The following is a 256,268-nucleotide window of genomic DNA, read 5'->3' on the forward strand; positions in this document are numbered from 1 at the left end:
ATATGTTTTTTTCTCTAAACACTTAAAGAAAATCAAAGGGTCTTTAATTAAGCTCATGGAGGACGGAAACCAGAACATTTTAGAAAGAATCCCTTAGAAGAAATGGGGTAGCTGTCATAGTCAACAAGAGTCCTAAATGCAGTACTTAGGTGCAATCTCAAAAACAACAGAATAATCTCTGTTCATTTCCAAGGCAAACCATTCAGTATCTCAGTAATCCAAGTCTGTGCCCCAACCATTAATGCCAAAGAAGCTGAAGTTGAATGGTTCTGTGAAGACCTACAAGGCCTTCTAAAACTAACACCAAAAAAAGGATGTCCTTTTCATCATAGGGGACTGGAATGCAAAAGCAGGAAGTCAAGAGAACCTGAAGTAACAGGCAAGTTTGGCCATGGAGTACAAAACGAAGCAGGGCAAAGGCTAACAGAGTTTTGCCAAGAGAACACACTGGTCATAGCAAACACCCTCTTCCAACAACACAAGAGACAACTACGGGCAACAGTTATAACTGGACATGGAATAATGGACTGGTTCCAAGGTGCGAAAGGAGTACATCAAGGCTGTATATTGTCACCCTGCTTCTTTAACTTATATGCAGAGCACATCATGAGAAATGCAGGCTAGATGAAGCACAAGCTGGAATTGAGATTGTTGGGAGAAATATCAGTAACCTCAGATAAGCAGATGACACCACCCTATGGTAGACAGTGACGAGGAACTAAAGAATCCCTTGATGAAGGTAAAAGAGGAGAGTGAAAAAGCTGACTTTAAACATTCAAAAAATGAAGATCATGGCATCCAGTCCCATCACTTCATGGCAAATAGATGGGGAAACAATGGAAACAAAGACTTTACTTTCTTGGACTCCAAAATCACTGCAGATGGTGACTGCAGCCATGAAATTAAGACACTTGCTCCTTAGAAGAAAAGCTATGACAAACCTAGACAGCATATTAAAAAACAGAGACTTTGCCAACAAAACTATGGTTTTTCCAGTAGTCATGAATGGATGTGAAGAGTTGGACCATAAAGAAGGCTGAGTGCTGGAGAATTGATGCTTTGAACTGTGGTGTGGGAGAAGACTCTTGAGAGTCCTTTGGACTCAAGTAGATCAAACCAGTCAATCCTAAAGGAAATCAACCCTGAATATTCATTGGAAGGACTGATGCTGAAGCTGAAGCTCCAGTATTTTGGCCATCTGATATGAAGACCTGACTCATTGGAAAAGACCCTGATGCTGGGAAAGACTGAAGGCAGGAGAAGATGATGACAGAAGATGAGACAGTTGGTTGGCATCACCAATTGAATGGATATGAGTTTGAGCAAGCTCCAGGAGATAGTGAAGGACAGGGAAGCCTGGCATGCTACAGTCCTTGGGGTCACAAAGAGGTGGACATTATTGAGCGACTGAACAACAACAACAAAAGGCAAGAAAGGAGAAAAAATTAACAGAATAGTCTGTGAAAATGAAAAGCAAATAAGATAATGGATTTACACTAAAATAGAGCAGTAATTACAGTGGTAATTACATCAAATATAAATAAACCATCCAATCAAAGCAAGACTGTCAGACTGGTTTTTTTAAGTGTTAAAAGTGATAAAATATAAGGATATAGGAACCTTTAAAGGATGGAAAACTATACCATGCAAACATTAATCAAAAGGTAGTTGATATTTCATTGGATTGGAAGACTCAGTATTGTCAAAATGACTATACCACCCAAGCCAGTCTACAGATTCAGTGCAATCCCTATCAAATTACCAATGGCATTTTTCACAGAAGTAGAACAAAAAAATTTTTTTATTTGTGTGCAAACACAAAAGACTCCAAATAACCAAAGAAATCTTGAGAAAGAAAAACAGCTGGAGGAATAAGGCTCCTTGACATCAGACTATACTAAAAAAACTACAGTTGTTAAAATAGTATGGTACTGGCACAGAACCAGAAATACAGATCATTGGCACAGGATAGAAAGCCCAGAGACAAACCCATGCACTTACGGCCAATAATACATGACAAAGGAGGAAAGAATATACAATGGAGAAAAGAACTTCTTTAATAAGTGGTGCTGGAAAAATTGGACAGCTACATATAAAAGAATGAAATTAGAACACTCTTTAAAAGTACACACAAAAATAAACTCAAAATGGATTACAGACCTAAATGTAAGACCAGACACGATAAAACTCCTAGAGGGAAACAAAGGCAGAACACTCTGACATAAATCACAGCAATACCTTTTTGGATCCATCTCTTAGAGTAATGGAAATAAAAACAAACTGGACCTGATTAAACTTAAAAGCTTTTGCACAGCAAAGGAAATCATAAATAAATTGAAAAGGCAACATACAGAATGGGAGAAAATATCTGAAAATGATGTAACGGACAAGGAATTAATCTCCAAAACATATAAACCACTCACACAGCTCAATATCAAAAAAAGAAAAAGAAAAGAAAAAGCCCAATCCAAAACTAGGCAGAAGATTTAAATAGACATTTTTCCAAAGAAGACATCAGTTTAGTCGCTCAGTCACGTCCAACTCTGCGACCCCATGAACCACAGCACACCAGGCCTCCCTGTCCATCACCAACTCCCAGAGTCCACCCAAACCCATGTCCATTGAGTCGGTGATGCCATCCAACCATCTCATCCTCTGTCATCCCCTTCTCCTGCCCTCAGTCTTTCCAGGCATCAGGGTCTTTTCAAATGAGTCAGCTCTTTGCATCAGGTGGCCAAAGTATTGGAGTTTGAGCTTCAGCATCAGTCCTTCCAATGAATATTCAGGACTGATTTCCTTTATGATGGACTGGTTGGATCTCCTTGCATTCCAAGGGACTGACTCTCAAGAGTCTTCTCCAACCCCACAGTTCAAAAGCATCAATTCTTCGGCGTTCAGCTTTCTTTATAGTCCAACTCTCACATCCATACATGACCACTGGAAAAAACCGTAGCCTTGACTAGACAGACCTTTATTGACAAAGTGATGTCTCTGCTTTTCAATATGCTGTCTAGGTTGGTCATAACTTTCATTTCATGGCTGCAGTCACCATCTGCAGTGATTTTGGAGCCCAGAAAAATAAAGTTAGCCACTGTTTCCACTGTGTCCCCATCTAGTGATGGGACCGGATGCCATGATCTTAGTTTTCTGAATGTTGAGCATTAAGCCAGCTTTTTCATGCTACTCTTTCACTTTCATCAAGAGGCTCTTTAGTTCTTCTTCACTTTCTGCCATAAGGGCGGTGTCATCTGCATATCTGAGGTTATTGATATTTCTCCCGGCAATCTTGATTCCAGCTTGTGCTTCCTCCAGCCCAGCATTTCTCATGATGTACTCTGCATAGAAGTTAAATAAGCAGGGTGACAATATACAGCCTTGACATATAGATGGTCAAAAAGCACATAAAAAAATGTTCAATGTCACTGACTATTGTTGTTCAGTTGTTCAGTCATGTCCAACTCTTTGGGATCCCATGGACTACAGCACACCAGGCTTCCCTGTCCTTCACTATCTCCTGGAGTTTGCTCAACTCATGTCCATTGAGTTGGTGATGCCATCCAGCCATCTTGTCCTCTGTCATCCCCTTCTCCTCCTGTCTTCAATCTTTCCCTGCATCAGGATCTTTTCCAGTGAGTCAGCTCTTCACATCAGGTGGCCAAAGTATTGGAGTTTCAGCTTCAGTATCAGTCCTTCCAGTGAATATTCAGGGTTGATTTCCTTTAGGATTGACTGGTTTGATCTCCTTATAGTCCAAGGGACTCTCAAGAGTTCTCTAAAACCACTGTCTGAAAGCATCAATTCTTTAGCATTCAGCCTTCTTTATGGCCCAACTCTCACATCTATTCATGACTGCTGGAAAAACCATAACTTTGACTTTACAGATCTTTGTCAGCAAAGTGATGTTTCTACTTTGTAATATGCTGTCTAGTTTTGTCATAACTTTTCTTCCAAGGAACAAGTGTCTTCTAATTTCATTGTTGCAGTCACTGTCCACAGTGATTCTGGAGTCCAAGAAAATAAAACCTGTCACTGTTTCCATTTTTTCCCTGTTTGCCATGAAGTGATGGAACCAGATTCCACGCATTCCAACATTTTTTGAATGTTGAATTTTAAGCCAGCTTTTTCACTCTCCTCTTTCACCCTCTTCAAGGGGCTCTTTAGTTTCTCTTTACTTTCTGCCATTAGAAAGGGCTGGTTCTAGTAATCCTTTTTAAATCCATTTTGAGTTTATTTTTGTGTATCGTATTAGGGAGTGTTCTAATTTCATTCTTTTACACATAACTGTCCGGTTTTCCCAGCACCACTTATTGATGAGATTGTCTTTTCTCCATTTTATATTCTTGCCACTTTTGTCATCGATTTGTTGACCATGTTTGTGTGGGTTTATCTCTGGGCTTTCTGCCCTGTTCTGTTGATCTGTATTTCTCTTTTTCTGTCAGTACCATGCTGTTTTGATGACTGTAGCTTTGTATTATAGTCTGAAGTCAAGGAGCCTTATTCTTCCAGCTCTGTTTTTCTTTCTCAAGATTGTTTTGTCTATTTGGGTCTTTTGTATACTAATTCTCTTCTGTAAAGCTTGCTTTGAAGATTGTGCTGGCCACTACCCTAAAACAGCTCCAGCAAGGACATTATGTGGGCAGCCAAAGGGGTGGATGGTAGCAGAAACTGTGGATACCTCTCACATATGCTCGTGACTCCCCTGAGTCCACAGTTAGATGTGGTAGCAGTGTCAGCAGTACCTGACACCTTCTCAGCTTGAGCATTGGTTTCTCTCCTCTCCTGTCTGAGGGCTTCTTCTGGCACCCCAGGGACTTACTTGGTTGCCAGATAGCAGTAGTCTTGGGGAGTCAACTCCCCTGAGGGCAACTCTAAAGCAATGGGGAATGAGAAATGAGGGTTAGTCCCTGGGAGGGATGATTTCAAGGGGTGTTCCCATGGTTTTTTGGAGGATCCCCCAATGGGATGCACCTGGTAACCTACAGTAGTATCCTGCCCATCAACCTAGACTTTACTGACCTCTTTCCCTTTCCTGTCTCCCATCCCTACACGTATTTCCTAGGATCACCTCCCAGTTCCCAAGACCCTCCTTGTCCCAGGATCTGCTTTGGTGTGAACCCAAACAAGACAAAGCCAGTCTTACAGACAAGCAAAAATTTAGGTGCAAAACTCCTAAACAAAGATTATCAAAATGGATTCATTATATATATGATTAAATATATTTAATATATAATAAAAATAAAGAAGGCTGAGTGCCAAGGAATTGATGCTTTCTAACTGTGGTGTTAAGCTTGTCATTTGAGGGTGTGGAAGGGACACTGTGGAAGGAAGAGGCCTCCTGGGTCTGGTGGATTTTGTCCTTCCTTTCCTTCCTCCCTATCCTCTTCCTCCTACTCAGCAGCTGTGACCACCACTGTAGAGGATCATCATTGCTGCTCTGTCCCAGAGAAGACTTGTAAGTTCCTGGGACTGCAAGGAGATCAAACTGGTCAATCCTAAAGGAAATCAACCTTGAGTATTCATTGGAAGGACCGATGCTGAAGCTCCAGTCCTTTGGCCACCTGATGGCAAGAGCCAACTCACTGGAAAAGACCCTGATGCTGGGAAAGATTGAAGGCAGGAAGAAAAGGGGGCAACAGAGGATGAGATGGTTAGATGGCATCATTGACTCAACAGACATGAGTTTGAGCAAGCTCTGGGAGATAGTGAAGAACAGGGAAACCTGGCATGTTGCAGTTCATAGGGTCGCAAAGAGTCAGACACAACTTAGCAACTCAACAACAAAAATTATACTACATCACAACCAAAGTAGTTTACTCTAGAAATGAACCAGAAAGAACCAATCATTGCAGTTTACTACAGCAAATGAAGAGAAAAATAAAGTGATCATCTCAAAAGATGGAAAAAGATCAATGAAATTCAATAATAATGATTTTTTAAAAAATAACCATCTCAGCAATCTTGGAAAAGGAACAGTTAACTTCCTAATTTAATAAAATATATCTAAAAAACTTAGGCTTAATGGCAAAATATTGAGAACTCTACTGAGATCAGGAACAAGAAAAAAAAGAGACTTGCTATTAGCACTCCTACTCAATATTGTACTATAGGTCCTGGCTATTGCAATAAGGGAAGAAAGAGACAGGTATAAAAATTGGAAAAAATAGTCACCATATTCTCAGTCAATATGACTGGGCATGAAAAAAGTATAAAAGAACCCACTGGTAAATTTTCAGAATTAGGTGAGATTTTCATTCCAATCCCAAAGAAAGGCAATGCCAAAGAATGCTCAAACTACTGCACAATTGCATTCATCTCACATGCTAGTAAAGTAATGCTCAAAATTCTCCAAGCCAGGCTTCAGCAATACATGAACTGTGAACTTCCAGATGTTCAAGCTGGTTTTAGAAAAGGCAGAGCAACCAGAGATCAAATGGCCAACATCCGTTGGGTCATCGAAAAAGCAAGATCCGTTGGGTCACCCGAAAAACATCTGTTTCTGCTTTATTGACTATGCCAAAGCCTTTGACTGTGGATCACAATAAACTGTGGAAAATTCTTCAACAGATGGGAATACCAGACCACCTGACCTGCCTCTTGAGAAACCTGTATGCAGGTCAGGAAGCAACAGTTAGAACTGGACATGGAACAACAGACTGGTTCCAAATAGGAAAAGGAGTATGTCAAGGCTGTATATTGTCACCCTGCTTATTTAACTTATATGCAGAGTACATCATAAGAAACACTGGGCTGGAAGAAGCACAAGCTGGAATCAAGATTGCCAGGAGAAATATCAATAACCTCAGATATGCAGATAACACCACCCTTATGGCAGAAAGTGAAGAGGAACTAAAAAGCCTCTTGATGAAAGTGAAAGAGGAGAGTGAAAAAGTTGGTTTAAAGCTCAACATTCAGAAAACGAGGATCATGGCGTCTGGTCCCATCACTTCATGGGAAATAGATGGGGAAACGGTGGAAACAGTGTCAGACTTTATTTTCTTGGGCTCCAAAATCACTGCAGATGGTGACTGCAGCCATGAAAATAAAAGACACTTACTCCTTGGAAGGCAAGTTATGAGCATCCTAGAGAGCATATTCAAAAGCAGAGACATTACTTTGCCAACAAAGGTCCGTCTAGTCAAGGCTACGGTTTTTCCTTTGGTCATGTATGGATGTGAGAGTTGGACTGTGAAGAAAGCTGAGCACTGAAGAATTGATGCTTTTGAACTGTGGTGTTGGAGAAGACTCTTGAGAGTCCCTTGAATTGCAAGGAGATCAGTCCTGAGTGTTCTTTGGAAGGACTGATGCTAAAGCTGAAACTCCAATACTTAGGCCACCTCATGCAAAGATTTGACTTATTGGAAAAGACTCTGATGCTGGGAGGGATTGGGGGCAGGAGGAGAAGGGGACGACAGGATGAGATGGCTGGATGGCATCACCGACTCGATGGACATGAGTTTGGGTGAACTCCGGGAGTTGGTGATGGACAGGGAGGCCTGGTGTGCTGTGATTCATGGGGTCGCAAAGAGTCGGACACGACTGAGCGACTGAACTGAACTGAGCAAGGTTTCTGGATAGAAAAAGAACCCTCAAAAAAAATGATATAAATGTGTATGACAGTTCTGTTCATAATATTCTAGAGCCTGGAAACAACACAAATGCCCATCAATAGGTAAATATATTAAAAAATGTAGACTATCCATACAAAGGAATACTACACAGCAGTAAAAAAGGAGCAGGTCCATGATACACGTGTGCCGCTTTACTGAATGCTCAATGCTCAGCTCCAGACACCCTTCAGTGCCACCTCGGCTCTAAAGGGCTCCCTCCTTCAGCGTCCCTCCTTTGCAATGAGCACGATGCTCAGCTTGTCAATAGAAGGTGCTGGAAGGACACTGCAGAAGGAAGGGGTTTCCTGGGTCTGCTGGAGTTTGTCCCTCCTTTCCTCCTTACCTCCTCCTCCTCCTTAGCAGCTGTGACCACGAGTACAGAGGATTGTCACTGATGCTCTGCCGCAGGCTTTGCTAAGTATCTCCAACCATGATGGCAGCTGGCCCCTGGGTCCCAGATTTGATCAGCCTGGTAGGGTGACCAACTCATGCCAGTTTGTCCAAGACTGGTCAGGTTTTAACATTGAAAATCCCACAACGCCTTCAGACCTGTGGATACTGGGACACTGATTCACCCTACAAACCATGGTCCTCAAACATGAACTAAAGAGCTTTTAAGCGGAAGAGAGAAGCCCAGGACTCCAAGGGCATCTCTCTGCAGTTAACAGGAAGGACCCCATCCTTGCCAGGATCGCAGCCAGCCCACAACCATGGCTAACGCCATCCTTGGCTATGTTTCCACATTCAGGTTCTGTTATCGTCTCCTCCTTTCCCTGTCTTCTCCTTCAAACAAGCCAAGGAAGTCAGGGGTGAGAGGGAGGCAATGACCGTGTTAGCGGGGATGGTCCTCCAGCTGTGACGCTTCAACAAGAGACCATCACATCTGCCGCCCAGGTCTGCTCACTGGAGACACGGACCAGTGTTGGAAGAGTGGGGTGATCGTTAAAGACAGGTGCTTCCAAGAGTCTCTCGGGATTTCAGGGGAGGCCGGGTGTTGGGGGGAGCTCAATCCAGCCCAGGTCTGAGTCCTTGAGTCTCTGATTCTCTCAGCTCTGCCCTTCTTTGCATTTCAGCTTCCTCGCCAGGCCAGTAGCCAGATATGTGCTGGATAACTGGAAAAATGTTTTCAAAGTGGTGCCCATGCCTGGCTGCACCCAAGGAGGCGAGCATCTTTTGAGCGGCCGGAGGCAGGCTCTGAGAAGCTCCAAGTTGCGTGAACACCTCGGGATGCTAACATACTGTGAACTCACGTGCAACCTCTCATGGTGCTCCTCCACATGCGCATGCACACACTGCGGCTTCACTCTCCCAGGTGACCCCGGTCACTTCCAAAGCTGGTCGCTTCCCCGCCCCCACTGGCAGTCTGCATGAGTTCCCGTTGCTCCACATTCCTTCAACACCAGGCGCTGCCAGGCTGTTAGATTATTGCCAGTCTGGGAGCATGTGGCACCATCCCAGTACAGTGTGCACGTCCCCGGTTACTAACAAGGTAGGGTTTTTTTAATATATTCAGTCGGCTGGTCATGTTTTCTTCTGTAAAATGTCCGGTTATGCCTCGTTCACACTTCTCAGTCACATATCCACGTGTGCTGCCATTTAGGCCTATCCCAAATGCATTCAGCTTTTTAATTAACATATACATAATGAAGTGTATGGCTCAAGATTTGGGCATAACTTCTACCCAGACTGATGAAAACTTGACGGCGTCCAGAAGGTTCCTGGCACCAACGCCCTTCCTCTGGCAATGATCCGCTCAGCGGTCTTAGTTATTTCTGATTTCTGTTAGCAGTGATGCGTTTGTATCTGTTCAGGAACTTCATCCACATCAGATCATAACATCGAGTCTTCCAGGTCTGCTTGTGAGACTCACTTGCACTGGGGCCTTTATCAGGGGTTTGTTCTATTGTCACAAATCTATTACACAGTTGTGTAATATGTCACAACTGATAGACAGTATTGTTTCCAGTTTAGGGTTAATACGAACACAACTGCTGTTAACAAGTTTGTATACAGACACACACATATTTCTTGGCACTACTAGGAGAGGAATGCCAGGTCAAGGGGCAGGCACCCATGAGCAGCGTGGGTAGACATCTGCTTCACAGTCTTGTGAATGGTTAAACCAATGCTCCCGCCCCCCAGCACTGCAGGGGAGTTCCAGTGTCTGTCTTGGCTCCAGCACTTTGTGATGACAGTCTCATTAAAAACTCGTGGGGGGGTGTGCAGGCAGCTCTCACGGGGACCCTCATCTGCATTTAATACACTTTAAATGAATGAATTCTTGCTTTAAATGAACAATTTCTATGATATGGGAATATCTCAATAAAGTTGATGTGGCTGGAAAGTTTACATTGCTGCATCTTCTCCATCACACACCACTACCTCCAAGCTCTGGTGGCTTTGCAGAGAGCTTATAAAGTTATCACTGCAAAGGAGACCCCAACTCGGGCACACCTGTGGTTCAACCTCCCCATGGATCCAAGGCGGCAGGTTCAATGCACTGGGCCTGTGAGCTGGTCCCTGCTTGTTCTTCCTCTCCTCTTAGAGATCAGTGGAGGGTCCCACGGTTTCTGAAGTATGACTCAGTTAGTGCTCTGTTGGCTATTTACACGTAAATTACACTATAGTGTCATCCTGTCCGGGTGGGAAAGATTTGCAAAGGCAACGAGAGCTTGACAGGAAACGCTGGACTTCACCACATGGCCATCACTAAAAACCAGTCTATGGTTGAGCAGAAGTGACCGCTGAGAACCAAGCCCAGCCCTCTTGCCCTGGGGAAGGAATGACCGCATTGGTGACTTGGTACCTTATTTGATGGCCTTGAATGGCTGGCGGGGAAAAAAAAATCAGGAAAGCGTTTTGCTGAAGAAAGGTGCCTGGCTTATGTGACGACGTGGGTGCACTCCGAGGGCATTTTGCTCGGTGAAATCAACCCGCCACAGAGGACAAGCACTGCGTGATTTCACTGACATGCAGGATCTGAAATAGTCAAGCTCACAGAAGCAGGGAGCAGGCCGGGGACTGCCAGGGGCTGGGGGAGGAGAGTGGGGTGCTGCTGTTCCCCAGGTACAGAGCTTTAGTTACCCGAGAGGAATAAAAATTCTAGAGAGTCGCTCACAACAATAAGCCTAGAGTCAACACTGTACTGTATGCCGAAAAATTCAGGAGAGTAGATCTGTTCAGGGCTCTTACCACAGTTTTTAAAAAAGCAGGTTACAGGGCAATATATAAAATACCGTCCCATCGGTGTATTTACACCACTTATCTGTCCACCTGTCCACTCATTCATCTGTCCATCCATCCATCCATCCATCTACTTCAGACTTTGAAATACAGTTATCTCCAGCGAATGACACCTAAGGATTTTATTGTGGAGAGGATGGGAGTTTTCCTTCCTAAGGGATGAGCTTCTGATGTACTGCTTGGCTTTTTTTTATAAGTTAACATTTGAATAATAAAAATAATCATGTTTCAATTTTTTAATGGCAGCATTTCCATGATCAACTCATAGTCACTTTTTCCTGTGCCTTCAAACTCTCATGTGCCTCAGAAGTCAGCCCCCAAGCCACCGTCACCTCCCCTAGGGGGTCTCCTGTGAGTCCTGACTACGTTTAAATTCCCTGCCACCTGCTGCCTGGCCCTGGGCACACACTCTATGCACTGTGCCCAGGAACCTTATCTGATCCCCTATGGAAAAAAGAGCTGGCTGGGAGGGTGCAGGGCTGTTTCAGGGGACCTAGGGGCAGAGATGGATCTTAGGAACTATCAGAAATTAGGTGGTGTCTTTTTCTCTCTCATTTCTGTCATTTTTTTGGTAAAATGTAAGCCTCAACCCACTCCAGAATTGTCATCTGGAGAATCCCACGGACAGAAGAACCTGGTGGGCTACAGTCCATGGGGTCGCAAAGTGTCAGACACAACAGAATCAACTTAGCCAGCACACACACACACAAAGCCTCAATGGGGCTTCCCAGTTGCCACTAGCAGTAAAAAATCCGCCTGCCAATGCAGGAGACATAAAAGACGCAGGCTTGATCCTTGGGCCAGGAAGATCCCCTGGAGGAGAGCCTGGCAACCCACTCCAGTACTCTTGGCTGGGAAATCCCATGGATAGAGGAGCCTGGCGGGTTACAGTCCATGGGGTCACACAGACACGACTGAAGAAGCGACTTAGCATGCGCGCACACAAGACTCATTAGGACAGGGCTTTTTGTCTTTTTTCCCGTCTGCTGTATGCTTAGTGCCAGGCACACAGTAGGCACTCAACAAGTACCTGTGGGATGAATGGGGCGGGCATGTGTCTGCCTCTCTCTTGGTTCCTCCAGATGAACTTGAATTGCTCTGCTGTGCTGCACATGGGCCAGACAAACCCCAGCATCCTCTTCTTTCCCCAAGCCACAGGAGGAGAGGGACCTGTGCCCTCTCTTCTCTTCCCAGATTCCTGGGAGAGAGAAGCTGATTGGCCGGCTCAGAGGAAGGACAGGTATACATACGCATGGGCTCAGCAGCGGCAACCAGTTCCAGGTCCCACAGGAGACACACTTGCGGGGTGGGGACGGGCAGAAACCCCAAAGGATCCTCTAGAGCGTCTGGATCGCCCAGTGCCGGGGGTATCAGGGAAGGGAGGGGCTGGACAAACACAGACCGGGACCAGGGGCTCGGGTGTAAGAGAAGGAGGGGAGAGCTTGTAGTGACAACAGGAAAAGAGGCTGGAGGTGAACGAGGGGACTGCTTTAATGACGACAAAAGCACGATTGTTCTCTTGCAAGTTAACCTTAATCAAACCTCAGAGTTTAACTTCAAGCACAGCCCCTCATCTGGGAATTAACACGACATTTCCCCTCCAGCCACAGGACTGGGCCTCTCCTGGGCCGCAAAGCCCCCAGATCGGCATCGCTGCGGCTGGGACCGGATGCTAATGTTCTCCAGCTGGCTGGGGGGGAGGGGCGCGGAGGACGAATGTCATTTGCTCGTCGCTTCGGAGGGAGCGAGCTACATGAGCGGGAACATGTCGGGCCAACCCCCGCAGCGCACACCCGAGGGGAGCGCCCGGGATCGCGCGCCGGGCGCATTTCAATGAAGCCCGCGCCTTCCGGCTCTGCGGCCGCGCCGGAACCCAACCGAGGCCCTGCATCGGGGCATCCGGGACGCCGGGGCCTGTGGGAGGCGGCGGGAAGGAGCTCCGGGGGCGTTCGTCCACCTGGGTGGAGGGAAGAAGGCAGGGGGCCCCGCGAGTCCGGATGCCTTTAGCAACCCCGAAGGCGACTGAGGGCAAAGCACCGGCCTGCGGGTCATCTCCTGGAGTTCTGGGAGCAGCGAGTGACCCAGGTCCCGACCCCTGCTGCCACTTAGCACATGCAGCCGTCCACAAGTTATTGGACTCCTCTGAGCCCCAGTTTCTTCATCTAGGGATAAAAAAAGAAAAACAGCCTTGACCTCAAGGAGAGCTGTGAGAACCCCAATGAGAAGAACCGCATTTATGGTATATACTATTTGCCACACCCTATTTTTAGCCTTGGTGTATGTATTCATCATTCCATCCCACAGTATGTGCCTAGTATTGCCTAGGAGGCAGCGACCCTTCTCATTCATTTTACAAGGGTCCAGAGAGGTGAAGTAACTCTCCCCAGGCCACACAGCAGCATGGGGACCCAGGCTGCTAGGGTCCACAGTCCAGGCTCTTGGTGGGGACATCACCTGCCCCACAGAGCGAGGACAGCTGCTCTATGCGGGGCGGGGCAGGCAGAGAGAGAGGAGGCTGTGCACAGAGCAAGTAGCGCTGTGTGAGCGGAACAAGTGTTTGTGATGTCCTGAGCTACGGATCTGCATCGGGATGGGGTTCCATTGGAGAGTAAACTGGGGCTGCGGTCTCTGGTGTCCAGGACGACACGCAGCAGGGCAGGCAGAGCAAGGGGAGTGACCCCTGGCTAGGCTGGTGCTGGCCACCCTCCCGATCTTCTGTCTCCTGCAATCGGGGGTGCTGGGTACACGTGGGCAGAGTTTCAGCACAGCACAGCAGCCTGGCCTTATGGTCTGGACCCAAGACCTCTCCTGGGGCCTCCAGAGCCTGAGGAGGCTCCACGGGCAGGATCCCAGAGTCAGGGGGCTTTGGGGGGAGATGCCCTGTTCCCTGTGGGGTGGGGAAGGGGAGGGGCAGGGGCAGGGGAAGGCCTGATGGAGTGTCAAGAGGTGGCACCCAGTGCCTGGGCAGGATGGAGAGAGAGTCGGGGGCGGGGCCACTAGGCACGGGGGAAGCGCTGTGGCCGGATGCCGCCTCTAGAGAGGGGGCCTAATCCTGGGAGGTCTGGCCAAGGCCTTAGGGGTTCACCCTGCCGTGACCCTGGCAGAGGCCAGAGGGCAGGCCCGGAGGCCTGGCTCCATGGGCCCCAGCAGCCGGCTGCCAGCGGTCACAACGGCCATTGCTAGGGTCAGATCTTTGCTGGGGGGACTCTGGGCTGCCCTAGGCTGGAAGGGGCTTTAGCCATTAGACCCAGAGTCCCTGACCACCCAGAGCCCAGGAGCTCGAGTCCTTGTCTTGGACCCTGGCTGGCCAGGCCCCCTGAGGCCTGCAGGCGGAGAGCACCGGAGTGCTGGGTTCAGGTGTAGCCATGGATCTGACAGACCTCGGGCAAGTCACTCACCCTCTGCAGCTTCAGTGGGAATCATCCAAGTACCTTTCTAACAAGATAAAATAATAATAATAATCGGGGGCGGGGGAAGCTCATGGAAGAGGATCAAGAGCTCTGTCACCCTGAGATGTCACTGTCCTGTCCCCCAGGGTCCCTGCTGTGTGCTGTGGGCCCTGCGGGACCCAGAGGCAGGCCTTCCAAGGGCTTCCAGCAAGTCTTAGAAGCAGCCGCGTGTGTCTAGAACTGCACTGACCCTGCAGCCGCTCGCCACATGCGGCCGTTCATACTTAAATTAGAGAAGCTTAAGGACAATTGTAAAAAACAGCTCCTCAGTGGCAATGGCCACGTTCCCTGTGCTCGACAGTCCCCTGGAGCTCACGGCCGCTGTGTTGGCTGCACATCGGTCATTCCAGAGAGTTCTACCGGGCAGGCTGCTCTGGAGACAGTGGCTTCAGTAGAACAACATGCACAGAGAGTGCAGCGTGTGCTGGGCTTTATGTTGAGAGCTTTTCCTGTCATCTCGTTTCATCCCAAAGCAGCCCTGTGAGGCAGGGACTATTTTTACCCATTTTGGCTGCAAGAAATGAGGATCCAGCGACAACCCCAGGGCGCACAGCGCATGGCCGCTGGAGCCACACCGCATCCCGGGTCTGACCTGGCCCGCCACGGTCAACCTGACTGCCTCCCCGGGCTGCGCCCGTCCTGCGTTCCCAGACCCCGAAACAAGGCCAGCTTCTGGCCACCTCCAGGACCCACGAGACTGTACCCAGCACTTTATTGGCTTGGCTGATCTTCCAGAGGGTTGGGGGTGAAGGGCTAACTCCGTCTTCCTGCGGGATGCTCCCAGCTCAAAACCTGTCAGGGGACTTTCTTGGGTAGGCGATTAATGATCCCACTCTCAATGTATTCGAAGACCGTGTACGGGTCCTGGTCCCCGTTGAGGGTGATGGCATCCCCGTAGAACTGCTCCAGCTCAGCGGAATTCCTGTAGAACAGATCCATTTTCAGCTTGATCTGCTCTTCTGAATCCTTTGGGTTCTGCAGGAGACGGGCCTGGACTTCAATGGTCGGAGGCGGCTTGTACATGAGGTGGTACCTGCAAGAGGCGGGGAAGCCAGTGAGCCCTGGTCCAGCTCAGAGGACAAGCGAGAAGGGACCCCTTCCCAGGAGAGAGGCTGGATCCCATGACCATCAGCAGCAGACATGTACTCTGCACCAGCCATTGGCTAGGCTGAGAGCCACGGAGAAACCCGCAGCATGGCCCCTTCCCAGGAGAGAAGGTCACGGATCAGTAATAGGACAGAAGATAGTAAAATATTAAGGGCCAAATTCCTCTTGTTCCTTCCTTCCTTTCTCCTTTCTTTTCTTCCTTCCAAATGATACTAGGTACCTGCCATGCACGCCTAGCACACAGCTGCTACTGACAACCCAGTGGCAGTCGCCTCTGTGTTCATGGAGCTCGCGGTCAAATAGGGGATGGGACATGATAACACCAGGCATATGGAGATGCGAGGAAGTGCCCTGGTCCCTGGGGGAGAGGCCCTGGCAGCACAAAGGCCGTTTCACGTGACACGGGTCAGTGAGAGGACATCCCCCAGCACACGGTGACGGGAAAATCCTGGTGCTTCCTTCCTGCCCCTCCTCCTCTGTCCTGAGAAATGCGGTCTAGTTACCAAGAAACAGGGCCCTGGTTACTGGGAAGATGGGGGCTTCAACCTCTTCGCAATCGTGGGGACTGTAAACTGTGTTTCACTACCAACACAGCGATTGGACTTGGTCAGATGCAAGGGAGACCCCAGGATTTAGCCCCTATAGCCATGGGAGGGCTCACAGGTGATGCTGTTCCCAAGGGGACGCATCTGTTCGGCAGCCACGTCAGGGACGCACTGCGGTGACACGCTGGGGTCAGAGCCAAGCCCGGGTCAGAGCAGGTGAGCAGTGTAACAGCTGTACAGCCCGGACATTCCTTTTCTTGCTGCTCTTCCAGGAAAAGAGGGTCGGCAGACAGTGTGGAGGAGCTGGCTGGGTGAACCCCCTTTCTAGAATCTTCTGTCAGTTGTCCCCAGCAGTATCCCTGGAGCAGCCCTGCCCTGACACCCGTCAGCTAGATGGAGAGGAGGGTCCCCGGTGCGGCGTGGCCTCTGGAGCCCTCGGAGGGCCACCCACTGCAGGGCTGGCACAGACCTTTCTCCTGTGATGGGGTCGGTTCTTCTCAGGCTCAGCCGCTCAATGACAGAATCGAATGGCACGTTCAGGAAAAACACCCTGCAGGGAGAAGACGCACCATGTCTGCTAGGGGGGAACCGCAGGCTGGACTCGAGGCCAGGGTGGGCTTCAGCCCCAGAGTGGGCAGAGCCTTGGTGGCCCTGACTCGGGACTCGGGGCACCAGGCTCTGGCTGGTCACCAGAGAAAGATGCAGGTAGGGTCTCCCCGCTGCGGAAGCTCTCCACTTCCTGATTCAGGGACAGCTCCCAGCCGCCATCACTCCCAGGGCAGTGGTGGGGGGAGGCACCCGATAGGGAGTGAGCTGTGGGGAGCAAATGCCCCATCCTTGGGGGAGACCAGTGAGTTCCCTGGAATTACACAGATGCGGGTTAGACTCTCACCTCCACATGGACCTTCTGTGTGACCTCAGGCCACAAACACAACCTCTCTGAGACTCACTTTCCTCACCTGCAAAAGTGTGTGAGTTGCTCAGTCGTGTCCAACTCTTTGTCACCCCATGGAGTGTAGCCCTCCAGGCTCCTGTCCATGGGATTCTCCAGGCAAGAATGCTGGAGTAGGTTGCCATTTCCTTCTCCAGGGGATCTTTCCAAGCCAGGGATCAAACCCGGGTCTCCTGCATTGCAGGCGGATTCTTTACCATCTGAGCTAATAGTTGCTGAGCTCCCCTGATAGTTCAGTTGGTAAAGAATCCGCCTGAGATGTTGGACAATGTATGGGGACGTTTCTGGTTGTCACAACTGGGGAGGGGGCGCAACTGGCACCTATCGGGTGGAGGCCAGGGCTACAGCTCAGCACCTCACTGCCTGCAGGACAGGCCCTGCCACGAAGAGCTACCCGGCCCCGGGGTCAGTCTCGAGGCAAATGGGACAGGAGGGAGGCGTGCGCGCCGGGGGCGGGGTGGGGGGTGGGGGAGGCCAAAAGACCACGTGTTCTGGCTCCTGCACACAGGTCTAATCCAGGTCCTGCCTTCTAGGGTCAAACCATCTCAGTTTTTTTTTAATAAGTTCTGGAATATTCCGTTGCTCACTTTACTGTTTATTCATTGCTGTAATTCATACGTGCATTTATGGAGTGCCTGCTGTACTCAGAGCTTTCCCGCCTTCACTCTTGGGTGGGAGTCTTCAGCATGCATCCTCTGCCTTCCCCCAAGCTGATGAACAAAAGAAGGCCCTCCCCTCCCCCAGGAATTCACCAGATGTGCTGATGGGGCTGCCAAGAGGCCAAGCTTTGATGGGTCCAGTAGGGCCCCGGTCCCCAGGGGCCCCAGACCAGCCTCTTGGGCCCAGGTGTCACCTCTAGGGCCAGATCAATGATCAGCCCCTGACCAGCGTCCTGAGACCTGGGAAGCACTCAGGAAACACACGTGAAGGAGAGGATGAATGGATACGTGGCACATCAGCCTGTTGTTGTCTGGCCGCTCAGTTTGGCTTCTCCATCCATGGGATTCTCTAGGCAAGAATACTGGAGTGGGTTGCCATTTCCTTCTCCAGGGGATCTTCCCAACCCAGGGATTGAACCTGGGTCTCCTGCATTATAGGCAGACACTTTACTGCCTACAAAAAGTAAACCAAATGTGAGGCAAATACTCTCCGTTCAAGACTGGCATCTCCCACTCCCTTTCTTCTCTTTCCCTTGCTTTGCCCATGCTGTTTGCTGAGGCTCACATCTGCCCAGTTGCCAAGGAGCTGGTATCTGGTGAAAGCTGCAAGCTACCACCACACCAAGCGAGCTCATCCCGGGGAGGGGAGGCGGGAGGGGGCGGTGTGGCAGCAGCCATGGAAATCTTCCCCGCATACGTTCCTGACAAAGATCTCCATTCCCAGGATAACAGCCACCAAATAAAACACACAAAGTCGGGAGCGTCGGAGCACAGGGTGCACAGGCGTTTTCCACGTGCTTTCATCCCTTACGCTCCAAACACGCTGCCCCCCCGTACCCCCAGAACTCCCGAGGCCCAACAGCAACACCGAAACGCGTCTGTCACCACGGCTGGGGGCTGACGGTGTAGCTCTGGATGCCGACGCCAGTAGAAAGGAAGCTAGTTTGGAAATCCGTGATAATAGATGCTGCTTCATAAACAAACAGCCCCAACTGAAAGATTTTTAACCCAGCATATGAAGACCATTTGTTGTCATTCAAGAGAAAGCCTTGTGAAAGGCTGGCAAGATCAGAAGCGCACAGACACCAAATTGGTACTTGAAACACATCATTGGGAAAAGCCTCGCTGCAGAGGAGCTGGGTTTCCAGAGGCTGGAAGCTTCTGATTAGCCAGGCTCACGCACCCTGATGTCAGAGCCAGGTGCTGGGGAGAGGAGCAGGGAGCCCACGCAGCTCTGTGGAGGTGCACGGTCCTGTGTGGGCCCCCACCTGCTGGTTTGGGGTGTTATGCTGCTCATTTACAATAACAGCCAGGAAAGACAGAATGTGAAAGCAGAGAAGAGTCCAAGCAGGGTGCATTGGGCAGAGACATTCCTGGTCTACATGCCTGGATTCACCAGGGGCGGGAGCACCACCTGCTTTGGGGTTTGCAGAATTTCAGGGCTGCCTCAGGAGGGAGATGGAAGGTGCATGCCTCTAATCCCCCGCTGCTCCAAGTGGGATCCCCAGACCAGCAGCAGCAGCAGCAGCTGGGACTCAAGCCCCATGGCCCACCCACTGAATCGCAGACCAGTGCTGATAAGATCCACAGTGATCTGTGCGTACACTGCGGCTGGAGAAGAGCCGCTCTGATCCTGTGTTTCCCAGATTTGTCTGATGTTAAGGATCATCGGGAGGGCTTGTCTAAAATACAGATTCTGACCCTGAAACTTACACAGATTGTAAACCAGCAACTGTTGTTGTTGTTTAGTCACTCAGTCTTGTCTGACTCTGCGACCCCGTGAACTGCAGCACGCCAGGCTTCCCTGTCCTTCACTATCTCCCAGAGTTCAATCAAACTCATGTCCATTGAGTTGGATGGTTGCCATCCAACCATCTAATCCTATGTTGCCCCTTCTCCTCCTGCCCTCAATCTTTCCCAGTATCAGGGTCTTTCCCAATGATTTAATAAAAATTATAAAAAAAAATAAATACAGGGCACCCCTCCCAGAGTTACCAAGCCAAAACTTCCAGGGGAGGGACTGGGAGACCTATATTTGTAAGTCAGCAGCTCAGGTGATTCTTATGCTTGGGCAGGTGTGGGGAGCTTGGCTGTACCCTCAGGTCTCACTTTGGCCAAACCTTGGAAACATCAGGGGAATTCTGAGAATACTGAGACCTGGGCCCCAGCCCTCGAGATTCTGCTATAACTGGCTCGAGGTAAGGTCTGGGAATGGAGATTTTTAAAAACTCCCCAAGTGACTGCAGTATGTAGTCAATTCTTAGAACCATAGCTTTGATCCAGTCTGCTCAGTGTATAAGATGGGGAAACTGAGCCCCAAAGAGGGGAGGACTCATAGGCTGTCACCCAGGACACTGCCGTCAGATGCCCGATGGCTGCTGGGCTCTCTTGACCCACTCTTGCTATGACTACAATGATATTCCACTTCACACCCATCAGGAGGGCTATTATCAAAAACCCAGCAAATAACCAGGGTTGGTTGATGAGGGTGCAGAGGAAGTGCAAGCCTTGTGCCTTGCAGTAAGAATGTACAATGGTGCAATGTGTGATCAGCCTTTCCACTTCTGACATACACCCAAAACAAGGGAAAGCAGAGATTGAACAAATATTTGCACACCTAAGTTCACTGCAGCATTATTCACAAGAGCAAGGGAAAGCAGAGACTGAACAGATATTTGCACACCTAAGTTCACTGCAGCATTATTCACAAGAGCCAAAGGGCAAAAACCCACATGTCCGTCAGTAGATGAGTGGATAAACAAAACGAGAGATACACCCACAGTGGACTATTAGACAGCCTTGGAAAGAAATGGATCCTGACCGCTGCTACAGTATGGACGGACCTTGAAGACGTTACACTAAGTGACAGAAGTCAGACACAAAAGGATAAATACCGTATGATGCCCCTTAAATGAAGTGTGTAGACTAGTCAAATTCATGAAGACAGAAGGCAGATGGTGGGCGCCAGCGGCTGGGAAGAAGGAGAAATCCCAGGTTGTTGTTTAGTGGAGACCGCTTCCGTTTGGGAAGGTGGAGAAGTTCTGGAGATGGATGGTGGCGATGCGTTGCACAAAAACGTACTTAACACCGTTCAAATGTACGCTGGATGGTTAAAACAGCAAATTTCATCTTGTGTGTATTTTACCACAATAAAAAATAAGTGCTACAGGACTTGCCTGGTGGACCAGTGGCTAAGACTCTGTGCTCCCAATGCAGGGGGCCCAGGTTCAGTCCCTGCTCAGGGAACTGGCCCCCACACGCCACAAAGGGAGACTGAAGATCCTGCATGCCGAAACTAAGAGCTGGTGCGCCAAATAAATACAAATCAAGAAACACTGTTAAAAAGAAGCACTATGGTGCAGTGTGTAGATATTATGATGAAGGTGGGGGGAGGGGGATTTCCGCCCTTGAAAAAAAACTTATCATTTAATGAGGTTTTGAATGTACATATGTATACAAACAAATGAATAGACTGAAAAATATGAACCAGGACTTCTCTGGTGGTCCAATGGTTGGGAATCTGCCTTCCAGTGCAGGGATGTGGGTTCAATCCCTGATCAGGGAACTAAGATTCCACGTGCTGTGTGCCACAACTACTGAGCCCATGTACTCTGAAGCCCATGTGGTGCAACTAGAGAAAGATCATTCCTGCCACATGCAAGATCCAGTGCAGCCAAATAAGTGAATTAAAAAAAATGAACCACATGATAGTATTCAGTCCAGTTCAGTTCAGTCTCTCAGTTGTGTCCGACTCTTTACGACCCCATGAATTGCAGCATGCCAGGCCTCCCAGTCCATCACCAACTCCCAGAGTTCACTCAGACTCACGTCCATTGAGTCGGTGATGCCATCTAGCCATCTCATCCTCTGGCGTCCCCTTCTCCTCCTGCCCCCAATCCCTCCCAGCATCAGGGTCTTTTCCAATGAGTCAACTCTTTGCATGAGGTGGCCCAAGTATTGGAATTTCAGCTTTAGCATCAGTCCTTCCAAAGGACACCCAGGGCTGATAGTATTAACTCTACACTAACTAAAATGCCAATGCTATAAAAACTCAGAAAATAGAAAATAAGAGAACACAACTTGTTTTATCAGGCAGCATTTCCCTGATACCAGAAGCCAGACAAAGACACTATAAGAAAACTATAACCAATATTCCTCATGAATACAGAGGCAAAAAATACTCAATAAAATATTAGCAAATTGAATCTAGCAACACATAAAAAAGAATACTACATTACGACTAAATGAGGTTTAGCCTAGTAATGAAAATCTGGTTCAATATTCAACAATCAGTCAGTATAAGCTTCCCTGGTGGCTCAGATGGTAAAGAATCTGCCAGCAATGCAGGAGACCTGGTTTTGATACCTAATGTTGCAAAGATCCCCTGGAGTATAAAATGGCAACCCACTCTGGTATTCTTGGCTGGAGAATTCCATGGAGAGAGGAGGCTGGTGGGCTACAATCCATGGAGTTGCAAAGAGTTGGACACGACTGAGCAACTAACACATAACCATATTATGAGACTAAAGAAGAAAACTATATAATCATCTCAATAGATGTAGAAAAGCAATTTACAGAATTTTATGTCACTTCCTGGTAAATATTCTAAGCAAACTATAAACAGAAGGAAATTTCCTCTTTAATCTAATAAAGGGAATTTACCAAAAAATTACAGCTAACATCATATGTTATGGTGAAAGACTGAGTGCTTTTCCCTTAAGATTGGGAAGAAGGCAGAATGTCCATTTTCATGAATTCTATTCAACATCTTACTGGAAGTCCTGGAGAGTGTAATAAGACAAGAAAAAGAAATAGCAAGCATACAAATTGAAAAGGAAGAAATAAAACTGTTATTTGCAGATGACAGAATCATCTAATTAGAGCCCTAAAGAATCTTAAAAAAGGCTACTACAATTAATAAGTGGGTTTAGTGAATACACAGGATACAAAATCAATAAAGAAAAAGTAAAACAATTTTTCAAGATACTAGCAATAGACAGTTGGAAATTAAAATTTTAAAGTACCATTTACAATACTTAGATGTAAAGCTAACAAAATACGTATAAGATCCGTATGGTGAAAATTACAAAACACTGATGAAAGATACCAAAGACTTAAATACGTATCGGGAGCTATACCATGTTCATGGACTCAGAGGCTCAATACGGTTAAAATGTCAATCCTAACAGATCTACAGATTCAATACGATTCTAATCAAAATTCCAAGAAGGTGTTTTTAAGATTCCACACAAGTCAATTTTATATGGAACATGTTTATGAAAAAGAATTAGAATCACTTAAAAAATGTTGAAAAAGAAGAACCAATTGATTTCAAGGCTTACTATGAAGCTGCAGTAGTACAATGTGCATGTTAGCCAAAGGCTAGACAGATGGATTAAAAAGACAGAACAAGAGTCTGTTCTGTTCTGTTCTGTTCTGAAATGGACTCGTACAAATATGATCTTTTCAACAAAGGTACCAACACAATTCAAAGGAGAAAGATCTTTTTTTCACCCAACGGTGCTGGAATAATTAGACATTCATATGCAAATAATGATAATAATCTTGGCCCACACTTCACGCCATCTACAAAAATTATTTCAAAATAAATCATGGATAAAATATAAACCTAAAACTATTAAACTTCTAGAAGAAAATCTGTGACCTTGGGTTAAACATTTCCTACATATGACACCAAAATCATGAGCCATAGATTTTTAAATTAATAAATTAGATTTTATTAAAAGCCCAAGAATTGAAAGCTTCTGCTCTTCAAAAAACATTACAGAAATGAAAAGAGATACCATAAACAAGGAGAAAATATTTGTGAAACCTATACCTGATAAGGGATTGGATTTGCATCGAGAATACATAAAAATGTGAATTATATATACAACTAACAACATACAGGAGGAGGCACAAATAGATCCCTTAGTAACCTCCATTTCCAAATTTGATATTCAAATTGGGAAAATCTGTCCAGGAAAACCATTTCTTGAAACAGGCTTGAACGCCTCCTCCTTCTCCTGTGTCTTCAAAGCCCAGAGGGTGCGCTGAGCCGTCTGGAAGGCAGCAGCACCGTCTGCACTTTAAACCAGGACTCAGCTCTGCCACTCAGAGCCCTCCTGTGCGGCTGCAGCGCAGGGAACAGCGGCTCTCGGGCTCCGGAATAATCAAGGGGTCTTATCTCAAAGGGAACTTCGCAATGATTGCCAGTGAAACAGAGAACAGAGAGAAGGGAGAGAAAAAAAGCAAAGTGACACAAAACACTAGAATGGTCTGTTCATCTTTAGTTTGTGCCCTGACACATCAGAGCGGAGGCAACGTCGAAGCCGTCACAAAACAATTCTCACGTGACAGTGAGCTGTGGAGCCATCAGGTAGCAGAAAGCAGGCGTAACCATCATTGTGGACTCCCCAGGACAAGGCCTCCCCCGGGCCAGGGTCAGGGACAGGCAGCGGCACGTCTAGAGGCGGCTGCGTTTGGGGATGGCAGCGTGAGAAGTGTATGCTCTCGGAGGACGCTCGTGGGAGTGAAAGCTGGATGTAGCCGAGAACAGCATGAAGAAAGATGACGTGGCAGAGAGTGGTTAGAGAGGGCAGCAAATTGTGCACAAACTATCCGAAACCAAAAGACAAGCAAGGGGACTTCCCTGGTGATCCAGTGGTTAGGAATCTGCCCTGCGAAGCAGGGGTTGTGGGTTCCATCCACTAAGATCCCATGTACTGTGGGGCACCGAAGCCCACGTACCACAGTGAAAGATACCACCTGCTGCAACGAAGGTCTGATGCAGCCAAATAAATAAATGAAAATAGTGTTTAAAAACCGGATTTAGAACAATAAGAACTGGGCCAGCTGCAGAAGGATCCCCACTTCTGAGTACCCTGGGGTGAGCTGTCTGAAGACAAGGCGCTGGGTCGTCAGGTCTGTGCTATGCCCTCGTGCAGGGAAGAGGTGAGGACTGAATAAACGTGCAGCGAATGAACGGATTCGCATGGGAGGGAGCCGGCTGTGATGCCGTGGAAGGCCAGATTCCATCTCACGGGGACGGGTGCCATCAGCTCAATGGGATCAGTCCCTGGCCTTCCTGGCCGCGGGTGCAGGCTGCAGATTGCCACCATGACCGTCCTAAAATACGGTGCACAGGAGAACGTGACGCTGCACGGAGTCTGGATGCAAGGCTGCCCTGGAGACCAGGGAAGGCCCTGGCCAGAGTTAAATTTTTTCACTATGCATAAGTTTCACTCTGACAAGAGAACAATTTGAAAACAAAAGGCCAGACATCTCAACCTCGTTTTAAACCCCCACGCACCATGCCTCCTGCCCTTTGGTAGCAGCTGTAGTGTCCCCTCCCTGCTCCTTAAAAAAAAAAAAAAAAAAAAACGAGGCTCCGGCTGGCCATTTCTTGTTTAAAACTGTTCATAATTGATAGCGGCAGATCTACCCTGCCAGTGTCTAAAATCTCTCCAGGGGCAGGGAGAACAGTCTCCATGACTGTCATTAACTGGGAAATTAGTGAGCACGCCTGGCTGTACAGCACACGCCATGCAAAAATGCAGCAGTCTGGTGCAAGGAGAGTGACCCGAGGGTCAGATTCCTGCATAATCGGCCTCCATTCCTGAGTCCTCTAAAAATGCCTGCCTCCATCACCACTGGGAAGAAAGAGAATAATTCCTCTGCACGTGGCCACCCAGACCCTTCCTGGACGGTCATGAACCGCATGTCGTTGGAAGCCAGAAAGTTCTGCAAACTTTTCCCAAAGAGAAAGGCAAATGAGTTTCAGCTGAAGATGACAGTAGATACGTGGAAAGCAAGCCAGAGCCTCACTCCAAGACTAGCCAGCCTGTGCCCAGTCAGGGTGCCATCTATACCAATGGCTCTCAGCCTGCATGTGTGTGGACACCAGGACTCTGAAAATTCTGGCTTTGCTCAGATCCACGCAGGCCCAGTGTCCAAACTCCCTCCAACACTGCCCCACATTGCTCGTGCCCACTCATGCTCAGCAAGTCAGCCATCGCTACGGGGCACTCAGCTGGGCGGAGCCACAGCGGCTCTCAGGGGCCACTGGTCACCCACACTCTTCACTGCCTTTCCCTTGGTCGTCCTTCAGCTCCGGGTCTGTGTCTGAGGGGCCTGGCTCACCACCCAGCTGGGCTCCTCCTCTGTGAGAGGCTCCTGCATGTTCCTGGAGACCTGTCATCCCTGGCCGCTGGCCGGGAGCCACACTGCTCCTTCCACCTGTGCTCAGAGTAGGCGAGAGTGCTCAGGTGCTCAGAGTGCCTGCAGCCACTGCTGGCTGCCTCGGGGTCCCCTCTGACGGTGGGAATACTGATCAACCACTGATCAGCTGATCAACAGCTGGTCAACCACTAAGTACGCCGATGTGGACCCCAGTTCAGTCCCAGAGGAACATCGGGGCTGGTGAACATTCAGGGCCCCGTGGTGTGGCTGACACCCGGATGCTCCAGCAGATCCCTCTTCGAGAAAGAATTTGTGTGTCAGCTGTAAGGAGTGAGATCAGCTGACCTCTTCCAGCTGTAAATACCTTGTAAGACTTGAGCCCCGTGTTCTTTTTTTCTTTAAATATGATTACTGAGATATACGGTGGGGCTTCCCAGGTGGCATTAGTGGTAAAGAACCTGCCTGCCAATGCAGGAGACGTAAGAGACGTGGGTTTGATCCCTGGGTTGGGAAGATCTCCTGGAGGAGGGCATGGCAACCCACTCCAGTATTCTTGCCTGGAGAATCCACGTAGAGAAGAGCCTGGTGGGCCACCGTCCATAGGGTCACAGAGTTGGACACGACTGAAGTGACTCAAGGGGCTCCCCTGTGGCTCAGAGGTTAAAGCGTCTGCCCCCAGTGCGGGAGACCCGGGTTCGATCCCTGGGTCGAGTGACTTAACATGCACACGTGAACTAAGATACAATTTACCCCTCAGAAGTATACAACATAATTCTTTTTAGTGTATTAGATTTACAAAGAGGGCAAGCACTGACACAGTGTAAGTTTGGGGGACTTTCATCATGCCCAAAGGAAACACTGTACCCGTGACCAGGCCCTCCCCACCCTCCAGCTCCCAGTCCCTGGCGACTGCTTGTCTGGATTTTGTCTCTGTGTATCTGCTCCATCTGGACACATACTACAAACGGAATCATATGAGGCATGGCCCTTCCAGTCTCCAATTAGGAAAATGAAAAAAAAAAAAAAGAGGAACTTACAAGGTTATTTTAAAGGTTAAACATATGGCATATCAAGTGCTTAACACATAAAAATAACAGACTATCCATGTGCCCCTACATGCCAGGCATCTTTCATTCAGCCTGTGTTTTCAAGATTTGTCCCTATCGTAACATGTGTCAGAACTTCATCCCCTTTTATGGCCAAATGGTGTTCCGTGGTATGGCTGGACGAGATTTTGTTTATTCATTCACCAACTGATGGACATTTTTAACCCAAGCTTTTGAGCAGGGTCACAGTCTTCTGGGGGTGGCCCGTGGCCAGTGAGTGAGCACAGAGTGGTACCAGGGCCTGCCCAACACAGCCCTCCCCTGCAAGGAGCCCCCACAGAATCAAGGAGGCTGGGTCAGCCTGCCTCCTACAGCTTCGGTCCCTTTGCCCAGCTCAGCTGTTATCTGCTCACTGAGCTTTCCCACCGCATGGCTGTTTTAGCCTCTGCTTCCGGGGGGAACTCCACCTGAGACAGGTGCCCTGAAAGTCACCATGGGCCTCAAAGTATTCGGTCCCACTGAAATGAATGCAACCTCCTGTGTGCAAGCCTGTCCTCCCCCAGGCTGTCAGGCTCGGACATGAGTTCCGAGGTCAGAAAGACTTGGGTTCAAGCTCCAGTGCCACCTGCCGGCTCACTGTGGGAGCCGTCCTACCATCCGAGTCTCCATACACAAGGATTAAAAAACAAAAGTACCTCACAGAGTTAAGGATTAAATGTGAAAATTCATACCATTTGCTTACTGTGATAATAAGACTGAACACCCATGGGGCCTACATGGCAGGCAGTCTTCTAAGGCTTGACCTACCTTAGGTCAGAGCTCCTCGTCATGACCTTAACAAGGGGATTATCATCATGTCCTTACAAGGGGATTATCATCATGACCTTACAAGGGGATTATCATCATTTCCTTCACAGCAGGTGAAGAAAACCCGAGAGACAGAGAGGGTTAACTTGTCGAAGTGTCCCAGCTAGAAGGTGGCCGTGATGGCTAACTGGGTGTGTCCACTTGAATGGGCCCACAGGGTATCCAGATATTTGGTCAAATATTATTCTGGGTGTGTCTGTGAGAGTGTCTCTCATCATTTAAATCAGTGGAATACAGGAGAATTTAATACAGTATTATAAATCATCTGTACTCCAATAAAATAATTTTTTAGAAAAATTAGTGGAATGAATGGAGCAGATTGCTCTCCCTAGTGTGGGTGGGCCTCACTCAATCAGTTGAAGGTCCAAATAGAGCAAAAGAGCTGACCTGCTCCTGAATAACAGGAAATTCCTCGTGTCTACTTGCCTTTGATCAAGGACACTGACTTTTCCTGCCTTCAGATCTAGTGGGGTGGGGATGGGATTGACACTGCTTTTGTGCCCCCATCCTAAAGCCTCACTGGACCCCACTTCAGCCTTCCTGCCTCCTGGCTCTTCCTGAAGCTCCTGCTTGCGGACTTAACCCCCAGATCTTGCGACTGGTCAGTCTCCATAATCACATGAGCCAAAATTCCTTATAAAGAATCTTTTTCTCCCAATATAATGCACATTGATTGTTCCTATTTCTCTGGAGAACTTCACCTAACACAGTCATGGAGCCAGGATGCTAACCCAGGCAGCCAGCCACAGTATTCATGCAGCTGAGCACAGCACCCCATCATGAATCTGCTGAAAGATGGAGGAAGGAAGGAAGGGAGGAGGGATGCGGGAGGGAGGAAGGGGGGCCTTGGCATCCACCGCTCAGCACAAACCCCAAACTCGGAACACGTATCTAGGTTTTAGCCCTCTGGGCTGTGCTGCAGAGTCAGTTGGAGTCAGAGCCACCTTCCTCCACTCTAAGTTGATCGGCTGGGAGGGACTTGAGGCAGGAGATGGGGCAGGTGCTCTTCCAGGGAGGCCTCCATCACGTGCCTCCCTCTTGGCACCCTGCTACTGGGCAGACCTGCCCTGGGCACTGCTCTAGGAGCAGGAATTTGCTCCAAGGACAGAGAGCAGAGTGTAGAAGATCTGGACCCCTGGGCCACCTGGGAAAGTGCATCCCCTTGTCACAGGTCCCCTGAGACAGGGAGCCGAGGGAGGGTGAGGTGAGCTAATTTCGAGGTTTCCTTTCTCAAAGCCAGTTTCCCTCAGTGACAGATGGTGCGGGAAGACCTGCCCTGTGAAGAGCCACATAAGCATCTCCCAGCCACCATCAGAATCTCCACTCGACTTTTCCACCAGATATTTTTTAATAAGGTGCTGCAGAAAACCTTTGGCTTTAACCCCTTCCACAGCTGGAAGTTTCCTCCATGAATCTGTCTAGCCAAAAGCATTTTACTTCTTGGCTTCAATTTTAACCCTTTGCCGCACATGAATCTCCAGCATCACCATCATTATCATCACTGCAAACCGTTATATAATTTCTACATGCCAGGCATCTGCACTAATAAGCTCACTGCACGGGTGTCTTGTCCTATTTAATCCAAGTGAGGTCCTGTGATCCTGCCCATCTCCAGGATGAAAAAACTCAGGCTCCCAAGACGTGAAGTGGTGCCTCCAGACTGGGGTCTGGGCCTGGCTGACTCTAGGTCGCTCTTTCACGATCTTCCTTCATGTAAAATGATATCACTTGTTCCTTGCGGTTGTTAGAACATCCCCGAAGCCTCTGGTGAGAAGCAGAAAATGGAAAAGGAGCCCTGAAGGGATTTGGGAGGGGTGCAAATAGGGTGAGGTCCACACTGTCTTTGTTTTCCCCCAGCCTTAAGATTCACTTGACCCCACCTCAGACTCCCTTGGGCCAAAGCTACCACCTCACCTGTGTCCTCCGCCACCTGACGGGCACCAGCTGCCTTGGGCTGGGAGCCCCCTCCTCTGTCTGTCTCCTTGGGGACGCCATGCACAGCTGCAGGCATCGGAGGGTTAAAGATAAATAACGTGGATTCCAAAAGATCCTTCATCCCCAGTCACAGCTGTCTTGCCTGAGGAATCCGCCACTGTGTTTGTTAAACCCACACTTTAATTACTCCAAAATTATGTTAAATCCTTGCATAAATATTGCAGTGAAGAATTTCATTACAGCAAGTTGGGCTGCCGCCAGAGCTCTCAGTTAAAAAGTAAGGGGAGAACAGACACACGCAGAAAAGATAGATATTTTTTTCCAGATAAAAAGGCAGGGAGGTCATCCTTTGTCAGATCACCCAGGTGTCAAAGAGAAACAGACTCTCCCATTTCACCGACGGAAGAGGGGAAGATCCCTTCCGCCCTCCAATCTAATAGCTTTTACTTCTCCACAAAACTAAAATTGGATTAAATATTAATAACCAGCAGTATTAATTAAGGGGGGGAAAGCCCATCAAGAGAACCCCAATATGTTTACAGTGTCCCCGAGAAACTGGGAAAATTCACAATCAAGTGTGTAAATGTTCTAAAAAAGGGTCCTGAATATTTTATGAATATTTGTCATAAAACAGAAATAATAACCACTGTGCAGAGCTATTAGAATTAATATTTATGCTGCCCGCCATGAAATATTCATGGGGACAGAGAAAGGGGGGCCCGTAAGACAAGAATTAATTTACATTGGGCTCGGTTTACCCGCTGGCTTGATGTTTAAAGACGGTTGACAAGCCTCCGGATGAATCCGCCAGTCACTTCCCGCAGCCGGTGCGGTAGAGGGGGTGGGGGACGGGTCCGGGCTGCTGACAGCTCACAGATTGAGTTTCTGACAGCCCTTAAAAAACCTAAATGGCCCCCCACCTTTTTTTCCTTCTTCCGTTGCCCAAGGCACTCTGTTCTGCCACCGTTCATCCGATCTCCCCTTCCATCTGCTGAAATTAACGAATTAATGAGCGCGATCCACTTTACAGTGGGGCCCTATGAATGTTTACAGGCGATTAAATTATAATGCGGGGCGGCTGTATAATTCATGAACCAATTAAAGGAAGTGTTAGTTGATTTGATGGGATGAGGACGTACAAAATGCATTTAACTAATGGGGAACCACGGGCTGCCGAGGGCCGGCTCCCTCTCTCGGATTACGCGGCTAATTGCCGCGCTTTATGGGGCTGTCACTGATAGCCATGCATATTTCATTGTTCTCAAATACTTCAATTGAGCGCGGCCGTGTCACGGCTGTAATGTGGAGAGGCCAGGCCAAACTTGGCTGTAGTTACAGCGGCCTGGGCTGTGGCCGAGGCCAGAAACACAAGCTGGGGGCGTCGGGTGTCCCCTGCCATTAGGTGATTAAAAGGGCTCAGTGTGCCGTTGCCTTTTGCTGTCCTGATGGTTCTGCTGCTGGCTCCATGGCGCGGCCGCGCTGGGGCGCTGACCCGCTTTTCTGGGGCGCGGGGGAAGAGGATGTCTGCCGCCCCTGTACTGCTCCCAGCACGACTGCGTCCAGAGTGCCGGGGCCCCAGGGGTCACCCAGAGAGGGCCCGACGGCCCCCAGGGCAGCTCACCAGGGACGCCTCCCAAGCTCAGGGTTTCCTCCAGGCCCGACCTTGTGTATCCACACAAGGTGGCTGCTTCGGGCTTCGTGATTCGCACTTAGGGACAAACTGAACTACCCTTGCTCTGTAAGCATAGGTTGCAAGCAGACAGTTTAGGCTGAGTTAAGTTACTTTCTGTAAGCGACCTCGAAGCTCTGCCATCAGCTCACAGAGAATACAAGATTACCCCTGATGCTCAGGAAGTGAGAACTCGAATCCACGGTTCTGGGGCTGAAGGGAGAGGGAGGGAATGTGGGCTGACAGGGTGCCTGGTTCTGAGAGATGCCCCCTTCATGCCAGCAAGTCGCGTTCACTCTTCTCAGCCTGGGACGAGCATCCCCCAGCACATCCCGGATCTTCAGAGGCCTGCCTCCATGGTCTGCTGGTCTCAGTAACCTGGCCCCCTGGCAGGCCTCTGAAATGGCTCTGCTCTCTCCCCTGGCTTCTCAGTCTGGAATTCACGTGAGCTAAACACACCTGCACAAATTAAGCCCCCAACATAAAACAACTTAGAAACCCTGGGGTTCATCTCTTCAATCTCCCAGTGCACACCTAAGAAAGCAATGCCCATGGAGGGGTTTTGCTCCCACTTTGGCACCCAGAGCTGGGAAGAGAGACTGGCCGGTGGCCAGAAGCAGCATTCATTCCCAGATCAGTGCTCACACTCTCTCTCTGCACTCAAGAGCTTGGTGATCCTGGATAAGCCTCAGGCTCTCCAGACCACCATGGAGACGGGAGGCGGGCAGGGAGGAAGAGACACATCCGTGAGCTGAGGGTCAGGTCTAACATGTTTTTAGGCGATATTATTATCGTGTGATATTAGAGATTCCAACCTGTGCAGGTAGAGTCCAAACTCACTACTTTTTTCCCCTACAATGCGCATCATGGTCAGGGTTGGCCTCCACCCCTACAACTGCACATGGATGCTCTGTTGTGAAATGAAGTGACTGCTGGTCTACCAGAAGGCCCAGGGAGTCCGCAGCCTCTTCTGTTACCAATGCAGGGCATCTCTTTGACTAGATCTAAGCAGAAAGCTTGCAGAACCAGGGACTGCTGGTGAGAGGGGCACCCAAACAGCTGCCACTTCAAGGACAGAAGAAAGCCAAAGACAGGCTAACAGAAAGTAAGTTAACTCGGCCTAAACTGTCTCCCTGCAACCTACACTTAAAGAGCAATGGGTAATCCAAGTGGATCGAAAGCATTGTGGTTTCAAAACCAAAGTATCACTTACCAAGTGCTTACCATGGGCAACCAACTGTCCTACGTATTTACAAACAAGACCTTCTATCATCTTGCAATTCTCAGTGCACAAATGGGGAAACTGAGCCCCAAGGGAACCAACCATCCTGGTTCAGGATTGTCTTCCAAGCAAACATTTGCACAAGTGCACAGTCACATGGGCGAGATGTCCTGTTGCTGAATTATCAATAAGAGCCCAGAACAGGACACAATATAAATGTCCATAAATAGAGGAGGGCTTAAACTGTGGCATCCCCATGTTCTGCAGCTTTTAAAAGAAATACGGTGGATCTCAGGTGTAGACACTGGCAAGGAGGCCAAGACTCTCAAGCAAAAAAAAAAAGACACATAATTACATGTATTTACTTTTAACAAAAGAAGTAAATCTGGAAGGATGTACTTCGGATTTTGGGGGGAGAGATTTCAAAAAGTTTTATTTATAGCTATCTGATTTTTTTAATAATGAGAATGTATTATTTATACAATTAGGAAAAACACTCATTATACAATCACATGTATGCATGCACACTCAGTTGCTCAGTCATGTCCAGTTCTTTGTGACCCCATGGACTGTAGCCGACCAGACCAGGCTCCTCTGTCCATGAGATTCTCCAGGCAAGAATACTGGAGTGGGTTGCCATTTCCTTCTCAATACAATCACAAGAAAAAGCTAATTTTTAAAAGGAAAATCACAGATTCTGAGCTAAAGGACCAGCATGCTGGTGCTAACACAAATGAGTGGATCAGACTTTCTTGTGCAGATCATACCATGTACAGAATTATAGTTTAATGGGTCTGGGCACCAGCCGGAAACCCTGACATCATCATGGATGGAGTCAGCCCTTCATTTCACAAGGGCAGGCAGAGCGGAGACAGGAAACCCCAGGTGGTGGCCACTGAGAGTCCCAAACCTTAAGATAAATCTCTACCTAGACCACACAGCTCACCTAGTCTCCCACATGCCCAGGTGTAAGAGGCGCCAGGTGAGAAAGTGTAAATTGCTAAGTCACTTCAGTCGTGTCCGACTCTGTGCGACCCCATAGACGGCAGCCCACCAGGCTCCCCCGTCCCTGGGACTCTCCAGGCAAGAACACTGGAGTGGGTTGCATTTCCTTCTCCAATGCATGAAAGTGGAAAGTGAAAAGTGGAAGTGAAGTCGCTCAGTCGTGTCCAACCCTTAGCAACCCCATGGACTGCAGCCTTCCAGGCTCCTCAATCCATGGGATTTTCCAGGCAAGAGTACTGGAGTGGGGTGCCATTGCCTTCTCCAGAAAGTGTAAATAGCTCAGTGCAAACCAATGCCTCTGTTTTAGGAAAGTCAACTTATGTTCATTCATTCAACAAATATTGACCCAGTGCCTCCTGTGTGCTAGTCACGGACTGTCCCAGGTACCATGGACCTAACAGTGAACGAGCCAGCACCGTCCTGCCCTCACAAAGCTTCCAAGGTACGTTTATATACATACAAATAAAGACTTCCTCTTCTTGGCACTTGGGGTTTATCCTCCTACTAAAAGATTAAAAGATGTAATATGAAAAGACCAGCTGGCAACCAACGAAGAGGTGAAACGCATAAGGCATTTGATAAATATGGTTTGGGCAAGGCAGATGAAGCACATCCTGAAGTCTTAAGTGAATAATTTTCAATGAAATGGCTGTTAACTGACTAATATCTACAAAGTTGGTTATGGGATAGGCATGCCACAGATGTAAAGTTATGTTATGGAATTGCTCCCTGTACAAGGGCTTGCCCAGTGGCTCCGCAGGTAAAGAATCCACCTGCCAATGCAGGAGACACAAGAGACGCAGGCTTGATCCCTGGGTTGGGAAGATCCCCTGGAGAAGGAAATGGCTACCCACTCCAGTTTTCTTGCCTGGGAAATATCCCACGGACAGAGGAGCCTGGGGGGCTACAGTCCACGGGGTTGCAAAACAGTCAGACACGACTTAGTGACTGAACAACAACACCCACGTACAAAGGAGGCACAGCTGCGACGCCCCACTCGATGGGTGTGGGAACTGGGGCTCAGCGCAGGGAGCAAAACTTCCCAGGGTCACATCCTTAGCAATAGCAGCCTTTTGGGGTTCAGGTTAGTCCGACAGCCCAGGTTGAGCTGTAACTGTTGGACCACACTGCCTCTCTGGACGCTCTTGTGCAGAGCACCCTATAAACAGCCCTGGATCCTCTGGTGCCCCGTGCCTGCCATCACACTGCGGATGTGCAGACACTTCACAGCACGCCTGGGATGGAGGTGCCAGCATCAGCCTCATGGCACAGATGAGGCCCCCACTCCATCGCCTTCCGGGGCATCTTCATCACATTCAGGGGAGACCTGCACCACCCGAACGAACAGAAGAACGAACAGAAGGAACGTGTCCTCATGCTGAGCTCGGCTTCGGGTTGTCAGCGGCTCACAGGCCCCACCCCTCCACTGCCCCGCCCCTCCACTGCTCCGCCACGTGGCTCAGCCCCCTCCAGTTCCCCTGGGCAGCCACTCCTCTGCCTCTGCCAGCTTCACTTCCCAAAGCAGAGGCCGCAGAGACCCAGAGGGAGATGCACCTCCACGGCATTCCCGGCACAATTCAAAGGACTTTCCAGAATGTTCCAGCTCTGAGAGATTCCCCCTCTGAGCTTCCATTCCTGGAGAGCCACTTTCTCTTTCTTCTCAAATGTCTAAATACGACAGAGAGCTCTTACTTGTGGGCTAGAAAGACACAGATTCTAGGAAGTCAAATCAACCCCACCTGGAGGATCCAGTCACAACTCAGACTGCCCCTCTGCTGGGAGCAGCCTCCAGGAGGGGCACCCCCCCCCCGAAATCTGCACCCAACTTCCGGATGCATCCAGAGACAGTGACGAATGGAAGCCGGGTAGAACCTGAACCCTGGACTTCAGTGATGGCAACTGGGAGAAAGCCTGGGTTTGGGGATAAAGGACACCTTGGCACTTGGTGCTGGCTCACTCCAAACCCAGCCCCGAGGCTTGGCGGTGCCCAGAGAAGACGCCCCTAAACTGCCTTCCGAGAAGAAACCCAGGGTTAAACTGTTTATCTGGTGACACTCCTGGGTTAAACTTCTTAAGTGAAACTACCTATGAGGTGAAACCCAAGTCTCTAGATAAGGCTCTTCCACGTCCTTGGCTGCAGACACAGGTCTGCAACTTAAAACTTCTGGGTTTCGATAGTCGCCTGTGAATTAAATCTATTATTTGAGTCCAGAAGCCTACAGGCTTTAGAGTACTCTATCTCAAGGGCATCTCTCTGCCTGTGTCTGCAATGGGCACGGCTGCTCTCAAAAGCCATCAACAGGGGGCTGGGAGAGTGTCTGTGAATGGGGATTCACCACATTAGATCCAGGAAAAAAGGGTTTGATACAATGTGTTTCATTAAAGCCCTGTGTTTGTAGCCTATCCGGAAAATGTTGGAATATACACACTGTCTCAAAATGTTAAGGGGTGATGGTGATCTCTGGGTGTTGGAAATGACTTGACTTAGCTACAGTTTCCTAGCCATACTACAACAAATGGATTCCCTATATAATAAAATGTTTGAAATATACAGACAAGAGCCCCAGGCCCCCAGGCTCAGGGTCCCTGACTGGCTCCCAGGGCCTGCCCTGGCCTCGCCTGGCTTAGGAAGGGGCTGGACTGGCTTTCAGGCTCGTCCTGCGCTTTCACAGCCTCCCCACCGTCTCCCAGTCCCATCCCCACCTGCCGTTGATCCTGCCTGGCTTCCTCCTGCCTGCTCCCCTCACCCCCTAACCCCAATCTGGATGGCTCTTTTCCCCCTCTCCCCACAGGCGGCTCCTTCTTTTCATTCAAGCCTTAGCTTAAATGAACTGAACGCTGCCCCCCAGCATCCGCAACCCCACCCCCCCACCCCGCCCCCGGCCACCATCACTCCCAGAGTGACATCTTAACTCCCCCAGGGTACTCAGTTCCAGTAGATATTAACCCTTCTCTTGTTTGTATGGTGTCTGCCTCCTCCCAGGGGAATGTTTTGTTCACTGCTCTAGCCCCAGGATCTGGGGTCAGGCCTGGCAGAGAGCAGCCTGTAACAAACACTGATGGGATGGACAAATGGATGCGCGGTGCTTGCCTTATCATTAGGAATAGCAGTTGCTCAACTGTGCTCTGAGCTGAGTGTCCTGCATCAAGGAATCACATGGAACCCTCATGAGAAAGGAACCAATACCATACCATCCTTTGCCTCTTTCAGTGATGAGGAGTCAGACGTTCAGAGAGGCAAAGTCCCGTGCCAGGGTCCCCCTCCCACAAGGGGTCACACCCTCGTTCCAGCCAGTCCTGGGCTCTTCACTTTCCTCCACTGCCGAGATGCCTGCTGGCAGGTGAGCCTGACCTCTGCCTGACCCCGAGGGTGGGGCCCCCGGAATGTCTTTCTGGGGACGCGTTGGGGCAGTGGCCTGGTTAGGGCACCCACAGAGTCTAAGGCTGATTAGATGATCTGAAGCCATCCTGGACTCTCCCACAGGTACAGAGGGCCCGCGTCGGCTCCAGGACATACTAGCTTTTTGGTGGAGGCACTGACTGTCATCCTCTTTGAGGTGGCCTTGGATGGCATGTCCCCTCACCTGCTGGGGTGCAACAGGCACCTACGTGTGGGGGCGCCCCTGCATTCTGGACCACAGGAGACAGATGCTCTCGGGACTTGTCCCTGCAGCCTGCTGGAGTGGCAGTCTGGTGACAGTGGGTCAGCAGGTGGCAGGCACAAAGGCGTCCTACCAACTCTGGATTAAGGATTATTATCGCCTCTACCTTTCGATGTGGGAAGGGGCCTGGAGGAGAAGGGGCTAGCCCTTGGCCACTCCACCTGGCCTCCCTCGAAGGCACCAGCTGCCGGCAGACCCTGAGAATCCACTCAGCGCAGCTCAAGGACGCCTGGGACGCCCAGAATCTCCGCACGACCCCTGCCAGGAGACAGGTGCAGGAGGGTGGAAGGTGAGTGCCCAGCTGGCTGCTCTCTGATGCTTCTGAAGTGCCTCGGCCCCAGGCAGGTGCAAGGACGCCTTTTGGTTCAGGATGGAAGTGACTCTCTGCACGTCATCATCTTTGGAAGCCAACCCTGAATATTCACTGGAAGGACTCACGCTGCCAAGCTGAAGCTTCAATACTTTGGCCACCTGATGCAAAGAGCTGACTCATTGGAAAAGACCCTGATGCTGGGAAAGATGGAAGGCAAGGGAGAAGGGGACGACAAAGGATGACATGGTTGGATGGTATCACCAACTCAACAGATGTGAATCTGAGCAAACTCCAGGAGATAGTGGAGGACAGGGAAGCCTGGCAGGCTACAGTCCATGGGGTGGCAAAGAGTCAGACACAACTGAGCGACTGAACAACAAACAATCTTTGAGTAAGGACAGCGGATACAAACTGGGAGATGGGAGCGAAGCAGCTTACAGCGGTGAGGTGGGGTGGGAGGCAGGGGGCCCCAAGGTGACTCCAGTTTGAAACACTGTCATCGCATCACCGAAGACTGTGGATGATCACATCTTCCTGGAAGAGGGAATGGCCCAAGCCCCCAGGCCCGCCTGAGTGGACGTGGGAGTGTCAGAATCCCCTCCCCCTTTAACCTCGAGTCTCCATCCGGCCAGGGGGCGCTTCCCGCTGCTCTCTGTGGCTGCTCCACCTCGGCCAGGCAGCTTCCCTGCCCCTTCCCCCAGCTGTGCCTGCCTCACAGAACCAGAGACTCTCCCCATCTGATTTCACTGCTCTCCAACCACTTACAGGAAAAGGCCTCGCGGCCAAAACATTACCGCTGACCTGATTAGCCACGCTCTGCTGACATTTTTATCAGCATCCTCCCTTCTTCCAGCAGACAGGAGGAAGCCCTCACCGTCGGGTCGGGATATTTGGATTTTAACTTGCTTGTCTGAAATGTTCCATAGGGTTTCGTTATTTTCTGGGTCGGGGACCTGAACGTCACACGTCCTCAGCAGCCCCTCATTTGTTTTCCTGTCCAGGCTGCCTTCCCAGGGTCGAGTGCCCTGCCCTGCCCCCCAAGAGCCCCCAGGGAGACCACTGTGGGCCCAGCACCCTCGAATCCCCTGCTGAAAGACAGACCTATGGCGGGGGGGGGGGGGGGCCTCAGAGGGTAGGCCACGTGCCCCGAGCCTGCAGAGAGTGCACACTGCGCTCATCCTGGGGCCTCCCCAGGACTTGCAGAGTGAATGGATGACCTTCCTGTTTGTTCAGATCCCTGCCCACAGGCTCGAGAAGCAGCCGCCTGGGCAGTGGTGCCATAAGCAGCCATCACTGGAACAGACAGTGGAACTACATGTGAGTCTGTTCTGTATTTTCCAAGACTCCTGTAAATGTGTTATAATACTTGCATAGTTTAAAAAAAGAAGAAAATTCATACTGTCTGAAAAAAAAAGCAAATAAACTGGAACTACTCTCTCCCACCCTCTCGCCAGAACTGCACGGCCCTTGCTGGCCTGACTCCCAACATCTTTCTGGCCAAGTCAGAGGGCACTGGGCTATCTCAGTCTTCGGACTTGAAAACGTGCTTTCCCCTGCACTGGACATGCTCACCTAACGGATTTCTCACTAGACCCAGGGGGGCAGGGACCGTTATACCATGCCCACTTACAGGGGGCTTCCCTGGTGGCTCAGATGGTAAAGAACCTGCCTGCCATGTGGGAGATTCGGGTTCAATCCCTGGGTTGGGAAGATCCCCTGGAGGAGAGCATGGCAACCCACTCCAGTATTCTTGCCTGGAGAATCCCGTGGATAGAGGAGCCTGGCGGGCTACAGTCCATGGGGTCACAAAGAGTCGGACACAACTGAGCGTCTAAATACTTTCACTTTATAGAGCAGGTGGGTGACAGACCTGCCCAAGGTCTGTGGCCAGTGAGTGGCAAAGCAGGGTTTTGAACCTGGGCAGTGTGGGCCTAACTGTCGTGGGGTTGCTCTGCCCCACCTTGGGGACCAGAGCAGGTCAGGGGTTGAAGGCACGTCTCCACCATCAGCTTCCTCTGCCCGGGTGCACACCTGGCTAGCATCTGCTGGTACCTCTGCCCCTTGATTCAGGTACTTGAAGGGTTGGTGTGCAGGAGTGCTCGTCAAATTAATATCTGCATGTGCATAAAGCGGCTCACTCAAGATCATCACCCACCCCACATATACAACTCACCAAATTGGTGTCCAGAGAGTTCTGCCTGGCAGATTTTCTCTGTTCTTCTAACTACTCCACAACTAAATGTTTCACAAAGCCATTTCCTCCCCAAATATTTATGTTCTCAAATGTTTATTAGCCTCTCTATCACAATCAAGATTTTATGAGCACTCTATACCAACTGTGAATTAAAGACATAATTTCAAATCCATCACATTCCAGTTTGGGGCTACATTTGTCTTTGTTACAACGGCAGTGGTTGCTATGGGCGGCCAGCAGATGACAACCGAACCCATCTGTCCAGGGGCAAAGTGACTGACGTTTCAATCCAGAAGCACCCAGGGGTTTAATGCCTATGCCAGCAGCATCAGAGAAGCTTCCACGGCTCATGGGCCTGTATGAAGATTCTGGAAGCTCCAGGGGCCACTCTCCTGCCCTTATTCCTCCAACCTGGATGCCCCAGCCCACTCATCTCTGGGCAAGGAGGGCTGGCATCTCACACCAAATGAACAAGACAGAGAGAAGAAAGAGATGAGAGAGAACGAAACGCTGTTCCTTCATCTGATCAGTGGCACCCACCTGCCTGGGGCCTGGTGGTTAACTCAGTCCTCTCTTCAAAACATGGAGGAAGTAACAGTTCACCAAGCTGGCACAAAAGTGCCAGCTGCTGCCGTTTATTATTCACACTTAGCAGAGGCCACCTTATCAAATCTAACAGCGACTTTACACCACATGGACTATTTACTCCACCTTGAAAATTCACTCCCACCTAGAGGGACCTGTTCACTGTTCTAGCACACAGAACATGCTCACTAAATGTTTGTCAACTAATACCAATTCAAACTTGGGTCTTTTAATCCATGGAACAGCAGAAAATATTTGCAAATCATGAGACTGATGAGAGCTTAATTTCCAAAATATATGAATGGTTCATACAATTCAACAACAACAAAAAATCCAAAAAATGGGCAGAGGATCTAAATAGACATTTCTCCAAAAAAGATAGAGAAATGAAAGATGAAAAGATGCTCAACATCACTAATTACTAGAGAAATGCAAATCAAAACTACAACGAGGTACTGCCACACACTGGTCAGAATGGCCACCATTGAAAAGTCCTAACAAATGCTGGACAAGGTGTGAAGAAAAGGGAGCCCTCCTACGCTATCGGTGGGGGTGTAAATCTGTGCAGCCACTATGAAAAACAGTACGGAGGTTCCTTGAAAAACTAAAATAGAATTCCCATATGATTCAGCAATCCCACTCCTGGGCATATATCCAGACCAAACTATAATTCAAAAAGATCCATGCACCCCAATGTTCATAGCAGCATATTCACAACAGCCAAGAAACGGAAACAACTTGAATGTCCACCAACAGGTAACGTATGCAGTGGAGCACTATTCAGCCCTAAAAAAGGAAGCAACGCCACTTGCAGCAACGTGGATGCAACAGGAGATTATCACACTCATGAAGCAAATCATAAAGAGAAAGGCGAGCACCGTACGACATCACCTGTATATGCTCTGAGCCAGGGCATGAATGGGCCCGTGTATGAGGCAGAAACAGGCTCATAGACGTGGAGAAGACTTGTGAGCCAAGGAGGGAGGGAGGGGGGGCCTGGGAGTTTGGGGTTAGCAGATGCAAACAGTTAGTTACAGAATGGGTAAATAATGAGGTCCTACTCTACAACACAGGGAACTATATTCAATATCAACATGTTCAATTTATATTCAATAAACCATAATGGAAAAAAATATAGAAAAGAATGTATATATATGTATAACTGAGTCACTTCGCTGTATAGAAGAAATTAACACAACATTGTAACTCAACTATTCTTCAAGAAAAAAAACTCAGGTTTTTTACTCCAAAGCTCATGATTAACACTAAACCTACTGCTTCTAGAAAACGCCAGCCAGTGGTCAGTCCCCAGGGGGCCCAGGCTGGCCTGATTCCAGATGGAGTTCTACACCCATGCCCGCCTGAGGTGCACAACTGTTCTCACAAAGCAAGGATGATCTGGGCATATTTCCACCACCAGACGCCAGGACAGGCAGCCTGAGCAAAGAGCAGAACTTCCAGGGTCTTGTCTTCCTGAAGGCTGGATGCCTGAGCCCCACCCCAACTGCGAGTTAGCACACACACGTGCTCTCATCAGAGGCACAGCTCAGGCCTCGTGAGAACTGCTGTCTGTCATGACTGGCCTTTATGTTCGTGATCTTGTCTTGTTTTACTGTGGCTGGAGGCTCAAGCACAGAAAACGGGAACAACTGTCATTACTTAAATCCTCTAAGTAAATTAAAAATGCACTGCTGTGGGGAATACAACCATTCTTGAAAGAATATACTTAGGCATCTTTTAAATCCAGCATTGATCCTGAGTGGGAAAAAAAATGTCCCCTAAAACTCAAGTTTTCCAACGTTAGACATTTGCATCACTTGAGCATGTGCGTGGTGATTCAGCCAAACGGCGTCACACAGCCGGGTGGCTCCGGGGACTCACACTGCTCCTGAGCGCTGGAGTCCCGCAGCATGGCATCCCTACACAAAACCTTCGCTCCTTGGATGCTCCAGCCCTTTCCATGTGCAAACCACCTTTGTTCACACAGTACTTTATCTCCACCAGTAGAATTTGGAGCTCTTGGGCACTCTGATCCACTGAAAATAAAAACTACAACCCAGCAATTCCACTTCCGGAACTTTAATCTACCAAGATAGCTCCATGAATACACAGAGCCATACTACAGGACATCAACTGTGTTTGCAAAGTGAAAGAAGGAACACTGTCTATATGCTCTTCAATAGTTGCTCAGTTGCTCACTTGTGTCCAACTCTTTGCAACCCTTTGGACTGTAGCCTCCAGGCTCCTCTGTGCATGGGATTTTTCAGGCAAGAATCCTGGAGTGGGTTGCCATTTCCTCCTCCAGGGGATCTTTCCAACCCAGGGATCAGACCCGTGTTTCCTGTATCTCCTGCATTGTAGGTGAATTCTTCACCCAATGAGCCATCAGGGAAGTCTGATCCTCAATAGGAATCTGGTCAAATTAATTACAGTCTAGTTTCAGGCTAGAATACTACATGGCTATTAAAAAGAATGAGGCAGAGCTAATGCACTAAACAGAAATATCTCCAGATACACTGTCAAGAAAAAGGAGAAATTAAACAGTGTGTGTTTAATCTATATAAAAAGCGTGTCTTCATCTACATAAAATAAATGCATAGATTTATGTCTCCTTATTGATGCAGAGGTATTTTCTGGAAGAATATCCTAGGAACTATAAAGAGTAGTTGCTCCTAGGGAAGGATGAGAAGAAAACAGTATTTCTCCCATTTTTTTTATCATGACATATTTTGATACATAAAAATAAATTTATGAAACATATAATCATTCAGGCCACAGCTACTTATAGAGCACTTATGATGTGCCGGGCACCATTATTTGAGGAGCTTGAGGTAAACTGGTGAATAAGACAAAGAAGCTTTTACTAGAAAGAACGTCTATTCTGGTGGCTACATTCATCTAAGAAATGCATCCCCCCAGTACTGACACACCCTGGACGCTCCTAACCAGTCCCATCCCTCTGTCTACACACACTGCCCCCCACCCCAGGAAAACCACTATCAGATTTTCTTTAATGTGTGTGAGCGCTTAAACTGCACGCTGCTTATATATAGTATCATGTCGTCTGCATATAATGACAGCTTTACCGCTTCCCTTCCAAGCTGGATATATTTTTATTTCTTTTTCTTGTCTGATTGCTATGGCTATGACCTTTAGTACTATGTTGAATAGAAGTGGAGTGTGGGCATCCTTGTCTTGTTTCAGATTTCAGTGGGAAGGCTTTTGCTTTTTCATGTTGAGTATTATATTGGTTGTGGGTTTGTCATAAATAGCTTTTATTATGTTGAGATATGTTCCCTCTGGGCTTCCCTGGTAGCTCAGCTGGTAAAGAATCTGCCTGCAACACAAGAGACCAGGGTTTGATTCCTGGGTTGGGAAGATCCACTGGAAAAGGGATGGGCTACCCAGTCCAGTATTCTTGGGCTTCCCTGGTGGCTCAGACAGTAAAGAATTTGTCTGCAATGTGGGAGACCTGGGTTTGATCCCTGGGTTGGGAAGATCCCCAGGAGGAGGGCATGGCAACCCATTCCAGTATTCTTGCCTGGAGAATCCCCATGGACAGAGGAGCCTGGCAGGCTATAGTCCATAGGGTTTCAAAGAGTCAGACACGGCTGAAAGACTGAGCACAGCACAGCATGTTCCCTCTACACTTCGGTAAGAGTTTGTATTATGAATGGAAGCTGAATTTTATCAAATGCTGTTTCTACATCTCCTGAGATGATCATGTCGTTCTGTTCTTCCGTTGATATGGTGTATATTGATTGTGTATGTTGAACCATCCTTGTGACCCTGTGCTGTGATTAGTCACTCAGTCATGTCCGACTCTTTGTGACCCCATGGTGTAGCCCGCCAGGCTCCTCTGTCCATGGGGATTCTCCAGGCAAGAATACAGGAGTGGGTTGCCATTCTCTTCTCTAGGGGATCTTCCCAACCCAGGAATAGAACCGGAGTCTCCTGAACTGCAATGGATTCTTTACTATCTGAGCCACCAGGGAAGCCCGAGAATACTGGATTGTGACCTAGGATAAACCCAATTTGGTTGTAGCGTATCATGTTACTTGGTTTTGCCCGTTTGGGTATCATGCTGTATATGTTCTTTCACAACTTACTTTTCCACTGGCCAAAATAAATGCATAAAGATGGGGAGGGGGGGCGGGGGGGGAGGTACTTTCCTAGTGGCCCAGTGGTTAAGACTCTGCACTCCCAATGCAGGGGGCTGAAGTTAGACACCCCCATGCCTCAACTAAAAGTGTGCAGGCCGAAAGTAAAGACCCTGAGTGCCACAAATAAAATCCAGTGCAGCCAAAAAGAAAGATAAGTGTATGTGTATATACAGCATTACAGCTACATTTGTTTGTAAAGGAAAAAAAACTGTAAATAACTTAAATGTCTGCCAACAGAGAGTATTTAAAGGCCTTATAACACACCTGGACTATGCAGTCCTGCTCACAAACGATTACTATGTAATAGTTTGCAGTGTAACACTATGCAAACATTTCATGATATATAAGGATAGAGAATGATGGTCTCAATATTTTACTAAGTACCAAATCAAGTTACAAAAGGACATACATGTGATCTTATTTTTTGTTAAAAAACAAATTCATCGGAAAGCAGTCTGGGTTCCAGTGCCAGGCACACCACTTGAGTGGTTCCCTGCTTGGTTCGATCATCTGCTTATCAAAGCGGGAGCAGGGTACTCCCTCTGCCCTCACAGAAGAGGAAAGGACAAGGAGGTGAGCGGAGAGGGTGGGGCTTCAGCAAGTTTCCCAGGAGACAACACTAAATACCCAGAACATAGTGCCTGGGGGCTGATGAAGGTGCTAGAAAGTGGGACTGTCCTGTGGGTGGGCTGTTGGGCAGAGCCAGGAGCACCAGCCGCCACCCACCCCTGCCACTCCCTGCCTAGTGACCTTGAGCTCCAGCCTCCCTGAGTCCCCATTTTTAGGGGGTAAAAGTGAGAGATTTGAACTGCTGATCCTTAAGAATTCTTCAAAGTCTGAAATTCTCTGCTGACATTCGCTAGCTGCAAGGTTCATTTAGTGCTGAATCCCACACCTCTGGCGGGGGAAGCTGGGGGCCTGCAGCTCAAAGGAACCCTCTCCTGGGACACTCCCAAGGGCAGGGCCCCTAGCCCTGTGTGCAGGAGGCCCTCAGGAAATGTGAGTGGAACGAACGAATGATGGAATGAGTGAAGTCAACGTGCAAGGAAGTGCGTAACCGAAGGGCTCAAGCGTGATTTTAGAGGGAGGGTTTTCGAAAATGGTTCTGCAAGGTGACAGCGAGCTTGCCTCCGTCACAGCCAAGTGATGGGAAGGAAATTCAGCAGACGGGGCCCCTGCCTCTCATTTTTCACAGAGTGGAGCCTTTCTGCCCGCTGCCACTTGCCACTCCTGCTAGGTAATCAGACTGCTGTTAATTAATAAAGCTGTCAGGTGAGTCATCCTCTCTGGTCATTAGTATCCTTCCAGAAAGCCAACCCTGCCATCACCACCCCATCCGCCCCTCGGCTTGCAGCTCAATTAACTTAATGCTATGCAAATGAGAGGCTCTTCTCATCATTAGCTTCTAGCCCGCGAATGTTAATCGCATAATTGGGGCTTCAACAGGGTAATTAGACACGATTTTGTCCATTAGTCTTACAAGGCTAATTATCGTTGAGAGGAGAAGGGGGGATGATCCCAGAGCACAGAGCAAAGAGGGGCCTCTGGTTAAAGCCAATACGATGGAACCTCGACCAGGTACAGCGGCAGCCTTATTCCAGGCCGTCCCAACCCAGCATCCCAATCCGCCCAGGGGCCAGGAGGCGGGGTGGGAGCACGGGTTGTGGAGGAAAGGAGGGCCCGGGGAAGACTGCAGTGAGCTGGGGTGGGGGGAAAGAATACACATGGCACCTGAAAGCCAAGCAAGTCGGCCACCCGCCTGGGGCCAGGAGGCCAGCTAGGTCCCCGCTCGATCACACAGTGAGTCTCTCGGCCTCAGTCCCTCCCTCTGTGCGATCTGGGGGGGTGGTGGGGGGCGCTAGATGGTCTCCAGGGGCCTCCTCGGTATGACTGCTGTGAATTTGGATCTTGGGATGAAAAGGAGAGCTGAGACTCTGGAGGGGTGGTGGGTAGGGAGGAAGCGATGGAGAACCTGGCCAGGGAGCAGGAGGGGCTGCAGAGAGAAGGCCCTGGGTTCCTTGAGCATGGCCTCGGTGGTAACCTGGGCGGATGTGAAGATGACACTGAGATGCCTCCTAGGAGCCTGTCCTAGCTTGCTCAGGCTGATGCAGCGAAGAGCCCAGAAGGGGCCTTCCCTGGTGGTCCAGTGGCTGAGGCTCCCAAGCTCCCAATGCAGCGGGCAACGGTTTGATCCCTGGTCAGAGAACTAGACCCCACATGCTGCAACTAAGAGCCTGCATGCTACAACTAAGACCTGGAGCAGCCAAATAAATAAGTAAATAAATATTTTTTAAAAGTGCCCTGGGGGCTGCTACAGGCTGAATGTCCCCTCCCAAATTCCTGTGTTGGAGCCTTGAGCCCCAGCACCTCAGAATGCAACTATATTTGGAAACAAGGCCTTTAAAGAGGTGACGAAGCTCAATGAAGCTGCTGAGGGTAAGCCCTAATCCAGGCTGAAGGGAGTCCTAAAGAAGAGGAAATCTGGACACACAAAGACACACGTGTACACAGAGAAGAGACCACGTGACGAGGCAGCACAAGGGCGGCATCTACAAGCCAAGGAGAGAGGCCCCTGCAGGAGCCAACGCCATGACCTTGGACGCCCAGCCTCAGAGCCACGGGGAAATGAATTTCCACTGTTTCAGCCACGAGGTCAGCGCTGTTTGCTTCAGCAGCCCTGGGAAGCCATGCAGATGTCCAAGAGGCAGCTCCTCTTGCCATGTCCCAAATGGAACCAGGGGTCCCCTCCCCCAGACCTGCTCCTCCCACATCCCCGGCTGGGAGATGGCCAGCAAAACACGGAGTTGTCCTTAACGGCTCTCTTTCCCAAGGCCTGACATCCAGTCTGATGGCGTATCGACTGTTGTCTGTTTTATCTCCAGAATGCAGTGTCAGAGGGCTTCCCTGGTGGTCCAGGGGTTAACAAATTCACTTTGAAATGCAAGGGACACTCGTTCAATTCCTGGTCTGGGAAGATCCCATGTGCCAGGGGGCGACTAAGCCTGACGACCGCAACTACTGGGCCTGTGGACCACAGAGCCTGCGCTCAGCAGCAAGGGGAGCCACCGCAGCGGGAAGCCTGCGCACCGCAACTAAGAGCCGACCGTGCTCGCTGCGGCAAGAGAAAGCCCTTGCACAGCAACTGAGACCCAGCGCAACCAAAAAAAAAAAAAACAAATACCGCGTCAGAGCCCAAGTACTTCTCACCACCTGCATGGCCACCAGGGTCTCTCACCTGGATGATGCCAACTGCACCCACCCGGCCTTCCTGCTTCTGCCCTGGTCCCCTTGCCTATGAGCCATTTTCCACCCAGGAGCCCGATTAGTCCTTTTAAAACATAAGTTAGGTCCCATCACTTGACAGCTCAACGTCCTGTTCCAGTGGCTCCCAACTGACTCCCGGAAAGTCCAAGTCCTCCAGGAGTCCATCTCCCTCCGACTCACCACCTCCCAGTCTGTTGCTGCTCCACTAGCAACAACGGCCTCCGTGATGCCCCCGGACTTGCCAACCACATCCTGCCCCAGAGCCTCTGCACATGCTGTTCCTCCGGCCTGGACTGCTCTTCCCCAGATCCTCCCAGGATTTGTTGAAGCCTCTGCTACAGTGTGCTCTGATCAGAAAGGCCAGCCCTGACCACCTTCTAAGCAACGTGCCACACTCGGCACGTCTGTGGGTTGTACGCAGCCTTCTCCCCACCCCATGTGACGGCAAGGGTTTTAGGTTTTGTTTCCTCTTGTGTCCCCAGAGGTCGCGCAGTACCTGCCTGTCATAGAGGCTCTATAAGTATTTGGTGCTTGTGTGAACAAAGTCAGCCCCATCTTGCGCAGGAGGAAACTGGAGCTCAGAGATAGTAAAAACCGTCTCAGTCTCACACAGCCTGTACGGGGCCAAGCCAGGATTCCAGAGCCTCTTGCTGAACCGCTGTCCTGTCACTAGGATGCTGTGTAAAGTGCCATGAAGGTGCAGGGCAAGAAGAAGCGTCAGGGAAGGCTTCCTGGAGGAAGTGGAGTTTGAGCTAAGCCTTGAAGAAATGATAAGATTTGGACAAAACCCCAAGGTGCTCTGAAAGAAGACACATCCAGAGCAAACACTGGCTGTTTAGGGAGGAGGAAGTAGGCCGATGGCTCAGGTGTAGAGGGCGAGAAGATCGGGTGGGCAGAAAGAGGGAAGATCCCTCTCTGGGTCCCCGCCCTACCTCCTCTTCTGAGGGCGGGAGTTCCAAGCCTGGCAGTTCTTCCTGGTACACGCAGTCCTCCCCCAGGATCTAGAACCTGCGCTTCATGAGACAGAGGCCTGGAGAGAAAGGAAGAACTCTGCCCTTAGAGCCACATGGGGGTTCCAACCCACAAGCCCCCCCGGGGAGGGGCGGTGGCGGGATCTGGACTCGGCAGACACTCCAATGCCAGCAAGGAGACCATGCTTTATAATCTCAGAAAAAGTAGAGCTGAACTTCAATTTGTGGGAGACTTTCTTAAAAGTTTTTTTATTATTATGAAATAATGTCTGTGGTATTTAGGGAGGAGAGCTGCATGCTTTTAGAACTCTGCCACGTGAGTCTGGCGGAGGCTTAAGTTTTTAAAGCACACGCGGGGTTCACCAGTTCAGCCCTTGATGTATGCCTCTAAGGAAGACGGAAAATTGAAGCACACAGAGACGTCTCCCAAAGTCTCCTCTGGGTAAAGAAAGCAAATATGATTTCTCCAAGTCATCTCACCACCCGCCCTCCTGCCTTTCTCTGGGAAATGAATTTAACGGTCGAGCATCGCGCCTGCCAAAAATGGGGGCTGGACTTCATCAGAGCTGGACTCAAATGCCAACTACCCCAGGCTCTGTGCCGCTAAAGGTCGCCTGTCACTCTACACCAAGACTGGAAGATTGCTTCGGACTGCTGACAGCAGTGTGTGTTTATCTCCCCCAATGTCTCGGCCCCCACCAGCTTAGGCCCAACGGTTAAAACCCACTAGATAAAGCCTGCTGGACCTCTAATCTACAGGGGAAAGAGAAATGGAGACGTGCTTTGCCAGTGAAGACTAGCCAGCCTTGCTGGGGGGAAGGGGAGAGCTGGGCACGAGGGGAAATTTTCTGACTGTGAAGGTTATCAGACATTAAGATAGCAAATTGAGAAAACTTGTCCCTTTCTCCCCAGATGTCACATTTACATGGAATGCTGTGCTCAAAGTAGAGGCTGGCAAACTGACCCTGGGCCCCTTCTTGGGCCCCTTCTTAGGCCCCTTAGAGACCGCAGGACTGGGGGCCCTCAGAAAGTCCTCAGGAAAACATTTTAAGTGGTTGATAAACACACCGTGTTTCTACAGCAAGGGCTTCCCTGGTGATTCAGTGGTAGAGTCCGCCTGCCAATGCAGGAGACACAGGTTCAATCCCAGGTCTGGGAAGATCCCACATGCTGAGGAGGAAGTAAACCTGTGCACCACACCTGTCAAGCCTGGGCTCTACCTCGGGAGCTGCCGCTACTGAGCCCACGGGCCTTAGAGCCCGAGCTCCACAATGAGAGAAGCCGTGGTGACGAGAAGCCCCCACCCCGCAACTAGAGAAAAGCCCGCACAGCAACGAAGACCCAGCACAGCCAAGAATAAAATCAACAAACAGTCTTAAAAACACATATAGTGTAACACGGAAACTTACACGACCAGACGTGAAATAGATAGCCAGGGGGATTGGCTGTACGGCTCACAAAACTCAAACAGGGGCTCTGAATCAACCTAGAGAGGTGGGATGGGGAGGGGGATGGGAGGGAGCTTCAAAAGGGAGGGGATAGATGTGTACCTCTGGCTGACTCACGCTGAGGTTTGACAGAAAACAACAAAATTCTGTAAAGCAATTAACCTTAATAAAAAAATGAATTAATTTAAAAAAATACACTACAGTGAGATGTTTACTGTCAGCATCTAACAAAGTTGCTAACCAAGAAAATACCGTGTATGACCTAAATGGGAAGGAAATTCAAAAAAGAGGAGATGTGTACACGTCTGGCTGATTCACTTTGCTGGAGGGTAGAACCTAACACAACACTGTAAACCCACTGCACTCCAACAAAAGTTAATCTTTTAAAAAAGAAAGAAAACACCACGGAAACCCCTCATTATGCGTGTGCGCCATCCCTTCGTAAAGACTAAGCCCCCAGTCACTAAGCCTCCATCACCCAGCACAGGCCGCGTCTCGTGGCTCCGGCTGGCTGGCTGCCCCACGAGCACCACGCCACGCCAAGTGCCTCCTGTCCACGCTGCCCACTGCGGACAGCAGAGCTAAGCCTGTGGCGGCCTGGGCTTGCTCTCTCTCCTTCCAGGAATTCACCGTATTTGTATACCCCGAAAAACCCTGGAGGCTGCCGGCGAAGAGCTCAAAGGTAATGCACCTTTCTGATGTCGCTGCTTCGGAAGTAATCGCTCCTGTAATCGCCCCAACACAGACGACAGATCTTTGTCACACTCTGCGGTAAACTAAAAGTTTTAACCCTCAGAAAAAAAGTGGTGCTGCCCTTCCACGTTTGCTCAGAACCATCCCACCAGACTTTTCTTACACGAACACTGGAAATAAGTGGTGAAATGTCAACAGTCCCTAGGCGGGAAAATAATGGGAGAATTTCCCTCCTTGCGCTTTTTACTGATGGAAGGATTCAAATGCTCCAGTTCCAGGGACCGTGGTTGGGGGCTGGGGGCCCCGTCACCACCATTGGCCGCAATCTTGAGCTTGAGGCCTAGGGTACCCTTCCTTCCTAGCTCCAGGCCCGGTGGGTGAGCCAGCCGCCGCCTCTCAGAACCACCTTCCGCCTCTGACCTCCCAGCCAGCTGCCAAATTCCTGTCAGCAGCTAGGATTTCTTCTTACTGTAGCGAAGCGCATCGGAGCCAGGATGGTTGGGATGCGCTGTTGCTGGGCGCCAAGTGGCTGTAACAAGGGCGGTGGAAACCAAGCTGGCAGCCCAGGAAGACGGCCTGTGTCTCTGGCGGAAGTGGATAGGACAGCGTGGACGAGGCAGTTTACTTGAACGGTTCGCCCAAGCACACGATGGCAGAGCTTTCAGAGATGCTGGAGGGATGAAGGGGTGGCCAGGACGGATGGCCCTCAGGTTGGGTTTTCACCTCTTTAATGCTGTCTCCAAATGTATGCCTCAACTGTGAAAGGGGACGAATCCAGAACGAGGACGGGCAGGTGTGATATGGCCTTCCACAACTGCTGTCTCACCCGGTTTTGAAGTCAGGGCTCATAACCCTGAGTTCTCCTTCCTGGGCAGTTTGCCAAGCCTCACTCTGATCGCTCCACTTCCGGGGCTCCCACACTCCATCTGGGGACAGCCCCCAGGCCCCAGAGCCCCCAAAATTATTTAAATGAGCCAACCCACCAAGAGAACTGCAAACCCGAGCTAACTGCCCTCCTGCCACACGGAAGCCGCGTTCCACAGCTCAGCTACAGTCACCCTGTGCCCAGGGCGCAGCCCCCAACACGGCCCACAAAGCACCCACCTCTCCTTGGGACTGTAAGTCACAGAGCTCTGCCTCCCGTCTCTCTGAGTGTCATCGTGTGTCCTACCATCAACAGACTCTTCAGGGAAATCCTTAGCGGTCCAATGGTTAGGACTTGGAGCTTTCACTGCCAGAGCCTGAGTTCGATTCCTAGTCAGGGAACTGAGATCCCATGAGCTGTACAGCGCAGCCAAAAAAAAAAAAAAAACCTTTAAATTTTACAGAACAACAGGGGACAGGTGATCCATGCTTTCCAAGCACCTGCTCCCGATCCACAGGGCTGTTATAGCATTCAGATCTTCCCACCTGTCTGGCTCTGTGGCTTCTCCAACAAGAAGTGTGGTTTCGTTTCTGTGTGTCTGCAGGGTCATCTTCTGGCCCACAGATCACCAGGAAAGTACCTTCCTCCATCCAGAGGGAGGCTGTGTGCACGGAGCAGCTGAGGGGCCAGCCCGCGGCCATAGATCCTCGGTGAAGAGCTGGTCTGAGTTCGCTTTTCAGAAGCTCTGATCTCCACGCACAAGCCTGGAGCTCCCAGCCTACTAGGAATCAGAGGGGCTCCCACACCAGAAGCCCCTCGTCCGAGCGCCAGGCTCTGGGCAGAGAGCTTCCGCAACACCACCTCCCACGCCACCTCCATGCCCGGGCCCCTGGTTCTCATTGAGGAAACTGGGATGCAGAGAGGTGAATAATCTGCTGCAGGAAACTCAGCTTTTGACTTTTGAGCTGTTGACAGCACCATCTTGGTTGGATGGAGCATCCCGCCCGTGCTCAGTTTCCCCGCAAACGCACGCATGAGTCTTGCAAAGGGCGAGGTCGGAAGGGCTGGGCTGTCATCTCATCTGACAGATACCGAGGCCTAGAAAGGTTACATAGCGTCCACAGACCACTTACCTGTGGGCTGTACAGCGAGACTGTCAGAAACACACCCAACTATTGGGATACTTTGGGGGCAGAGAAGGATGGATGCAAAAGAGACAGTGGCCAAACGTTCGAAGAAAAGAGCAGACCCGGAAAAGAGGAGGCCCGGAGCTGACCCCACTCCCACCGCCATGACTCACACGCTCTTTCACCCTGGACCCCAGACACGCTGTTGAGGCAACGGCTACTTCCTCCAAAGCAGTTCAATTTGGCTCTGAAGCCCTCTAACCTGAGTGGACATCTGCATAGCGGGGCCAGTGGACACCACTGCTCGGGCGATGGGGTCAGAGCAGCTGGAACACATCGGAAATGGCAAAGCCATTCTCCGAGGGTCTCGTGGTGTGGTCCTGCACACACAGTGTTGCAGGACCAGGCAACGGGGTCACAGTCGCCCTGGCTGTGGACGTTTGAACGGAGACTCTGCTGTCAGGAGGGGCCTTTCAGCGCACCGAAATTTAAGAGAACATTCTTCCAAAAAACAAAAGGCACCAGCGGAGAGCTCGGTGGATGATATGTATTCCAGCCCATGTCTGGCAAACTCTCAGATGGCAGCTGCGAGGCAGGGTCAGGCGGGTTCTATTAGCTCAATTAATGAGGAGTAAGACAAGGCTAACATCCCGCTCGTCGGGCAGCTCAGCACAGAGCTGGAGTAATGGAGTTATTAACCTCAGTCAGCCACTGAATTGTGCGGCTGATTCCAACTCCATTTCCTAGATCAGGCCTCTATTAATGGGCTGTTTATTATCCTTAATCCACATAAGGATCAGTGGCAGAAATATGAGAGCTTCCTGGAAGGACCAAGTGATAATAAGAGGAGGAGAGAGAGGCAAGAAATCCTCTCCATCTCATATTTTAATTTTTCTCTGGGCCAACTGCTATTCTCTTAAGAGACGAGAGCGTCCTCCTCACTTTGGAACACGTCGGAAACGGCAAAGCCATTCTCCGAGGGTCTCGTTGTGTGGTCCTGCAAAACACAGGGTCACAGGCAACTAAAAAATGATCAGCCTTTTAAATCAGAGAGCTCTGGCATATTAACGATATACCAGTTCAGTTTTTAGTTTCATAATATACCACGTTATACCGTTGTTTAACATAACCCGAGCGATCAGACCAGCATTCAGCAGAGGGATCTGTCAACGTGGTTAAACGCCTTGATGATGATTTCCCAGTTTGCCTGGCTCCACAGGACCCTCCTGGACGAAAAGGTGGTTTCGTCTTTGCCTCTTTCAGGGTCACTCTCGTCCCACGTGCTGCCAGGTGAACAAGGAGCTACCTTCCTCAATTCCAACCAGCAGGAGGCTTCAACATGCTTCCCACAGGTAAGAAAGGCAAGCAGGTTGAGACTTTAGAGTAAAAATATTAATATTTTGAATAGAAATGAGTTATCTGTGCCAACCTACAATGAATAATATAGCAACTACTCTCTGAGGATCATTCCTCAAGTATAACGGTATTTGCCACTGTAGCCTCTTTCTATGAAACTGGAATCCAAAATCATATGGGTGGGACTTCCCTGGTGGTCCAGGGTCTAAGACCTTGTGCTCCTGCTGCACGGGACCTGGGTTCGATACCTAGTAAGGGAGCTAAAGATCCCACATACCGAAACTAGAAATCCCACATGCTGCAACAACAATCACACATGCCACAGCTAAGACTCGGCACTGCGAAATAAATAAAGCAATGTTTAAAAACAAAACAAAAAGCACATGAGTAACTAACATAATAAACGTTTTTCATGATTTTTAACATGTAGGCAAATCAGCGGCACGCATATTTGGGGCATGTGAGTGTGTAATTTATTATATGAGGACAGGAGAGAAAACTGTATCCTACACTTTGAATGGAGGCTTCCCAGGTGGCTCGGCAGCAAAGAAATTGCCTGCCGGCGCAAGAGATGCAGGTTCGATCCCAGGGTCGGGAAGATCCTCTAGAGGAGGAAATGGCAACCCACTCCAGTATTCTTGCCTGGACAATTTTATGAACAGAGGAGCCTGGTGGGCTACAGTCTATGGGGTTGCAAAGAGTCAGACATGACTGAGCGACTGAGCACACACACATGCACACTTTGAATGAGAGTCTGTCCTCCCAAGAGGAGCTGTGGGCAGGATGCTTCGGAGCCCACTGCATCCATGGCACTTGCCAATTATAAACGACACATACCCACACACAGCAGTGCACTGTCCTGTTGAAAGAGTAGAGGCTATTGCTCCATTTGACAGACAGGACAACTAAGGTTAAATGTAGTTTTTTCGAGCCAGCTAGCCAGTGAACAGGGATAGACACTCATCACCTTGCAGACCAGGCACAACACAGCCATCTGGAGCAAAGAGCTGGGGTCGAGGCTGGCCTCCTCCAGGCGGCCTGGGGCAAAGGACACAGCTTCTCTGAGCCCAGGTGCCTTTTACTGAACCAACCAACTTTATGGGGCTATTGAATGGACTAAAGGAGATGAAAGGCAGGCACATGATGGGCACTCAGCAGACCCCAGGTATCATTAGCATCATTCCTGTCATCAGGGCAATGATGAGGGTTAAAGATAAGGAGGCGGGACTTGGAAGGGAAGAAGTGTTCTCCGGGACTGCCCTAGCAACAAGGCAAGGCCGCTGCAGAGCAGAGTCAGGAAGTGGATGCAGATGGGGGCGGGGGCAGAGAGAGAAAGCCATTCTTTCTGGCAGCACCGGCGGCGGCCTGGTCACAACATTCCGGGCTGCCTCCCACACCAAGTGGAGGCTTGTTTCAAGGCCCCAGGAAATCTGAAAGCTTTGAGACCCACTTGTCCGAGAAGTGCACCGGGCAGGTGGCACTTGGGTGGGCTGGGGGTTCGGTACCAGCCCCTCTTGGGGGGCAGATCTGTGTCCACGGGTCCGGGTCCTCTGGGTAGTTCTGCTCTCTAGTTCCCTGGGGGAAAAGGCTGTGTTTTTAGCAAAAGCCAACAAGACACCCAGCACCGACTGGGAGCCACGTGCAATGTGAAGAGACTGGTCACTGCCTCCCCGGGGACAATCAGACCCCTCTGGGCTCCTCTAGATGTGGGACACACAACCGTCTAGTTTAAGAAATAATAATAAATAAAAAATGAAAACCCACCACGCTTGCAAAGGAACCTACGGAGCAGTTGCCAGTTTGTACAAAGCAACCTGGGACACAAGCAGCTCATCAAGATACTGTCCTTGGGCGATTTCTCCCTTGCCCCCAGATTCAGTCCAGTGGAGCACAGAGCAAAACATTAGAGAAAACAGCGCTAGTGAAATCGACGCCAGCATTCTGCTGAATTCAATGGGCAATGACTCAGCGAGGGTCCCCCCTTTCACCCTCTTTCCGGGAATTTCTGAGAGCTCCAGCAACAGCTCTGACCCAGGCCCTTGCAGATGGACCTGACCCAGACCTTGCCTGCTGGCCCCAGAGCTGTACGGCCTGGGAGGACCAGGAGGCTCAGGCATGGCCACCCCATCCTTTCCCCAGAGCATCAGAGGCGGGGGGGGATGCAAAAAAAAAAAAAAAAGAACCCGTCTGTCTGATACACGGCAAACTTTCCAACATCAATCAGAAGCCTATACTCCCTTTCCATAGTAAACATTAATTTTGAAAGGAAATACAGTGCCACAAACTTGCAGCACGAAATGAATTATTTCACAGTCAGGCAAGGGCCCATTTCTAGATGTAGTCTTGGACACTTCTTTGTTTCTTTCTTTTTCTTTCTCTCCTCTTCTTTTTTTTTTTTTACTATTATTATTGTATTTTAACAAACTTTATAGCCCATTTTATTTGTTCTCAAATAACTTTTTCTCTTTCTTTTCGACGCATCAATGACTTGTTTGTTTCCCTCACGATGAGATGTTGGAACCAAGAGATTGATACTGCTCAGCGGAATATAATTTACTATTATGTACTGTGGGTTTATGAAACAGGAGTCAAACAAAACATTGCATTTGAACACTATCCATTTATTAGCTCTATGGAGAAATTTATATTTGACAAGGAGACAATAACTTTGCTTCCTGATAAGCCGAAGAGGTCTATTTCTGTGTCCAATGCACAGAGTAGCTTGCCCTTCCCCAATAACTCTATTTACTACTATGAATATATTTTAATAATAAAATTGATATATATGTAAATTTATTTTAATCTAATTTCATCGAATCCTCCTAAAAAAAAAAAAGGAGCCTTTGTAGATTGTTTTCATATCTGAGTTATAGATTTCTGTATCGTATTCCCAGATTGATTTCCAGGCTATAATTCTGTCAAGATTTCCTCCCGGTGTCAAAAACAGCAACACCACAGCTAGAGTGCTTTATAATTGGCATCACAACGGAACCAGAATTACAGCCTCGATATTCATCCCAGTGCTGGGTGGGTTCGTGTTAGAATATTTCTCTCTTCCTTAGCCTCTTCCTGGGCTTGAAGGTTTATGGCTAAAATTACTTTCTAAATTAATCACAAAAATGCTGCATTGAAAGCTAAGGCAGAGGCAGTGGATTAGACAGAGATAAGAAAGGAGGAGGGGAAATACACCCTCAGCGAAGGGAGAGGAGTACAGAAGGATGATTAAACAGGGGCAGATAATTAAATCTAGGCTGTAAACAAACATCTTTTTTTCCCCCCTCTGCTTGTCCTCTGCCTTAGGGTCAAATAAATTAAACTGGCATTATTTACTACATAAAGAGAAACTGATTTTTATTTTGTGGTGAATGGAGAAGTATTTCTTTGCAAACTCACCCTAAATCAAAGAGGTTCTTGAATCACCCTCCCCGTGTGCTTTTAATAAACACCAGGCCCGTCCCCTGTGGGTCCTGAAGCCCTGGGCTGTCACAAGGGCCGGTAAATAAAACAGTCGTTTTTCCCCCTTGGGGCTCAGAAAAATGGGCACTAGGCCTCTCCCTGCGTCTTGTCAATGACCCGCCCCCAGCCTTCTTCGAAGTGACTGTCTGCATTTTTCCTGACTCCTTTCAACTTCAGGTCGATGGTGAGCCTACCCAGAAGCTAACTACCAACTCTGAAGTCTGCTCCATTTCCAGAAAGCAGAGGGTGGAGACTTGGCCTTGTAGCGCCGTGGTCCCTGGAGACTACCTGGCGGAACGGGGAAGAGACGGGGTGCCCAGGCTGCCCGCTGGGTCCCGGCTGCTCGAGAACCAGCCAGACGGCTCAGCCGTCCAGGAGGGAGCTCTCCAGACCCAGCACTGGGGACGTGATCAAGACAGGGCTGAGGAGAGACTCCAACTTGGTGGGGGGACGGAAGAAAGCCCCTCACGAAGAGGTCCACCCCAACCCCCAGAGTCCGTGGATGTGCTGCTTTACGAGGAGCACGGGCTCCGCACTGAGGGTACACCAAGGACCCTGACAGGTTAGATGGTCTGGGTGGACCTGCTCTAATGACAGGAGTCTAAGAACTGTCCCCAGCTCTGGTCAGAGGGAGATGTGAGTACAGAAGAAGGTCAGGTGTGGCAGCGTTTGAACAAACAGGAAGGGGGAGATGATCCCAGGATGGGAGGCAATTTCGAGAGGCTGAACAGGGGAGGAAATGGACTCTTCCTAGGGCCTTCAGAAAGGAATGCAGCCTGTCTCACATACTGATGTCAGCCTTACAGAATGGTAAGACAATACATATGTATCGTTTAAGCCACTAAGTTGGTGGTGGTGGTGATTGTTCAGTCACTCAGTTGTGTCCGACTCTGCGACCCCATGGGCTGCAGCACGCCAGCCTTCCCTGTCTTTCACCACCTCCCGGAGCTTTCTCAAATTCATGTCCTCTGAGTCAGGGATGCCATCCAACCATCTCGTTTGCGGTAGCTTATGACAACAGTCACAGAAAACTAATTTTCTGTCTATTTTCTAGAACCAATTCATGCTCTTCTTAGACAAACAGCACACTTATACAGAGACAAATGATTTGCAAAATATACCCACCTTGTGACTCAGGTATAGACAAATAAGGGTCTGAAAAGTTTAAAGAGAGAAATAGAGAGAGAATGAATATCCTTTGAAAGAAAAATTACTCCAGGAAACAGTAGCACACTTTAGATAAAGCCTTATCAAGGACCTCTTGGTGGCTCAGCGGTAAAGACTGCCTGCTAACACAGGAGACACAGCTTCAGTCCCTGGTCTGGGAAGATTCCACATGCTGAGGAGCAGTTAAGCCCGCGTGCCATAACTACTGAGCCTGAGCTCTGGAGCCCGGCAGCAGCTGAGCCTGCATGTTTAGAGCCCGCGCTCAGAAACAAGAGAAGCCACCGCAGCGAGAAGTCCATGCACTGCCACAGAGCGTAGCCCGTGCTTGCCACAATTAGAAAAAACCCTCATGAAAGCAATAAAGAACCAGTGCCACCAAAAATATAAATAAACACATAAAATATTAAAAAAAAAGCCTTATCAATGCTCAAAATAATTTAGAGAGAACAGACTCTATGATAGAAGAAACCAGAGAAAAGAGGATGAGATAAAATTTAAAAGGAGGTATTCTAACGCATATATACGGAATCTAGAAACATGGTACTGAAGAGTTCATTTACAGGGCAGCTGTGGAGAAACAGACACAGAAGATAGATTTATGGACGGGGAGAGGGGAGGAGAGGTGAGATGTATGGAGAGAGTAACATGGAAACTTACATTACCATATGGAACGTACATAGTCGATGGGAATTTGCTGTCTGGCTCAGGAAACTCAAAGAGGGGCCCTGTGTCAACCTAGAGGGGTGGGATGGGGAGGGAGATGAGAGGGAGGTTCCAAAGGGAAGGGATATATGTGTATCTATGGCCGATTCATGTAAAGGTTTGACAGAAAACAACAAAATTCTGTACAGCAATTGTCCTTCAGTAAAAACAAACAAACAAACAAAAATTTAAAAGGACAAGAAAGAAAACTGACAGCATTAAGGGAAAAAGAGAATCCTCTGGGGGTCCAGGGGTCTAGACTGGGCACTTCACTGCCAGGGCCCAGGTTCAGTCCCTGATCCAGGAGCTAAGATTCCCACAGGCCGTGTGGTTCAGCTAAAACAAGTCAAAAAAAAAAAAAGAAAAAAAAGAAAGAAAAAAAAGTAAGGGGGCAAAAAATAAGGGAAATGTAAAAGAATTATAGAAGTGAAAAAAGAAGAAATAAGAAATAATACTGATGTTTATTTAAATAAACTTATTGTGAAGGACAGATTTTAAAAATAATACAGAAAGGAAAAGGAAAAGATAAAAGTTACTAGAAAGAAATCTTAATTATGGAAGACAGATGATGAATGTCCAACATACATTTAATCAATCTTGCTTCCCCGGTGGCTCTGCGGTAAAGAATCTGCCTGCAATGCAGGACCCACAGGAGATGCGGGTTTGATCCCTGGGTTGGAAAGATCCCCTGGAGAAGGGCATAGCAACCCACTCCAGTATTATTGCCTGGAGAATCCCATGGACAGAGGGGCCTGGCGGGCTACAGTCCATGGGGTTGCAAAGACTCAGACACCACTGAAGCAACTTAGCACACCAAGTGAATGAACCAAAAAAATATTAATATATGTACTAGAAGGAAATTCTCCTGAAATAATGGAAATGGAAAGGATGCATAATATTCCAGAGAAAAGTAATAAAAAGAACCAGAACTGACACATGGCCTGGTGAATATAAATGAATTGAGAGAGAGAGAGCATCCAGATATAAGAAGTATATTACCTTAAATGTAAAAAAACTCATGGACCTCAGATATTCCCGCAACCCCACAGGTGTCGGAGCACAGTATAGAAATGATGCAGGATGCTGAGGGTAGGAAATGTGATGGGAGAATTCTTTACTTTGTTAGACATTTACAAGTAAAGTTAACAGAAAGACAATCTCAAATGTGCAAGAATTTAGGAAGTTAAGCATGTACAAGTGACTCAAAGACTTAATCCATTCAAATGAACAATGAATCAAAATGGATAAATGGAGAGGCTGAACAACGCGAATAGCTGGCATTGAAATCTGAATCCAGTTGAAGAGAGAATGAAAACTTCTTAAATACAGTAAGTACACAGTAAGTACAGCTAAAAACAGAATGCAATTGTTATATTTCTAGAAATAAAACTTAGTGATCTTAAAAGTAATAATCTGTGTACAACAGACTGAGATCACATGTGTCTGTTCCTCCCAACCGTCCCCGCAGCCCCCGCAGCCCCTGCGGCCCCCTGTGGCCGCCCAACAAAAATGGAGGTGGGGAGGGGAATAAGGAAGTGGTACGTATGGGAGCATTTTCTCCTTCATTTTTCATATGACAGAGTCAGAATATTCTGTTTCATTTCAGAATTGACAAATTGAGAAATACAAGTTTAATCAAGCCGTCTTGACGAGACTAGTAGAGCTAGAAACAGATTATCTTCTAAACCAACTGGGGGGAGGGGTGGAGAGGAGAGAAACCAACAAAAGCAATAATAAAACAAAAGGAAAACACAGGCCATAAAAAAAAAAGATGGAAAACAAAGGAAACCACGATGAAGCATAAAATAAAGTGATAAAAAGCAAAAATATAGTGGGATAAATTCAGCCATTCAAGGAAAAAGACAAGCAGGTTGAATAAAACATATTAAACCCAATTTCATTCTGTCCACACAACAACCTAAAATAAAGGAAGTAAGGTAATTGATGGTAAGAGACACGCAAATGCAGTGAAGCAAACGGGGTGAGTTGTGGATAAACACGGCACGTTGAACCATGCACCACACTCTGTTTCCTCCCAAACCCCACAGAAAACGGACAGGAAAGGGATTCTGAAACCCTGACCAGCAAAGACAGGAGAATTGAGGGAGGGAAGGCAACTTAAAACATTTTGGGGGGTTCCCTGGCGGCTCAGCGGTTAAGGTTCTGCTCTTCCACTGCAGGCGCCCGGGGTCAGTCCTTGGTTGGGGAGCTAAGATCCTGCACGCTACAAAGTACGGCCAAAATAATTAAATTTTTTAAGGTTTTTTTTTTTTTTGAGACTTGGAAGAGCTGGATCAGTGGCAAGAAACTGCAGAGACCTCAAAAAGGCAAATCTCAAGTGAGCAGCAGGAAAAGCTGAGAACAAACCCAGTCCTCATCAGCAAATCCTACAAGGCTCAGGCACAGGTACTGAAACGGAGCCATGCTAATGTACAAATTAGCAGAGGTAGTTGGGTCTGAATGTTCCACACAGCTGGACAGGAGGCTGGAAAATGGGCTCTTTTATTTCAGACACCAGTGTGCGCCAGTGAACGCTGATGTGTTGCTACCCAGGAGGAAACAGAGAGTCCGTGGTGGAGGAGACGAGCAATGGTCCTGTCCCAGACAGTCACTTTCATCAGCATGATGCTGCGTGATGAACACACGGCTGACATAAACCTTTATGAACTAAATAACACGGCACCAAAACACAGAAGGCAAAAGCTGCAGGATACACAAAGTCAAATTATTAACAAGCCTGCTCCACAGAACAGGTACTGCTGAAGTTTTAAAAACCATCTAGCCATAGGCAAAGAACGAAAACCTATGAAATGACCGCATCATTGATCCCATAAGCCTGACAAAGGAAAGAACACGTGGAAAAAATTTAGACCCGTATTACATATGCTTCTTAATACAAAAAAATCTAAATACAAGTGTAGCCAATACCATACAACAGTATATTAGTTTCCCACTGCTGCCACAACTAATTACCACAGATGTAGTTTCTTTAAAACGTTCAAATCTATCATCCCACAGTTCTGTAGGTCACAAGTCTGGTACAGGTCCACCTGTAGCACAACCAGGGTCACCAGGATGACCTGCCCACTTTAAAGCCAACTGTTCAGCTACCTTAATTACACCGGCAAAGTTCCTTCTGCCATGTAACCTGACATTCACAGGCAAGACGTGGTCGGGAGGGGGCTCCGTAGGCCATGGAGAATCAAAACTGTGTCTGCACAAGGCATATATTGGAAGAATAACACACCATGACCAAGTGATAGTCATTCTAGGGATGAAAGGTTGACTTACTATCAGAAAATCTGCTGAAATAATTTATCATATTCATACGTCAAAAAGAGAAGGAAAAAATGTCTGTCTTAGAAGATGCCAAAAAAACCTTGGAATGAAATTCAACATCAACTTCAGACATTTTAAACTCTAAACACTATACTTTAAAAAATTTATTTATTCTGCATTTATTTTTGCTGTACCGTGTGAGGCATGTGGGATCTTATGCCTCACATAAGTTCCCCAACCAGGGATCAAACTCATACCCACTGCAATGGAAGTGAGGATTCTCAACCACTGGACAACCAGGGAAGTCCCAGAACTACACCTCTTTAACTTTATAAAAACTCTATATACCTCAAACGACAGTAATACCTTTGTGGTAGAATACAGGACAATCCTTCAGGTAAGAGGGCAAAAAAAAAAAAAACACTTGTCTATCATGAGCCAGCTCTGAAAGTACTATTCAATGCAGTTAGACAAAAGAGTAAAATGAAAAATATAAATACTGGAAAGGAAAAGGACAAAAAGATACATATTTGTGATGACATGATCATCCCCCCGAAAAGCCCGAGAGAATCAAGTGAAGACCTACCAGAAGCAGTCAGAGGGTTCCAGGAAACGAGCTGGGACATAAAAATAAGTAAGAAAAATCAGCATTGTTCTCAGAATCCTGAGAATTCCAGTTAGAAAATACAAAGGATGCAAATATCCCATTATCACAAGATCAACAAGAAGAACAACAAGTAATACGATACCTAGAAATACACTTAACATGAAAAGCAGGGGCCCCAATAAAGTGCTGATGGTCTCACAAAGGGGCAAGGAGAGAACAGGGCCACAGACTGCACAGACCCAGCCATACACCTAATGGGATTCCAGTTAAAACGTCAGCAGCAGTGTTCATCTGGAATACTAAACATGTGAGACAGACACTGGAAAAGAGTAACGAGGGGCTTCCCTGGTGGTCCGGTGGTTAAGACTCCCGATGCAGGGGCCCTGGGCTTGATCCCTGGTCGGAGAACTGCACCCCATATGCTAAAGATTCCACGTGCTGCAACTAAGACTCGGTAGAGCCAAAGAAATAAAGAAAATAGTGTTTAAAAAAAGAGTAATGAGAGGGCCTTGTCCTGCATTGGCTATTTTGAATTATACGATAAAGCTAAAGTAGTTAAATGGTGTGGTACTATGCCATGCTAAGTCGCTTCAGTCATGTCTGACTCTGGACTGACTCTGTGACCCTCTGGACTGTAGCCCACCAGGCTCCTCTCTCCATGTATTCTCCAGGCAAGAATACTGGAGTAGGTTGCCATGCCTTTTTGCTGCAGAAGTAGACTTGTGGGGAACAACAGAAAATTTAGAAGTACAGCCAAGTATATTGAGAGACGGCATCTACGAGCAGACAGTGGTCAGACCACGTATAAACACACATCCCAAGCCACCAGGTGGCCGACTCTCGGTATAAACAGCAAACTCTGACAGCCTTTGTTTTCTTCATGGGGGTGGTCTTTGTTTATTTCCACAACATCTACAGTTGTGGGGTGCTCTCAAGTTCAAGTTAGTGGAGGAAGGACAGAATATTCAGCAACATTTGACATCGTTTTGGAAGAAGTGGCTAACAGTTGGGGGGAAAGGAGGCTGGTACAGCAAACCTCCAGCAGAATAAACATCAGGGGCTTCCCCAGTGGTCCAGTGGTTAGGGATCCGCCTGCCAACGCGGAGGCTCCATCCCTGGTCCAGCAAGATTCCCCCTGCCTCGGGACAACGAGCCCAAGACGCAGCTACCGAGCCCGAGCACTCTAGTACCCGGGCTCCCCACAAGAGAGCAGCCCCTGCTTGCCGCAGCCAGAGAAGGCCTGCGTGCAGCAACAATACCAGCCCAAAATAAAGACAATGATTTTTTTTAAAATTTTAAATAAATAAATATCAGACGCATCAAAGAGCCAAATGAAAAAGGAAAATTGTGAAAACAGTCGGGGGAAACCATGGATTGCTCTGCACCGCAATCCCACGGGACAGGCGAGACTGGTCGATACGTGTCCTCACTCAGCTGGACGTTCAGGTCCAGTAAGGTGAGCGGCAGAGCCGGGATGTGAACCTGAGCCAGACTCCTGGTTCACAGGGTAAACAGGATGGGTGGTGGGATGCGGGTGGCCAGGACACATGCCCTCTCGGGACCTTGGGCAGGCTCCAGGCAAACTGCCCGTTGTCACAGGGACCTGGAGAGATGGAAGAGGCCTTCCCGGGAGCCCGTGGGAAGCGGACTGCTCACCTGTTGGGCTTGTAGCCCAGATTGTCCATCAGGTGCGCCTGGTCCAGGTCTCGCGGGAAGCCGTGCAGCACCCACCCTCTCTCAACGCAGTCCTGCTGGTCCAGGCGCTGCTTCAGCACCTTCATGATGATGTTGTCAGGGACTGCGGAGAAAGGAGGACAGCTGGTCACTCTTCGGACCCAGCAGGAAGGTGAGGGCGCATCCGAGGTCGTTGCCCACCGGCTTCCTAACTTCACCTGACCTGGGTTTGAACTGCTGAAGAGGCGGGTTTAGGTGGCCGAGGATGTGGGTGCCTGTTTTTCGGGGCGCTCCGCAGTCCCACCAATGAGGGGAACGTGTCTATGCAGGGACGGAACGCACTAGGTGACCTTGACATTGAGCTGTCCCTGACTTTGACAGGATAGATGCCCATCGGCAGCCAGGACAGCTCCCAGCTCTCCAGTGATGTGCGGGCACCCTTCTCCCCACCCTGCCCCCCAGGATCCAGCTTTTGCTGCAAAAGACTTTTCACGGAAGCCCCGGTGGGAGGTTTCATTTTCCTCCAATGGAGCGGTAGTGGTGCCCCCGAGGCTCTCTGCTAATTTATGATGCACATGCAACCCACCCCTTTCTTCTCCCCTCCCCCTTGGTTCTCCCCTCCTTGCTGTTTAGAATCAAATCTCTCACAAGAAGCACAGCATTAGTTATAACCGGTGACTGAAATCAAGTCTCGTGGAGAAGGAGATGTTAAGAAGTCTCTTGTTTACATTACTGCAATTGACATTTTCCTGAAATTTATACCTTTCTTCCCAGACTCATTAAATGGCCTGTGTTGCTAATGTACTGCGTTCTAGCAATTTGCACTGCATTTCCTGTGCTTTGCACTCATTTTTCCAGAGATACTTGGTAAATATTACCGTTGTTTGCTATAAATGTGGGCCTGATGACAAGCAGGTTTTCCGAGCGGCAGCGACAGAGCGGTCGGCGGCTTCTCTGGAGATGCTCGGCTGCCCTCAAACCGGCCATCCAGGGGTCAGCCCAGTGGCCCCCCGGGCTGGAACACATGACTGGAACCTTCCCAAAGGCCCCCTAGGCTGACAGCCAGGTGAGAGATCCAGAAAAAGTCACTACCAGCTGCTCTCCTCTGTGGCCGGGACACACATAATGACCGTCCTGCTGCCCAAGAACCGTAAACCTCCATCTAACCCTCCTCCAATCAGGATTTCCCTGATTTTGTTTTCACATCTTTCAGCCTTCCTTCCCCAGTCTGAAGGAAAGAGCAGGGAAGGGATTTTGCTCTAATGAGACGGCCTGGCTGAGACAGGTCAGTGAGGAGCTGATGCAGTTAATCCCATTCCTTCCCTGCTGAAACCTGCCGTGGCTCCCCAGTGCTCTTCGCTATGGTCGACAGGGCCCTGCAAGGTCCACAGCCTGCCTCCCCCGGGTGAGTCTCCCCCCAGCTCTCCACCTCCCCTCAAATGTGCCGGTCCTTCCAGCCAAGTCTCCTTCCCCCACGCCTTGCCTGGGGCCGGGCCCCCGAGGAGGGTCCGCTCCCAAGACTGTCCATAGCTGGGTTAGCAGCTGTGTTTCTTCACTTTCGCTTCACTTCTTGCCTCCCTGTTCTTAACGTTCCAGCTAAAGCTTTGCGTAGTGCTGCCTCTCACCAGGATAAAGGACCACGTCACCCCACCCCCAACACCACTTTTCCATAATTAACACAGTGCCTGGCACGCAGGACGTGGTGGAAAAAATAGACCAGAGCCCTCTGTTTGCAAAGCTTCACTGCAACAAAGATGTTAAAACCAACTTGACCAGACTCTGGGGAGCTCAGAAGAAGAGCGGGAGCTGGGCTGGGGACACCCACAAATCTGGGGTCTGGTCTTAGCCCTGCCCTTGGGTGCCAGCCGACCTCCGCTGGCCCCACGGGCTCTCCCAGTCCCAGTTTCCTCTTCCGCCAAGAGGAAGCCGGGCTCTGTCCCCAGGGGATCAACACGACACGTAGTCCCAGGCGCGTGCGAGGCGCTCAGAACTGGCGGCTCGTGCTCTTCGGTTCGGGAGATGTCGGTCAGGAAACAATGATCCATGAACACTTGCAGGCTTCCCCCGGGGTCAAGGTGTTCTAAGCTCGCTCCTGGGATACAGGGTGGCTGATTTCAAGCAAGTCTGGGCAGTTAAAGATGGAGAGATTTAGGGACTCCTGTCCCAAGTCCTCTGTTCTCAACCCAGGGGTAGGAAACCTACCAATTGCCCCCTCACTCCCCAGGAGCTGTTTGTATTCAGGGCAGGGGCAGGGAGGGCAGAGGGGCAGCTGTCACGGCTTCGGGGGTCCCCTCCCCCAGCTCTGCGCTGCACTCCCTATGCACGCAGTGCACACTGGCTCCCACCAGTGACCCCTGAGGAGTCGGGGTCCGGGGAACCACCGCTAAGACCACTGTGTGAATAAGGAACAGAACTTTTCTCTGATTCAGAAACCTCACGTTATCTGTCAGGAGAAATAAATACAGGTTAGAGACAATGAGGGTCACGAATCTGCTATACAGCCTTCCAATCCAGGCCTACCCCTGTTTATGGAGATTCTTACGGAAATTGAAACCCATCCAGAAATAAGACTTTCCCAGTGTCTGTCCAGTGGAGCGTTATGCAGCATCTGAGCTGTGCCCAGGCTCGGGGTCTGAGGCTGCCACCCACAGCAAACAAGAAGCCAAGGGCCTGCCCTGGAGTCTACATTCCTGCCAGTGAGACAGACGATGCACAGATAAATAAATAACCATTTCAGAAAGTCATAAATACTACAAAGAAAGCAAACCAAGTGAGGGATGATGCTGGTTTGACTGGATCCAGGATGGTCTCTGAGGTCACACCTGGCCAAGATCTGGACGATGAGTTCAGCCTCACGGAGATCTGGGGAGGATGTTCAGGGTGGAACTCACGGCAAAGGCAAAGGCCCTGAGGCTGGAACAACCTTGGCACATTCAAGGGGTGGAAAAAGGCCCAGTGGCTGCAGCGGAGGGACTCTGGGAAGTGGGGGTGGGGAGGTCCTGCCAGGCCTTCCAGAAGGAAGTGGCTCTGCCCGCCCCCTGGCCATCTGGGGAAGGACTGGGCACAGGCCCTCAATGCACATTTACTGAAAGAACACACAGGGGCTGATCTCAGGATCCTGAGCTAGAACACCCAGGAACATGCACTTCACCACGTTTGCACAAAGACGGACCATTCTGTGGGATCAGCCAGTGGAGTCCCCAGCTGGGGTCCAGGCTCCAAGGATGTGGCTAGGAGATCGCACCTTACCTCCTGTGAAGTCTGCTGAGTGCTCAAGAATCGATGCTGTCAAACTGTGGTGCTGGAGACAACTCTGGAGTGTCCCTTGGACAGCAAGGTGATCAAACCAGTCAGTCCTAAAGGAAATCAACCCTGAATGTTCACTAGAAGGACTGATAGTGAAGCTGAAGCTCCAAGACTTTGGCCACCTGATTCGAAGAGCTTACTCACTGGAAAAGGCTCTGATGCTGGGAAAGACTGAGGGCAGGAGGAGAAGGGGGCGACAGGGGATGAGATGATCAGATGGCAGCCATCCAACTCAATGGACATGAGTCTGAGCAAACTCTGGGAGATAGTGAAGGACAGGGAATCCTGGCGTGCTGCAGTCCACAGGATCTCAAAGAGTCAGACACGACTTAGCACCTGAATGACAGCAACAGCAAAGCCTGCAAAGAGCTCAGGCTGAGGACCCCGAGTGCAAACTAGCTGTGAGCAGCTCCAGCTTTTTAAATTTCTAAAAGGGCATCAAATAAAAAAAGGAATTCCTTGGTGGTCCAGTGGTTAGGACTTGGCGCTTTCATTGCGGGAGTCCAGATTCAATCCCTGATCAGGGAGCTAAGTTCCTGCAAATTGCACAGCATGACCAAAATAAATAAATAAAAGAAAAGTAAACCATCTTTTGCTGACCCCACAAGCACAGTGCCCTCAAGTCCTTGGGCACCCGGAGTGACTGAGGGACGCTTCCATCGACGACCCATCAGAGAGGCCGGCTGAGGTACAATGAGCTCTCTGCATCCCTCTCCAGACCTGCCCCCATCAGCCCTGAAACTAAAGGGCAGATCTTTACCTACAGGCAGGGAAGGCGAGTGAGCTGAGCTCTAAGGTAGGACGGGAGGGCAGGAAGATTAGTAAGTGTTGCTGCCTTTACGAGAGTTCCTTAGAATAAAACCCAGAAAACTCAGCTCTTGGCTCCCCTGGGCTCCTTTCTTGAAGCAAATTTGAGCAGAGAGCCCTGGGGTCCAGCTGTGGGACCTCCCTGACCGTCAGAGTCCTCCTCTAAGACACCTGCCTCACCAGCTGTCACGGGGCTTGGAGACAACTCATGGGGCCTGCCAGACCCATCGAGGTCTTCTGAAGGGAGGTGCGGGTATAAATTTAATTCCTTCTGAAAGTTTACCCAGAGTCCCATCAGGTGGCTATGATGAAGCCATTGGTAAGCACTGCTGCTGCTGCTGCTACTGCTAAGTCACTTCAGTCGTGTCTGACTCTGTGCGACCCCATAGATGGCAGCCTGCCAGACTCCCCCATCCCTGGGATTCTCCAGGCAAGAACACTGGAGTGGGTTGCCATTTCCTTCTCCAATGCATGAAAGTGAAAAGTGAAAGTGAAGTCGCTCAGTCGTGTCCAACTCTCAGCAACCCCATGGACTGCAGCCTACCAGGCTCCCCCATCCATGGGATTTTACAGGCAAGACTACTGGAGTGGGGTGCCATTGCCTTCCCTGATTGGTAAGCACAGGGACCCTCAAATTATAAACATGACCATCTGAGTGTGAATCTGGCTTCAGGAGAGGGCTGTGGGCCTGAGACAGGCTTGTCCTTGGGGGAGGGTCCACTGGAGTAATTAGTTTGCTGACCAGTGATGCCCTGGGCCCAGTGAAGGCCTCTGTTGATGAGGGTGAGGAGTGCATTGGGCAAGTAATTTTCTTCACTAATTAGTGCTGTTGGAGACTAAGCTGCAGTTAGGGGTGGACAGCTGAGCACTGAGCTTCTGAGGGCAACAGAGGCTGCTCGGAGGCTCAGAGAGGGAGAGGCCTGGAAGGTCGTCCCATTGCCCATCCTCATCTCAAAGCTGAGAAACCAAGGCCCCCAAAGGCTGTGAGTTAAGTGACCTGTGCAAGCCAGTTGCTCAGCTGGGGAGAAATCTGACTCAAGGTCAAGACGTCTGACCAGACAGAAACACAAAGAGAATTCTTGGTTTGGGGTTGTTTTTTTGTTTTTGTTGTTTCCTTGTTAAGTTGGCAAAGATTTCTAGAGGAAATTTCCCAACTGGCATCACAAGCTAAGATGTACATGCCTCATGGCCCAGCAATCACGGTCCAAAGAATTTACATCTAAGACACAACTGCAGAGAGGACAGAAGATGTGCCCATGGAGATGCCCGTCTCAGTGCCATTTATAACAGGCATGATGGAGACGATTTCAAATGTCCATCAGCAGAGGACAGCTTACATAAAGGACGAGACGTCTATGCAGCATGCTACTAGGGAAGCTTGAAAAAATCATCTATGTTGACTTGGAAAGAGGCCTCTGACAGAATATCAAATGGCGGGTGGGGGGAAGCAAGTAAACGACACAGATAATATGATCTGGTGCTTTAGTTGCCAAGTCTGACTCTTGCAACCCCATGGACTGTAGCCCGCCAGGCTCCTCTGTCCATGGCAAGAACACTGGAGTGGTTTGCCATTTCCTTCTCCAGGGGATCTTCCAGACCCAGGGATTGAACCTGGGTCTCCTGGACTGCAGGTAGATTCTTTACCAACTGAGCTACCAGGGAAGCCACTGAAGTATATATTGACATACATATACACACACGTGTACACAACACACACACAACACACACACAGGGGAGAGAGGAGGGGCCACACCGATGCCCCACGAGCGATGGCCGGTCCCGCGGGGGCTCAGGGTCCTGGAGTTGAGAGAGACAATAACACAAGTCAACACATCCCAGCGGAAGAGCCGAAGGGCCTGGGAGGTGTGATGGCGAGGGCTTCGGAGGCCGGCAAGGTCTCATCACTCACGCAGACCCCAGCTTCTAGCCAATACCAAAACAAGCCCCTCTCTGCAGGTTCTCAAATGAGCACTTCTCCTGAGAGGGGCTTCCCACGACTGTGGATCAATAATCATCGGTGGAGTATTTGTTTAACGCCTACACCCTCATCCCCCACTAGAGAAAGCAGGGACCCTCGCCAAGTCAGGCTCATTGCTACCCCCTCACCTGGTACACATGCCAGGCACTCGGCAAGTGCTTAGTAAACACTCTTTGAATGAACGAATGAATGAATGAATGAATGACCACATAGCACCATCTCCTGAAACCAGGCCTGTTCTCCCAAGCACGGAGTCATGTCCCATGGCAACGGGTTCCCCCAGGGTTCCCTTTCATCCACTCCACGACATACTTGTGAACTAAACAGGTAGTCAAGGGACTACGTCTTGGCATTGGGAATTAGTTTCAAAGTAATCCTACGTGGGGAGGATTGCACCGTTGATCCGGAACACGCAGGTTCCCTGCGCTGGCGGTGGGTCCCCTCAGGCTCCTTATTCTACTCTCTCTGCTTTCCAAACATGTTTAACGGCTTCCACTAACAAAGTGGGTGTTTTGTCTAAAGGAAATGATTTAAAGGCCTCAAAGAGGTTGAAACAACCTCTGTGAGACACTGTCGCAGTGGGTCAAAGGATGAATCTCCCTGGAAAGCTGTCCTCACGCCCCAGAAGCAGCTCTCACTTTGGGGGAAACCAAGAGCTGGATAGAGCCCTTGCCTGCTGTCACAGACGTGTCCAGATGTGTCCTCGCCTGTGAGAGGCCCTCCCAGCGATGCGGCTCAGGCCCGGGGTGAAGGGTGAGGCAGGAAGACCCGCCTTTGGTGCATCTCCCAGGCCCACCCCCGTGGCTCCCGCGTCAGGCTTTCTGCCCTGTGCCTTTGTCTGGCTGCTGCCTCCCCCCACCCCCGCCACCGCAGGCCATCAACTCACTTCTTCAGCCCTGCACGGTCTGACCGGCCAGTTCAGCAAAAATGCAGAACAGAGCTCGCCCGCGGTGTCCTGCCGAAAGTTGAAGTTCTCCTTGATAATGCTGTCCACTGCCCTTCATCCTCCTCTCGGAGAGAGATTTCCAGCGCGGCCGCGAGTCTCTCTCCATTGAGTCAGGTGCCTCGGGCTTGATTTCTGGGCTTGACAGCTAACATCTTACCCTGCGTATAAGCTCCTGCCAAGGGCTACCTCTCCGAAACGTCCTGTCAACCCTAAATTTAGCAAAGTGCGAGATATGAATATCCCATTATTTCATAAAGGCCACATCACATGCTTTCAGGTGTTATTTTTGTCTTTTTCTGAAAATCTTCCACGAGAGAGAGCTGTCCTCACACTGACCTCGAGGTTATTAAAATCTCAATCCGTTTGTTCCCTGCCGGCCGGGTGTGCTTGTCACAAGGGTGGACAGGGAGCCACGGTCACAAGTGAAAGGCTTCCAGGCCCCAGGGGGACCCACCAGGCCCCCTACTGATCCCACTCAGGACACCCGGCCCACCCTGGTCTTGAAGGGGAGGCGTGTTCAAGCTCCCTCCCGCCTATCGGTCCCCTGGTTCATGCAGAAGGAAGGACCCTGTGAATCAGGCCACCGTGAGGTGACCGGAAGGGACTATTCTTCCTGGGCGGCAAGTCTGCATCTTCAGTACAGTCCAGCTTGGACAGCCAGTGGCGTTCATTACGGAGGTTCCCGAGAGAGTTCCCAGGCCAGCTCACGGAAGTCCAGTGGAAGCCAGCGCCAAGGGCAGAGAGGACTCGCTGGAAACCCTTTCCCGGACCTTTCCTGCTGCACTTCACACCTCGCTGCTGCCTGTGGTCCAAGCCTCTGCATCCCTGTGAGCATCCCTGACCAGGGCTCGGCTGGGGGAGGCAGGGACCCCGGGGCACCAGGCTACTGGTGCTGGCCCCAAAAGGCTGCGACGGACAGTGGAGGAAAGGAAACAGCTCCCTCAGCCGGTGCTTCAAGGTAAAGAATTCCCAAGGTTGACTGGCGTGCCCAGGATTCGCCATTTAACCCTCCTGCCACCCCAGGGCAGATCAGAAAAGGCTGAGGACCTCACACACACATACCCAACCTACTACACACACCCAGGCACTCACCTATCACACCTGCACGCATCCCTGCAGGGCACACACCTGCCTACACCCTACACAGGCTACACCCACACGCACAACACTCACTACACCCCACACCCTTCTGCACACAATAGAGCACAAACACACCTGCCCACCCCCCTCACATACAGAGCCTATAGCGTCTTTCCTTCTTCAAGGCCCCATTTGAAAAGTAAAGGGGACACCTGGCATCTGTCAGGGTTCGTGGGGGGCTCAGCACTTTCTTCTCCCCACATCCCAGCACAGCTGCCGGGCCCCGCCCCCTTCCTGGCCCGGCCCAGGGGGAGCGTCTTGGAAAGGAACCCCAGCTGCGGAGGAGAAAAAAACACTGCTTTTGTTTGTTTTCTATTCCATCTCCTGCATACTGATGCTTGAAGGAAACAGGGCGCCCGCTCCCCCCACACGTCTGTCTCTTCCCCAGATTGCTGGGGGCTTGGCTCAGGCTGTGGATTGGGCTCTTCCCGGCCCCGACTTACTAAGCGTTATAGTTCAGTGAAAGCTAAACGCCACCATTTCTGGGAGTCCACCACCCTCGGGATGGCGTGGATTCCTGGCAGCCAAGGCCTGCAAGGCCTCCCGGAGGCCTCAGCCGGAAATAAGGAGTGTGTGCAGCGCCAGCCAGGCCTGGGGCCAGGGGGCCTTTAGTGATGCTCTTTGTTTATTATTTATTGCCACCTGCTGGTCAGCCACGGATCCTGCGCCCCAAGTGAGCTCTTAAAAGGAAAAACGCGCCATTTCTAAAACCAGTACAGGACGGGAGGAGGAAAAAGTGGGCTATTCCACCTGGTTGCACTCCACCATTCTCTGGGGGTGGGGAGCAAGCCCTCTTGGAGAACTTATTTCCTTCGTAAAATCAAGTCACTTGCCCTAACAAGCGCCTCTTTTGGCCAGCAGTGTTTCCCAGGCACGGGATGGAACAGATGTCTTCTAAGACTCCTTTAGGTTCCAAAAATCTATTTCCTAACATCTCGAGTACTCAACAACAATATTTAAATCTACTTGTCAGACAATGGTGCCAGGAGATAACAATTAAAAAAATAATAATTTACAAGTTTTCCCACAGACTATAAATGCTGGAGAGCGTGTAGAGAGAAGGGAACCCTCCTGCATTGCTGGTGGGAATGCAAATTGGTGCACCCACTATGGAGAACAGTATGGAGGTTCCTTTAGAAACTAAAAATAGAGCTACCGTAGGACCCTGCAACCCCATTCCTGGGCATACATCCAGAGAAAAACATGATCCAAAAGGATGTATGCACCTCGATGTTCATTGCAGCACTATGCACAACAGCCAAGACGTGGAAGCAGCCTAAATGTCCATCAACAGAGGAATGGATAAAGATGTGGTACATATACACAATGGACTATTACTCAGCCATTAAAAAGAATGAAATAATGCCATTTGCAGCAATGGATGGACTTAGAGATTATCATAATGAGTGAAATAAGTCTGACAGAGGAGGAGAAATAGCATACGACATCCTTTAAATGTGGAATCTACAAAGAAATGATACAAATCAACTTAAAAAACAGAACAAGACTCACAGACTTGGAGAGAATGAACTTAACGGTTGTCAGGGGGAAAGCTGGGGAAAGGGATAGTCAGGGAGTTTGGGATGGACATGTACCCACTGCTATATTTAAAATGGACAACCAGAAGGACCTACTGCGTAGCACAGGGAACTCTGCTCAATGTTTATGTGGCAGCCTGGATGGGAGGGGAGTTTGGGGGTGAACGGATACACGTGTATGTACAGCTGAGTCCCTTCGCTGTTCACCTGAAACTGTCACAACCCTGCTAGTTGGCTATACTGCAATACAAAATAAAAAGGCTTAAAAAAATAATTTACAAGCTTTATTTCCTCCCAGAGTTAGCAAATGGATTTCAACTGGAAGTCTTCTTCCTATGGTTGCCAACAATTTTTTTAACACCAGCTTTTTTTTTTTTTAAGTCCAGAAAAGTACGTTAGGGCTGGGGCCCTTTCCAGTTGGGAGGCTGCTCAGCCAGCCCTTGGTGAGCAGCTGCTCGTTTCGATCAGTTTCTATCACTCCCCTCTCTGCCGCGTCTACTGGGGCCAAAGCAAAGATAAGACGTGAGGTGCCGGCACCGCTGAACCCCCTGCAGCTGAGGGGCAAGTCCAACTGGGGGCCCTGAGCTTATCTCGCTAATGAGGTTCTAGATGAGAAGAAAAAAAAAGACCATTTAAAAGTAGGCATTCTTCCATGGGCCACAACTGCTAAAACCCGCATGCCCTAGAACCTGTGCTCTCCAACGCGAGTAGCCAACGCTCACCACGAGGAGAAAGCCTGCGCGCAGCACCCAAAACCCAGGGCAGCCCAAATACATAATTAAAGAACAGCCATTCTCTGAATGAATGGGGCTTCACTTAGCAAGTTAAGAAGACTTTTAATAAAAATGCTCACTGACACACACGGTGTCTGACAATCGGATCATTAGTCATTCCTATCTTAACACCCACGTTTACACCTTTCAGTGGAAGATGAGACAGGCCAGCAATCCAGATATGGACTGGACTGTTGGAAAGTGCAGTGTTAAACTAACTGCATGCTATGAATCAATGAGTTTCCGGAACACGATTTTCCTTCCATCTTAATGCAGTCGGGGCTCAGAACCAGTTATATCCCCCACATCTCGGGGGCAGCAGGAAGGCCGGTGCTCACGCGATCTGTGAGGAGACAGTTAGCAACTCCTGGGAAACCAGGAAACAACCATGAGGCCGGTGTTCTGGGTGGAAAAGATGCACTGACACATCAATTTGACAAGTACATGTGCTATAGTGCTGACTCAGCTCTGCTGTGAGCTTGGGTTTTTTCCCTAATACAAGTATTGATTCCTGCAATCTTCATAACAAACCTATTTTACAGATGAGGAACTGGAGGCACAGAGAGAGGAAGTAACTGCCCCAGGCCACACACAAATGGGTCGGGGAGCCCAGAATTAAACCCAGGCCACCGGGCTGTAGGGCCACCTGCACCGTCCCTGCTCTCTGCCCCCTTTACAGGGGAAGAAGCATGGTGAACTCTGCCCTCCTCTCTGCATTTTGTTTGCAGCGTGCCCTGGACAGGTCACTTTACTTCTCAGCTGGGGCTTCTTCCTCTTAAAAAGAGAACTGGACTCAGTTTTCTGAGCTCCCGGCAAGCTGCTAGGTTGGCAGGTCTGCAGCCAGGCCACCCTCAGCTCTGAGGACCCATGAGGCCGTCTGTGTTCAGCCTCACTCAGTCACCAGATGCAGCCACTCCAGAACAGAACCAGAACGCAAGCCTTCCCTACGGCAGCAGATTAGAGGTGGCCTTCCTACCCCCGGGCTCCCCTGGTGGCTCAGACGATAAAGAATCTGCCTGCAGTGTAGGAGACTTAGGTTCGATCCCTGGGTCAGGAAGATCCCCCGGAGAAAGGAAACAGCTACTCACTCTAGTATTCTTGCCTGGAGAATCCCATGGACAGAGGAGCCTGGTGGGCTATAGTCCATGGGGTTGCAAAGAGTCAGACACAACTGAGAGACTAATACTTTCCTACAGCTGAGAAGTGGGCTTGAGCCCCCCACCCCTTGAATCTGGGCCGATCTTGACTCGGTTAATGGACAGGATCAGCTGGAAGCTCATTCTGGGACTTCGGAGGCTGGGTCAGAAGAAGCCTTAGCACTTACCCCACCCTCCACCCTCCACCCCATCCACAACGGCTGCTCTCGGCCTCCTTGGGATGCTTGCTGTGGGGAAGCTAGGGTCACACAAGGGGGCTGACCAACACGAGGAAGCCCAAGCTGCCACACGGCAACACTGCACCAAGGCAGAGGCCTGAGCACCTCACTGCGGGTACCAGGCGTGGGGATGAAGAGTCCTGCCCCAGAAGACGCAGCAGGGAGAAGAAGCAAGGAGCCAGGTCCACACCAGGACCAGGAACCATGCATAGGGCCCCAGACGGATGATCCAGCCCAGTTGCCTCCAGTCATCAGAGTTGCGCCAAGTAAGGCCCAAGTCAGACAGTGGTGTCGAGCCCTCCTGCCCTGTCCTGCCTGAAATCCTGACCCAGGACATCAGGAGCAGAACGAAGCAGCCGTCCTTCTCTGCCATCACGTTGTAGGGCGGCTGCAATAGATAGCGGGGCCCCAGAGGCAAAGCAGATGAGGCTTCGGCCAGGTCCTGGTGACCACAGGGACCAGGTGCCCAAAGCTGGCATCAGTCACAGGAAGAGAATAAGGTATCAAAGAAGTCCACCTATGAAACATACATGTATGTTTGGTGTACGACCTTGTGTAACATACACGTGTATGTTAAATACATGTACATGTAAGGTACGTGTAAACACACACGACCTTGCTACTACCACCATGATTTCTACTATCGTTATGAGAATGACAGCTACTGTACTACCAATGATAATAATAGTATCTGATGAGTGGCCTGCTGGGGGCCATAAAGTGCCAGTGACAGCCACACCCCCTGTGCGACTCTTTGTGACCCTTTGTAGCCCGCCAGGCTCCTCCGTCCGTGGGATTCTCCAGGCAAGAGTACTGGAGTGGGTTTCCAGTTCCTCCTCCAGGCGATCTTCCTGACCCCGGGATCGAACCCGGGTTTCCTGCATCACAGGTGCTTTCTTTGCCATCTGAGCCACCAGGCAAGCCCCAGTTGTGTGCCGCGTGTGGTGCTAAATGTTTCACAGACACATTTTCACGTGGACACCTAACAAACCAGGACTATGGTACTGTGGAAAGCTCATGCTGTAGATAAGGAAGCTGTAGTCCTGAGAGGCTGCGTGACTTGCCCAAGGTCATCCCAAGGTCACCCAGTGGCAGAACCTGAACTGGAATAGAGTGGTGAGTCCGCAGCCCAAACCTGCAGCTTCACCCTCCACTCTCCAGGAGTGAACACTTCGGGCCACCTCTCTGGAAACCCCTCAGGCCGCCCACTGCCACCTGTTCTCCCTTTGCTCCTTAAGACGAATGGGGTCTCACCAACGTAGAAATGCAGGCAGCGGGGCAAAGCATCTGGACCCCTGCCGCCACAGGGCGGGCCTGCCTGGCACTGCTCCGCCATGCCGTCCCGGGACACCAGCTGTGCCCTCATCTGCTCATTCATTCATGGGTTCGTTCATGGACATTTGCTGAGCTCCTACTATGAGCCACGCTGGCGCTGGGGACTGGGGAGCAGAAGGAGCCCAAGTGGAAACACACAGCGGGAGGTGCTGGGATGGGTCCCAGAGGAGGTCTGTCTTACCTCCCTGTAGCCTGACCACGCCCAAGTGGAGAAGGGCTCCAGTGCTCAGGGTCACAGATGGGAGAAATCGAGGTCTGGATGCCCCGGGGAAGGGCAGGGGAAGGGCGCGGTCTGCGTGCATGCATGCTTGGTAGCTAAGTTGTGCCTGACTCTGGGGACCCATGGACTGTAGCCCACCCAGCTCTTCTGTCCATGGGAACCCAGGTAAGAATACTAGAGTGCGTGTATACTCTACACGCTTCCCTCCCCTCTCGCCTCTGTGTCCCTCTGCCCCATCACACCCACCTCCCTCTCTCTACCCTGAGCCCCCTTCCTGCTCAGCTCAGGGAAGGGTACAACAGGGCAGAGCTGCAGGGCAAGGGCCCTGTGCCCCCGGCCCTGGCAATCACAGCTGTGCCAAGTCCCCCACAGGAAATCTGTTTCAGGGACATGGCGACCGTCTGAGGTATAGGGGCTGCAGAAGGTCACTGAGGGCAGCCTCCCCAACACCCCTCAGGCCCTGCTCACAGCCCGAGAGGAGAGCCAGTGTCAGCTCCCCGACTGGGGTACTCGGAGGGCAAGGGGCTTCAAGCTACACCTGCCTGGAGGGGGTGTGAGCAGGAGACTCCTGGCTGGAGGAGAAGGCAGGGGCCTTGGGGCCTGGCCTGTCGCAGGCGATTTCACAGCTGAATGGGCTGGAAGCCACCAGGGCTGCCCGTGGAGAGGAGACGCTTCCAGAAGCCCTGGTTGGAGTGAGAAGGACACCCTGCCCCTCTGGGCTCCCCTCCGGTTTGTGATCTCCGTTCCTGACACACGGCAAGCCCCCGACGGACTCTCAGCCCAGGAAAACCATCTGTGCGGCCCCTCTGCTGACACTGCCATGGTGGCCAGGCCCCCATCTTCCGTGGGGAGAGGCTACTTCACGGACCGGACACACGGGTGAGCTGAGAGCCCCTCGCTGCCTCAGTTTCCCTGCCGCTCTGGCCACCGAACAGAAAGCTTTGCAACCTCTTAGCCACAGACCTTTGGCTGACGCCCCAGCAGGGCATCATCTTAATAACGAAGACAGACGATGCCACTCTCACAGCCAAAGTCTAGTTCTTAAAAACTCAAGAGCTGGACCCTCTAGGGGCACAACCCTGTTGATAAACAGCGTGCTGACCCCCTTTCTACAGCTGTCCTCATTACACGCCTCTGCCCCTCACAACGCACCCCCACTTTGAGACCCGCTGCTCTGCTGGGCCGTCTCGGCAGGAAGGCGCCTACCTAGTTTCCAGAAGAAAATCTTTGTAGCGGTCCCAGCGGAAAAGTCAAAAGTTTGACTTGAAAAAAGGAGCTACTTCAAAAGCATTGTCAAGACGGAGGTGAGGGTTCCTTTAAAAATGCATAAATTACTGGGGTGTCCGTTAATCAACCTACAGGCAGCCCAACGGTGGGGGGGGGTCTGGGTGGGGGTGCTGAGGCGACCCATGGGGACACATCCAGGGGAGGTGCAGCGAATAAAATACACGTTCAGTAAAAGAGTAAATTAATGTGTTTATTACTTACTGCTTGGGCTGCGTGTGTGTCTGTGTGTGCATGTGTGTGTGTGTGGAGAAAAATGAAAGAAAAATGTAGACTTTTTTCAATAATAAAAAGGGAGTTGCACTGCAGGGCCCCTAAAGCTTGTGAAAAATTAAACTCGACGGATTCAAACTGTCCTATTTCCACTTCAAAAGAGAAGAGGCACTGAGCTCTTCCCAAGTTAGCTTCAAACGCCCAGCACCCTAGAAAGTTTCTTTATAAAAATAAAGGCTCCTGCTCCCCCAAGCACTGTACTGGTTACTGTACCCACGGTCTCTCTCTCTGCTAATTATACCCCTGTGAGTCCATTAATCAACTGGTAAATTATTTAGAGAGTCATGCGCTGTCTTCAGCTGGTACAAACACACCACATGCAAAGGCTTGCTGGAAACCGGCCGGGGTCCCTCGGGGTCTCCCCTCTGTGGTAAGACAGCTAGCAGCTTGCCGAGGCTGCACTATTTAAAAAAAAAAAAAAGAAATCACACGCCGCTTACCTCCTCAGATGGGAAGATTTACTTTGTCTTTCAACTCAGCCACTCTTTGCAAGGTTTTAACAAAAGAGAAAAGCTGGTGTATTGTTGGATCTTTAGTGTGCATTTAGTGAGGAGAGTATTAATTCCCCCTCAAAAAAAAAAAAAAAAAAATAAGGCAGCCCTTCAGCTGAGATCTGATCCGGGCCTCCTGGGACGTGTACTCACGGAAGCCTCTCAAAAATGCTCGTAATCATGCCAGTTTGGGGCTGGTTCGGCTTGTTTGTGTTCCGATGGCTGCGTTGGCCATGGCGAGGTCTCATTACCAGAAAGGGTGCAAATTAAGAGTCTGGAGTCTCCCTCAAACCTCCCGCCTCTTCTCAGGTTCTATTAGGCCTTGAGGGACCTTCTCCAGACAGAAATATGTTGGCAATAACGGGGTTTACGGGAGCGGGCATGGGTAACACGGGGTAATGATCTGTCTTCCACATTATCTTTTCTACACGCCAGCACTTGCGCATTTAGGGGAAAGTTATTATGCCAATTAAAGAGCTGTTTTCTCACCTGAAAAAGTCAGTGTATGTCTGGCATGTGTGCCAAGGAATCCAGGCCTTCTTTCAATTGAACCCCCTCCAGCTGTTGGGCGGATACCGGCAGGGCAGGGCTGGTTACAGAGTGGAAGTGAGTGAGGAGAGCCGATCCCCCTCCACCTCGGTCAGCGAGCCGGGCCGGCAGGTGCTGGGTTGGCAGCACCTGGGTGCAGGTGCTCAGCTTTCCCTTCCGACCCTGCAGAGCTGGGAGGTGGGAAAAGCTGGGGTCTGACCTGAAAAGCCCACCCCGGGGACACACCGTCACTGGCGGCCCCCCACCTGACATCCCTCGCGATGGGGACAGCTCTAGGCAAGCATCTCACACACTGAGAGCAGAGACTAAACCAGCGAGGACGAAATACACCTTCGGCTGTTTTAATATCTTGCCTGGGTCACCAATTTCCAGAGAAAACACAAGTAATGTCCAAGAATGAGAACCATGACCAGAGCCGGGGGAGAAGGCCACCCTTCTGAACCAGAGACGGTGGCATACCACTGATTAGACCCAGTCCCCTGGAATGAGGTTATGTTAACATCTACCACCAGCAGCCACAGGACCGTAATTTACGGCTGAAATTCCCAGGAGAAGGACTAAAAATAAGGGCATGTGTGCTCAGCTGTATCTCTGCAACCTCACAGACTGTAGCCCGCCAGGCTCCACTCTTCTTGGGATTTCCCAGGCAAGAATACTGGAGTGGGTTGCCACTTCCTTATCCAGGGGATCTCTTGTACCTCCTGCCTCAGCAGGCAGATTCTCTACCACCATGCCGCCTGGGAAGCCCCACACTACCCTTGACCTTAGCCAGAAAGCCGCTAGGGTGAGCTGAGGCCAAGGAGAATGCTTTTATGCTAAGTGAAGCTTGAGAAACCAGAGTTTCAACAAGCAAGGTCAGATGGCTGCCTTCCTTGGGAAGCTCGGATCTCTGGGGTTAAAAACCTCACGTCCAGAAGGCCCTCTGGTAGGAATGAAGCACAGAGAAGGCTCAGGGCATGTCATTTGGAGATGGTGACCACTGTGAGTCACCGACGGTTTAAGCAGAGAATTGAGTTCTAGCTGCCCCCTTGGCTAATTCTGGGCAGAAAAAAAACAACGCCTGCACACATGGCCCTAGTATAAAATGGCCATGGAGTCTGCCAGCACTGACCACAGAAGTTCAAATGGTTTTTTAGCAGCTGAGAAGTTATTTTTCCAAAAGCCCAGAAGGGTTTTCAGTTGTTCTGCAACCATGTGCAAGTAACAGGGGCTCCCAGGCAGGCAAGCCTGCGTGCTGGGCGGCCTGGCCCCGTGTCAGGAGCAGCGCCCCCCTCTGTGCCCACCGGGGACGTGGCTGCGTGAGGAGCGCCGTGTGGGGCCATGGGGAGCCAACTTGCTCTGTTCAGCACAGCTCGAGTCAGAATGAGTTTAGGAGGTCAGACCTATGTATCTCAAAATCCGGAGCATGGAACAAGCATCTCCCCAACCCTCCGTCCACAGTGCAGCCGCCAAGAGCCCGGGATCAAGAGATTGGGACGAGCAAAGATGGGGCCCTGGAGTCCCGTGCCTGGTAAATGTGGGAAGAGGGGACGGCAGCGTGGTTATTAATTTTGTGGCTGATTTGAAAGGAGGAGGTGTTGGCAGCACCCGTGAGGACATAAAAGAACATAACTGAGTCTGCGGAGGTCACGGCTGGGACATCACATCAGGAGGCCCCAAGGGGGCGGTAAGAGGAAGTGGCTCCGGGGGGGATGCTGACATCTGGGTCTACTCTCTGGGCTGCTGGCGGCGGCAACGGCTGTGAAGATGCCCCGTGATAACCATGCTCCCCGGATGGACTCGCAGCTCCCAGGCCGGCGGAGCGAGGGCAGGAGTCCCAGAGACGGGCAGCAGGTGTGGCCGGGCCGGCCAGCTGCTGGGAGCACAGGGCAGAGTCCCCAGCGGAGGAGGTCCAGCCCCTGGAAGGGCACTGCCTGCCTTCAGAGGGAGTGATGGGGGGTGGTCTACACTAGGCTGGCTGCAGGGCAGGGTGTTCTGACAGTGACATCTGCCAGCCCCGAGGCGCAGGGGCTCTGCCCCCGTGACCAGGCCTGTGGGTCCTTACCATACTCTCTGTCCCTGCAGGATTTCTGGAACCTTCTGGGTTTCATCTGGGGAAACCCCAGCAGGGTTCCCAGGACTGCAGCTGGTCCCCCAACTGAGATATCTGAAACACCACCAGGTTCTGAGAAGGGAAACCTGAGTCGTCCGGGCGGCCCCACAGGACAGAGGGGCAGCCGAGTCGCCTCCCAGACCAGTCAGTGGCTGAAACTGTTCAGGGCCGCGCCCCACCACGCGTGCGGACTCGGGGGACCCTTCTGACCCAGGGCAGTGTGGGGGGAAGGCATGCCCTCCACCCCACGTCACTCCCGGGAAAGGAGAGTCACTCCTCGGGGGCTCTTGTCCCTCCAGCTCCCACCCTCCGGCTGGTGGGCCCTCGCCCTCGTGTGGACGGATTCGCTGCCCACCTCAGGCCCTGCTCGGCTCTTCCTGGGGAGGGCCTGGGCCAGTCCCGTCCCCGCCACACCTCTGCCTCCCCAGGTCTGGACGTGGTCGGGGCGTGTTAGGAAGCCCAGCTGTACCCTCAGAACCCTGTCTCTTTCTCCTCCCGTCTGTCTCCTCTGGGTTCAGGACTCAGGGGTGATGCAGTCGATCCCCACCCCGCAAGTCTGCGCCTGAGGGGCGACACCGGCCACGCAGGCCGCGGGTGCGTGGACGCCGGCATGTGAGGTGGCAACGTGGCGCTTCCAGGTTCAGGCAAACTTTCCCTTCAAGCCCAACTTCGGTGGAGAATCACCGAAGTTTCCGTTTCCGGTTTCTGCTGGGCGGCGGCGACGCGGGCGGCCAGGCCTGGTGGTTCCCGTGTGCGTCCTCCAGCAGCCGGGCGCTCCGGTTTCCCCGGCAGCGTCTCCACAGCCCACTAATGAGCCCCTGTTAGTGGTGATGAATGTAAATGCATTCTTTGTTATCCCTGCGAGATGGGGATTAGTGAAATGACAGGACTTATTGCTTCTGTGAGGAAGATATGATGTTGGTGGTTGTTGTGTCTTTAATTCTGCAGCAAGTGGAGGAGTGTAGAGCTACCTCCTCTAAGCAAAGAGAAGCTGTGGAGGGAAAGATTAGCACAAAGCGCTGAAGACTGAAGCTGCCACGGTCTGGCTCCCTGTACGGGAAATGCAAGTGTGCACTCAGTCTCCTTTGTATCCACCAAAAAAAAAAAAAGGAAAAATAAAAACCAAAACAACTCTGCCTCTTGACCGCCAGTGGAAAGGCCCCTTGGGTCTGTGTTTAGCATGCAGAGAGAGAGGGCTGAAGAGGCTGCGCTGCTGACTGTGAAGATGGAGGAAGGGGCCTCCGGAAGCTGGGAAAGGCCAGGCAACAGACCGTCCCCAGAGAATTCCTCAGGAAGGAATGCAGGCCTGCCAGCACGTGACTTTCAAAGTCCTGACCTCCAGGACCGTGAGAGAAGAAATGTGTGTTGTTCCAAACCGCTGAGTTTGTTTCAGCCATGATAGAAAACAAACAACTAGGCAATATCCCGAGATGCAAAGCCACAGAGGACTCCAGCGTCCGGTGCCCAGGGGCGGGAGGGCGCCTTAGTTCAGTGCCACCGGCCTCCTGGGCATAGGTTCCCTCTGACCTAATCAGAAGTGTCTGCAAACCTTCCCTGTCACAGGAGGGTGCCTTACAGGATCACTGAAAGGCGTGCAAATCTGAAAACCACCTAAATATTCACTTTTCACAACTTTTTAGTTTAATAAAAAAACTCAAAGGTACAGAACATTTCCAAGAAGAGGCAAGGAATTTCTGCCTCCCTTTGCCTGAGATTTACCCCATCAACACTACCTCATCTGGTTGGTCACTGTCTTTCTTTCTGAACCACGAAATGCTTTGTCAGGGAGAATTATACAAATTACCCACCCAGTCTGTGGGATGGAATACCATGCAGCAACATTATTTAAAATGACATAAATCTATTAACTTGTTATCTTATTCACTCATTAGAGCAACAGATGTTTTCCAGAGGGCCAATCACCCCCGTCCCCCGTCTCAACAACGGGGAAGCTGGGCTCGCTGGAGGGCGAGTGGGCTTGCGCAAGCATCAGGCCTCCGTCCCTGCTGGCTGCCCCCACGGCCCGTGCACATGCGCACATCCTAGCCCGTGCTCATGTGAACCCGGCACCCGGGGTTTCTGTCCCCACCTCTCCACGGAGACGCCCGGGCCTCGTGGCTGCTGCGGGGCGGGGCGGGCACCCCGGGATGCTGCTGCGGGGCGGGGCGGGCACCCCGGGATCTGAACCAGACGGGGAAGCACCAGAGCTTGCACTGGCTGACCCTGTTCACCAGCCGGCGACGCGCACAGACTCGCCTGCCCAGATCATCGGGTCTCCCTCCTCTGATCGCCGCGCCCGGGGGATCCCTTTCTGCCCGCCTCACTGGAACTTCACCACGGGGTCCAGGACACCTTAAGGAGGGCCTGGGGAGAGCCAGGCCAGGTCGTCCTCCCCAGGCGGACCCTCAGAGTGGGGATCAGGAGCGAGCAGCCTGTTCAGAAGCGGCAGGAGGAGAAAGGAGCACTGGGCAGTGAGGGTGTCCAGCCAATGTGCGCACTGACTGTCTCCACGGCCCCCTCCTCCTGGGTCAGCCTTCTTCATAATAAGTGCCTGTTCATAGCAGACGTGATGACTCGCTTATGCTCACCGCACAGAGAAGCTACATACAGCCCTTTACACAAGGATGGGAGATGTGGGCGAGGAAAACACACTGCCCCGGGGAGGAGCCCAGAGTGAGCCGGCATGCCTGTGGCCTGAGCACCTTGTCCCTTCTCTGGGGCTCATTTGTGAACTCAGGGAAATGCAGAGAACGGGCTTGGATTGAGGACACGCTTTTGGAGCTTAGGTCACAGAGGGGGTCTGCAAAGATGATCTGGTCCAGCCTCCCCTGAGGACCCATGGCCGGTCAGTCCTCAGGTCTGCAAGGCTGTCTGAGCCTCCTGGCTTCTGACTGCTGACCAGATCAGAATCTTGGCCCCTGGTGTTTTGGGACAGGAGGTGGAAAAGAAGTGGGCAGCTCTGGGCCTCTCCTGGCTCCTAGCTTTAAGTGACAGCGAGCATTCTTGAGAAAGAGGGCCACTTCACACATTCAGTGAAAGGCATTACGTTCACAGATTTTGCCCCCCAGCTCACCATTGCTTGGAAGCCAGGACGACCAGCTGGGGGGAAAAACCAGAGCCTTTGCCTCCCAGAAAGCCTGGTTTCCATTTCCTGGTGGTCTTTCCCAGTTGGGAGCCCCCAGATGCCCTGAGAGCCTCACACAGAACAGTCTCTCTCCACAGCCTGGAAGGTTCTGGGAGTCACGGCCAGCAAGGCCTACCTGCTATCTCCTTCTCGAAAAATGGCTGGATCAAATCGCTGTATTTGGACTTGTCCGCCACGGCTTCTTTGAGCAGTTGCCCACAGCAGACTAGAGGAGAGAGGAGCAGAAAGAAGCCCGTTAAATTTTAAATAGAAGGAAGAATGAGAAGAAAAAACAAAATGAAGACCCAGTACTGCCTGCTGGGGGGGAAAAAAAGGTCACTGAAAAAAATATAAAAGGGTTTTCTGAGTGTGGGCGTGTGTCCAAGTGAAAGGAAGTATCAAAAAGGAATTGGAAATAAAAAAGAAGCCGAGGAAGGATGCTGTGGAATGAAAAAGAATGCATTTGGTGAAGGACATATTCGAAATGGACGGCGTGGAGAAGACGTGACAAGGAGTGTCACCACCAGAGAAGGACCCGCAGGGCCTCGGCGGCTCCGGGGAGTACAGCCCGTGGCCCCGGGGGGTGTTGGGGGTGGACACACTCTGGCAGAGAACCATGCGGACCAGTGTGATGTCCACGTTCACGCTGTTATCACTCAGCGTGGGTGGGGACCCTAGAGTTTGCATGGCCCCCGTGATGACGAGTCCACAGACACGATCAGGCTGTACAACAAAGGGACGCACAGGTGCCTTTCTGCCACGAGCAACCGCTGTGTCTCTAGACCCCTGGGGCCAACACACAGGGCATGCCCGTCACCAAGCGTGGGAGGAATAAACACAGCTGCCCTCTCCTCGGCTATGAAAACCTTGGCAGCCAGCGCCGGAAGGGTCCAGCCACGGTTTCATGAGTTGTTAATAGCACAGTCTTAGTTTTCTTAACTTTAAAGCTAAGGACTTGACCTCCTACGTTGAAGAAATTGAAATCCTAAAGTTAAGTGGATAAGGTTAATGTTGAGGATGACGACCACAAAAGACGGATTCCTCTGAATGACATGTCAAATTCTGTGTAGCAGCAGCGACCATGTGCAGAGTGGCTGCGGCTTCGCTCGCTAATGAGGAGTAATAAAGGCAACCGAGACCTTTCCCTACGTGAAGCGCTGCTGCAGTCATGCTTGGTATTATCCAGCCCTCAGGCTAACTGCAGCCTTTTAGGTAAGGAGAGGCGCTGTGTACTGTCCTAGGTCACCAGCCAGTGAGTGGAAGAGCTGGGATTCAAACTCAGGTCTATGTGACACCAAAACCAGGCTGAGCCTCCAGTTCTGACCAGGAGGGAGGAGCAGGCATCCTGTTTCCCTTCTGTCATAAAAAGCCATAAAACTAAACAAAAGCTATGAGGCAACTCTTTTCAGGCACTTGGTCAGCAGACACGTGGGGCTGTGATCCTTGAGAAAGGAAACACACCGAGCGGGACTCACTCACCCTGGATTTCGACCTACAGGGACCACCCATTCCATGGCTAGGGAGAAGTGGGCCCCAGACATGGCAGGGGGACACAGCGCTGGAGTCTGGGGCCTCAAGGCAGCTGGACTTTGTAGGACACAACAATGGGTGGGGCTGCGGGGGCAGGCCTAGGAACCTGCAGGAGCGTTCCCTGAGGTCACTGATCAGTGCCAGACTGCAAGTGTATCGGGCAGGCTCCACGGGGCCTGGGGGAGAAAGGCCACAGGGTAGCTGGGAACTGCCTGGGGGTCCACACGGCGCAAGATGAGGCCGGCCTCTGATGGCCAGGGTCAGAGACCTCGCTCAGCCCCGCAGACCCACGCTTCCCTCCAGGAGGGCCGTGCTTCAGGTGTAAGGATGCACAGCCCCCAGAGGAAGCACACCTCGTCCCACCTGATGGGAGCGTGCTAAGTCGCTTCAGTCGTGTCTGACTCCTTGCGACCCTGTGTGCTGTGGCCCTCCAGGCTCCTCTGTCCATGGGATTCTCCAGGCAAGAACAGTGGAGTGAGTTGCCATGCTCGCCTCCTGGGGATCTTCCCAACCCAGGGATTGAACTCGTGTCTCTTACATGTCCTGCATTAGCAGAAGGGTTCTTTACCACCAGTGCCACCTGGGAAGCCCAATCCCACCTTAACAAAGACTAAAACTAAGCCTCAATGAGGTCAAGCTGATCCTCCAGGAAACTAACTGCCTGTTGGAACTCAGCTCTTTTTCACATGATATTCTCAAAGCAGGACCACACAATCGAGACTCTCAAGAACGTGAGAACCACAATGTCCAGGATATAATAAAAAAAAAAAAATGCTTGAGATTAAAAACAACAACAAAAACAACAAACAAACAAAAACTACCAGGAAATGTGACCCTGCACGGAGAGACCACAGGCCAGAGCGTCACAGGTCAGGAGGTCACACGGACGTCGGTATTTGCACTAAGAACTATAAAATGGCTGTTATATGTTTAAACTTGAAAAGATAATTAAAATGAATGAAAATATGTGGAATCTCAGCAGAGAAATGGAAACTATAAAAAAGCACCAGATGGAATTTCCAGAACTGGCAAATACAATAGTCTTAGATGGAAAACATCACTGAAGAAGCTGCAGTCAGTGAAGCTGAAGACATGAAAACAGGCACTAGACAGCATTCACATTGAAGCAAAGAGAAGGTGTGGAGGGGACTGGGGGAGAAAAGAATAAAATTTCAGAGAGCTGGAAGGCAAGAGCAAACAGTTTAACATACATGTAACTAGAGTTCCAAAAGGAGGAGAGAGAGGGAGGGAGGGATGGGGAGAGAGAGGGAATATTTGCAAAAATAATGGGAGAAAATTTTCAAAATTTGATAAAAAGTATCAACCTGTAGATCCAAGCAAAAAAAAACCACAAAATAAACCGCACCTTGATACATTATAGTTAAATTTTTTAAAACCAAACAGAAAATATTAGAAGCAACTAGGAGTGGGTGAGATGCTTTATACATATAGGAGAACAAAGATAAAAAATAATCTCTGAGTTCTCATCAGAAGCAATGCAACGAAATGCGTCAATGCAACAATGAAGTATCTTTAAAGTGCTAAGAGGGGGGAAAAGCCTGTCAACATAGATTTCTATATGCAGCAAAAACATCCTTCAAGAACGAAGGTGAGATAAAGACATTTTCAGACAGATGAAAGCTGAACTTCACCAGCAGACTTGCACTACAAGATATGTTAAAGGAAGTTCTTTGGGCTGAAAGAAAATGATATATCAGATGGAGACTTGGATCTAAACAAAGGATCCAAGAGAAGTGCTGATATCGAGTATATATAAAAGCCCTTTCCTCCTGTCTCTTGACTTAAAAAAAAAATGCCTCTTTAAAGCAAAAATAATTACAATATACTGTAGGGTTGGTGACATAGGTAGGAGTAAAATGTGTGGCTACAGTAACATGAAGAAGCAGAGCAAGGCGAACGGAAAGACTGCTGCCGGGCTCTCCTGCTCCCCACGAAGAGGTGCTGCCTTAATTCAAGACAGACTGACGGATGGTGTGTAACCCCTAGAGCAACCACAAATTAGACGAGGCAAGGAGATACAGCAAGAAAGGCAATGGAGGAAATAACGTGGATTACTAGAAAATGTTTTTGACCAATCCAAAAGCAGGCAGGAAAGGAAGAGCAAAGAACAAGGCCTTCCCTGGTGGTCTGGTGGTTAAGGGTCCGCCTGCCGATACAGAGGACGTGGGTTAGAGGCCTGGTCCGGGAGGACCCCACATGCTGCAGGGCGACTAAACCCGTGCACACGTCCTGAGCCCAGGCTCTGGAGCCCTCAGGCCACAGCTAGAGACGCTCACAGGCAGCAATGAAGACCTAGCACAGCCAAAAAAAAAAAACAAAAAACCACCACACAAATAGAAGACAAAAAATCAGAATGGTGGACTTGAAACCAACCATATAAAAAAATCACCTTAAAGGGAAACAGACTAAACACTTCAATTAAAAGGCAGGAAATGTCAGGCTGAATTTTTTTTTTAAAGCAACTATGTGTTGTCTACAAGACACATATTTAGAATATAAGACACGGATAGTTCAAAAAAAGAAAGAATAGAGGTTATACTTATCAGACAAAGTGGGCTTGGAGAAAATGAGTATTACTGGAGAGGCAGAGGAGTGCTTCCTAGCCATAAGGGGAGATTGCACCAAGAGGCCACGCTGCCTTGTGCACACACAGCTTCAGATTTCAGTACGCAAGGACCAGCAGAGAGAGAGAGAAACCTGCAGGCAGAGCTGGAGCTTTCAACGCACCTCTCTCAGCTACTGACATAATAAGCAGAGAGAAGTCATTAAGGACGCGGAAGAAACGATAACACTATCAGACACCTCAGCCTCACTGACTTTCTTAAAGCACAATATTCAACAAAACCAGTGTATATATTCTTCTCAAGTGCACATGTATTTCACCAATATAGACATGTGCTGGGCCATAAAAAAAGTCTCAATAAATATCCAAGGGCTGAAATCATATAGGGAATGTTCTTTGACCTCAAGAAAATTAAAGAAATAAAAAACAGTCTGGGAAATTCCCAAATATTTGGACAGTGAGCAGTATACTTCTAAATAATGCATGGGTCAAAAAAAAACAAAAACAAAAAACCGCAAAGGAGATTAGAAAATACTTTGAACTGAATGATAAAACACAGCATATTAAAATTTTGTGAGATGTAACCAAAGTTGTGTTTAGAGATAACTGTGTAACATTAAGTGCTTATACTGGGAAAAGTGAAAGTGCTAAGTTGCTCATTTTGTCCGACTCTCTGCAACCCACAGGCTTCTCTGTCTGTGGAATCCTCCAGGCAAGAATACGGGAGTGGGTTGCCACCTCCCCTGGAGAAGGGGCGCTTCCCAACCTAGGGATCAAACCCGGGTTTCCTGTATTGCTTTGCACGCATTGTTTTCCCATCTGAGCCACCAGGGAAGGCCCACTTATACTAGGAAAGAATGGTTTAAAACCCCTGCCTGTAGCCACCTCACTCTACAATGTTCTAAGACAATACTGCAACAGTATCCTCTCCCTAGAGGGTGGAAGCTCTGAGGCTTCAGACATGTGTGACCTGGGGCTGTGCTGGGATAAGCCCCGCCACCTCGCCTCATTCCTCCCCTCTCCCAGCTCAGCAGAGCCCACCTCCAGCCTTAAGTGCCTCTTCTTATTTCTGCGCTTTCCCTATCTCTGAACCAAATAAAATGCACTGCATATCACAGGCATGCAGTGAGTAAAATTAATAGTATTTTAATATAAGTCTTGGGACTTCCCTGGTGGTTCAGTGGTTAAGACTCTGAGTTCCCCATGCGGGGGGCACAGGTTCAATCCCTGATCAAGGAACTTAAGATCCCACATGCTACTCACTGTGGCCCCCCCTAAAAAAAACTTCATGGTTGTTTCTGGTTAGAAAATCCATGCTCAGCGCAGGAAAAAAAATTCAGGATTGTGTAACACATCACTCTACAGAGATAACCAGTTTGGTACCTGGGTGTTCCTTCAGACGTTTTCTGAGCACAGACTAACACACTTCTCTGAACAAAGATGAGAGCATCCCCTCAGCTCTATCGAGTGACTTTGCTTTCCAATCCACTCCCAGGTAACAACACTTCAGGGACTTGGAGTCACTTTACAGGTTTCTTTTTAAAGCTGCCCACAGCTTACTTAACTAGCCCTATTACGAACAGTCTGGGGTCACCTTTATGTTTCATCACGCATCCTTCACATCTCTTGTTGAGTATCTGGGGGAGTGTTGCAGCAGAATAAAGTCCTAGGCGTGAAATCACCGGGCCAAAGGATGAGCACGGGTCATATGTTAATCAGCAGTGGCCTTTATCTCACAAAAGGTTGTGCCTGTTTATATTCTCGCCAGCTATAGACAGGAGTCTTTCAATAAACCTTGTGGGAGTGAATGTGGCTTGTTCTGGGATGTTTTCCCACAAGTGAGAGGATCATAAATGTGAAAACCCAAGGCAGGGGATGGCGGTGGGGGGCCTCTGGGGGCAGAGCCGGCAGTTCCTGGAGCTCTGGGTGCAGACACGTCTCGGCAGAGAGACCCCACCCGACAGCTCAGCGCTTGCCTCTGCCAACCACAGGTCCCCTATAACTAGCTTTACTGAAATCTCACGACGTCTTGGGTTTCTCAAAAACACCTTTGAGAAATGTGAACTTTGAATCGGTCTCCAAATGCTCAGTTATTGAAACGAGCCCCAAATGACTCTTCTGCTACCAAGCAAAAACCAGCGTGAGTTTTTCTATTTTCTGTTTGGAAAACTCTAGGCGAATCTGATTTCTTTACGAAAACAATTTAAATTAAACAACACTTTTCTTGAACGAGCCTGTCCGCATAAACCAGCTTTGGCCCAGTGACAATTATCTAAATTGCTTTGCACGATATTAAGGTGTCACTTTAGTGGTTTTCAGACCCTCCCGCTGCCATTAAGGCTCTTCTCACTTCTCACATTAAGGCTCTTGTCACGTGTCTTCACCTACCAAGAAGCGCAGGTGCGTAAATAAACCTGTGGGTGTGGCCACAAGTAGAGTGGGACCCATTCTTTACAAAGAACTCATCCCGAATGGCAGCTGGAATTCTAGTCTTACAGTATTCTTAAGAGGTAAACGCAGAAGGAGAAGGAATTATTTGAATAATTATAACTATTTGAATATAATTTGAATATAATTCAAATAATTATAATTATTTGAATAATTATAATTTTGTTTTTTAAAACAAAACTTGGATACAAGAAAAGCATACCTTTTATCGTAAAGTATCCAGACTATTTTTCCATGCTAACCAAAATGGAATACTGCTATTTAGTCATTTTACTAAAACACTCACACAGCTATTACTATTTTTCCATCCTTATCAGAATGAGCATTCAGTTCTCCACCTTCAACTTTTGTCACTGATTCCTGGCTGGGAATCTCAGTGGCTTTGGGATTTTAAGTTGGAGACCTAACTGAAAAGCATTTTTTATTCAAAACTCGAGCCTTCTAGGGTGGCATGTATATATTTGTGTGTCGGTATATATGTATATCTGTATGGTGTGCATGTGTCATTTGGGGCCATAAGCGTGCAGATTTATACATTTGGGGTGCAGGTCTCACGTTGCCTGAGTAAATAAAGTAGAGGCTACTGCGGCTTCCACAGCATTTGAAGTGGGAGGGGGTCAGTGCCTCCCACCCCCTCCCTTGCAGTGTGTCTCCTACAAGCATCCTTTCTAGCCCTTTATCCTCCTGAAACCTGACTGGCATCTAAGACCACCTGGGACCACTCCAGGAAAGACCTGGAGAACTGATTTCAATATTTTCTCTCCTCCTGGTAAAATATTTATTGAAACTGTGCTGAGCAAGAAGCCTTCCTCTGGTTCAGAAATTGTCTGCCTGTAAGCACGCTGACCTGGGTTGGGGGAACCAAATGAGACTGGAGAAAATAAATAAACAGCAGGTCCACATTATACAAGAACTCCGGCTTTGAGGGGGATGGCGGGCGAGGGGGGAGGCGGGGGCGCCTCTGGGGGCAGAGCACAGAAAAGCCACTGAGCCAAAGGACATGAAAGATGAGGACCAGAAAAAGGCCAGCGCTTTGGGCTGCCGACGTGTTTTTATTGGCTAATGTTTTCATGGCCGTGTTCTTTAGGAGGCAAAAAACCTTATCCCTGCAAAGATGGATTAACTGGAAACTGTTCGGAGCAGACAGCAAGAAAGAGAAGTGATGCCGATCTCTCACTGCTCCCATGACACGGGAGGGCCCGGGAGAGCAGGACGCTGTGGAAGGTTCTAGAAGCTGGGCGGCACCAGGGCACTCACCATTGATGAGGCCGTATTTCTGGGCCAGAAGGGCGGCCTGCAGGCTTTTCCCGCTGCCCACAGGCCCGCAAAGCAGCACCCTTGGGGTGAACGGGGCATTGGATCGATGGCTCGTTTGGACGTAGGTCAGAGCTGGAACGAGAGGAGGGCAGGATGATAAACCAGGCTCCTGGAGAAAGGGGGCCAGCTCCCAACACCTCTGCGTGGGCTCTTTTAGCAACAGTAATTATTTCTCTGTTTTCAGCCCCGGGGAAACCCTCTGGGCATCTGCCAGGTGACCACAGGGTGAAGCTGCAGGGAAGGAGTTACCCCTCAGGCCTGGGCACCAAGGCGGGAGGGGACAACGAGAGGCATAGAGGCCGCCCTCGGAGCACACCGTCCCGGGATTCCTAACTCAGCACGGGGTCAGCGCTGTCCTCGCGCTGGTGAGGGCTGGTCCTGGGACACAGAAAACACACTCAATATTGGTCTAGGGGACTTCTCTGGGGGTCCAGTAATTAAAGGTCCACGCTTCCACTGGAGGTAGGGTGTGGGTTCAATCCCTGGTCAGGGAAAGAAGATCCTGCATGCCATCCAGCATGGATGGCCAAAAAAAAATGTGCTGAGGTGTTTCTCAATTGAATGAAGGCTGAGCTTCAGCCTGAGGCCCTGGGACCAGGCCGACCTCCTAGAGTCAGACACAAGCTTTGATAAATGCGTCAGGCCATGCAGGGGCCTGGCACACGGGGGACTTCTAAAGGCCTCCGGAATTGGTGGAGAATAAATTGCAGCCTCACTCCAGTGACACCAACTTTGTTGCAAGTCTCCAAAGAGGCCGCGATCAAACAGGTCCTGGCGTGGGGAGATGGAGGCCTGGCCCGGGGTGCCCTGGTATTTGAGGAACAAAGACTCAGGGGGACAGGGGCGAGGTGCCTGCACCAGGGGGGGCACTGGATGCCAAAAGCTACTGAACATCAAACCAGGTCGCCTCCCAGTCGAGCATGGAGGGGGCACCACAGCAAGCTGGGCAGGCTGCTAAAGGGCAGCCACTCAGCACCTGGGGGGGGGGGCGGGGGACAGCCCACATGCTGAGGCCGAGGGTGGGTACCTCCACCTCAGTCCCCCTTGCATCAAAAGGGGTCTCCCTCCCCAACCCCGCCTCCTGCCAGGGACCCAGACCATCCCCAGCAGGTGCCAGGGTTCCTGCAGGCAGCATGTTGAGTCAGCCCCTCACCCGGGATGGAACCATCAGAAGACAGGAAGGGGTCCCAGGGCACCGCCCTGACACCTGGGACAGGTGGGCAGGGTCTGCCAAGCTCATGCTCCTGACATCTAGGGCGTTCCCTGGCCCCTGCCCACCAGGTGTCGGTAGCACGCCCCCTAGTGGTGACAACCGCAAATGCCTCCCTCCAAACATCCCCAGGCGGGGAAGGGGACAAAATTGGAACCTAGTGGGGTGTGTTCACCCGGCAAATTTTGAAGTTTCAGACCTTTGCGGGATTTTTTTTTTTAAGGGGAAAACCCAGCTTCTTGGTCTCTTTACACAGCCTCCCAGGAAGCTGGGCGGGGGTGGGGGAGCTGCGGGATTTTTTTTGATTGGAAGGTTCATTAGGGATACTACGATTCCTCTCTGTCTTGGAACTAAAGGCACAGGTAGGTTACCAGACCTTCATGGTTAAGATGGCAATCTGCCAAGCTAAATTCTCTGCGGGCCTTGTCTGATCTGATCCAGGCACCATCCCCCAAGGGAGGTGCTTTTCTTGTCTGCATTTTGCAGACTTGGCAGGGCTGGGGCCACTCTCCCAAGCCCACTGCCAGGGGTAACACTTTCCACCAGCGAGACCAACCCGGGAGACAGAGATTCCAGCAAGGCTGTCTTTATCCTCAGACCTTCCAGGAGCCAGCCCATCTGAAGAGCACAAATACTACAGCCAAAGAAGCCTGCTTACAAATGATGCTTAATTTACAGTAAATAACTAAGTTAATTAGAAGTAATGATCCCCCAGACAGTCTCAACATCTAATTATTCTTTTTAAAAATATGTGGTTGCTGGATGCACTGCAGAGAGATTAAAAAAAACAACACAGAGAGAATTCTGCATTCCAATTTTCAATTTATCTCTCTGCATTATTAATTAATAATAATTAATATTCAGATGCTCACATTTTTATTTACAATTCCAGGCATGAATTCTTTATGAACGATCATATGAACTTTTAAATTTAATTAAGTAATTTGGAAGTAATTAATGTGTAAATTCAGAGTCATGGCATAAGATAAATGTTGTGGTTGTTTATCTTCGGAGTGCAGTGTTTGCTACTAAAGACCCTTTCAAGATGCAAAATCACTGGAAATTTACAAGGCGTCTGTAAGCCTGGCATTTTTCAAAGTAGCATCACCCTGCAGACATCCCCCCTCGTCCACTGACTCCCCATTGGAGATCGAGGCTGTGCCACTCTCTGCTCTCCTGGTAAAGCAGAGACATCCACTGGCAGATGGGGGCTGGCGGTACTAGGGAGCCCAGAACCACCTCCCCCTCAAAACTAAAAGTCTCTGGAAGAGATTTAAGAGGATATACCAAAAAAGGGCATTGTAAACTGTCAAGTGTCTTAAAACCCCTGCAGTGGTATTTTTATCTTCCCAGGCACCCAGCATCACGCAGAAGGGCTGACTGGGTGTGAAGCTCAGCAAGACTTTTTTGAAAAACCAGGGGAATTCCTGGACTGTCCAGTGGTTGGGACCCTGTGTTTTCACTGCTGAGGGCTGGGGTTCAATCCCTGGTCAGGATACTAGGATCCCCCCAAGCCACACGGTGCAGCTGAAAAAAATAAAATAAATAAAAGGAAAAACTAAATTAAAAATAAAAAATGATTATGCAGCTGCCTTCAGTTCAGTTCAGTTCAGTCGCTCAGTCGTGTCCGACTCTTTGCGACCCCATGGACTGCAGCACGCCAGGCCTCCCTGTCCATCACCAACTCCTGGAGCTTGCTCAAACTCATATCCATCGAGTCGGTGATGCCATCCAACCATCTCATCCTCTGTCATCCCCTTCTCCTCCTGCCTTCAATCTTTCCCAGCATCAGGGTCTTTTCCAATGAGCCAGTTCTTCGCATCAGGTGGCCAAAGGATTGGAGTTTCAGCTTCAGCATCAGTCCTTCCAATGAACATTCAGGACTGATTTCCTTTAGGAGGGACTGGTTAGATCTCCTTGCTGTCCAAGGGACTCGCAAGGGCTGCTTTGGGGGAGAATTATTCTAATTTCCTTGTCTTTCAGGACTGGGTGTTGAATCATGATGACAGCAGTGCCTGACACTGAGCCGTCCCTCTGCACCAGCTCCTGGGCTCACGGCTTCGATGCCTGCTTCGCAGGACCTCACGCAGCGCAGCCTCACCTAAGCCTGTGAGGAAGGATCCATCTTTGTGCCCATTTTTGCAATGACAAAACTGAGGCCCAGAGAGATTATGAGAGTTGCCACAGATGGCACAGCTGATGTGTGGTGGGGCTGAGGCTCGCTCACATGTCGCCTGGCCCTGAGGTCTCAGTGGTCAGACCCCCGGTCCCCAAACAGGCCCGTTTCAGCACTTTCTGGGAAGCTGCTGTGAACACCTGCTACTGCCCCTGAGGCAGGCGTGCCCGCGGGGCTGCCCCCGCTTCCCCGACGGGCTCAGGACGCCTGCTGGCGCTTCTGTTGTTGTTTTCTTGTGGTGCTGGTGGGTTTAGTTTGTATGTTTGTTTATTTAATTTTTATACATTTTCTTTTTCTCCTTGATCCTCAGAGCAAGATTTCTTCTTTTTTCTTTTAAAGACTTTTTATGTGAACCTTTTAAAAACATGTATTTATGTATTTATTAAATATTCACTTATTTAATTTGGCTGCTCCAGGTCGTAGTTGCAGCGTGTGGGATCTAGTTCCCTGCCCAGGGATCAAACCCGGGCCCCCTGCACTGGAGGGCAAAGTCCCGACCACTAGACCACCAGGGATGTCCCAGGGCAAGGCTGCGCGCTCCTTGCCCTCCCACCCCATCCCCGCCTCTCCTCGCGCCACTGTCAAGTCCGATGACCACTCAGGGTGTAGAGTATTAGCCCAGGGTCTCTGAGGGGGACGCTCTTGGCAACCCCACGCTTGTTTCTGGGCAGGGATCCTGGGCCACCCACAACTTGACTCCCCCGCTCCCAGGCACACCCCGGACGCTGCCCAATGAAGTGACACGGGACGAGACGAGTGGAGGGGCCGTCTGGGTTTACCCTGGTAGAAGACATCCACGCAGGGCTGGTCGGCGCTGATGACCTTCAGGATCTTGGGGTACGAGGGGAGGATCCTGACGATGTTCCTGTGATACTCGAGCAGCTTCCGAGCCGTCTCCCCCTCGAAGATGCCTGCAGGCACCATCAGTCGGTTCTGGATTTCCGACTCGGGGGGCCAGTCGAAGGTGGTGTGATAGATCTCTGCCGGAGAGAGGGGCGCAGCAGTTAGAGTCACCCGCCCGTGCTGGAAGCACAGCCTGCAGGTCCCAGGGACGCCTGTCCGCCCCCCGGGTCCGCCCACCCCAAGGGTGGCTTCAGCCTGCTCCCCCGTTGCTGCTAGTAACAAACTCATGAGGGTGCTGGGGCGAGGGGAAGGGCGGCGCTGGCCTCCCGAGTGCTCGCTCTGTGCCAGGCACCTGCCCGCAGGCTCTCAGCCTTCTCACGGGGAGCGGGTCACAAGGCAGGGCTTGGGGCTCTCAGCCTCAAGTCCAGGTGAGAACACCAAGCCTCACACACTGGGCAGCCCCTCCCACGTCCCACGGCTAGAAGCAGGCAGGGACCTCGGTCTGTCTGCTGCCCAAGCTGAGAGGGGTGCTCAGTGAGGGGTGGGGGCTGTGATTAGGATCTGAGACCTCTGAGATCCCACAGGGCAGGCGGACACAGGAGGAGACTGCCATACCTCCAGTCTGAGGGTCGATCCTCTTCCCCAAGTTTCTCTCAATCAGGACGGTGTCTGGAGCGCTCAGCACGACTGGGCAGAGAAGGAAAGAAGCCAAACCAGACACAGTGGGCAGCAGGACACTAAAACACCCACCACCTCCACACCCATCAACCCCTTAAGAGAGAGGTCAGAACACAGACATGGAATCTCAGGACAGAGGTCATCCATGCACGAACACTGCCTGCTCACCGCCTTCAGGGCCACCAATAACTGTGACATCCCTGTACAGAAGGCTTTTGCCACACTTGGGATTATTTCCTATAGAGAGCTTCTCAGTGGTTTCCAGCTTCCAGTGGTTTCTCAGAGTTTCCCATGGTTGAGATGGGGGCTTCCTGAAACAGGGAATCCCCAGGGTCAGAGCAAGACCCCAGGTTCCTCAGCACAAGCCCCGAGTGCATTTAGCTCTTGGAGAACTCGGCTGAGCGGTCCTCCTGGTTCCTGCCGAGTCACAGGCCCATCAACCCCTCTGCTGGATGGTGGCCCTGGGCTGAGGGTGGGCACTGAGGACCGCTGACACAGCACAGGCTGGGCGCTCACTCTCAGGGTCTGCAGCTCTGGTGGGCGGGGCTACTCACTGACGTGTCTTGGGGAGATGCCAAGGGTCTGGATCGTCAGAGCCTGCTCCCGCGTCTCGGGGATGCCGTCCAGAATCCAGCCCTAGAAAGAGGATGTGTAAAGAGGCTCACCTATGTTTACTTTTTCAGATTGGTGGGGGGTAGTTATTATAAAAAGAATATTGAGGCTTCCCTGGTTGGTCCAGTGGCTAAGACCCTGTGTTCCCAATGCAGGGGACCCAGGATCCATCCCCGGTCAGGAAACTAAGATCCTACATGCCAACAACTAAAAACCCACAGGCTGCCACAAAGACCCAGCACATCCAAATAAATAAAGAATAAAAATTTTTTAAAAAGGAATATCATATCATACCTTTCTAGAAAAACTGGAACTTCTAAGATAAGAAAAAATAAATGTTTCTGATAGCTGCATCAACCTTACTTAACAATCCCTCTCATAATGTCACATTCCCTTCTGAACCTGATGTTTGTGATGATAGTCACAACATAGAGATTTTCTGTCCTGACTTTTTGTTTCCATCCCACATTATAACCACACTGCATTTTCTTTTCACGTTGACCCACCTCTTCACTGGCCATATAACGTCCCACCGGTGAGCGGTCTCACTTACTGAACCACGCTCCGTGACTGGACATTTCCCCCACTGACCATTCACACTATTATAACACTGTAAGGGACGTCTTTGTGTGTGGCTCTTTCCACATTTTGGATTATTTCCCAAAGACAGCTTCTCAGATGTGAGAGGCAAGGAACCATCAGGGGCAAAACAAAAGCCCACGAGTCCTGGATGAACAGAGCATTAGGAGGCCTGAGTCCAGGTTTCTGTTCCTGGTGAATTTGTTTTAGGGCTGAACTTCCTCAGGCACCTTCTTGGATCAGCTGGGGAGCCGGTTTAGATTTATTTTCATGAACCTTTCGGTCCGATTGTGAGGGTTACACACGAGTACTGCACACGATGTGGAAAACACTACAGGGTGGAAACAATAATGCTTGTCGCTGACTGACACCATCAACCCGCAACTAGCCACTGTTAACACTTTGGTGCATCTCCTGCCAGGCTTCACAGACGGATATCTTTTTTTTCTGGTTAGGGGTGGGGAAGGCAGTAGAGGGAGAAAAATCACACTGTACATACTATTTTGTAATCTGTTCTTTTCATATAGTGAGAACACTTCATGCGCACTTTCCCACATCACAGAATTCTCCTCTCCTGGGAGTTTTTGCAGCTGCCAAGCATTGCATGAATTGACCTGCCAAATGCTAATGAACCACATACTGCTGCTCATTTAGTTTCATTCCACTACTTTAAAAAAAGGAAACAAAGCCATTTATTAGGGACTTTCTAGTGGTCCAGTAGTTAAGACTCCAGCTTCCACTGCAGCGGGTGCAGGCTCTCAATCCCTGGTCGGGGAACTAAGATCCCACATGCATTTTGGTATGCACCCCTCCCCTCAAAAAAAAAAAAAAAACCCTGATAAATTTCTAAAAGTTGATACCTTCTTTTATCATTTTTGATACATTTTGCCACACCAAGCTACAAACTTGCCCATCAGTTTCTGAACCCAATGGTGGATCACCTGTTTAGTGTCCCTGCATCTTGGTCACTGTAAGGCTCTATCTCAGGGAAAATCTGTCCAGCAAGATAGCATAGTGTTGCTGTTTTAATTTGCATCTCTTTGAGCACTAATGAGGTTCAATATTTTTTCCATGTGTGCACTGGTTATTTGAAATTGCACTTTTCCAAAATGCCCATTCATGTCATCTATTCACTCTGCCCTTGGGGTTTTATCCTCTTATTTGTTCACAAGAGCTCTTTACATATTAAGAATATTAACTTATTTTGGCAACTGCTACCAGACACTCCTTGAGACAAACAAAGCGACCAACATTTTCCACAGTTTGGCTTTGGCCTTTTAATTTTGCGTGTGTGTTTTTTAACACATAAGTTTATGGCCAAATCAATCAGTGCTGTTTTCTTCAGATTCTGGTGTTGAGTGGATGTATAAAAAGGCCCTTGTCACTGTAAAAGCTGGTAAATATTCACCTGCATTTAAACTGTGTTCTCTTAACAGTTTAATTCTTTACCCTGAAATAGTATATTTAATAGAGCCAGATTTTTTTTTTTTTTCAAAAATGATGTGGGCCTGACCTGACCATTTTTATGTGGATTTCCATCTATCCCAGGGTCATCTGTGAAACAGCCTGTCCTCTTCCCTCTGTTGGTTTAGTCGCTGAGTCATGTCTGACTCTTGTGACCCCATGGGTAGCTGGCCAGGCTCCTCTGTCCATGCGATTTTCCAGGCAAGAATACTAGAGTGGGTTGCCATTTCCTTCTCCAGGGGATCTTCCAGACCCAGGAATTGAACCTGGGTCTCCTGCATTGCCAGTGGATTCTTTACCAACTGAGCTGCAAGGGAAGCCCCTCTTCCCTCTAAATAGAAAAAAATTTTAACACAGTCTACATGTCGGTGTGATGTTGGTTCTGACATCTTTCTACCTGTAGACTGTTGTGTCAGACTCACACTGTTTAAATTACTGCTGTTTTATAATTTATTGTTCTATCTAGTAGGAGATGCTCCTCCTTCATTTTCTTTCTTTTTTTTTTTACATTTGTTCCTCCAGGTAAACAGAAGACTATTTTGTTAAGTTCCAAAAATATAAATTCTACAAGGTTGGGAATGACATTAAATATAGAGATTAATTTATGGAGGATGGACATTTTTACAATATCACGTCAAAACATCTTCCTGGGAATTCCCTGGTAGTACAGTGGTTATGACGCAGCTCTCTACCTGACAGGGCTCCAGGTTCGATTCCTGGGCAAGGAACTAAGATTCTGTAAGTCACGTGACAAAAAAAATATATCTTCCCATTTGTTTATGTTGTTTTTCTCTTTTTTTGATGTCCCCCAATAATATTCACATTAAACAATTTCTAGAGTCTTTTCAAGTCCCTTGAGCCTAGAGTTATACATGTGTCTCAGTTGCTCAGTCGTATCCGGGTCTTATGACCCCATGGACTGTAGCCCGCCAGACCTCTCTGTCCATGGGATTTCCCAGGCAAGAACACTGGAATGGGTTGCCATTTCCTTCTCCAGGGGATCTTCTTTACCACTGAGCCACCTGGGAAGCCCTCACATATCTACTATTTAATGCCCTCAACTTGATGGTCAGATAAAGCAAGATTTGGAAGGGTGAAATAAAGCCACTGATTATCTCAGGTCTGCCTTCCTTTCGGGGAGGTACAGTAAAAAAGCATAGCTTTATTCATTTACCAGGCAAGGGGGGACATAGCGTGCTCCTGCCCCAAAAAACTGGGTCCCCCTTAGATCTCCATTCTGCGGTGAGAGGTGTCAGGCAACCCCAAGCAGCTGCTCAGGTTTCTGAGGCTGGCTCCCAGAAGGGGGCTCCCCCCTGCCATAGGCCCCGCCCTCTCAACAATGATAAGAACTTGGTTGCTTTAAGGTCAGAGATGGACTAATGGGATAAACTCAGACTCAAGGTCACTTGTAACTCATAACACCTGATGTATAGAACACCACGCGGTTGAGGGCAAGTCATGTCTTTCTTTAAAAAAAGGGGACAGGGTCACATTTTTTCAATATTGAAATGTTTAGGCTCCAGTAGCCTCAACTGACAGTTAAAAAAAAAAAAAGCTAAACAAATTTACAGAGTGCAGAGTGTTGGAAAAATCAGGCACACTTTCATTAATTTCTTAAATTATGCAGGAGAACACGCAGCCACGGAGGCCCTGGATTCTAGAACTAATGAAGCAAAAGTGAAAAAAAAAAAAATAGAAACCAAGATTTTTAACAGCCTTTTGCTCCCTCAAGTCCTTGTTATAGCCAGCCAAGTGTTGGCTGCAGCTCTTAAAAAAAGCAAACACCTACGTATGTGTGCACCCTACAGGAACCAGGAGGTGTGGGGTCTGAAACCCGCCCCTTCAACTTACGGTTCTGAAAGCCGAACCCAAATGTTCTGAACTTTGGCTACTTTCAGACCCCTTCATTTTTACCGTATCTGGAAGGGAGGGAGCTGGAGCCCACTGACCACTTCTTCTAGGACTGGGGCGGGTAATTCTGTTTCAAATCCCGGTTTTGAAGCTGAAAGGAGGGTGGAACTCCGCCTTCGCTCAGCACCGAGAAAGACCTCCGCTTTTAATATTGCATTACTGAGCAATCATTATAATCTCACCCATAAATTTGCAGCTGATATCAGTATGTGGTCCAAAGCTTTTAGAACTATTCAGGGAAACAGCTCTCGCCGACTGGAGAAAGCGGGCCTTCCAATTACACAGGGAAAGTGCAGCAAAGTGAGGAACATCTTCCTAATTAGCTGGCCTCGCTCGTGCGTCATCCTGGTGCGGACGTGACATTTAAGGAGGGAGAAGGCGGGGCGGGGTGGGGGGGGCGCTCGAAGCGAATCCCAGGCCACCTTGGCTCTCCGGGTCTACGCTTCCAGACTCAGGGAGATGGTCCAATCACCCAAGGTGCAAAGAAACGAGGTCCCTGGGGGACACACCTCCTTCCCCTTCCCCATCATCCTTACATCTCAGCATTCAGATCTCAGCCTGCACGCTGCTTCCTCAGAAAGGCCTTCTCTGAGGAGCCAGTCTTAAGGAGTCACCCAGTCACTCTATCACATCATGTGTTGACCTCTTAAGGTGGCACCCACACCCTGCTAGTCCCAGCCTCAGCTCACCTGGGAAGGAAGGCTACAATGACCCAGGCCTCTACATCAGGGAGTGTGGCTCGTGGAGCATCCTCGAGATGGAAGCCCCAGGCTTCGTGCCTGGAAAAGACCTTTCCCAGCACTCTTCCCCGCTCGCTGCTTTTTAAAGCCACACATTCATGCGGCTGTGCCAGGTCTTAGCTGCTGCATGGAGGTCTTCCATCTTTGTTGCAGCACGTGGGGCCTTCAGTTGCGGCACATGGCGATTTTACTTGTGGCACGTGAACCCTCAGGATGTGTTATGTGGCGGCTAGTTCCCTGACCAGGGGTCAAACTCGGGGGTGTGGGGGGAGCGCAGAGTCTTAGCCACTGGACCACCAGGGAAGTCCCCCAGAGCTCCTCCCTTTGTAGAGGTTATTTGCAACTGCCCGGTGGCAAACGGAGCACACTTTCGAGGGGAAACAGCAATTCTGGTTGAGAGCAAGCTACTGGCCGCAAATTCTGGCAAAGCAGGAAGTCATCCATCAGTCAGCAGCATCCGCACCCCGCCGTGATGGGATGCTGGTGAGCTGCGTCGTGAGGGTCGTGGGTCTGACTTCCAGGAGCGGCTGGATGCCGAGGTAGCAGTCAGTCCCTAATTAGAATACGTTATCCGTCTTCCTGACACTTCAGTGAAATGTCTATTCTGCTGCTCCGGAGCCGCAGCTTTGTTCCAAGCAGGCTAATTGATATTCCGAGGCCTTCGCTCGCCATACCCCTGTGGCTCGCTTCTGTTTTATCACACATCAAAAAGGCCGTATGCTCAGGGCACTCCTGCTCCGGCACAGAGCTGGAGGTCTGCACAGCTGCGTGGGGTTCGGTATCAGAGGAGGGACAAGCACCGAGCAGATGTCACAGATGGAAAAAAAAAAAAAAAGGGAAAGCAAAGCAGCCCGCCAGCCCAGGGAATGTGGCGGGGGGCCCCCGCAGAGCGTGGCCCACTCTGTGTGAACACTGGCCTCTCCTGCCCTTCTGACTATTATTAAAGTGCAATTAGCAACTTCACACCACAGGACTCTTGCCCTCTGAGCCCTTGGCTTGTTTGATGCGGTGCTTTTGTCTCCTCCTCTCTTCTCCAAAGACCAGAGTAGGGGCGCTCCCCTGGGTTCTCCAGAGGACACCCTGATTCCTGCTCCCAGCTCTGACTGCAGGCTCTGGAGGCTCTATCCTAGGGGTTCCCTGGAGCCGGAGGCCGATTTGTCAAGTCCCAGGGAGGCAATCTGAGGCTGAAGGTTTGTGTCTGATCAATCAGATCACTCAGCTCAAAGTCTGAATCGGGGACATGTTACAAGATGCCTCGTAGGCCTGCCACCTCCCTCACTTTTTTCTGGTGAAATGTTGTACAGTTTCCCCACTGTCTAGAAGAGGGCGGAAAGGAGATTTTGATCAGCCAGAAAAGAAATGCATATTAAAAGATCCAGTTTGGGAAACTGATGTGTTTCAAGACAACTGGTGAGAAAGATGAGAGTATTTTGATGGTTACAAAAAAGTTGACATGACGTTGAGCCAGTATTGGTTCCTCTGGTTCAGACAGAAACATGCCAATCTTAGCCTGCCATGGCATCTTAGGACGGCTTCCATATTCAACTCATCTGAGAGATGACTAGCGGGAAGTTCGACTTTGAAGTTTAATCTCAAACAATAGGCAACGCCTGCCGGTGCCCCTGACTGGCACACCCTGCAGCGAGCGGGCTGCTCTGGAACTCGCCTGCTCGCTGGCTTGGCAGCCCCACGAGGCTCTGCCCAGCCGTCTTCAGTGCCTGTGTTCAGACAGGCTGAGGCGTGTGGGAGAGGTGTTTCCAAGTAACCGATGGAGCCGGGTTCCACCTATCTTGGCAAATCAGTGACACATGCCTGATGGTTTTCTAAACAAACACGAATCTGGGAAAATCCATACTCCTGGGTCCCGCTGGTTAAAAGCCACTGATCTCCAGGGTGTCGAAATTCGGTAAAACACAGATGTGAATGCTTAAGAGGTTTTTGTTATTGTTGTTGTTCAGTCGCTAAGCCGTTTCTGACTCTGCAACCCCGTGGACTGCAGCACGCGAGGCTCCTCTGTTCTCCACTGTCTGCTGGAGTTTGCTCAGATACATGTCCACTGAGTCAGTAATGCTATCTAACCATCTCAGCCTCTGTCGTCCCCTTCTCCTTTTGCCTACAGTCTTTCCCAGCATCAGGGTCTTTTCCAATGAGTCAGTTCTTCATGTCAGGTGGCCAAAGTCAGCTTCAGCTTCAGCATCAGTCCTTCCAAAGAATATTCAGGGCTGATTTCCTTTAGGATGGACTGGTTTGATCTCCCTGCTGTCCAAGGGGCTCTCAAGAGTCTTCTCCAGGGGTTTGGTTTTTTGTTGTTGTTGTTGTTCCCAAATAGCTAAAAAATGTTTTAAAATCAAATTCACATAAAAACGGACCAGTTCCACCGCAGCTCCTCACCTGGGAGGATGCTGAGATGACCCACTGCAGAGAAACTTGCTTTGCTGAATCACGTTTAGTTTCCGGGTTCAGACACAGTGGGCAGTGGTTGAAAGCACAAAAAGTGGCTACCTCGACACCGTCCAGTTAACGGGTCTGTTCCTTCCAAACCCTTTAGAGCCTGCCTGTGGTGTAGACTCGTCTCTTCAGAAATAAGATGAGCCCATCAGGATGTCAGTTTACTGTTGTGCTGAAGAGCAGAGCCTCGGGAATCAGCCTCTACCACTGCTAGCCATGACTTTCAACACCTCTGGGCCTTGCTCTCCTTCTCTGCAAAATGGGGACGCTAACAACCGTCTACCCCACAGCTGCCGGGATGACTAAATGAGGAGTACAGCCAGACAAACAATGAGAAAACAAGCACGGTGCCTGGCGATGAAGAAACAGCCCAGGCTGCTAACTGGTTTTATTACTGTCATTATAATTCTGACCAAGACGAATTCTGTTCTTTCCCTCTACCCCCTTTCAAGAAGGCATCCCACTTAGGACTGTAGAAATTAATATAAAGAATTCATTTAAAAAGACAGTCTCAGGGATTTCCCTGGTGGTCCAGTGGTTAAGAATCCGCCTTGCAATGCGGGGGATTCACGTTTGATCCCTGGGCCAGGAGCAAGGATCCCACACTCCGCTGGGCAAGTAAGCCCGCATGCACCGCAGCTAGAGAAAGCCTGTCTGCCACAACAGAGACCCGCAGAGCCAAAATAATAAAGTAAAATAAATGAAAAGGCAATCTCTTGGAAAGAGCACTAACTGGCGTTCTGGATATGAACTGAGAAAAGCTTTCTAATTAACGAAGACTTGGGAAAAACACGTTTCGCTGAAAGTGAGGGAGTCTAGTGGACTGTGGCCTAGTGCAGACCCGCTCCCGGTGATCTGTTTGCCAGAGACTGACTGGGGGCCGCCCAGGGGAGCTTGCACCCCTGAAATCACAGTCAGGAGCCAACATGTGGGAAACAAGCCTGAGGGCCCCTTCATTCTCCTGTCCATCCATCCATTCACCCACTAGCACATTTATCCATGCTGTGTGCAGAACACTGTGTTTTCATACCAAAAAGTTCAGAAGCCCTTGGTTGGAGGGCTTATCCGCTAGGCAGCCCTGGGGGTGATCGGTCACTCGTTCATTCAACTACCTACCCCCAAATCTGGCTGACCCAACTCTGGTCACATAGGGCTCTTTTCTAATTGGTTGTGGACTGTGCAAGGCACTGAATATCACCTATAAATTAAGAGGATTGGAAGAGGTAACTTCTAGCAAAGACAATTATGGTTTAACAAAGACATTTTGAGAGTAAACAGCCCGCTGTTCATAATTACGCAGGGAAAAAGGCATCAACCAGGAAGAGGGACTGTCCTGCCTCTGAGGGTCTTTGCACATGAAAACATCATAATTTACTTGCAACCCTGCAGACTGATTCTCCTATGAAATTCTGCCAGCTCCCCAAAATCATGAAAAGAAGAGGGAAACCCCCACCAGGCAGTGGGGGCAGAGCTTGGTGGGGGTTTACATTTACCAGGTCTGATCAACACCTGAAATGACTCCTCTCCCAGGGCATTCCAAAGGGCACCCTGAAGGTCGAGTGCTGGGTCCAAGCTGGGTGTGCGTGTCTGCCTAGAGTCCTGGCTTCGTTCTCAGGAGTTGCAAGCCCAGACTCCACTGACCCCAGGTGGCTCCTCGGACCTCATCTCTCCTTCTCCATTCCAAATCCACTGATGCAGGCGCGGCTCTGAGCCAAGCAGCCAGCCCCTTGATTTCCACTTCCTCCTCGAGCTGCAGCTCCCTCCCCCTTGTCCTGGGACCCCCACACCCACCCTTGGGGCAGGGAAAGCACTGGCCACGGGCTCTAAGCCTGTAGCCTTGTGATCATGAATTACCCAAAACCTGAGTCTCAGTATCCTCGACTGCAAAATGGGGGCAGTCAGACCCTCTAAGAAAAAGTCCCTGCAGTGACTGCGTCGGATTATTAACGAGAAGCGGGATGACCAGCACCCGACCCAGAGCAGGCGCCTTTCTCCCCGCTAAGAACAACCTGTGGTGCAGGATCATGGGCGTTTCCACAAAACAGAGAGGCCAAGTCTCCACGCAGCTGATTACAAGGCTGCCGCTTCAGGCCCGGAGAGGCGGGCAGGACTCTGGCTGACGCTCAGGGCCCACCTCCACCAGGAGCAGCTGTCCCCTCACCCCCTACCTCGGTGGGGGCGGCGCCATGGGTCACTTTCCTCTGTCCCGCGGTCCCTGGCATGTCCGCATCACTTCCTTCAGCAGCTTGGGCTCTTCCCAGCCTCCGGCACCCACCAAGCTTCTCAGGCCCCAGGACGAGGGGGAGAGAGCGCCAGCTCCAAGGGAGGGGTGGGAGTTGAGGGGCTGGCTGCTTGGCTCTGAGCCACGCCTGGATCAGTGGATTTGGAAAGGAGAGAGAGAGAGGCGAGGTCTAAGGAGTCACCTGGGCTCCGTGGACGTCGGCCCTGCCGCCTCTCACTCCCTCCGTCCCAGTCGGCACCTTCTTCCTCAGGCTCAGTGCCCTGGGACATTCACTCTCAACCCACGAGGAAGCCCAGACCACTTTCCACCCTTTCTAAGCTCATCTCAACTCAGGCCCGTGGTCTGCTGCCAGAGACTAGACCCTAGGGTGCTGCTCCAGGAAAAACCCAACCTGACCAAGTGTCGGAAGGAGAATGCGACGGGGCCTACTCCGGAGAATGAGACTTCATCAGTTGAGAGCCTAGTGAATTCCACACAGCCTCAACAAGTCAAAAGCACACTGAAAAACATATGCACACATGCTCTGGTATTCTAACCAATATGTTTATTTATAATTAACATTATAAGTGTGTCCTGTGCTGGGCTCAGTTGTGTTGGACTCTTTGAGACTCATTGGACTGTAGTCCGCCAGGTTCCTCTGTCTGTGGGACTTTTCAGGCAAGAACACTGGAGTGGTTGTCAGTAGTATGTATAATTCAAATTGGAAGTAGTTAATATGTTACAGATTATAGCTAAAAATCAATCATTTTAGTTTCTGCAATTCTTAAAACATGCTCTGAATGACAATGTTGAGCCAGCTGGGACCCCGGACCCGCACTTAACAGCCATAACAATTGATCTGCAAAGCGGGGATAATGCTGACATTATCAGCATCATCGCCCTGGGGTTCAGGGTGAGGTGCCGTGACGAGTGGGAACTGCCGGCCCGAGGTCTGGCTGATGGTAGGTACGGACGGACGATGGCAGCTGGCGCCGTTCCCAGCCTCGGGCACATGCCATGCTTTTCTGGGTTGACCCCTGACCGGAAAACTAAGTCACACCAAGAGCCTGGCACTGGGGAACTGAGGGTGCCCTTTGGTGCCGCCCTCCTGTGGGCCGTTTCCAGCTCTTGGGTGGGGCAGGCCCCCTGCTGCAGCCTCTGGATCCATCATCCAGCCAAGGGCGACATGGCTGGTGGGCCCAAGTCCAGTCCTGTCTCCAGTACCACTAGGCCTCTCCAGCGCTCTCTGGGGCTAGAACATTGGGCTCTGCCCCGCATTGCAGTCATCTCTTCTTCCTCCCCGACGGCAGCGAGAGGGGTCCTGAGAGCGTCAGGACCTGCTGCCCACACAGCACCCGGACACTGCTGCTCAGCGTGCAGACAGGTGGGCCACATGTGCCACCAACAAGCCTGACGTCACACCACAAAGGGCCCAGAAACACCCACAAGCAAGGGACCCACGAGGGGATCCTCACCGGGCTCCACCCGCACCCACCCTGGCCCCCAGAGCCCTGCTGCACAGCGCTGCACGCCAGAAGTTTTCCGAGTGGAGTTCAGACCCGCCCTCGGAGGCCCCGCCATCCTGGCTGCGTGTGGATAAGAGGAACACACAGCCCTGGGCCTCAGCAAAGCTGTGGATCAATAAACCCGCACTCCTCAGAGGCCGTGGGTGACATCTACCAACCCGCGAGCATCAGAACAACGCCAGGAAAATTCTGCGTTCCCTCTGTCAGAGGACGGGAGCCTGGTAATTAATGCCAGCCCAATGACACCGCCAGGAGAAATAAAACAAACAGCGGGTGGTTCTGCAGACCAGAATCGGGCTCCTCCGCTCCGACAGCATTTCAACCATAAAATACGGACTCCCGTTATGGGCAGGGAAGCATAAATCTGAGAGCAAAGAGGAAAAAATAAACAAGACTCTAGAAACCTGCCAAGTAAATTTTAAACTTTTGGTTCCACAGTCAAAAGTATGCAGGACTTCCCTGGTGGTCCGGTGGTGAAGACTTCGCCTTCCAATGCAGGCAACATGAGTTCCATCGCTGGAGGGGGAAGCTAAGATACCACACGCCTCTCGGCCAGAAAACCAAAACATAAAACAGAAGCAACACTACAACAAATTCAGTAAAGACTTTTAAAATGGTCCACATCAAATTAAAAAAAAAAAAACCTTTAAAAAAAGTATGCTCCAGCATCACTTCCTTTCTCATGAAATAACTGAATGTCTCCAGTATATTGAATGAGATTAAAAAGAAGAATCCGCCTACAATGCAGGAGACTCCGGTTTGATTCCTGGGTCGGGAAGATCCCTGGAGAAAGCATAGGCTACCCACTCCAGTATACTTGGGCTTCCCTTGTGGCTCAGCTGGTAAAGAATCCGCCTGCAACGTGGGAAACCTGGGTTCAATCCCTAGGTTGGGAAGATCCCCTGGATAAAGGAAAGGCTACCCACTCCAGTATTCTGGCCTGGAGAATTCCATGGACTGTATAGTCCATGGGGTCACAAAGAGTCGGTCACAACTGAGCAACTTTCACTTTCAAAAAGAAGTTAACCTGTGAACGCAAAGGCTCGCTTGCCATTTTCTGTAAAGAAAAGGTCTCCACCTGGCATTGGTCACTGGGGGTGGGGGACGACCCCCCTTCCAGTCTGCCTTGGGGATTTTCTCCAAGCAGGGGGTGTGGTCAGAGGTTTGCCTTCGGCGACGTCACTCCAGTTTAAGGAGGGAGATGACGTGGAGCAGACACTGAACTTGCAGGACATCTGTCTGGAAGAGCGAGCGGTTTCTCCTCCAGGCAACACACGTGTCTTTCCTTTACATCAGCAGCGGGTTTGGGTGCGGCAGCTTCCTGCTCTGCACAGCAGGAGGAATCAGTGCTAAAGGCCTGCCTGCACTGCTAGCGCCAGCCCGTGAAAGCGGGCACCGGTTCCTTCATTCTGTTGTCCCCCACAGGACCGAGGATGCTCCCTGCCGCACAGTAGTGCCCAGGAGTCTTGGGTGTAGAAACCTCACAGGACGGTGGTCCAGATCGCACAAGTGTGGCGGTGACTCCCCCAGCGTGTGCAGGGAAAGGCTGCTGAACCGCGAAGGTACCTTCCTCCTGACGGACCCCCTGTGGCCCCAGCACCCACGCAGGGCTTGGTTCTGGCCTTCGTTTGCCTCCTTCCCGATCTTCGCCACCATCCCAGAGGCCGACGAGTCCTGAGGCACGGTGGCATTTTCTGAATTCGCTGAGGTCGGGGCCTGGCCATTGAAGTCTGGCCTGTCCCATTGAACAAACCACAGTCCTGGGGGGACAGGTTCTGCTTTTTGGGCCTTTGCTTTTGGTGGGGGCATTGGGAAGACTTCCTGACCCAGGGCTGGGGATGAGGAGATGATGGTTAGAACTCAGCACCCTGAACGCAGGCCTCTGCTTGGCCACCCTGGGGGAGGGGTGCGGGGAAACACAGATACAACAGGTGAGTCTGTGCTATCAGGGTGGGCTATCCACTCGGTGGGTGGGACTCCGAGCACCCTGGTTTGGGAAACGGAAAGGAGAGGTGCTGTGACATGGAGCACGACTGTGGAGGGCGCTGGCTGCCACGGGAGCCCCCAGCATGCTGACCCCTGCCTCACTCCCACTAAAGGCTGCTGCCCAGCCCGGCCCAGCCTGCAGGGGCTTCTGGCCTGACGCCCAGCAAGAAGCAACCCTAACCTCCGGAGCCCTGGAACTCCAGCCCACGTGGCAGTTCAGAGGAGGGAAGAAAAGCCGCGGCATGTGGACAGAAGCCAGGGCGGGGAGGCTCCAGCTGGCTCTGGGATGTCGCTGTTTGACCCCCAGGCCCTACAATTACTGCTAGCTCTCATCCTCATAGGTGCAGGACGCTGCAAAACTCACCGGAACAACAATTCTGGGATCACGCTGCGGGCTCACTGATGGGTTGGAGCCCACAGGACCCGGAGAGCAGAGGCCCCACCCTAGCGCCCAGGGAGACCACGGAGGAGGCAGCTTCCTGCTGCTCTTGTCCATTCACCTCACCAGGAAAGCAGGTAACCCTGCCTCATGGGCCTCGGGCCAGGCTCGGGGCTGTACACTGGGCTGCACCCCCCAGAGCCCTCTCGGCCTACCTGCAGCCCCAGGGCGCCCACATCCAGCCACACCGGGGCCTGAGCAGATGCCCCCCGCCAGGTCCTGCTGCCACCCCCAGCCCAGGTATGCGAGGGCCAGCAGAGGTGGACATGAGCCATCTGCGGAGGCCTCTGCCTTTTCGGGGTGATGAAACCCCCACTGTCTGATGAGCCTTTACAGTCGGTCACACCCGTTCCCTCCCCACAGCTGGGAGGCGGCTGACCCTACATGCAAACATTTCTTCTTTCCCTCCTGGACCGGATACGTCCGGACAGTCACATTCTGACTCGGTCTGGTCCTGAGGACACGGACATGCCTTTGTCAAAGAGCCAGCACAAGCTCACTGAGTCCTGGGCTAGAGCCTGGCCTGGCAGCCAGGAGAAGGGCAGTCACACCTATCCTGGCCTGGCAGCCAGGAGAGGGCGGTCACACCTATCCTGGCCCACGGGTCCCTGATCTAGGCTAAGCCCTTCCCCCATCTGGGCCTCAGTTTACCCTTTCAGAAAAGGTTTTAGGCACGAATATTTTCAAGAAATTTGTTTTTAAGAAAGTTGGTGATACAAACTGAAATTCATCCACCAGGCACAGAGACTTCTACGAAATGCTGTTATTTACTATTTCAAAATCAAGTGTCTGAGTGGTCTGTCCTTGTCACAGTCGATTAGAGACAAGGAGGACACAGGGAGCCTCAGCACAGGATGCCAAGCCCCAAGCGAAGGCAGGTTCCCAAACACTGGAACCCCGGTCCTGGTGGCGCACTGGCTGAGCCTGGTCAAGCTAGAGAAGACCACACCAAACATGAGCCTTGAAAGCGCTGATAATGGAAAATAATCTCCAGACGTAATCATCTATTCCTACCGACAAAACTAGAACATTCACATTCCACAGAGCAGGCTTGATGGATTTTAAACACCTTCCCCTCCTTGGGCCAACAGCAAGTTGGGAACAGATTTCATGGAATTATGTGAATGGCATTCCCTTGTTCATTCATTTCATAGATATTTCCTGAGTCTGTACCCAGGTACCATGGGAGTTGCTGTGGGATTCTGTGATGACTGGCACAGATGGGACCTTGCCTTCACAGAGCTCACAGAGAAGAGAAGGGTGCTGTGGGCTCATGCAACAGTCTGCCTGTACAAGGGACTCTGCCCGGAGACTAAGAATCAAGAAGCAGCTGGCCAGCCACGAGGCAGGAGCGGTGGGCTGTCTCAATGAAGAGAACGTGGTGTGCTCATTTTCTGTTGCTCTGTAACAAACGACCACAACCGTAGGCTTAAAACTGCACATCCACCCCATGGTGCCCATGGATGTGGAGTCCGAGCACTGCTGAGCTGGGCTCTCTGCTGGCCTCTTGGCCATCGAAGTGTCAGGGGACTGCACTTGCATCTGGAGGCCAAACTGGGGAAGAATTGCTTCCAGATCCAACTGCGTCCAAGCTCAGGCTGTGGAAGAACTTCCTTCCATGCTGCTCTGTGACTGAGGGCTCTAGTTCCTTGCTGGCTGGAGGCGGGGGCCTGCCATTGGGTCCTCCAGGAGGCCCCCACAGGCTTCTTCAACACAGTGGCCAGCCAGAGATGCTTTCTCTCTCATCTGCTAAGGTGAAGTCTTAGATAATGCAATGCAACCACACCAGACGCTTCCCTGGTTGCTCTGTGGTGAAGAACCCGCCTGCCAATATAGGAGACTGGGCTCGATCCCGGGGTCAGGAAGAGCCCCTGGAGAAGGGAATGGCCACCGACTCCAGTATTCTTGCCTGGAGAATTTCATGGACAGAGGAGCCTGGTGGGCTATAGTCCATGGAGTTGCAAGAGTCAGACACAACTGAGCAATTAACACATATACACACAGTCCAGCAATCCCACTCTGGGCATATATTCATGCGCCCCAATGTTCATTGCAGCACTGTTCACAATAGCCAAGACACGGAAGCAGCGGAAATGTCCATCAACGGAGGAACGGATAAAGATGTGGTGTGCAGCCATAAAAAAGAATAAAATAACGCCACTTGCAGCAACATGGACGGACCTAGAGAGTATTTGAAGTAAGTCAGAAAGAGAAAGGCAAATACTGTATGAAATCACTCATAGATGGAATCTGATTTTTAAAAATCATACAAATGGACTAATTCACAAAACAGAAACAGACTTACAGATATCAAAAGCAAACTTCCGGTCACCAAAGAGGAGATGTGGGGGGAGGATGAATCAGGAGGCTGGGATGGACACAAACACGCTGCTGCACACAGGACAGACAACCAACAAGGACCTACTGTGTCGCACAGGGAGCTCTGCTCAGTGCTCTGTGATAACCCATAGGAGAAAAGAGTCTAAAAAGAATTAACAAACATATATGTGTGACTGAGTCACTTTGCTGTACATCTGAAACTAACACGACATTGGAACTCAACTATGCTCCAGTTAAAAAATGAAAAAACAAATTGGTACCATAACTCAAAAAAAAAAAAAAAATAAAGACAAATACTTCTCTAAGTATAAAATAATCTTCTGAAGAACATGCTCTCCAGAGAGTATCAACATCTCTCCAGGAGGGGAGCCAGGTGGCTGCGGGACAGGAGTTTGAGGAAGACTGGGAACATTTTGAATTTTGAACCGTGTGAACAATCTGCCTTACAAATAGCTGTGAAAAGAAGGGAAACAAAAAGCAAAGGAGAAAAGGAAAGATATACCCATTTGAATGCAGAGTTCCAAAGAATAGCAAGGAGGGATAAGAAAGCCTTCCTCAGCGATCAGTGCAAAGAAATAGAGGAAAACAATAGAATGGGAAAGACTAAAGATCCTTCAAGAAAATTAGAGATACCAACGGAACATTTCATGAAAAGATGGGCTCAATAAAGGACAGAAATGGTAGGGACCTAACAGAAGCAGAAGATATTAAGAAAAGGTGGCAAGAATACACAGAAGAACTGTACAAAAAAGATCTTCATGACCCAGATAATCACAATGATGTGATCACTCACCTAGAGCCAGACATCCTGGAATGTGAAGTCAAGTGGGCCTTAGGAAGCATCACTATGAACAAAGTTAGTGGAGGTGATGGAATTCCAGTGGAGCTATTTCAAATCCTGAAGGATGATGCTGTGAAAGTGCTGCACTCAATATGCCAGCAAATTTGGAAAATTCAGCAGTGACCACAGGACTGGAAAAGGTCAGTTTTCATTCCAATCCCAAAGAAAGGCAATGCCAAAGAATGCTCAAACTACCGCACAATTGCACTCATCTCACATGCTAGTAAAGTAATGTTCAAAATTCTCCAAGCCAGGCTTCAGCAATGCATGAACCATGAACTTCCAGATGTTCAAGCTGGTTTTAGAAAAGGCAGAGGAACCAGAGATCAAATTGCCAACATCCACTGGATCATCGAAAAAGCAAGACAGTTCCAGAAAAACATCTATGCCAAACCCTTTGACTGTGTGGATCACAATAAACTGTGGAAAATTCTTCAAGAGATGGGAATACCAGACCACCTGACCTGCTTCTTGAGAAACCTGTAAGCAGGTCAGGAAGCAACAGTTAGAACTGGCCATGGAACAACAGACTGGTTCCAAATAGGAAAAGGAGTACGTCAAGGCTGTATATTGTCACTTATTTAACTTCTACGCAGAGTACATTATGAGAAATGCTGGGCTGGAAGAAGAACAAGCTGGAATCAAGACTGCCGGGAGAAATACCAGTCACCTCAGATATGCAGATGACACCACCCTTATGGCAGAAAGCGAAGAGGAACTAAAAAGCTTCTTGAGGAAAGTGAAAGAGTTGGCTTAAAGCTCAACATTCAGAAAATGAAGATCATGTCATCCGGTCCCATCACTTCATGGGAAGTAGATGGGGAAACAGTGTCAGACTTTATTTTTCTGGGCTCCAAAATCACTGCAGATGGTGATTGCAGCCATGAAATTAAAAGACGCTTACTCCTTGGAAGGAAAGTTATGACCAACCTAGACAGCATATTCAAAAGCAGAGACATTACTTTGCCAACAAAGGTCTGTCTAGTCAAGGCTATGGTTTTTCCAGTGGTCATATATGGATGTGAAACTTGTACTATAAAGAAAGCTGAGCACCAAAGAATTGATGCTTTGAACTGTGGTGTTGGAGAAGATTCTTGAGAGTCCCTTGGACTGCAAGGAGATCTAACGAGTCCATTCTAAAGGAGATCAGTCCTGAGTGTTGGGAGGACTGATGTTGAAGCTGAAACTCCAAAACTTTGGCTACCTGATGTGAAGAACTGACTCATTTGAAAAGACCCTGATGCTGGGAAAGATTGAGGGCAGGAGGAGAAGGGGATGACGGAGCATGAGATGGTTGGATGGCACCACTGACTCGATGGACATGGGTTTGGGTGGACTCTGGGAGTTGGTGATGGACAGACAGGCCTAGCGTGCTGTGGTTCATGGGGTTGCAAAGAGTCGGACACAACTAAGTGACTGAACTGAACTGAACATTCTGCAGTGAAGAAATAAATTCATTCATTTTTGAAAAGCAAGCCCTCCAAAAACAATATGAAGAAAGGATTAGGAAGAAACCCTGGTCACTGTGGGAGATAGATTAGGGGCCAAAGAGGGAAAGGGTTTCTTAGTAATCCAAAGAACAGTGGAGGCCTGGTGGCCCAGTGGCTAAGACTCTGGGCTCCCAATGCAGGGGGCCTGGGTTCCATCCCTGGTCAGGGAACTAGTTTCCACTTGCTGGAACTAAGAGTGGGCACAATCAAAGACAAAACACATTAAAACAACAACAGCGGAGGTGACTATGGAGGTGACGGTGAGGTGTGGAATCTCTCTGGTGTTGAGCCTCTGCCAGACTTCGTGAACCCCCTGCCTCACTTCTTGGCTCCCCTGGCCCTACAGACATGGTCTCAAGCACCAGGCACTCTTGGACTCCAAGAACTCGGCTGCCCCTAAAGGAAAGGCAATGGGTCCCTGACATGTAGCGCCCACCTGCTTTCGATAATCCTGATACAAAGCACTAATTTCTCTTTTTTTAATATATTTGGTGGTCACTTCAAAGAGCATTACCTTAGACCAAAAAAAAAAAAAGGGAAAAAGGCAACATTAACAGAGAACCCTGGCGGGTTGTGATTGCATCTTTTTCCCCGAACACTGCTCCCTGCCTCCTCTCTGTGCTCTGAATTACCCATCCAGTCCCTGCGTAGCTAAATAATAATAATTACCATACAAATGAATATGCATATAAGCAAGAAAGCCTGTTTATTTTGGATGAGGGTTTGTTTTGTTTCTCAACAAACAGAGCACATAATTAGGCGCCTTACCTCTTCCTCTTGAAATTCTGTCTCCACTGGGAAGAGATGAAAAAGGTACTGGATGCCCCTGGAAGCTCAGAAGAAATTTTAAAACAAATTAAAGGAGATATTTCTTTACTTGGCAGGTAACAATGGCCTGGACATGATCGGAATCAGAATGTCAGGCTAGAAGGAGCTCTAGAGCGCAAGTCTGAGCCCAGTGGAGACACAGAGGCGGACGAAGGTGAGGTACTCGCTGGAGAGACACAGCTGAGTGATGATCAGACAAGAACAGAGGGGCCAAAAACATCTTGGTTCAGGGGCTGACTGTGGGGACGCTGGGCAAGACCCTGAAAGCCTTAAGATGCTGCATCCCTAAAACATGGACGATGACAGCCCCGCCTCTACTGGGCTGCTGCACAGATTAAACAAGGTCATGAACACGGCCCTCAGTCCTAGACCCCAGTCAGTGGTCACCATCAACAGTGTAATAAGCACAGCCTGTCTGCACCGTGTCCTCACGGTGAGGCGCAGGGGACCAGGCGCCAGACCGGCCTCCCAAGCCTTTGTTTGGAGTCCAGACAACAACTGCCACTATTACCAAAACAGCAATGATAATGATAATTATCTTCCACTATTATATCTTTTTGCCTTTTCATACTGTTCGTGGGGTTCTCGCTGCAACAACTGGACTGATTTGCCATTCCCTCCTCCAGTGGGCCACTTTTTCCAGAGCTCCTCACTATGACCTGTCTGTCCCGGGTAGCCCTGCATGGCGTGGCTCAGAGATTCACTGAGTTACACAAGCCTCTTTGCCACGACAATGCTGTGATCCCGAATATTCATTTGAGGGACTGAGGCGGAAGCTGCAGGTCCAATACTTTGGCCACCTGATGCGAAGAGCTGACTCCCTGGAAAAGAGCCTGATGCTGGGAAAGGTTGAGGGCAGGAGGAGAAGGGCCAACAGAGGATGAGATGGGTGGATGGCATCACCGACTCGATGGACATGAATCTGAGCAAACTCCGGGAGACACTGAAGGAACAGGGAAGCCTGGCGTGCTGCAGTCCATGGGGTCGCAAAGAGTGGGACAAGACTTAGCGAGTGAACAACAAGAACGATAATTAATAAGACAAAGAGTTTTAATTCAACCAAGTGTTCAACATAATGCACAATAGAGTCGTATAGTACAACATAAATAGTAGTAGTATCACTTATGATATGATTAATTAATAATAGTCATAAGTGTTCTGACCACTTTGATAACGATGTAGCTGCTGGGGAGGACTTGAGATGCCTGGTCTCATGCTTTGTCCACGCTGCAGCTGTGCAGCCAGGCTTGCATAAGCTCAAGAAAGGCTTATAGGAGTTAAATGTATGTTTAGAGACTATTCTAGATCACCAAGGGCAAGTGGGATGCCCAGCTAAAATCACAGAGTGCCATCGTGTTTTCCCCAGAAACAATGACTCGGTAACTTACAGAGATGAAAAAAGCTTTACACAGACAATCATATGATTGTCTGGCTCCCGTGTCTGGACTGTGGCTGGATCTTTGTGTCACGGGTTCCAGGGGGTTTAACTCACCAGTGAGACTCACCCAACCATCCAACCTCCCGATTCCACGCCTCTGAAGTCTAGGCTGAATGCTTACACCCTGGAAACAGTCACTTAGATAAGTAACTTTCACAAATTAAGACTTTTGAATGTTTTGAGGTTGGGAAGGCTGGCGTCTCTGGGGGTCACTCGGCGTCCAGATCCCCGGCCTTCCGGTCAGTCGGTTCAAGGTTGTCGACAGCATGACAGTGGCTGCTCCCTCTCTTTCCTTCCTCCCAGCACGCCTCCCCCCACCCTTGGCCTTCTGCACAGCTCAGGGGTCTGGGCTGGGGAGGGTCCCCCAGGGGCCTCCCTCCCTTCTCCTAGACACACCTCTCTTCTGGGTGTCTGCTGGGCCCTCTTTCCGGAAGCGTGTCCTCCCAGGCGCCCATCTCTAGCTAACATCCAACCTCACGGCTCGTCTGCTTTGTCATCTGTCTCCCCACAGCTAGAGTCTGTGCTCCTTGAGGGCAGGCCTTTTACTCTTTGGCTCACAGTCTTGGCATTTGGTGCACACGGGAATAAGTGGATGAACAAACAAGTGCCCGTAGGAAACTCCGGCACCAACCACGGAGCCACGTCCACCGGGACTTCAGTTCGGCAGGGGTGTAGCTGTGGCTCCGTAACAAGTCCCAGGAACTGGGGCAGGAACTGAAGGCGTGCTCCCCGCCCATGTGTTCATGGCCACAGCCAGTCAGGCAGATATTCTGCTGCCAGGGGCTTTTGGCACGTGGAATCTGCTGATCGGCCACGCTGTGTCCAGATGTGCTTTTATTTTATTTGTTTTGGTCATGGTGCATGGTATATAGGCTCCTAGTTCCCTGACCAGGCGTCGAATTCAAGCATCCTGGAATGCTTTCATACATTGGAAGCGTGGAGACTTAACCACTGGGCCACCAGGACAGCCCCCCAGCTAGGCTTTTAAATAGCCCTCATGGATGTAAATTGGTGCAACCACTGTGGAAAACAATATGGAGGCTTCTCAAAAAACTAAAACTAGAAGTACTAAGTGACCCAGTATTTCCACTCCTGGATATACATCCAAAAAACCCCCAAACACTAATTTGAAAAGATGCATACACCCCAAAGCTGATAGCAGCACTATTTACAATTGCAAAGACAGGTAAACAACCTAAGTGTCCCTCCACAGATGAGTGGATAAAGAAGATACGGTGCGTGTATGCAATGCAATATCACTCAGCCATAAAAAAGAGAGAAATCTGCAGCAACATGAATGACTTGGAGGGCATTATGCTAAGTGAAATAAGTCAGACAGAGAAAGACAAATTCTGTATCATATCACTTACGCTGCTGCTGCTGCTAAGTCGCTTCCGTCATGTCCGACTCTGTGCGACCCCACAGACGGGGCCCACCAGGCTCCCCAGTCCCTGGGATTCTCCAGGCAAGAACACTGGAGTGGGTTGCCATTTCCTTCTCCAACGCATGAAAGTGAAAAGTGAAAGTGAAATCGCTCAGTCGTGTCCGACTCTTAGCGACCCCATGGACTGCAGCCTACCAGGCTCCTCCATCCATGGGATTTTCTAGGCAAGAGCATTGGAGTGGGGTTCCACCACCTTCTCCGTGATATCACTTATATGTGGAGTCTAAAAAAATGTAACAAACTAGTGAATGTAACGATGAAGAAACTGAGAACAAACTAGTGGTTACCACTGGGAAGAGAGGAGGGGAGAGGGACAAGACAGGGTAGGGGATAAGGAGGCACAAACAATCATTTATAAAATAAGCTACACAAGATACATTGTACAGCATAGTCAGTCAGTCAGTCAGTTAGTTCAGTCGCTCAGTCGTGTCCGACTCTGCAACCCCATGAACTGCAGCACGCCAGGCCTCCCTGTCCATCACCAACTCCCAGAGTTCCTCAAACTCACATCCATTGAGTCGGTGATGCCATCCAACCATCTCACCCTCTGTCATCCCCTTCTCCTCCTGCCCTCAATCTTTCAGGGTCTTTTCAAATGAGTCAGTTCTTCGCATGAGGTGGCCAAAGTACTGGAGTTTCAGCTTCAGCATCAGTCCTTCCAATGAACACCCAGGACTGATCTCCTTTAGGATGGACTGGTTGGATCTCCTTGCAGTCCAAGGGACTCTCAAGAGTCTTCTCCAACACCACAGTTCAAAAGCATCAATTCTTCAGCATTCAGCTTTCTTTATAGTCCAACTCTCACATTCATACATGACCACTGGAAAAACCATAGCCTTGACTAGACGGACTTTGTTGGCAAAAATGTCTCTGACTTTTAATCTGCTATCTAGGTTGGTCATAGCTTTCCTTCCAAGGAGTAAGCATCTTTTAATTTCATGGCTGCAGTCACCATCTGCAGTGATTTTGGAGCCCAGAAAAATAAAGTCTGACATTGTTTCCACTGTTTCCCCATCTATTTACCATAAAGTGATGGGACCAAATGCCATGATCTTAGTTTTCTGAATGTTGGGCTTTAAGCCAACTTTTTCACACTCCTCTTTCACTTTCATCAAGAAGCTCTTTAGTTCTTCACTTTCTGCCACAAGGGTGGTGTCATCTGCATATCTAAGGTTATTGATATTTCTCCTAGCAATCTTGATTCCAGTTTGTGCTTCTTCCAGCCCAGTGTTTCTCATGATGTACTCTGCATATAAGTTAAATAAGCAGGGTGACAATATACAGCCTTGACATACTCCTTTTCCTATTTGGAACCAGTCTGTTGTTCCATGTCCAGTTCTAACTGTTGCTTCCTGACCTGCATACAGGTTTCTCAAGAGGCAGGTCAGATTGTCTGGTATTCCCGTCTCTTTCAGAATTTTCCACAGTTTATTATGATCCACACAGTCAAAGGCTTTGGCATAGTCAATAAGGTAGAAATAGATGTTTTTCTGGAACTGTCTTGCTTTTTTGATGATCCAGCGGATGTTGGCAATTTGATCTCTGGTTCCTCTGCCTTTTCTAAAACTCCCCTGGGCCTGTGTTTGTGGCCCCATCACAAGCCTTCTCAGTCAAACTTGCTTTGGTCACGTGAGACTCTGTCTCCAGTGACAGGTGGTGAGCCCAGGGGACCACCAAGCTCATGGGGGACTGAGGAGGAAGATGTGCTGGGGAAGGGGGTAGGGTCCCAGCGGGAAGGACAATGCAATCTCTGTGGTGGGCGCTCAACTAGAGTGGGTGGAATCAAGCCGGGGGACTTGGGAGCTGGGTCACAACGAGGGAACTTGGTTACCATGAAAGTCTATGGTTAAGTGGGCTTTCTCCTAATATTGCTGGAAGGTGGAAGTTTGCTTTTTACTTAGAACTGAAGAGACAGAGCAGAAGTGTTTTTATCATCATGTTAAAGTACCAGTTAGGACACGGATTGGCAAACTACAGCCTGCTGCCTGTTTTTATAAATAAAGTTTTATTGGAACAAACCATACCCTTTCCTTTGTATATCATATATGGCTGCTTTCACATGACATCAGAGTTGAGTAATTGCAACAGAGACTATATGGTCTGCAAAGGCTAAAATATTTACTTATCTGGCCTGTGTCTTCCCCCTGATGTAGACTGGCCTCCGAGCTCTGGGCACCTGCCTATTCCTGGGCGGTGGAAGACCACCCACTCACAGGGAACAGTTTGAAGTCAGAGGAAATCCGCCTGTTCAGACCAGACTTTGAAACTCAAACTGCAGGTAACTTGCGGCTGTCTCGTGATTTAGACCCACAAGGCCGAGGACCATGCAGAGCAAGGCCGTGAAACTGCCACTCCTTCACCAGTGCCCCGGGAGGAGCCCAGTGTCTTAGCAGACGTGGGCCTCGCCATCACTTAAGCAGTGTGTGCACATGTGTGCCTGTGTGTACACAAGTGCATGCGTACGTCTTTTAAAAATACATGTACATATTTTAAAAAGCATACGGGTTCTGGTTCTGGGCAAGGAGGAGAAAACCGTCCCCACCCTGTCACCTCCACTGACAGCAGCTATAACGCATGGATGGAATGCGAGGGGGCGCTCCTTGAGGACGCAGGAAGTATATCGTAATAGGGGAACTGGGGAAGAAGACCAGATTGCAAGATCCCACAAAACCAGTACCCCTGGCCTGGTCTCTCCAGGTGGCCTGAAACCTGAGTTGAGCCATAGGGAGGGACAGAGACGGGCCGGGAGCCCCTCTTTCTGGCTTGAGCAATACGAAAGGGGACTCCTGAGATGCAGAGAGAGTGAGGGAAACCTCCCTGTGCTTTCTTCTTTTCTGCTTCTTTGCACTCCTGCCTTGAGGCCTTCCTGCTACAGTCACAGTGACCAGGGGGCTGCAGGGGCCTCAAACTCCATAGCACAGGGGCCCCCTCCTCTCCAGGCCCAGAGGACGCTGCAAAGCCCCACGAGTCTCCCCTCACTGTCCTCCTAGCCCTTGGCTCTGACAGAGCCCGGTAGATCAAGGCCCAGCTTTCTGACCGAGAGGCCAAATAAAGGAAAACCAGGGAACCGGAGGTCACCAGGAAGACAGCAGAGGGAGCACGCAGGAAAGCGATGACACGGTCGTTTATGGACTCCTGGTCACTTCCGAGCTGCACACACACAGGTCCAACCCCAGCCTTCCAGCCTCCCTGAGAAATCAGCCATAGCACAGACCAGTGCCCAGACCCCTCCGAGTGGCATCCACACGGCACAGAGCAGGAGAGACCCGCACAACGTCGAAAAGGCTTGAGAGCTGAGGTGGAAACCACAGCCCAGAGAAGGTGGCTAGAACTCGAGACTGGAGCCCAACTGGGCCAGTCATTTGCTAAGACAAAAATATCAATGTTTGCCATGGAATTCAAGCAGGACTCAGAGCCTCAGAGCAATATTTTGAACATCCAGGATACAACATTACTAAGGACAGGGCTTCCCTGGTAGCTCAGTGGTAAAGAATCCGCCTGCTAATACAGGAGACACAGGTTTGACCCCTGGTCCAGGAGGATCCCACATGCCATGGGGCAGCTGGGTCTGGGAGCCAAAAGCACGAAGCCTGTGCTCTAGAGTCTGTTCACCACGGTAGGAGAAGTCACCACAGTGAGAAGGGCGTGAACCGCAGCTGGAGGGTGGCCTCCACTTGCTGCAAGTAGAGAAAAGCTCACGAAGCAGCAAGGACCCAGCCCAGCCATAAATAAATAAACAAAGAATTTTAAAAATTACTAAGCACAGGGAGAACCAGGAAAATTTCATCTCACGTGGGAAAAGATATCAGACACCACTACCAACATGATTCCAGTGTTAGAATTATCAGACAAGACATGAAAGCAGCTATTATTAAAATAAGCGCAACAACAGAGCTCCAAGTAAATGAATGGACACATTGTAAGTCTCAGCCAAGAAACTGAAGGAAGAGAGAAGAACCAACTGGAGTTTTCAGAACTGAAAAATACAATAATCAAAATTTAAAACTCAGTGGATGAGCTCAAGAGTAGAATTCAGATGAGAGAGAAGAGATTTAATGAGCCCGAAGCTAGTTCAATACAAATGATGAAATCATATCAACAGAGAGGAAAAAAAGAACAGAGCTTTAGTGAGGGAACATGAGGGAACACCAACAGTCTGACCTGACCTTCATGCCACTGGGGTCTCAGAAGGAGCCAGGAGAAAGAGAATGGTGTGGGAAATTATGTGGAGAAGACATGGCTGGAAACTTCCCAAGCTTGAAGAAAAACGTCAACCTACGAATTCAAGGAATTCAGCAAACCCTGCAAAGAACAGTCCTCCAAAATCCACACCCAGACGTATCATAGTTAAACTTCTGAAAGTTAAAGAAAACAATCTTTAAAGCAGCAAGAGAGAAAAGATGCATTATTTATAAGAGTTCTAATGACTATAGATTTTCACCAGAAACGACGGTGCTAAAATGGAACATTTATAAAGTGCTGAAAGAAAAAATTGGTGATCTAGGATTCTGAATCCAGAAAAAAATATCCTTCAGGAATGAAGGCAAAATAAAGACATTCTCAGGATCTCACTGATGGTTCAGTGGTTAAGACTCCGTGCTTCCACTGCAGGGGGCCGGGAACTAAAATTCCACACGCTGTGGGGCTCAGTCAAAAAATAAAAATAAATTTTAAAAAATGAATAAAGATGTTCTTAGATGAAAGAAAAGCCTACTCTAGAAGAATTGCTCAAAGAAGTTTTTCAGACAGAAAGGGACACTTGGAACATTAGGAATGGAGAACAAGAGAAATGGTAAATACCTGGATAAATACAACAAACGATTCTCTTGAGTTTTTAAAACATGTTTGATGACTGAGAGCAAAAATGGTAACATCTGCCTGAAGGGATCTTGGTGCATATAGATGCAATACACACGACAGCTACACTAAGAGGGAAGAGATCTACATTGTATGTTCTACCTGAAACGGTAAAACCGACTCGAAATAGACTGGAAATCTAAGTCTGTATATTGTAATCACCAGGTCATTCACTTAAAAAAGAAAAAAAGAGAGATATAGTAAAAAAAAAAAAAAAACACAAGCAAAAAATTAAAATGGAATACTAAAAAAAAATTCCAACAATTGATAAATTGGATGAAGATGAAACATGTATTTTTTATGAACCGCAAGGTCACAATCCCTCGGGCCCCGCCCACCTGCCCACGCCCCAGGAGGGCAACCTCCACCAAGGGCCTCTCTGGGACCCCTGCGCTCTGACGTCATGGGGTCTGGCGGAAGAGGACTAGCCAGGGAGCAGGGGATGGAGTGAGCGTTGGGCCCCAGCTCTGCCTCTTCCCCCTGCAGGTCCAGGCCCCCCGTCCTGCACAGCTTCAACCCTGTGGGTGATCCAGCTTATCCCTGCAGGGCCTGAAGGCTCCCCAGGCGCCTCCCTGTTGCTTTTCCTCCATCCCAGGTGAAGCCCACGTGCACAGTCTGACCTTCGCCAGACTTCAGAGCTGCACCCTTCTCTGCAGGTCATCTCTGCTCTGGGACATGAACACGCGGACCCGACCTCTGACCCTCCTTCATCTGGTGACAGAGCCCTGCTCCCTGGAGCCCCCCAGCCCCCACCACCCAGCTCCACACACAGCTTCTCACCCTCCTGACGCAGTCCTCTTCCTTCAGGCGCTCCTGCATCAGTCTGATGAGCAGCATGTCGGGTACCATCTAAAGGAAAGATGACACGGAATGAGGGCCTGCCCCCGCCGACCCCCCGTGTGGGGCTCAAGGGGACACAGAGCTGTCAGGCCAGTGGGCTCTGCTAAGGCCCGAGGACCTGGCCCTGTGGCCATGAAGCTTCTCCAGATCCCTGACCAGGGCCCTGTGGCCTCTGAAGTCCAGGGCCAACCTGTGGCCCCAGGGTGGTCCAGACTCCTTGAGAGCCCCCCTATCCCACGCATGCGCATCCACCTCCACTCGCTTGCTTCTCCGGCACCCCGCCCCAGCCCAGATGCTCTCCCCCACCCCCACCTGGGTGACTCCTGGCTCCCCAAGTGCCGCTGCCTACAGGCAGCCCTCCCTGACTCTTCCCCGAGCTGGGCTGGGGGCTGCCATGATCCTCCATGGCAAACTCTGTTACTGTGCTAACCATGTGGACTTCCAGGGGCCTGTGCACACATCTGTCTCCCCAGAGAGCTTCAGAGTTCCTGGATGAAGGGGACTGAGTGTTCCTCTCTTTGGCCACCAGACACTAACGTGCAGGAGGGAGCCAGTCCTGCCCGTGTCTTCCCATCCCCACGTCCTGTGAAGTGGGCCCTGGTGTTCTGCGGTGTTTGTCCCACGGAGATGGGCCAACGCTAGAAAGGAGGGCTTTCTCCCTCGGAGAGCTGGCTGTGAGGTGCTGACCCGCACCCCTTCCCGCCTGCACCAGCACAGCGTCGGGGGTGGAGGAAGCCCTGCTAACTGATGACCTAACGGCACGTCATGGTCCTTAATCCACTCAGGAAGTAGTGCGCCTGCAGCGGCTTCCGCCGAGTGCGTGCTGGCTGCCAGGCTGCGGCCCACGTTTGCAGCTCCATGCAGTCGGTACTACTGTCATCCTCCTTCTACGGTTGGGGAAGTTGGGCCTCAGAGAGGTTAGGCCACCTCCCAGGGCTACACAGCCAGGTAGGAGCAGAGGTGGGGCCTGAACCCGATCAGGCAAGGCTCGGGGAGGATGGGCCAGTGCAGGGTGACGCTCAGAGCGGCCTTCCTTCCGTTTCCTCTCTTCTCAGCAGCCTCTCTCTTGGACCAGAACCGACGTCCCATTTTTCACAAGGTCTGTTCTTTCTAACAAAGCCTCCCACACCCCAGAGCCAATGCCCCTGGAAAACTCACTCCCGGGTGTCCCCATGACCCCCGGTCACTAAAAGCTGGTGCTTCTCCCCAAACTCCCAAACACTGGGCCAGCCCCAGTGCGTACCTCCCAAGCTGCCTCAGGGCTGACTGGTCTCTGGGAGGGGCTGGACTTCTGCCAGGTGCAGGGGAGGGGCCTTGGGACCAGGGCCGGGGCACCCGGCTGTGGGGCAAGGGCCAGAGGAGACCTATCTTACGCACCCTGTGCCAAGCTGGGGACCCAGGCGGGACAGTGGGGACAAGCACCTTGCCCTGATTTCCCCGAGGATCCTTGGCAACATTTCAGTGATGCTGGAGAAAAGTGTGGATCTCTCAATCTAGACCCAGCATTCAGAGTGACCAGAGCCTGCCTCGGGAACGCTACCGAGTCTGCCTGGAGTGCTGCAGGGACACCTGAAGGGACACAGCGCTGGGATGTCACAGAGCCGCTGGGACGGGTCAGGGGACTGCGTGGGGCTGCTGGCTTACATGTGGACGTTAATAAGTGTCCGTGCACGTGGAGAACACGTCCACACCTCACTCTCATTGGGGCCTAGGAGCAAGGGTCAGGAAAACAGACGGCGCCCGGCCCCTTTAACCACTGACGTTTGCCATGTTTATCTGTGCGAGTGAACAGTTCAGTCAGTTTGCACACAAGAGCGATTCTGAGACAGTGAATGGGGTACTGGATGTGCAGAGAGGACCTTGGAGGTGAGGGGACAATCCTCTCAGGGGCTTGCAGTCTCCTGGATTCTCCAGGAGTGCCCTGACCTGCCATGTCCTTGAGCTGTTTGAATGGGTTCCCAACAAGAGCAGGCTGGGCTTGGGCAGATGGAGGTGATGATGAAGGACGCCCCAGGAACCAGCCCACAGGGGAGGGTCAGGGGCCAGAGCGGGAGGGGGAGGAAGGTCGTGAGTAGTGATCCAGGAGGTTCTCTGGATTTGGGAGGATGTTCCCAGGGAGAACCTTGGGAGACCACTGGACTGGCTGGGGACTCAGATGCTCTCCATTTGGGCCTTGACCACCCACTGAGGACCCTGGCCAGCACCTTCAAAGCTTTGAGTCTCGCTTTCTGAGTCTGTAAATGAGATGCAGACAAAGTCCTTCAGCGTTGCCTTGAGGATTAAGTGAGGTGGGACATGTGGCTGCTGGTGTGTGTGTGGCCCCCAGCAAGGGCTCGGTGCTGTGGCAATCGTTACCCTGGGGTACCCTTAATAAACCCAGGACGAGAGTGAAATCATCAGGTGCGGGAACTTTGCTTTCCAATGGATCCAAAGCTGAGAGGATGTAAGAGCTGGAGCAGTAGCAACCGCTTTGCAGGCACAAGGGGCGTATAAGGGAAGAAAACCAGCACAAGAGGAGAGAGACACCAGGTTTCTCAGCCCCAGAATGGCTTTTCCAGGATGTTGAATTAGAAGAGGAAGAGCAGGCCTTGAAAGTCATGGGGCCACTTCTACAAAGTGGACAGCAAAAGCAGGAGCAGGAGAGAGAATGAATGAATGAGTGACACATAGAGAAAAGAGCAGGCCAGAGGCTAGCCAACATCCAGCCCGTTTCAGTATCTCCTAAGACCTCTGTGTCCTTACATCTGCCCTGTCCTGCTTAAGCCAGCAGTTCTCAACCTGAACCCACATCCTGGAAGAGCTTGTTAACACACAGATCAGTGGCCCTGCCCCAGGGTTCTGACTCCACAGGTCTGGGGTGAGGCTGGGAATCTGCATTTTGAACAGGTTTTCAGGTGATGCTGAGGATACTGGTCCAGGGACCACACCTGGAGAACCACTGGCTTAAAAAAACTCCAGCATCCAAGAGCCCCACGGTACGTGGAAGAAATTGCTGGGGAGGGACCTGTCCTGCTGGTGCCCATGTTGCCCCAACTAGAGCCCCCCCAGGACTGGCGAGCGGAATGGGGAGGAGCACTGCCCCTCCCCTCCGCGTGGTTCCTATCCTTTCCTGTCCCCGGGTGTCCCTGCCGACCCCAGAAACAGCGATTTCCACCCCATGATTCCTCCCCTTCCCTGCCATCACCCATTCAAGAGGCAGCATTCAAACAGGTTCTGGGACACGGGGGATGGGGGGGTGCAAGCCCATCAAAGAACACAGGTTGAAAGGCGACAGGTCCGGGTGGAGCGTGGTGCCCCCCATGGTCTGCACGGCGGGGGACAGGCTGGTGACTTTGAGCGCGGCCCCTCTCGGGTGCCCCCCACCGCTGCCTGCCTCAGTGCTGTCTCGGTACCAGCTTTGATGTGTCACGTCAGTGGCGGGGGCTTCCCGGGGGCCGCTGCTCGGAGCCCTGCCAAACTGTCTTTGCGGCAATCAGGCTCCCTCCTTCCCGAGCTCTACCACACTCTCCCACCCCAGTCCCCAAAGTGTGGCTTTTGGGGAGAATCAGGGACAAACTGGACGGAGCCCAGTGCAGGCCCTGCTGCTCACCGAGAAGGTCAGCACAGGTGCAGGCCCCCGGCCCTTGTCTCCCCATGCAGGGGCAACGCAACAGCCAGCTGGCCAGGCCCCTTGCCATAAAGGGCAGAATCAGCTGTGTGGCTCCAGTGTGGGCCTTTCTTCTCCTCCCAACACCCAGGCCCGGGACAGAACTGCTGGCTGGGAGCCTCGCAGGTGCTGCCCCTGTCCCGACGGGGCAGCCCTTGGTGTGGCCACTCAAGCCCTATCTGTCCCCGGGCACCTCACTGTAACTTCTCAAGCCCCAGCTTCCTCCCCCGGGATGACAGGAGCCTGAGTGGTCTCACCACCAGGCCCCACGCTCAGGGCCCCTGACGTCCCCACGTCACCCTTGGGCGGACGCTTGCTCAGGAGTTGTGGGTGTCCCGAGTGACGGTATGAACTTCTGTCTGGAGCAGAGCGGGGAGGGGAAGGGTTGAGGCTCCTGGTCAGCCTGACGGCACCCCCTCGCCTCTGAAGGGGCTGCTTCTGGGGGAGGAAAGGCCTATACTTGGACTGGAACTCAGTTAAGACTTGATCAGAGAATCCTTTAAAGACAACTCTCCTTTTCAAAGTTTCTGCCGCTTCTCGGGGCTGTCAGAACAGGTTTCCGTGGCAGAGACTCTCCTAGTTCAAGCTTCCGAAACAGTGACAGGAGATGGGGAGGCAGGGTGGGGAAGCAGGGGCCTGGGCTTTGAAGGGAGCTCACAGACCCCAGCACGGGGCAGCCGACAGCCCCACAGAGGGAGGGGGCCGGAAGGGAGACCCGAGGGTGGGAACAGCCAGCGAACTTGAAAGGAACCACAGTGACTGGTCCTCGGGTTCCTCTGCCCCCATCCTGGGCTGTAACTTCCTCCACCACGCCAAATCTTCCCAGAGGACCGTTCCGCACCACCTCCTCGAGGGGCAGACAGAGAAGGGCCAAGTGCACAGGGAGTAGCCAGGAGGCAGGTGGGATGGTGGGGTGGGGTCGGGGACGGGGACCAGACCACCCCAGAGGACTGGGAGCCAGGACTGAGGGGAGATCCTGGGAACCTCTGCAAGGGACCACACTCTGTGTGGGCATTGGCAGGCTGAGGGCACAAGTCCCATGATTTGGATGTTATTAAATGGTGATGGCACCTGGGCACTTGGGTGCATCAGGCTCCATCAGGCTCTTGATTTGTAAATGAGACTGAAGGGAGGAGCTAAACAGAACTGAAGTTAGGAATAACCCAGCTTTGGCACGTTCTGGCTGGGCTGGTCTTCAGAGTGTGGGTCATTTCATCACACAACAAATACAGGCTGGTCTGCTCCTTATGCAAGAGTCGAGTTCCAAAAGAAACCTCGATTTAGCAATCACTGCGCTGTACACGGAGAAGGCAATGGCTCCCCACACCAGTACTCTTGCCAGAGGAGCCTGGAAGGCTGCAGTCCATAGGGTCGCTGAGGGTCGGACACGACTGAGCGACTTCACTTTCACTTTTCACTTTCATGCCTTGGAGAAGGAAATGGCAACCCACTCCAGTGTTCTTGCCTGGAGAATCCCAGGGACAGGGGAGCCTGGTGGGCTGCCGTCTATGGGGTCACACAGAGTCGGACACGACTGAAGTGACACAGCGGCAGCAGCAGCAGTACTGTGCAAGTAATGACTGCCATGAGAAAAGATGGGTGGTGTGTGGGTCGGGCTCCCAGCTGACCAGACGAGGATTCCCCAGGGAGGGTGACTGACTCCAGGTGCCCGGCCCCACATCCAGAGATCCAGACTAAGGGAGTCCCACAGGTGCCAGGTGAGTAACCCGCTGCTCGGGTTGAGGACCTCTGGAGGGGGCAGTTTTACGTTTGCAAATATGCATGCTTCCTGCAGGGATTTCAATTAATAAAACTTTTCTTTTTTTCCAGTAAAAATCTAAAATAATCGAGAGTGATCACATTCAGCTTCAGCTACCAAGAAATGTCCCTTCCCCGTGGAACCTCTTCACCTTCCGATCACGTCCTGTGTGATGAGAACCTAGCAAGACTTGACTCTTTTCTCCCAAACTCCCAGAGGGGCCAGGACCAGGCTGAGGCCCAGGAGCCCTGGACACAAGCCCAAGGCGGGGCTCAAGCTCGGGTCATACAGGTGTGGGGTTGGCACCTGGGCGGGCGCCGCCTTCAACTCGCACCCTGGGCTCCAGTTGGCCTGACGCTGGCTCCCTACCCAATGCCGCCCCCCCCGGGGGCCACCCCCTCTGAGCCTTTTTGTGGTGTTTGTGACACTAACTCAGGTGGCAGGCTTGGAGACAGACCCAGAGGGAGCAGATGAGGACCAGAGACTCGAGAAAGCAGGTGAGTTCACCGCAGAGCGCCAAGGTGGCTTTGGTCCTCGTGGAGAGGAGATGAGAGACACCTGCCCAGGGAGGTGAGAGACACCTCTTCCCAGGAGTGCCCTGGGGCAGGGGTGGGCCAGTGGCAAGAACCGCGAGACACCCACCTCCTCGGGGGAGTTTAACCCTGACTGGAGAAATACGGGTAAGTTTTCTAAGCATGACAGTGTAGGGCTGTGTGTTTTTAATTTAAAGTGCCTTTACCTTTTGGGGTGTGGAAACAAAGACCTCCCGAAAGAGAAAAGCCCAGTCCGCCCAGTGGCAGTCTGCGCCAGCGTCTGGCAGGCAGAGGACTGGGTGGCTTTACCGGCGCGCTGAGATGGGAGTCCTGTGTGCGTGGCTAGGGGAGTGGACTTGGCCTTCCGGTCACAAGCTGGAAGTGGGGACAAGGATTAGGGAAGCTGGCAGCTCACTTTGAAGCAAGTTCTGGCCATTTGGGACCGACTGTGACCGGGGTTGTTGCTGGGCTTCCTGGATTGAACCAGAGGCACAGGCTGACTTCCTTCCAGTCTAATAACTCTGAGCCCGCTGGCTTCTGGGGCCGGTTACTGAAGACAGCAGGTTGGTTTCCTGGGCTGGTTGCTGTAGGCTGCGGGCCAGAGATCTCTTCTGATGTCTGGTCCAGCCATTGTATAATATATTCAGCCTCTCAGCAGATATAGACTAGCATACCCTCAGATGAAATAAAGTGCCATGCGGGTTTGCTTTCAAATGACCAGGAAGCAGGGGGCTGGGGCATCTCCATGGGTCGGGACTGCTATGAGCTGATGACACTGCCTGAAGCCAGATGATGGGTCCGTGGATGTTCTTACATGCTTCCTACTGCTTCTGGGTACCTTTACAACTTCTTGTAACAAAGCTAGAAACCACCCAACCATAGAGCTGTTTCCCATCCCTGGCTGCCTGGAACCCCCAGCCTCCTCAGCTACCCCTGCCTATGTGGGTCTTCTGCCAGATGCTGGGTTCTTCCACATCACTGCTTTTAGCACAACTCAGGTTGGCTCCACGGAGTCCCTAAACCTGGCTGCCTGTATGCTCAGAGCCACTTTTGGGGCTTAGCAGGTGCTCAGAGAACCCTCAGGAAATGAGTGAGTCCAGCGACCAACGACTGCGTGAAGGCTTCCTTGTCCTGCGGCCTGGGCTGGGTACCCTCGGTACCCCCTGCCCCAGTCGCTAGAAGCTCCCGGGGGCGAGGAGAAGGCACTCATCTTTGGGTCTCCCGTGGTTTGGCGGGAGGGTGCTTGGCATACAGGAGGCAATTGGGAAGTGTTTCAGCCACCACTTGGAAATTTTAAAGATGGAGATGTCTTGGTTAACACGGACTGTATGAGAGAATTCCATATAGGAGGCAGAGCAGAGATTAACAGGGGAAAATTACGTATTTGAAGGTATTATTGCTGCTTGCAAAAGAGAGCTCTAAAGGCTCTGGATCAGCAGCGCTTTAAAGACAACGCTTAATGAGCGGCCTCGCGGGCAGGCGGCTCCGCGGCAAGGCCACGCACCCCCTCGCCTCTCAGAACCTTCCCCTCCTTCATCAGTCCTGACGCCCTGGCCTTTCATCTTCCACCCGCCCGGGCCTCCAAACCAAAGAACCCCAACAAGACACCCTTGAAAGCACTTCGATGTGGTCTGATAATTAGAGTAATGAAACCCAGGAGGAATTTCCTTAAACTCCCTCCTCGCTGTTGAATTTTATAAACCTAATAAAAGCATCCTTATCCTAGAAATCAGCCTGCCTCCCCCACCCTGGAAAGTTTAGCTGCTGCAGGAAATGAGATAACCACTTTATTTCTAAAACTGGATTCCACCCCTAGAGCTGCCATCCCCCAAACTCCAACCACACACTCTGACTCCGGCAAGACATGGGGGCTGGGCAGAGGGCATCGCTTGCTTCCCTGAGAGTCCTGGCCAAGAACATAGGGTCAGCAAGTGCTCTGGATTAAGCAGTTTTAGAGCTGATTCACCAGCTGGGAAGGTAGAGAGGCTAGTCTTGCTGAGTGAGTTTTTCTTTCTCTTTCACCAAATTGTTACTTTCAGCAAATCAGCAAATTTGAGGTCGGGGGTTTGCCTGAGTGACACGTCATCTCCAGGAACGTCCTCACCCCAGCAGGCCCTCCCGCTTACAGCCGAGCTCCAGGGCCTCGACATACCCACTGTGCACACCCCTCACCAGAGCTGGTAGGGCCCCGCGGCCACCTGACCAGCGGGCCCACGCAGCTCCCTTTTCTGGAAACTTGGCCTTGGCGCTGCCTCTGGAGATGGTCTGAGCTGAAGACACAGGAACCAGGACGAGGCAGGCGGTCATAAGCAGGCAAGGACGACAGAGACGAAGGGACACAGAAGACGAAGGGAGAGCCGCAGAGAGAATGGACACAAGGCACAAGCAACCACGAGGGGTGGAGCAGGCCAGGGTGCTGCCCAGGCTCTGGCCTCAGAGACGGGGAGCTGGACGGGCACTTCCTCCATCCAGAGCCCAGGGCTCACTGCGTCCACCTTCAGATTCCCTTTCCTGCCCTGGGCAGCCCCGGCGGATCTCTGCTACTTACAACCACGGGCTGGCCACGAGAGTCATCCCACCGGCCATCACTCACAGGCTGCCCACGAGGCCTGGAAGCTTCCTTCCATGTTCTTGGAGGAACAGTGACCACACACGGTCACTATCTGGTCAAGAGCCTGCCTGTGAGTGAAGGTGAAGATGGGAGGCAACCAGCCCTCAGCCACGGCCTCTGTGGAGGCTGGCGGGAGACGCCGGCTGGTCACCCCGACAGGCAGGCCGAGCCCTGGGATCGCAACTGTTCTCAGCCTTCTCCCCGCACGAACAAGACACAGCCCGGGTGCGGGTGAGGAACGCCTGAGCGGGTGGGCGGCCCTGCTGTGCCGTGCTGGATGCCCGCATTCCCCAAAGTCCTACAGGACCTTCAAGCGATGGTGCTGGGAGGTGGGGCCTTTGGGAAACAATTAGGCCCTGCAGATGCAGCCTCGTAAATAAGACCAAGAGGCCCCAGAGCTGCCCTGTCCTCGGGCCACGGGAGGCCACGGTGAGAAGACTGCTGTCTCCCAACAGTGAGTCTGCAGGTGCCATGACCTTGGACTTGCCAGCCTCTAGGAGTGTGGGGGAGACTGCTTCCGGGCCACCCAGTCTGTGACAGCAGCTGGCATGGACTAAGGCATCCTCTTATGTGCCAAAGGGGAGTTTTTGAAAAGATATTTGGAAATTTCTGTTTGTATTTAAGAGAGCCAACATGCTTAAGCCCTAAGTTTCCCTTTTAAAAATGTCTTTCAAAGACAGTGGTGGTGGGATGGTAGAAACAGACCCCCAGCCTCCGGGGATGCCACAGGGAGCCCTCCCCAAGGAGTGGAAGGAAGTGGCCCTGAGCTACAGCACAGGGAGAGCCAGACCACTGCCCTTTACGCTCCCCACCGGCTCAGGCCTGCCAGGTCCCAGTGCCAGCCAGCAGGCACAGCGCCTGAGGATGGAGGCCCCACCGGCCCTGCCCATACCCACGTGATCCGGCTGACCCCGAGCAGAGCAGGGCGGGCCCGCACCCTCCATGCTCACTGCTGCTGAGGCTGGTGCACCACGAGCCCTCCCCCCGTTGCCCCCGGGATCTGTGCCCTACTGAAGACCCCTCCCCTTCCTCTGGTCCCATCCTGCCTGGGTCTCATGTCACCCCAACCCACCAGGAAATGGAAGGAGTGCGGCAGCTGATGGGGGCGCCTTGCGGGGAGCTCTCACCCCATCCTGTTTCCCAGAACCCGTCATCCTACCTTGAACTTCTGATAATGCATCCTGGCGTCTGCCGCCAGAGGGGAATACTCCTTTGCTATCAAGCTTTCCACGCTGAGAAGATTGGTGCTCAGATGTTTGGCAAGCCACATAGCCTGAAGAAAGGAAAGGGGAAAAGAACATTTTTGTGGGAGGAATGACTAAGGAGGACGCCACTCCAATGCCCAGGCCCTTCCATATTCTACCAGGAAGGGCTGCCCACAGGGCAGCGTCATCGTTTCTGGCTGGAAGGAGGCCACCAGGGGAGACAAAGCCACAGAATCCCTCCCAGCCATAGGATTCTGCTTGCCTGCCATTTCTTCTTCAACCAGCCATTGACTCTAAGTGGACCTGGGAAGCCTACGCTTTACTGCCCTCAGTTCAGTTCAGTTCAGTCGCTCAGTCGTGTCAGACTCTTTGCGACCCCATGAACCGCAGCACGCCAGCCCTCCCTGTCCATCACCAACTCCCGGAGTTCACTCAAACTCATGTCCATTGAGTCAGTGATGCCATCCAGCCATCTCATCCTCTGTCGTCCCCTTCTCCTCCTGCCCTCAATTCCTCCCAGCATCAGAGTCTTTTCCAATGAGTCGACTCTTTGCATGAGGTCGCCATAGTATTGGAGTTTCAGCTTCAGCATCAGTCCTTCCAATGAACACCCAGGACTGATCTCCTTTAGGATGGACTGGTTGGATCTCCTTGCGGTCCAAGGGACTCTCAAGAGTCTTCTCCAACACCACAGTTCAAAAGCATCAATTCTTCGGCACTCAGCTTTCTTCACAGTCCAACTCTCACATCCATACATGACCACTGGAAAAACCATAGCCTTGATTAGACGGACCTTTGTTGGCAAAGTAATGTCTCTGCTTTTGAATATGCTATCTAGGTTGGTCATAACTTTCCTTCCAAGGAGTAAGCGTCTTTTAATTTCATGGCTGCAATCACCATCTGCAGTGATTTTGGAGCTCAAGAAAATAAAATCTGACACTGTTTCCACTGTTTCCCCATTTATTTCCCATGAAGTGATGGGACCAGATGCCATGATCTTCGTTTTCTGAATGTTGAGCTTTAAGCCAACTTTTTCACTCTCTACTTTCACTTTCATCAAGAGGCTTTTTAGTTCCTCTTCACTTTCTGCCATAAGGGTGGTGTCATCTGTATATCTGAGATTATTGATATTTCTCCTGGCAATCTTGATTCCAGCTTGTGCTTCTTCCAGCCCAGTGTTTCTCATGATATATTCTGCATATAAGTTAAATAAGCAGGGTGACAATATACAGCCTTGACATACTCCTTTTCCTATTTGGAACCAGTCTGTTGTTCCATGTCCAGTTCTAACTGATGCTTCCTGACCTGCATATAGGTTTCTCAAGAGGCAGGTCAGATGGTCTGGTATTCCCATCTCTTGAAGAATTTTCCACAGTTTATTATGATCCACACAGTCAAAGGCTTTGGCATAGTCAATAAAGCAGAAATAGATGTTTTTCTGGAACTCTCTTGCTTTTTCCATGATCCAGCAGATGTTGGCCATTTGATCTCTGGTTCCTCTGCCTTTTCTAAAACCAGCTTGAGCATCGGGAATTTCACGGTTCACGTATTGCTGAAGCCTGGCTTGGAGAATTTTGAGCATCACTTTACTAGCATGTGAGATGAGTGCAATTGTGCGGTAGTTTGAGCATTCCTTGGCATTGCCTTTCTTTGGGATTGGAATGAACACTGACCTTTTCCAGTCCTGAAGCCACTGTTGAGTTTTCCAAATTTGCTGGCATATTGAGTGCTGCACTTTCACAGCATCATCCTTCAGGATCTGAAATAGCTCAACTGGAATTCCATCACCTCCACTAACTTTGTTCATAGTGATGCTTCCTAAGGCCCACTTGACTTCACATTCCAGGATGTCTGGCTCTAGGTGAGTGATCACACCATCGTGATTATCTTGGTCGTGAAGATCTTTTTTGTACAGTTCTTCTGTGTATTCTTGCCACCTCTTCTTAATATCTTCTGCTTCTGTTAGGTCTATACCATTTCTTCCTTTATCAAGCCCATCTTTCCTGCCTTTTCAAGCTCTCTGGACCATGAGTTCTTAACTCAAAAGTTTAAACCAGGAAACAAGGGGACAGGCCCTAAATAGAGGTCATGACACACACTCCAAGTTCATCTTTTCTTAAAGGTTGGGAGACGCATGTCCAGGCCAAGTCAATGTCCAGTTCACCAATGACCACTCTGTATACTCCTCCAGGGAAGACTACATTGTAAAGACTAACCATACAACCAAATGTTCTTAATGCCAAGATTATACTGATGACTATTTCAGCATCAGGATGGTTCAGAAGGACCTGGGGGTCCCCCGGGGCAGGTATGAACCTTAATCTCTCTGCTCCTCATGCTGGGAGGTGTCAGTGACAAGATCAGGAAGCAGCCTGCTGTGATTTTACCATTATCATCTTCCTGTAAAATTAGATTCTTTGCGTTCCACACAGCGGACGGGGGCGGGGACTACGGATCTGCCGAAAGAAGTGGGGTCGAAACACCAGCTAGTGCTGGTGGCTGCCAGGTCCAGGCCTGGGGTCCGTGGTGTCTCGCAGGGAAACGGAGACTGGGAGGGAAGATTCAGAGAGCGTGAAAGCGGACAGCCTGGTCCTGAGGGAACAAGGAGAAAATCTACAGAGATAGACAGATGGGTGAATGGATGGACAGACGGACAGATGACAGATAAACTGAAGAGCTGGTGAGTCTCACTCCAAAAGCAGGGTAGCTGCAGGTGGCTTTACGTAAGACCAGCCATCCTGATTCCTTTTCAGAATAAAACAAGGTGCCCGCCGGTCAGAGAAACAGCCTGTGCGCCCAGGAGGAGTGCTGGCAGCGATGACATAGGCTTCCAGAGTCGCCTGGTGTTTTGGTGTTTTCATTGAAGTACACAGTTGACTTACAATGTTGTGTTCGTTTCTGGTGTACAGCGAAGTGACTCAGACATGCGTAAGATTCTTTCAGTCTTTGCCATTATTGTTGCTCGGTTGCTAAGTCATGTCTGGCTCTCTGTGCCTCTCACAGACCGCAGCATGCCAGGCTTGCCTGTCCTGCACTCTCTCTGGAGTTTGCTCAAACTCACATCCATTAAGTCGGTGAACCTGGGTCTCCAGGATTGCAGGCAGATTCTTTACTGTCTGAGCCACCAGGGAAGCCCCTTTTCCATTTCAGGTCATTGCAAGACATTGAATACAGTCCCTTGTCCTGCACAGCAGGACTTTGTTGTTTATCATTAACTTATGGTACCTGGTGTTCACTAACCAGGCTTTTTTAAAGAACAGAAAGAGTTCCCTCTCAGATGGTTATAATTTGAAGACGTTTCTTGGCACTTAACAAAGGAGGTGAAAGGTTAAAACCGCACAGGGAGCGAAGTTTCCGTGTCAGCACAGAGGCTGTCTCTGACGGGGGACACACAGGAAGGGGAAGTGAAGTGGGATGAGGCGTCTGCTGTGTCTTGAAAGCTCTACTGTCTTTGAAATGGAGAGAAAATCATGGCAGATGTGGCAAAATGACAAGTTCCTGTAAAATCTGGGAACTGGGTACATGAGTCTCTCTGGTGCCATTTCTCTGCTTTTCTCATTGGTTGAAACACTGCATGATTAAAATTTTACTGGTGAACCCAAAGGTTCTAGACCAAAAGTCTGTGCTGTGTGTCTATATCAAACGTGTGTGCTGTTTGGCCCAGCCCTTCTCCTTCTGGAAACGTATTCTGAGGGTGGAACGAAGGGTGTGCCCAGATGGTGGACACGTAGTCATGAGAATACCCCGGCAGGCATATCTCACGTGTTCAAAGAACGCTCATCACTGTGCGATTGGGGAACCCTGTTTCTGTTTCTTGTATTTTCTAGGTTTTTTACTACAAACACATGCTGCCTCTTGTAATGAGAAAATAAGTTAGGAAGCAGGAGAGAGAAGAGATGAAAGGAGTCTCAGTTATGTTGAAAATTCACTGAGGTGCAGCCTCAGTCCAGCTTTGCAGGATAAACGAGATATTACCGTATAACCACAGTTAATACGATACACTTACTATGGTTGTTTTCCCCGAGGCAGGTGGACCTAATATTACAATCTTCGGCACTGTGGAATAAAGAGATTTGAATGTCACTGTTCAGTATGACAACAACAACAAAAAAACACCTCCCATGTCTGCAGAGCTCTGGGTATATTTATTTCTCTCCTCCCCAGATTTCATTTTCTGGGAGTGATGCGGTCGTTTATAACCCAGCGGTTCTGAGACGCTCCCACCATAGAACGTATCCTGTGTTTAGAGAGGTAAGTGATCACTGAGATGGTTTATTCTTCTGTCTCCAAGGGGACGTGGACACGGTAACTTGTTTGCCGAACTAATAAATATCCAGAACAATTGGGATTTCAAACACCATAAAGCATTTTAAACAGGGACTTTGTCTCAGGGACACGTTCTCAAATAAAGCTGTATTTTATGTAAATCGACCTTCAAAGGTGGGTTGTTTTTTTTTTTAATATTTATGCCTTTTTATTTAGCAAGTTGTATTCCCCATCATGTTACAGAAGGAAATAATGGGGAAAAGCCTGGAGTGTATGAGCCAGATTTATAAAACCCCAGATAGGAAAGGCTTTGTTTTCAAATTATTTCTATGCAAATGGATACCGCTGGCTTCACGGTGGCACTCCTGGCTCTGGAAGGTTCCTGGCCTGCAGAAGCTCTAAGACAGTACTGGACTAGGGAGTAGGCACTGGCCATTGGAAAAGAGGGAAACCCAGCGTCTAAAGAAACTACTGGACTAGGGAGTAGGCACTGGCCATTGGAAAAGAGGGAAACTCAGCGTCTAAAGGAACTACTGGACTAGGGAGTAGGCACTGGCCATTGGAAAAGAGGGAAAACCCAGCATCTAAAGAAACTACTGGACTAGGGAGTAGGTACTGGCCACTGGAAAAGAGGGAAAACCCAGCATCTAAAGAAACTACTGGACTAGGGAGTAGGTACTGGCCATTGGAAAAGAGGGAAAACCCAGCATCTAAAGAAACTACTGGACTAGGGAGTAGGTACTGGCCACTGGAAAAGAGGGAAAACCCAGCATCTAAAGAAACTACTGGACTAGGGAGTAGGTACTGGCCATTGGGAAAGAAGGGAAAACCCAGCATCTAAAGAAGAGGGCTGGAAGGTGTGCGCGTGGGTCAAAACAAGGCCAAGAAGATGTGGTGTGTGGACAGGTGAGTCCAAGCTGGTTCCTCCCCGGGTGCCGCACTGATGATGTCACCCATCCCCGAACTGCGGGGAGCGAGCGAGAGGCGTCGGCACCCGGGAGGAAGGAGGGTGGAAGCTGGCCTCTGGCTCCGCCTGTCGGCCTGGCCCCGTCCCACCCCTAGGGACAGGTGAACAGGTGTGCACAGCAACCTGCAAGGCCCGTTCCTGCCAGGCCTCCGAGAAGGAGCCGCATCCATGCGGAGACCTCCTAGTTTGAGAGTGGACATGGAGAAGGAACTGGAGGGTCCATGTGGCCCCTGAACTCATGATCAGCACACCAGTACCCAGCCAGGCTGCTTGGGTTTGAAGAGACTTTTGCCCCAACTCCACAGCCCTTTCTCATTTTCAGGGAAAATGTTGAGGGCAAGTTCAAGGTAATTCACCGATTCACTCCATAAACACTCATTGAGCACCTCATCCAAAGTTGCACGGGGCTGAGTACTGCTGGGAAAAGCCCAGCGGCCCACACCAGGTGGGCGAGGTGATTGCTTCGGCACAGACCTGGGAGGGAGCGGGGCCTCTGCCCGGTCTCTGCAAGGGAGCAGTCTCTCCGAGGACCACGAATGAGGCCCACACATGTCAGCGCTGCTGCTGGATTCCTGCGTGTCCCCAGCTGATGGCTTTAGAACAAACACTGCTGCGGCCCTCGTTTCTAAACCTGGTCCGTTGGCCCCACGGTGTGAAACGTAGGTAACCTGCTCCTTGGGAGCCTGGATCCCGGGTGGGCAATGCAATCAGGGATGAAGGACAGGAGGGTGCCTGCTGCCGGACTCGTGACCATGCTCCAGCCCAGCAAACCCCAGCACACCCCCTCCCCTCCAAGCCACACTCGGCTGGTGGGCCTCCCGCCCTCCACAGCTGCCAGGGTTCTTCTGGCCAAGGGGGGCCCTGTGCCCCCTTAAGTCCCCGTGGACCCCTGTTGAGGGGCCTGACCTCTGCAGGAGCTGGGATGTGCCCTGGGCACCCTAAGAGCCACCCTCACCGGGGATCCAGGTTACCCAGGAGCCCTGGGCAAGCCTCTCCCTTCATCTTGGACTTCCTCGTTCTGACGACGCTCTTCCCATCTTCCTACCTTGTCACCTGTCACCTCCTCAACAGGGGTGTCCTCTTCACCCCCCTCCATTCAGCCCCCAGCCCCACTGGGTTCCTCCCCCGGGATTCTCCTGACTGAAGGATGCTGCTGCCGTGCTAAGTCCCGTCCCCCGGCTGAGCAGTGGAGAGGATGTCCTGGCTGCAGGGACCACGTCTCACCCTCCGCTCCAGCAGCTAGAACCGCGAGTAGCCAAGCACACAGCAGGGCCTCCGATGGCCTCCTCCTCAGCTGTCCCTCTGTGGCCGCTGAGGGTGTGGTCGCCTTTGTCACCACCATTCGCACCTCCTTGCAAAGGCACCTTCTGCCAGTCGGCACTCTTGGGTGCGAGCCACGGGACGCGGACGGGGCTGAGTCGTGTAGAGGCGGGTTTATTCACAGGCCAGCATGGCTCAGAGAATCCCACCCTGGCAGGAGCCAGGCCCAGGGCCACCCACAGGAGCCAGCCCCCAAGGGCGGTCACCGAAGGGCACGGGGGGGACAGCCCTGCCGCCCTGGACACCCGGCCCAGTAGCCTGAGCCCAGAATGCCGTTCACACACAGGGCCCACGGGGGCTGCCCCAGCACCACCCAGCCACAGCCACCCATGGGCCCTACAGGCCGCCAGGGAGAGCACCTCCCGGAGCGCGTCCAGAGTCTGGGCTCCATGGGGCGGTGAAGCTCAGGACGCAGGCCCAGGGCAGGCGAAGCACGTTCAGCTGCGGGGCTGGGAGCCAGGATGGGGCTGTATGGCCCAGCCTCTCTCTGGCCTTGGAACCCGGCCAAGGCCTTCCCGAGTGCCCCAACCAGAGGACAGAAGCAGTGAAAGGTGGGTGAGTCTGGAAACCAGGTGGCTTTGGGAACACCTGATCAGGGCAGATTGGAACTGGGGTGCCAGGGGAGGCCGAGGGGAGGCACAGCATTAGGGCAGCGAGGAGTGGGGGTCAAGGGTGGTGGGCCTGGCATGTTAGAGCAAAGAGCTTGCTCGGACCATGGGGAGAATGCCCGCTTGCCAAAGCCAGAGGAAGGGAGTGGTGGGCTGTGGGTCTGGCCTTTGTGCCCACCACCCTGATGCCCCTCCAGGGCTGTAACCCCAGGCCTCTGCCGTAGCACCCTAGAACTTGGGGTGGACCCAACAGGGCTCAGGGTCCGAGGGACCGAGGAGAAGGGGGACTGCACCTTGACAACGGCGTTTTGGGAACAAGCAGACTCCCAAGTCGTACGCTCATTTTGACAAAGTTACAAGGCTCCACAGCTGCTGGGGAAGGCCCCCCCCAACCCCAGCCCGCCTTCCGGGCTCCTGTAAGTGGCACCCAAATTGTACACATCTCCGAAAATACTTTAAAAGGGGAACATTCACATGGCCTTTCTCTCCACCTAATTTCTCGCACACATTTATGTGATTAATTTCAGTTTCTTAAAATCTAACACCTTGAAACTTCAGCCCTGCTCATGAGTAATTATTTATAAACAGTGTCATAAAAGGCTGCTTGACTGCCAAGAGTAATCAACTTCTTCAACCCACTTCAAAGGAAATCAAAAAACCTTTCCATCCACAGAGCCTTTTGAGGTTTAACTAGGAGCATGATTTAAAATTCACAAGAAAACCCTTAGGTATTGGAGCTCTAATACACAGCTTTCTTGGACAAACGTTTGATAAAAAACGAAACACACCATTATATACACCATCGCCTGCTTTAATATTGCCCAGGGCTACTGTAAATGCTCACTTTGTACTAAATCTGCTTTTCTCGCAGCGAAGGGGCTGCCAGCCCTGTGTCAACGGCTCCCCCATCCCCTCACGAGCACACTCAGCGCCAGGAGCCCAGAGGCTTCTTTCCTTCTACACTGGCCACTGGCCATGTCACCGCGCATCACAGGGAACCCCCACCCACCCAACATGCAAGCCGAGGAGGCAGGGGGTTGAGTGCCTGGCTGCGGGTGACACAGGCCACTGTACGCCGGGAGAAGGCGAGGCCGACTGGCCCACTAGCTCAGGGCCACAGGAACGCTCGCTGGACACCAGGGGGCCTTCCCAGGCCCCGGTCCTCCTCTAGAACCACAAGAATGGGTGAAACTCTGGCTTCCCTTCTCCTAGGGAAATCCCAGAAGCGTGGTCCTCTCCCATCTTCCTCGTCCTCCCCTCCTTCTCCCGCATCTTTGCTTCACCTGGAGGTGGAGGCCTGGGCATGGGAGGGACACATGCCCTCTCTTTACATAAGTGGTAGGACTTGAGCCAAAGGGCGAAGATGTGCCGGCGTCCCTCTGAGCTGCCAGCCTAAGGCCAGGGAGTGGGGGTGGAGGGCTGTGGGAACAAGTCGACCCCTCCAACCTGTGGTTCCTGGGATCCAATGACTCGAATCGCTGAGACAGTGTCTGGGCCCAAAGCCTAAGACTTCAGGTGTCGGGGAGGACAGCCAGGAGCCCCCCATCCCCAGCTCGAGCTGAACGAAGAGGGTCTGAATTCTCCACCCCACTGGAGAGGGACAGAGCGGTGTCACATGGAGAAAGGAGGAAGGGCTCTGCGGAGGGCAGCCTGCAAATAAATGGAAGGGATGCTGAGGGGGTGGGGAGGGGCGGCCCAGGGCACGGGACGGCCAGCGCCTGAGATGAGCACCCAGCTGACGACAACTGCATCGTGGCTAAAACAGAAAGGTGATGTCTAGACTTCAAGATTCTGGCGAAGTAGTCAGTTCGACACTGAAAGTCATAACTGCACAGAGAGGAGCAAGACAAAAGCGTAAAGACGAGTGGTAACCTTGGATGTCAGGTTGAAGTTCTGGCGGGGAGGCTGGCGAAGCTGTGAGGCTGGCGGCAGGGGCACACAGCGTGGCACACACACCCCTAAACAGAACTCTTCAAGCCGGAAGTAGGGAGTGCCACCACAACCCAACTCCGAGTTCAAAGCATCCTTTTCTCAAGTACGGTTTTAGTCCGGAAAACTCTCACCAGGCTTCGTGCAAGTGGACACTTGCACAGCACCACGTGAAGCCCAGCGGGAGCCTCCAGGCCTCGGCGTCCCTTCCGCTGACACCACCAGGGGCCAGGCTGGGGCTTGGCCGCCTCCATCTCAGCGGTCAGACATGCCCATTTTACAGAGGAAACTGAGCTTTATTTGGCCTTTTACCTTCTTTTGAGTGTGCTTTGCTTTATTGATTCCACGGGGCTGGGGGGTGGCATGATAGGGGAACACGGGCAGAAGTGCCCCCTGCATCCCTCGGTAACACAGCTTAGCAACCCCAGATCCAAACGGCATGGGGGCGGGGTGGGGGGTAAGGCTGCAGGAACACCCTCCTCCACATAACAGAGGCCACTTGGTGAGGCAGGGGCGGCGAGCGGGGGTCTGCAGCAGGACCGCAAGGAAGCAAGGGGGCTTCTCACCCCTACAGAGCAGCGGAGCTTCCCTCCCTCCCACACCAACCAGAGGACCAGGTAACCGAGGCCCCTTAGAAGAGTCCCCGCGGGGCAGAGCGGATCAACCCCCAGCCCCGCCACCCCGGCTCGGTCTCCACCTGGGGCACCTCGGCAGCTCACACCCAGTGTAGACGTGCGCTTCTGCCTCCCTGGAGGCTCAGGGAAGGACAGTGTGGGGTGCTCCAGGCCACATCGCGCTTTCCTGCTCGGGCCTCTGAAACAGCGCCTCATTCTCACAGGCTGGGCCCGCCCAGGACCCGAGGGCAGGCCCCCAGAAGAGGCCAGGGCTGCCTGGCAACCCGTTTGCTCCGAGTCTCCTCTCTCTCACCAGTTTTTGAAAAACTGCTTCGCTTCCTTTCTCATGTGAAGCCTCTGCACCCCGCCACGGGCATCTCAGGCCTCTGTCCCTCTCAGCTGCACCACTCATTTCACTGCTGCGCCGGGAGTGCCTTCAAAGCAGTTAATGCTCCAGTGAAAGAAACATCAAAGCTCTGGGCCTCCCTGACAGCTCACGAGGGGCGGCCACGCTCCTCCGCTCGGCAAATCGACCACAGGACAGAGCGCCTCCTCTCCCTCCTCCCTGTCCCGGGTGCCCGCCTTGGGTCTGGCTGGCCTGCATTCACTCAGGTGAGGTTTGGGGGGAGCTCTGGAACTCATTAACAGGAGCCCGTAACAAGACCATCAGGAAGAGCCGAGCGCAGCCTGTCTGGGTAGACCAGAAGCCACACTTACACCTGACAAGTGGAGTGATCACAGAGCTTAAACCCAACAGGCGACATCAGCTGGGGCGTGCCAAAGCATTAATAATTGATTCCGTGGGCCATTTGGAGGTTTTCATTTTAATCACTTGGCAAGAGCATTTGTATGAGTTGTGCTCCAGAAGAAATTAAGGCATTTTTTTCAATTAACCACCTCCCCAAGTGGTCAAAACCTGTCCCCACCCCTGCTCTGACCTCCCTTTTATTTTAGGCACAGGAAGGGCAGAGTGGTTCCCAGGAGGCGGAGGGGAGGGACAGCTGGGAACTGGGGGAGGGGGAGGCCCACTCTGGTGCTCACCATAATCGTTGTCTCGTTGCAAATGATCAATCATGAACGGGATGGGGTCCTTGGGCTGGTGGATCAGGAGCTGCTCCAGCATGTTCTGTGGGCACAGGGCAGACACTCAGGGGGTTGACGCTACATGGGCACCCAAGACCCCAGGCTCCGGTGGCCAAGCAACCTGGCATCACTATGGATACCAGTTATGGGACCTGATCTCTTCCCTGCCTCCCACCCTAATAGGTGTCTGCCTTGGTCCCTGGGAGCAGAGGTATGAGGGAAGGGCCACATGGGTTTTGCTGGGGGTGGGGGCACCTGGAAGGAGGTGGAGCTGGAGGGAAGCGCCCTTGAGTCAGAGCAAGTAGTCCTGGGGTCCTTGCCCCTCAGCTCCTTTGTGGCCCCCCCAGACCAGCCTTCTCTCCACCCCTCTCCTGCAGGGCACCCATCCACCCCTCAGAGCCATTGTAGATGCTGCTCCCTCAGCATGAAACACTTCTCCCCATGACGCTCACTAGGTCAATCCTGTGGCACGCTCCTGTAGCCCCTACGCATCCCCTTTATTGCCTCACCCACATCTCAGTGCCCAGCACGACCACAGAAGGGGCCCCACACAGAACGTGTGCTGGGTGACATGGCCATTGCTGCTACCTGTGTCTGTCCAGTGTGGGACAGAGTATGTACTAGCCAGGTATCTAAAGAGTCCTGGGATCGTCTGGCCACTTAATTCTAAAGTAAAGCAGCTTCCATGGTTCTAGAACAAAAGGCACAGAAATGAACCAGGTGGCTGAGAGCAGCGCCAGTGCACGAAGGAGCAGCCTTCTGCCCTAGGGACAGGCAGGCAGGGGCTGCAGCCCTTTGCGGGCAGACGGAGAACAGCACAGCAGAAACAGCACTGAACGGCGAGAAGGCCCAGCCCCGCTCTGCATCCCACCGGTCCCTTCCCCTCTCTGGGCCTCAGCTTCTACACCTATTAAGACACAGCTGGACACGATCCATGGTGCTATGGCGCTGGTGAGACCGTGTGAGATGATTCTAGATAGCTCACAGATGAATATTCTAAAATTCACTTTTACACAGTTGTAAATCTAATGTGTATTAGAAAAAATCAGTACATCAAACCTTAGGATGAGGTAAAATAAGTTAATTTTTTTTGAGTGGGCTGATTTAAAGAAATGAAGTTAAAATGGAAATATGCTGTTGGTTACATGAATCTATACCTGTGATAAAATTTCACTGTGTGGTGTGTGCGTGTGCTCAAGCTCAGTGACTCAGTCGCAACCGAGTCTTTGCAACTCCATGGACTGCAGCCCGCCAGGCTCCTCCGTCCATGGAATTTTCCAGGCAAGGATACTGGAGTGGGTTGCTATTTCCTTCTCCAGAGGATCTTCCCCACCCACGGACTGAACCTGCATCTCCTGTGGCTCCTGCACTGGCAGGTGGATTCTCTACCACTAAGCCATCTGGGAAGCCCCAAATTTCGTAGATTCATACGAAAAAAAAAAAAAGAGTGCTGGTAAAAATGGATGAGATTCAAATAAGGTCTGTAGTCTAGTTAATAGTATTGTGCCCCTGTCAGTTTGCTGGTTTTGACAATGAACTACCCTTAGGTTAGATTTTACTACCGGGGGAAGCTGGCGGAAGGATACACTAGAATTCTTTGCTACTTGTGTAACTTCCGGTGGGTCCAAAATCATTTTAAAATAAAAATGCTAAAAAATGAAAATGATGAAAAACCATGTAGGGAGCACAGAAATTACTAAGGACTGGAAATAATGGACTAAAAGCTTCCTCAGGCTACTCCTTCCAACAATTGCTATGAGGGACACCAGATTCCCTAAGAGCAGACCAGGGTGCCCCTAGGACTTGCCTGTGTACTGCCTGCCACCACTGAGGACTTAGGACTCAGCTAGCCATCTCCTCTACTTAGGCCACTCGGTCTTAGAAATCTCTTGTGCGCCCTCTGTCAGTGAACGCTTTCCAAAGGAAGCCTATGTCCGCAGGAGAGAGAGAGACAACGGGTTTCTTACTCTGAGCTCTGCTCTGAGCTGTCAGACGCTCAAACAGCCACAGGCATCACTGAGGAGGTGCCTCTGGGGATCGGGGTCTACCTGGAGGAGCAGACAAATGCTCCAGCTTCCCTCTGGCCCTCAGAACCTCTGAGTGGCTGAGAGATCCTCCAGTCCAGCTCCTGAAAGCTTTCACTTCCCCAGGATGCCTCGGTGGGGAAGATCCCCTGGAGAAGGAAATGGCAATCCACTCCAGTATTCTTGCCTGGAAAATCCCATGGAGAGAGGACCCTGGCGGGCTACAGTCCATGGGGTCGCAAGAGTCAGATACAGCTTAGCGACTAAACCACCAATCCAAGATGCAGAAGGGAAACCTGGAGAACAGGCTGGGGAGTGGCTTTGCCTCAGGTCACACAGGCAGTGGGTCAGTCAGGTCGGGAACTCAGGGTGAGGGCTTGGAAGCTTCCCTGAACTCTTGGCTCTGAGGAGAAAGGGCCGGGTGGGAAAAACTGCCTTCCACACCACACGGCTGCTGTCCCAGGAGGTGGCCTTTCTCAGAGGATGGAGAGGCCACCTTCAACTCAGACACTCCCCAGCTCAGACACAAGACCGCAGCCAGCCTGGGAATGGTCAGCACACGATGAGTCCCTTGGAAACCACCTCTTGCAACCTGGTGTTTCACAGACAAGGGAACTAAGAAAAAGGAAGGAACCTCTTCCAGATCATCGACCTGACTGGGTCGGAGCAAGGGTCCAGTCACGGCCGGGAGGGCCTGCCCCCTTTTCCTCCCTCCAGGACCAGCCGAGTATGGTCAAGGAGCATCTTTCGGTCGAGGGGTTCCTTGGGGGTACGATGACACAGTCGTGTCGGACACCCCAAGTCGGGCGGCCTCGTGGCTAACAGACGTCACCCCTCCCAGATGTAGGGTCGCCAGCGCGCAGCCGGACCGCCGCCAAGACGGTCCCCGGCCACCGCCTGGTGTCGCGATGGGACAGGGCTGCCCGGGTCACCTGCATCAACTCGAAGATGTGGTTCGCCTCCCCATACTGGGGCATTTGCGGGGGAATGCGATGAGGGGCGGTGGTCGCGTCCATGCTGCCTCGCAGCGCGGCCGCTCCCTGGGGACCGCTGTCGCTAGGGCCTCGCGTCATCAGCAGGCGCCGCTCCCTAGGGACCGCCGTTGCCAGGGGCGCCACGCCGCTCCGTCATCAGCACGCGTTGCTCTCGCACCGCCCCCCCCCGCCCCGCCCCACCTCCTCCGGGGCGAGGCTGGCGCCGGGTCTGGCTCCGGGTCTCCTCAGCCGCATGAAGGAAGTGCTCCCCAGCTCCGGCCTCGTCCCCCAACTCTGCGCGCCTCAGCGGGGAACCCCAAGTCTCCTCCTGCTGCGGTCTCCTGGCTCAGAGGGCCCCCTCCTGTGCTGAGACACCCCACAGTATCCCGAGGGCACATCGGCCCGGGAGAGGCGGGAGGCGGATCCTACTTCTGTTTCCGCCAAGGCGCCCTGGCCCAGGCGTTCGGTGCTCCTTGAGCCACTCCAGCTCCGCTCACTGGGCCTCAGTTTCCCCGTCTTTAAAAGGAAGACGCTGGGGTAGATGGGCCGTTCAGTTCAGGCGCTCAGTCGTGTGCGACTCTTTGCGACCCCCATGGGCTGCCGCACCCCAGGCCTTCCCTGTCCGTCACCAACTCCCGGCGATGTGGGGCAGGGTGTTTGAAAAAGGAGGGACTGCTGTATCCCTCGACCCCGGGCCCAGCGGGCAGTTCCTGCGGCGTGGGCGGGGCTGCCACGTGACCCGATTGCTATGGCAGCGGCGGTAACAATCAGGCCCGCGGCCCCGCCCCTTCTCACCCCTGCTCTCCCCCACCCCACCCACCCCTCCTCCCAAGCCCCGGGAAGGGCCTCCCCGCCCTTCTGGGGCCCCAGACACCGCGGAGACTCTCCGGCTTCAGGGCGCTCCGTTGAGTGAAGGCCGCTCTAGGACAACCAAGGTTAAAGCAGGCCTGGGGAGGGCCACCCAAGCCCTGGATTTGGAAACTGGGGGACGAGGGGGATGGTGTTGGAGAATGGAGGGGGGCCGCCGCTGCTGCCGATGACCCAAGAGACCGATGGGGTGGGACGCGATGGGGGGATGGAGGTCTGCGAATCGTGTTCATCCCGGGTGGGGGGCGGGGGGCGGGGGGTGGAACGCCTGGTAGCGACCACAGCACTGAAATGGAAGCTCTAGCTCTTGTCCAGTTGCTCTTCTCAGGAGGAGCTGCCCGTTTTTGAGCTGTACTCTCAACAAAACTATGGGGTCTGTGAATGTTATGGAGAGGGAGTATGGCATAGTCAATGCAGACTGCGCAGAGTTCAAATCCTGACTCCACTCTCAACTAACTTGCCAGCCTGCCCTGGGCCTCAGTTCCCTCCCCTAATGAAGTGGGGATTATGGAAGATTCCATGAGCTAATGTATCAGAAGTATTAGTAACTGATGTGTGGTGAATGCACAATGCATAGCTGCTACTCTTAGAGATATTATGTCACTGAATCTTTGCACCAACCCTGAGAAATAAGTACCTTCATTCCATTTTACAGATGAGAAATTGGAGGCTCAGAATGGTGCAAAGTTGTTGGCTGAGCCATTTCCCCTCTCTGGGTCTCTTTCCTCATCAGTTGTCAATCACAGAGCATTAGAATGAATCAGAAGAGCCCTTGAGGAGCTTCTAATACAAACTCCCTCATTTTACAAATGGATAAACTGAGGCTCTTGAGAAATCTGTATGCAGGTCAGGAAGCAACAGTTAGAACTGGACATGGAACAACAGACTGGTTCCAAGTAGGAAAAGGAGTATGTCAAGGCTGTATATCATCACCCTGCTTATTTAACTTATATGCAGAGTACATCATGAGAAGCACTGGGCTGGAGGAAGCACAAGCTGGAATCAAGATTGCCGGGAGAAATATCAATAACCTCAGATATGCAGATGACACCACCCCTATGGCAGAAAGTGAAGAAGAACTAAAGAGCCTCTTGATGAAAGTGAAAGAGGAGTGTGAAAAAGTTGGCTTTAGCTCAACATTCAGAAAACTAAGATCATGGCATCAAAAGCCTCTTGATGAAAGTGAAAGAGGAGAGAGAAGTTGAGCTTTAGCTCAACACTCAGAAAACTAAGATGGCATCCGGTCCCATCACTTCATGGCAAATAGATGGGGAAACAGTGGCTGACTTTATTTTTTCTGGGCTCCAAAATCACTGAAGATGGTGACTGCAGCCATGAAATTAAAAGACGCTTACTCCTTAGAAGGAAAGTTATGATTAACCTAGACAGCATATTAAAAAGCAGAGACGTTACTTTGCCAACAAAGGTCTGTCTAGTCAAGGCTATGGTTTTTCCAGTAGTCATGTATGGATGTGAGTTGGACGATAAAGAAAGCTAAGGGCCGAAGAATTGATGCTTTTGAACTGTGGTGTTGGAAAAGACTCTTGAGAGTCCCTTGGACTGCAAGGAGATCCAACCAGTCCATTCTAAAGGAGATCAGTCCTGGGTGTTCATTGGAAGGACTGATGTTGAAGTTGAAACTCCAATACTTTGGCCACCTGATGCGAAGAGCTGACTCATTTGAAAAGACCCTGATGCTGGGAAAGATTGAGGGCAGGAAGAGAAGGGGATGACAGAGGATAAGATGGTTGGATGGCATTGCCGACTCGACGGACATGAGTTTGGGTAAACTCTGGGAGTTGATGATGGACAGGGAGGCCTGGCATGCTGCAGTCCATGGGGTTGCAAAGAGTTGGACACGACTGAGCGACTGAACTGAACCAAGGCCCAGAAAGGGGGAAATTCTAGGCCGAGGTCACTCATAAATCCAAGGTAGAGCCAGCCTTCCAATGCATATTCATTGGAAGGACTGATGCTGAAGCTCCAGTACTTTGGCCACCTGATGTGAAGAGCCAACTCACTGGAAAAGACCCTGATGCTGGGAAAGATTGAAGGAGAAGGGGCGACAGAGGATTGATGGTTGGATGGTGTCATCAACTCAGTGGACGTGAGTTTAAGCAAACTCCAGGAGATAGTGAAGGACATGGAAGCTTGGTGTGCTGCAGTCCGTGGGGTCAGAGAGTCAGACATAACTGAGCAAACGAACAACAACAAAGAGCCAGCCTGGAACTCAGCTTCCTGACTCCTAGCCAAAGCCTTTCCAGCAGCCACAGCCCAGAGACATGGCCTCTAAGGGAAAAGGGCTCTCTCCCCTCAGAACTGCCTCCTCAAAGCACGCACACCTTGGTAGGCTTGTCAAGTCAAATCCAATTGCAGAGACAGCTGAGGAAGAGAAGGAAGCAGCCTCCCTCCGAACAAAGAGCACCACCACCAGGCCTGTGATTTGCACTGGGGAGGTTCAGCTTGCTTCCTGGACATTTCTGAAGTGACTTGCCTTTCTCCTCATTTATTTTAAGCCCTAGGCACTTTTCATAGCACGATTTAATCTTCTTTAACAGCCTGGAAAAATACAAATCAATTAAAGCTGAAAATCTAGTGGGTAATCACTTTTTCCTTCCTCCTCCCCCAGATCGAGAAGTGCCTGCACCCACTGCCTTTCATCTAGACTAATTTGACTGCAGTGACTCTTGTTCAAGGGACAGCCGCTTTGGATAGCTTGTTACAGCTCCCCTCACGACATCCCTGGCGTGCATGTCACAAGTCAATAGGATCAAGAACCAAGTCGGTTTTGCTCTCAGGGGCTCTTGGGGCCACCAGCCAAGGTAGGGCTGTATCCCTGAAGAACTTGGCAAGCTCAGGACGGCGGCAGAGAGCGGGGTACACTGAATGCTAGTCCTCGTTGCTCTGGGATGGGGCAGCAGGGAACAGCCTCACACAAGTGGGAGCGAGGCACTGGGTCCGGGTAGTGCAGGCCCTGGGTGTCCACACCTCACCCACCCACCTACCTACCTCCAGCCTCAGTCAGTCTGGTATCTGGTGTGTTTCTCTCAGTGGACCCCCCTGAGGTGGGGGGAAGAGCGGAGGTAACCAAGTAAAGATCTCAGGCTCAGTGAAATCGGCAGAACTGAGTGGGACATCTGGGTTTGCTCACCAGCTGCCAGACCTCAGCTCTGTCGTCTGTCCTGTGGGAATAACCATGGTACCTCATTCAAGGGGCTGTGGTGAGCATCTGAGATGAGGCTTGTTTACCTAGGGTTTACCTAGAGCCTCGCTGAGTAGCCGGCTGTTACTAGGAGGATTGGGGCGAGCCACCCGGGATCTCGGTGAAGGCTGAAGCTCAGCTCCAGTTCGGCCTCCCCTGTACCTGCCCGCCTCCACCCCACCTGCAGGCCACGTAGCCCTTCTGGCCACCCCCACCCATCCCCCCACTTTCTTTTGTCCTTAATCTGTTCACTCATTGTCTGCCTCCCACTCCTGACGTCCCTCCAGGGTAGGAGTCTTGTCTGTTTGGCTGAACACTGTGTGCCCAGTCCAGCACCCTGCAGGTGTCTGACCCCTGGCAGGCGCTTCAACATGAATGAATGACCGCCTCAGGTGCTCTGCACCTCCTGGGCTAGAAGCTTCCATGGTTGCCCCCACAGCTCTGCCCTCACGTGGGGCCTCAACCTCGGCCTGCCCACAGCCTCCACCCTCTGCCCAGGGCCCCACCTCCTCTGCCCGCCTGCCTGCCCACCCTCCTCTCCAAAGCCTGCCTTCTTTTCAGACCTTCCCTCCCCCAGGAGGCAGAGCCATCGGCAGCCCCTGCAGCTTTTTTTTTGCGGGGGGGGCAGCGGGGTGGGGGGCGCACGTCATGCTTGCTTTTACCTATCTGGATTGCTGAGTTCCTAGCACCCCCTGACCTTTTGCACCCAGGTGTGTACCTCACTCTCCTCGCCCCAGGCCAGGTCCTGGTAGGCCTGCCTCCACGGGCACTGCAGCCAGCTTGACCGTCTGTCCCGCCTGCAGGCAGGGCTGGGGTGGGGCCTTGGCTGGCTATGACAGGTGTCCAACCATGGGCCCCGCAGCATCCCCCAACCCCACTCCCCGCCTGGCTTGGGTTAGGGTTAGCTTCAGCAGAACCAGGAGAAAGTTGAGTGGAAGGAGGCCCTGCCCCGCGTGGCCCTGGGTCAGGCCTGACCCCAGTGGCGCTGCGCTGTCCTGCTGGCAAACACGGGCTCTGGCTCCCAGGGCTGGCCCAGGATGGTGCTGCCAAAAGGGCCCCATGACGTCTGCAGGGCCGCCACCCTGGCTGGTGGGGCACAACGGTAGGGCCCCTTCCTGGCGCAGCCCCTTGACAGTGGCAGCAGCACCCCGGCTTCCTGTCCCCTGCCCTCCCCAGCTCAGGGATTCACCCCTCCCGCCATGTCGTGGAGGCCACCCGACGGTCTACTGTCCTCGCATCCCCGATGCCATCTCCTCATCACAGACTTCGTCATTCCCATCCTGCTGTGCTCAGGATGCTGAGGGGGCCCAGCAGAAACCAAGCCTCCTCCCCACCTGGGACCTGGTGGCATGCCTAGAATGCATCCTTCCCTTCCTCAGCGCCCCTGCCCCCCACGTTCTGGCCCCTTCTACTTGCAGCATCTCGCTGGGGCCTTGTCTCTGTGAAGCTGAGCCTGGGCTCCACGTGTGCCGGGGCCTCGTGGTGCAGGGACAGCGGCTGCGGCACCTTCGAGGATGCTGGTGGTGAGACCTCAGGAAACCCAGGACCTAGGGTGTCTCAGGCACAAGCTTGCTGAGAGACCCAGGGTCTCAGCTTCCCCTGGAAGTTAAGGGGAGTTGACCTTCTGAGGTGCCTTCCAGCCCTAACATTCCATAAACCTACGACCCTGGGCACTGGGCACGTGCTCAGTAACACTGTGATGTCATGGAGGGCAGAACCCACTGCCATTTCCACTCAGAAGCAGCTTGGGACGCACTGTGGACCTCCCAGATCACACCGGGGACAGTCCACGAGCGTGCTCCCCATAGCATCAGTGTTTCCAACCTGGTTCCTCCCTGCAAACAGCATGGCGGGGCCAGGAGAAGGAGCCAGTGCCAGGCCTGCCCCGGGGACTGGCAAACCTGAGCTCAGGGCTCCTGCTCCAAGCCCAGAGCTGGTAACCGCACCTCCTCAGACAAGTCGAGAGGGTCCCGGTGCCGACCTCCCCCTGCTTAGCTTGAAAAGAATCCCTAGACTTTCCTACCAACTGTAGGGTGGCAGATGTTTTAAAGCAGTTGGGTCCCAGCTGATGAAACAGATTTTACATGCTGTGACCCATGGGAGGTCATGTGTGTGTGATAGACACCCACAATCTGGAGAAACTGAGGCCCAGACTGTGTCCCAGAGTGTGTGTGTGTGTCCTGGAGTGTGTGTGTGAGATAGACACCCACAATCTGGAGAAACTGAGGCCCGGACTGTGTCCCAGAGTGTGTGTGTGTGTCCTGGAGTGTGTGTGTGAGATAGACACCCACAATCTGGAGAAACTGAGGCCTGGACTGTGTCCCAGAGTGTGTGTGTGTGTGTGTGTGTGTGTGTGTGTGTGTGTGTGATAGACACCCACAATCTGGAGAAACTGAGGCCTGGACTGTGTCCCAGAGTGTGTGTGTGTGTGTGTGTGTGTGTGTGTGTGATAGACACCCACAATCTGGAGAAACTGAGGCCTGGACTGTGTCCCAGAGTGTGTGTGTATGTGTGTGTGTGTGTGTGTGTGTGAGTGATAGACACCCACAATCTGGAGAAACTGAGGCCTGGACTGTGTCCCAGAGTGTGTGTGTGTGTGTGTGTGTGTGTGTGTGTGTGATAGACACCCACAATCTGGAGAAACTGAGGCCTGGACTGTGTCCCAGAGTGTGTGTGTGTGTGTGATAGACACCCACATCTGGAGGAACTGAGGCCTGGAGAAACTCTTGTCTACAGTTAAGGGAAGGAAGTCTTGTTCGCGGCAAAGACTGTGTCCCTGGAGGGTAATGGGGCTCGGGTTGGGTTTGAGTCAAGTCTGGTTGTGTCGCAGACAGCCAGCCAGGTTCTTGAGCAGGTGCACAGCCTCCCGGGGCCTCGCCTCCCTCTCTGCAATATGGGGATGAAGACTGTCTCCGCTCCCAGGGCTGTGGGAAGCTGCTCAGTGCCCTGGGACCTCAGGACTTTCCTCTTCCTCCGCACAGGCTCCTCCGCATCCCAGTGAGCAGGTAGAATGATGAATGAAGTAAAAGAGTCCCTGCGGAGCGTGGAGCAGAAGTACAAGATCTTCCAGCAGCAGCAATTCACCTTCATCGGGGCCCTGGAGCACTGCAGGGAGAACGCCCACGACAAGATCCGGCCCATCTCCAGCATCGGGCAGGTAGGCGCTCGCGGGCAGGCGGGGCCAGGCCTCAACCCCTTGCTGGAAAAGTTGGGGAAACCAAGACCCAGAGAGGGCCAGCGTGTGGGTGCAGGGATCAGGTCTCAGATCCTAACTGTGGAAGAAGCCAGGCACTCATTCCCTCACCAACTACGTGAGAAAGCGGCTGAAAGCAGGGGCTGGAGACACCACTGGCCGGGGGTTAAGTCCTGGCTCTGCCACATGCCACCTCTGTGACCTCCGGCCAGTTTCAACTAAAAATGTAGAAAGAGCAGCACGCACCTCCCAGGGCTGTTAGGCAGATTTCACGAGATCATCTGCAAACCCACGCCCCCAGCATCTGGCAGCGTCCTTCATCCCAGGCCCTGGGGCTCAGGACAGGGATGTGTGGTGAACAGATAGATGTACATGGTCCCAGCCACTGGATTCCCCTGGGGTTCAGAAACTATGACCCACCAAGCACATTGCTAAGTCACGTTTGCAAATGATTTCATTTAACCGGAGTCTCCTCTTTGTGTGAGCTGCCGTCCAAGTTTGCCCTGCCAAACGTGGAGGCCTCAAGACTGAAGCAGCCTTCCAGGAAGCCAGGTGCCTGAGAAGCACAGCTCTAGATGGGTCTCTCTCCCACTGAAGAGATGCCACCTGCTAGGGAGTGGGGACCAGACTCAGAACTGCTTAGGAGAAGCACACGGGGCCACAGAGAACAACCCTGGCCCACCAGTATCCTCCAAAAAAAAACTTTAAATTTTTTAAAAAATTTCTCCCAGTTTAACTTGAAATTTTAAAACCCTGCAGAAAAATACCCATATAACCTTCACCTAGTTAGGCCAGTTTGTTTACTATTTAGCCATGTTTATACACACCCTCTTCCCTCTGAACTGTTCAAAGTGAACCGGCTGCACCGTCAGCCCGTCCCTCAAAGGCTCAGCCTTCCACGGGTGTGGACAGGTGTTCAGTATCAGGAAGGAGCACCTGAGACGCCCCGCCTCTGCTCAGAATCCCCATCGGGGCTTTGTGACCCCAGCGTGCTCCTTCTTGCCTTTAGGCTCAACAAGGCTTCTGGTAAATAACGGCCCCACCTGGGTTGACTCTCCACCCTGCCCCTGCCCTTCCTGGCCCGGGGTATGGGAAGGTGACCGCCTGCCCCGCACCCTGCGTGCAGTGTCCCCCGGTAGCCCAGTGACACCGCTCTGTTGTAGCTACGCCACAGTGCAGGCTCCTCCCTACCCGGGATCCTGGGGCAGGTGTGCGTGGTGTGTAGGCAGACTGTGGGTGTCAAAAGCCTCTTGCCCCACACAAAGCTGTTGTCCTTGGGAAGGACCATTTGAGGTCGTTGGGGAAAGACATCCCCTAGCGACAAGAAGGCAGCTGGGAGCGGCAGCAAAACCCAGGTTTAGACTTAGAATTTTCTGGGAACCGGAGGAGGTGGAAAACACCCCCTTCCAGCAGATTACTGAGGGCAGGACCACATGGAATGCGTCAGTTAATCCTGCCCAGACTGGAGCCCCCTCCTCCTGTGCCCACGTGGATCTCAGACCCAGACTGACTGGGTGTCCGGATGTGGAATGTCCTGAGCTAGAAAGGCCCCCAGGGTCTCCAGGGAAATGAGTTGAAATTAGATCAGCTGCATCACTGTCCTTAGCCTCTTTTGTGGCTTAAGAAAAACTTCAGTTCAGTTCAGTCGCTCAGTCGTGTCCGACTCTTTGCGACCCCATGGACTGCAGCATGCCAGGCCTCCCTGTCCATCACCAACTCCCAGAGCCTGCTCAAACTCATGTACATTGAGTCGGTGATGAAGAACTTCCCTCTGGAGCTTTAGTTTGTTTTTAGTATTTTTTATATTGATTTTTACTTGGCTCAATTTATTTACGTGGGTCTTAGTTGTAGCACACGGGGTCTTTAGTTGCAGCACGTGAACTCTTAGTTGGGAATGTGGGTCTAGGTCCCTGACCAGGGATGGAACCTGGGCCTTCTGCACTGGGAGCAGAGTCTTAGCCACTGGACCACCAGGGAAGTCCCTGTTTTTAGTAATCAAGTACTCCATTCTCCTGGAGTTGATTTTGTCTGTGGCCTGAGGCGGAGGCTACATTTCTTTCCTCATTCGGGCCACTGTTTTCCCAGCTCTACTTACTGACCTGTCCCTCCTTTCTCTGCCCCCTGGAAACGTAGGACAAGACTGCAAGAGATTCTAGTTTGCTCCGTGGACTGAGTGGCCCAGCCCAGCATTCTCAAAGTGGGTGGGACCTCGGCATCAAGAGTCAGGGACCAGCCCCCTGTACTTCAGGTGTTGGCTCAGCTGCCTGGGTCTGGTGAGAGGTCTGGGCTCAGAGCCCTGGAGCTAGGGTGACTCAGCTTCACCACTGCAGTGGTACCTGGGCAGGTATTTCACCTCTCTGAGCCTTGTATTCATCTATAAAATGAGGCCTGAAAAAGGGGACCCAGAGGGCGGCATTCAGGCGAGGACTGAGCGAGACGGGACCCACGGAGCCTTCTGCACGGGGCCCGTGACACTTCATGACATTCAGTCTACAGGCCTGCAGACCTGACGGCCCCACACATCGGGGGCCTGTCCCCTGTGACCCGGGAGGGCGGGAGGACCAGGGTGGGTGCTCGGGGGCCCTGGGCACTCACGCCCCGCGGGCCCGTTCAGGTGCAGAGCTACATGGAGCACCACTGCAGCAACTCCACAGACAGGCGCATCCTGCTCATGTTCCTGGACATCTGCTCGGAGCTCAGCAAGCTCTGCCAGCACTTCGAGGCCCTGCACGCTGGCACCCCCGTCACCAACAACCTCCTCGAGAAATGCAAGACCCTCGTGAGCCAAAGCAATGACCTGAGCAGCCTGCGAGCCAAGTAAGACCCTCCTGGTCCCATCAGGGGTCTCCGCACGTGCATGTGGGAGGGGCCAGGGCGGGGACGGGAGAGGACCGGGCCTGGAGGAAGTGAGTCCCGGGGCTACTGTCCAGGGGTCCCCAGCTGGGAAATCCTAGGCCCCTTGGTTCACCGGAGCAACTCTGACCTGACAAATCATTTACTGAAAATGAAGGACTCTGAGGCCCAGACCTAGCAGAATGCAAACCCTCTGGCTGGAGGCAGCACCGGGCCAGAAGCAGGGCTCACAGAGCAGTTGTTCTCAGGAGCCCACAAAGTGGGACATCAGGAGCCCGATCCCATGGGCGTTAGCTACTGGGTTCCCTCATTCTGAGCCCTGGGGGATCGATCCACAGCACAGAGTACCAGATTCCAGAGCAAGCCATTTAGGTCTAAGAGTGAGCAGAGTCAAAGGGTACGCCGTGGGCCTGGGGCGATGACAGCAGGTTTCCTCGGCCCCTGCCCAGCTCTCTGCCAACCACAGGCCAGGGGTTCTCCGCTCCCACCCTTCACACGGGAACCCTGGGGGGTCTGGGGCCCCAAACCTGCTGAGCCACCACCATGCCTGGCATGGAGAGCCTGGGCTGGCAGGTGCACAGCTCTAAAACCTCCCCAAGGGGTTTTGTGCAGCAGGGGCAACCTTAAGAAAAAACCCTGCCCGGCACACCAGTCCCCGGAGCAGGGCTTACCCAGCCCTTCCCGCCGCCCTGCAGATACCCCCACGACGTGGTGAACCACCTCAGCTGTGACGAGGCCCGGAACCACTACGGAGGTGTGGTCAGCCTCATCCCCATCATCCTAGACCTGATGAAAGAGTGGGTCGCCCACTCGGAGAAGCTGCCCCGCAAAGCGCTGCAGCAAGTGAGTGAGCCCCAGGCAGCCACGCGGGCCACCGTGCACGCTCCCCAGGCCTCCGGCACCCAGCCCCAGCTTCGGAAACAAAATTGTGGGCAACTGATACAGAACATCCCCAAACCTGGGGGGAAAGACCAAGGAAGTTCAAAACCACCCTGGAGACCACCTGGTGGGAAACTGTAGTTGGGAGCTGGGGGACCCGCCCGACCCCAGCCCTGCCCGACCCCACCGCGTTCCCTCCCATCCCATCCCGCGGGGCAGCCTGTAACTAAGCCTGGTTTCCACCAGTCGATCCATCTCTACTGGTGCTCACCATCTTCGCCACTTACTAATCCCCAGGGAGCCACCCCATGGACGGCCTAAACTCTTTCCCTCTAGCGCTTTAATCTCTAACTTTCCTTCGCCTCCGAGTGTCAGGCCCTGTGCCCAGGAGGAGCACCCCCACTTACGTTGCTGCTGGTGGGTTCAGGGGAGGAGGGTGGGCCCCCAGAAGGGCTGGGGCCCTGACCCTCCCACCCAGGCCCAGCCAGAGGAGAATGCGCAGCTCCCTTATGGCCACGGGACAGAGCTGCTCCAGCCTGAGGATGCTCAGTGGGGTCAGGTCTCTGAACCAAAGGGGAACAGGCCGCCCAGCCTCTCCTTCCCTCGAGAGAGAGACGGAGAGAAGCCGGAAGAACTGCCAGTGTGGCTCCTGCAGGAGGACGGTCACCTGGTCCTCACGACCTAACGGCAGCCCAGACGCTGGGACTGTGGCGTCGGCGCTGAGCCTGCCAGAGGTGCTGTCTCACTGTTGGTTTTCCCTTCACAGGGGGCGACTTAGCTTCTGTACTCTTGCTTCCTTGGGGGCGACAGTCAAGAATAAAAACCTGTTCTGGCACCTCTCTGCCTGGCCGGCTTTCCTGACACTCACCCTGAGACACCCAAGGATGCTGGGCAGGAGCCCCACGAGCAGAACTGCTGGCTAAGCTGCCCGTGTGCAGGGGACACACCTGCCCCACGTGGGGTCTGCTCCCTAGAGGCTCAGGTCAGAGGCCCGCAGCAGGCCAGCCCAGTAACTCTCTGCAGAGTTAGAGGCCTACTCAGACAAGAACATCTAAATTTTCCAGACAAAATTTAAAAGTGCCACCTCAAAGTCTCGTCCCAAAGGAGCTGCTTCCTCCATTCTACCAGGCAGAGCACACCGATTTCCAGGGTGGCTGGGCAGAGGCGAGCCGTGGAAAACCGCACTACGCACAGGGCTCTTCACCTCCACTCCTTCCCCAGTCAGGCCAGGGTGCAGCCAACAGCCGTTTAAAGGTAGTTTAGACCACCTTCCTCCAAATGCCTGATGGGGAGGGCAGGTAGTGGATGCGGGCAGCCCTCTCTCCTCGGCATACTCCCAAGACACATTCGGCAAGGCTTGACAGCTTCAGTGTCGTTTGGGCTCAGCTGTAAGGACTGTATTCAACCCCATGTGCCAGCCAACCCCTAGGCAGGCAGGCACATACCAAAGCCGGTATGCTAGAGATGACTGGTCACCCCTCCCGCACCTCCACCACACACTCTGGGGAGAGGGCACCAATCTGAGACACAGGTAGAATCTGCAGCTCTGCCAGAACAAAAGGTCTTTCTTCCAGGGACTAAAGTCTGATTCCACCTGTCAGCACCCTTCCGGCACCTGGGGTAAATAACCAAGCAGTCCGGACCCGGGGCCAGTTCCCACTCAGCCTGGAAGCCCCTCAGAGGCCGACATGAGCCACTTCATGTCAACACAGCAGAGTAGTGCAAAACAATAAAGTTTTATTTGTTCACAGTTAAACACAAGCAACTGCCTTGACATTTTTGAACATTCTAAGAAGGACAGCAAACCCTTTTGATTCAGATTCCCATTCACTACGATTGTACCATTTTTCTCTTGCAGTTCACGTGTTTGGCATCTGATGTGGATTGTTTGACATGCTTTTAAGATCGAGATGGGAAGGTGGAAACCTTTTGACAAGAGATGACTTTCTTAAATTTAGCTAAAAGCAGTCAGCCAAAAAAAAAAAAAATCTGTTTTTCACTGATGGGACCCCCTTTAAACTGCAAGGTAGCCACGTGTGGTTGATCCATGATTGAGTTACAAAACTAGATTATGTCTTAGCAAAATCTGTTCCTCCGTAATATATTTATGGTCCATAGACGTCTTCTGAAAAGTGACCACTGATTTTTCCTAGTGCAAAACGCCTGGCTGCCTCTCCGATAAGCCAAAGCCTGTGCTGCCGAGAACAGCGCCGTACCCTCCTGTATACACACTGTATGGAGGGGGGAAACGGGGAGGAGTTGGTCTGGGAAGGTGGGGTGGGGGTTTCCTCTAAAAGATCTATTTCAAGTTCAACTAGTCTACTTATCCCCGAGGATGGACAGCTTGGTAGCACTGGAATGGGAAGGGGAAGAGAAAGCCCCTCTGCCTTCGTGAACTCGTTTCAAGGCCAAAAGACATCGCAGGCACAGACGCTCAACTATCCCCTGCAGGCTCCCCTCGCAGCTGCTGCAGCCATTCATTCTCCTCTCAGGTCGGCGCGTACGGACTGCAGGACAGCGTGGAGAAGATGGAAAGGCGTGCCCCACCCCCGCCCCGCCACCTCTGGGGAACGTCAGTCACAGATGGGGAAACGAGCCGCGTGGGGGCGGGGGCCAGGCTAGAGAACAGCTTAATCAAATGCCACCAAGGGGGCGGGGGCGGGCGGGGGCATGTGTCAGAGAACTCTGGACACAAACAGACACAGACACACCTTCCCATGCTCACTGCTGGTCAGTTTTAAAGCTCGCACCTCCAACAGGGAAATTTCCCGGACTGAGACATGCTGATTCAGGTCATTTCACAGGAGACACACACTTCTGGGTGGGCACGGGCTGCTCCCAGGGGCCACTCTGAGGACAGGGCTGGCCTCTCAGAGAACATCTGCACAAGACGGGCACGGCCCACAGCAGCCCGGGACTGAGTTTTCAAATCCCTCCTTAGACCCATCCACACTTTCTACCGTGTCTTATTGCTTTTGGTCAGAAAAACCGCATCTTCATGCAGTCTCTCTTTTCACCTGTTCTTCGGTTATTTCTTCCTGGCTTCAGGCGGTATACTCTAGCATTTGGTGAGAACTCACACTGGCCGGTCATACCACTTTTGTCATTTCTCTACACAGAAACAGTTTTTTTAATTAACTGTGAGTGTGAACCTCTGTGGTCTCCAGAGACCCTCTCTCATCCTCATGATCATTTATCCTCTTCTGCAAAACTACTAAGAGTTTTATCTTTCTCAATCAAAACACTGGAAACCACACGCCACATGCTGTCTTAAATAGGCATGGCCCAACTCTGGACTTCTGTCTCCCCCTGTCCTGGTTTTGCCCTGTGGGGGTGCTGACCTCTGCAACTGTCAGTGGCTTCTGGGACCTCTTTTAACAGTTTTATCTTTCAAGAATAAAAGTTTGGACTATCTCCCTCAAAATACAGTACACATATTGTGGCTCACGAAGTAGCTTATCTGTCGTCTCTCTCCACTCACAGAGCCTAGGAAGAACATTCAGCAGCAGCGTATTCCCAAAGGTTAGGCAGTTTTCCCTCCTGAAAAACTGCTGACAAAGCTAGGGAGGTCACGTCTACCTACCCACCTCATATGGAGGGTCCCCGCACTCATCTCCAAGGAAACCTCTGTCCCAAGAAATGATCTCCTTCTCCTAACTTGGGATTTCAGTTACTTTTCTGGTATTTCTTCCAACTCCACAGTAACAAATCTCAGACTTGTAGCAGAATCTTGCCACAAGGTTTTTTTAATTCATGAAAGTTCTGTCTGATAGAGATCCATGTGCTTCTTCACCGGTGATAGGTTCAGGAGCTCGTTTTCTCTATAGAGACCATGCTATCACCTTCCTCCCTCTCCCCATTCCCCCACCCACCCCCCCACCCCGATTCTGTAGTGCTCCCTTTTAAAACAACATTTCATGCTCCCAAGAAGCAGACCCCAGTCTTCCCAGGGTCTGTGCTGACCCTGGTTAGCGTCAGGTGGACATCAGGTTATGGACACTGGGCAAACAACTCTGAGGCAGGTAGGCCTGCTCCAGGTGACTCCAGTGGAGGCTAACCCTAACGCCTGTGAACACCACACTGCTTCATCCGTCTCGGGACAGGCTCAACCTGGCAGCGCCAGTTCCCCGGCCTTTGCCCTGGCGGTCCCTGGACCTAAATTCTCTCTCGGGAGTTCCACTACCACTGTCCCCTTTCCATCCTTACAAACACACACTCACTGCAGCCTAATCGACCAACCCGCTGACTCTCAGCAGGCCTATGATTTTGAAAATCTAACTTTATTGTCACCTCAGGTCCTTTGGAAGATGAAAGCCTATGTTTTCAGGCCGGGTAACTTCCTCATGACCCCAAGCCTCCGTCCCCAACCTTAGCTGCATACAACCCACGGCCTCCAAGAGCCCAGAGTAAGGCAAGTACGGCTGCTTGGTGTCAGCCGTTCTTGGAAAGTTGAGACCCGGAAGCCCCAGCTGGAGGCGTGTGCCAAGGGCCTGCTGTCTGGGTCCCGCTCCACTGCACCACACAGCTGCCTCCTTCCTGTATTTTTATAATCTGCCCATTAAAAAACATTTTTTTTTCTTTTTTTTACACTGGCCTCCTTGCTTTTACCAGTGAGGATAAAGGCTGTAAGTGCCTGGAATCTTTGTTCTGGGGCAGGGATCTCCTGGGCTTGGGCAGGGGATGAGCATTTAGAACCAGGTTTAGCAGTTAATCTTGTAACATTTTTTTCTTTCCTGAATTTGTCATGCCTTTCTTTCCTAAATAAAGCGGGACTAGGAAACCAGCATGCGTGCATTCCTAAGCTCTCCTCTGCCAACAGCTGAGTTAGACGTGTGGCATCGTTAGTACTCCAGTCGGCATCCTGCGGCAACCGCGGAGCCGGCTGGGCCAGGCTGAGCGCGCTTGGGCACCCCTCCCTCAGGCTGTGGTTGGTCAGTCACACCCGAACACTCCGTCCCGAGGAGGGCTGCTGCCTGCACAGCCACGGGGACAAGGAGGCTGACTCTCCAGCTCCCTTTGGTTAGGATGCTAAGAACTCCTGCCACGCTTTAAAAAAAGAGACCGTCACCCTCACGTGCCGAAAGCGTCCACACGCACTGAAGTTCCGTACCATTACAGTGTGCTGTTTCCCTCTTCATGGATGAACCCTTCTACACTTTGAAAGAGAGAGAGAGACGCCAAGGTTGTTGGCTCTTTCCCAGCAGCCTCTCTCTGCCCGGGCCTCAGCTGGAAACCCAGGCAACAACCCAGGCTTCTAGCGTTTATTTCAGGAGTACTTGCTGGGTTCGGCTTCTTTGCCAGCCCCCATATTCTGACTGCTATCGCCTCTCCCGAGCACATGCACCCAGGCCCTGTGGGTCCAGGACATCAGCCTCTGTCAACCCTCTCCAGGACTCTGCCACGACCAACTCATGCCGGGGGTCGGGGAGCAACACCCAGCTCCCTGCAGGGTCAGCCCCTGAAAGTAGGAACTGGAGTGAAAAGCTGTCTCCAGTAGAATCTACTACAGTGAGGCAACTCTCACAGCCTGAGAAATGATGGTCAGAAAACTCAGGAGAAACTCTTTGGACCTTCAGAGGCTCGCTGCGGCAGGAGGCCAGCAGCACCCCGCCTGCAGGGCGCGTCCACATGCACAGCACTTTCCTGTTCAGGGAGCTGCTTAAGCCACTGCCCTCTCTCATGCAGGGCCCAGGTCTGACCGACCCCACCCCAGCCTGTGCGCAGAACAGTCCCAGCTTTCACACAAACGCCACGTAAACAAGAGGTAGTGGGGCAGGGGACAGAGCGCGCCCCACAGGGAGCAGTCTCCACTGGGGCAGGGGACAGAGCGTGCCCCACGGGGAGCAGTCTCCACTGGGGCAGGGGACAGAGCACGCCCCACGGGGAGCAGTCTCCACTGGGGCAGGGGACAGAGCGTGCCCCACGGGGAGCAGTCTCCACTGGGGCAGGGGACAGAGCACGCCCCACGGGGAGCAGTCTCCACTGGGGCAGGGGACAGAGCGTGCCCCACGGGGAGCAGTCTCCACTGGGGCAGGGGACAGAGCGTGCCCCACGGGGAGCAGTCTCCACTGGGGCAGGGGGACAGAGCGTGCCCCACGGGGAGCAGTCTCCACTGGGGCAGGGGACAGAGCATGCCCCACGGGGAGCAGTCTCCACTGGGGCAGGGGGACAGAGCGCGCCCCACGGGGAGCAGTCTCCACAGGGCCAGCTCCACACTGTTCCAACAACAGGCCTTTGTTCACACAGAACTTTCTAGGAAGCTTATCAGAACTGCCAAAAGAACTTGAGAGAATGAACCATTGTTTTTTGAGCTCTGCAGCTTTAGATGCTGGACTTTAAAACCAAAAGCAGTGACAACATCTCATGTAAAAGCTCTCATGTCAAGATGCTCAGCTTTGCACGCCATGTCCTCCTGGAAAGGGACAGGACTGGACTTACCTGTGATGCCACCAGTGACCTAGGCTCACAGGGAGCCTGCCCAGTGAACTGAACTTCAGGAAAGGTGTGGGTGGTGTGTCAGACTCCAGGGTTCAATTTGGCCTCATATTGCACAGGTTCAAAGGACGCAACCATTTGCGGGTGGGGCGGGAAAGGAAGGAAATAAAGCTAGTGAGGAACGCACCCCGGCCCTCGGGCTAGCACACACTGCCAGGTAAATGGAAGAGAGGGTTTGGGGTGGCCGAAGGGAAAGTGAAGAGGCACTGCAATGCCAGATCCGAAAACCGTTCTGCGTTCAGTCAACTATCAAAAGGACCCCCATCCCACTTCCTCTGCGGGAGCTCGCCCCTCAAGCCCTGGAAACAGGAAAGCTCTGAATCGGGCACTCACACCTCCTGTCTAGGCCAGCGACACACAAGTTAACACTGACGGCCAGCATCCCTAGCTGTGCTCAAGCTGGGCCTCGTTGTAGTCCATGATGCGGAGCTGGCCCACGCTGTCCGGCTTTGGGGCAGGCAGCAGTGGGCCATCAAGGGTCAGGGGGGCCCTGGCTTCCACACCCGAGTCTTTGCCCAGCTCTGTCTTTAGGGTCTCAGAAAGGCTGCCAACAGTCAGGCCATCCTCGTCGCATTGGCTCTCGCTCTTGTTACGAAACAGCTCTCGTGCCTTCATGCCCAGGAAGCTCTCTGAGCTGGGAAGCGAGCCCACCGTCGTGGGGGTGCCGGAAGTGGGCTCACCCACCACCGTCTCCCACCGACTGCTGAACGGGCCCGCCCTGGGGTTGGGGGGCTTCTCCGGGGTGGAGAGCTCGCTGCTGCTGCTGCCGCCACCTCTGCCGCCGCCACCGCCACCGCCCCGGGCGCCGCCAGGCCTGGAGGGCTTGGTCTCACCGTTACGGCCAGGGGCCTCTTCGTTGTGCCCTGTCACCGAATCCGAGCAGCCGTCCTGACAGTAGTCAAGCCTGTAAGAAATCCGAGGGGGAGGAAGGGGGTTGGAGGCTGCGGCATCCAACCACTCCAGTCCCACTGGGGAGGCGCGGGGTTACACAGACACGCACTCATGCCAATGGGGAACTCCGCTGGCCTGCTCTGTGTCCTAGAACAGAGGACACACGCGCGCGAGTGCGTGAACATCAGACGGCGATCTTACATAGAAATGCTCCCTCGGACCATTATTGAGCGACTCGGGGCCCAGGAGAAGGAGCAGGGAGGACAGCTGGGCCCTCAGGGACGCAGCTCAGAGCTCGTCAGGCTGGAACCTGCTCTGTCGGTCGGCGCAGCCTCCCGACAAGGCCACGGCTGCTGACTCTCCGTTCCTACCTTTCTTCTGCTGCTTCAGCTGCTTCTGGTTTTTGTTCTTCAAGTTTTTTCAGGAGGCCATCCTTCTCCAACTTGCCGTATAAATCTAAGATCTCCAATTCAAACACCTGGGTGATCCTCTTTTGGGCCTCATACCTGCTCTCTGCAGCCTGTAGCTGTCCTCTGAAAGACAAGGACCCACCGCCAGAGTGTAGGAGGTTCTACTCGGCAAATGCATCGCAGCAGGAGCCTCCCCGCCACAGTTACCTTGCCTGCAGTTTGACATCCTCTAGATACTTTTTCTGTTCTAAAAGAAGGTGGTCTTTCTTAGCCAGATGAGATTCCAGTTCCAAAATCCGCTTCTGACAGGTATCAAGCCTCTGATTCTGCTGGAGGACGTGGCTTCTGTTTTTTTCTAGCTCTTTCCGATATGCAGCCTTCATCATTTCTACTTCCTTAAAAAAGAAAAAAAAAAGGAACTGGAGTTAGTACTTTTACAAAATGAACACACCATATCTACTTTGAAAAATCTACATAACAAGCACTGAAAACATCAGTATACTGCTAGTGGAAACAGAAACTAGTCAACTTTCTGGAAAGTAAGCTGGCAGTGAGTATTAACCAACTAATGCTTCCCTGAAATCTAACCCTGTGGAGATTATCTGAAACAGAAATAGACATTCGGGCACAAAAGTAACCATCACAGGATATTTAGAAGAAAAAAAACTACAAACACTGTGAAGTCTAATGCTAAAGAAACAGTTAAGTAAATTAAAATACATCTTCAATAAATTTTTTAAATGATATACATCAGTAAAAGACTATGAAAGCCATGCGTATGGTATGGTCAACTATGTAGATATATGCATTCTGAAAACACGCCAATATCCAGTTACGATCTCAGGTGGTGGTGCTGAGTCGATTCCTAGGCAGATTGGTAAGAAGTCTGGGGTCCCTGAGGAGAAGAAAGCTGTCTGGAATTCTCAAGGAGGAGGAAAGGACAAACTTTTTTTCCTCCACATTCCTTAGTCTTAGTCACATAAATCTTTTTCTCTTTAGGCCTCAAACTGATGATTAGACAACAAACAACTCAGTTTAAACTCTGTACTTAATGCATCCTGCTTGAGACAGTTTCTCCTTCCTGAAAACCTTCTGAATAACCCTGGTATTTTAGAGTGTATATTATGGGAGTGGGTCTGGTAGGATCCTTCTGTTGTTAAGTTCTAATCCTGTTATTCTAAAATGTAAATTGTGGGAGTGGGTCTGGTAAAATGTTTGCAACCTTGAGACATTCTTTTGATTAACCGTAATAACCCATTTAAAATGTATATAACTCGCCTGCTAACACTAGCAAGACGGGCACTCTCTGTCCCCCTCTGATGTCTGTCAGAGGCTTTCTCTGGCCCTTTTCTTACTTTAACAAAACTCTGCCACACGAAAGCTCTCAAGTGATCAAGCCTGGTCCCTGGTCCTGAGGCTAAATCTTCGGAGGTCACGAATCCAGCACTGTTCACCATAAGCTATCAGTATGCTGTGGGTGGTTTTATCCCGCTCCCCGCTCTCTCCTAACGCCAGCTAAGATCAAGCCAGCGACGCAAGGGGACCGACCAGATTTGCTCGGGCAAGGCAGCATCTGCAGACCAGACACATACGTGAGGCCTGTCAACCGCAGCAGGAAGACAGCCTGCCTGCTGACCGATGGCAAGAGCAAGTGTATACTGGCACGCAGACAAAGAGGTGGAAAGGACACTTTTCTAACACGCATGTGCTCCATTTGTGTGATGTGTGTTTTTTTTAATTGTGGTAAGATAAGCTTAACATGAAATGTACATTTGTTTTTTTAAAGAAGATAATAAACCACAAGGAGCAAGGAGATGAGCAACCCTGAAGGCACTTTTTCCATGAAGATGACCAGCAAGCTTAATGTCTCCTCGGCCAGAAGGGGATGGAGTTAAGCTCAGGACTGGGACTGGATAATGTGGCCATTCCAGTTATGGTCGATGGCTCCATACTTCAGCATAGGGTAGTGAACAAACTAGCTCAGCAGTAAAGAACCCGCCTGCCAACGCAGGAGACAGAGGTTTGATCCCTCAGTGGGTGGGGAAGATCCCCTGGAGAAGGAAATGGCAACCCATTCCAGTATTCTTGCCTGGGAAATCTCATGGACAGAGAAGCCTGGCAGGCTACAGTCCATGGGGTCGCTCAGTCATGTATGACTCTCTGTGACCCCATGGACTGCAGCACGCCAGGCTTCCCTGTCCATCACCAACTTCTGGAGTCCACCCAAACTCATGTCCATCGAGTCAGTGATGCCATCCAACCATCTCATCCTCTGTCGTCCCCTTCTCCTCCTGATTCAATCTTTCCCAGCATCAGGGTCTTTTCCAATGAGTCAGCTCTTTGCATCAGGTGACAAAAGTATTGGAGCTTCAGCTTCAGCATCAGTCCTCCCAGTGAATATTCAGGACTGACTTCCTTTAGGATGGACTGGCTGGATCACCTTGCTGTCTAAGGGATGGACTCTCAAGAGTCTTCTCCAACACCGCAGTTCAAAAGCGTCAATTTTTCATCACTTTATGGTCCAACTCTCACATCCATACATAAGTACTGGAAAAATCATAGCTTTGACTAGACAGACCTTTGTCAGCAAAGTAATGTCTCTGCTTTTTAATACGCTGTCTAGGTTTGTCACAGCTTTTCTTCTAGGGAGCAAGTGTCTTTTAATTTCATGGCTGCAGTCACCATCTGCACTGATCTGGAGCACAAGAAATAAAGTCTGTCACTGTTTCCCATCTATTTGCCACGAAGTGATGGGATGGAATGCGATGATCTTAGTTTTTTGAATATAAGTTTTAAGCCAGCTTTTTCATTCTCCTCTTTCACTTTCATCAAGAGGCTCTTTAGTTCCTCTTTGCTTTCTGCCATAAGGGTGGAGTCATCTGCATATCTGAGGTTATTGATATTTCTCCCTGCAATATTTATTCCAACTTGTGCTTCTTCCAGTCCGCCATTTTGCCTGATGTACTCTGCACATAAGTTAAATAAGCAGGGTGACAATATACAGCTTTGACGTACTCCTTTCTCAATTTGGAACCAGTCCGTTGTTCTTTATCTGGTTCTAACGATTGCTTCTTGACCTGCGTATAGATTTCTCAGGAGGCAGGTAAGGCAGCCTGGTATTCCCATCTCTAAGAATTTTTCACAGTTTGTTGTGATCCACACAGTCAAAGGCTTTAGCATAGTCAATGAAGCAGATGTCTTTTGGAATTCTCTTGCTTATTCTATGATTCAACAGATGTTGGCAATTTGATCTCTGGTTCCTCTGCCTTCTCTAAATTCAACTTGAACATCTAGAAGTTCTCAGTTCACATACTGTTGAAGCTGGCTTGGAGAATTTTGAGCATTACTGGACAGAGAACATAATCTTGGCCAGTAAGAAGGGTGGGAGGTCTGGTGGGACAGGTTTCCTGGATGAGAGCCCTGCAGGCAGTGATGTTCTCCTCTTCCTCGGGATATCCTGACATCTACCTATGACAGTATTAACTGGGGCACACACCTTGCAACCAGGAGCACAGGTTGACAAGATAAGGTTGGGTGGTGCAAAACAGCAGAAAGAATCGGGCTCCTTGATGCTGTCCCTCAACAACTGACCCTACCAACCTGGAACTCACCTGCTTCAGGACTGCTTGTCAAGCTAAATAATGACACTCTTTACAGTTAAGCCAGTGAAGTTTTCTTTTTTTGTTACAAGTCAGTGTCACCATGTCCCTTTTATGAACTGAGGTCAGGGGGCCTGCTTAAGGTCCCAAGAGTTTAAGTGTTCCAATCAGAAGACAGGACCGCAGACCCAGCCACACTTCCCTAGAGAGATGTTAGTGCATTTGAGTCAGCTTTATCATATGTCCTCTAGTTCCTCAGGCCAGTTTTCCCTTCTTTCTTCTTCCAAGGCCATTATACTTTTAAAATAAGTGAGACCTGGTTTCTAGAGACATTTCCACATTTAACATCCTCCTAAAGGGAATCTGAATCAAGTTGAGAGAAGCTGAGAAGTAAGGAGTAACTCTTACAGAAATGACATCTCTCTGGTTCTAAGACTACTCCCTTTATTTGGCCAAAAAAAAAAAAAAAAGTTGATAAAGCACAAGCCCAAGAAACCTCAGAGAATGCCTATGTGTGATGGAGAAATTACTGACAGAAAGCATCTAAGCATTTACTCTTAAAATTCCATCCCAACTCACTGATGTTACCCTAGGCTATCTATAAAGTGATGTAAAATTTCTGCCTCGATACCACTGGTGAGGCACTAATTAATGGGAGATCATCCTGATGCTGGCCTGGTTGCCAGGACTGAACCACCATCTGCCGAAATTAAATTCAGCATCACGAAGGAGAAAAAAATATGTGCAGCAATATAAACCCACATCCCTGAGAGCTCTAAACAGAATTGGCTTCCGCAAGCTATTTCATTGTCTGTCTCTGTTTCAAGGGAGCACGGGTAAGAGAAAGAACATGGTTTCATCACCTACTCTGTCCCAATTACCATCAGGTGCTTTTATCTGTGCCTGACTTACTTTTGAAGCGGCCCACTAGGGGAAACAAGCTCATGTGACAGCCGAAAGGAGCCTGTGTGGCCAGGCCAAGGAGAGGTGCAAATGCCCCTGGGCTGCCAAGACACTTCTTAGGAAACAGTTCATAAGCCGTTCTCTAGCTTGCGCCACAGACACACTGCCTGGGTCGTACGAGCATCCCAGGCAGGGTCTGGCTCCCGAACCCACATACCTTGGTGGTGTCTGAATGCTTGTTCTGCAGCTGTTCCAAATACAGCTCGTTGACTTCCCCAAGAACCAACAGTTGCCTGTTCAAGAACTCCATCTGCTGTTGGACCGACTCACTATTTGAGAGCTAACCAAAACAGAGAAACAAGCAAAGTGAAAGAGCTGATGACACAAAGCCTGCCAAGGGGCAGGAATCAGGGAAGCAGCTGGGAGCAGACTACTCAGGGCGGGGGCACTGGACACGGCACAGTGGCCAGTGGGGATGGAGGCATCCAAGGGCAACAAAAATGGACAGAAATGCACATCAAAACTGTCTGTCTGCAAAGGGGAAGAAGTGCAAATGCTCCGTGTCAAAACTGGCCACCTATAGGACACCTGGAGATGGATACGTAGACAACCCCACAGCAGGGATGTTAAGGCCCAGGGGAATAAAGTCACAGGGAAAACCCACCAGTTCTTTTTCAACTTATTTTTATTTTTTGGCCACAATGCACAGCATTCAGGATCTTAGTTCCTTGACCAGGGGTCAAATCTCTGCCCCCTGCAGTGGAAGCGCAGTCTGAACCACTGGACCGGAAGGGAAGTCCCCCAACCAGTTCTTGAGTAAGCAATTTATAGAGAGTGCAATGACTCCCAGAGAGGAAAAGATCATGGATCAAAAAGCTGAACGAACTCTTCACATTTATGTGAACAAATATTGAGAAGGAGTTCCCGGGGCTCAGGCTGGGCAGCTCCCTGCTGCAGGGCTGTCCGCACACCGTCTGATATTTAGGGGTACCCTGCCTGCGCTCCATGTCAGCAGCATCAAAGACGTCAACCAAAACTGTCTCCAGACACTGCCCCACGTCCTTTGGGGGTGGGGATGTCGGGCACCCCAGACACAGACACACAGGTACTGCACAAGTCCCGCCTGGAGGAGGCAGCGGCCCTCACCTTCTGGGACACCTGGCTGAGCAGCAGCTCGGTGTGGCACACCTTGCTGTTGGCCTTCTTCAGCTCCACGCGCAGCTCTGCGATCATGTTCCTGCAGTCCTCCAGCTTCGTCTGCAGAGACACGTGCCAGGTAGTTGCACACAGAGCAGTGGCAGCTCGGGCCCCGGGGCACCCGGCCCTCAGCCCACAGTCCACAGAGAGCTGGGAAAGCCTCAGGCCTTGGCTGGTCTACTATTCCTGGGCCATCACACTTAAAGCTAACTTCTTAGTTTTAAAAAAGGCAGTTACAGCTAATTTCTGAGTTTCTGACTAATTAACAAAAGGGAAAAAAAAAAAAACAAAAACAAACCACCTTAAGCCTGCAGTTACCAAACTGTGCGCCCAAGAGCCCCAGGGCTACACAGCAGGCTCACAGGGGCGCTGCGGGGCTTTTGAGGGAGACACAGCGACACCTGCTGGTCACGATGTGAACTACCAGCTGGAGGCAGCCCAGGGCTTGAGCGCCAGCTGTCGTGTGTGCTTTCAGGCGGCTGCTGTAATACGCGTCACCGTGAGGAAAGCAACGTCAAACAGGGACGCAGGGCGCCGGTGTCTCAGGATTCCAAGGTCTGAGACTCTCTGAGGCGCCCATAGGCACACTCCGCATTCGGAAGTAGCTGTGGTTATTCAAAAATAAAATTGAAAACTGAAAAAAATGCACGTGTGTTATTTTCAATGTTTTTTTTTCTCAAATTGCTAGGACCCAAAGCCCAAACTGTTTGGATATGCTTAATAAGCAGAACTGTCAGGTGTTTCTCTCAGCTGTGGAGCACCGGGACAAAGCTACTGAACTGCTGAAAGAACTGTGACTCGGAAAGCCAGGGACCTCTGCCCCTAGGAGCACCTGACACGAAGCCCCGCCGCCGTGACCTCAGACGAGCCAGGGCTTTCACGCCCTCTCTGGCCGGCTCTGCAGCTCGTACCTGTAACTCCTGGCTCTGGTTGTAGAACTCCTCCCGGTCGTGCTGAAGCTGTCTGATCTGGCTATGAAGCTGGGTGACCACTGTGTCTCGCTGCTCCTGAAGCTGATTGTACCTGGCTTGTTCTTTCTGCAGACTAATCTTCCATATCTGGATGTCTTTCTCTTGCAACTTCAACTGGTCTTTCTAGCAGACACCAAAGATGCCATCATTTTAGCTGCCTTCCAGCCTGGGCAGTGATGCTCAAGTTCAGCGCACACTGCAGACATTTCACCTGAATAGTCACAAGCTACCCTGAGGCTGTAACCCCAGACCTGGAACCTGACAGCTCACTGCTGTCTGACTTGGCTTTTGGTCAACGGCTTCCAGACTGCACGTTAGCCAGTGGATCAGAAGTGGCTTAAAGAACTTTTCTCAGCCATCAGCCTGCTCCCAATACTTTCAGAAGTCCTAACCATCAGCACTGGACTTCTCAGATGGCCCTAGTAGTAAAGAACCCACCTGCCAATGCAGGAGATGTAAGAGACGCAGGTTTGATCCCTGGGTTGGGAAGATCCCCTGGAGGAGGGCACGGCAACCCACTCCAGTATTCTAGCCTGGAGAATCCCATGGACAGAAGAGCTTGCTGGGCTACAGTCCTGGGGTTGCAAGGAGTCGGACACGAAGCGACTCAGCACGCAACCACCAGTGTTGATGTGAGCACTGGTACTGGCCAAGGTCACTAAAGTGACAGACACTGGGTTCCCACCCTGCCCTGCACTGGGCAGGTGCTCTCTGCATCCCCAGTTAAGGAGGAGATGCTACCACTACTCTCATTTTACGTAACGGGTGACAGGGGCCTCCAAAAGCTCCATTACTTTCCTAAGGTAACAGGGCCGTGGAGCCAAGGTCATGTCCAGCTCTGACTGGCTTCACCACCCCACAATGAGTTTTTGTCATGAGAGTTGTGTTCCGAGAGCTGGTTTTACATCTGGAGAAACAAAATCACCTTTCTCCTCTGCTATCATCACCGCCCATTACAGACTAACAAACACCAAAAATGACTTGTCCCCACGGGTGCCAAGAGCTGCAAGGGAATGTGGGGATGCGGCCCTTCACGGGCTGACCGCCAGAAGCTGGTGGGAGGGGCCAGATGGAGAGCCCGCCCCCCGCCCCACCCCGTGGGCTCACCATGGCGGCGTTGTGCTCCTCCAGAGCCGAGGCCCGGATCACCTTGCGCAGGAGCCGCCTGTTGCGCAGCGCGTGCTGCTGCCGCTTGAAACGCTCGTAGAGTAACTGGTTGTGCAGTAAAAGCAACTGGTTACGGAGGGTGCGGATCTCATCTGAGGGAGGAGAGCCTGATTTTAAAGCAGAGGGAGGATGGCAGAGATGCCTTTTACATGTTGTTCAACCGAGGCCCCGCCCAGAGCTTAATGCAATTCTTGAAGGAAGAAGTCACTCGCTTTGCCAATGACCACTTGGCTCCCAGTCACTGGGGGTTGAGGGGTGGGGGGGTGGGGGGGCAGTGCTTGCTACCTATCTCCCTTTGAAAGGAACACAGAGGGAGGGGCATGAGGCAGGATGCCTGAGAGCCCTGTGTATCTCCCCAAATATGTTATGTGTGTGTCTACTGAAGACTCCTTTCCGTGCTGCATGGGTATCTTCCTACTATCCCTCACTTCACCTGGATCTTTTCTAGGGAGAAGCCTGGCGTGAGGGCTGCTTTCCTGTACTTCTGCTCTCAAGCACTGGGCTCCTTGCCACTTTTCAAAAATAGGAAATGCTGACTTTGCAACATGTGAGCTACTATGTAGCCAAGCAGATAACCCAGCTGGAGTGGGCAGGAAGGGGCACCTCCTTCAAGGACAGAAAGGGCCACCAGCAGGCAGATCCCTGCCAGCTGGATTTGGAGCTGAAGTAACAACTTTACCTCCGAAGTGGGTCCAGTCGACAGACTTGCTGGGTAAAGACAACCTAGGAAGAAAGTTGTCGAGTAACAAAGTTACTGATCTCAGCTGGAAAAACTAGGCAGATCACTTCCCTGTGATCACAAGCCAGAGGCGTGAGACAGTTTCAAACTTGAAGTCCACCCGGGACAGAGCGGGTCAGAGGCCCCAGCAAGCATGACGGCGTCTCCAGAATGGAGAGGCCCCTGACTCAGAGCTCACACCGCAGCCTGTATATGCGGGGCGGCTCCTCACGCAGGGAGAGAGAAACACACTGGGCGCTGTTCTCAACCCTCCCTGCGCCACACACGGGGTGCGGCTCTGCTGAGAAGCTACTGCTGTCCAGGTTAAGGACGCAGCAGGTGGTTCACCCGCGCCTACGACACTAAACTTCACTTCAGACAGACCTTACACAGGAAGTCACCTGTCAGATCCCACTGAGGTCACTCTGCAGAAGAAAAAGGAAAGCCCGCACCCCCTAAGAGCCTGTTTAGGAACAGCACTACTATGGACAGTGACTCTCTTATCCTTTCCTAGGTCACCTTTGAAAACCATAGTAAAAAAGGGTTGAAAACAGCCGTTCAGAGGGGTTCTTAACCCTTGTGTGAGAGCAGGAATTGGGGATAGGCCACCTTGACCTTGCACTGAAACGTTGATTTTATTTTCCATCTAATGGGCTATGGTACCAAAATACAACAACAAAAAATCTGTAGCTGGAGAAGGCGACTTCTTGACCAGTATTTCTATATTATTTGAATACCGTAAGCTCATCCTCAAGTGTCAGAGAGCAGACGTGAAAGCATTTACGCTTGCTCACAGCACAGGGGGGGGTCTATGCGTAGAAGACTCCTTTCTCTCTGGCCAGTTATCTACGGAATGGCCTGAGGGTAGCATGCACAGAGGACATGCACGTTCGCAGGTATGAAAAGGCAATGGGCTAGAAGGACCCTGACCAAACAGAGAACCAGCTGCCTCTGGGGAGCACACGAAAAGGAACTCCTGCCTCCCCCCACCCACTTCCTGTAGTTCCTAACCAAGTGGAAAGTGCAGACCACAGGCCCACGCCGAGCCTCACCTGTTGAGCTCCTTGCTGTGCACGTCCGCTCCCTGCTGTATCAGCCTGTCCAGCACTTCCATAGGGGAGGCGGAGGGCGTGAAGTCCTCCTCTGCACTTCCCTTTGCCTTCTTGAGCAGTTCCTCCGTCTTCTTGCTGACAAAATGATGGGCAGTCTTTGGCAATGCCACCTCAAAAAGATGATCGTATGGGGGAGGCTGCCCACTGCCAAACCCCACTCCCCTCTGAGGTGGAATTTTACAGGGGCTGGGGGTGAGGATGCTGGCCTCCAGAGAGGCCTGGCGCTCCCTGTTCCCGGCAGGGCTCTCCCCGGTGCCTCCGCAGGGCAGGTCTATGGGCGTGAAGGCTTGCTTTGGTGTGTCAGGCCCCGACTTGTCCAGGGAGGAGTTTAAAGGCTCAGGGTTCGCGCTGGTGCCCTGAGTGCTGGAGGAAGCTGAGAGGGTCTTCCGCGGGCAGCCCGGCAGACTGTCCCGGTAGAAGGGTGAGTCGAAGCCTCCTCGAGGAACCAGGGGCTCGGCATCGGCCGTCGTGATCTCAGACAGCTCTTTAGATATGGCCGCTACAAAGAAGGAGGAGGGAAGAGACGGTGCATCTGGGTCAGGTCGGGCAGTGTGGGGCTGTGTGCTGCCCTGTGCCACCCAAAGGGACCAGGCACAGGGCTCAGAACAAAACTCCCATCTCCCTCCCCCAAAGGAAGAAAAAGCAGGCAGTCCTGTGCATGTTGATACTAAGTCCTGGTTCTCGGGCAGAAAATGAGGGCTTTATCAATGTGCAGCATCTCCACAAGCCCAGAACCCTGCACACGTTACCTTCTTCTTTATCCTTCTCAATACTGTCTTCTTCAGAAGCCAGGTCTCCTAAAAACCCTGGAAGATCACTGAGAGTGACAGATCCCTTGCCTCCGTGCAGCTCTTCTATACAGAGAAAACAAGACAAACACGCTGGAGACCCCCATGCCCGCGAGAACTGCTCACACTGTGACAGGACAGGCCCACCCTGACTCTCCTGCTGAAGAAGACGGGGGAGACAGCTCTCTTCTGGAGCTCCCAAAGCCAAAAGGTTACAATGATCCAATGCAAGGTACCACAGAAGTCAAAACTCTCCATTCTTTCTCAACATTGCACAGAACAGATAAAGCCATGGTTTGATCAGGTCAAGACACAAGTACTTAGCAGCTTTCATGGGATGCGATTATGAGGCTGGCTTTTAGAATTACATTTTTCATTATCTCTGGCTTCAGTGTTTCGTGGTGCTCTGGAATTTCCGTTTCCACACTATAACCCAACCCATCAAGAGTCAAGCAAGCTCCACCGTTACCCAGAGGCCTTACCTAATCCTCTGTCATTCGGAACATGGGGTTGTCTGTGTAGACAGGGCCTTGCGGAGTCTGTCCTCTCTTCCTGAAACGACAGATACCATTTATATATCACACGGCAGAAAATTGTGTGCATGGTCTCTAATGCTAGAGAAATACCCTAAACTCCTCAAATTTTAGTATATTATAAAGGAGTTTAAAGTTTAGCCCAGTAGTTCTCAAACTGGTGTCAGGATGCCTTTCTGTTCTTAAAAGTGACTAAGAATCTCAAGGATTTTGTTTATGTGGCTAAATCTATTGATAGTTACCACACCAGAAACTAAAACAGAATTTTAAAAATATTAATTCACTTAACCAACCCAGGAATTTCCTGGTGATTCAATGTTAGGACTCCATGCTTTTACTGCTGAGGAGGCGGGTTCAATCCCTGGTCGGGGAACTAAGATCCTACAAGCTGTGCAGCATAGCCAGAAAAATACCCAACCCAACCCATGTAAACATAAATGACATATTTCTATGAAACATAACTATATTTCCCAAAACAAAGGTAAGCTTAGTGAGAGGGTCAAGTGGTCTCACATTTCTGCGATCTCGTCCATATACGGCTTAATGGAAGGAGGCTGGGTTCTTACGGCTGCCTCTGCTCTGCTGGGTTACATGTTATTCTGGCTAAAGCATACGAAGAAAACTCTAGGCCCCACGGATAAGCAGTTATAAAAAGCAGAAAGATTTTTTAGATAACTGCAGAAAGCCATCTCTGATGTTACTCTGAAACTCGACAAGGGTATTTCTTCTTCAAGGTCAGTTATGGAGCAGAACCTGAAGTCATCGCAATTCACTCTTCACATCGTGTTAAGTAAGATCCACTGGTCTCCCTTGCCCCCCAAAGGTATTATCTACATGTGGGTCTTTAACATCACACACAAGGCGGGCAGAACACTGGCTCACCAAGCTGTGCACATCTTCTAAGTGTTAAAACACTTCATTATACGATATCAAAAACTCAAAACTATCAACCAAGCTTCTCAAGACTTTTCAATCTCGTCATGAAAGACTTAGGGACACTATCAAGCACTCGGTGGCAGATACCAGTTTTTTAATATTCTAATCGCACGTTTTTATCATGGGCAACAAAGACTGTCAGTTGTTTATCTTCAAGTGACAGAGCCAGTTTGTCATCTAAGAAGCTAACTGCCTGCCTAATACTCAAGTCTGAGTAACCGTGGTTTGTCACCAGTTATTCTTTCAAATAAGACTGCTGCTGCATAAAAGAGAGCAACCAGTTCAGCTCTCAACTCAAATAATGTCACAAGTGCGTATGGAAACCACCACGTGCTGGTATGCACTCAGACTGCTTTAAGTCTACTTCCTGTTTTATCACAAACAATATTAAACACGTGGGTTCTTTCTATAGAATACTCAAGGTTGGCACTTTTTTTTTTTTTGGTTGTTGCTTCTTTTCTTCTGCCAAACTGAAAGAACACATCAAGGAAGAAGAATGCAATGCCACTAGAAGAGTGCAATTTTGTACCAAGGGGCCAGCCATCTTACCCACCACTGTTTCTATGCCATGAGTATAAACGCCAATGCAGAAAAAAGGGGCGAATGACCACGTAAGAGTAACTATGAAAGTAGATTTGCCCTGGCAGTGTCTCTTAGAAGGTTTGGGGATCCTCAGGGTCAGCAGACCACATTCTATGAGAGCTGCTGATTGGTCTATTTTCAACTGATCTGATTCAAACCCATTACATTTTAGGTCAGACTTCTAACTGGCATAAAAGGTTTCCCAAAGAGAGGCTGGAAGCAAGTCTCTGTGCGTGGGCGAGGGGACAGCAGACGAGCCTGGCAAACCTTCTTGGGGGCCGTGGCCTGTGGGAGTGAAAGGTGCACGCAGTCGTCCGAATGGCAGGGTGGGGCTGGAGGAGGAGAGGTTGCAGGGGTTCCCAGAGGAGTTCCTTTCCCACCTGCTCCAAGACAAGAGCAGAACACACACACAAACACACTGTCAGTTTAACGATTAGGAAAACCGCCACTTTTTCTTCTTTCCCAGCCTAACTAGTACTGCAAAGAAAGCTGCTACACTTCACTTTCTGGAGAGTCTATATCAGCCTGTCTTTTTTTTTTTAAGGCTCACTTGAACTTCTGAAAGCTCCAGGCATTTGTATTAGGCATCAAAACTAGGTTCCCTACTGCAAGAGGCTCTCAAACTCTTAAGACCTTAGAGGAGACTGTTCCTTATCATAACAGGCAGGCCCGAACCAGCCAAACCTAACCTAGGCCATACATACCAGTTGTACCAAAGACTTTACTGTAAGGATGTGACAGATCAGGTGGGACATTTCCAGGAGAAGTTGGAGGAGTGGTCATCCCACAAACTGCAGATGGGCTCCAAAGAGTAGCCTAGGAAGTTAACAGGCAGGTCAACAACAAGAATCAAATACCACCACCTCCCGAGGTACAAGCCTGTGACCAACGATCATTTTAAATTTAGCCTTTCAACTGGGAAAAGGAATCTTACTAAAGCTTTATCAAGAGACACGTTACATTTTCTAAGCCTAGACGCCAAGAGAAACCCAAGTGGCCACAGTTAACTTTCTCTGCAAACATGACACATCCTTAAAACTAACTCCTGAAACAAGCAGTGAGAGATTTTCCCAATCACAGGCTAAACCCTGACCCCGAAGGCCAGCTTCACCAGCAAGTAGAGAAGAAAGCAGGCACACTAGTTCACAGCGTACTTGTGGCGGCTCAGCTAATAGCCGTGTCGACGGGGAACTCAGAGTCTGAGGTAGCTGCCCTGGCGTGTTTAACGTCAGCCGAGAAGTAGAGTAGGGGGTAGAAGTAGCATTCCCTACAAGGGAAGGGAAAGAACACATGGGGTCAGCGTGGGGCTCGTCATTCTGACAAAGAACAATGGTCCTCGAGACCATTTGATAGCGTTCAGCTCCCTACATTTAAAAAGGCTGAGGGGACTCCTAATGTCCACGGGTATAAAGTAGCATTTAAAAGACCCTTTTGGAGAAGGAAATGGCAACCCACTCCAGTATTCTTGCCTGGAAAATCCCATGGACAGAGGAGCCTGGCAGGGTATAGTCCACGGGGTCGCAAAGAGCCAGACATGACTGAGTGACTAACACTTTATAATACTCTTTAGCAATAAAGTTCACTAAGGTTTGATGTCTCATTAAGCTTCAGAACAGCTTGAAAAAGCACAACTTGTATGACAATTTCAGCAGGTGCTACCTGTAGATAAGCCTAGACTTTTATTTAATCCAATTGTCCAGATTCATTCAAAACTGTGTCAATGTGACAAGCCCAGAGGGCCTCACTAAAGGCGTCTGAAAAAGTAGAAGCTTCCTTTATAAACAGGAGCCTAGAAGTCATATCCTTCCATCCATTTTCTTTGTTAAGTGTTGAGGACACAGCCCAACTCTGCTGACATACTATCAAGGTGGAGATTAAAGTCATAAGATCATGAATTAAACTTAGGGGAGAAGTTAATCAGGAGAAAACGGAGACAAATCCAAATTTTAAGTATTTGGGAAACAGTTCCTAGGAGCTCAACTAAGCCTTACTGTAGGAAAAGAAACTGAAGTCAACGATAAACAATGCTTCCAGAGACAAGGTTGTGAAGAGGTAAGCACCAAAGTCACTGTTTACCATAGCTATTCTGTGTGTCAACGTAAGAGCTGGCGGAGACATCGGTTGAACGGTGAGGAAAACGGGCTGAGATTTGGTGAGACACAGAATAGCCATCTTCATATGAGGCCTCTGTAGGGTCCAGAGAGATTTTGGCACATTCTATGACAACATCATGTGTTTCTAATCTCTTCCACCTGTAGAAGACAATCAAAGTCAAGAAATGCAAGCTATAATCCATTTAATCAAACCATCAAATACTTCAGAGTGCAGACTCAATGCCAGCCACTGAACTGTGAACAGCAAAGAATGAGGCAGAACCACCCCAGCCCAAGTACAAACTAGCACTATGATAAAAGGAATTAGCCATTCATTTTACAAACCTATAGTGGAGGTGATTTAGTCGCTAAGTTATGTCCAGCTCTTGTGACCCCGGACTATAACCCACCAGGCTCCTCTGTTCATGAGACTTCTCAGGCAAGAACACTGGAGTGGGCTGCCATTTCCTTCTCTAGAGAATCTTCCCAACCCAGAGATTGAACCCAGGTCTCCGGCATTGCAGGAGGTCTCCAGTACTGCAGGAGGAGTGAGCCAGCAGGGAAGCCTTACAAACCTATACCCTATTTAAAATGGTTATATCAAGTTATCAGAAACTACTCTGAAACCAAAGTTTCAGCAACAATAGACCAGGCACAGCCTCAAAACAGAATACAGACTATGCAGAGCAGTCAGCAGGGGACTCTCCTTTGGAACAAAAGTAATAACAGAACAGGGGAACCTGGAAACTGCCAGGCAGCTGAGGCTGACTTAAGGTCTCCCATCAAAGCCTCAGGATTCTAACCCATCCCCAGACCAGAAATACAGCTCAGCATGTCTCGAACCTAGAGAAAGCCCATGAGGATATTTAAAGAATTGTCTCAAGAGTCCTGCTGTGTGATCCAGAGTTCCGTGCCTAAGAAATCAGCCTGTGGAAACAGACACATATCAAGATGGACAACAACAGTCAGTACAGCTTGTCACAGAAGAAAAGAGACAACCTAAGGTCCAACCAGAGACAGGGTCTACAGAAAGTTACCCCACCATGCAAAAGCGTGCTTTTGGCAGATCATGACTGCCAGGAGTGAGAGAGGACACTGGCCACCAAGAGCATGAAGGAACTTTCTGGGCTCAGCTTCCAGCTAAATTGTAACCCTACCTCCAAATTTCTAGGCATCAAATTTCTGACAACTGAATTTCTAGACATCAACTATTAACGTCCTTACGGTAGGTGAGCGTTTAGGTCACTTCCACAGATCCCTTTCCCTCCTCCCCAGTGCTCTCAAAATAGTAGATCACTGTTTTGTTGTTTCTAAACTGATTCTGAACGATTCTTTATAATGACTAGATCAGTACCACTGACAGCTAAGCTAAAGAGTATTCTATAATATTTCCCTTTCTGTTCAATTTAGTTTCTCCTAGAGTTTAAATTTTTCTGTTTCTTTGCTTCAGTCTTCCATGTATCTAATACTAATCCTTCCTAAACTTGCTCTAACAGCTGGAGGAAAACGCCTAATATAATTTTGACGTAACAAAATGCAAACCATCTACTGAGATTGTTCACCTTCTCCTAAAGAGCTGCCTGCCAGAGCCCTCCCTCTCCTACTGGTTGTTCTTAGCACTGCTATACAAGTTATACCAAGACTCCCCTGCCGAAGTCAGGTCCCCCACTTTCTGGACTCTGTCTTCCTTGATTTTACTCTCATTTTGGTGAAGGACACGCTTCAATGGTTCACTAAAGAAGGGTACATGGGAGGCAAATTTGAGTCCCTGCGTATCTCAAACTGTCTCATACTTGATAGGCAAGCGGGCTGGGAATAAAATTCTAAGTTGAAAATCTTTTTCTCTCCATTTTGAAAGTGTTTCAGAAGCTAACCTCATTTTGATTTCTGATCCTTACTGGTTTTTTTTTTCCTGAAATTTCACAGTATTGAGCTGGTAGCATTCTTTTTCATTGACTGTGCTGGGAACTACATAAACCTCTTCAACCTGGAAACTCATGTCTTTCAATTCTATGATTGTATTTTCTTGTATCATTTGTACTTGCATTGGAAATTTTCTTCTATTATTTCTTTCACAATTTCTTCCCCCACCAAAGTTTTCTCCTCCCCATATATTGGATGTTAGACTTTCTGGACTGATTATTTCAAATTTCTTTCATCTAACTCATTTCTATCCTTTGATTCTGCTCTCTAAGATATCCTCAAATATACCCTCCAATTCTTTTATCAAAATGTTTATTTTAGCTATAGTTTTAAATTTTCAGCACTGCTTTCTTTAGTCTCTTGTGTAGCATCCTGAACTTTACATATGCACTCAGGTCTCATCTCTACAGCTATTGTAGATGTTTTCTTTTGCTCTCTGCATTATCCTTGTTTCTTGCTAGCTCCTCTATCTACTCTTTACATTGGTCTCTTGTCTCTGGTGCTAGAACCTTTCTTCAAGGGCCAGATGACCCGCCTATCCATGGTGAGTGAGGCTCTATAAGTTGAACCAGGAGATTTCCTAATTAACACAACAGACTGGACGTGTGCATGCAACTGCACAATACCCCCAAACCCCACCAACATTTGTTTCCTTTTAAATATAAACCTACAAGAAAGAGAAGAATGAGAAAAGAGAACAGCACCACATGTTTGAAACCAGAAAGCCAGAGGGCAAGTAGTGACTGAATCCCAGAAAGCAGAATCCTAAGTTGCCAATGTTTCAAAGCTAAAAGTCAACCTGACTTATACTGGAGAATCCTTGAAAAGCAAAAGAACTTGTATACAAGAAGTATTTATGGAGCTGGAGATGAGTGACGACAGGTCAATCAGGGCAGCTAAAATCAGGAAGATGGGGTAAACGCTGCCTGAGCCCCGAGATCCCACTTGGCTTTCCGAAATCTGGACTCATATCTGAAGAGGTTCAACACAGTCAAGGGACCGAGGCACTCTAAAGAGAGGAGTTAAGTGAGCATGTACATTCTGAAGGCCAAGACCACTCATCTCTCCCACCAAGCAGTCTCTACTCTCCAGGAGTAGCCCAACTCTTGAAGACTAGAGATCAGAAGACCCTTTTCTGAAAAAGTCTGACCAACTCAAAAGGAAACCAATATTGATATGAGCATCTCCTACAGATGCTCAGAACAACCTACAAGAAAGCACAAAGTCAACAAGCCCCATCCTTGTGAACAGAGGTTTTTAGTCTCCTCATCCAAATACAAGTGGATCACCAGATCTTTGCAGAAAGCCTCAAAATTTTAAAAACAACAACAATAGAGCAGTTTAGAGAAAACAGACTATGTAGGAAAAAGAAAACCTTATTAAAAAGCCAACAAAAAAACTCCCATCAGTCTTATCAAAGACGTGAGACTGCATCCATGAAACAAAAACAGGCTACAATTTTAAACAATGGGAGCATCCAGAGAACTAAAAAGAGCTCTTAGGTACTGAAAACGTGGCAGAAATGAATACAGAAGGATTAACAGCTAAAGACAATTAAATCTTTAGGAAATAGGACAAGAGAGCAGAAAGAAAAAACAGGAGAGCAAAGAAAAGCAGAGACCCACTCCAGGAAGTCTCAATCAGAACATTAAGAGTTCTAGAAGGAAAGACAGAGATAGCAGAGGAAAAGAAATCAAGCACAATATAACCGCAGAAAATTTTGCAGAAAATTTCCTAGCATTTAAAGGTAAGAGCTTCCAGACTGAAAAATGAGAACAGATTCATGTCAAGGGACATCACTAGAAGTTTCAGGGTACTTTGAGAGCAAAGAGAAGACAATAAACGCAGATGATCAGAAATAAGAATGTCTCTGGATTTCAACAGCAGCGTTGGCGGCAAAGGGGCAATGGAATAACGCCTTCCAACCGCTGAATGAGAATGACTCCCAACCCAGAAATCTATACCCACACAGAAAACAGCATCCTTTCTCTAAAATCCCATGAAAACAGGAGTGAACCCAAAAAGGCATGAGATAGAGGAAACGGGAGAATGTGCACAGGTGAGAGGCACAGAGAAGCCGAGAGGCAGACGGCGGCCACACACGAGGCACAGAAGACGACCGCTGAGACCAGAACGCACGCTGAGACAGGCGTGTGCGGGCCCTCACTAAGGCTTCTGCTGCCACCGAACCATCTTTCCAACTGAGGGACAGAGCGTCTAGGCGGCGTAGGTAACCCTGGCCTAGATAACGTGTTGTGACTTAGCTTGTCTTGATTAATGAATACACTGATGAAGTGCCTACTCTCCCTAGATTAGCTAAGGACATTCATCTCGTCCCACAGAAGGATTCTTCTCTGACCTATACTCAGAAGCTGCCACAAGGGCACACAGAGCAGTCTCCTCCCTCTGCCGTATTTCGGCAGCACATTCAGTACCTGGCTCTCACTATGGGTCTCACCAGATGCCCTGACTAGGGTAAGCCGTGTGTTCTTCCCTCTTGGTTCTTCCTCTTACCTCCTGGGAACCTTCATCTCATGGTGACAAGACTGCCTTTTCCAAGGCCAGACTTTGCTTGCTTTCAAAATGAAACAACACATGTGGTCAAACCACGCAAGAGAGGACTTCCCTAGTGGCACAGTGGTTAAGAATTCACCTGCCAATGCAGGGGACATGGGTTCAATCCCTGATCTGGGAAGATTCCACATGCCATGGAGCAACTAAGCCTACGAGCCACAACTACTGAGCCCTTATGCTCTAGAGCCCGTGCTCTGCAACAAGAGAAGCCACCACAATGAGAAGCCACCACAATGAGAAGCCCATGCACCGCAGCAGAGAGTAGCCCCTGCTCGCTGCAACTAGAGACAGCCTGTGCACAGCAACAAAGACTCACTGCAACCAAAAAACAAAATAACTAAAAACAAATACACATATATTTTTTTTAAGTAAGAGAATGATTAAAATGAAAGCAAGAACAGCAGTTGTGTTTCTGAGGTAAGACAGGGACCAGGGACAAAGATGATTACAAATGGAGAGGGTACTGTCCCATGTTTTTAAAGTGGTGTCTGCACAAGCATCCATACATTACTATAAACTTTTCTTACACGTTTTCTAAGCTCCTCTACATGTATCTCACAGCAGGTTGCTCAGATAAAAGGTCTGTGTAGCAGAGGGAGGGCTTGTGGAGATCTGAGATTTGCTGAGGTGATCAAGCAGTGAGTCATCTTTTTCAGGGGGAGATCCTCAAACATCAATATCTGAGGACCACTTCTCCTCCAAAAGGCATCAACTCCCTGCCCGGGGAGGAGCCAGAGAGAAGCAAGGGAAGGGCTGAGCCTCCCACAGCTCGATGTGCAGGGTTTCACTTCACTCCCTCCTTTCTGGTCATGACTCAGCTCCACGTTCCACCATGCTTGGCATTCTCAACTAAGGAGGCTGGCAGGTTCTACTTCTCCAGAGATAAAACTGGGCACTTCCACCAGGTCCCGTGGAAAATGGCAGTCACCTGGCTAAGCAGGATGGAGAAAGCGACCAGGGGAATCCGACCACTCAACGTCCAGACTTCCAACAGTGTTTGTTTCCAAGCACACCCATCACCGCCCACCTCGCACGATCACAGACCACCGGGTTCCCAGCCCGCTGGGGTCCTGCGGGACAGGCACCTGCAATGCAACCTCTTCCTCTGTCAGTGAGGTGTATGTCTTAGACTCATGCACGCAAAATGCTTCACTGTGCAAGTCCTTTAAAATGAAATAAACAGAAAAACCTGTCTTCTCCAATAACATCTCAAAAGGGACACCTCTGAGATCCCGTGTTCAATTTCTCAAGTGAGTCTATGAGATTCTGTCACTAGTTCAGTTTCCATACCTTCGAGGGTCCAGTTCATGGTCCTTGGATCCAGTCACTAATTCCGGGTGAATTCGCACATGCTCCATCATTGGCTAAAAGAGTTGGGTTGACAAGTTATAAAAGGCTTAATTTCTGTTGTATTTCTACACAATAGAACGTATTTGACAATACAAAGGAATGAAGTACTGACACAGGCCACAGCACGGATGAATCTTAAAACGTTACATTAAGTGAAAGAAGCCATGAACAAAAAACCATATTCTATGATTCCATAAGCTTGAAATGTTCAGGACACGCAAGTCCTATAAAGGCGAAAAACAGATTCATAGTTACCAGGGCTGAGGGCAGTGGGCAAGATGGCAAGAAGGCTGAATTTCTTTTCAAAATTTCCCTAACATTTAATACGAAACTTACAAATGCAGCCCATCTCCATAGTACACTAAACGGCAAACAAATGGGTGTTCATTTACCTTGACCACTTCTTCAAAAGTCTCCAGGTTTTCCTTCATACTGTAGTGAGAACGCAGAAAGGAGACAAAGTTGCAAGGGTACATCCCATACAGGCGATGGAAGAGAGCGTAGACGCTGGCGTGGAGGTGGACGAGATAGACTTCTGTCACATGGCCTAAAAAAGAAATCCACCGAGGGGGGTCCTAGCTGGACACGGGACACGTGTGCAAGACAGACACGCACACAGGCTGCCAATGGGACTTTCTGCGTATGTGTGCCCCGCCTTGCCCCGAAGACAGTAAGTAAAGGAGAGCAGTTTTCTAAAACCCAAATCTGAACATACCAGACACCACTGTCTGAGATCCATGGGTGGCTCCCCTGGCCTCTGGATAAACTCCCATCTACTTGGAGTGGCCCACAGAGGCGTGCACTCATCTAATCCCTGCCTCCTCTCTAGGCGCCCCTTCACAGGGCCCCTAGAATTGTAATACTGAAGCACCTTTACAAGAACACCCCCTGCAAGCTGTCATCGTACATCTTCACAGCCTGATTCAGTACACACCTCAAGAAGACCACCAACTCACTCACCTCTGTGCCCTGAGAGCGCTCACCGAGCTTGCTGCCTAACAGGCATTCATATATTTGTGGAATGAATGTGTGAGAACCTTTTAAAAACAGTTCGTCGTCTTAGCTATGCAGATTCGTAACTACAGAAAAGCTACTATCTGAAATTAGCTTAAAGAGCTAAGAGTGGGAGAAACAGAAAATTTAATTCATCTAGCCTTATCCAGACCCTATGGAAAATCCCAATGGTATATATAAAGCTCCCCTAAAAAAAGGACAGGCCACTCCTTTCTCCCCAGGAAGAGCCTACTAGACAAGTCGGCATCATACAGGCCTCGGGCTTGTTACTTAATCCGGTACAAGAAGCCACAGTGTTCCATTTCCCAGGGCTTATCCATTTCATTCTTTTGATGTGAACATCTCATGCTGGGAGGACCACAAGAGCCAAGTTCACATGTTTACAGCTTCTGAGTCATTCTGATAGAGCTGTACTACCTGTTGATGTAGAAACAAAACCCCCTGTACTAAAAGCTAGAACACTAATCAGAAACAGCCGCGTTCTCTCTCCTCCGTCCACGTGTACAATAGATGAGTTCTCTGAACCAGAAGCTTGCGCTCTGTCACTACAGACCAAGAGGAGAACAAACACGCCCCACAAGCGTAGTCCCGTGCTGCTGCAACACAGATTTAAGCTGTTTTTCAGTTTATTGAAAATCAGGAAGCTGTACCCACCACTCAGTTTCTCTGACAACTAATCCTCTTAAGCCAACAAAATAAGGACAGCATTTCAACAGTCATGCCTTTTTTTTTTTTTTTAATTTCTTGGCATGTGAAATCTAAGTTTCATGACCAGGGATTGAACCCACACCCCTGGCATTGGAAGCTTGGAGTCTTAGCCATTGGACCACCAGGGAAGTCCCTGTTTTGCTTCTTATTTGTGCCCCTGGTGGAAAATACCTGAGGTGTTCCCTCACCTGTCTGGTGACAACCAACCATTTCAGCAACAGGATTCTAACATGTTCTTCTCTTCCAGCACATGACCGTTCATCACTCACAAAAGCACTCACCTGGTGCAGCATGACGGGTATAGGAGGAGATCTTTACCTGGTTTCTTCAGGCACCATGACGAAAGACGGCCAAAGATATCAAAGAAATCATGAAGGTGCTGTTTCCCCGACTGCGGAATCATTGGGAGCATGGTTATCAACACTAAGACTCCTGTTGTGAGGACAATGACGTCGGTGTCCATCTGTAGGAGGGAAGGAGGGAAGGTCAAGCGAGAAGAGACACCTCTCAGGTGTGCAGCATTAGATCTGCACACTTAAGAGGTTCTCAAGTTAGAATGCCGGCATAGACTTGTCCTACCTCTTAGGATGCTGGGGCACAACACTGAACCACAAGCCGCTGAGGACCAGCTCGACCAGGCTGAGTCTGCAGGGACTACACTCAGGCACCAAACTCATGCAGGGCAGCGCTTAAACGTGGCTTAGAGAACCCCAAACCCAGATACTTCGGATGTGCTATAAATAGCCCTTGGCGGGAAGCATGAGTTGCTTTTGAACAGAACAAAGAAATGTTGCTATTCTTGTTCATTCAGCCCAATTATGAAGTACTTACTCTTTAAAAGTCAGTTAAAAAGACCTAATACGTGAACAAGTCATTCTCTATTTCTAAAGGATCATAACAGAAGTATACCTTAATAAGAAATGAGTATAGCACTAACAAATCTTCTTAGTGGCTCACCTCACAGCAGTATTTAGAGACCAGAAAATAAAAAAGATACGGGGACCTCTGACCACATCTACAATTTAAACATCAAGTCATACAGATTTAGACTAACTGAACTTAATAACCAATGAATAATAAATTAACTCAGACTAGCTATAGCAGCTCACCTGACCCATAATTAAATTATGAATGTCTGCCAAGTGACTGGAATTCAGACTGAAGAAACAAGACATTAAACAAAAGACCACCATGCAGGTTAGAACATTCATTATTCCTCATGAAAAAGGAACCTATGAGTCTGGAAATAAAGTTTGGTTTTTTGTTTTTTTTTTTTAATAAATATGACTTTATTTATTTGGTAGTGCCAGGTCTCAATTGCAGCATGGGAGGTCTTTGGCTGCAGCATGCAGGGTTTTCAGCTGTGGCATGAGAACTCTTGGCTGTGGCAGGTGGGATCTAGTCCCCCAACCAGGGTCTGGACCTGGGCCCCCCACACTGGGAGCATGGAGTCCCAGCCACTGGACCACCAGGGAAAGTACCTGGAAATACAGTTTTAAATAGATTTAGTTTTTACATCGAGCACCAAGCCATCTGTTATGGCAGATATCTAGTAGGAAATCACAAAATACTGATAGGAGAATCAAGAATCTGTAATGAGTTCTGACTAAAAAAAACAAAAACAAAAACACTAACAAACATCCTGACTGAAAGTTTGGGTTAACACTTTGTAAGTAATTTTCAAGGCTTATTCTTTTGGAAAAGGTTAAGTATTCTTCAATCTGAACTAAACAGTGTGCCTCAAAATCAGATTATATTCTCATCAACCCATTCATTTAAAAAAATTAAGCTGTTAAATGCACATCGTTATGATGCCCTGCCACCATGACTCCCTGAGACCCACCTCTAGGAAGGATAAACGCTGCCCTTTGCTGGCAGAGATAGAAATCAACCTGCACGGTGCTGTGTCAGACACCTTCAAAGGCGTGGCCACCCTGGAACCAACAGTACTGGACGTCCTCACGTCTGGGAGGTGCAGGCAGCTCACATTACCCACATTTCCCTATTTTACAGGTAGGAAACAAGTCCAGGAACTAAAACAGATTAAACAAATGCCCTAAGTATTTCAGTAAGCTATGGTCAAAACTAAAACCATAAGGCCCTACTTAGGTTCTGACTCTGTAGAACAGTGCACTAAGCTGAGTGCAAAAAAAGCAGGACGCAGTCTGGTAAGGGCTTCTACCAAAAAACCCTCAGTTACAGCTGTGACCAGAACCTGCTCCTAAATAGTTGAAGTCTTAGCCATTTTGCTATTAGCCAAAAGAGAATGCAGAAATAGGGATTCCCCCAAGACAAACCAGTACATTTCTAACTAGGAAAGGCTAGACAATCATGAAATCAAAGAGGGCTGGGAGAGCATATTGTTGAACCAATCTGACTGAAAAGTGACCGTATTTGCTTGGACCACACATGTAGTAGACACAGTGATGCACTGAGACCTGACTAAGTACCAAGTCTGAACTGTGTTACATTATAAGAAGAACCAAACGCCTAGGAGTTTTTAAACTCTCAAAGTTAAAATCTAGCTGGCTTGTTTTAAGGTACTCAGAATTTCAGAAACGATATGATGAAGCTATTCCATGCAAATCCTTACAAACATCGTACCTTGAGACATTTTAGTAGAGAAGGCAAAAGAGGTGCTTGAGAGAGCTTATGCTTCCATGACGGCTGCAGCCTCACGACGTGGCCCAGTAGCAAGAGGGCGGATAACCGAGAGGCGGCCTTGCCCACGTATTCATTCATTTTGTCCAAGAGGTGCTGAACATGCACAAGAACAAGAGAAATTATCTCAGTAAAGCTAGGGAAAGTCAAGGGACCCCAGGGAGACACTCATGTGAATGCGTGAAGTGCACACGAGGATAGGCAGCAGTGACCAATGCCAGTCTCTTGAGTGGTCACTTGGATGTAAAAAAAGGTCATGCAGGTAAAGAGATCAAACTCAAGGTTTTTTTAAAGCCATGCAAACAAACACACTGTTGTGTTGCATTAGTCCTAAGAGAGGGCAGCCAGTCTGCAACTCCTGAAAGAGAGTCCCCACAATACAGGTCTGTAAGCGGGAAGGAGACTCCTCTGTATCTTTCTGAAATACAAACAGGCCACTTCTTAGAATAACCACTGTTCTAATAAGCCTCTAATAAGTGGAGGCTGCTGAAGCTTCAGGGGATCCTGCTGGAAGCAGCTGCTTATTGCTACCAGGGCCTCACCTCCGTCGTTTGGCCCCACATATAACTTCGGTAGCAGTAGAAGTTAAAATTCAGCCCAGAGTGAAAAAAAAACACAACAAACAAAAAAACAACCCAAGATGTACTGTAAAAGGCAGACAATGGCAAGGCCTTCAAATCCCAGTTAGGTAAATCACCAGTACATACAAACTCAAGACAAATCAAAATGTGCAACTGCAAGGCTTTGTTAGCTATTTACCATCAACAAAAATAAAAGCAAAAACAAAACATAAAGGAGCCTTCCAAGTGCCTGGTGCCTGGAAAGAGCACTAGGCAATTAGCCCCATGAGGTACCCACATTTACAGCTTTTGCCATATGGATTAAAAGTCTAAAAGTGTTTAAAGATGGGTACCTTATGGATCATCATCACTATACAATTACAGCTTAGGATGACAGGATTTCTTCTGAGAGCAAAATCTTTGAAGGCCTCTGAAATATGTTGTATTTTGAAACCTTTTCAGGAAACAAAAGTCCTGACGACTGTTTGTATGTGTAGCTACAATCTGGGAGCAGTGTCATCACTGGCACACGGAAGCGGAAGCAGTAAGCTATAAACACACCAGGCACTGGGGCTACAGAGATGCAGTCACGGCCCTCGGAGAAAGTGTATCACATCTCTACCACTCAGCAGGTACCTTATCATGGGGCTCTTGCAAGGTAGTCAGGATGTGCAATACAGGCTGAGAGTTGGTTTCCAGATAATAATCCACCAGGGTGTTCACAAGCATAGGACCACGGTCTAAAGAAAGAAAAGGACTGTTTATAATAGTTATTTCCTCTAACATTCTAAACTTACCTCAAATGTTAATTGTCGTCAGTAACAAAATCCACAGAATGTTTCTTTGTACACTACCCAAAGTTACATGAAGGATTGTATTTCTGTTTTCTAAAATGAATTTAGGTTTAACAACAGGATAATATCAAGTTTATATGCTTAAGTAGCCATAGTTCAGTTCAGTTGCTCAGTCATGTCTGACTCATTGCGACCCCATGGACTGCAGCGTGCCAGGCTTCCCTGTCCATCACCAACACCCTGAGCTTGCTCAAACTCATGTCCATTGAGTTGGTGATGCCATCCAACCATCTCATCCTCTGTCGTCCCCTTCTCCTCCTGCCTTCAATCTTTCCCAGCATCAAGGTCTTTCCAATTCTTCACATTAAGTGGCCAAAGTATTGAACTTCAGCTTCAGCATCAGTCCTTCCAATGAATATTCAGAACTGATTTTCTTTAGGATTGAGACTCTCAAGAATCTCCTCCAGCACCACAGTTCAAAAGCATCAATTCTTCAGTGCTCAGCTTTCTTTATGGTCCAATTCTCACATCCATACATGACTACTGGAAAAATCATAGCTTTGACTAGACGGACATTTGCTGGTAAAGTAATGTCTTTGCTTTTCAATATGCTGTGTAGGTTTGTCATAGCTTTTCTTCCAAAGAGCAAGGGTCTTTTAATTTCATGGCTGCAGTCACCATCTGCAGTGATTTTGGAGCCCAAGAAAATAAAGTCTGTCATTGTTTCCAATGTTTCCCCACCTATTTGCCATGAAGTGATGGGAATCAGTGAACTAAAATGGACCAGAATGGGTGAATTTAATTCAAATGACCATTATATCTACTACCGTGGGCAAGAATCCCTTAGAAGAAATGGAGTAACCATCACAGTCAACAAGAGTCCAAAATGCAGTATTTGGATGCAGTTTCAAAAATGACAGAATGATCTCTGTTCGTTTCCAAGGTAAACCACTCAATATCACAGTAATTCAAGTCTACATCCCAACCACTAATGCCAAAGCTGAAGTTGAACGGTTCTATGAAGACCTACAAGACCTTCTAGAACTAACACCCAAAAAAGATGTCCTTTTCATGATAGGGGACTGGAACGCAAAAGCAGCAAGTCAAGAGATACCTGGAGTAACAGGCACGTTTGGCATTGGAGTACAAAATGAAGCAGGGCAAAAGCGAACAGAGTTTTGACAAGAGAACAAACTGGTCACAGCAAACACCCTCTTCCAACAACACAAGAGACAACTCTACACATAAACGTCACCAGATGGCCAACACCAAAATCAGACTGATTACATTCTTTGCAGCCAAAGATGGAGAAGCTCTACACAGTCAGCAAAAACAAGACTGGGAGCTGACTGTGGCTCAGATCATAAACGCCTTACTGCAAAATTCAGACTTAAATGGAAGAAAGTAGGGAAAACCACTAGACCATTCAGGTATGACCTAAATCAAATCCCTTACGATTATACAGTGGAAGTGAGAAATAGATTCAAGAGATTAGATCTGATAGAGTGCCTGAAGAATTATGGACGGAGGTTCGTAACAATGTAAAGGAGGCAGTGATCAAAACGAACCCCAAGAAGAAGAAATGCAAAAAGGCAAAATGGTTGTCTCAGGAGGCCTTCCAAATAGCTATGAAAAGAAAAGAAGTGAAAGGCAAAAGAGAAAAGGATAGATATACCCACTTGAATGCAGAGTTCCAAAGAACAGCAAGGAGGGATAAGAAAGCCTTCCTCAGTGATCAATGCAAAGAAATAGAGGAAAACAATAGAATGGGAAAGACTAGAGATCTCTTCAAGAAAATTAGAGATACCAAGGGAACATTTCATGCAAAGATGGGCACAATAAAGGACAGAAACAGTATGGACCTAACAGAAGCAGAAGATATTAAGAAGAGGTGGCAGGAATACACAGAAGAACTATATAGAAAAGATCTTAATGACCCTGATAACCACGATGGTGTCATCACTCACTTAGAACCAGACATCCTGGAGGTGTGGAGTCAAGTGGGCCTTAGGAAGCATCAATACAAACGAAGCTAGTGGAGGTGATGGAACTCCAGCTATTTCAAATCCTAAAAAATGATGCTGTGAAAGTGCTGCACTCAATATGCCAGCAAATTTGGAAAACTCAGCAGTGGCCACAGGACTGGAAAAGGTCAGTTTTCCTTCCAATCTCAAAGAAAGGGAATGCCAAAGAATGTTCAAACTACCACACAATTGCATGCGTCTCACACGTTAGTACGGAGAAGGCAATGGCACCCCACTCCAGTACTCTTGCCTGGAGAATCCCATGGACGGAGGAGCCTGCTAGGCTGCAGTCCATGGGATCGCTAAGAGTTGGACACGACTAAGTGACTTCACTTTCACTTTCGTGCATTGGAGAAGGAAATGGCAACCCACTCCAGTGTTCTTGCCTGGACAATCCCAGGGACAGGGGAGCCTGGTGGGCCGCCAGAAGTGACTTAGCAGCAGCAGCACACGTTAGTAACGCTCAAAATCCTCCAAGCCAGGCTTCCACGATACGCGAACCGAGAACTCCCTGATGTTCAGCTGGATTTGGAAAAGGCAAAGGAACCAGAGACCAAATTGCCAACATCCACTGGGTCATAAAAAAAAGCAACAGAATTCCAGAAAAACATCTACTGCTTCACTGACTACATTAAAGTCTTTGACTTTGTGGATCACAACAAACTGTGAAAAGTAGCCTTAAGAGCACATGAACTACTGTCTCCTTTTTAAAACTGTTCTAGTGACAAAAATAATTCACGCCTATTGTTAACAACTCAGATTGTATCAAAGTGAATAAAACACAAGTGACGGTTTTCCTCACTGCTGGTCTCACAAGCCACTGCAGAGACAGACATTCTTGGATTTGGTGCATGTCCTTTCAAAACTTTGCATCCTGGGAGAATCGCCCACACGCAGCCCCCACATCCATACAGCCACGGTCTATGTGCACGTGTGTCTTTTCCACTCAACAAGGGGTTGTGGGAGGGTCTCCCTTCCTCCTGCTGTCACCACACCGTCCACAACAGCACCGATGACCTGCTTCCTTCTCTGCACCGAGCTCCTCGCTCTCCTCACGGCTCTACTGGTAATTCGGTCATCCACCTCCTGAAGGATACTTTGGTTTTTCCAAGTTTCTGTTACATTTCATTCAAGTGAATGAAATATGGATTCTTGTAAGTGGACCAAATGACATGTGCTGTTAATTAATGACAGATATTCCAAAAGGGGTAAACTCCCATGTATTCATTCTCCTGCTAACAACACACATTTATATGTCCAATATTTGATTTCTGCCAATCTGGTAAGCAAAAAAAGGGTACTGTTTAAACTTATATTTCTACGATTAAAAAGAGGTTCTAGGTGGCTCAGTGGTAAAGAGTCTGCCTGCCAATGCAGGAGACACGGGGTACGCAGGTTCAATCCCTGGGTCAGGAAGATCCCCTGGAGGAAGAAATGACAACCCACTCCAGTATTCCCGTCTAGAAAAATTCCATGGACAGAAGAGCCTGGTGGGCTACAGTCCATGGGGTCGCAGAGTCAGACACAACTGAGCACGCATACACGTATGTTTCATATTAAAAATGGCATATGATTTACAGATGAAACGATGTGTCTGGGATTTGTTTTAAAATACCTATGTGGGGGGGAGTCAGGGGGTTCATTGAAACAGTAAAGGCTGGGCATGCGGGGCTCCTTATGGGATTCTTACTTCTATGTTTGTGAGTTTATGTGAAGGGATTCCCAGGTGGCTCTGTGGTAAAAATCTGCCTTCCAATGCAGGAGACACGAGCTCGATCCCTGGGTCAGAAAGACCCCCTGGAGTAGCAAATGGCCACCCATTTCAGTATTCTTGCCTGGGAAACTCCATGGACAGAGGAATTCTGGCAGGCTACAGTCCACGGGGTTGCAAAGAGTGGATACAACTAAGCAACTGAGCACGTGTATAGTACACAGCCTGTGAATAGTTCCATCACAAGAGCTTCACACACATACAGAACGAATCCACCTGTGTATGCTTTCTCCTGGTGGTTTTAAAGACTCTCTTTAGAAGATGAAGTAGCTAACCAAGGTAGGATCTGGCTTACCAGAACTGAGATTCTCTTTAAAGACAGTTGTTACATCATCACGCACACTCAGCAGAGGGGAGTCCAGCATGGAGAGGAGCTCCCCAATATTGGCTTGCTGGGCCATTATCTGACACGAATGTGCTCTGCTGGTTCAGGACGTGCATTAAAGACTTTGAAGGTTCTTCATTGATGCCACTACCAGCCTGAAAAATAGAAGAGGAACACTGTGATAAAACGGTCCCATTTTTCCCACAAAAACCTACTTGCCAGACAACCCGAGCCATGTATTCAAAGCGGTGTTTGTCCACAACACTGTTGATCAAAGAAGCTAAGCTGTGTAAATAACAGTGTTCTTAACAAATTTATAAAGAGGAGTTCTAGGCAATGCAACAAAGAGAAACCTAATTATTTAAAAAAAAAAAAAGACACCAGTTGGAATCATCCCAGCAACTTAGTAACAGGACTAAATCGAAGTTTTATTAGTGTTATTAATTACTGCTGATTCTACCTTGGGTTTAAGCTTCAAATCAATCATTTCAAATCAAAGAGTAGATGAACCATTTTCAGAAGAACTGAAAGAATACTATCTTCCTGATAACCCCAACAGTGTCTAGAAGACAGTATGGCCTGTTAGGTCACAAGTGTATGAGTTCGAAATCTGATTTCAACCCAGGATGGTTCCTCTGTTTTCAGTTTATGCCCCTCATTCCAGACACTGATCCCACACTCCAATGCTGCTGGTTACAGCGAAGTGGGTGTGAATGAACAGGGGCATCAGGGCAAACCCTGCACCTTCAAATACTCAGTCCTTCATGGCAGTGGAGCAGTCACTTTATATAAAAAAGCAGCTCACTCTCCACGTGTCACTAGACACACTTACAACCATTCATTTCTCCCCACTATGGTTTTTAAAGCTATATTTGTAAAAACAGCTACCATTTCTTAGGCTCTGCAAACCCTTCACAAACATCATCAAATATACTCCATATATAACTACAGTATGACTGGTTCTTTTATCCCCCATTTTACAGGGAGAGGAAAAGAGATCAAGCTATTTGCTTAGTGTCACAAAGCTGCTGCTGCAGCTAAGTCGCTTCAGTCATGTCCGACTCTGTGCGATCCCATAGACGGCAGCCCACCAGGCTCCCCCGTCCCTGGGATTCTCCAGGCAAGAACACTGGAGTGGGTTGCCATTTCCTTCTCCAATGCATGAAAGTGAAAAGTGAAAGTGAAGTCGCTCAGTCGTATCTGACTCTTAGTGACCCCATGGACTGCAGCCTACCAGGTTCCTCCGTCCATGTGATTTTCCAGGCAACAGTACTGGAGTGGGGTGCCATTGCCTTCTCCACAAAGCTAGCAGGAGGCAAAACCGGGGAGAACTGAAATTTGACCCCAAATGCACTTCACTCAAAGCCCTAAGTCCGTACACGTGACATTAAACTAACTCGTGGTTGTGATCATCACAGTGACTGTAAGGCAGGCAGATCTTATCTTTATTTTACAAATCAGAGCATAGATATTCAAAAAGGATAAACAATTCTGCCAAGGCTCCACAGGAAAGCAGAACTTAGATGGCACAGCTCTCAGACCAACAACCATCTACGTCACTTGCAGCCACGTTAAAATACACTCTTAATTCGTATTTGCTTGTCTTTGAGTAAGCTAAAGCGACAGTTCTGGAAATGGCGGTCCAGTGACTAAGACTCTGTGCTCCCAGTGCAGGGGGCCCAGGTTTAATCACTGGTCAGGGAACCAGACACCACATGCCACAACCAAAGATCCTGCATGCTGCAACTAAGACCCAGCACAGCCAATTATATATTAATCCATAAATAAAGATACATACTTAAAAAAAGGACAGTTCTCGGGCTTCAGTGTGTATTAAAATCACCTGAGATCTAACTTTCTAGGCCCATTTTGGAACTGAATTGTGGACTTAGGAATCTTCATTTTAATAAGCACTCCAGAATAATTCTTTTAAGGGTAAATAAGCTCCACTTGAGAAACACTACACTAAGAAAAAACTCTGCTAATGAAGAGTTAAGCTCCTCCTCCTAGAATGCCAAATTTAAAGTAGCAATGACTCCCTGAAACTAGTGAGCATTAACTTATTATTATCTATGCTCTTGTTTAATTACAACCTGGTGATATTCACTGATTTTTCTCTTGGTGAATCAGAAATTCATTAGCCAGAAAGATCAATTAAAACATATAAATGAATTTTTGATAGCAAATCTCGATATAGAAAGCATGCTGTATGATACAAATACAAGTTTATATTTATTTAAGTATAAATCCGACAGATAAATCATAAAGGTAGTAATTTCAAAGGACTCAGAAATGTGAGACCATAACCAGTAAGGTTTCACTGTAAAACTTGAAAGCTGAAAATAGAAACAAATTTCGTCTTATTATAAGTTGGATTATACTAAATTTACAAGTGAAGGTAATACCAACCTGTCAGGGTTTATTGTTCATCGAAAGGATTAAATGAGGTAACCTAAGCACAGTACCTGGCACAAATAAGCACTTGCTGAGTGGTACTCACATGTCACCATTACGAATACTGGTGAGAATCTTTGGGTCACCACTTTCAAAATGACTTTAACAGCACATTTATCTAGCTGATGCCCACATTCACTTCTACTTCGGGTAACTCACAAATGATTCTTAAAGGTGTTTTCCCCTAAGTTTAGTTTTGTGCCAGTAAAGCAGATACTTGCCTTGTCTCAGGCTAGTGAGGCTCCTGAGTCTGTCTTCTGTGCGCTCAGAAGACAGTCGTGTCGGAGCTGCTCCTGCAAATGCAGGCAGCCCGGAGCAGAGCAACCAAACAAAGATGGCGCCCATCCAGTCAACTCGGCGGTACTCAAGGCTGACCGTCACGGACCACCTCACTTGTTTTCCAGGTTGTAATTTAGATATAAAGTCTGGTTTCTGGAGGCTACTCTTTCCAAGTGCTTTATAGAAAGCAAAAATAATGTTTTAGTCTAAAATACACTCGTACATTTTTTTGGCAATAAGCTTTTGTTGCTTGTCTCCTCAGTTCTAAAATTCTACCTTTCAGTCGTATTTTTCTTATCCCCCGGAAAAATATAAATCATGGGTTTTTTGTGGGATTTTTCATTTAAGTGCCTCAAGTTCAAGGATTTTTGACATTCTAAAAGCCCTCTCGGGAGTTCAATCATAAGCCTTTGGAATTAGTTCCATGACCGGAATCTCTCTTTTTTAAACTTACTCAAATATTTGGTTAAGTGCAGGGTGCTAAGTAGGGAAGAAAGACGTAGCGTGTGCCATGAGGAACTAGACATACATGAGCAGGAAATGGACATGGTTCAGTGAGTACACAAGGGAGGGAAGGGACCAGCTCCAGCTGGATGCGGTGGGAGTGGGTGAGCTGCACGTGTTAAACACACTTTACAGCCTAGAGGAGACAAAGGAAAAGTCACTGAGAGGTTAGCACCACAGGCTCATCAGGCGTCCGCTTTCGCCATGCAAGTCTTGCTTCCGTTCTGGAAGTAACCAAGCATAGGAGACAGGAGACAGGAGAAGCTGAGCGTTCAGTATCTGAGTTCATACAGTTCTGTATTCTACACACCAGAGCAACATTTTGTTTAGTTTAAGACTACTGTCGGGGGCCACACGGCACAGTACAGTGCTATCAATGATGCTGTTTATATTAGGGAGTCATGACTTTCAACACCCAGACCCCACCCCAAAACCTGTCCCTCTGCCAGTCTCCTGGACCTCAGTAATAGGCACAACCATCAGTCTACAGCCGACGTCCAAGTGACATCCTTGACTCTTCAACGCTCACATCTAATCCTCTGGCAAGCCCACTGACTTCCCCTTCTGCTTCACCCCAGTCCGAGCCCCCATCGTGTCCCCTGAAAGACGAGGGACCAGCAGTCTCCATCACTCCTCTCCCCAACACCACCACCAAGACACTCTGAAACAGGGAAATCAGACTCCACTGCTCCCATGTAAAATCACCCAGCGGCTCCCCACAAAGCTCACAAGAGTTGGCTCCCCTGCGGCTGCCAGGCACCCCGCTCCCCCCGGCCTGCGTCACCACACCCCACCTTCCAGCTCTAGTCTCGGTTTCTGAAGCTCAGGGACACAGCGCCCCGCCCAGGCCTCCGCACTTGCTGCTGCCTCCGTCCTTGGGGCGCTCTTCTCCCAGATCCTCGTGCTGCTTTTGGTTTCAACTCTCTGCTCAAAATGTCACCATCTTGGAGAGGCCCCAGACCACCTAATCCAAAGCAACAGGGGGTTCCAAGTCACTGCTTCTGAATAAACCAAACTTAACCTCTACACTGGTAACCAGATTTGATCAAACAGAACACTTAGCATGGTCTCAACAAGCTTGGAAAACAGGGATTTACCAAATTCGGTTTTAGTTTCTATTTTTGGCCCAAATCTGGCTGTGGCATTGGTCTGTAGGACTGAAAGTTGAACAGTGAATCGCCCACTTTAGCAGCATTTCTGGGATCCCTGACTGTGTACGTGTGACCAGCAAGGATATGTTAATGTTACCATCATATGTAATCCACACAATGTCTGTAATGTGGACAGGCATGCGTTAGGATTACCGTTAACAGCAGAACAAAGGGAAAATATTCTAGATGCAACATCTAAGCTTTGTGTTTTATAAGTTGAAGTTCCATCAATACAACATTTAATCATTATTATTAAAAATAAAAGCTTCAGTTAATGTGATTTTTATGTTCGAAAACAATTAAGGACTTTCAAACAGTTAAATATATTAATGGGTATCAAGAAGGTAGGTTCACTAGATAGCTTTACAAATAACAGTAATTATTCTTTGAGCCAAATGTTTATAAAACTTTTAACAATATACTTGGCTACACAGCAGAAATTAAAGTGTATTTTAATTCTAACCTGTACAGAATTGTTTTACATTTATTATAAAAAATAATCATTTAATAACTTCATTTAATTTGTAATCCTAATTTGTAGTCTTTCAAGAAAAGTCAGATTTGGAAACACCACACGTCTTGTGAAGGTGAATTAAAAATAAAATGCCAGCTTGTTACCTAAAAACCCAAACCACAGTCAACAATATCCACGATAAATCATCTTCAAGTCAAACATAAAGAATATGAAAAAAAAATGTTAAGAAAAAAATGAAATACTCAAACACATTTTATACTCACTAATCAAAAAATTTCAAAACAGATTTTACAAAACCGTTATAGGAAGACAAGTTCTTGTAGTTTTTGTCTTGTATTTTGTGTCTATGGGGTCTAAAAATTTAAACAAAAAGCTTTTCAAGATGACTGACATAGGTTGTCAATAATTGTTAAGGTGGCTTTAAGGTGAAGGATCCTTGAGGCTTGACCAAGTTATGAATCCCAGATACAGGTTCCTTCTAAAACATAATTTACCAGAAACTCTCCTGAATTCCATTCTGCTTTGTCCACAAAGGTTAGTGATGGGACTAAAAGCGGCAGCTGAAGAGGAACATCTTTCTAGAATCACACACCCGCTAACACAGGGGCAATCCAGCAGCTGACGGTGCTGACCAAGTACTTTTCCTGCATTAAAATTTCAAACTTTAACAATATGACTACTGAAACACAAAACAAGTGCAATACTGAAAAATATTTAATACCATCTGAGGTTTCTGATGTGTGACATTCAGCTTGGGCCTTGAGGATATGAAAAGGACCATCTGACACTGGGTTCAAATACATATTCAGTGGCCTTCCAACAACGGACAGGGTGAAGTACCCATTAAACGCTTGAAAATGGGACTTCCTTGGACCACCAGCCCAAGGTTAAGAATCCACCTGCCAGTGCAGGGGACCCAGGTTTGACCCCTGGTCCAGAAGATTCCACAGGCCGCGGGGCAAATGAACCTGTGAGCCACAACTACTGAAGCCCATGCACTCTAGAGTCTGTGCTCCCCAACAAGAGAAGCCGCCGCAATGAGACATCCCTGCTCACCACAACTAGAGAGAGCCCGTCCAGCAACGAAAATTCAGTATAGCCAAAAATAAATAAATAAAAAATTTAAAAAAATTTTGTTTTGAAAATGAAAAGTCAAACTCAGAAAGTCTTCCGTACTCGTGAGGGAATAACGCTTCTTCCACCTTCTTTTGAGTCTACAATCTGTATTAAGACCCTGTCTGTGAACAGACAGCAAGCTTTAAGGCAAAAAAAACCTTATTTCGTAATTCTTATGAGGTAAGATGAGGCAGACAGTGACAATACAGCAAAGGGCAACCAGGGAGGCATCAGATGAATCCCACTAGCCGTCTGTGTACAAAGATAGCGGACGAAATGCCTTCCCATCTTCCTTATGCCCTTCCTGCAGACAGAAAGCTGCAGCGCTGCGCTGCGCACTCCTGCCTCCAAACTCAAAATCTTGCTCAGGGACCACTCAGGCTCCACTCCTAGCCACAGACATGCCAGATCCCTGTATTTAGGAAGGATATCCTCCAGCTCTTAGAAACCACGATAGCATATATCTCATCCCCAGAAAACTGATTAAGACAAGTAACAGATAAAGCCACGTTAAGATGTAAATGCTAACTCATTAGCTCAGGGTCCTCAGCCTAGCTCATACACTAGAATAACCTGAAGAGACTATGAAGTCCTGAAGCCCAGGCCTCACTCCAAAGCAGGTTATGGGGCAGGGTCCAGACAGGACAGCTGGTTTGTTTTATAGACCCATGTGGGTTTTTAAGGCACAGCCAGGGTTGAGAACCTCTGTGCTAGTTAAATGGCTTGCTCAAAACACACAGGATTCAATTTTATTTAGTGGTTAAAACCAAATTTTGCTGTTAGACAGAACTGATTTGAGTTGCAAGTACCAGCCATACAACCTTAGGAAAATTATATAACATTTCAGAGCCCAATTCCTTATCTGCAAAATGAAGACACACCAAAGGTATGGCTGTGAAGAGGAAAACAAATAACCACAGAATGCACTTAACACCATGCCTGGCACTGAATAAGCCGTTAATAAATTACCGGTAATTTGACTAATTACTTCACGGCACAGACGGTCCAGTTACTGGCAAATAGCTAAAATCATACGTTACACCCTGAATGCAAAGAAACCTCTTCACACCAGTGCAACCACAGACAAGATAAATGATTCTCCCCTCCCTTCCCCACAGCCGCTGCACTGAGTTTACACCTTACCTGTTCTGGGGACAATTGGTACTTCAGTTTTCTGTGCTGTCAACCTGGTATTTTTCATGGTCACTGGAGAGAAAAAACACATATCTGTAAATCACCATCTCACGCTGCAGTGAGATCCCGGACGCCGTCAGAGGGGGGTCGGGGTTCACTGGCTTCCCACTCCGCCCCATCCCTGACAGGTGGCCACCTGGTTTCCACTGGAATGAACACTCGGAATCACTGGGTGCACGGGCCTCTCCCCATCTACATTTCTGAACAGCTGGCTGCGGGAAATTCTTTCTATTGCGCTGAACTTGTAAAGTCCACCTTTTGCTAACTGTCTTTTTTAGAGCTATAAATGAGTGGGCAGTAAATGCACGGGCAGGACAGGCTCTAGAATTAGAGCTCGGAGTAGGAAAAAACCCAGGCTCCGCCACTGAGCAGCCGTGCAACTCTGGCTGGCTGACTGCATGTCTCTAAAGTCTAACCTTAGATCCTGTCATCTGTACGGAGAGAAGAGGCGCGGCACCTGCCTCCTAATGCTGCGTGTGGCAGAGTAACTACCCAAGGCACCCCAGGAGTAAGAACAGCTCCGGGCACGAAGCACGTCCTGGTCCCCCATAAGCCCCCGCCCCCACGACCCTGCCCCACTAGCCTCACCTTCTCTCAGCTGACCTGTGTGCTCCCCACTTCACCGACCTCTACCCGCTCCCGAGCTCAGTCTTCACCCTCAAATTCTCTGCTTGAACAAGTGCTTCCTCAGAGAGCCTTCACTTCCCTCCACTCACGCCCAGACCAGGTCAGGTGCAGCACGTGCTCTCTGTAGCCTGTGTTTCTTGGTGTCGCTGACCACGACCCAATTAAATAAGTGCAATGAGTTACTGAGCATGTCCCTATCACCAGCACAGGAGTTCCAGGCAAGGAAAGACAGGAGCGTCTTCAGCACTGTATCTCCTGCAGCTGCCACAGAGTCTGGGACTTGTTGACAGAATGACTAGAGGTCAGAATATTTCTTAAATAAATGTACAAAGCTGAACTCGGCCTTCAAAACAGCACCACCTTAACCTAATCCCTCTGCATGACAAACATAAAATATTTGAGAACAGCCAGCATTTTTCTGTTTTCTTCTCCTGCTCTCCTTTCTAAATTATATTAAATATCCATGTTTAACATGATATATATACAGTTTGCTTTTTAAAATGTGGATCCTTCAAACTACATTTAGTACAGCCTGATTAGACTGTGAGCTCCATGGGGACTCGGACCTCCTGCTGGGCCCACTGGTGGACACCCAGGGCCTATTTAGCGTCCGGCACCCAGTGGGCAAATACACCCCGTGTGAGTCAACAAAGAGTTCACCAGCTTCTTCGGTAGCCATTCCAGGGTGGGACGCAGACCTGGCAGCTGAACCTCATACACAATATAGGCCTAATTACACTCAACAGAGAAGAGCCTAGAAGCAAGCCCTTCAATATATGATCCTGGCCAAAGTTGAACTAGTGTGTCGGGCAGCTCTCTCACAGTTAAAACTTCATGCTCAGATGATGGAGTAATTATCTTTCCTTGTGGAACACATTCTAGGCATTTAATACGAGCGGTCCTCGGCACCATACTCCAAGTGTGTGTGCACAGCTGGGCAGAGGCTGGCCTTCCGAGGAGGCCAAGGCAACCATTCAGACAGCAGTGCTTGCCCAGCCACAGTCACTCCACCAGAAGGGCTGCAGTCAAAACCCTGGAGCCTCTAATCTTGAGAATGTTAGAATCAGCTGTGAGTCCAGTGAGTCATGCAGACTCCTCTTGCAATTAACCGCAGTTGGATGTTTTACCTGAAGAGGAACATCTAAGGCAAGGGTAAAATTAGGATGTAATACCAGATGTGACCTCGTAGCCTGTCCAGCCAGGGTCACTGTCACAGATAAAGAAACTGGCATAGAAAGTGAGAACGGTTTTTGTCCAATGCTCAACACTAACATTTACGTCTTTATCACCATGCCAAAAGACGGTAATGGTAGTGAGTGTTGGCGAGTCAAGGGCTGCCTGCCATTATTTATATTTGGAAGTGTTTACTTGTTCACTTATATTTAAATCCTGCCCCATGGAGGTACTACTAGGGAAAATCATGTGACCTGTGAACTTCCTGCTTAGAAGTGAGGAATGGAAAGACCCTCCTCAAAAATGTGTGCCCCTGAGGGGTTCGGATGGAAACACCTGTCAGAGCGTAACAGGGCCAATGCATGTTCTTACCGTCAGACGCCAAATTAAAAAGGAAACATGCCCTCAGACCTAGACCCTTCCTCTTTGATGTCTGACCCCACAGCGGTGTCCTCACCTGAAAGCAACACGGTAACTGCCCTTCTACAAGGGCAACTAAGACGTCTCTCTGAATAAAAATAAACGGCAGGTTCCAGCAAGAAGATGAGAGCTCGTGCTTCAGTGTTTTGAGATTAAGCAGGAGGAGCATAGGCCAAGTTGTTTTCACATTTCACCTTCATTTCATTCTTCAGGTGTTTACAGAGAGATGGCCTATGTACACAGGGCCACACACGGACTCCAGCTGGACCGGTCATGTGGAGGTGGCATCAGCAGGACCTGTACACATTTTTTCACGCATCTCTGTGCTAGCATATCTGCATTACAAGCTGAGAGAGCTAAGAGCTGCACACACCTTTATGAAACACTCGTGGCAGGTACCCAAATGCCTCTAGAAAGCATTTTATCTGAAAATATCAGTTGAATATTCGGACTTTTGGAAAATCAAGTCTGTGGCCTTCTCACCCCTGGGACTCTTCAGAACCACAATCCACATAAAATATGTAACTATGTATCACATCGCCTAAGATAATTTTGTACAACTTGTCCATGATGTAAAAACAACTACAGGTATAATGAAGGTAGGCAGACGTCTTTTCACTGTGACTTGTTTTCTATGCTGAGGTTTTATCTAAGAAAGTTCAGAGACAAGTCAGACACAGGTTGAGGCACAGATGGACTGTGCCATCAAGTGCAGCACAGACAGAAGAGGAAACTACACCGATGGCACGGACAGGAGTAAGACGTCAATGGTATACCTTTATACATTCAGGCCGGGCTCTGGCTCCGTATCGCTTGGGTGATTTCTTACAGGAATATTCTACCGAGTGAATAAAGTTGACTTCAGCACAAATGCATCTAAAAAAGGTAAGACACGAGTTCCAACTCCCCTCCCTACTTCTGCACGGAGGGAAATACCACTCAAGTGTGTGAAAGTGAGACAGCTGAGAGCAAAACCTGGCAGCATGTACAGTCACGTGTGATTTAAATGGTCTCAGCAGTGTGGTCCCTCTCAAGGTTGTATAAACAGAGGAGGAGCTCCAGGTACTCCATTCAGAATGTTAGCCATCAGGGACCCGAAAGGACAATCTGCTGGAGCATATAACCTATTTCATAGGTGGATCCTCTAGTATCTTGTCTGCAGGGAGAGACACTGATTTTGGTTAGGTGTACGTCTTCTATAATATAAGGCACTTCCCTGGTGGCTCAGCGGTAAAGAATCTGCCTGCAATGCAGGAGAAGCAGGTTCAATTCTTGGGTCAGGAAGATCCCCTGGAGAAGGAAATGGCAACCCACTCCAGTATTCTTGCCTGGGAAATCCCATGGACAGAAGGAGCCCGGCAGGCTACAGTCCATAGGGTTCCAAACAGTAGGTCTTGAGTCAGTGACTAAAAACAACAGCAACCACCACCTCATCTATAAACTATGTTTCTTATGATTTAACTTTCTATTAGCATGAACAAAATTATTTACCAAGAAAATAAACCAAGTGTCATGTTTCAAAATACAGAGCTTCTCTTAAAATAAATCTGAACAAACTGTAAGTTTTCTTTAGGTTTCAAGTTCAAGGACTAAAATAGAAAACTCCTAGGAAATAAGGGCACAAGCTTTGATAGTCTAGGACTAACACCTGTGGGTCTCAAAGGTGGTCCTCACACCAGCAACACCCATCACTTGGGGATTTACGCCTGGTCTGAGACCTCTGAATCTGGAAGTGGGGTCTTCCAGACTAGTGGTTCCACTGAACCACTAGTCTAGGAAGGAGGGGGAAGGCAAGAAATATTAAATATATATATATATATACACACACATATATATACTTTTGAGGTTAAAAAGGAAACAAAAAATAGATAGTAGATAAACCTTGGAAAAAAGCCGAACGGAATTCTGCCAGGTGATAAAGGTACACAGGGACTGAATGCTAAGCCTGACAAGCATTTAGCAAGTTACACACCTGAGTTCTCCACTTATAACGTCTTTTAATGTGACACCTAAGGTTGATTTCCCAGTGAAGTGTAAAGAACCTTTCAATATAAAAGTTTTAACAAAATGATTTATAGTACAAGCAGCACATAGTCCATCTTTAAAAGACTTAGGCCTTTCCTATCTGTGGGTTGCTTCTGTTTCTGAAAGCCCGAGTTCAATTTTTAAGAGCAGTAAACTATTTGGAATGATCACCTGGCCTTCAGGCTGGGTCTGAAAGGTCCTATTCAAATTTTCTTATCTGTGTGAATTTTGTTGGAGCTGATGGGATAGAAAAGGCTATTTGGTCCACAGCTTCCCACAAACTCTCATAGGAGAACTGAGGCCCTCCAAATCTTAAGAACCACTGACCTTTCAACTAGTTATGAGCTCAGCAGTTCAGACCATTTATCAAGTGAAAGATTAAATGTGTGGGTTCTGGAGTCAACCAACAGGGTTCAAATCCTAGCTCAACTCACTGAATAAGTTACTGAAGCCTCCACTTTCTCATCTCCCTATCACGTCCCTGCAAGGTTTCGGGAAGAGCTAACAGGATCAGGAATGTCAAAAACTTTAGCACACTGTTTGGCATTGTGCCAATAAATACAAACTTTATTATAACAATATTACTACTACACAAAATGTACTGCTAGGTACATAAGGCTTAGAAGTCAACACTTACTAACTTATATTTGAAACATTGATAAAGTCATTCTGTAGTTTAAAATGGATACACTTCATGTTTCTCAGCTGTGCTTGTGTGCTCTGTACTCAGAGCACCACAGATCTTAACCACTGCAGACAGTAAGGTCATGACATCTGTTCTTTCTCACTGCGGCCCAGTGTGCCCTCCATCACCAACAGGAGAGTAAAATTATCCCTTGTCACTCAGATACTTCATGGGCTCTACTGCCATCATCTTTCCTTTAGAAGGTGACCTGTGAATTCTAGGCCAGTAACTATCATGTCTTGTTTGTATCAAAACTAGGTTTTTAAGGCACTTTACTCATTAGATGACAACCTGAATTCATTCAACCTTTAAAAGTGTTGTTACCTTTTGCTGCTTCCCTGTATAGAAAAAAAGTTAGTACTACGCAAGAGAAGTAAGAAGAAATAAGCAAGGTCCTGGGATTATATATGTTTTATATACACGAAAGTTTTCGTTTTTTTGTTTTTGTTTTTTTCATTCTCCCCCCTCCCAAAAATAGACACTAGACATTAAATTACTAATGTTTAGGAACTACAGGCTTAAAAAGCAAACCAGGTTTATGTACACCTATGGCTGATTCATGTTGAAGTTTGACAGAAAACAACAAAATTCTGTAAAGCAATTATCCTTCAATAAAAAAAATAATTTTTTTAAAAAAAGCAAAGCAGAAGAGGGATAATCTAAAATTGTTGATGGTAATTTTAGACCAATTTAAATGGGCTGAAACCTTCTTCAGACCAATGGAAAAAAAATAGTTTTTTTCATATACAAACTATATGAAACAATGAGAGGGGAAATTTTAGTGTTTAAGTATATGCCAATTATAAATATTTATTTTTAAAGCAAAAAGCTAAAGGTAGAGGTTTCAATGCTATTGAGTACACTTTTATTTCATGCTTGCAGCTACTTAATTGATAAACAAAACTATTACCAATAAAACTAATCTCTCAAAGAGATTTATAATATTAGGCACTTACAAGGAATATCTTTTTCTAAAATGTGATAGGAAAGGATAAAAACTCAACAGGTCAAGCTAAAAGTTGCTGGTTTGCTTAGTTATTATAAAGCCATTTAACACCTGATTCAATCAACACAGAATGTTTACCTGAACCCCCAAAGGACTTGAAATCTATGTAACTTTTAGAAAAGCTTGAAATGGTTGATGTATTGCTGTATGTGGCTCATCTGCAGTCAAGAATACCTAATTAATTCCAGGAAAAGTTAATTTTAGTCCACCAAGGCCCTAGGACCCGGAAAAGAATGGCACCTGCGCCTTAACACACTTTAAAAGACGCCTGAAGATCAAGTCAGCTGTACCTTAGAGCCCCTGACTTACCCCCACTACACACACCAGAGCTTAGGAGCCATTTCAAGACATGCCTCTGCAGTGAATTATAAATTAAAAGAAAAATAGCCAAACTGATAACTTCAGCCACTGGTCCTCAACCTCTGGTGCCATCAGAATCACCTATAACTTCTTCCAAAATATATACCCAGGGTGTCCTCAGCGACATATGCAAACTACCTGTGCGTGAAGGTTTGAAAGACACTACTGATAAGAGATTTCTCGTTTCCAGCGATTTCATTATTCTACAGACAGGAATACATTTGATCTGTCCCAGTCAAGACTGTTTGGTTTCACTTCACAAATGAGAACAGAAGGCATCATGTTACACCCGCAGACTGGGATGTCTTCCCTCTTAAGAATCCAATCAGGCAGAGTACAACTGAGTCACAGGATTTGAGACACGCCAATTCAACGGAAAACAAGAATGTGGGTAGCTGCCTAGGAATCTCTCTAACTAGGAATTTAGGAACATACCAAAGTCTATGACACCAGGAAATGCATGAAGCAGAGAAAGCTTACATCATTTGCCCTTTCATGCACCTGATGTAAGAGTGTTTGGCGTAAGATATTAACTTTAGTAAGACGATATTTTCCATTTACATCTTCTATAAACACCCTTTAAGTTTACACCCGGTGGTTAGAGGAAGATTCTGCAGCTCCCCAGGGCCATAGCAAAGGATGTTTCACTGTTTCTGAGGCGCCTCATTTGCTTGATGCACGACCGTTAAAGTTTGCATTTCCCCATACGACCTTAAATCAGTTTCCACATTTGCATATTCCAGGTTTACTAGGGAATGTTCAACTTAAGAATCACAGGTGGTTGCTCAGTAAATCAAGGGCTCCCACAAGGCTGGGTTTTATAATGCTTCTCGAAATTTACAGCCCCGTTTCATCAACAAGTGCAAATTCAGAGGACTCCAAGTTGATCCCCAAATTATAAATCCAAGTATCTCAGAAGAATATTATTCTATTTTAGTACTTTTACCAGCTTAGGCTGTGTCAAGTGAAGTGCTATTTCTATGCTTTCTATAAAAAATCCGGCAAGGACTTTAGCACAGCTTCTTTCTGCAGTAAACGCATTGGTTTTATGAAAACATCAAATACTTTCCAGCCTAATTTAGACTACCGTGTTTATAGTCACAACACTGCCATCCCAAACAAAAGCTAAAGTATGTGAGCAAGTGGGCCCCTCTTCAAAATTAAGCACGCACACACAGGCACTTATGCACAAACCCCGGCCAACTGATTAACTCTAATCACCTGATCAGAAAGAATGACAAGTCAGATCTGATCTATTAACAGATCAACGAGAATCATGTTAAGTACAAACAAAGACAGGAGCACAGTCTTGGAATCAGAATCCAGTCCAATCCTGGCTCACAGAATCCTAAAGGTGTGACCTTGGGGCACGGTACCCTCATCTCTCTGGGCCTCAGTTTCTTCATCTGAGAAATGGGAGGGATTCCTGGTGGCTGCCTCTCCCCTTTGTCGCGAGGGCTAAAGGAGGTGACGACTGCGGAGCCCTTCCACAGTGCGTGCTCCGTCAACAAGCTGCTGGTGTCAGGAGCACCGCGCCCCCTCCAAAGCCCCCACCCCCACCCCTCCAAACCCAGAACGCCAGAAGCAAAACTCTGTACTAGGAGACACAAAGAAAGGGCTTTAATTCTCAAAGGGCTCTCTGACTGCCGGTTCTTCATCCTCCAGTTCCTCAAATGAATGAATGAGCGTCTAGGAGTGGCTCTGCAAATAGCTGTCTCTTAAGAATCACCTCTGCCGGCTGGAAGGTAACTGTCTTTCGCCATCAATTAAACACCCAGAAGCACACCTGGAGCGAGGCACACACGCTCCTGCAAATTTCTGCGGAGACACCGAGTCCGGGCAGGTCCCCGATGCCCACAGGCAGACTCCATTCATTCCCCGCCTCCCCCACCCCTGACCCCTCTCATCAAGCCCTGGCACCAGCCCCCACCCCCCAATCCAGACCTGCCTCTCCCGCGGAGGGTCTCTCCTCGGCTCTCCGCACCCCGCGGGAACCTGTCACCCCACCGAGCAAGGGGCTGGCAAAGCGGCCCACCTCACCCCCTGCCCTCGACACCGCGGCCTGGGGGGGTGCAGCGGTCCCCTCCGCCGCCGAGGAGGGGCCAAGTGCCGGCCGGGGCCGCCTCTCCTCCCCCAGAAACCCGTCAGGCCCCGTCGGAGATAGCGAGTAATAAGAGGGAGGGGAAAGCTCTCCGAACCCCCCCTTCCCGGGGTCCCTTCCCCGGCAAGTGAGCCCCTTGCCCAAGCCCCACAGGGCTTCCCAGACTGGGGTCATGGTGCCGGGACCGTCCCGAGAAGACCCCAGCGAAAAGGAAGGGGCGACACCCCCGTACTCACCCACCGTCTCCTCCCCCTCAGCTGTTTACCTCACAGTTCCTCCAGCCTACAGGGCGCCGCCATCTTGGACGTACAGCACCTCCCCCCCGTCGTGAAATGTCCACTGCCGCTGCAGCCTCCGCCACGAAAAAGAATCCCCACCCGCGCCTCGCCTCGACCTCGAATCCGACGACCGTCGACCGTGGCCGCCTGCCCCTTTCGAAAGAAGGGGCCGTTCTGCTCATTACTGGTGGTGCTAACCGGTCGAGAAAGAGCCAAGGGGAGTTGTACGGTAGGGGGTGTGGGGGGGCGGGGAGGCGGGGACGGGCGGAAGGATTCCGAAGGGGAGCTGCTGAGAGATCTTGTGACTCCGAAGGAGGCAAAAAGAAGGGCCGGCGCGGCGGGGAGGAGCCACGCGAGAGAGCTAGGGGCGGGGAGGCGGTCACGTGACCCGGGCCGGGCGGGAGGGGCTGTGCAAGAGGCGTAAACAAGTTGGCCGAGCTGGGTGTGGTTGGGGCGCCTCCTGCATTCCCGAGCCTCGCACACCCGGATACTCCCCAACCGAGGGTCTCCCTGTGCCTGACCGCAGAGCTTCCATCTTGTTTCCCAAGGAGCCAATGACCCCCGTGGGCGAAGGGCTTGCGGAGAATCCCACTGACTTCTGCCCCTCAGATTGCTAGCATTTCAGACACCCGGTCACGACATCTGTGGAAAACCACCATAATCAGAGCTGGCTGCTTTCAAAGCCCAACCCCTTCATTCAATCCTTGCCCTGCCCCCTCCCTAGCTGTGTAAACCTGGACAAGTTTTGAAGTCCTTTGAGCCTCAGTTTCTTCCGCTGTGAAATGGGCATAATAACACGAGTGGAGTGAGGATTCAGGGACATAAAGTACGGAGGGTGTTTAAGCACAGTGACCCACGCAGGGTAAATGCTCACAAGATGATGGTCCTCGAAGGCAGACTATGGTGAGCGCTGTGACTGATCCGGACCAGGGTGAGAGAGGCCGCAGTCTGAGGTATCTGAAAGGCTTTCTGAAGGAGTGCGCATCAAGCTAGGCCTTAAAGGAAAGGTAGGTTTTATGAAATAGAAATGGGAGAGGCAGTTGGGAAGGAAAGAACTAAAAGAAGCTAGCACCGGGACATAACTCTGGGTGAGTTATGGAAACAACAAGTTTTGTCATGGGAACCATTTGGGTCACAAGGCAAGGCAGCATATGGCTTAAGGGGCCTACTGTGAGAGTGACCAGGGTTCCAGGAGGCCCAGCGTGGTCCCAGGTAGGACTGCTGTTAGCCTGTAGGGTTAGAGAGGCCCCAAGAGCATTAGAAAAAAGCCTTTCCTCTGGGCCCACAGTCCATGTGAGCAGAGCCATGCAGGATCTTGGCCCTTAGCCACCCACACCCACTTCTGGGGGCCCTTGAGCAGTGCACAGCCTTTATCACCATCCTGGCTAATGGGGCAGGTGGGCATTGACTTGGGAATTCCACCAGCCAACCCTGCCTGCAGACAGCTGGGGAAGCCAAGAGGTTGTTGCTCAAACAGACTAGAGTGTGAACACAGGTTTCTGCCATCATGCTAATGAACTGAGCCTTCGTTTCTTCGTCTGCAACGTAGGGGTTTTAATATTAATCATGATGCCTACAGGATAGGGATTTGGGGTGGATTCAGTGAGACCTTAAGATGTAACCAGCATAAAGTCTATTTCAATAAGTGTTAGTTTTGTTAGCATTTCCCAGTGCACTCAGCTGGCATCCAATCGCTGCCTGGGGCGAGTCCACCCGGTGCTAACTTCGGTGTAGGTACCCAGCATGGTCAGGTGGGACCCAGAGATGGAAGGGCTGGAGAAGAAGAGGGGCGTGCCCAGCTTTCCCTAGTCCACAGACCATCTCACAGGAGCAGATTCCTGCCTTGGCATTAGCACTGTGGCAAGGACTCGGGCACACTGTGAATCCACCAGGGATCAGGAGGGATGGAGTCGGGGGACGGGCACGACGCCAGAGCTCCAGCCCAGGAATCCCCTTTCCCCACCCCCCTCTTCCTTGGCTCAGTGACCTCATCCTGCTGGAATGCTATCCTCCGTGGAAGGGAGCAGTGATACACGAGCCTCATCAGCTTCTGGCCCTCAAGGGGACCATAACTGCACTGTTACTGTTTATACAATATCTGGAAGAAGAATGGTAATAGTTCTCTCAATATGGACCGCTAGGGGCTTGTGAAGAGGAGGCTAGGAAGAAAGGCAGAGGCAGCCCTGCCCCTGCTCATGGGCTGGCTCCATATTTTCTGCTTTTCTGGGATTGATTTTGTCATTGACTTGTTCAGTCACTAAGTCATGTCCGACTCTTTTCGACCCCTTGGACTGCAGCACACAAGGCCTCCCTGTCCATCAGCAACTCCCGGAGCTTGCTCAAGCTGACGTCCATCGAGTCAGTGATGCCATCCAACCATCTCATCCTCTGTTGTCCCCTTCTCCTCCTGCCGTCAATCTTTCCCAGCATCAGGGTCTTTTCCAGTGAATCAGTTCTTCGCATCAGGTGGCCAAAGCATTGGACCTTCAGCTTCAGCATTAGTCCTTCCAATGAATATCCAGGATTTCCTTTAGGATGGACTGGTTTGATCTCCTTGGTGTCCAAGGGACTCTGAAGAGTCTTCTCCAACACCACAGTTCAGAAGCATCCATTCTTCAGCACTCAGACAGATGTTAATCAGACCACCATCTTCCACGTACCTTCCTGGATCCTCTCCAGGGCACGAGCTTCTGGCCAGGCTTTCTCCAACCATCTTGTCCACACTCAGTGACAGAACAGAAGCGATGAGCCCTCGGAGGCAGGTGGCACTGACTTGCTGTGTGTGAGGCACACCTGTGCATTTGCCTGGGCAGCAGCTCCCCCTCCCCATCCTGGGACCACAGCATCAACCTCAGGCAGCTGGACCCATCTGGCCAATCCCAGGTCCCAAGCATCCAGCCAAAGGGATTGGCACAGTTGACATGTGACCCAAGTTGGGCCAATCAGGGTGCTTCCTTGAGTCTTTATACATGGATGCTGAAAGAGCTGTTGTCTTTCCTCTGGGGTCATTGAACTAGGATAAAGCTAGGGAGAAGTGGCCCTCCCCTTCTCCCTCTGCTACCTCAAGCTCCATGAACGCTCTAGCCAAAAGATGGAAAAGATACAGAGAAAGAGATGAAAAGAGAAATGTTGGTTGTTCTCCCCTCAAGGGACTTCTCCCCTTTACGAAGTCCCTGAGGCCAGCTTTACCCTGGGCTTCTGAGTTCATGAAGGGAAGACTGTTTTGGCTGATGCTAGTTTTAGCTGGATTTCTGTCCTTCCAGATGCAGTTAGATTTGAAGGCATTTGGAAGGACCCCACTAGTCAAAATTACATCCTTTTCAGTGTCACAGGTTTATCCATTTGAGGGGTCCTGTTGCTTCAGCTTTCTGCATGGCAGCCCCCTGCTTTCATTTCAGTTCAGTTCAGTTGCTCAGTCGTGTCTGACTCTTTGCGACCCCATGAATCACAGCACTCCAGCCCTCCCTGTCCATCACCAACTCCCAGAGTTCACTCAGACTCACGTCCATTGAGTCGGTGATGCCATCCAGCCATCTCATCATCTATCGTCCCCTTCTCCTCCTGCCCCCAATCCCTCCCAGCGTCAGGGTCTTTTCCAGTGAGTCAACTCTTCACATGAGGTAGCCAAAGTATTGGAGTTTCAGCTTTACCATCAGTCCTTCCAATGAACACCCAGGACTGATCTTTAGGATGGACTGGTTGGATCTCCTTGCAGTCCAAGGGACTCTCAAGAGTCTTCTCCAACACCACAGTTCAAAAGCATCAATTCTTCGGTGCTCAGCCTTCTTCACAGTCCAACTCTCACATCCATACATGACCACAGGAAAAACGATAGCCTTGACTAGACGGACCTTTGTTGGCAAAGTAATGTTTCTGCTTTTGAATATGCTATCTAGGTTGGTCATAACTTTCCTTCCAAGGAGTAAGCGTCTTTTAATTTCATGACTGCAGTCACCATCTGCAGCAATTTTGTAGCCCAAAAAAATAAAGTCTGACACTGTTTCCACTGTTAACCTGTCTATTTGCCACGAAGTGATGGGACCAGATGCCATGATCTTAGTTTTCTAGATGTTGAGCTTTAAGCCAACTTTTTCACTCTCCTCTTTCACCTTCATCAAGAGGCTCTTTAGTTCCTCTTCACTTTCTGCCATAAGGGTGGTGTCATCTGCATATCTGAGGTTATTGATATTTCTCCCAGCAATCTTGATTCCAGCTTGTGCTTCTTCCAGCCCAGCGTTTCTCATGATGTCCTCTGCATATAAGCTAAATAAGCACGGTGACAATATACAGCCTTGACGTACTCCTTTTCCTATTTGGAACCAGTCTGTTGTTCCATGTCCAGTTCTAACTGTTGCTTCCTGACCTGCATATAGGTTTCTCAAGAGACTGGTATTCCCATCTCTTTCAGAATTTTCCACAGTTTACTATGATCCACACAGTCAAAGGCTTTGGCATAGTCAATAAAGCAGAAATAGATGTTTTTCTGGGGGTCACCAATCTCCTGGAGGATGGAGTCCAAGTTTCAGAGAGTAGCCCCGAGGGCCCCTCGCAGCCCTGGCCTCTCCAGTCTCGTCATTGTCCCCTTACTGTCTAACACTGTCAGAATGGACACATATATGTATAAAAATGTATGCATATATTTTTAACTCATGTAAATGATCATGTCATAGATAGCAATCTGCTTCTGCACTGTTTTGAAGCCCATGCACGTTGCTCTGAATAAATCCGACCAGCAGCTTCTGTTGACAGTGAGTCAGTGATATGGGTCTCCCCCAGTCTACTCTCACTTGTCCTGTGGAATGACACCCAACACCCACCAGAAAAAAACCCGTGATAAACCTCGGCGTACCTGTTCCCTTGAGGCTTCCCAGGTCGAGCTAGTGATAAAGAACCTGCCTGCCAGTGCTGGAGATCTAAGCGGTGTGGGTTCAGTCCCTGGGTTCGGAAGATCCCCCAGAGGAGGGCATGGATCAGCCTACTCTAGTATTCTTGCCTGGAGGACCCCACGACAGAGGAGCCTGGCGGCCTATGGTCCATAGGGTCTCAAAGAGTTGGACATGACTGAAGTGACTTAGCATACACGCATGCACCTGTTGCCTTATGTATCCAGCTGAGAACTTCTTTGGGCTACATAACTAGGAGTAAAACTGGTGGGTCATAGAGTATTCATGGACTTACTCTTTTTTGTTGTTTTTAGAGAAAAAATTAGCTTTACAGAGGTATAATGGATATACAAAAGGTTAATGTTGTATCTTGATGACTTCGAACATGGCATACACCTATGGTACCATCACGAGAGCCAAGGTACTAACCGTATCCATCACCCCCAGAAATTTTACAGACTTGAGATAACACCACCCGAGTGTTCTCTAGGACGGCTGCCCCAGTTTACAGTCACTGGAAGTCTACAAAAATGCCCGCATTCCTGCCAACAGTCTTCAATGGTGAAGTATAATAGGCCTATCATGGTGATACGTTCTCTTCTTAACTTCAGTTCAGTTCAGTCGCTCAGTCGTGTCCGACTGTTTGCGACGCCATGAATCGCAGCATGCCAGGCCTCCCTGTCCATCACCAACTCCCAAAGTTCACTCAGACTCAAGTCCATCGAGTCAGTGATGCCATCCAGCCATCTCATCCTCTGTCATCCCCTTCTCCTCCTGCCCCCAATCCCTCCCAGCATCAGAGTCTTTTCCAATGAGTCAACTCTTCGCATGAGGTGGCCAAAGTACTGGAGTTTCAGCTTCAGCATCATTCCCTCCAAAGAAATCCCAGGGCTGATCTCCTTCAGAATGGACTGGTTGGATCTCCTTGCAGTCCAAGAGACTCTCAAGAGTCTTCTCCAACACCACAGTTCTTAACTTGCCTCTCTCTATTAATGAGATGGAGCATTTCTTTATGTTCTTGTTAGTCTTGTAGGTTTCATCCTCTACAAATGGCCAATTCTTATCTTTTGACTATTTTTCCTCTAGTAGAGTTACTCTCTTTTCCTTGTTGATTTGCAGAATTCCAACACACAGAAATGTGTCCTTCATTGACTATAGATATTTCCAGTGTCTTCCCCCATCTGTTACCGTCCTATTAACTATAACTGTATGGTACTTCATTGAAAACCCCATCTGTTATTGTCCTATTAACTATTACTGTATTGTACTTCATTGAAAAAGCGACTCTAATTTTGGTGTTATCGACCCCTCCTCCTTCTTGTCGTCTTCTTTCTTTTTTGACTTATGATCTGGGTTTTTGAGGTTTTGTTCAAGGATGCCTTTTCCAACACTTACTCATAAAGGACAGGTGGCATGGCGGCCGTAGGTGTGCAGTGCACGCAGCAGGCTGCCTAGGAGGACAGAGGGGGACGGGCAGAGCGGAGACCCAGGCTCTGCAGCCCTGCTGTGTGGCCTGGGCCAGTCCCCAAGCTTCCTTTTCTATGCTTAGACAAGAGGGATGCCACCAATGCCTTAAATACCCAACTCAGAGGGTCGTTAGGACTGTCCAGTGAGAGACTTGTGTAAACGCTCATCAGAGCACGTGCCAAAGTGTGGGCACCAGTGAATGTTGGCATTATCGTTCCCTCCACTTGCATGAGCTCCTTGCACGAGCTCCACTGTCTGCAGCTGCTGTGACAAAGTACCACAGACAGGCTGGTTTTAAATAACACAAGCGTAAGGAATTCCCTGGTGGTCCAGTGGTTAGGACTCGGTGTTCTCACTGCTGGGGCCCCAGGTCAATCCCTGGTCGGGAAACTACGATCCCACAAGCCGTGTGGCATGGCCAAATGATGACAGTGTATTCTCCCTTTGTTCTGGAGGCCAGAACTCTGAAACCAAAGCGTCGGCGGGGCTGACTTCCTCTGAGGGCTCTGACGGGGGGGTTCCATGCCTCTCTCCTGCCTTCCGGGGGTCGCCCGCCATGTCTGATGATGCCCCTTGGCCTGGAGCTGTATCCCTTCACTCTCCACCTCCATCCCCACCTGCCCTCTCTCCCTGTGCGCTTTCACGAGGCACAGACTCAGTTACTGGGTTAAAGAGGCGACGCGCTCCTGTGTGTGTCCTTTCCTCTTGTTTGTTTTTTAAGATTTATTCATTCATGTGTTTTATTTTTGGCTGCGCTGGGTCCTCATTACAGTGGCTTCTCTCGCTGCACAAGCTCTCAGCGTTCGAGCTTCAGTAGTTGTGACACGCAGGCTTAGCTGCCCTGTGGCTTGTGGGATCTTAGTTCCCTAACCTGGGATCAAACCCGTGTCTCCTGCACTGGCAGGCAGATTCTCAACCACTGGACCCCCAGGGACTCCCTCCTATCCTCTTTTTATAAGAACACCAGTCATCGGCTTTGGGGCCCACAATAATTCAATATGACTTCATCTGAACTGAATTATATCTATAAAGACTCTACTTCCAAATAAGGTCAGATGCTGAGTTCTGAGTGGACATGAATTGGAGGAGGGCACTAGTCAATCCCCTACACTTGCTTTTAGGGTGCACGGAGCCCAGCAGATGAGACAGAAGGGGGCCCATGGTGCTGTGACTCAGAGTCAGGTCCACCCTGCAGAGTGGGTGCCCTCGGAGTGACAAGGGCAACCTTTGGGTGGGGTTGGGACTTGGACTTTGCTTCCATTTTAATCAGGAATCTGATGGTGTTGAGGCAGGTGGGCTTTACAGGAGGAAGACCCAGTTTTCAAGAAGGCATCAAGGTGAGACCACCTAAGGCTCGTTGGCTGATCAGTGGTCATATTTAAGATATACATGGAATGGGAGATGAGAAAGGCAGGACATGGAGGGCCCTGAGGTTTAAAAAAAAAAGCCTGAACTGTGTGAGGGGGCAAAGAGGGTCCTCTGAAGGTTTGAGAATTGAGGAAAGGAGAGGAGAAAGTTGTCTGCTGAATATTGGAAAAGGCTCCATCTTGGCTTTGACACCTGTGGATGGGAGTTTTGAAATCCTGGGCTCCCTCTCTCCTGGGCAGGCCACCTCCTCACCCAGACCCCCAACCAGGTCTCTGTATCCCCCTCGCATTACGATGTGGAGCACCACATTACACGGGGTTCTCCATGTCCAGGAGGAGTCTTTTAGTTACCATGAAACCCTACCTTTTCCCTGCCCTCCAGAGGAGAAGCATCCACAACTTGAGGTTTTATTCCAGCTGGGCCTGTCCTGAAGACGGTGCCAGGACTCCTTGGAAAAGATAAATCTGGATCCCTGCTTCACAGCCGATACCGGAAAAAAACTCCAGAGGGGTCAAAGCGCTTACGTGTCAAAAGTGAAGCCATAAAAGTGCTAGAAGGAAACAACACAGGTGAGTTTTCATGGAGAGGGAAAAAAACCTTTCTGAAAGTGGCTAGAAAGAAGCAAGAGAAGAAAGGGCTGATAAACCAGCCAACCTCCAAAACGAAGTGAAAACAAAACAAAACCCCTTGGGTAGGAAAGAAAAGGAAACGAGCAAAGACAGAAAACAGCTGAGAGGGAGTGTTTGCAACTTATTTCACAAACAAGCCTCCTGATACAGAGGTATCTCTTTAAAATCTTTTTCTAACCCAATTATTTCATGGAAAAAGAGGGCAAAAGACATGAAAAGAAAGCTCACTCCAGAAGAAATGCAATTGATTTCAGGTTTCTGGCCTCCGAAACAGAGAGAATGTGGTTCTGCTGTTTAAGCCGCCCTGTTGTGGTCATTTGCTAGAGCAGCACTCGGAAACTAACACACGGACCAGAAGAAGGAATTTCTGGATTGTAGTGTAAAACGTTTAAAAAATACAAACCCACGGGTTCATAGTGATAACTCAAATTTAAGGAGAAAAAAGGAGAGAAGATTTAAAAGATCCAGTTATGCCAACACCTTACTATAGTAATCAGCAATTAAAAAGAAAAGACGTCATTTACACTCTAATATTTGGAAGAATTCTGGCTCATCCAGAGTTAGGGAAAGCTCTTCTTTACTGGGGGAAAAAAAGCCAGATAATAAATGCAAAAGGAACGATAGAAGGCTCACTATTTCCAGCCAACAATGAAACTGTTGATTCAAGCAAGAAGCATCAGTGGAGATCGAACCCGTTAGGAGAAGGCTGTGGGGAGCAGGATTTTTGCATGATGAGAAAGTCTTACTCTTTTGATCCCTGGGTCGGGAAGAGCCCCTGGAGGAGGGCACAGCAACCCCCTTTCGTATTCTTGCTTGGAGAATCCCATGCATGAAGGAGCCTGGTGGGCTCCAGTCCCCAGGGTCGAAAAGAGCTGGACACACCTGAAGTGACGTAACGCACATGCACAGGTTGCATGTCAACTCATGTCTATGATGGGGAGCTGGCTGTCGCCCCTTTAACCCAGTGACCAAACATCATGAAAGTGGAGCAGTCTGACATTAGGGACCTCCAATGCCATGGAGCCCACATTACCTGAGAAGTGCCCTTGCCTGAAACATCTCACCTGAGTTAAATCAAATCTTGGCCCTAACTTCCACTATACATGGGAGGGAGGAACAGGTTAAACAGCTGCTGCTGCTAAGTCACTTCAGTTGTCTCCGACTCTGTGTGACCCCATAGACGGCAGCCCACCAGGCTCCCCTGTCCCTGGGATTCTCCAGGCAAGAACACTGGAGTGGGTTGCCATTTCCTTCCCCAATGCATGAAAGTGAAAGTGAAGTCGCTCAGTCGTGTCCGACCCTCAGTGACCCCATGGACTGCAGCCTACCAGGCTCCTCCGTCCATCGGATTTTCTAGGCAGAAGTACTGGAGTGGGGTGCCATTGCCTTCTCCGAGGTTAAACAGCACATCCAGGAAACAGACAAATCTAGAGAGCAGGCCCTTCTACCAAATTGGCCTGAGTTCTTTTAGGGGGAAAAAAATCAACGTCAAAAGAAAGGGATGAGGGCACTGTTCTATTAGTATCATAAAGGAGACTAGTGTGTGTGCGTGCACGCTCTGTCGTGTCTGACTCTTTGCAACCGCATGGACTGTAGCCCGCCAGGCTCCTCTGTCCATGGGGATTCTTCAGGCAAGAGTCCTGGAGTGGGTGCCATTTCCTCCTCCAGGGCATCGGTCCTGAGTCGTCTTCATCAGCAGGTGGACTCTTTACCGCTGAGCCTCCCGGGAAAGCTCAAAAGGAGACTAAAGAAGCAGGCAAATGCAATGCTTGAAACTGATTCTAAAAGAGCAACTCTAGAAGAAAATTGGGGCAAATTGGGGATAAAATTGAGCATGAACTGAATATTCAGTGATGCCAGGAAATTATTGATGGTTTTCTTAGGTGCGATCATGACAGCTATGTGATGATGTAAGAATACCTGTTTTTAGGAGATATGTGCTCAAGTATTAATGGGCAAAGTGTCATGTTGTCTGCAATATAACTTAAAAATGTTTTATCAAACGAAAACACATTTATATACACTTACAAATGCATATAGAAAGATAATGCACAGTTTGCAAATAATTATTGTTGAATAACAGAAGAGGGTATATACGTGTTCGTTAGACATGTTTCATTCGCTTTCCTTTTGGAAATGTTTCATAATAAACTAATCTTGCAAAAATATTGGAAGATCAAAAAATAATTGGACTTTGTGGCAAAGGGAAATCAGAGATCCTCATCACGAGATGGTGGGATTCTCTGGGCTTCACCCTCACTCTCTGTGTCTGTGAAAAATAAAGGTTTGAGCAGGATGGTTTGAACTATGTTGCTGGAGAAAACTCGTGAGAGTTCCCTGGACAGCAAGGAGATCGAACCAGTCAATCCTAAAGGAAATCAGCCCTGAATATTCATTGGAAGGACTGATGGTGAAGCTCCAATTCTCTTGACCACCTAATGCAAAGAGCCAGCTCGTTGGGAAAGACCCTGATGCTAGGAAGGACTGAGGGCAGGAGGAGAAGGGGACGACAGAGGATGAGATGGTTGGATGGCATCACTGACTCAATGGACATGAGTTTGAACAAACTCAGGGAGATGGTGAAGAACAGGGAAGCCTGGTGTGCTGCAGTCCCTGGGGTTGCAAAGAGTTGGACACGACCGAGTGACTGAACAACAACAACAACAAAAACTACACATAAAGTAAAATTTACATTTTAACCGTTTTCAAGTGTATATAGTTCCGTGGCGTTGAGCACGTTCACACTGTTCTGCAACCAACCATCCCCATGTGTCTTCAGGACTCTTTCCTGTAAAATAGAGACTCTGTGCCCGTTTAGTAGCTCAGCTCCCCACCCCAGCCCCTAGCAGTTGGTATTCTGCTTTCTGTCTCTGTGGTTTTGACTTCTTCAGATACCTTGCGTAAGTGGAATAAAGAGTTTGTCCAGTGATTGGTTTATTAAGCTTAACAGGGTGTCTTCAAGGCTCATACGTGTTGTGTTATAGCACGTGTCAGAATTCTCTTCCTTTGTTTATTTGTTGTGGCATGCAGGATCTTTCGATGCGGTGCATGGCTTCTCTAGTTGGGAAGCATGGGCTCCAGGGTGCATGGGCGTCAGTAGCTGTGGGTTGTGGGCTTAGTTGCTCTGCAGTATTTGGAATCTTAATTCCCTGAGCAGGGATCAAACCCACATCCCCTGCATTGCAAGGTGGACTCTTTACGGCTGAACCACCAGGGAAGTCCCCAGAATTCTCTTCCTTTTAAGGCTAAATAATATTCCATTGTGCAGATATACTGTATTTTGTTTACTTACTCATTTGTTGATAGACACTGGGAGCCTCCTCTGCTAGGCTATTATGAATACAACTGCTGGAAAGATGGGCTTACAGGTGTCTCTTTGAGACCCTGCCTTGATGCTTCAGGTACATATCCGGGAGTGGAATAGCTGGATCGAGGTGGGGTGGCTTATAAAGGATTCTTTCCTGCTTTCCAAATGAGCTTACCATACGTGTCCTTTTAAACTGTAAACCAGTCAGCTTGCAGGAATGTATACACAGACCACCTTTTAAGGATGTACCAACAGTAGTCAAAAGACCACTGGGTCCTCGCTCTCTTCCCAACCTCTGCATCCTTTTCTTCAGAGGAGACCTCCCTACATGCTCTTGGGATGACAAAAAGCATCAGGAATGAAAAACCGCTCACCATGCAGGAGACAATGATAAAACGGTCATTTGAAAACCTCTGAAGGTACATGCAAAATAGATGTAAATTGAGTGCAAATTCTGGCGGCTGGAAAACAGCGCCCCCCACAGGACACTCCTGGTGCCGATCAGCATTGAGATAGACCGCTCTTGCCCAGATGGGTTTGCATGTCCAGTTCTCTGCAGAGATGTGTGTGTCGTCCTGAATGTTTTTCCTCGGCTCTCACTTCTTTGTGGGTTCCTCTGAGGCTTTGTTTCCTTGGTCTGGAGGCTGAAGCTATGCCCCAGGCCCAGAGACTCCTGACCCACGCAGGATGTGGGGAAAGACAGAGTCTCTCCCGTCTCAGTAGCCACAGAAAATGCCTCTGTTTGCTGATCCAGGCTCCAAGGCCACTGCCTGCTGGGGCTGCTGCCTGGTTGGGGTGGGGGGTGGGGCCTTGACCAGGGAGGTGAGGATCCGTGGGGCGATTTTCCCCCTCCTCAGGCTGGTTAATGACCCCACACACAAATTCACACACACACATATTCAGATATACACACTGCTTGTTGGGAATAATACAAACTTGTGTCAAATTATACACACAAGCTTACTGATGCTGTTGTATGCTTGTCGTGGAGCTGGACTGAGGAGTAGGAGGTGGGGTCCTTGCCCTGATGGGGTCTGGCAGGTGCCACACACACACACACTGATCACCATGTGGACTTGACTCTGGTGCCAGCTGCCCCTGGGGTTGCTCTTCCCATCATTCAGTCAGTAATTCCTAGGGACCAACTGCTCCCTGAGACTGAAAGACACAAGCCTTGCAAAGGCCCTGTAGCCTCTCTGGCCTGGGTAAACATCCATGGGACTTTCATTCCTTCCTCCATACCCGCAGCCTCCTGTGCGTGTCCGGAGAATACAAACGCGGAAGTCACCGAGGGTTCACAGTGCAGTAACCAGATGTCATGAGTCTCGTTAATAATCAACCTACCGTGTAAATGAGCACAGCCCACCTGCTAGGAATGGGGCCGACACGCCTTGTTCGCTCGTTTGCCCCCAGCAGCTCAGGCTTCCACACTGTCCAATGAGAGGGAGAAAGGGCAGAGTTCTTGAGTCTGCTGTTGAGGATTTCTGCTGAGATGTGCCACCTCCCCCATTTAAAGCACTGTAGCGTGTGTAAAGCGTTTTGCGTGTATCATTTTAGCTTGCTACCTGCAGCTCCAAGGGAAGCTTTATCTTAGCTCCATTTTAGAGATGGCAGTTCTGAGGCTTGGGAGGCCAGTGGCTGCCTATGGTCTGCAGCTGGTGAGTGTCAAGGCCAGGTGCAGCCCAAGTCTGAGGACCACAGCGGTGCCCATTGCACCCAACTGGCTGGAGAATCAGACATTACCTGCTCTATTAGCTGCCACTGGGGTCTCACGCTTTATAAAAACCTCTACAGGTTACGAGGGACTTCCCTGGCAGTCCAGTGGCCAAGTCCGAGCTCCCAATGCGGGGGCCCCAGGCCCAATCCCTGGCGGGGGGACTAGATTCCGCATGTTGCAACTAAGAGTTTTGGCATGCGGCAGTGGAGATTTTCACAAGCCACGAGCAGAGAGATCCTGCATGCCGCAACTAAGACCTGGCACAGCCCAATAAATAAAATATTAAAAATAATAAATAAAATATATATGAGTTTTCTAGGTGGGAGGCAATCAAACATGGGTCTCCATTAGGAAGGGCTGTGGAAAAGAGGAGTCCTGCGTTTGCTTCTCGGGAACTGTGTGACCTCGGCAAGTCTCTCTCCAGGCCTCGGTTTCCCCTCCTGAAGCCTCAGGTGGTTGAATTGGGGGTGTGCAGTCACTCTCTCCCTCTCCAGTCCTCCCCAGCCTCCTGCCAGAGGGCTCCATGAAGTCACTGGGGGAGAAGGAGCCGAGAAGGATCAAGAAGCTGCTTGATCGTCTGGTTATTCCCTAAACCTAGAAACAGGGTCCCCTGTTTCACGCTCCTGCCAGTGATGCTGGGAGGCGTCAGACAGGAGTGCTGGTCCTTGCAGGCTCTTCCCTTGTAGCCTCAGCTTCCCCACCCGAGTTAAACATTCCTCTTTCCTATCATGGGCCTCTAGGCAAACCAGCCATCTTGTGAAGACACCCCAGAAGCTCACCCGGTGGTCCTCCTCCAGGATGTCGCCCATTCCCATCGAGAGAGTCGTGGAGGCGAGAGGATGGGAGGGTTGAGCTCACAGACTGAGGGAGAGACTTCCTGTGCGGTGCCCAAGAGCAAAGGACCAATGAAGATTTGTTTGAATTGAAAAACATTATACCCACGTATGTGTTTAATGGGCTTCCCAGGCGGCGCTGGTGGTAAAGAAAAAGTCAAAGTCGCTTGACTCTTTTCGACCCCGTGGACTGTGTAGCCTGCCAGGCTCCTCTGTCCACGGAATTCTCCAAGCCAGAATACTGGAATGAGTTGCAGTTGCCTCCTCCACGGAATCTTCCCAAACCAGGGGTCGAACCCAGGTCGAACGCAGGTAGAGCTTCACCGTCTGAGCCACCAGGGAAGCACCTGTGTGCATTTCAGTGCAGGACATGTAAGAGACATGGGTTCGATCCCTGGGTCGGGAAGATCCCCTGGAGGAGGGCACGGCAACCCACTCCGGCATTCTTGCGAGGAGAAGCCCCATGGGCAGAGGAGCCTGGCGGGCTGCAGTCCCTAGGGTTGGTAAGAGTTGGACACGACTGAAGCAACTTAGGACGCATGCGCACCTGTGTTCAGTATGAGTGGCGAGGGAGACTGGAGGAGGGAGGAAGCAGGGAGGGGGGAGGGGAAGAGCGGGGAGAGAGTGGGGGAGGGGAAGAGCGGGGAGGGAGGGCGGAGACTGAGCACACGTTAGGGTGGAGGCGCCTGAGTTAGTTTCCTCTTTCTACTCTGATCATACGTTGTTTTTGTGATTGAAGCTGTAATTGGGTAGATGGATAGGTGAGTGGGTAGATAGGTAAATAGTGGTGGTTTAGTCGATAAGTCGTATCCGACTCTTGCAACGCCATGGACTGTAGCCCACCAGGCCCCTCCGTCCATGGGGTTTCCCAGTCAAGAATACTGGAGTGGGTTGCCATTTCCTTCTTCAGGGGATCTTCCCGACCTAGGGATAGAACCCGTGTCTCCTGCATCGCATGCGGATTCTTTACCAATTGAGCCACCAGTCAAGCCCAGGTCATTTCAGTTCAGTCGCTCAGTTGTGTCCGACTTTTTGTGATCCCATGGACTGCAGCACGCCAGGCTTCCCTGTCATCACCAACTCTCAGAGTTTACTCAAACTCATGTCCATCAAGTCGGTGATGCCATCCAACCATCTCATCCTCTGTGGTCCCCCTTTCCTCCCACTTTCTATCTTTCCCAGCATCACTCTTTCCAATGAGTAGGTTCTTCGCATCAGGTAGCCAAAGTATTGGAATTTCAGCTTCAGCATCAGTCCTTCCAATGAACAGTCAGGACTGATTTCCTTTAGGACTGACTGGTTGGATCTCCTTGCAGTCCAGGTAGATAAACAAATATTAATAAATAGCCAGTTTTCAAGCTGATTTGTTAGAGGTAAAGGGGGCAGGAGCCACTCCAGTGTTCTTGCCCGGAGAATCCCAGGGACGGGGGAGCCTGGTGGGCTGCCGTCTATGGGGTCGCACAGAGTCAGATACGACTGAAGCGACTTAGCAGCAGCAGAAAGGGGGCAGGAGCGCCACCGTGTGGCGACTCTGTGCACTGCTGCCTCCCGTGACGCTCGGGCTTTTGGTTGGTGCGGTTGTGGGCGCGCACCACTGCTGCGCCCGAGTGGCAGGCAGTGTGGGGCTCCCTGCACCCCAGCTGCCTGCAGCTCCTGTGCTTGGACAGAGCCTCCCAGTCTCCCTGAATGACTGAGTCACCACAGCACTGCGATGGGTGCTTTTCCAGCACCAGGAGGCAGGTCGAGGAGGATGGGGGTGGGGAGACAGCCTCTGGACGCCCCATACCCACCCACATGGCTAAGACCACCTGGTCCATCCTCAGGTTGCAGGAGCAGGTGGGCTCAGCTCCTGTTTGCTGCATTCTGTGGCCGTCGTAACCCGAGGCCATGAAGGTACCCAAAGCCACACAGTTAATGCCAGCTGGTGCCAGGACCACAGCCTGAACCCTGCCGCCCCCCGGGCAGAGCCCAGGTGAGCCTTGCCAAGGTCAGTGTGTGGCTGTTGTCTGCTGAGACAGGAGTCCACAGGGTCCCTACCCTCAGATCGCTGCTGGTCTTATTAAGAAGCAACTGAGGGGCTTCCGTGGTGGCTCTGGGGTAAAGAATCTGCCTGCCAGTGCAAGAGACATGAGTTTGATTCCTGATCTGGAAAGATCCCATGTGTCCCAGAGCAACTAAGGCCCTGCGTGACCACTGCTGAGCCTGCGCCCTGAAGCCCAGGAGCCGCAGCTATTGAAGCCCACCCGCCCTAGAGCCTGAGCTCTTCAACAAGAGAAGCCCCTGCAATGAGAACCCTGCGTACCCCAACTGGAGAATAGCCCCCTCTCTAGACGACTAGGGAAAAGCCCATGAAGCAACTAAGACTCAGCACAACGAAAAATAAATAAGAATCTATTGAGTGCCCATGATGATGGACAGAGAGAAGAATCCAAGGGTTGTCATGGCTAGGCCAAATCCTTTATACCACAGGTGACCCCAGAGATTGTGGGGAATCCGGAAGGCTTCTTGAAGGCACAGACTGAAGAGAAAGGACACTCCAGACGGGGGAACAGGAAGGGCAAAGGCAGGAGTTGGAATTTGGTCCGGTGGACACAGAACATCAGTAAACAGATATTGGTAAACTGATATGGCACGCCTGCCGTATCAGTAAACAGAGCACGCTGTGGTCACCAAGCCAGCTGCCCAGGGTGCCCCCTAGGGGACTCAGGATGGAGAAAACCAGGGTACTGGCCCGAGAGAGTTAGGATGCGTATCAAAGGAATAGTTTCATTAAACCCAGACTCTTGCTTCTTCCCATACGTAGAAAAGCACTAAATTCATTAGCTTGAGACGTCTGGACTTTCTTTAATTAGCAGTCATCTTTTGACATTCAACTGCCTGGGTGTTTTTTGTTTGTTCTTGCAAAAACTTTTACGTATCCTGGTTCCTCTTTGAAACAATCCATCAGAGCTGAGAGGCTGTCTCTCAGGCTTGCGTCTTCCAAATAAAACATAATAAACATAATTCTCAACTTTTAGATTGTGCGTTGTTTTGGGGTTTTTTTCCCTTCACTCAACAATCTCCAGCAGAAAAGGATACAACATATTCAGGTGACCAGGATGGTTAGAAAGTGGAGGCTTCCCCAAACACCTTGCTGGCCTTATTCTGTTGTGGTTGTTCAGTCACTAAGTCATTTGTGACTCGTTGCGATCCCATGGACCGCAGCATGCCAGGCTTCCCTGTCCTCCACTATCTAGCTGAGTTTGCTCAGATTCATGTCCATTGAGTTGGTGATGCTATCTAGCCATGTTGTCCTCTGCTGCCCCCTTCTCCTTTTGCCTTCAATCTCTGTGTCCTTATTCAATCTATATGGTCTTCTTCTGTCTGCTTGCCAAAGCCCTGTTCCCACTCTGGAGTGGTTTTAGCAGAAAGTTGGCCAGCCCTGGCCAATGAGAGGCCCGTATCCCTCCTTCTGCCATAATGAATGGCACAGAGATGGGCCAATTAGAGTCAGCCCCTGGCCTCTTACTGAAACTATTGAGAAAGCATCTATCTTTCCACGGGAGTTTCTAAGCTTATAGACTGCAGCTGGTAATGTTGGGGATCTCAGCCCCAGGATAGAGCAAAGCTGAGAGATGGCAAGTAAGATATTCATGCATTGATTGATCCATCCATTCATTCTATAAATACGCCATCAGTGTCTACCATCCACTGGTCTAAGCACTGGAGATTCAGCTGTGAGCCAGGCAAATGCAACCCCTGCTCTTGTAGTGCTCACATTCCTTATGGGCAGTCAGGCCCCAAAATAAATAAAAAGGAAAGAAATCCGCAAGATATTTTCAGAAAATTATGAATGTCAAGAAGAGCAAGGCCGATGAAGCAGAAAGTGCCTGGGATGGGAAGGTCCTGCTTTAGTTGGTGTCCAAGGAGATCTGGCCACAGAGGTGACGTTTCAGCCACGACCTGGATGACAAGAGTCAGCCATGGGAAGACCTGGGGTTAGGCCATCCAGCAGAGGGGACAGCAGATGCAAAGGTCCTGAGGCTGAAGCCAGGCGGTAGCATTTGAGCATCTGGATCCAACCACACCTGAAGTAGACACTTTTCAGTGACATGAAAGACATTGTTTTGTTGTTCTTAAACCAGTTTAAATCAGGTTTCTGCAACTTGCATCAGAAAAAGTGCTGTCATTTGAAAGAGTTCTGATGCTGTGAATATACTGAATGCTCAGTTCTGAAGCTGAGGTTTTTTTGTCCTGTTAGGTAAAGGAAAATCATTGAAGGTTTTTCAGCCGGAGAGGAATCTTCCTCGTCTTGCGGCTACTTATTCTCGAGGCTCATTTCTCTCTCTCTTTTTACAATTTGGCTGTGCTAGGTCTCTGTTGCGGCGTTCAGGCTTTCCCTAGTTGTGGGTGCTAGGGCTTTGTTGGCCCACGGCATGAGGAATCTGGGATCTTAGTTCAATGGCCTAGGACTGAACACACATTTCCTGTATTGGGGGGCTTCCCGGCTAGCTCAGATGGTAAAGAATCTGCCCGCAATGTGGGGGATCTCGGCTCGATCCCTGGGTCAGGAAGATCCCCTTGGAGAACGGCATGGCAACCCACTCCAGTATTCTCGCCTGGAGAATCCCACGGACAGAGGAGACTGTGGGCTGCAGTCCATGAGGTCACAGAGTCGGGCACGACTGAGTGATTAACACTTTCGCTTCGTTTCTCCTGTATTGGAAGGCAGATGCTTTTATTTTTTTCAATACTTATTTAGGAAAACAACGCAAACCTAGACAGCATATTAAAAAGCAAAGATATCACTTTGCTGACAAAGGTCTGTATAGTTAAAACTATGTTTTTTCCAGTAGTCATGAATGGATGTGAGAGTTGGACCATAAAGAAGGTTGAGTGCCGAAGAATTGATGCTTTTGAACTATGGTGTTGGAGAAGACTCTTGAGAGTCCCTTGGACTGCAAGGAGATCCAACCAGTCAATCCTAGAGGAAATCAATCCTGAATATTCATTGAAAGGACTGGTGCTGAAGCTGAAGCTCCAATACATTGGCCACCTGATGTGAAGAGTCGACTCATTCGAAAAGACCTTGATGCAGGGAAAGATTAACAGCAGGAGGAGAAGGGGGCAACAGAGGATGAGATGGTTAGATAATATCACCATGTCCATGACTCAATGGACAGGAGTTTGGGCAAACTATGGCAGATAGTGAAGGATAGTGAAGTCTGGCGTGCTGCAGTCCTTGGGATCGCAAAGAGTTGGACATGACGGAGTGACTGAACGACAACAACTTATGTATTTATTTGGCTCCAGGGGGTCTTGGTTGCAGCACGTGAGCTCTTTGGTCTTTGCTGCAACAGGTGGCATCTTTAGTTGCACTATGTGGGATCTAGTTCCCTGACCAGGGATGAACCTGGGTCCCCTGCATTGGGAGCTCAGAGTCTTAGCCCCTGGCCCACCAGGGAAGTCCCTGTAGGCTCATCTCTCGAATGTCCTATCCTTCCTTCCCCTCCCTTCAGTCGCCTCCTCCGCTCACGCTGGACTTGGCCGCTGTCATTTGTCTGAAGGTCCTGGCTTCCAACTCTTGCACATCCTTCCCTACCCAACTAACTCAGTCTGGTGTCAATTTTAGATGTCACTCCTTTCATTAACTCTCCAAGTCTGGGTCCATTTCCCCACGCCACAAGAAAATTTAGGCGGTATTTAAACAAAATAACACTCAGTGGGGGAAGGGCAAAGACCAGTTGCTTCTTAATGAGACCAGCAGCAATCTGAGGGTAGGGACCCTGTGGACTCCTGTCTCAGCAGACAACAGCCACACACTGACCTTGGCAAGGCTCACCTGGGCTCTGCCCGGGGGCGGCAGGGTTCAGGCTGTGGTCCTGGCACCAGCTGGCATTAGCTGTGTGACCTTGGGTACCTTCATGGCCTCGGGTTACGACGGCCACAGAATGCAGCAAACAGGAGCTGAGCCCACCTGCTCCTGCAACCTGAGGATGGACCAGGTGGTCTTAGCCATGTGGGTGGGTATGGGGCGTCCAGAGGCTGTCTCCCCACCCCCATCCTCCTCGACCTGCCTCCTGGTGCTGGAAAAGCACCCATCGCAGTGCTGTGGTGACTCAGTCATTCAGGGAGACTGGGAGGCTCTGTCCAAGCACAGGAGCTGCAGGCAGCTGGGGTGCAGGGAGCCCCACACTGCCTGCCACTCGGGCGCAGCAGTGGTGCGCGCCCACAACCGCACCAACCAAAAGCCCGAGCATCTTGCATCGCATGCAGATTCTTTACCAATTGAGCCACCAGTCAAGCCCAGGTCGGTTCAGTTCAGTCGCTCAGTCATGTCCGACTTTTTGTGACCCCGTGGACTGCAGCACGCGGTTCGCTTACATGCAAACCATGTTTATATCGCAGCACTTATTACCCCAAATTACAACTTTCAGTGTATTCTGTCCCACCTGCTAGACAAAGGAGAAACTCACTGGGGCTCCTGTCTGGTTCTTGTCTGAAACCCTAGCATGCGGTACCTAATATGTATTGAATAAACATGCATTAGCTAAAGGATGTAATGGGCCGAGTGTCTGTGTCTCCCCCCATTCCTGTGTCAATGAATGAATGTGACGGTGTTTGGATGTGGGGACTCTGGAAGGCAAGTGGGTTTATGAGTAAGGTAAATGAGGTCACAAGTTTGGGACCCCCAGGATGGGATTAGTGTCCTCAAAAGAAGAGGAAGAGGGGCCAGAGCTCTCCCTCTCTCTGCCACGTGAGGACTCAGTGAGAAGGTGGCCGTCTACAAGCCAGGAAGCCTGTCCTCAGCAGAGACTGGATCTGCTGGCACTTTGACCTTGGACTCCCCAGCCTCTGTGAGAAATAAATGTTATTTGAGTCACCCAGTCTGTGGGCTTTTATTCTGGAAGCTTTAGCTGGCAGGAGGGGAGAGGAGGAGGCACCTGATCTGTGAAAGGTAGCAACAGACCTGGAGTGAGTGAATGATGGATGAGTGGGTGCAAGGGCGCTGGTGTGACCGGGCCCTGGGGAGGGGCCAGTGAGGGCATTTCATCTCTAGGGCTGCCTACTGAAGGGCGTGGTGTTGTCTCTGCAGGCAGTCCTGGACAAGGTCTGGAGGCTGGGGCCTCAGCCGCAGGAGCCTGCGTGAGGAGGCTGCCAGGGGCCTCCCAGCTTCAGCTGATGTGCTCAGGCTCTGGGGTCCTGAACTCTTGCTGTCCCACAGAGGGGGCCCCAGGTGGCTCTGGGCTTCCCAGCTGGCGTAGTGCTAAAGATTCCGCCTATAAGTATTCCCTTAAACCTAATGACCAAATTTTGGCTGAGGAGAAACATAAGGAAGTCAGGACGGTGACTTCAGCCATGAAATTAAAAGACGCTTGCTCCTTGGAAGGAAAGCTATGACAAACCTAGACAGCGTATTAAAAAGCAGAGACGTCACTTTGCCGACAAAAAGTCTGTCTAGTCAAAGACTGGAGAAGCAAATGGCAACCCACTCCAGTATTCTTGCCTGGAGAGTCCCATGGACAGAGGAGCCTGGAGGGCTGCAGTCCATGGGGTTGCAGAGTCGGACACGGCTGAAGCGACTACGCAGCAGCAGCCAATACAGGAGACACAAGAGACGCAGGTTCAATCCCTGGGTCGGGAAGATCCCCAGGAGGAGGAAATAGCAACCCACTCCGATTTTCTTACCTGGAGAATCCCATGGACAGAGGAGCCAGGAGGGCTACAGTCTATGGGGTCGAAAAAGAGTCAGACACGACTGAGTGTACACACACACACACACACACACACACACGCACGGGTGGCTCTAGGGAAGGCTTGCCTTTGCTTGCGAGCTGGGATCCTGGTCTAAGAAGGGAATCCCTGAGTTGGTTACTCAAGGGGGAGAAGGACCCCAAGTGGGATTACATCTCAGGACAACAGCTAGCTGCACATGCCTGATACAACAGCTTTACACTAGAAAATACCCCCACGCAACTAAATGGCCCAAATGGAGGAAGCGGAGGGTAAGGTAAGTCATGAAAAACTGAACTCATGAAACATGTTAATAAAAGCCACAAGAAAATTTAGGCGGTATTTAAAATAACATTCAGTGGGGGAAGGAAAAAGATCAGCTAATTAACAGTAGCAAAATGTGAGCATATGTGTATAATGAAATAAATTAAGGGACAAGTCCTTGAATTAGTTAATACTTTTTTATTTCTAATGTAATCATTTTTCTAAAAAAAAATTTTTTGGGGGGTGGAACACTGTACAGCTTGTGAGATTTCAGTTCCCTGGGCCCTTGGCCATGAAAGCAGAGTTCTAACCACTGCACTACCAGGGGATTCCCTATCTTTTGCTTTTCTTCATGTCCTTGAACCATTTGTCAAATTTTCTGCATAACGACAAACAGTTCCGGGTGACTGTGGGCAAAATACGGGATGCAGAGAAAATTCCAGGCTTTGCCACTACTCTCTCTCCACCAAGAAGAGAGACCGGTGGCCTGTGGACCCTCAGACCTGGGAGCCAGGCACTGACCGGGGGCCCGAGGGCTGGCGCTCTCTGCCCTCCGGCCCTGCACAGTGAGACCTCCCGTCCGAACCCCGCCTCTCTTTCTCTCCAACTCGGACCTTGGCCTCCAGTTGGGTCGGGGCTTCCTGTCGCCAAACTTGTTTTCTTTAGGAGGGAAACACAATCTGTCCAGCGCGGCTGGCTGGCAGACCATGCAAATCAGCCTAACAGTGCTCTATTCTGTGAGTTCTCCCCGTATGCAAAACCTCCTGAAACAAACCAGCCATCCCGTAAGCCGGAGGAGGAGGAGGAGGCTTGAGGGGCCGAGGAGGAGGAAGGAGGTCAGGGGGGTTGGGGTGGGCCCCTGTGCCAGTGAAGTCGCTCAGTCGTGTCTGACTCTTTGCGACCCCATGGACTGTAGCCCACCAGGCTCCTCCGTCCATGGGATTCTCCAGGCCAGAGTGCTGGAGTGGGTTGCCATTTCCTTCTCCAGGGCATCTTCCCGACCCAGGGATCGAACCCATGTCTCCCCGCGGGAAGTTTAAAGGAACGTCTGTGCCAAAGGGGCTGGAATTTCCCCCACAGGCCCTCCCAGCCTTCCCGCGGGGGCCGGGACCCCTGGAGGCCAGCCCCGCCCGTGCCCGCCTCGGCCACCAGGTGGCAGCACACGCGGGCCCTGGGACCGGAGCGCAGCCCGCCGGGTGCGCCCGGCGGCTGAGGGTCCCAGCGATGCGGGAAGCGCCCACGCTCAGTACCACGCCCGCTGCTCCTCACTCAATCTAGGGTCAAGGCTGGGGAAGCGTGAATTTTGACTTTTTTTTTTTTCTTTACGGCGACTTCTGCGAGGACAAGAGGGGGCTCCTCTAAAAGCAGTCTGCAGCAGCGCCAGCCAGGGGCTTCCTAGGAGAGCGCTGGGGAAGCTGAGTCCACAGAGGGGCAGAGGAAGGGAAGGAGAAGAAAGAAAGGAAGGAAGGATGGAAAGGAAGGAGAAGAAAGAGAAGAAGTAAAAAGGGGAAGAAAGCGAAAGAAAGAAGGAAAGAAAGAGACTAACTCAATGAGTTCTCTACTCAAGATCAGGTTTTTAAGTAAATGTTGTATTTCAACTTCACTTTTTAAAACTTTAAGGATTTAGCCATCACTGTTAAAATCCACAAGTTGTTAAAAATTTCCGTAGAGAGAGTGCAGCTCCCGGAGTGAAGGGTTAGGGAAGAGAATGGGGAGTCCTGGAGAGCTTTGATAAGCAAATAGAGCTCCACACTCTGGCGCTGTCTCCATTGGCTGTTCCCTCGCTGCCAGATTTTGACACAAATAATCAGATTGAAAATCAGGGAGGGGAACAGAAGAGGAAAACACACACACACACACAGAGGGTGGGGAAAAAAAAAAAAAGGAGAAGTATCTATTTGTGCCGAGAGTCACGAATTGACCCGGTGGTGCTGATACGCAGAGACGCAGCCAGGTTCTTCCCGCAGACCGGCTCTGGACAGGTGAGTGCGGAGAAGCCCCTGCCTCTCCTTTTGAAATTTGCGTATCTCACTTAGATTGTTTCCAAATAGGTTACCTAGTCCCTTTGGCAGTCCTCGGAAGACTAAGGTGGGCTGGAAAAAATCTCTTTTGTGGAATGTGGCTTTCAGCTCTTGAGCCCAGAGGAGAAGAGATGGCAAGGAAGCAGTCTTAGCTGAGATGCTTCCAGCCCGCGCACGTGGTAGGAATTACCTTCCTCCAACTGTGCGTGAACACCGGGGATGTTTTTGTTGTTGTTTGCTGGTTTGGCCCTAAGTTTCCCCGACCAGGGATAGAACCCGAACCCGAACCAGCGGAAGCTCGGCGTCTTAACTGCTGGACCACCAGGGAAGTCCCATGAACACCCTTTGAAGATTTGATTTTAGGCTGACAGAGGTCACCTGCCTGCACAGTGTCATACCCAACACCTCAGCTCTCCCAGGGACCCGGACAGGCGAGGCGAGTCACACGTGGAGGTGCCCCGCGCTGTCCACCACCTGTGGGCTCGGACTGGGTCTGTCCCCAGGACACTCTGAGCCTTTCTTGGCTGTGAAATGAGAGAGTGTGGGATTGAGGACTCTGAACGGAGTCCTAGCTTCAGCATCCAGAGTCCCAGGCAACTTTCAGCAAAGCTTCAGCACCCAGAGTCCCAGGCAACTTTCATCAAAGATCCCGGGAGAGGGTTCACTTGGAGAGGGAGGCTCTTTTCATCGGAGCCCCTCAGGGGAGGGGGAGGCTGCCATCTCCACTGTACCACCCCACCACCACCCTGCCTCCAGGAACAAGACACGGGGAGAGATGGTGCCTCAGCCTCTTCTACCTAATTTTGATGGAAAAGCCAAGACAGAATCTGCATGGGGAGAGGCACTCGCTCTAAACTGGGGCTTGTTAAGGGGGGCCGTGCACAGAATCACTGTGGATATATGCCTGTGTACATTTTTCTGGGAAGAACGTCCACGGTGTTCATGAGATACCGTGGTGGGGAGGGGTGCACGAATTAACCTGGAAGCCAGGCGAGTTGCACCTGCCCACGTGGGCTCACCCCCTACACATTTCTTAGTGAACAATGGGTAGAAGATTTCAGGGACTTCCCCAGCAGTGGTTAAACTCCAGTCTTCAGTGCGTGGGCACACTGGTTCAATCCCTGGTCGGGGAACCAAGATCTCACATGCTCTGCAGCATGGCTCCCATTGCCCCCCAAAGCAACTATACTCCAATAAAATTTCATTAAAAAAAAAGATTTCAGTCTTAGTGAAGGGGCAAGTTTCTGGTCCTCAGAGGTGGTTTGGAAAGGATTCTTTGCATAAGACGTGTGAGGTTTCTTCCAACTCAGATTTGGTGGGCAGAGGGGGTTCCCTGGAAGTCCAGTGCTTAGCACTCCATGCTTCCATTACAGGGGGCACGGGTTCGATCACATCCCTGGTTGGGGTACTAAGATCTGGCAAGTTAAGCAGCCAAAATAAAAAAAAAAGTTTTAGGGGTCAGAATATCAGTTTCTCAGCAGAAAGTTCTTGGGGACCACCAGAGAGCTCTACCTGGTTAGGTTTGACTGATGGAGCCACTCAAAACCAGGGCAGAGCATTCCCTTCAGGCTGTCAGGACAGTGGGGTGGGGTAGGGGGTTCAACTGGAGAGTCTTAGGAGTCAGATCGCCAGCCCCCCTCCCCAACCCGGGAAAACCAGCCTGATCATATGCGATGCTTCACTGTGACACAACCTCTCAACCCTTTTCAGAAACAAGAGAAAACTTGACCCCTCCTCAGTCTTAAAGGGGTTTTTGTTCCTTTGTTTCAAGGAATTCAAATCCATGGAGCTGCTTAGTCTCTCATGTAGAGGTGCTGGGGAAATGTTTTGCTCAGTCCCTTTGGTTTTTATTGAGGTAAATGACACGTAACGTGAAGCTGGCCGTTTGAGCCATCTTTGGACTGGCCGGCTCAGCGGCGTCCGGTGCATTCACCTTGTGGTGCCACGGCCACCACTGGCCACCACTGGCCACTTACAGAACGTTTTGCATCTTGCAAAAAACCGAAACTCTTACCCACTGCACAGGTACTCCCCGTTTTTCCCTCCCCCCAGCCTCTGCCCCCACCCTGCTACTTTCTGTCTCTGAACTGGACTACTCTAAGTAACTCACATAAGTAGAATCACACAGCATTTGTCTTTCTGTGTCTGACTTAATTTCAAGTAGTATGATGACCTCATTGTTCATCTATGCTGTAGCATAGGTCAGTATCCTCTTTCTTTTGGAGACTGAATAATATTCCCTTTCTATGTCTAGACTGCATTTCGTTTATCCATTCATCCATGAATGGGCATCTGGGTTGTTTCCGCCTTTTTTGGCTATTGTAAATAACGCTGCTATGAACATGGGGGTACAGGTATCTGTTCAAATCCCTGCTTGCAATTCTTCGGGGTATATACCCAGAGGTGGATTCATCCATTCTTTTTTTTTTTTTTTCTTTAATTTGGCTGTGTTGGGTTGCAGCATGTGGGATCTAGTTCCCCGACCAGGGATCAAACCCGGGCCTCCTGCATTGGGAGCTCTTAGTCTTAGCTACTGGAACACCAGGGATCCTTTTTGACATTACATTCTCTGAACTTACAAAGAGGCTTTTGAGATCCTTCCAAATTTCCCGTAGAACTAATGACCACTCTCTGCTGGGGCCCCGAGAGGGACCAGGACTCACGCCCCCTGCCTCCTACATGGAACGAGTGGCTTGTTTGTTTGTTTGTTTGTTTGTTTCCCCTTGAGTCATGTCTTCAGACATAAAGGAAGTCCAGGGGTCCCTCCTAGCAGACGCTGAGAAACAACGGAGGCTTTCTCAACCCTCCCAAAAAGGGAACCCGAGTGATGAGTTTCTCAGTCAAGGTGGGTCAGACCCGTGCTCAGAGACAACGAACCCCAGCATGGGATTTTAGAGCGAAAGGGAAGTTTAGAAATCTCTTAGTCCAACCGTCCTTTTGAGAGATAGGAAAACCAAGCCCCAGGTTGGCGGCAGACGGGGTCAAGTTCAAGGTCACAGAACCCAATTCGATTTGGCCGCACAGGAGGTGCCTTGGGTGGAAACCCCAGGCCAGCTGCTCTGGCTCCATGTGGAAGTCGGGGTGCAGGGCTGCCCCCCTTCAGAAGCACTGGCCGAGATTCTGACTTGGGGCCAGGGCGGGGGGGGGGACCCTCTATCAGGACTGGGGCTTTCTGAAGAGATATTAACAACGAGGCTCTTTCCGGAGGCCCCGATACCATCAAGGCCTCTGCTTTATGAAGAAATCTTGGTCTTCTTTCACAATCTCTGCTCTTAGTTCTTTCTCAGAACAGGTTCGTGTGAATCAAAACGGTGTGGTTGTTAATTAACTATAGTATAGGTGATTGGTTCCTGTTTTTTTTTTTTTTTAAACTCAGCTCACAGAGGCCAGAAGGAAGTTCTCTGGGTGCATTTGGCCCCACGGAGAGCTTGATGGCTCAGCTGTGGGCTTGGCTGTGCCACTGTCGCTGTGCCGGGCTTAGCGGAGAGAATGTTCTAGGGAGGGCGGGGGAGGCGGTGGGCAGTGGGGTACCGCTAGAGTAGGCCTCGAGAAGCCTTCCTCCATCCGGGGAACCCCAGAAACGGGGACCCCCTTGCTCCCTTTAAGTGCCCCCAAATCCCAGAAGTGCCGTTGTGTTACCACCTGAATTCCCATCAGCTGACCTCGAGGGTCTCCTCGGGTTGAGCCCAAGTGGTCCTGGAAGCTTCCTAAAAGAAGTCTGTTCTCTTGCCAGCCTCTCCACCCGAGACTCCTCATGAACCCAGGTGGGCCCGGCTGGGTTCCTAAAAAGACCAAAGATAGAGAATTTGACTCCCCCCTATCCCCACTCTTGCCCCTCCAGGGAGCCTTCCCCTCCCTGCTCCAGGCAGGCCATCTTCAGTCCAGCAGAGCACGGGGCCAGGAGTCCAAGCCCTGCAGGGCAGGAACAATGGGCCCGGCCCTGCTGCAAGGCCCTGGACCAGCCACGTGGCTCTGTCAGCCTTGGGCGGCCCCCTGTGACCCGCGACAATGATCAGTGCCTCCCTCGCCTGGTGGGGGTCAGAGTCGATGACCCCACACTGTCCGGGTTTCCTCCTTGGCTTGTCAGCTCAGTTCCCTCTGTCCTGAAACAGTGACCACCCTGTGGTCTGATGGCCAAGAGCACAGAGGCCTGGGAGGTGGACCTCGAGTCCAGCTGCACCTTGCTCTGGGACCCTGAGCCAGTCTCTAAGCCTCAACTCTTTCTCTGTAAAATGGGGTCATATCTACTCAGCTCACAGGCCAGGCTTATGGGAGTGAGGCTGCAAGAAGTAGGCCCCTGTATTCTAGCTCAGCGGCTCTAACAGCATCTCTGGTTCTAGTCGATCGACTAATAAAATGCTATGTTTTTTTTTTTTAAATCATCTTTTGATTGAAAGACACGGTCTTGGAGGCTCCCCCCAGAACAAAAGCTGAGGGGAACCAGCCCCTCCAGCCTGCCCCCAGAGTGTAGAGGTGTCTGGCCTCCTCTGGGGGCAGGGAGGGGGGTGCTCCCGAAGCCAAGAGTTAGAAGGGGGAAGGAAGAGGGGGTGTGGGGAGCCCTGAGTGGAGGGAGACAGGGAGGCAGGAGGAAGAAGACTGTCGCTGGAAGATAAGGCGGCCGTGGCTGCCCCACAGCCTGGGGAAGACGGCAGGCCGGCCCTGCCTTTGAGGTCAAAATCTGACAGCTGGACAGGACCCCGGAGGCCTTCAGGTCCCACCCCCTCATTTCAGGGCCCAGAGGGGAGGGGCTTGGCGCATGTCTGGCTCCCAATCAGGGCTCACGCCCAACCATGCCTGCTGGCTTCAGCCCAGGCACGGGGGATGCCACCTGACCCGCCAGGACCACGTGGTGCCCGCCCCCACCAAGCCTCTGCTCCGCGGGCCAAGGCCCCCCAGGCACCACGCTGGGCCCCTTACACGCTTGGAATAATTAACGGTCCTTTTTCAGCCCAGCAGCCCCAGGAGGTTGGTTTGTGGTCCCCATTCAGCAGATCTGGACACTGAGGCTTCCATTAAGGTGGGGCTGGGCCTGAGCCTGGCCCCTAGGGCGGACCGGCCAAGGCCCAGACTCCTGCTGCTCCCAGAGGGGTAGGTGGGCTGGGCACGGTTGGTGCCTGCTCTGGATCGTCCCCTTGGGGAAGGGGTGATGGGGACGGCTCCCCAGGCAGGGCTCCAAGCACCCTCTAATCTGCCGGCTCCCAGCCCCCCACCCGGACCACGGCCTTATCCCTTATCGCCCAGAGCCTTGCTGCTGTTTGGAGCTCCCCGCGAGCTGTTTCCCGCGCTCTTTTTCCCGCGCTTGGCCCTATCACGCCCGCAGCCTTGCCCAGCGTGACTCCTCCTCCAGGCCCAAGCAGAGCCGCTGTCAGACCAGCAGTGACTGAATAATGCCTCCCAACTTCTGCCCACGCGGGCCTGGGGGTGGGGCAGATGGAAGACCACATGATGATGCTCTGTCTTCCGGGAGCCCTCAGGAGACCCTCATGGCTGGGCTCTGGGAGGTGAAACACGTTGGGGGCAGGGGCTGGAGCTGCTCTGTGCCCCAGAGGGCTCTGCACCCGAAGCCAGGAAGACCGGACAGTCAGGCTAGCCTGGCTCTGCCCCTGCCCCGGCCACTGACCCACGGGCTGAGTGCTGGGCTTGGGCTGCCCAGTGCTCAGTCCCCGGACTTGGTGGACACTGACTTCTTCCTCTGTGTGCACAAAATGACCCCAGGCCTCCAGCGTTGGGCCTTGAACCCCGCACACAACTCCAACCATCCCCTCCACCCACAGGGAGAGAGAAAAGGCCACTCCTTCCCTGGGGAGCAGGCTCTGGGCTGGGCGGCGGACAAGGGCGGCATCAGCTCTCGACTCACATGATCGTGCGGGTTTTGCAATCGATGTGGCCTCCCCCGTTGCAGCCCACCTGCCATGGACAGAGGACCCTGAGGGGCGACCACGGGGTTGCAAAGAGTCGGACACGATTTAGTGACTGAACACGCAGGCACACTCATCCAACCCACGTCAACAGGTTCTGATTTTAGGAGGAGGCCCTGAAACGTAAAGGAGCATTTTCCTCTTGTCCCCCCTAACCCTTCTTACCCTCTCTCCTGGTAGGTGTGGGGCACCCACTGACAATGCCACGCTCCTTCCTGGTGAAGAGCAAGAAGGCTCACACCTACCACCAGCCCCGCGCCCGGGAGGATGAGCTGCTCTGGCCGCCGGCCCTTGGCCCTGGTGAGTCAGAGCCCAGGCTGGTCCGAGGCCGCACCCGCTGGCCTCCCTGCCCCGTGAGAGGGGGAGGCAGGAACATCCCATCCGGAAGTAGCCGCTCTTCCAAGTCTGGAATCAGGAGGAGCTCAGTAAATGCTGGTTGAATGAATGAATGAATGGATGGCTGCACCATCTCTTCTCACCCAAAGGGAGTGATGACCGCATCCTGATTGGATCTGGTCCTCAGCAGCTGACATGTGATTTGTGATCGGAGGGCTGATCCAGAGCTGAAGTTGGGTGCTTGGAAAAATGGAGCTCTCCAGGGGGTGGGGGGGCTCCTCCTGGTCTCCGCCCTGCTCCCAGCATCCTGGGTAGAAGCCCCTGTGTGTGAGTCTCCAGGAGCAGCCACAGTGGGTCTCTCTGGTGTCCCCCCACCCCACTACTCTTACCAGACCTCTAAGCAGAGCTAAAGTCTGACTGTCTTGTCTCCCCCACAGTGGCCAGGGACCAGGTACCGAGCATCAGCCCCGTCCTCAGCTCCCTGTTCCCAAACCAGCGCCTGGACTGGACGGACCTCAAACGGGAGCCGCAGCTGGAGCTGGAGCAGAGCTCGATGACCCGGCTGGCCTCCGGCCCAGGTGCCCAGCCCAGGGCCCCCGCCTCTCCCCAGCGGGCGCAAGGGGACTTAGAGGGTGGACAGGCTTGAGGAAGCAAGGTCCCTTGGAGCTGTGGAGTCAGGAAGGGTCGACAGTCCGGGCTCTCTGGCTTCTGCTTGGATCCCTCCAGGACAGCGAGCTTATTCCCAGATGAGAACTCCCGTGTGGTGGGCAGGCCCACACAGTGGGTGAGGTGGGCGCTCTGCAGGGGTTGGGATGCGTTTCTAGACTGAAAATTCAATGAGTCACAGTGAGCACCAGCAGTAAATAATTTGGGCTGCACACCAAAGCCTCCGCATGGGGTCATGGTGGAGGGTGGCGGGGAGCGGGCACCCTGTTCTTAGCATCACCACTAGATGAGCATCCCACCCTCCACAGAAGGACCTGCTGTGACGTCCCGACCCCAGGATGGGGACTCGCCCTCCTCTGACTCACCCCCGTTCTACAAGCCCAGCTTCTCCTGGGACACCCTGGCTTCCTCCTACGGCCACAGCTACCGGCAGGCCCCCTCCACCATGCAGTCTGCCTTCCTGGAGCGCTCCGTCAGCCTGTATGGCAGCCCTCTGGTGCCCAGCACCGAGCCACCTTTGGACTTCAGCCTCCACTATTCCCCGGGGATGGACGCGTACCACTGCATCAAATGCAGCAAGGTGGGCGGCTGGGCCCCACTCGCACCCCCTCCCCAGCACCCTGGCAGCCACGAGTGTCCATAGCTGGGCACCCCCTGTGCTGTGACTCGGGTCCTCTGGGGATCGTCTCCGTCATCACTCTGAGCCCTGACCGTGTGTTAGGCCCTGTGCTAAGCACTCGACGTGCATGAACTCCAGGAGGTGGACGAAGGGCTCAAGTTCAGAAAGCTTGAGTCACTTGCCCAGAACACACAGCAAGTAGATATCAGAATCACCATTCCCACCTGGCTCTGCCCAACTCCCGCTTCTTAACCACCAGGCAATTCAGCCTCCAGACAGGGCCAGAAGGGGCCTTCCAGACCCCCCCTCCCACACCATTCTATAGCCAGGAAAGCCAGACACAGACAGGCAAAGAGACCTTCCCAGGACGCACAGCACATGCCGGCAGTCAGCAATCCAGTGCTCGCGGGATTGCTCCCTCCTCTGTATGTCCACCTATGGCCGAGCTGGGCACCCTCTCCCCTCCGCAGCCCCCAGGCCTCACCCTCTGCCCCCACCCGCAGGTGTTCTCCACCCCCCATGGGCTGGAAGTGCACGCCCGCCGCTCCCACAGCGGGACCCGGCCCTTCGCCTGCAACGTCTGCGGGAAAACCTTCGGCCACTCCGTGAGCCTGGAACAACACACACACGTCCACTCCCAGGTGGGCAGCTGGCCGAGTACCCGAGCCCCGGTGCTCTCCCCAGGAATCCTAGGGCGCTCGGGGTGGGTCTCTCTCCATGCCTCTGAGAGTGACAGATTGGGACCCCTTATCATCTGCCTCCTTGATCTGGGTGCCCATCACCTGCCCTTAACAGTCCCTGATGGACGAGGCTGGCCCTGCGTACAACTGGAAGAGGCTAGGGGCTTGGGTGGGATTTCAGGTGGGTGTCTGGGACACTGAGGAACGACCCCGCCTTCTGGGCGCTCAGGGCAGATTTCTCACCTTTGAGGCCCTTGACTCTTAGAATCCGGGAGTCAGATTTAAATGCTCATCTCATCCATTTAGCCCTGCCTGATGCCAAGATCCCTTCTTCAGAATCCCATTCCAGGGAAAGCGCCTGAAACTGACCTGAGGGCTAACACCTGGGTAGATCTGAAAGTGCAGGTGGAGAAACAGGCCAGGATGGTGAGAGCGTCCCTTTGTGATCACATCCACAGTCACGCCAGCTGCCGGCTCAGTTCTCGACCTCCCATCCTCCCAATGACCCTTTGAGGTCACTAATCACTAGTCCAATGTACAGATGAGGAAACTGAGTCTCAGGGAGGTTAAATGACTTGCCTGAGGTCACGTGGCGAGTAAGAGGCAGAAGCCAGAGTCGGGGCCCCCAGAATTCAGACTCTTAAGCAAACCACAAGGGAGGATTCCCCAGCAGGACACGCCAGGCCGCCAGGCCTCGGCCACTCCTGGGAGGGGCAGGAATGGGGGGGCCCCTGCGTCTTGCTCCTCGAGGCCACCCCAACGGAGTGTCCTGTTCCTCAGGGGATCCCGGCCGGGTCCAGTCCTGCGCCCAGCTTGGCAGCCCCAGGCCGCAAGGCCCCACCTGACCCCCCGGGGCCTCGTTCCCTCCGGCAGGAGCGCAGCTTCGAGTGCCGGATGTGCGGCAAGGCCTTCAAGCGCTCGTCCACCCTGTCCACACACCTGCTCATCCACTCGGACACGCGGCCCTACCCCTGCCAGTTCTGCGGCAAGCGCTTCCACCAGAAGTCTGACATGAAGAAGCACACCTATATCCACACGGGTGAGACCTGGGCTCCGCTCTGCCCCACGGCCCCTCACCCGCCCGGGGCCCCCCAGCCCCTCCAAGCGACCCCCAGGGCCTAGGCCGAACCTCTGAGCATCCCCGCCGATCACTGTTCGAAGGTCCAGGCCTTAGGACCTGGCTGGCAGAAGGGCGGACAGGTGTCAGGCTGACAGGGAAGGCTGCTCCCCTCCGACAGGAGGGCTGGACGCTGTGCTGCTTAAAGGAAAGAAAATGCACAGAAAAAATACCGGAAGGAGAGAGCAAAGTGTCAGCACTGTGACCCATGGGTAGAAGAGAGAGCGGCAGGCGAATTCCTCCTGCCGCCATCATTCCTTCCTCCACTCATTCATTCCCCATTTGTCATTCATTCATCCCCCCAGATACTCATTCATTCATTCCTCCCCTCATCCTTTCCCCATTGTCATCCATTCATTCCCCAGTTCACTTCCACATTCGCTCTATTTCCCATTCTATCATTCATTCATCCCTCCCACCATGCATTCATTCCTCCACTCATTCATTCCTCCCAGAGCCGGTCATCCATTCCTTCTATCATCCATTCACCCCTCCAGCCATCCGTTCATTCGCATCTCCATTCATCCATTCCCCCAGTCATTCATTCCTCAGCTGTTAGCCAGTGCCTCTTTTGTGCAGAGCCCCAGGCCAGGTGCTGGGCTCCATTGATAAACAAAGTGGACCCTGTCCCTACCCCTAAAACTGGAATACAATTCCCTGGAAGGGGTGGGTTGTCAGACTTTTTCTTGCCGCCCTTTTCTAATAATTTTCAAAAGCAAATGTGAGATTAAACATAATAAAGTCCCAGAGAACAAATGCAGGGCACCTGGCCCCGGGCGATCCTGACCCTGTCTCTGCTGCCCCGCAGGTGAGAAGCCACACAAGTGCCAGGTGTGTGGGAAGGCCTTCAGCCAGAGCTCCAACCTCATCACCCACAGCCGGAAGCACACAGGCTTCAAACCTTTCAGCTGTGAGCTGTGCGCCAAGGGCTTCCAGCGCAAAGTGGACCTGCGACGGCACCGTGAGAGCCAGCACAACCTCAAGTGAGGCTGCCCTGAGCCCGGCTCCCCGCCGGCCTGCCGGCCCCGAGACCGTGCCACCTGGAGAGAGGCCAGGCTCACACACCCAGATCCCCAGTCTCCTGGAGGCAGCCCTGGACAGGACTCATCAAACTTGTTTCCAGACTCAAATTGCTGTGTGAGCTCGAGCAAGTCACTTTCCCTCTCTGGACCGACATTTCCCCTGCCGCAAAGTGTGGCAGCTGGTCTTTTCCAAGCCGATGCTGTCTGCAGGCCCAGGAGCTCAGTGCCGCCCCTGTCAGAGCCCAGGAGGCCAGAGTAGCCCCAGGCGGGCCCAGAGAAATCCTCCCCTATTTGCTGCCCCCAGGGATCGGGTCAGCTTGGCTTTCAGCAGGCCTCCTCTTGGCCGCCACAGATGGTCAGAGCCGTCTCCCACCTCAGTGGGAGGCCTAGCACCCCTCTGCTTCAGCCAATGTGCCAGCTGATCCCCACTTCTGATGGGCACTGCAGCCACGGGGAAACCAGCAGTTACTGTTGTCAGAAGCCTGCTCCTCTCAACAGCTGTAAATAAAGACACCCCTTTACTTACATTTGACCAGCATTTGTTCAGTGCCTACGGGGTATGAGCTAGTGCTTGAGGCTTTGGGGAGGGATGGTGCATTCTCGAAAAGCAGAGAAAGCTCTGTAGTCACTCACAGACACGTTGAGACCAAACTGGTAAGTGCTGGGCAGAGCCACGAGAGACCCCTGTGGCAAGACGGCAGGCAGGGGCCAGTTGGGCGCAGCTGGGGGCGCTCTCAGTTTCCTGTGAGTGCTGTGACAAGTCACCACCAACTTGGTGGCTTCCAACGACACCAAGGGGACTTCCCTGGTGGTCCAGGGGTTAAGACTCCACGCTTCCAATGCAAAGGGTGCAGGTTCAATCCCTGGTCCGGGAGCTAGGATTCTGCATGCCACGCACTGTGTGGTGCTTAGTCACTCAGTCGTGTCTCTTTGTGATCCCATGGACTGCAGTCGGCCAGGCTCCTCTGTCCACGAGGAGTCTCCAGGCAAGAATACTGGAGGGGGTTGCCATGTCCTCCTCCAGGGGATCTTCCCAACCCAGGGATCACAGCATGGCCAAAAAATTAAAACAAAAACACAAAGGCAGTCTCTTACAGATGTGGAGGTCAGAAATCCAAAGCACGTCTCATGGGGCTAGAAGTCAAGGTGTCAGCAAGCTGGTTCCTTCTGGAAACTTTGAGGGACGCTCTGTTGTCTCTTTTTTTCTAGCATCTAGAGGCTGCCTGTATCCCTCAGCTCATGGTCTCCTCCTCCATCTGCAGACTGCATCTGGTCACCTCCAGAGAAAGGTGACCTCCTTCCTCTGCTTTTGACCTGCTGGCTTCTCTCTCATAAGGACCCTTGTGATCATGTTGGGCCCCACCTGGATCACCCGGGAGACCCTTCCCATAGCAAGGTCCTTAATGGAATCACCATGGTAGGCAGAATAAAGGCCCCCGGGGTCTTCCCTGGCGGCCCACTGGTAAAGAATCTGCCTGCCAATGCAGGAGACCCAGGTTCAATCCCTGGGCAGGGAAGATCTCATACATGTTTTGGAGCAACTCGGCCGGCGTGCTGCAAATATAGAAACCTGTGTGCCCTAGAGCTGGTGCTCTGCAACAAGAGAAGCCACTGCAATGAGGAGTCCCTGCTCCACAACTGGAGAAAAGCTGCACACGGCAAGGGAGACCCCACGTAGCCCATAAATAAATTAATTTTTTAAAATAAGTTTAAAAGAAGAAGAATGGCCCCCCAAAACAATATCACGACTCATCCTTGAAACTTGTGGCTGTTATCTCATACAGCAGAAGAGACTTAGCAGATGTGATTACATTAAGCCTGGTGTGGCCCCCCACTAGCCGTGAGATTTTCCTTTGTAAAATGATGAATATAGCGTCCTCCCTGTGGGCTGTCAGAGGATCCCCTGAGGCCATGCCTGTACAGCAGTGAGCAGGGCCCAGCACATGGGAAGTGCTGCCAGGCCATGAACATGCCCTCTTGAAGTCCAGGCTGTCCTACGAGGCCTGCTCAAGTGCTGCCTCCTCCAGGAAGCCTCCCTTGGTCATTCCAGCCAGAGTTCTCCTGCTGCTACACACTGAGCTCCTTGGGCTCCTTGCTTACAGCTCAGAACACACCGAACCTGGACTAGTAGTTATCTGTGGGTAAGCTTCCTCTCTGCTAGAAGGAATTCCCTCTGGGCTCTGGCTTTCAGCACCAAGCCAGTGCCTGGCCCAGTGCGATGAACACTTCTGAATGAGTCACTTCCGGGTGCCAAGCTGGGCCCAAGGTTGCCTGACATTGTCTCTGACCCACATGGCCCTCGGCAAAGGAGGTGTCACTATCCCACGTTACAGAGAGAGTGTAAATGAGGCTCAGAGAGGTCACTCATCTTGCCCAAGGTCACCCAGAGGGTAAGTGCAGAGCTGGGGTCATTGGATCCACGTCTTCTTTGAGTCTCTGTTTGCCTTTCTTCCCAATGACATCTGTTTGCTGTTCTCCACGGTGAGTCTAGAGGTTTCTGAGGCCCCTGGGGAATGGTAAATCCCTGGGCTCCCAGGCTCTGGGTTTGGCTGGGCAGGACCCCTTGGCGTACTTCATTGTAGAGGCCCTTCCTGTTTACTTTAGCAAGAATTCCCCTGCACAAGCCTGTCAGGTGTGTGGAGGGTGGGGTGGAGGCTTGGGATTTGCATACGAAGGTGGTCTGGTCTCCTCGGCAGGCTTTCAGATACTTGGCCTGCAGGTCTTGCTCTTGAAGTCTGACAGCCTCTGGCAGCCGATCCACTGGAGCCGCTGGAGCCCTTGGAGACCCCTGCTCCAGCCTCTCCTCCCATCCATGGGGACCCTGTGGCCCAGAGAGGGAAGAAAACTTGCCCAAAGCCACACAGCAGAGTCAGGCTCACCTGGAGTGAGCCTGCACCTCCCAGAGGATGGGCACACACACACACACACACACACACACACACAAGGGGGAGCTACTTTGCATGCTCCTTGTTTGCTAAACAAAACCACTCTAATATCAGGATTTCAGCCACTTCTGCAGCAGGGCGGGGCTAGGAAGAGGAGCTCTTTCTTCAAGAAAGACAAGGCGTCTTTCTTCCTCTGCTGAGGTTGGGAGAGTGGGATTGCGCTCACTGACCCCTCCACCCAGTGCCCACAGCAGGGTGGTGGGGGGGTGGGGGCTGCAGCCTTGGAGCAGGGTCACCTCAGAGCACTTCCACACACACTGCAGAGACAGGAGGTCAGTGTGCGGGCAGGTACTGCTTCCTGGGAAGAGTCTGCAGGGTGTGGGTGGGGCGGGGGAGGGCAGAGCCACCCTGCTGCCCCTTCCCGGCGCCCACCCCTCACCCAGCCGCGGGAACCCCAGGGCAGTCCCAGGGAGGATGGGCTACCCCCGCGAAGCCACAGCCCTGGAGAAGGCCTTCAGGTCAGCATCTGCCCACAAGCCAGCAAGCCGTGCTCCAGCCCGTGGGAGCATCTCAGCCTTTGGGATGGCAGGGCTTCACTCAGCATGCTGGGGTTGGGGGGCCCAACCACGTGGGTGCAGTGGGTCCTCCAGCTGCTGCGATTGGAGGGAGTCCAGTTGCTTGTTCTCTGCATCCCAGCCCACTACCACTCCCCCTCATCTGAGACGCCCAACGTGGAGTCCCCGTGTGTGAAGCCCCATCCAGCCCCCAGAAGACTGCCTGGGGCTTCCCTTTCCTGCTTGAGGGAAAGGGCCCGGGGGCAGAGTTGATGGCCCCCCACACAAGGCCTATTAACTATGACGTCACACAGAATCCAGGTTTTCTGACCCTCCGGTCTAGGGCCTTCCTACCAGAACAGAGACTGATTGCACAACGCCAGGGGACCCTGCTTACAGAAAACATGGAGTCAGTGGCGGCCTCTGAGGTTGTGTGGGAGATGAGGGCTTGCCCGACTGTGGCACTGACCCAGCTTCTGGGGACTGGAAGGGTGTGGATGGAACAAGTCAGATGTGGGATCCGTAACTCAACTTGGAGGATCTATTTACTCCGCGGTACATAGCAAAACCAGTATTTAAATATTAAAATGAACTGGTCACATCAGGAAGCAGAATGCAACATTTGAATCAGTTTTCAGATGCAATGTCCCACCGGTGGTGGCAGCTTCAGGTGACACCCCCAGGTCCCTGCCAGCTCCTGAGGGACATGCTGGGAGAGGCCAGGCGGCCCTCCATGGAAATCAGTGGTCAGCATGGAAACGCACCTCCCAAGGGCAGTCCGTCCAGGCATTTGCACAGTGGCTGAGCTGACCCCAGCCTGTTAGGAAGGGACCTCCCCACTCCGACCGGCTCCCCAGACCACACCGAGCATCCAAGACAGATTATCTTTCTGAAGCTCAGTTCCCACATGTCTCGGGGTCCTCCCCCTGGTCCAAAGCAGTCAATGGCGCCTTGGGAAGATTCCTCTGGGTCTTGGGTCTCTCCTGCTGCCCCCAGTCAGGTGGGGAAGGCCCCCAGGATGCAGAGGGGACACACGGGACCATCACGGCCCCACCATCCCACTTCCCTGGGATTCTGTACAGGAAGCCAGGTCTTCCGTGTTATTTCCCAAGAGGCCTTTAGGGAATTCCCGAGGCCATTTTCTACCCTCTTGGCCAACAGTGTTCCCTCCCCGAACCCTGGAAATCCAGTTCAAGTGCACAGATTTTTCTTTTTTTCTTTTTCTGTCTGCACAGCATGTGGGATCTTAGTTTTCCAACCAGGGATCAAACTGCAGCCCCTGCATTGGAAGCATAGCCTTAACCACTGGGCCCCCAGGGAAGTCCCACAAGTGCATAGATTTCCCAACTCGTGCTCACCCCAGGCCCTCAATTCTACTCCCAGGAATTCACACGAAAGAGAAAGTGTCACGAAGGGACCACAGGTTAGCTACCAGGTCATCTTCTGAAGCCAGCTGGAAATGGAAAGCAAAACACACTGAAACCATCCTAACCTCCCAGGAGAGACTGGCTAAGTGGCCAGTAGCACACTCAGACAGTGGCCATCCGAGCAGCCATCACGAAGAGCCAGCGTGCTTTACAAGGACTGACCCGGAAGGGGCCTGGGTGCTGACGTGGAGTGAAACACGCTTGCTTCACAATCGCGTGCTGACTCTTTAAAAACAGCACAACGTACATTTGTGGGTGCTCAGAGAAACAAATCCGAGGAAGGCACATCCAGCCATTGATAGCGGTTGTTTCTGGGGCCGGGGAAGGAGGGTTGACTTCACCCTCAATGCTATCTATAAAAGAAACTCGGATTTGTGTGTGTGTGTGTGTGTGTGTGTGTGTTTTTACTAAAAAAAAAAAAAACTGAACAGAAAATAGATTTTGCAGAATAAACGCATCAACGTAGGAAGCTGTTCATGATATCTTAAGTGAAAAAGTGGTTTAAAATCAGTATTCACCATATGATTCCATTTTGTTAATTACACACGGAAGGAAGTTTGCAAGGATAAAGAGCAGTGTATCAACAGGGCCTGCATCAAGGGGGGCTGCAAATTTTCTTCTCCTCTTTCAGCGTGTATGTTGTATTTTTCCATCATGGGCGTGCATGATAACATTATCGATGGCGTTACAAAAAGACTCCTTCTGCTCAAACATCATTTCCCTGCCTTCAGGTTGCCTGTCCACTCCTCCCTCCAAGCTGCTGGCCCTCCACGGCTCCACGGGGCCGGGTCCTTTCTCCTTCACCTGTGCTGGCCGGCTTGTCCTCAACTCCCAACCCTGAGAGCCGCCTCCTAGCAGACGCTGCGTCCAGTCCTAACCCTCAGCTTAGCAGCCAGCACCCAGGAGGTCCCAGAGAAGCCGAGGATGTGCCCCCTGTCAGGGCCCCTGGCTCCTTTGTGGCAGGCTGGGTGGGACCCCTAATGGAGGAGCCCCTGGCTTGGGGACGGTGGGCTGGACCCTGGACCCCCAGATCTCCCTCCTAGCCGGGTGCAGGGCTGCCCACTCCCATCTGCCAGGGGTCCGGCTGGAATTGGTCCCCAGCCAGGAGTCGGGCAGGGCCCCAGGTTCCAGCGGCGTGGGTGGGGGGCTGCAGGAAGGCAGGAGGAGGGAAATCTGAGACAGGGGCTGTGCTGAGCGGCCGTGCTCAGGTTTGGCCTGATAAAGTTTATCAAACGGTGCCGGCTGCTAACCGTTGGTGTGGAGCAGGCCCGCGGGCTTTGGCGGGAGGATGCTCCCAGGGCGATAGCGCCTTCCCAGTGTTATCAGGG

The 256,268-nt window shown here is 50.5% G+C and overlaps 4 protein-coding genes across 19 annotated transcripts; 2 read left to right on the forward strand and 2 right to left on the reverse strand.

Moving 5' to 3' along the window:
* Nucleotides 1–14,994: 14,994 nt before the first annotated feature.
* Nucleotides 14,995–151,247, reverse strand: AK8 (adenylate kinase 8). Of its 7 annotated transcripts, none has more exons than XM_061433962.1 (13): nt 151,003–151,247; nt 147,534–147,618; nt 140,795–140,844; nt 136,743–136,856; nt 126,975–127,043; nt 99,585–99,666; nt 98,968–99,039; nt 98,289–98,489; nt 94,064–94,195; nt 86,381–86,470; nt 64,996–65,137; nt 16,421–16,501; nt 14,995–15,332 (listed from the first exon to the last, which is right to left on the reverse strand). In XM_061433962.1, exons 2-13 carry the CDS (start codon nt 147,613–147,615, stop codon nt 15,095–15,097), a joined length of 1,353 nt encoding a protein of 450 aa, XP_061289946.1. In that variant the 5' UTR covers nt 147,616–147,618; nt 151,003–151,247; the 3' UTR covers nt 14,995–15,094. The 7 variants fall into 7 exon arrangements, with proteins under 7 accessions (XP_061289946.1, XP_061289944.1, XP_061289947.1 ...); XM_061433960.1 differs by lacking the exon at nt 151,003–151,247 and adding an exon at nt 150,532–150,769; XM_061433963.1 differs by lacking the exon at nt 151,003–151,247 and adding an exon at nt 149,543–150,414.
* A 136-nt stretch (nt 151,248–151,383) lies between these two features.
* SPACA9 (sperm acrosome associated 9) lies at nt 151,384–162,402 on the forward strand. 4 transcript variants are annotated; one of them, XM_061433971.1, is made up of 6 exons: nt 151,393–151,508; nt 154,070–154,262; nt 157,624–157,799; nt 160,450–160,652; nt 161,384–161,531; nt 162,334–162,402. In XM_061433971.1, exons 3-6 carry the CDS (start codon nt 157,653–157,655, stop codon nt 162,343–162,345), a joined length of 510 nt encoding a protein of 169 aa, XP_061289955.1. In that variant the 5' UTR covers nt 151,393–151,508; nt 154,070–154,262; nt 157,624–157,652; the 3' UTR covers nt 162,346–162,402. The 4 variants fall into 4 exon arrangements, with proteins under 4 accessions (XP_061289956.1, XP_061289954.1, XP_061289955.1 ...); XM_061433972.1 differs by lacking the exon at nt 154,070–154,262 and having other exon boundaries at nt 151,384–151,508; XM_061433969.1 differs by having other exon boundaries at nt 161,384–162,402.
* Nucleotides 162,403–163,284: 882 nt separating this feature from the next.
* Nucleotides 163,285–215,753, reverse strand: TSC1 (TSC complex subunit 1). 6 transcript variants are annotated; one of them, XM_061433953.1, is made up of 23 exons: nt 215,473–215,753; nt 206,789–206,851; nt 199,637–199,821; nt 195,389–195,492; nt 194,136–194,288; nt 191,850–191,994; nt 190,202–190,356; nt 189,750–189,823; nt 183,946–184,121; nt 183,024–183,136; nt 182,574–182,685; nt 182,137–182,249; nt 180,301–180,370; nt 179,780–179,884; nt 178,971–179,529; nt 177,880–177,923; nt 177,141–177,292; nt 175,974–176,156; nt 175,012–175,122; nt 174,083–174,205; nt 169,571–169,758; nt 169,325–169,486; nt 163,285–168,966 (listed from the first exon to the last, which is right to left on the reverse strand). In XM_061433953.1, exons 3-23 carry the CDS (start codon nt 199,740–199,742, stop codon nt 168,447–168,449), a joined length of 3,468 nt encoding a protein of 1,155 aa, XP_061289937.1. In that variant the 5' UTR covers nt 199,743–199,821; nt 206,789–206,851; nt 215,473–215,753; the 3' UTR covers nt 163,285–168,446. The 6 variants fall into 6 exon arrangements, with proteins under 6 accessions (XP_061289937.1, XP_061289936.1, XP_061289935.1 ...); XM_061433952.1 differs by having other exon boundaries at nt 177,141–177,307; nt 215,502–215,752; XM_061433951.1 differs by having other exon boundaries at nt 177,141–177,307; nt 215,473–215,752.
* A 23,241-nt stretch (nt 215,754–238,994) lies between these two features.
* GFI1B (growth factor independent 1B transcriptional repressor) lies at nt 238,995–250,599 on the forward strand. Of its 2 annotated transcripts, XM_061433973.1 has the most exons (7): nt 238,995–239,677; nt 245,815–245,934; nt 246,408–246,548; nt 246,945–247,216; nt 247,759–247,896; nt 248,716–248,974; nt 249,861–250,599. In XM_061433973.1, exons 2-7 carry the CDS (start codon nt 245,835–245,837, stop codon nt 250,037–250,039), a joined length of 1,089 nt encoding a protein of 362 aa, XP_061289957.1. In that variant the 5' UTR covers nt 238,995–239,677; nt 245,815–245,834; the 3' UTR covers nt 250,040–250,599. The 2 variants fall into 2 exon arrangements, with proteins under 2 accessions (XP_061289957.1, XP_061289958.1); XM_061433974.1 differs by lacking the exon at nt 238,995–239,677 and having other exon boundaries at nt 245,744–245,934; nt 248,809–248,974.
* Nucleotides 250,600–256,268: the final 5,669 nt, after the last annotated feature.

Source organism: Bos javanicus, chromosome 11 (genome assembly GCF_032452875.1).
Source record: "Bos javanicus breed banteng chromosome 11, ARS-OSU_banteng_1.0, whole genome shotgun sequence".
NCBI lineage: Eukaryota > Metazoa > Chordata > Mammalia > Artiodactyla > Bovidae > Bos > Bos javanicus.

What these genes read in the sequence shown, in the direction of transcription:
- AK8 (XM_061433960.1), bottom strand. Translation starts at nt 150,672, where the DNA reads ATGACGCGAGGCCCTAGCGACAGCGGTCCCCAGGGAGCGGCCGCGCTG. An exon ending in TGCATTATCAGAAGTTCAAG is followed by an intron (nt 127,044 to 136,742) that starts GTAGGATGACGG and finishes TCTTTCCTTTAG; the next exon opens with ATGGTACCCGACATGCTGCT. An exon ending in TTTCGAGAAGGAGATAGCAG is followed by an intron (nt 65,138 to 86,380) that starts GTAGGCCTTGCT and finishes CTTTCTCCGCAG; the next exon opens with TCCCTGACAACATCATCATG.
- SPACA9 (XM_061433970.1), top strand. Translation starts at nt 157,653, where the DNA reads ATGATGAATGAAGTAAAAGAGTCCCTGCGGAGCGTGGAGCAGAAGTAC. An exon ending in CCATCTCCAGCATCGGGCAG is followed by an intron (nt 157,800 to 160,449) that starts GTAGGCGCTCGC and finishes GGGCCCGTTCAG; the next exon opens with GTGCAGAGCTACATGGAGCA. An exon ending in CTGAGCAGCCTGCGAGCCAA is followed by an intron (nt 160,653 to 161,383) that starts GTAAGACCCTCC and finishes GCCGCCCTGCAG; the next exon opens with ATACCCCCACGACGTGGTGA.
- TSC1 (XM_061433952.1), bottom strand. Translation starts at nt 199,742, where the DNA reads ATGGCCCAGCAAGCCAATATTGGGGAGCTCCTCTCCATGCTGGACTCC. An exon ending in TAAAGAGAATCTCAGTTCTG is followed by an intron (nt 195,493 to 199,636) that starts GTAAGCCAGATC and finishes TTCTTTCTTTAG; the next exon opens with ACCGTGGTCCTATGCTTGTG. An exon ending in CACAGCAAGGAGCTCAACAG is followed by an intron (nt 177,924 to 178,970) that starts GTGAGGCTCGGC and finishes CTTTCTTCCTAG; the next exon opens with GTTGTCTTTACCCAGCAAGT.
- GFI1B (XM_061433973.1), top strand. Translation starts at nt 245,835, where the DNA reads ATGCCACGCTCCTTCCTGGTGAAGAGCAAGAAGGCTCACACCTACCAC. An exon ending in CCGGCTGGCCTCCGGCCCAG is followed by an intron (nt 246,549 to 246,944) that starts GTGCCCAGCCCA and finishes CACCCTCCACAG; the next exon opens with AAGGACCTGCTGTGACGTCC. An exon ending in ACTGCATCAAATGCAGCAAG is followed by an intron (nt 247,217 to 247,758) that starts GTGGGCGGCTGG and finishes CCCCACCCGCAG; the next exon opens with GTGTTCTCCACCCCCCATGG.